General features: G+C 37.6%; 4 protein-coding genes, 1 long non-coding RNA gene, 1 other non-coding gene and 3 pseudogenes across 11 annotated transcripts in view; 4 read left to right on the top strand and 5 right to left on the bottom strand.

Moving 5' to 3' along the window:
• The window catches only part of DOP1B (DOP1 leucine zipper like protein B), a 138,231-nt gene extending 97,276 nt beyond the window's left edge, over positions 1-40,955 (top strand). For both annotated transcript variants that reach the window (XM_020995843.2, XM_020995842.2), the window contains exons 22-37: positions 814-930; positions 3,264-3,398; positions 7,753-7,808; positions 12,748-12,852; positions 12,960-13,026; positions 14,487-14,631; positions 18,279-18,361; positions 20,349-20,458; positions 20,635-20,781; positions 22,178-22,239; positions 22,726-22,854; positions 29,301-29,437; positions 30,012-30,067; positions 37,973-38,119; positions 38,481-38,610; positions 39,608-40,955. In XM_020995843.2, coding sequence (XP_020851502.1) covers positions 814-930; positions 3,264-3,398; positions 7,753-7,808; positions 12,748-12,852; positions 12,960-13,026; positions 14,487-14,631; positions 18,279-18,361; positions 20,349-20,458; positions 20,635-20,781; positions 22,178-22,239; positions 22,726-22,854; positions 29,301-29,437; positions 30,012-30,067; positions 37,973-38,119; positions 38,481-38,610; positions 39,608-39,862 — 1,881 coding nt within the window. In that variant the 3' untranslated portion in view covers positions 39,863-40,955. The remainder of the gene's footprint in view (positions 1-813; positions 931-3,263; positions 3,399-7,752; positions 7,809-12,747; positions 12,853-12,959; positions 13,027-14,486; positions 14,632-18,278; positions 18,362-20,348; positions 20,459-20,634; positions 20,782-22,177; positions 22,240-22,725; positions 22,855-29,300; positions 29,438-30,011; positions 30,068-37,972; positions 38,120-38,480; positions 38,611-39,607) is intronic.
• On the bottom strand, positions 10,411-12,635 carry LOC144454212 (large ribosomal subunit protein uL30 pseudogene; annotated as a pseudogene).
• An 11,841-nt stretch (positions 40,956-52,796) lies between the features above and the next one.
• LOC110214767 (cytochrome b5 pseudogene) lies at positions 52,797-53,242 on the top strand (annotated as a pseudogene).
• Positions 53,243-60,282: 7,040 nt separating this feature from the next.
• On the bottom strand, positions 60,283-61,488 carry LOC110214895 (heterogeneous nuclear ribonucleoprotein H pseudogene; annotated as a pseudogene).
• Positions 61,489-65,440: 3,952 nt separating this feature from the next.
• MORC3 (MORC family CW-type zinc finger 3) lies at positions 65,441-145,809 on the top strand. The gene is made up of 17 exons (XM_020995973.2): positions 65,441-65,603; positions 87,344-87,416; positions 99,482-99,614; positions 108,271-108,485; positions 110,566-110,713; positions 112,427-112,574; positions 115,218-115,349; positions 115,969-116,088; positions 120,120-120,217; positions 124,287-124,391; positions 131,208-131,330; positions 131,423-131,497; positions 136,944-136,989; positions 137,178-137,302; positions 139,063-139,909; positions 140,824-140,984; positions 144,252-145,809. The coding sequence occupies exons 1-17, from the start codon at positions 65,565-65,567 to the stop codon at positions 144,403-144,405; spliced, it is 2,742 nt and encodes a 913-aa protein (XP_020851632.1). The 5' UTR covers positions 65,441-65,564; the 3' UTR covers positions 144,406-145,809.
• Positions 81,541-98,855, bottom strand: LOC110214880 (uncharacterized). Its single transcript, XR_002326381.2, has 3 exons — positions 98,458-98,855; positions 92,727-92,782; positions 81,541-82,224 (listed from the first exon to the last, which is right to left on the bottom strand). It is a non-coding gene; the product is annotated as an uncharacterized LOC110214880 (long non-coding RNA).
• On the bottom strand, positions 119,602-119,708 carry LOC144454593 (U6 spliceosomal RNA). Its single transcript, XR_013483114.1, has one exon. It is a non-coding gene; the product is annotated as a U6 spliceosomal RNA (small nuclear RNA).
• Positions 145,810-156,058: 10,249 nt separating the features above from the next.
• CHAF1B (chromatin assembly factor 1 subunit B) lies at positions 156,059-250,144 on the top strand. 5 transcript variants are annotated; one of them, XM_020995977.2, is made up of 14 exons: positions 156,059-156,255; positions 165,624-165,782; positions 167,246-167,378; positions 169,102-169,219; positions 169,579-169,682; positions 173,822-173,918; positions 179,932-180,016; positions 185,293-185,386; positions 188,579-188,648; positions 188,730-188,812; positions 189,622-189,784; positions 191,070-191,504; positions 193,307-193,401; positions 193,896-196,398. In XM_020995977.2, exons 2-14 carry the CDS (start codon positions 165,657-165,659, stop codon positions 194,006-194,008), a joined length of 1,716 nt encoding a protein of 571 aa, XP_020851636.1. In that variant the 5' UTR covers positions 156,059-156,255; positions 165,624-165,656; the 3' UTR covers positions 194,009-196,398. The 5 variants fall into 5 exon arrangements, with proteins under 5 accessions (XP_020851636.1, XP_020851637.1, XP_020851638.1 ...); XM_020995978.2 differs by lacking the exons at positions 156,059-156,255; positions 193,896-196,398 and adding exons at positions 161,665-165,060; positions 248,982-250,144; XM_020995979.2 differs by lacking the exons at positions 156,059-156,255; positions 193,896-196,398 and adding exons at positions 161,667-165,060; positions 223,239-223,472.
• On the bottom strand, positions 223,593-228,665 carry CLDN14 (claudin 14). Its single transcript, XM_020995980.2, has 3 exons — positions 228,564-228,665; positions 226,134-226,305; positions 223,593-225,959 (listed from the first exon to the last, which is right to left on the bottom strand). Exon 3 carries the CDS (start codon positions 225,822-225,824, stop codon positions 225,117-225,119), a length of 708 nt encoding a protein of 235 aa, XP_020851639.1. The 5' UTR covers positions 225,825-225,959; positions 226,134-226,305; positions 228,564-228,665; the 3' UTR covers positions 223,593-225,116.
• Positions 250,145-288,358: the final 38,214 nt, after the last annotated feature.

Below are 288,358 nucleotides of genomic sequence, written 5' to 3'. Positions count from 1 at the left end.
ATAAGCCCTTTTCTTTGATTAGGTCTTGGGCTTTCAAGGACCAATTCCCTTAAGCAAGAAACCCTAAAAAGAAAATATTTTGTCTAAAAGTTACTTAGTAAGCAGTCTCCATTAACTTTATGTAGTTGTAGTATTCATCCTAAGTTCTTCAGTATAAGATGTTGCGTTACTTTTGAATTAGTCTGTTTAAACAAATGTTAGCAATTCTTTTATTGTACTCTATCATGGTTATGTCAATATAGTCCAGGGGACTCTAGACCTTCCTGGTGTGTAGACCAAATTATCATCATTCCGCATTACAGGAAGTCAGAGAAGCATCTGCAGCTGCTATAATGTTGCATATTATTAAATTTGAGATGAACATGATTAAAGTCAAGTTATCACAAAGAATATCATAACCCACTTGTGTAATATACAGTCCTATAGAAAATCTTCAGAAAAGCTAGAATCAAGGTACTTGGGTTCACACAGATATCTCTCAAGTGGGCTTCGTCATAATTGTTCTGAGTTTTCCTGGCTGTCTTGTAAGTTGAGAGTAGACCTTTGGGGTGAAAGACAAAAAGAAAAAGGAAGTGATCTTTTCTCTTTCATAGTTGCCCCTCTGCTTGGCTCCCAGGTTAATAAACAAACTTCATAGAATCATTGGCATAGTCCATTTTCAACTTCCAGTGCTGTCTTCAAGGCTCTGATTTGAGAGACAGAGAAAAGACCGAGCTTAAAGTTCAAGCCCTACAATGGTAGAGAATTTTTAAAGGTTTTCACGAGATAGTGTTTTAGCGTGATTTACTATATAATAACATTTTTATTTTCTAGACCATAAGACAAAAAATTTTAGATTTCTTGAACCCCCTGGGAATTCAGCTTGGGGTCCAGTTAACAGCAGCAGTTGCAGCAGTGTGGAGCAGAAAGAAAGTCAAGCATCATAGTAAGGTAAAGCTAAATAACTCATGGAAGAGGTAATATCAATATTAAAATACTGGCAAAATTTGTCTGAAAGAAGTACTATACAATGGAAATTGTGATACTAGCCTTTTTCTTACTGATCATGATAATTAACTGTATTGTTACTCTATGTGAAAACATTTTTCAATAGAAAATCTTAGGGAGGCACCTTGGTATAGTTCATGGAGATCTGACTTCAGAGCCAGTAAGTCCTAGGTTCAAGTCAATCAGCCAACATTTATTAAGCACTTACTATATGCCAGGCATTGTACTAAGTACTAGGGATGCAAAAAGAGGCAAAGGACAAGCCCTCAAGGAGCTCATAATCTAATGAGTGAGACAACAAGCAAACAAATACATGTGAACAAGCTATATACAAGATATAGAGAAAATAATTAGAAGAGGGAAGGCACTTGAATTAAAAGGTATTGGGAAAGACTTCCTACTGAAGTTGGGATTTTAGTTGGGACTTGAAGGAAGCCAGCGAAGCAGGAGGCAGAGATGAGGAGGAATAGCAGTCCAGGAATAGGAGACGACCAGAGAAAATGCCAGAAGCCAAGAGATGGAGTGTCTTTTTTGTGGAACAAGGAAGCTAGTACTTGTCAGGGAATAAGGTGTAAGGAAACTGGAAAGGTGCCACCAAGGGCAGAAGAGATAATAGCATGATAGTTAGCAGGGATGAGAGGATTAAGTGAGAACTTTTCAGGATGAGGCAGACTTAGGCATGTTTGTAGGTAGTAAGGAAGGAGTGAGTAAACAGGGAGAGACTGGAAGTGATAGAGTGGGGATAACAGAGGGGGCAGTCTGTTGGAAAAGATGGGAGGAAATGGGATTGCTGGGGCAGGGAGAGACTGGGGTGGAGTGGGGGTGGGGCCAAGAGTTAAGCCTTGGTAAGGAAAAGTCCACCTCATCACTGTGGGAGAGAGGTGGAGTGCCTCTAACACCTATTGCCTTTCATATTCTGGGAAAATCACTTATACTCTCTGTGCTCTAGAGACTGTTGCTCTCTAGAGACAGTGCTCTAGTGCATCTAAATTTTTTTTTTATTTTGAATTTCTTTAATTCAGTTTTATTTTCAGGTATACATTCCTTTTTTTTCCACCGCCCCCTCCCAACTCTTGAAAAAGCAAGAAAAATGAAACTGATTAAAAACATGTATAATCAAGCAAAACAAATTACTACAATAGCCCCCAAAATAGGCCTCAATCTGTACCTGAGTCCATCCCATCACTGCTCTATCTGGAGTTGGCTAGCATGGTTTTTTTGAGTTTCATCTTGAGTCCTCTGGAACTGTGATTGGTCATTGTGTTGATCTAAGACTATTAAGTTCAGATAAGTGTGATCCTTCATTGGTAGAGGGAGCTCCCTCATCTGGGAGTTGTTACATTAATGATATCTCAAATCTAGTCCCTCTCCCAGTTTTTAGAGTAATAAAATTCTGAGAGATCATTCTCTGGGGAGAGGGACTGGAGGTTGGGGAATGAGGGTTGGGAAAATACATTGACTGAACTTGGAAGGTATAAATCTGTCAGCAAGCAATTTCAATCAATCATTTCAGCCTTCAGATCAGCTGATAATTAAAGGTGCTGTTCAACCTGGAAAGAACCATGGGTAGCAGTCCAACAGGAGCTCAGTCAGGGCTTTTGTCATAGGAAGAGAAGGCAATCTGCTGTTGTCCCTTTGGAGAGAGGTGTAATGATGCAGATAATGGTTTTAACCACCAAGAAACAACATTACCTCTAAAGGAGGGGTCTATGAACTTGTTTTGTTTTTTAAGTATTTTAATAACTGTGTTTCTGTATAATTGATTTTCTTTTTAGTACTATGCATTTTATTTTCTGTATTTCAACACATTATTCTGAGATGGGGTCTATAAGTTTCACCAGATTTCCAAGGAGGTCCATGACATTAAAAAAGTTAAGAACCCATACTCAAAGGGAACTAAGCTTAAAACAAGTGGTGAAGGAACTGAGATTCCCTGTAAGAAGAAACGAGCCATTAAATTAACCACATACATTTACTTCAAGCAAACCAACCAGAATACAGAAAAATTGGTCATGAGTAGAAGGTTTTCAAGGTATTTATGGAGAGCTCCATTCAGTCCTCCAGAAAGGATAAGTGGTCACTGCATCATAGTCTGAGATGCAGAGGACCAATTACTGAGGCCATAAAGCAAACTACATTTCTCATCTAGGAAGCTATAATTGGATTTTATTAACATTTTTTTTGTTTTATATCAATAAGAAGTGTTTCTTTCCTTCTCTTTCACTCTTTTCTTCTTTCTTTGGATACGTTTTGATGTCCCTTGGGTTTTGTTACAGATTGTTCCTGTGGCAAGTACCTCTCAGCTAACTCTTGTAGATTTAATTTCTTCACTTAATTCATTGAAAACTGACACAATATTGTACCTAGTGAAAGAAGTTGTCAAGAAACCATCACAAATCAAAGGAGAAGAGGTAATACATATGGTAGTAATATATTTGGAGTCTGTCATCTCTGGAAACTTGTTTTTAAATTTTTCCTGGTATAGAATTCTATTTTGTTTACAGTGACACTTGGACAGCTTAATTATCCTGCATTTTTTAAAATGTCCAAGCTAGACATGTCTTTTGTCTGAATTTCATGCCTTTTTGGAAATGTGTGAAAGGTATTTAATGTAACTAAGTGTTCCCATTATTCAGTCAAGGTGCTGAAATTCCTAAATGTTACAGAGTTGTAAAATATTTCATTGTTGATCATTTTAGCTTTTTTATATTCCTAGTTGTTATTTTTCCATTACATTATATAAGTAATGGATTTCGTTTATAGATTTTGTAATTTCCAATCAAAGTAATGTAATAAACACTCAGAATTCCATTCTAACAACCAAATCTTAAACCTATTGTTTGACACTTTCTCCTAAAGGCTTCTAATTAAGCTAAAATTTGCACACATTATGAAAGTTTTGTGAGAGTGCAATATAGAATATCTGAGTATGTATTGACTGTCTTTAATTTTAAAAAACTAATTTTACAGAAACATGAATCTATTTCAATTTTGAAACAGTCTTTTTCTCTCAATTCTTAAAAGCATTTCATTGTTCACTAAAACTTGGTTTACTCTTGAAAGCACACACTTCATTCTTTGCCAAACCTGTAAAACTGGCAGCTCTTTATTCTAGTCCTCAGGATGATTCAGACAACAGGAGTCTGCATGTTCCTTGTTCCACACTGCCCCTTCTGTTTTCCTATTGCCATCACTCAGCCACCTGGCTTCCTTTGAAGTTCATTTCATCCACATGTTTTATGCTTTCTGGATTCCTGCTACTGTTCATTGACCTCCAGACTCAATGAGTACAATATCTACCTCATAGAATCTTTTTCTCTACCCTAACTCCCGCCTTTGTCCTTACTTTAATATTAGCGTTGATGCCTCTGAATATGCTGGCCATCACTGATCAGTCTTCTTATCCTTTCTTATTCCTAATTTTGCTCTTCATCCTCATCACAACTTCTGGTCCCTTAATAATCTACTATTGTCCTAATTTACTACATTTGTTCTAGTCTTAACAGTCTTGGCTATAATTGCATCTATAGTTTAATAATTCAGCAAAGTACTGTGTTCTCCCTTTAGATCTCATATATCCTTGTCCTTCCAGTGTTTACATTCTGCTTATCCTGAACCCCAAGTTGTCCTTCTTTGCTGTCTTCTTCACTTTGCCTTCCAATCCACCAGATATTATAAGAATAATTCATGAGAAACCATTCTGATTAGATCCCCAGTACCAATTCATATTACCTGACTTCAAATGGCTTTCATTCCTACATAGAAATCTTTTATTTGCTTCTGATTCTCTTCCTCATTTTCCACAGCAGCTATTTCAAACCTCCTCTTCCTGAGTACTCTATCTCTAACTTCTCCTTTCAGCAAATGACCTTTCCTGAGGATTACCCCACTGGCCAGATTGAGTATTTGAATATCACAAGCATAGCAAAATGTCGCAAGAATAATACAATCTTTGTGCTATAAACATTGAGTATATTGCAAAACCATAGTGATGTAGATGCCAAAATAATCATACTTAGACAAAGAGCTCACTGTGTTTTTCAGTGTTTCACTATTGCTGCTAAGATAAAATACAAAATCTTCAGCCTAACATTTGAGGCTCTTCACAATTTAGTCTTAACATGCCTTTCTATCAGTATTTCATATATTCTAGTTGCAGATCTGGGCAGATGGACTGTTGGCTGTTATCTGAAATCAACAACCAAATTCTCATTTCATTGTATTCATTCTAGCTTTCCTTCTTGCCTGGAAAGCACTCCCTCCTAAACTCTTTGAGTCTTTCTTTTCCTTCGTTCCTCAACTCAGATACTACCTCTTCTGTCAAGACTTACCCAACTTCATCCTCCCACTCAGCCCAGTTATTAAGCTCCTCTTCTACTCCAAATCACCTTACATTTATTTATGTAATGTATTGTTGTTATTATTTAGTCATTTAGTCCTGTACAACTCTTCATGACCCCATCCATGGACCATAGCACTCTAGGCCACTTTACCTCCACTATCTCTGAAAGTCTGTCCAAGTTCATGTTTATCCTTTCCATGACACTATCTATCCATCTCACCCTATGCTGTCCCCTTTTTCTTTTGCCTTTAGTCTTTCCCAACATCAGGCTCTTTTCCAATGATTCCCATCTTCTCATTATGTGACCAAAGTATTTAAGCTTCAGCTTCATTATTTGACCTTCCAGTGAATCACCTGGATTAATTTTTTTTAAGTATTGATTGATTTGATCACCTTGCTGTCCTAAGGACTCTCAAAAGTCTTCTCCAGCATGATAATTTGAAAGCATTGATTCTGTGGCACTCAGCTTTCCTTACAGTCCAGCTCTCATAGCTATACATTGCAATTGGAAAAACCATAGTTTTGACTATATAGACATTTGTTGGCAAGGTGATGTCTCTGCTTTTTAGTATGCTGTCTAGATTTGCCATAGCTTTCCTTCCAAGGAGGAATTGTCTTTTTGTTTCATGGCTGCAGCTATGTGCACATATCACCATGTGCAGCTATCTTTGAACCCAAAAATATAAAATCTGAAACTGCTTCTATTTCTTCTTCCTCTATTTTCCAGGAGGTGATGGGACTAGTTGCCAAGATCTTAATTTTTTTTATGTTAAACTTAAAGTTTTTACACTGTCCTCTTTCACCCTCATCAAGAGACTTCTTAATTCTTCTTCATTTTCTGCCATCAGAGTGGCATCATCTGAATATCCGAAATTATTGGTATTTCTCCCAGCAATCTTAATTCCAGCTTTTGATTCATCCAGTCTGGTATTTCACATGATGTTCTCTGCATATGAGTTAAATAAATAAGGTGAAAATATACAGCTTTGCTGTACTCTTTTTTCAGTCTTAAGCCAATCAGGTGTTCCATGTTCAGTTCTGACTATTGCTTCTTGGCCCGCACACAGGTTCCTCAGTAGGCAAGTTAGATGATCTGGTACTCCTATCTCTTGGGGGACTTGCTACATTTTGTTGTGAGCTACACAGTCAAAGGCTTCAGTGTAATCAATGAAGCAGAGATAGATGTTTTCTCTTTAATATTCTTACAATGTGCTCATTCTCCCTTGCTTTCTCCATAATCCAATGAATGTTGGCAATTTGGTCTCTAGTTCCTCTGCCTCTTTGAAAACCAGCCTGCTCTTCTGGTAGTTCTCAGTTCACATATTGCTGATGCCTAACTTGCAGAATCTTAAGTATAACCTTGCTGGTATGTGAAATAAGTGTAATTGTTCAGCAGTTTGAACATTCTTTGGCATTGCCCTTCTTTAGGATTGTGATATAAACTGATTTTTTCCAATCCAGTGGCCACTGTTGAGTTTTCCAAATTTGCTGGCATATTCAGTGCAGCATTTTAACAGCATCATCTTTTAGGATTTTAAATAGCTCAGCTGGAATTCTTTCACCTCCACTTGCCTTATTGTTAGCAATACTTCCTAAGGCCCACTTGACTTCATTCTTCAGTATGTCTGGCTCTAGATCAGTAACTACTCCATCATGGTTATATATAATGTTAAGCATCTTTCTTGTATAGTTCTTTTGTCTATTCTTGCTGCTTCTTCTTTAATCTCTTCTGCTTCTGTTAAGTCCCTACCTTTTTGCCTTTAACATGCCTATTTTTACATGAAATGTTCCCTTGACATTTCTAATTTTCTTAAAGAGACTATAAGAAGGAATATTTTGTTTGTCTTTGTTTGCCTGCCACAATGCCTTGCACCATTGTTGGCTCTCAGCCAGCACCCTGTTAGTTTGATGTTGGGATGAAATCAGGTACTCACAAGATTTAACAAAAAAGGTTTACTCTGACATAACACAGCAAGAATATGCAACAAGGATATAAGGACACTTAGCTTCTCTGAATGAGGTTCCCTTCATCTCTATCTGAAAACATGTCTTGTTAGTCAATCATCAGGGTACAACAACTTGTGTGTTCTGGAGCACCCAATAAGCCTGAGAGGACCTGACTACACAAGGTTGGGACCTTTTATGTCCCTAGATAAGGAAGCAGCATCCAGAAATCTCAGGTCAATCAGATTGTGTGGGTGAAGGAAACAGTGTCAGGGTCAGGGAAGCTGTCTCAAGAAACCAATGTCCTACCATACATATGGTATGCTTAATTTATGTTTATTGAATTTAGTTATGAAATGATACGTGAAGTGTGATTTTTCTTATTTAACAAGATATGTGAATATCACATTCCTTGTATTTGAAAATTATTTCTCTCTATTTTCTACTGAATAACAGTAATTTTTTGTGTTTATTTTCAGAAATCATCTCTAGTGGATATTCCTGTGTTGCATTTCAGCTACACTTACCTTCAAAGGTAATTGAGTTTTTAGTTTATGTAATTTTCTTGATCAGATATTCCCAAGTCACAGACTCTATTACACTAACATCTAGTAGTAAGTATGACTTTATTTCCTAATTTAGAGTCTTGGCTTGGAGATTATCCAAATGATATTTCCATTGCTTCTCCAAGCATAGACAAGGCAGATGATTTCATTTTCCCTCATTAGAGACTTAAGCTGCTATTTTTGTGGTGTATGCTAACACACAGTCAAGTAATATTTGTTATAAGGCCTGGCCTAATGTAGTGTTCTTTTAAAAAGGAACGTAGGATCCAGTGACTGAAAGGTACTTTGTTATTTTATGGAAGAGGAAACTGAGGACCAAATGAATTAAGTAAAAGGCCAAAATATGTCTACGAAAATGCTTATTAGAAATGCCACTTATAAGAATAGAGAAAAAAAATTAGTTTTTATTATAAAGTTTTGTTTCCATAAGCCTTCACAAGACCATATGAGTAAAGCACTTTCTAAACCAGAAAGTACTACGTAAAATATCTGCTATTGTCTTATGTGAGCCTCAACTTTGGTTTGTTAATTACAGAAAGACTAGAAAAAAAGGCATGTTCATCTCGGAGAAAGTGCTTAATCCAGCATCTACAGATTTTTCTCCATCTATTTTAAAAAAACACCTTTTTTAAAAAAATAATCTATTTTCAAAAAGACCTTGCTTGGGCAAAGTGGTGATAGCAGTGTAATGAATAATTAATTACTTTATCCTGAAATGTCTCTTTGATCTCATTTATTTGGAAGATACCTTCAGCAATACAGATTATAACCCATCCATGCCTTCTCATCCTGTGTGACTTTTATCCATGTTCTCTCATAGGTTCACTTCTGGGAGGCCATCTAATGTGTTAGGATCCTTCTTTGCTTTCTCTTGACATTCTCGGAGTATCAATGGAGCAAGCTGGCAGTCTACCTGCCATGACTCACCCTCTCTGCATGACCAGTCTGTCTTCTCTTAACCATCATACAGTTCTTTGTTGACATCTTTTAATCCTGTTGTTCATTGATTTTCTGGTGCATCTTGCTTGTCCCCTCCTCACAGACACTCCCCCTGCACCTTTTCATGTCCTCTATATAATATTAATATTCATTTTTAATATTCTTACAATGTGCTCATTATTTATTTTTCTCTTCTGCATTCCTCTTCTTAGAACCTTCAGTAGCTCCCTACTTCTTATAAAATAAAGGCAGGCAACAAGCCTTTATTAATGGCTTACTGTGGGTCAGGCACTGTGCTAAGTACTGGGGATACAAATACAAAAGAAAACAGTTTCTTCCCTCAAAGAGCTTACTTTTTTTTTTTTTGGCAAAGCAATTGGGGTTAAGTGACTTGCCCAGAGTCACACAGCTAGTGTTACGTGTCTGAAGCTGGATTTAAACTCAGGTCCTCCTGACTCCAGGGCCAGTGCTCTATCCACTGCACCACCTACCGGCCCCAGGAGCTTACATTCTAACCAGGAAAGATAACACAAAGTGGAGCTGAAAAATGGGAAGCAGGCATTCCAGGGTGGAAAGGCAGCTGGGCATGGAGGCAAACTCTAGAAAGTCAGAAGCACATCGAGGTGGAGAATAAAGCATGGTCAATCTTGGCCAGTCCCCAAAACAGTGGGTCCTAGAACAAATTCACCAATGGAAGAAGGAGGCCAGCATGGGGAAGGGATATTCCAGAGTGAGGAGATGTCAGGTGCTGAGTGAAGTTCACGAGGGAAACAATAACTGAGGCATGATGAAGTCCAGAAAGTCAAAGGCAAAGCCGGGAGAAGAAATAAGGAATAAAGTATGAACTTCTGATTCTGTCATTCAAGGCTCTCCCTAGTCTGAAGCCAGTCTGTCTTTCCAGCCTAATCTCCTAATAATAGTGATGGTAAGAGATGACATTTATATAGTCCAATATACTTTTCGTGTCATTTTATTTTTTTTAATAATCTTGTAAGATGATATCATCATTTCTACAGGTGAGACTGTAAACTATAAAACAGAAATTCAGACAAGTTAAATGACTTACCCTCAATGGTCCCATAGCTATTAAATGCTGGAACTAGTATTCTAACTCAGTTCTTTTATCACTTCAAGTCCAACATGCTTTCCAGCTTGTATCATAGCTATGTGCATGCATGTTTCTTGAGAATAGGGTTGTATCCCTAGGACCTAATACAGTCTCTTTCACATAGTGGGTACTTAAACATTTGCTGAATTAAAATAAAACATACTGATGGCTATTGCAAATTTCTCTGGACTAGTTGCCTTAAGTGTCTGACTTACAGATTTTGGGAAATTTTCCTGATTCCTTATAGCTGGTCTTCCTACTTCAAGTCTCTCCCCACTCCAGTCCATCCATCTTCCACTCAGCTGTCAAATTGATTTTCCTGAAGTACAGGTCTAACCATGTCACCCTTCCCTCTCTAATTCAATAAACTCCAAAGACTTCCAATTATTACTTCCAGGATCAAATATAAAATCTTTTTTGGCTTTTTGTTTTGTTTTGTTTTTAATCACAGGAATTTTTATTAATAGACCATTAGAGAAATAATCATGGTAGACACCTTTAGTTCATTATCTTAATAAGCCTTTTCATCTAGCCTTCCAATTAATAGCATCTCTACCTTCCACAAGATGTATAGACTTTTTCTTCATTCTGTCCCACAAAGAAGATAGTTTGAAGAACCGCAGGAAGTTGTTGGCAGCTTTGAAATGCTTGCCAACAGTGTACCTCTCATGGCTCAAGGCTTCCGTATAGATAACTCCTTATCTACCAAGAGATTTTACAATAAGAGTGTTATCAGCCAAGGCAATTCTCTATTTCTTGATCTTGCCATAACCACATTTGTAAATTAAAGTCATTCACAGATTTCAGGTGTGCCACAATGCTCAGTATGTCAATTGAAACCTTATTGAGATTAACAAAAGTGCCATCAGAGATATGGTGAAGATAGAGAAGTCTTAATACTTCACAGACCTTTGGGCTAACATTATTGATACCTCTAATTCTGATCACAAAAGATAATTTGTATTCAGCAGGTACACAGTAGCTGCCAGATTTTTGTGCCATTCTAATCAGTCAAATTTCACTTCTATATCTCTATCAGTATTCCTTATGGCAGGCTTTAATTCTTTCATAGATAATATTCCTCTATATCTTACAAAGTTTTTTTTAATATGGCCACCTTCTTTAGGCATTTGACCTTAAGTACCACAAAAGTCTTTTACCTTTTCAGACCAGATTCTGGAATAGATGGTAGTTTCTTTTTTTCTTCATCTGCCACAGTTACATCTGCAGAAACAAGGACTTGTTTGGCTTTTCAAATTCCTTCATAACCTCTCCAGTCTTCTGTAGTCTTTCATCACTATATTTTGGATTGGAACTGCATAGCTTTTCATAATAACTAGAAATGGAAGTCTCGTGACAGAACTATAATTTTAGCTTCAGGAGAGACCTTGTCAATCATCAATCCAAGCTCTTCATTTTACAAAAGAAGAAATGGAAGACCAGAGATGTGAACTGACTTGTGCTAAATAACACAGCTAGTTAGAGGCTAAGCTAGGTTCTTGTATTTTTTACCTATACTGTCTTATTGTTGCTGCACATATTGTATTTGAGGGTAAAGGACAAGAAAATGAAAAGATACCTTTCCTTTTCATTTTGTTTCATGATTGTTAACCATGTTCTGTCTAGTGTTAAGCTAGTAGATGAGGGACATGCTTGTTTACTAAATAAAATTTGCCCAGATGCAAGCAAAGATTTTTTTTCACTTTATAGTATTTTATTTTTTCCAATTACACATAAAGATAGTTTTCAACATTCACTTTAAAAGATTTTGAGTTCCAAATTTTTTCTCCCTCCCCAAGATGGCAAGCATTCTGATATAGGCTATATATATATAATCATATTAAACTCTAGCAAAGATTTTGATAAAGGATGTCATGTATCAAGTATCTTATATTGTATAGAAGGTGGAACATTATGGACTAGACTTTAATACAGTTAGATGGATCAGAACTGGTTGTATAGCTCAACTCAAAGAGGTATCATGATTGTCAGTATCAGCTTGGCAGGAGATCTCCAGCAGAATGCCCTGGGGAATTTGTGCTTAGTCCTGTGCTATTTTCTTTTTTGTTTTTATCAGTGTCTTTAATAAAGGCATAAATTGCATGTTTATCAGATTTGCAGGTGACACAAAGATGGGAAGGATTGCTAACACATTGTATGACAGTGTCAGAATCTAAGATGAAGTTCTGTAGGGATAAATATAAATTCTTACATTTGGGTAGGAAAAAAAAAGTAACTGCACAAGGTGGAGAAGGCATGGTTAGGCAACAGGTCCTTTGAAAAAGATCTCAGTATTTTAGTGGACTTCATGCACAAAATGACTCAGCAGTGTGATGTAGCAGCTGCAAAGCTAATGCTATCTTTGGCTACATTAAGAGAAACAGGGTTTTCAGGAATAGGGAGATGATAATCCCACTGTTCTCAAAGTTCTGAGCATTAGGATTTAAGGATTTTAATAAATGGAAGAGTGTTCAGAGGAGAGTAACTCAAGATGATCCTTGAGTTCATGTCATATAATTATCGGTTGAAGGAATTGGAAGTGGTTATCCTGGAGAAGAAAAAACTCACAGAGAACAAAGTACCTGTCTTCAAGTATTTAAAAGGCTGTTATATGGAGGAAGGATTAGAGTTGTACTACTTGGCCTTAGAGGGCAGTACCAGGAGCAGTGGGTAGAAGTTGCAAAAAGTCCAATTTAGTCTTGATGATGGCTTCTTCCTGTAATTCTTTGAGCTGAGGTTGGAAGACCATTTGTCAGTTACATAATAATGGAGATTCTTTTGGTGTATTGGTTGGACCAAATGATCACGGATATCCCTTCTAACTCTCAAATTCTGTTATATCTTGATTTATTTTTAAACAGGCTCTCTGTCTCAGTTCTACAGGAAAACTTCCCTTCGTTGTTAGGAGTGTTAAAGGAATCTGTACAATTGAACCTAGCACCACCCGGATACTTTCTGCTCCTCAGGTATCAAATCAGGATGTTTAAATTGTCATGGTATTTCTCACTGGGGGATATTTCATACCAGCAAAAATGTTTATGTTGTTGACTTGGAGTGAATTGTTTTTCAATAGTATGCTCAATGATTTTGTGACAAGAACGCCTAACCTGGAAAGCAAGAAGGATCAGAAAGACCTACAGGTATGTAAATGAAAAATTTAGCCGACTCCTAGCCTAGAAGTCTTTCGCTGTCATTAGCAGATTGCCAGGGTATCTCATAAGATATAGTGTTCTCATGGGTAGAAACTGATCTTGAAAAATACATCCTCTTAATTTGAACTTCCTCCATTACTTTTAATTATGACAGAAAGTACATTCATTGAAAAGTATTTTGTTACTGTTTTGCCCACGTAATCCACAGCATGTTGTTACAAAAATCATTTGCCTTTGGGGGTAGTATATAATGTTTCATATGGATTTAATCATCAGTTATGACATATTTTAGGTGGAATGATAATTCTATCTTCTAGCATATTAATTTTAGATTGCAGGGAAAGAGAAAGTAAATAAGCATCTATAATAGCATCTACTATGTGCCAGGTACTGTGCTAAGTACTTTTTACAAATGTTATCTAATTTGATCACCACAACAACCCTGTGAGATAGTTGCTATTATTATTCCCACTTTACAGTTGAGAAAACTGAGGCAGACAGGTTAAGTGACTTGCCCAGGATCACACAGCTAGTAAGCAATGTCTGAGGCTGAATTTGAACTCATATCTTCCTCCAGAACCTATCTACTACACTACCAGATGCTTCTAATTAGATCAGAGAGAAGTGAAATTATACACTGCAAATAATTTGCAGATAACATTTTTATATATATTTTCAGTTTTTCACCTCTGAAAGCTAATACAAACAAGAAAGGAGGGGCAGCTAGGTGGCGCAGTGGATAGAGCACTAGCCCTGGATTCAGGAGGACCTGAGTTCAAATGTGGCCTCAGACACATAACACTTACTAGCTGTGTGACCCTGGGCAAGTTACTTAACCCCATTGCCTAGCAAAAAAAAAAAAACACAAAAACAAACAAACAACCAAAAAAACAAGAAAGGAAATAAATCTCTCTCCAGAGGAAACTTTTTAGTCATTAAGCTTTAAATGTTCTACCAAACATTCCATTAAAATATTAAATTAAGCAATGTAAATGTTAGCTTCATGTTGTTTTATTAATATACTGAATATTCTTGATTACTTCTTGGTCATAAATTCAGATTGACAATAGTTTATCATTGTATTTTCAGGTACTTTTGATACTTAAAATAGTATATTCCATCTTTACTGTTCCCCAGTTTTTTATGTTATGATTTTCTTCTAAGCTATATTTTGGCTTGAAAACATGACTAAATTATTAAATAATTTGGTAGTACTTTCTGTCTGCACACTTATTTAGTTTTGCTTTCTGTACTATGTGTGAAAGGTACATTACCAACAAAAAGCCAGAGTACCCAAGAAGTTTTAAAAGCAATATCTTCAAATAATAGTATACAGCATAGTTGCCAGAGTATTGATATGACTACTCTGACATGACTGGCTAATTTGGACACTGAACTTTTTGCCAGTAACTTATTTTTCACTTCTATTTCCACTGATTACTTTTCAGGACATCACCCAAAAAGTCCTGGAAGCTGTGGGAAATATAGCTGGTTCTTCTCTGGAACAAACTAGCTGGCTAAGCAGAAACTTGGAAGTGAAGGCCCAGCCTCAGATCTCTTTAGATGAATGTGATACTGAAGAAGATTTGCATGGTAGGTATAAACAGGATCCATCTACATGTCACCTTGCTACACAGATTAATAAAATGACTCTTCATTTTCTACAGAGAAAGCCTTAGGCAAAATCATAGATTTTTCCACAAACTATACAATTCCTTAAAGAAGTGAGGCAAGAATTGAAAATGAAATAAATAAATGAAACGAGAGCTCTTGAGCAAAGAAAGGAACAGTTTAGTATAGAATTTACAAAACCTTAATCAAGTAACAGATTTCTTGGAAATTAGAAGTTAATAACTCCATGAGACAACAAGGAATGCTAGAATAAAATCAAAGTCTGAAAAAAATAAATTTTTTTCAATCTTTCCTTTGAAAGATTATACTCAGTTTCTCTGGGTAAATTATTCTTGCTCATGGGCCTATATCTTTTGCCTTTAGGAATGTTATGTCCCATGCTCTACACTTCTTTTTAGTACTAGATACTAAATCTTGTGTTATCCTAACTATGGTTCCTCAGTACTTTAACTGTTTGCAGTATTTTTTTTTAATGTGACTTGGATTTGGGCTCTGGATTTAGGCTATGATTTTCCCAGAAGTTTTTATTTTGAAATTTCTTTGAAGAGGTGGATTCTTTCTATTTTTTTCACTTTGCCCTCGAGGCAGTTTTCTTTCCTAAGTTCTTGACGTATGATTTCTAGGCCCTTTTTTTTTTTTCTGGTCATGGCTTTCAAATAGTCTAATTATCTTAAATTATCTCTCCTTAATTAGTCTTCTAGTTGAGTTGTTTTTCATATGAAATACCTTATATCTTTTTTTCCTAACTTTTTAACCATTTGACTTTTAATATTTCTTATTGTCTCATGGAGTCATTACTTCTGTTTGGTCCATCCTACTTTTCAGAAAGCCTATTACTTGGAGAAAGGTTTGGTAACTTTTGTGCTAAACTGGCAATTCTGTAAGTCACCTCCATACCTCTCATTTCTTTTCCAACTCTTTTCTACAGCCCTCTTATTACTTTCAGTTAATATCATTTTAACTCCTTTTTTGTTCTGGAATCATTTCTTTTGGAATTCCAACTGATCTAGTGGTCAAGTTGTGTTTTTCTCTGAGGCTTTGCTTGGCAGGTAGTGTTTTGGAGTTATTCTCTTCTGGGTTTGTGTCTTGGGTATCCCTAACATACTAGCTTTTAATTTTTTTGTTGTTGACTTCTTCCAGCCTTACTTCATAAATTGGGGCTTTCTTTTAGGGCTAGGATCTGTGTACTTTGGGAAGAAGTCTGTTCCTCAGTCTTCTGTGTCTAGGTTCTGTCTCTGAAATCTTTTCTCTTCTTTAGAGTCTTAGAACCACAGGTCCTCATTCATTTCCAGGGTGTGGCTTCTAGTTCCCCTTTCTGGGTTTAGGGAGATATCACTATAGCCCTTTTCCGCTCCTGAAGTCTCGATACATGATCTTCATTCCTGGTTTAGAGCAACATGGTAATGCCCCTCCCAACTCCCAGGAAACTGGCTCTGAGATCCCAGCCCTCCCAGACCTGGTCACTTGCCTATGGTTTGTGTGGAAAGTTGACCCACTGTGGTTTCTCTTTTGATTTCTGATCACTTCTTGGTCTGGCACTCATCTGAAACTGTTGGAGGAGTTGAGCTGTACAGCTACTTTCTACTCCTCCATCTTGGTTGGTCTCTACATTGCTTTTATAATCAAGCTTATAGTTTAAGGTATCATGACACAATGGAAAAAACAGTAGTCTGAAATCTAAAGACCTGGGTTCAAATTTCTTTACCACCTATGTGACCTTGGACATAGCACTTAGCCTTGGGCCTCAGATTCTTGATCTATAAAATGAGGGGGTTATATTTGATAAGCTCAAAGGTCTCTTTCAGCCTTTAATCTATGATCCTGTGATCCTATGTCTTGCAGAGTAAATATGACATTTTAAAACTGAACTGGAGCCGGTTTCATTAGTTTGTATACTCCCTATACTGATGCATAGGGCAGTATCTATATACAGTCTCACTGTAACATCTTTAACATATTAAATATTGGACACAAAACAAGATAGATATTCAGTGAGACTATGTGATTAACAAAATGAAGGGCAAGACATTTTTTATGATTTTCACAACCTCTGAAATGTCTCCAAAATAGGAACTATACATGAGATAAGCAATATTATCTGTCTCTATGGTTTAGGACACCAAGAACCCCAAAGAGGTATCAAGTGAATGAAGCAACAGCAGACAAGGCTAATCCATAACCCCTAACTTGCTCACTCAGCACCCCTTTCCTCTCCTCTATCACGTAGGCAAGGCTGCACAAGCTGACCTATGGGCTTGTAACAGAGAACAACTCTACTACTCCCTCCTCCCGGTGTGGCTAGGGCAGCAGTGTGGCAGCAGTCTGTGCTACCATAGTACTCATCTAGAGAACTGTGGAACAGAGGGAACTGGGATAGGACATGTGTGTGTGTGTGTGTGTGTGTGTGTGTGTGTGTGTCACAGACAGACAGACTGAAGCAAAGATCCCAGCATTCATTTAGGACCAATTCTGTTTCCCTAGAAGTTGTTTAGGTTCAGAAGCTAAGGCTGGGGAAATGTGAATTGCTTAGCATGAGAAGAGATTAAGATGGCTTTTAGGGAAACTGCAATCAAAGGGAAAGGAGTCAGAAAGTGAGCAATAGAGGAATATAAGGAGAGAAAAGATTGGAATCATAAAAGATCTCAAGAGAAAGAAAACTTAAAGACTCGTATAAAAGATAAACAATGGGGTTAAGATATGTTAAGATAACAGAAGAGAATATGGCCTGCAGATCCACTACAAGAGTCAAGGCATCTAAATAATAAATATTGCAAGACAAAAGAAAATGAATCAACATTTGCTGACTTCTGGAACCTATGGATTCCTAAGAGAGAATTGAACCATAACAAGATGTTGCTGAATGATTTAAAAGAGAAATAAAATTTGAAACCAGTATTTATGACCTAATTAGCAGAAAGAATTGGCACAATAGAAACACTTGACTCTATGGTGGCAAGTCTCACAAAAGAAACAAAGGTCAGACTGAGAATACAAATATACAGAAGTTAAGGACAATTTAGAAAAAGAGAAGCAAAAAGCAGTAACATTAAAGGAAAACATGATATCAAACAAAACACGGTGATCATATAGACAAGATACAACTTAAAGATTCTCCTAGAAGAACACTAGCCAAAAAATTTGAAGACCATAATGAGACATAGTATAAGAAAATCACTAATTTTGTTTGCTGAATGCAGAAAACAAAGGCCAATTGAAAGAAATCACAGAAAGCCTCCAGATATATAATGAGACTTCAAAATGGTATGTCTCTCCAGTTTTTAAACATAATCTTAGCGTTGAAAATTACCTCAGAGGGTCATCTTGTCCAATCTATGCTGGTAATGCATTGTTCTTTTAAGTAAACATGAAAAAGTAAGCTTACTAAACCTTGATTGTCTTATTCTAACTGTCAGAAAGCATTCAGTTTCTTAGTTATTTGTATATGTATGTATTATCAGAGAGATGAACAATAAACTCTTATGTGTACATAAAGTCATTTTGGGAAGGTGAAAAGATTTTAACTTAACTCAAGCTTATGTGATTTTTTTGGACAACAAAGTTATGATATCCATTGTAAATGAAAGTACAAATTTTTTTTTTACATATAGATGCAGCAGCAACACCCTCATCAATGGTATCTGCATCTGCCCCCTCAGTTTACAGTGTGCATGCTCTCTCACTCCTTGCAGAGGTAAAGACATTTGATTTCTCAGTATGGATATTTGTTTTAGAGAAGGGTGGTGCTGATTGTCTTAAGTCAGAGGTTACCAAGCTAATTTGGTTATAGAATATTTTGGAACAATTGGCGGAACCTATGAAATGATTGTCTGGGTTTACAGAATACTCCCAGGATAAAGGGAGAAATTTTTTGGAATAGAATAGAGGGGACAGGGAGCCTAATGAAGAAAAATATTAGAGAATAAGTGGATCTGTAATTTGAGGCTGTTGTTGTTTGTCTTTGTTCTTGAAAAGAACCATGACATCAGGAAGGTGATGCCATGACTTGCAAGTGAATTGGGTTTAAGTGAGGGAAGGCTGTGTAATGTCATCAGCCTCACTTTCTCCTCCAGAGCCATCTGGGTCCAGTGGCAAGATATAGATCAGGATAACTGGAAATGGTCTGGATGCACTGGGAGATGTTAACCTTTTTAAGCTAAGGTCTTTCTGAGTTCTCACTTTGACTGAAGCAACACCCATTCAGTGATTAAGGCTAGGAAGAAATGAGCAAAAGAATGGCCTTTTATGTAATTTTTTTTAAAAAAATCAATCTGGCAGGGGAAGCCCCTCAGGATTTGTGGCCAAAATAGAAACAATTCATATTTACATTCACTCTGAGCCATCAAGGCTGGGACCTGTTGTTGGCCAACCAATGAGAGCCAGAGTGAATTGGGTTTAACGCATGGTCTTTAAGAAAAAAAATTATGTGAGGGACACCAGAATAGGGCTTCAGTGTACAAAGGATATAACTCTCTCAAACTTGTGGCAGTAGAAGCAGAGTGATAGAATGGAATGAGCACTTGTTTTCTGGAATCAGAAGACGAGTTCAAACCTCACCTCAAACAATCATTACTCTGTGTGACACTGGAAAAGTTTTTTAACCTCCCTGTGCCTCAGTTTCCTTATCTGTAAAATGAAAAGGTTGGACCAGAATGCTTCTATGTCTTTTAGTTCATAGATTTGTATGATTCAAAGGAAAACCTGCCAGCTCTAAATCTATGATGGTAAAAAAATACCTAACACTAGGGTTGGCCCCCGCTATACCACAGGGATAATAGTTCACGGCCAAGGCCATGGTTGTTTTGTTTCTTGAGTGACCCACCCTTTGCCAGTCATTACTGTCAATGAAATTTTCTCATAATTCCTTTATTCTGATCAAGGTTCCACGGAATACTGTCTTAAATCACTGAATCAGTTAAGTAAAACCAGTATTTTCTTTGCAGCTTCAAAAGCATGTGGCAGTAAACTAGATGATCACAGAATGTTAGAATTGAAAAGGGACTTTAAGTAGCATCCCTGCCTTAAACCAATTCACTCTGGCTCTCATTGATTGGCCAACAACAGGTCCCAGCTCTGATGGCTCAGAGTGAATATAAATAGTAATTGTTTCTGTTATGGCCAGAAACCTTGAGGATCTTCCCCATCCAGATTGATTTTTTTTTAAATTAGGTAAAAGGGACCATTCATTGGTTATTTCTTATCTGGCCTTAATCACTGATTGGGCACTGCCTCAGTAAAACTGAGACCTGTTAAAGACTTCAGCTTAAAAAAGCCAAGGTCTCCCACTATATCCAGAGCCATCTCCAGTCATTTTGATCTATAATATCTTGCCACTCAACCCAGAAGGCTCAGGAGGAGAAAGTGAGGCTGGTGACTTAGCACAGCCCTCCCTCACTTAAATCCAGTTACTTGCATGTCATCACCTCCATGATGCCGTGGTCCTCTGTGAAAACAAAGGACAAACAACAACAAATCTAGCCCATTCATTTTGCAGATGAGGAATTAGAGGTCTATACAAGTGCAACGATTTATCAGGGTACTTTTGCTTTTTTCACTGTACCACACTGAAAGTCTTGACAAAAAATCATACTTGGAAATTTTATGATTAGAATGTCTTGGGTGACATTTCTGGGATGTGTGGTAGGAGCTGTGTTCCATTTGCTGTTTTTTTTTCCCTTAAGATTGTAGCATGTCTCTTGGACGTGATTTATCGCAGTGATGAGAAGGAGAAAGCTGTGCCATTAATTTCACGTTTGCTGTATTATGTTTTTCCTTATTTACGAAATCACAGGTAATATAATTCTCTCTCTTCTTCCTTCCACCATCATTGCCCCCTCCCATCCCTTCCAAATTTAGATGAAAATATAGGTGTGGGGAGGGGTGGATAAATATGTCAATTGATGTTCTCCAGACAGTCTTTGAACTCAATCTTTCCCTTTCTTCCTTTCCCCACCCGCTCCCATATAGTACCTACAACATCCCTAGCTTCCGAGCTGGTGCCCAACTACTCAGCTCCCTGAGTAGTTATGCCTATACAAAACGAGCCTGGAAAAAAGAAGTCCTGGAGTTATATTTGGACCCTGGTTTTTTTCAGATGGATACTTCTTGTGTTCAGTAAGAAATGTTTTTCTAAATATAATACACCCTAATTTAAAAATCAAAATAATCTCATCTGTGATGTGATAATCTCTCCTATATCTGTGATATCTACTAATAGTAAATAAATTGTAACATGCTACTTGTAATTAACAAAATGAATTTGGTTTTTCATAGCATGAGAGTTATTCTAGTATATGAAAGGGTTATTTCATCCCATTGGGGAGGACATTTTATTCCTAGAGAATGTTTTAATTTTGGTCACCATGATATTCAGCTCACTAGTAATTATAATATTTAGAGCATATTTTGTCTCTCATCCACACAGTATTTGGTTGTTATTTATGTAGTAGGTAGGTTTTAATTTATGTTAATGATCTCACCTCTTTCCCCAACCCTATCTACTCCTTTCTGACCCCTGCCCCTGATCCTTCCAGGCATCTCACATCTAGAGAAGTGATACTTCATTAGTAACTAAAAAAGCTGAAAGTTTGTCAGTCTCAGGATAGCAGGTGACCTTAAAGAGAGGAAATTACAGGGCAGCCTGAAGTTTGCAGCTGGAGTACTACATTGTTGAATTGACTTTAATCATAAGAGGAAAAAGTATGCCTATCAAATAAATTCAGCATAAACTGAAATTATCTGGCAAAGAAGTCTTCAAGTTTCCTTCTAGCTTTTGATGCCATGTGTAGGAAGAACTATGATATTCTGGGTCTCTGAGAGCCTTTTAAACTCTTCTGTGACCTCCCTCTGGGGTCTCAGTGACTCTTTTAAAATAGTCCTCTATACAGTAGTCTTGTAGTTACCCCTGGAAGAAACCTTAGAGACCACTGGCAAGTGGAACTCCACCACTAATCCAATGTTTCATAATAGGTAAGCAAAAAGCATCATAAAGAGGCTGGTTTATTTGGTGGAAGCTCTAGAAAAAGACAGAGTTAATAATAAAAATCTAAGTAGGGGCAGGTAGGTGTTGCAGTGGATAGAGCTCCAGCCCTGGAGTCAGGAGGACCTGAGTTCAAATCTGGCCTCAGACACATAACACTTACAAGCTGTGTGACCCTGGGCAAGTCACTTAACCCAATTGCCTAGCCAATAAACAAACAAACAAACAAACACAAATAAATTAAATAAATAATAAATAAATAAATAAACAAAAATGATCAAATAAATAAATTAAAATCTAAAAATTTGCCAATCATATATTCTTTTCTTTGGTTTAATTTAACGAATGACTTTTCTCTCCCTTTGATAGTCTTAAACCTTTGCTTTGTGATTTTTTTTTTAAATTCACAAGTATTTTTCTTTGTTTGTATCTTCATTAACCTTACTTGGAAAAGTTTTAAATTAATATTTTTTTATGCTTCTAACTAGATTCTCAGTTTTACATTTAATCTTATTATTTTACCATCTTTAGTTGGAGGTCCATCATCGACCATCTTCTGACACATGAAAAAACAATGTTTAAAGATTTAATGAGTAAGTATTATGTTATTCAAACATAATTTTATTATTTTATTTTTTAATGTTTTAGACACAGGATCTTGCCTCCAATTTTGGAATCTTGACTTAAATTTTTATAACCAAGCCTAAATTTAAAAGCACAATTTTTTTTAGAGATTCTAGCCTAGACTACTTTGACATTTTCTTCATTTCTCAGACTTGAAATGTCTCAACTTAGCAGTATTTAGAAAGTTCCTAATATTCAGCTTGAAAAGAAACTTCATATAAAGATTTCCTCAGAAAAATAAAACCTTAGAATTTGATACTATCCTTATATTCTCCCCAACTACCCACTCACTTTTAATAAATAAAGATATGGTAGGCATGTGCATTTATTTAGTTGGATTATGATTTTGCACTGATGGTATTAGTAATTCTACTATTACAATGACATGTAACATTAACCCAGATCCCACAGAAATTTCTTCACTAAGTACTGGTTACTTGTCATTTTCATTTTAGATATGCAAAGCAGTTCTTTAAAATTGTTTTCAAGTTTTGAGCAGAAAGCCATGCTCCTAAAGCGTCAAGCATTTGCTGTCTTCAGCGGAGATGTTGATCAGTATCATCTCTACCTTCCATTGATACAAGGTAAGAATACTGGTTTTTCCATAGAGAGAGACTTTAATTTGGGGCCACTCATTGCATGAAATAAGGGCTCCCAGGGTTAGAAAGATTTCAAAATGAGGAGACTTGAAGTTTCCCCCACTCATTAAAATTCATTCATTTGGTACAAATGCATCTCCAAATAAGGGGTTATGTGTATTGTCATATAACTTCCCATAGGAGAAGGTACCAGGGAGGAAAAAAAGGAAATCTAAGCCCAAGACTTAAGTCTGAAGGAAATGTATTAAAGGATATTCTTCACCTCCAGGTGTAGTTAGAAGAGGAGTCCTATGGACTTCCAAATAAATCTACATCCAAATTTGTTCCCCAGATAGGGGTGGTATGGCAGCTTCAACAATGGTTTAACAGCTTTTGCTTTTTTGTATAGGAAAAGTACCATCAGAGATTCTCTTGCCTTTGCTGTGTCTCCAGATTAATGATTGATAAAAATCAAGATGTTATCTGTTACACTTTGAGGTTTTGGGTCACAGTAATTTCTTGAAAGGAATGAGAATATGGGACTGGTATGTTCCCTGATTTATTCAAGGTTAGCTAACAAGAAGGAGCCTGTCTATGATGTTAGGTCCTATGGGCCATCCATGTGTAGAATGAGATTCAAACCTGAGACTGATGACTACTAGGCTGGTCTAAGTCCAGACCAGTATTACTGGTATGGAACTTAGCATCGTCTAGCACAATCACTATCTGAGGACTAGCTCCTGATGACAGATGGGGACAGCAGAGATGACCAGAAGGATTGAATCTTCATTTTGGCCTTAAATTAGATACTCAACACAGCAATTAAGATTGTAGTTTCTTTAATTCAAGGAAGAGGAAATTTGAAGAGTTTCTCCTACCCATTTCATTTCCTTCATTTGACAGCAAATGTTTCTCCCTATGAATGATTATGTGGCACCCTAGTTCTGTACTAGGGAAGAGGAGGAGAAAGGTTCACACACAAGACTTACATTTTCAAAGGAAATTTAGCAAAGGATATTACATGTGACCAAACAAGACCTCAGGAGGGCTGGACATAAGAGTGGGATACTGACCTAATCCAAATCCACTTCCAAATTAATGTGGTAGTATGTTAGTTCCAAAATGAAGTAATGTGGCAATTCCAACCATAGCTTCACACCTGTTTATTTTTTGCATAAGAAAGGTTCTTTCTTTCTGATGCATGATAGATATGCCACCTCCTTTTTTTTTTTTAGAGGTTCCAGGATGGTGATTGGTGTCATAATATGCTACCTCTACTTATGGAACTATGATTTAGGATCTTTGGATAAAATATATTGTGGAATGTATGAGAGTATGAAAGTAGAATAGTCTCTGATTTACTCAAGGTCAGCTAATAGAGGGGATATGGAGGGTCTTATCTATGATGCTAGATGGTATGGAGCCATTTGGGCCCCATTTATGAAGGGTCATACTATTTATGAATTATTTATTTACATACTAGGAAAAGAGATAAAGACTTCAGTTAGTTTTAGAGGGTAAAAGCACTTAAAAGGATGTATGCCGAGTGATATGGGCATTAACACTAGAAAGATAAGGCACATCAATCAATTGATGCAAAAACATTATAATTTTACTTAGAAATAAAAATTTCATCCCGTCATCTGTTTTCTTTGCCTTATAGATTAAAAAAGTGCTGTGTCATTTGACTCAACTTGGTTGTTCAAGGTCTTTCTTAAATTCTGGTCTTTCTAATATTGGTTTTCCCAGGGGGATCTACCTCATAAATTATCTGGCAAAAGCCAGAAAAGTGGCCTTGGATTTTTTTCTCTATTAAAGAACAACAGGACATATAGAGATGTTTCTGGTTTTTTTTTCCTTGGGAACGTTAACCCAGATCCCATGGAGGGAAAAATAAATTACCACACAAAAATCCTAACAAGCAAAAAAAAAAGCATTACTTATTAATATGGCTATGTATAAATGTGAGTACGCACGTATAAAATCTATATACCAATTCCATTTACATTCCTCAGAGGGAGAAAGATTATCACTTGCAGAAAGAAAATCTCTTAAGAAGCAAAAAGGTATCCTTATACAAATAATAAAGAGGACTACAGAGACCAGACATTGTGAAAGAACTACAGAGACTAAGCAATTTGAGTTTTGTTCATCCTTAGACTTAGATAAGCTAAAAATCAGAGTCACCAGGGCTTTTCAAAACCTCTATGTTTTGCTTCCCCTATGGCCAAAAAATAGATGAGCTCCTCCCTTGCCCCTGGGAGCAGTGGCTTAGTCCCTCCCTTCCTCCAGCTATACCTCAGCAACCTAGATATCTGAAAGTGTTCCAGACGACTTACTTCTCCTAGCTGCTTCTCAGATGACTTTCCTCTCCATTATCCCAGAAGCAAAAACTATTTAAACATGAAGGAGTGAGAAAGATTGGAAAGGTTTTGTTTCAGGTGGGTTTTGAGCACCCACAGTGTTGAACTTTGAGAGCTATGTGGTGACAACAGAGGAGTGTGTAGGTGTATTATCCTCAACTACCTCTTTCTTTTTAAAATGTCAACAAGCCATCCCAACTTTACAAAACTTATGTCAAAACTAGGTTTATTACAAGAGAAATGAACTTGCATATGAAATTCTAAATAAGAGCAAAGAGTTCACAATCCAAACAGAAGCTTGCATATTTATAAAATTATGACAAAGGAAGGAGGAGAAATAGAAACCTCTACCTAAATGGGAGTGGCAGGGGAGGAGAAATCATGAAAAATGAAGATGACAAAAGCTAGCTGCATTCTTTTCCCTTGGGAACACACTAGCTGTGAAGATAGGATGGTCTGCTTATCTACAAGGTCCCAGCTATACAAGCAATTTCTCAGCCTAGTGCAGATTGACTGGCACCTACCTTGATTCCAAAGGACACACAGGGAGTCCAATTTGGGGTGCAAATGACAAATTATGTCATCTGGAGGGCCAGGGAGGTGGGGGGACTTTGAGTTCATTCTTGACATGTTCAGGGCCTCCTGCACACTCAGGGTCCACTGTTTATGAAATATGCAGCAACTCAAAAAAACAAGATCAGGGGACCCCTTAACATTCCTCAACAAAAACAACAACAAATTATTTATAGTGTTTGGGTTGTTTTTTTTCCTTTTCATTTTACCTCCAAATTCCATCCTTCCTTTCAGGCCTCCCCCACCCACTGAGAAGGCAAGCTGTGTGATACCTATTATACATGAGAAGTCATGCAAACATGACTGCTTTTTCATCAGATTTCTACTTTGGACTTTGTACTTACTTAACTCACTTCTCTGTGCGTGCCCTTTCCTGGCTTGACACTGATTCTAGAATACTCATGTGGGCTCTGAGAACTAAGCCACAAAGAGCTGCTTGGTGCTGCCCAGGATTTCCTGGGTGCCGGGTACCTGTCGTTGTTTGTCCTTTGTTCTCAAAGAAGATCAATGACATCTCGAGCATGATGTCTTAACCTGCTTGTGGGTTGGATTTGAGTTAGGCAGAGCTGAGCAAAGTCAGCAGCTTCTCTCTCTCCTCCAGAATCATCGGAGGCCAGTGGAAAGACTGACGATGATGGAAAGATAATTGGCGATGGCCCCATCGGGCACATAGTAGGCACTTAATAAATGTTTATTGACTGACAAGTAATACATGGATAATGATACTTCACTGATCTTTATTTTATAAAGTCTGCATACCACTCATAATCTGAATCTAGAATATCAGCATAAGCACTATGCATCTTTATAACAAAATTTGCAGTGGCAGTCATGCAGACTGCATTGATATTTGATAGAATATAACACAAAAAACATCCACCATCATCTATCCTGAAACCATGTGAAACTGGTATTACACAATTGTATTACATTACAAAACTAGTTATTTCTCAAGATTTTTCATTCCTAGTTCATCTCTTTGCCTAAGTCTTAGGATTTCTTTAGTATTCTAACTTCCCCAAATCAGTAGATCAGCGTGACTCTAACTTCTAGGTACTATCTTATCTGTTCTATCTTCCAGGCTTCTATGCGACCATATATAAAATAGGCTATTTTTCATATCTTGCTATCTGCTTCCAGTTAGTTATATCACTTGTTGTTGGATCCATAGTTAGCATCCATTGGGCAGTCAGCATATCCCAGCCGCTAATACGTGGACACTTTATAACCACCAATGACTGATTCTTCATTTCTTGTAAATGTTTCCTCACTTACGACCCTAGCTCCACTTAACCAGCTACTAGAAGAGAGAAATGAAACTAGGAGCACATGTACAATGTGTACCGTTCAGTCCCCCAAGCACTTCTGGAATTCATCAGGATTTATCCATAAAACCAAAGAATGCAACATATCCTTTCCCCAGCACATACAGCCAAACACATAAGATCTAAAATTTTGTTCTAGATGACCTCTGAGGTCTAAAATGGATAGAGTTGTTGACATCTAAATAAGCAAAAGCTTAGTGCCAAGGAGAGAGTTACCAACCCCAGGAGGAGCAGAAACTATGTAGAAAGGCACCTGAGCAGAATTATGGAGAATTTTACAAAACAGCAAAGCATTTAAGCAGGTCCAAGAGTACAAGGTATCTATGTGTCTGAGAGGAAAGTATTATCATCAATGCAGTGAAAACAGCAGATACCATAAGGAACTTGGTTAATGAAGCTAAAGTTTGCTTAAATCTGCAGCTTCTACTTATAGAAATTTCTTCATATCACATACTGGTATAAATAAAGAATTTCTAAAATAAAAAAATGATGGCTTCCTTGTGGCTCAGGAGAGCTAGAAAGCTTGGGCTCTGGTTTTAATAGAAACAGGTTATTTTAGTAGAAGCAGGCTGTGATCCAACAGAGATGCATGCTGTAGCCCTGAACTGAGAAGGGTATGAGATCTCTCTCCTAATTAAAAAGATTATTAGCTGATTTTGTCAAGTTTGTGAGAGTGGCTAGAGAAAGAAATGTATAAATGGAGGAGTCTGGTATTTAAAAATGGATGGGGGAGGGAAGTGGGAAAGCAGAGCTAAGATGATGGAATAAAGGCAGGGACTCACCCACGCTCTCCTAAATTCCCTTCCAAACTTTAAAATAATGCCTCAAAACTAATTCTGAAGTGGCAGAACCAACAAAAGGAGGAGGTAAAACGATTTTCCAGCCCAAGATAACTTAGAAGGTCAGCAGGAAAGGTCTTTCTCACTAGGATGAGAATGCAGTACAATCCAGCAGAGGCTGTGCCCCAGCAAGCCACTGAATTGGCGGCGGCAGCTTCCGGAGCTCTTGAGCCCATAAATGGTAAGGGGGTCAGACATCTGGTCAGAATGAGAATACAGGGGACCCTTCTCTGGCACTGGGTGCAGCACTCAGCTGCCCTGCCTGTGTTCAGTTTTTCGTCACAGTCCCAGGGCAAGGAGAAACCACTAGCACATTGGAGCATATGACCGCAGGGAAGCAGGGACCCTGGTCACAGTTCTAGGAGAGGAAAGAATGCTTGTGGTCACCCACAGACCACAGCATAGGCCAGGAAAGCAGTGATCACACCTCTTCTCAGACCATACCACCTTGGAAGAGTGGGAAATGAATAATTGGCTGAGAAGGGGAGAGCAAAGGATTTTCCTTTCTATCCAAAACACCAGTATAAAATCTAACTTTGTATGAAACTAAGAAAATTTTAAGATGTTAGCTTGTTAGGATTGTTTTTTATTTTACATAAAAACTAGAATTTTCATTTTTCCAACATGTAAATTAAATAAAGAAGAAAACAGTTACATCTTTAGCCTCTGTTCCCTATTTGGAACCCAGATGTCACACAGTCACTCTAACTCCTCTGTGTAGAGGAACCTGGATTCTAACTAGAAATTTTATTAAGTGTACATTGCTTCTTTTTGCAAGCTGTGATGGAACAGACTTACTGTGCTAGGATAGCCAGAATCTTGTTCCTTCACAATCCTCCTCACCAAAGTGTATGTAACATGTAGCCCTTTTCTCTTCTTTCCCCATCTTGTGACACAGGCATCACTTTTAACTTGGCTTGTACAATCCTTAGTTGTTCATCGCCCCTGCACAGGCTCAGTTCAAATTGGCTAATTCTTCCTGTTTGCTCACTGGGTTTTCTGATGATTTCATAGGGTCTTGCTTCTTCTTTCACAGTTCCATGTTCCTTATTTTTGTGTGCTCCAAAATAGCCTCTTTGGGTTTCTTCATCTAGATAACTGGGTTATCAGTTCCTCATTTGGAAAAGGCTCCCTTCCCCATACCCCATGATGCAAGACCATCTAAAATTCAGCACCTTGTTCTTAGCTTCCCCAGGTTCAGCAGTTATTTTTAACCTCAAAATTTAGTACACCCTTAATTTATTAGCTTCAACTTATCCTTAGCCAGATTAACTGCAAGCCCTTGGGCTTCAGCAACAAAAATATTTATTTTTAATTCCTATTTTTCTGATATATTAATAATCTTTTCCCAGAACGACTGACAGAGAATCTCAGAGTTGGACAGACACCCATAGTTGCTGCTCAGATGTTCCTCTTTTTCAGAGTTTTGCTGCTAAGAATATCTCCTCAACATCTGACTTCGTTGTGGCCAATAATGGTCACTGAATTGGTGAGCAAAAACATTTGTCTTAAAAATACAAGCTCCAGTCAAAGAGAGAGGAACTAATCTCAGGCAGAATATATTGGGAAGCCCCATGAGCATAAGTGTGAAGGATGTTTTATCAACATAGGCAAGAGACTTTAAGCGAAAAAAGAGGTCCAAGGATTTCAAGAGCTATTTATCTGAGAGGAATGAGACAGAAGTAGTAACAGCCTAGCTGGCACCACACATTTAGTCTCTGGCCTTCCTTCTTCTCTTGTTTTCTTTCTCTAGAAGGTGACTATTGTGACTTTTTCAAAAACTGACTTTGTTTCATTTTAACACAGTATTTTTTTTAATCACAAATTCATAAGGCTTTCTTTTCATGGTTATTAAATTAGAGAAAGGACATATATTGATCATTAATTGATTAGGATTACTGAAGAGCCAAAAAGTAAGGTATTTAAACAAATTAATAATTTATTATGTTTAATCACAAAATACTAGCTGCCATATATATGTAATTTTTTTTAAACTGTGACAACTACATGGTGCTCTTAAATGCTTTTTTTAATTCATTAAAAGGTGTATTTCCTTTTTTAAGATTCAGACATTTATACAATTTGAAGATGATCTAATACAGAGGAATGAATCATCAAAGTAAGCATTTACAAATGTCTTTGTTATCTGTGTACTTACACATGTTTGAGGAATAGTCTGGTCTTATTTCTTCTTTCTAGGCCTCTGAATAATACAAGGATTAAAAAATGCCATAGAACCAAGTTATTTTAATATATCTACAAGCATGCAACTTTGTAGATATATTAAAGATTTGCTCAATATACCAGGAAGGCATAAGCCACTTGCCGCTGGCATAGAGTCTGTCAGATGAAAAAAAAAATGGTACTATAATATTTGATTCCATTTTGAAAGCATTTATTAAATGTCTACAACTGCCAGGCACTGGGCTGAACACTGGAAACAAAGATAAAAATAAAATATTCCCTGGCCTCAAGGAGCTTACATTGTGCTGGGAGGAAAAAAAAAACCCTGTATACTTAGAGTAAGCGCATATAAGATATGTGCAAAATAGTTATAGGAGGGAATGGAAGAGGACCAAGAGCTGGGAAGTTTATGAATAGCCTCCTCTGGGAAGGTGGCATCTGAGCTAGAAAATCTATGCGGCGAAGATAAAGGACGGGGAGCATTCCAGGGATAGGGGAGAGTCTGGGTAAAGGCATGGAAGTAGAAGAGGGAATGTTTTGTATAGATAACAGCAAGTAGCCCAGTTTGGCTGAAATTTGGGCATGAGAGAATAATGTTTCAATTATATTAATGAACATAAATTTTTTTGAGGCAGTCAGGGTTAAGTGACTTGCCCAAGTGCCCATACTTGCTAGTATCATGTGTCTGAGGCTGGATTTGAACTCAGGCCCTCCTGACTCCAGGGACTGTGCTCTATCCACTTTGCCACCTAGCTGCCCCTAATGAACATAATTTTAAAGAATAGTATAGTCCAATGTTAACTGTAACAGTCTAAGACATTTTTCAAGTATCTAGTTACTAGCAATGTTATTACACTGATAGATCCAGAAAATACCATGCATTTATATTCCTGGACTTCAGCAAGACCTCTTGTAGAATTTATTGTGAGTACTAGTGAATGACATAAGAGCTATCCTCTGGATGATGGGCCACTCAAGTGGATAGGTTGAACTTAATAATTTGGACCCAAAGAGTTAGGATTGATAGAATGATGACAGTCTGATGGAGTGTTGCAGGGTTCTGCTTTTTATTTTTTCTGTTTAATACTTTTTAAAATCAGTGACTGAAATAAAGATATAGATGGTTTACTTATCAGATTTGTAGAACTCCTGAAACAAGAGGAGGGGTTGCTAATATGTTAGAGAATTAGTATTCAGAAGCTTCTTAAGCTAAAACAATGGGCCAGATCTAAAACATGAAATTTTATAAATGCATTTCTTAAAATGCATTCATGTTCTATGGAACATTAATTTATTTCTAAACTAGATATAAGTTAAATTGCTTTTAATGGTAGAAAATTTTTATTGGGAACATGGCCAAATGCAAGTGGCAGAATTTCTTCTAAGCCATTCTTAGAGAAAATTCGCTAGGGATAAATGTAATATCTTACTCTCGGGTTAAAAATATCAATTGCAGATGTACAATAGACATGATTAGGCAGTTAGAAAATGTGAAAAAGACCTAGGGATTTTTTTTTTGGTTAGGCAGTGGGGTTAAGTGACTTGCCCAGGGTCACACAGCTAGTAAGTGTTATATGTCTGAGGCTGAATTGGAACTCAGGTCCTCCTGAATCCAGGGCCAGTGCTCTATTCACTGCGCCACCTAGCTGCCCCTAGACCTAGGGATCTTCATGGAGTATAAGTTTAGTTAAAATCAGCAAATAATAAAGATGTGTCTAGCAAAAAGGTATATCTCATCTGTTATCTCAATGCATAGTCAGAAAGATTTAGAATATCAAAACTCCAGTACAGAGAAGCATGGAGCCCACAAGAGAGTAAAGCAAACCAGATTTGTTGAGGGGGGACATAGTGACAAAATACTGAGGTTCAGGATGGAGTTGTCTAGAAAGAATTCAAGGACTCAATCAGTCTTCCAGTCAAGTGGCAAAAGATTTATTGTAATGTTATACAGAGGACAGAGCTCTTTTAGGGTACTCACCACCTAATAGGACTGATGCTAAAGCTTAGATAGGACAAGTACAGTGAATTCTGTGACGAGTATGCTAATTAGGTGGTAGACATACAGTTTCTGTACCTTGGGCACAGGCATCATTCACCACTGCCACAGCCTTGGGGGGAAAGTTCTAAAGGGTCCCTATGTCTGTACATCCACAACTGTAACAAAATAGCCTTGGGAGTTGACATCTTGACCTCTGGGTTGTATATGGTAACTGTGGGAATCAGTACCTGATAGTTCTGCTGGCACAAGAGAGTCCTATTCATACAAGGGAAATTCCACAGAGGCCAGCTTCTTCTTGTAACAGGGAGAGATAGTTTGCCTCCCTGGAGCCCACTCATACCAGAGATAGTATCTTTGGGCTGGGAAGAGATATGGTCTTAGGGCTGGGGTCCAAGCACAAGCAACCCATCAGGGCTTTCAGGGAGAATGGAAACAGAACAGTCTACTGGAGACCTGGATAGCATTTGGGCCTGTGGAGGGAATGGGGTACCCTCGCCTGCAAATCAGTAAAATCTGATGTGTTTTCATGGAGTTCTTGTCGAGGGTTAGCAGGCTTGGGCATTGGAGGAAAGTAATAAGGAGCCTGGACTGGAGGAAGGGCTGGTGCTGAATCAAGCTAGTTGTTATTCAGTCACTTTTTTCAGTCATGTCTTTGTGACCCCATTTGGAGTTATCCTGGCAAAGAAACGGTTTGCCATTTCCTTCTTCAGCTCATTTTACAAATGAGGAAACTGAGACAAACAGGGCTAGTCACACGGCTAGTGTCTGAGGTCATATCTAAACTCGGGAAGATGAGTCTTCCTGACTCCAGGCACTCTGTCCACTGTACTACCTACCTGCCCATTTAAGTATTGAAGTAAGCTCAGTATCAATGTAACACCCTCCAGGCCCTCTCTCCAGTCTCAGGTTGCTGCTGCTTTGCTGTTTGTCCTTCATTCCTGAAGAAGACCATGACAGCAGGGAGGTGATGCCATGGCATGCAAGTGAATTAGATTAAATAAGAGGAGAACTGTGCAAAGTCACCAGCCTCACAGAGGAGACTCTGGAGCCATTTGGGTCCAGTGGCCAGATATAGATGACTGGAGATGGCCCTGGATGCAGCTGGGGACCTTGGCCTTTTCAAGATAAGGTCTTTAACAGGTCTCAGTTTGACTGAGGCAATGCCCAGTTCACTGATTAAAACTTAATAAGGGGGCAGCTAGGTGGCGCATTGGATAGAGCACCAGCCCTGAAGTCAGGAGGACCTGAGTTCAAATCCAGCCTCAGACCAAACACTTGATACTTACTAGCTGTGTGACCCTGGGCAAGTCACTTAAACCCAGTTGCCTAAAAATTAAAAAAAAAAACTTAATAAGAAACGAGGCAGAGTGGCCTCTTTAAAAAAAAAAAAACAACACATCTGGGAGGGGAAGACACTCCAGGGTTTCTGGCCAAAACAGAAACAATTGCTATTTACATTCATTCTACACCAATAAGATCCAAACAATAACCAAGTAGGGCTTAGCCTGGCACCTATTATTGGCCATTCAGTGAGAACCGGGGTGATTTGGGGGTTAACCCAGCCACCTATAAATCCACAGCAGCTGCCTTACCTGTACCTACCCACAAAAGCTTCCTAGCCTCACTAAGCAGCCATTCCATTGTGATCCAGGCATCCTGTCTGGCATGCTACAACTCACAGCAATTGCCTTACTCCCAACTGAGGCAACTTTCCCCTCCTCCTTTTGCCCCTTTTCAACTATACACAATTGCCTCAGGCCCTGGAACCACTCCACTAGGAAGGCTAAATCCCCATGAACAACGATAGTCCAATCTCCAAAGGCCTCATGATGGAAAATACTATCCACATCCAAAGAAAGAACTATGGAGTTTGAATGCCGTTCAAAGCATACTATTTACTGTTTTTTTTCCTTCTGTTGAGTTTTGTTTCCTCTTTCTGGTGGTTCTTCCTATTGGTTCTAATTCTTACTTAAAACATCACTAATGTGAAAGTATGTTTAATAGGAATGTATATATATATAGCCTATATCAGATTGTGCACCGTCTTGAGGAGGGTGGTGGGGAGGAAGGGGGAGAAAACTTTTAAACTCAAAAGTATATGGAAGCGATTGTTGATACATCAAAATAAATTAATAAAAAAACAAAACCCAATGATAGTCCACCTGAACCTATTTCTCAATGATTAACATACTTCCACTGTCATCCCCTTCCCATTCCAGTGATTCAGAACCTGTCAGTTGCCATTGTTCAAATGGAATGCTTGCTCAGTATGTAACAAACTAGCTTTCACCTTAGACCTGCCTCCCTCCTGGTCCTGCAGCTTCCCTGGCCCTCCTTTCCAGAACTGACTGCACCTTTATGCCCCTAACTTACTGGTCACAGTGGAATTATTGGAATTCTGTGTTCCTCATTGCCACTTGCAAGTCCTCTCTCTACCTGTCTCTTTGATGTTCAATCCATATTTATCACCCAGTCAAGATTCTGGTGATTGTTGTCTACTGTCCTTCAGAACATGCTCCTTTCCTCAACAAGTTCAGTGCCTAACTCAGTCTTTCTCTCCTCCCCAACTCTAGCCCTCATACTTTAATCTGCACGGTAATATTTCCTCAAACTCTGCTCTCTCTTCCTCAACTTACTCACTTTCCATGACCTCTTCTTCCATCCAATCTTGGCCACATACAGAGATGGTCATACCTTTTATCTTGTTAGTGACCTCTGAAATTTCTTTATCTGATCATACTTTTGTTGTTTTACCTCTCTCTCTTCCTGAAAACCCCAAACCCTGTTCTTCATTCTCACTTCTGTTCTCCCCAGCCATCAGTTCTCTCCCAGGCCATCACACTGGTTGCTAGTTACACTTTACTTCTTTTCTTATCTTGACTTTTTGTTGAACCAGTTCAGCTCTGCACAGTCTTCTTGTCTTAAGCCCCTTGCCCTTTTATCCTATCCAAAACTCAGATCTGGAGAATTCCCACCATCATGCTGCTTTCACTTTGTGAACCACTTTGGGCCACCCATCACCTGAGAAAGGCCTAAAACCTGGATTGGCCAATTAGGAGAGAAATTTTTAGCCTACTCTGAGCTTAATCTATCATAATGCTTTGTGTACTCTGGCATCACAGACATGCTTTGCTTTGCTCTTTGAATGAGCCCAAAATGTCCCTTCCTGTGTCAGCAATTGCAAAGCCAGATGAAGCTGACCAGGAGCATTCTTCTGTTTATGACTACCAAGGACAAGGCACCTTGAACTGGACACTATCTTGAATAATTGGACTTTTCTTATCTTGGTATTTATGGACACATGCTATGCTATGTTATGCTATATACATATATATGTGTGTATACATACATACATATATATACACACATATATACACATATGTACATGTACACATATATAGTCATGTTAATGATAAAAGAAACACAGACATCCTGCATCTTTAATTTCATTTGACACCTTGACATTCTCTTATCTTATTGTATTTACAACCTATCCCATTAAGAAATTCCTTTCTCACATTATGGCTAAACACATATGGAGACTATAATTTTAGGTTGACATAGGCATCCTCAGTTGAGATTGCTCTAAGTGTATGAAGGGTCTCCTCAGCTTGTTTACCTCTGAGTTTAGAATTATTTTCTGACTCCATCATGCATGATTCTCTGGCTTAATGAGAATAAATAAGCATATTATAGCACATGTACAGCCTGATTCTGTTTGTTCCTTCTTCAAACCTTTGGTAAGGTGAGCCACATTCTGTTTGTTCTTGAACAGACCTTTGGTAAGGGGCAACTCCATTCTGTTTGTTCTTTGGACAAACTTTCAATTAAGGGGGAAATGGATTCAGTTTGTTTCTTTGGACGAAACCATTGGTAAATGGTTAACAACTTCTACAATGTGTTGCTGAAGGAAGCTGAAGAAAATCATGAAACCGTGTTAACTGGGTCTGCTACAAATTTATGTTACATAATATTAACTGGGCCCTTACTGTAGCAAGTGAATCTTTTTTACATCTTCCTAATAAATTCACTATCCTACTCACCACTATGGCTTTTTCAAACCTTTTTTATCCCTCCTCTTACCTCCCATGGCTCCCTCTTTCACCACCCTTCACCACCCTCTCAACTGTGAACATTGCCTTGTATTTCACTGAAAAAATCGAGATCATTAATCTGGAGCTCCCTCTTCTCCATTTCTTCTCATTTCACATAACCCAGACATTTTCTTTCTCTTCCTTCACACCTGAAGAGATGGCTCTCCTTGCCAAAGCAAATCCCTCTACCTACCTCCACAAATGATTCCATTCTCTTTCCTTCAGCTACTTTTTATCATCCCCTTTTTCATCTCCATTCTCACTTATCTTCAGTCCGTCTACTTGTTGCTTCCTTGCTGCCTACAAACACAAGCATGGTTTCCCATGATAAAATACCCATCACCACTAGCAGTCATCCTATACCTCTCCTCCATTTGGATTCTAAGTTCCTTGAGAAGACCATCTACAATCTGTTCCTCCACTCTCTTCTTAACTCTCAGCGGTCCAACTTAATGAGCTGAAAGTGCTCCATCCAATTCCCAAGGAATGGCCTTTTTATAATCCTTGTCCTTCTCAGCCTCTCTCTCATATATATTCCTTTCTCTGTTCTGATACAACCACCACCTTTGTGTAAGCCCTCACTATATCATGCCTGGACCATTGCAGTAACCTTCTGGTTAGTCTTCCTGATTCAAGTCTCTAACTATTCCAGTCCATTCTCCACCCAGCTGCCAAAGTGATCTTCCTAAAATTCAATCACCACCACCACCACCACTATCCCCCCATTCAGTAACTCCAGTGGCTTCCTGTTGCCTTCAAGATCAAATCCTCTGTTTTACTTTTAAAGCCTTTCATAACTTGATTTCTTCCTACTTTTTGCAGTCTTCTTAATACCTTACCTCCCCTGCCCAATATTCTCTGATCTCCAGTGACACTGACCTCCTTGCTGTTCTTTGAACAAGACACTTGACTTTTTCACTGTCTGTCCCCCATGCCTGGAACTCTCTCTCCTCATCTCTGTCTTTTAGGTTTCATGGCTTCCTTCGCATCTCTAAAATCCCATCTTCTATAAGAATTTTATCCTGGTCTTTCTTAATCTAGTGCTTTTCCTCTGTTAATTATCTCTAGTTTATCCTGTATCTTGTTTGTATGCTGTTTCCCCCATTAGGCTGTGAGCTCCTTGAAAGTAGAGACTGCTTTTTACTTTCCTTGGTTTTCCTATTGCTTACCAAAGTATCTGGCACATCATAGGTGTTGACTTGGTAGTCAAAAATATTAACTCAGTCTTAGGCCATGTTAAAAAGCTGTTGTTCTAAACAAGGGAAGTAATAGTCTCACGGTAGTCTGCCCTAGAAAGTGGGCAATGGGGATAGTGCGCAACTGTTGTCTTCTGATATTTAAAAGGTAGTTGTATGGAAGAAAAATGAAAACTTTTCTGCTTTGCTCCATTGAAGCAGTTGGTGGAAGTTGCAGACATAGGTTTCAGTTTCATACTGTATATAGAACTTCCTGAAAAACGAAAGCTATTCAGAAATGGAATGTTCTGTATTAATAGTGAATTCTCTAAGAGTCCAGGGGTCTAAGTGGGGCTTGGATGACCACTTTTGAGAAATGTCAAGGAAATTGATGTTTCAGATAGTGGTTAAATTAGATGACCTCTCTATTCCCTTTCAATTCAGAGGTTTTATGAAAACTGTGAACAGGGGGAAAAAACTTCCTAGGGAAATTGAAACTTTCAAATAACTATCCAACTTAAAGGATCTTTCTGAATTTCTAATGTGTATTTCCTCGATTATAAATTGTCCAGAAGCAACAGCAAAGTAACCAGAATGAGAGCTTCAGGAGCTGATGGCAGTGAGATATCCCCAAATGAACTCATCTTGTATTTATCAGCTTGCAAGTTCCTGGACACAGCACTTTCTTTTCCACCAGACAAGATGCCTTTATTTCAAATGTAAGTTATATGTACTTACCAGGGGATAGGTACATGTAGTATTTTTTAGAGAAGTCTATGACTTCTGTTACTTAAATCGCCTGTAGTTGTTTCAATATATGAGCATCTATAGCATTGTTACTAATGGCAAACAAAACTTGCACTAACACAAGTTTCCTATAACATAAACCCAAGTTTCAGGTAATTTGCAACATATGAGAGATCACTGTGTTTCTCCTACTAAATTCACAAACCATAGGGTAAAGTTAAACTTCCTTCTTCACCTCTCTACCCTCCCCAATAAAAAGATGCATAATGATTTTCCCATAGAAATGATCTCTGAACTGCAACATCTGATCCAAATGTTTGTTTCTTTTTCTAGGTATAAATGGGCATTTGTTCCAGAAGTAGATACAAAGACTTCTGCTATTCTCTCAGATTTAGAGGAGTATCATCAAGAATGCAAACCACATGTTGTTAGAATCTTGGAACTTCTCAACTTAAAATATGGAGTAAACAAAAAAATTGTTCTTTAAAATTTAAATGTATACTGTTAACTTTTTCTAAATTACAATGTAGATATGGTAAAACTCTTTAGGCCAAACCTGACAAGCCAATCCAGTGATCACATTTAGAGGAGCTCTAATCCCAAGCCTGGATCGCTCATAGACCATATGACAATTCACAAAATGAGGTTTACTATAAATAATAGCATACAAAGTATATATTCAGTGAAGATGTGGCACTGGTGTATTTGGGAGTTCCTAGGTGCAGTGGGGCTAAGTTGACTAGGTGTCTTTTACTAAGTTCAACATTAATATAGTAAGACCAACAGATTGCCTTAGGTAGAGTGAGCTGGTTTCCAAGTTGAAAACATGTCACATCAAAGCTTCTGTGCCAATGAGATCAGACCCATGATCAACCCTTTAACTTTTCAAAATGAGCAAAACAGTCTTTTTAATGGAGTTAGATGGATTTGTATTTGGTCAAGTTGCTATAAATTGATATTAATGTAGAAGAAGAGACTCTAGGGACCTGCAGGACTTTGTCCTTGCTCCTGTCATGCTCAAACTTTTTTTTATCAATGACTTAGATGAACATAAAATGACTGGAGTTCCCTGTCAAAGACATGTTAAAGCAGAAGATAGATAACTATATTTGCATGTGATGTTGTAAAAGAATTTTTTGCTGAGTTTTCAGCCAAAATAAACCTCTGAGGACCTGACATTTTATGATTCTTTCTACTAGAGTATGTGGTATCTTTAAGAAGCCACTATAATGTCTGAAGGCCAGGAAAAAAGAGAGATTCTCCAGAATCTATTGCTATAGGTTGCGGTAGACCAGAGGGAAAGCCCTTCTCATAACCTCAAACTTAAATTAGAAGCATAATTATTGTTGTTACTAAATTTTCATGAAATATCATATCCTAAGAATTTTTATGTGGTCTAAAATTTTAGTGTGGAGGTCCTGACAAAGCCAAATAACTTACTTTTGTGGGTTTGTTTACAGGAGATAAACGGTAGCAACAAGGCGACTTCTATCAAGTGTGAATTCCCTCTTTTACACCAACGTTCTATATCTAGCATCGTGCAGTTGATGCCTTTTTTCAGGACTCTGAGCTGTGCTTTTAAGACTCAAAGTAATCTGTCTCATGAGTATTCAGGGGCTCCTTCAGCAGAGTTTCCTATTGCAGATGGCCCAAGGATCTTGAAACAACTGGAAGAAAGTGTTGAATGTGATTTTCTGGAAAAGCTGGAATGTTAAAAACTCTTTGTTATGTTGATTTTTTGACATTTTGTAACCATATCTAGTATAGAAGTGTAGTATGGCACTGTCAACTTATTTTCTTTTCTATTTTGAAAGTTAACTTAAAATGTATTTGATTGGCATGAAAAAAAATCTTCTTAAATTACTTTTAAAGTTAGCGAGATCAAATAGCTGATTTTTTTTTACTCAGTTTATGCAATGAAAAAAAAAGTCAGTGTTACCTCCAAGTCTAGAAAAATTACAGCTCTTGACACATATTTACTATATGAAGAAAGAATACAATGATGAAGGAAAGCTTTTTTTGTCAGTGGTGCAGAAGTGTGGTTATATTTTTGTTTCTTCCAAGTGTACTGTTTCTCTAAACATGTTAATATAGTGTTTCAATTTTTCATGCAAGTACTTTTTTTAAAGACAAATATATAATTTTTCAAAAAAGCAATCATTGAAAGTGAGTATACATGGCTTATACAAAGTTACAATCAAAGAAGATATTTGAAATTGTTCAATCCATTGTCCTATTAAAATCACCTTTGTTATGTTACTTGAATCTGTAATAGCAACAAACTGAATCATGACTGTATTTTTTTATCTCCCTTCAAAGATCTGTGATTTCATCAGTGTGTGTCTTCCATCCCTCTTACCCTTTGCAATCCTACTATAGTCTACAAAATGGTTTTCAGTTGCGATAGCTGGAAAATTCATCCCCCTGCTGTCAGCCTGATGATGAGCCTCTTGAAACTTAAGTAGCCTAGTCCTTGGAAAACAGATGTACAGTCTGGCCAGACCCAAGCATGAAGTCTTTGCAGCTTGGTGTAAGTTCTTCCAGAGGGTCATCTCTATGCCATCATGAGGCTTTGAAGTAGAATTAGTGCAGGTAATACCTCAGTTTCTATGTTCCTTAACTTGCTGAAATTATAAGCAAAGAAATGTTGAGAATCGGATTAAAATAAACACATGTAAGATTATTTATGTAAGTCTATTATATAAATTTAAAGATGTTTGCATGTCTTTGGTCACTAATATACATTCAGAGAAAGCTGAATATCTGCAATAAAAGAGAAAAAATAAAGTACACAAACTATGACTATCATTGATGGGAGGTAGTTTCCTCACTATACATTCCATATCCAATTTAACCACAGATACCATGCAAAACAAACAATATTGAGGACCCCCACTGAAGTCAAAAGATTGGGGCACTCAGCATCTCCCTCTTCCTAAGGGGATTCTCTGCTCTTTATCCAGACATCCAGACCACACTGGCTTCAATCCTAGGATAGCCTGGCTAAGGGATGGGGGAGGGGGTGCTCCTTTTTCTCTAATTCTCTGGTTCATTGAAGCTTGAGTTTAGGCCCCTGGTTAGGGTTTTACCAAAAGGGGGAGTAGAAAGGTCCTTAGTGTAAAAAATGAATCAGGTATGGGACAGGCATTTATTTTCTACACACAAAATAAATGCTAAAATAGAAAACTCACTAACCCTCACTGACTAAGGGGCTGTGCTGACTATAGTGATACCCAGCTTGGGGGGGGGGAGCAAAGAGAGAACAAGCAGTTATTAAGTATCTACTGCCAATATGCATTTAAGTGCCTATTGTGTGCCAGCCACTTCCATAAGCACTGGGGATACAAAGAAAGACAAAAAGCCCCTGCTTTCAAGAAACTAACAATTTAATGGCAGAGACAACAAACAAACAAATATGTATAAACAAGCTACATATATATACATATATGTGTGTGTGTGTGTGTGTGTGTGTATATATATATATAATATATATATATTATATATATATTATATATATATATATATATATACATATATATGTAATATGTAATGAATAGGAAATAATGAACAGAAGAAAAGCTCTAGAATTAAGAGGGATAGGGAAAGACTTCCTGTAGAAGGTGAGATTTTAGTTGTGATTTGCAATAAAGTATGGATTAGTGCTCTGCTGCTTATGCTGATTTTGGTCTAACAATCAACACCAAGAAAACATAGATGATCCACCAGCCAGCACCACACCAGCCTTGCATGGTGCTTACAGCAAATAGAGAAGTTTTTGAATACTGTGGATAAGTTCACTTACCTTGGCAATGTACTTTCCAGGAATGTACACATTGATAACCAGGTTGACACATGCATTGCCAGAGCTAGTTCAGTGTTTGGGAGACTCTGAAGGAAAGTGTGGGAGAAAAGAGGTATTAGACTGACTACCAAACTGAAAGTCTACAGAGCCATTGTGCTGACCTCTTTAGTGTATGCCTGTGAAACCTGGACAATATACAAGAACCATGTCAAGGAACTGAATCACTTGATTTAAATTGTCTTAGAAGATTCTGATGATTGCCTGGCAGGATAAGGTACCAAACACTGAGGTTCTTTCTCAAATTAAACTGCCAAGCATTCAAACTCTACTGCAGAGAATTCAATGTTGTTCAAATGTCAAACACATGCTTGCCTAAAAGACTATTTTATGGAGAACTCACACAAGGCAAGCACTCTCGTGGTGGTGAGAAAAAGCAATACAAGAATGCCCTCAAGGTCTCTCTGAAGAACTTTGAAACTGAATTGATTGTGTGACATGGGAGACACTGGCACAGTTCTGCCTAGCTTGGTGTGTCTTCATCAAAGAAGGTGCTATGCTCTATGAGCAAAGCAGAATTGAAGTAACTCAAAAGAGACATGAGATGCACAGATTTAGAGAATCCACCCCAAATGTTCCCATGGACTATTTATGCCCGACCTGTGGTAGAGCATTCTGAGCTCATATTGGTCTGATCAGCCACAGGCAGACACAGTGCAACTTGATTCTAACATAGTGGTGTCCTTTTGGTCCTCTTCTGAAACAAAGGACAACCACCACCACCACCAGTTTAACCAAACAGAACCAGTTATAGAATGCCCATGAGTGCTCTAATCTCTCTAGGTAATTTCCTTTCATATCATCATGATATTCCCAGAAAAAGCCTCTACACATGTACAGAGAGTGGAAAGACCCTATCTCAGGAGGTGAGAAAGATCCAGACCCCCCATTACAGCAGGTCAAAAGAGGGCTAGGGAGTAGAGTTAATTTTTTCCTAAAGTTTTCCATCACTTAATCAGACATAGGAAATACTAGTTGCTTTGCAATTAAGTATGTTTACAGATAAGTACCTGAATAAGTACCCTCAATATTTAGCGCTCTTAGCCTCCATTTAGAGTCAATTTCTACTCTTATATCTCCAATTCAAACTTGTCTGTAGGTAATTTTTAGTAATTGGGACATTTTATTCTTTTAATAAGAGGACTTCTTTCAATTTCTTTTTAAGCTTCTAAATTCCTATCATTTCTTAAGCAGTAACACTTGTATCAAGGGACAGTCTAGTTCCTGGAGCTGCTTGTGTTCTCAAGCATATCTTCTGGGACCAACTTGAATATCCACATGCCTGGTACTTCTTTGACCCTGCTGGGAGCCTCTACTATACTTCTGCTTGTGTGATTGTATTTACCCAGTAGCAGCAACTGATCAGTGATCAGGCTACACCTAAGGTATAGGGAGCAGCAGCCAGGTACCTCAAAGCAAGTATTCAGGACTAAGTAAATGCTAACCACTAGATAAATGTTTACCTGGCAGCATGGTATGGCCCAGTTAGCCACCTGGTACTCTACTTTAAAAAAATAGTTTCATGTTATGAAAGTATTAGCATGATTGTGTTTTGAAATCAATTGTCATGGTAGAAATTAAGGTAAACTGAGGCAATAAGGTTTCAGATATGTTCCCTTTATTAGCAAGGCCAGCATTTGCCAATAAAAGGGGTCAATAGCTCCTTAGTAGTCAAAGGCCCCAGTCAGGGATGATAAGATATTTTATAGCAATTAACAAGGTGAAAGAGCAAAGTCTTGAGGAACATAGGTGTGTCTTCTGATTGGCTAGACATTTCACTGAGGAGATGGAGTAAGTGTCATCTCAGTTCTTCCCCATTACATCATTGAGAGATGAGATCACTTCTCAGGTAATAGGAGTAGTTTTCATGTCATGGGAGTTGCTGCAACAGTTTAGATTTATGAGACTGACAGGCAAGTTTTCCTGAAGTGTGGATGGTGGTTGAAGTTACAAGGGTGGAGGGACAAGTCATAAGAATAGAATTGTGATCTAAGCCACCTCAAGTTACCTGAGTACACTTTCAGGGACAAGGGAGTTAAATTCGCATGGGGAAGGAGAACATTAAATCTAAGCTGACTTAATTAATTCTTAACCAACAGAATTAAAAATCAGTTTTCAATTTCCACATATTTTCATTTGCACATATTTAAAATGCATGTATTTAAATTTAAATACAGAACATTGGCCACCTATCAAAAACTTTAAAAAACCCAAGTAATTACCTTCTATATTGATGCCCTTTAGGGATGTAGGGACCCCAAAATACCGAGGTTCAGGGCAGAATTGTCTGGAAAGAATTCTCAGACTCAAGCAGTCTTCCAGTCAAGTGACAAAAAGTTTATTATAATGCTCATAAAGGCAGACAGAGCTCCTTTAGGGAACTTACAACCTAACAGGAGTGATGCTAAAGCTTACATAGAAAAGGTTCAGTGAATCGTGTGGTAAATATGCTAATTAGGTGGTAAACATACAGTTTCTATACTTTGGATATAGGTGTCATTCACTACTGGCAGGGCCTGGGGGAAGGGGCTTCTAAGGAGTCTTTATTTCTGTACATCTACAACTGTAACAAGATAGCCTTGGGAGTTGATGTCTATGGCTTGACCTCTGGAATGTATATGGTAACTGTGGGAATCAGTACCTGATAATTCTGCTGGTGCAAGATAGTCCTGTTCATACAAGGGAAATTCTATAGAAGTCAGCTTCTTCTTGTAACAGGGAGAGATAGTTTGCTTCCCTGGGCCCCACTCATGAGTTATTGCCAGAGATAGTGTTTTTGTGCTGGGGAGAGATATGTCCTAGGCTGAGGTCCAAGCACAAGCACCCCCATCATTATGAAGATTTTAGATTTATGCTCTTGAGTCTGGCACCGAATGATTTTTTTAAAAAAGTAAATGACTAAAACTATTTGCATATTTTATTACTTAATAAAGCTCATTTTCATTATAGAAATCATTGCTTTTCAAAATGAGTATCTTTTGTGAGCTTTAAAGGTGTATTCATTTAAATTATTTTGATGTGATCAAGGAACTGTGCTGTTTACTGTTCATTTGGTAAATGAACAGTGCCTTAGGGGATCTCTTTCAAGTAGACACATCTACTTTGGTAAAGGAGAAAAGGACATTGGTGAAATGTCCACAGAGGACTGTGACCACTAGAACTTGACCAGGAATCAGAGAATGAGAGTGGTGTTCTCAATACTCGACCACCGAAAGTAGTTATTTGAGCCTTTTCCTCTCTTATGAACTGTATTTGAAGCCTTTCCCCAAAATTTACTGCCCTATGTGGAGGTTATACCCACTCTTCCTGTATTCCTACAATTATGTAACAGTTCTCTGTTCACTATACACACAGATAGGAGGATGCTCCCACCTCAACATGTTCTCCTTCCCAGACCTATTATCACTGGACCCAGAAGAACCAATCAGTAATCATTAAACATTTATTAAGTGTCTACTATGTGTCAGACACTGAGCCAAATGCTGGGGATACAAGTACAAAAAATGAAACTTTTCCTACTGAAAAGCTCATATTCTAAAGGAGGAGACAAAAAGTACATGTAAAAATGTGTAAAATAACTATAAATGATTAAATACAAATGTATACAAAATGTGTGTAGATGTGTATTTATGTGCAAATTGTGAGAAATGAAGGGATGGTGATGTCAGTGATTCACTGAGGAGATTTCATCTCTCAATTGAATCAAATGGGAGGAAGTGATGAAATGATCATTTCTCTCTTGCACTTAAGAACTAATTATCATATTGGGGCCAAGGTGTTTCCCCTTTTCTACTTCCTCATCCAGAAATCAACCAGTGTGGGAAATCTGAGGCAGAGATTTACACAGGCCAACATCTAATCAGACAGTAAAAGAAATTCTAAGTTTGGACTGATGGGTGCATTCCTGCTCATTGTGTTTGCGCAGACAGGTGTGGGAAGTGTGGATTCTTCCTTTTGTCTGATAGATGATATGGAAATTGATAAGTCTCTTTGACCAAGATTTGGGTGACCCAAGTCATATACCCCAAGACCCTCATGGTAATATGGCCCAGCCTCTCACTGTAATATTCATTCTTTCATTAATTGTTAACCAATTAGAGTTGATTGCCACCCCTCAGAAACACCTGCTCTTTTTTTTTTCCTGCTTTTTGGTGAGGCAAAGGGGAAGTGATTTGTCCAGGGTCACACAGCTAGTGTCAAGTGTCTGAAATCAGATTTAAACTCAGGTCCTCCTGACTCCAAGGCCAGAGCTCTATCCACTACGGCCCCAGGAACACCTACTCTTTAAAGGGTACGTAAACTGTGAGCCCACTGCCATGAGAGGTCTTTGGTCTAAGAGAGATGGCCAAATGACCATCCTCTTATTGATAAACATGCTGACCTTATTAATAAAATGTTTACATTAGCCAGAAATTGTGTCTTTCAAATTTTTTAAACACCACAGTTTATGGCTAACCATAAAGGCTAACAACACTAGATTCTCAACAAAAAACTCTCCTTGGGCCCATGCGGACAGTTTTTCCCCATTGGGAGTTCTCTATTAGGATGCTGGCTGTGATCTGACTCTCTCTTTTATTACTAATTATTTTCACTGGGTAAGTTTATATGTTCTGTCTGTTTGAAGTGTTTGAGCTGCAGCTTTCTAACTTTCACTCTAATACTTCAAGTAGATTTCTACTTGAAAGAGATCCTTGAAGTAAGCTATATGGAGATGAGGGGAAAACCCATGCACACAATAAAAGACCACCGGGAAAATTTGGAGTATTGTGGACTTCAGCTTTTGAAAGCCAATTGCTTACTGGCAATATATTCCAATTTTTTTTTTTCAGGAATACGGTTTCCAAAAAGGGAAATCTGGGTCAATACTCTGTGAGAGAATCTCTAAAGCTAAGATCCTTGCTTTCAAGTTTTTGGGGTTACATATAAATTAACTGTGTGTATAAAAAGAATGCCTTAAGTAGAGGAAGAAATTAGATGTTTTTATTCTGAGTAGGTCAGGATTGGCTATGACTCTTCCCAAGAGGGCTTTGAGAGAAACTTTCTTCTTAGGGTTTTCAGACAGAGGTGTGTTTTAGGTATTTAAAAGATTCTTGTTGTCACATAAAGTAAGTAAATTAAGTGAGATATTGAGGCAAGTAAAGAAAATAGCTTTTATCTCAACTTTGATTTTTGGTCACTTAGACTCTGTATTTGTGTGTTCGTTGTGTGTGTGTGTGTGTGTGTGTGTGTGTGTGTGTGTGTTTGTCTGTCTGTCTGCCTGTCTCTGAGATTTTGTAAGATAATGGCATGTATTTGCTAGGTGGGGGGAACTGAAAAAGCAGAGTGAGACTCCCCCAGGCTATCTGTTTTAAAAGGGTAATTTTTGAGTTTTGGAGGTAGAATCAGGGAAGGAAGGGATTCTCTGAGTACTTCTTGAAGTGAATGCCCCAGTTTTTAGCAAGGGGCCTGGAATTGTGGCTTGCAAGGGCTGTAGAGAGAAAGCCAGCTTTGATTTTTTTTTAATGGGTGAGTGAAAATGAAATTCAAATTCATCTAAAGTGAAATTAAATAGCCACAAAAGGCATTTGTTTTTTCTGTGCATGAGGAAAGGAAGACAAAAGGAAAAGCCAGTGCCAGTGAGGGGACAGGTGAGCAATGGCCTTGCATGCATCCTGGGAAAATCCTAATTGAGAGATGAGGCTAGGTAGAGACTGGAAAAACTATAGAAAAAAAAGTGTGTGCGCATGTGTGTATATATACATATATACACACATACACATATATACAAGCATATACATATGCATACATGTATATATTTTTGGCCAGATAAAAGATGGGACCAACAGGGTACAGGCCCAAGCTGAGACCTTTATCCCTTATCCCAAAAGAATTTGGGTCCCATTTGTTTGAGGGGGGAATGACAGGGTACAGGCCCTTCCCCCCAACTGTCCTCGAGTTTTCTTCCACATGGTCAAGTCTTTGGAGTTTGCTTGAGGCATTATCCCAGTAGTCCTCTCAACTGGCCTTTCATTGTGGCTATTTTCATTGTGGCTATACCCAATTGGATCAGATGCTGTTAGAAAAGCAACTTCTCCTATAATCTGGATATTGTTAGGTTAAGAATTGTACTGTTAGGGGCTGCTAGGTGGCACAGTGGATAGAGCACTGGCCCTAAAGTCAGGAGGACCTGAGTTTGCATCTGGCCTCACACACGTGATACTCACTAGCTCTGTGACCCTGGGCAAGTCAGTTAACCCCCATTGCATTGCCAAGAAAAAAAATAATTGTACTGTTAAAAGAAGGAAAAAATGGGTTAGAAAGCTGTTAGGTCATTTTTATTAGCCCTGCTGACCACCATATTCTGAAGTACTGTAATCTAAGAACTTAAACTTCCAGTTTTGCCCATGTTCAGGAGGAAGTTCACCTAAAATTATTTGGCTATCACTTATGAAAATTATGAGATTAACTAATTTATTTGGAGTTATTGTTATGACGTTCACTTGTGCAGGTTATTATATACATTGAATCAACTTAGTCTTAACAAACTCCACTCTTAAAGATTTATTTTGTTTTAAGGGGTGAATACAAAATACATACATACATACATACATACATACATACATATACATACATACATATTTACATATACAGATGGGTAGATAGACAATTAGCAGAATTTTACTGGACAGGTCTCTAACCTGAAAATGCAAACAGCAGGTCAGAAGCAGGTGCTCAGAAATCAAATAGTGATTTAATTAACCAATTTCAGAGTGTGGAATGCAGTTTGCAGACCTTTGAAGTTCTCCTGAGAAGGAGAGCTCAATTTGCTGGAATGAAGGCACAGTTTATATACATAAATCATAAGTGGAAAAGGGAGGGGGAGGTGGATTACAGCACAATCATTTCCAGGGCCTGAGTGGCTTCCCAGGACAAGCCCATGAGTGCAGGACAATACAGGAGTTCTCAAGTCCTGGAGAAACAATCCTAAGGTTCTACAGTCTTTGATTCGCTTCACTTAATGCTCACAAGCACAAGAATGTAGCAATTGTGAGAGCCGTGTGATGAGGTTGATTGACGACTTTGAGCTGCAGTCTGCCTCTGACTCCCAAGCCAGAATCTCCTGGGAAAAAGGCAGCTCTGAGAAATCTAAATTATTAATATATTCATTACACATATCATATTGATTAAAATGAAAACCATAATTCATACACATATATACACACATACACACATAATTTGGAGGTTTATAGCAATTGGCCAGTGTTATTTTTCTAGGGGTATAAGTGAACCATCACATCTTCATTATCTATGTGGGATTCCAGAATGTAATTATTTTCTTGATTTCCAGTGATATATTTTATACCAGGTTGAATTTACACTCCAAGGAAAAAAAGGCACTGAGTAAATTTTTAAAGGCCTGGTAAATTTTGTTATCACCATAAGGCTAATTTAATTGGGTATGTTTTTTGCTTAGAAAAACTGGATCTCCTCCTCATTGCAAACAACTAGAGGAGGGTGGTGTGTAGGAATTTGGGATGATTAGGAATTTATTTTGTTGTCATAATACTTTTGGGGTTTATTTATGATACTTAAAGACATTTTACACCAGTTTAGTTTTGATAAATTCCAATTTTAAAGACTTATTTTTGTTTTAAAGTTGAATAAGAGGAAGACATCTGTCAGTTTAGAGGTTTCCAACTAATTTACCTCATGAAAGTTTAATGACTATCTTTTTAATGTCAGGATACATTTTAAGCTGTTTTGAAGAAAGGGAAATACTTTTAGGAAGATATGCTTAAGCAAAAATCTTTTGTGGACACGTTTAAGTAAAAAACTTGTGTGACTTTTGGAGAGACTGATGACTTTTATTTGTAAGCTAATTTATTGCAATAATTTGATGTTATTGATAACAATTGTGTCCAGATCTACTGGACTACTCACTAATTAGTGAGACTTTATTATTTGAGGAGAAAGCTTTTTTGGGACCCTGAATATTCTTTTTAAGTTTCATTCTTAGGTCTGTCGTGTCCTTGGACCGAGTTTAAATGAGAGCTTTAAGAAAAACATCAGCAGTCAGCTCCATGTGAGTGAGTTCTGAGATTTAGTGAATATTTGTCTCTGGGAATAAAGTAGGGAGGTTACCTTGGGAAGGCTAAGATTGGACTCTTCTTAATTCATTTTTGCATACAAGAAATCTGTCCACTTGGTTCCTTATGCTAGGCTACTTACAGGGACGTAGGTCTTGAGGACCAGTTTTGATGCCATTCTAACCATGTCTATGCTTATAACTCTCATTGTAAATTTCTACTATCAGGGTAGTCAAACAGTGGAAATTTGTTATTGCAATAATGAATCTATTAGTTATTAGATTAATACTAAGGCATCTGAGTTACTGTAATAAGCTTCAAGAGGAAAAGATCTTGCTGTTTTGATCTGAATGTGTTGTCATTCCATGGCCTAAGCAAGAGTTAAATTAGTGTTTGAACTTGCCATATGTATAAGATTCAGTTCCTGAAGCATCTCATTCTTTCAGAATGATATGGGTATGATTAGACAAAGGTAGAGAAGCTTGTGAAGTAAAGATACAAATTTATTAAATTGTGAGTTTAAAGTCAGGAACATTTTTTTTTGTTTGTTAGGATTTCAATAGTCAATTATGTTAGTGAAAAGTAGTAACTTATGAACTATATTGTGTTACCTTAAGGGAAAATCTGATTTTACTTATGCTTGTTATTTAATTTGGGGTTAGAACCTGTGTGTAGATCACGCCCTGAAATACATGCAGACTACTTAAGAGTCACCTTAAAGATGTTTCCATTGGGATTCTGAGAGCAGTAGTCTATGTTCATATCCATTTGAACATGGTTAATAACTGAACATGCTTTACTATAAGATAACTTTTTATATAAATTGTTATCTGTATACAATTTGGGATTATTAGATTTATAATCCCATCCCAAATCTTCTGTTGTTTGTTATTAAGCATCTTAAAGCAAAATCATTTGGGTAATGTTGAACCTAGGGATGAAAAAGCATCTACTTACCATGAGTACTAGTTATATCAAGATAAGTTGTGATATCTTTTTCCTGTGATGAATCTCTTGTTACCAATGTGAGATTATAGTCAATACCTGTTACCTAGGATATGTGATCCTTGAGAGCTGACTCCACCTGAAGCTCTGATTATTGGAACTTGCTGTTTAAGACCTTGTGGTATTATAACTGATATTATTCTGAGTCTGCCTCCAGGTATCATCATCAAGAAATGCCATTGAACAAATGAATTGATGATGCCAGAAACTCTATGCGGTTTACATCTATGAACTAGAGGTGGAGTTCTCATGGGAAAGGTTGGGAGAATGACACTTGGAATGAAGATAGGAGTCTTTTGACTCAATTTCCCCAGTATGACATTTCCTCCTGAATGAAAATATACCACCTGGCTGACTTTAAGCCTGACTCAATGCAATTGGCAATCTATGTAAACTTTGCCTGGAATTGACATGAAATTAGGAAAGCATTATGTCACCTTACATCATGCAAAATGCCATGCTGGACAAATCAAAAGATGGAATTAAGATTGCCAGGAGAAATATCAACAATCTCAGATATGCAGATGATACCATTCTGATGGCAGAAAGTGAAGAAGAATCAAGAGCCTCTTGATGAGGGTGAAAGAGGATAGTGTAAAAACTGGCTTGAAGCTTGACATAAAAAAAAAAAAGATCTCAGCAACTGGTCCCATCACTTCCTGACAAATAGAGGGAGAAAAAAAAATGGAAGCAGTGTCAGACTTTATGTTCTTGGGCTCAAAGATGGTGACTGCAGCCATGAAATTAAAAGACATTTGAACCTTGGAAGGAAAGCTATGGTAAATCTAGATAGTATACTAAAAAGCAGATATTATCTTACCAACAAACATATAGTCGAAGCTATGGTTTTTCCAGTAGTAATTCGTGGCTATAAGAGTTGGACTATAAGGAAAGCTGAGCCTCTGCAGAATCAATGTTTTTGAATTGTGGTGCTGGAAAAGACTTTTGAGAGTCCCTTGGACAGCAAGGAGATCAAATCAGTCAATGCTTAAAGAAATTAATTCAGACTGCTCATTGGAAGGACAAATACTGAAGCTGAAGCTTAAATACTTTGGCCACATAATGAGAAGAAGGACTTATTGGAAAAGACCCTGATGTTGGGAAAAAATTGAAAGCAAAAGAAAAAGGAGACAGCAGAGAATGAGATGGATAGCTGTGTCATGGAAAGGATGAACATGAACTTGGACAGACTTTGACAGATAGTGGAGGATAGAATGGCATGGAGTGCTGTGGTCCATAGAGTCACAAAGGGTTAGACACAACTGAATGACCGAATAACAACACCAAAGAAATAAGATTGTAGATAAGGGGAAATGGGCTTCTGCTTGCTGGCTAGCAGGTAGGGGATTACCTGCTCAGTACTATACAACAGTAAATATAAAAGCTGTAGACTGGGTGACATCACCCTCCACAGAGCCTTCCCCAGCACTGATTAACAAATACCCAGAAAACAAGTCACACTGGAGACAAATATCAATACACACACACACACACACACACACACACACACACACAATATACTAGCAGTTGAGGGAATCAATTAAGTCTTGAAGCACTGAAGATAGTGCTTGAGATTTGTCAAAAAAGAGAAGGACCTTATGAGGTGTAGGAAAGGAGAGAGTCTATTCCAGACATGTAGGACAGCCAGTGCAAAGGCAGTGACCGAAGATGAATGTCATGAGTGAAAAACAGAGGGGGAGTTGGTGGGAGAATGTCCAGGGTCAGAATTGCATGAGCTGCTGGCTGTACTGCTGCTCCCTTGAAAAGCTGCAGGTTCTATCCGTGGATGGTGATGGCGGAGCAGGTGGATGAGAAGTTGAAGTACTACATGCTGGAAGAGATCCAGAAGCACAACCACAGCAAGAGCACCTGGCTCATCCTGCGCTACAAAGTCTATGATTTGACCAGACTCCTAGAGGAGCATCCTGGTGGAGAAGAAGTTCTAAGGAAGCAAGCTGGAGGTGATACAACTGAAAGCTTTGAGGATGTTGGGCATTCCACAGATGCCCTCAAATTATCCAAGACATACATCATTGGGGAACTTCATCCAGATGACAGATGCAAAATAAAGAAACCTTCAGATACTCTTATATAATAACAACAGTTGGTGAACCAGTTGAGTGATCCTAGAAATCTCTGCACTTTTTGTGGCCTTTGTGTATTGATTCTACATGTCAGAGTACTAATCACATTTTTAAAAAAGCCAACAAAAGAAGAGACTGGCTTAAACCAGGATATAAAGAAGCCAGTTGTCACTGTCCACTTTGCCTGACAGAAACCCACTTCATTTGCTAAGGTGTCTACATTTCCTACCCTCCATCTCCTGACATCCAAAAAGTGAACTGCCCTGTATACTTTTCCATAGAATGCCTTTTCATTCAAATTATTTTTAAAGTTTAGTTTCTCTTTTTGATGCTATATTACTTTATTCTTTTTTTTTTTTAACGTAATTGGGGTTAAGTAACTTGCCCAGAGTCACACGGCTAGTAAGTGTCAAATGTTTGGTCTGAGGCCAGATTTGAACTCAGGTCCTCCTGACTTCAGGGCCAGTGCTCTATCCACTGCGTCACCTAGCTCCCCCTACTTTATTCTTTACATAACAAAAACAGCCACTATAATTATTATATAACCTTTACAATTTTCTTCATCTATTTGTGTGTCTGTACAAATCAATCTTTGATGCTCGAAAGCTTTTAAAATAAGCCCTTTAGCAGACTACTTAATTTAGATCCAAGCAATCAATGTTGATGCATGACTCTAAGGAGTTTTTTGGCTTCTGTCTACTATAACATTATCTCTAATATCTAAAAACCTGTTGTGGCACTTTTTTTCAAATCAGTTTCCTTTTCAGGAAGTCAAGAAACCCAATAGTCATGATTTTGAATACTTCTAATAACTGTTATGATACAGATAATAGTGGTAAGAAGGGGAAATGTCCAGAAGAAACTCTCATTGATCAAGGAACAGATTACATCTACCCATAAATTGAAACCATCCCTCCTTCCTCAATTCTCAGCCTAGAATTAACCCTCTGGTTCCTAGAGGCAGGGAGTGGGGAGGAGAGATTGTTGGAGATTGTTGTTTGGAAGACAAAAAAACCTTGTTGGCACTCTCTCCTTTTAGGAAGGCTGCTGTTTTTCAAATTTTTATTAAGAACTGAAAGACATCCTTTGTGATGTTTGGATACTTTTGACTCTTTTGACTTCTTCCATTACATCTGCAGATTTTATTCTCTGGCCTTTACCATCCTCTTGGAAAGATAAATTGTTTGATGACATGGTGGGGGAATCTATTTAAAATGTAAGCTGCCATAATGAACTATGATCATGATATTAATCAAGCAGCATGTACATGAAAAACCACTAAAACACATTAAAAAAGGCTGATTTTTTTTCCTCAAAAAGAAGAGAGGGAAGGCTGATTTGCAAAGCAGAATAAGGGAGGGGGAGTCCAATGAGGATGGAAGCTTTAAAAGTTAAGTTTATAATTGATCCTAGAGGCAATAGGAAGCCATAGAAGTTGGTTGAGTAAGGGAGACAGGATCAGATCTGTGCTTAAGGAAAATCACTTTGGCAATAGTGTGCAGAATGAACTTAAGTTGGGGGATATCTTAAATGAAGGAGACCAGTTTAAAGACTGTTGCAATGATTTCAATGAGAGGCAATGAGGGCCTGAACTAGGATATAACTGCGTGAGGGAGAAAAGTAACGCAGAGGCTTGACTGGCAACTGATTGGATGTGTGAACTGAGGTAGATTGAGGAGTTAAAGGGAATGCCAAGATTATGATTACAAGACTCTGGAAAGATGGTGGTATCTTGGACTGGTGAATTTTTTGAAGACGGGAAGATGTAAGGGTAAAGATAACGAGTTCAATTTTAGATATGTCGAATCTAAGATGTCTTTGAGACATCCAGTTGAAAATATCTGAACCCTTGGCCTTCTTTGGGATTCTGGAGACCTACTTTCATGTAATCTGTTCCTCTCCCCCCCCACCACCCCAAGTATTACCTATTTCACCCTATATCCCTAAGTCATCTGAGAAAAAAAAATGTGCCAGCTCTTCGCAAGTCAATACAAACAAACAAGAATTTACTATGTGCCTACTGTATGCAAGTCACTGTGGTACACAGAGAAGATATAAAGACAAAAAGAAAAATAATCCCTGCCATCAAGCAGTTTGCATTATCATAATCATCATCATCATTATAATCACCATCATCAAAACTAGAATTTATATAGCACTTTAAAGTTTTCAAAGCACTTTACATAATTTATCTCATTTGATTCACATTTTAATAGGAGATAAAACATGCAAATAGATTTATATGCTAATTTGAGAAGGAAGGAGAAACTAAGATTTATGTCTTCATAGTCATGTACCAAGAAGAGAGAAGAGAAGGGAAGGAAAATAAAGGGAAGGTATAATCATTTATATAGCACCTACTATGTGCCAGGCACTGTGCTAAGTGCTTTCAAACTATTATCTCATTTGATCCATGATAAGATCCAGAGGGTCTGACTTTGTCTCCAAGAACAGAATCCATGGGCATAAAATTTCTGTGCGCTAAAAAAAAAAAAAATTCTGTGCACTATCTTCCTGAAGTTATTCTTGCTGTGACAGCACCAAAATCTCTTTAAAAATTTTTTTTAATATAAATTTATTTACTTTTAGTTTTCAACATTTACTTCCACAAGATTTTGAGTTCCAAATTTTCACCCCATCTCGCCCCTCCCCCCACCCCAAGATGGCATGCATTCTGAATACCCCTCCCTAGTCTGCCCTCTCTTCTATCTCTCCCCCCCTTCTCTTATCCCCTTCCCCTTCTATTTTCCTGTAGGGCAGGATAGACTTCTGTACCCCATTTCCTGTATTTCTTATTTCCCAGTTGCATGTGAAAACATTTTTTTAAACATGTGTTTTTAAAACTTTGGGTTCCAAATTTTCTCTCTTCCTCCCTCCCCACCCACCCTCATTGAAAAGGCAAGCAACTCAATATGGGTTATACATGTGCAGTTATGTAAAACAATTCCATAGTAGATGTGTTGTGAAAAACTAACTCTATTTCCCTTAATCCTATTTATTCTATTCTTTCCTTTGACCCTGTCCCTCCTCAGAAGTATTTGCTTCTGATTATCCCCTTTCCCAATCTGCCCTCCTCTCTATCATCCCCCTGCTCTCTTGTCCCCTTCCCCCCTATTTTCCTGTAGGGTAAGACAGATTTCCATACCCAATTGAATGTGTATGTTATTCCCTCCTTAAGCCAAATCCTATGAGAATAAGATTCACTCATTCCCTCTCACCTTCCCCATTTCCCCTCCACTGTAAGAGCCTTTTCTTTTCTGTTTTTTTTTGTGAGATAATTTACCCCATTCTACCTCTCCCTTTCTTCTTCTCCTAGTATAATCCTCTCTCATCCCTTAATTTTATTCTCCAGATATGACCCCTTAATCTTCAACTCACCCTGTGCCCTCTATCTATCTATCTATCTATCTATCTATCTGTATACATATATACATATGATTTTTCCCCCTCCCACTACCCTAATACTGACAAAGGCCTCATGAGTTATAAATCCCATCTTTCCATGCAGGAATGTAAACAGTTCAACCTTAATAAGTCTCTTATGATTTCTCTTTCCTGTTTACCTCTTCGTGTTCCACTTGAGTCTTGTATTTGAAAGTCAAATTTTCTTTCCAGCTCTGGTCTTTTCATCAAGAATGCTTGAAAGTCCTCTATTTCACTGAATGACCATTTTTTCCCCTGAAGGATTATACTCAGTTTTGCTGGGTAGGTGATTCTTGGTTGTAATCCTATCTCCTTTGCCCTTGGAATATTATATTCCATGCCCTGTGGTCCTTTAATGTAGAAGCTGCTAAATCTTGTGTTATCCTGATTGTGTTTCCACAGTACTTGAATTGTTTCTTTCTGGCAGCTTGTAATATTTTCTCCTTGACCTGGGAACTCTGGAATTTGGCTACAATATTCCTAGGAGTTTTCCTTTGGGGATCTCTTTCAGGAGGAGATTTGTGGATTCTTTCAATTTCTATTTTGCCCTCTGGTTCTAAAATATCAGGGCAGTTTTCCTTGATAATTTCTTGAAAGATGATGTCTAGGCTCTTTTTTTGATCATGGCTTTCAGATAGTCCAATAATTTTTAAATTCTCTCTCTGGATCTATTTTCCAGGTCAGTTGTTTTTCCAATGAGATATTTCACATTGTTTTCTAATTTTTCATTCTTTTGGATTTGTTTTACAGTGTCTTGATTTCTCATAAAGTCACTAGGTTCCAATTGCTCTATTCTAATTTTTAAGGAAGTATTTTCTTCAGTAATCTTTTGGACTTCCTTTTTCCATTTGGCCAATTTTTCTTTTTAGGTCATTCTTCTCCTCATTGGCTTTTTGGGCCTCTTTTGCCATTTGGGTTAGGCTATTTTTTAAGGTGTTATTTTCTTCAGTATTTTTTTGGGTCTCCTTTAGCAGGCTGTTGACTTGTTTTTCGTGATTTTCTTGCACTTCACTCCCAGTTTTTCCTCTACTTCCCTTACTTGCTTCTCAAAATCCCTTTTGAGCTCTTCCAAGGCCTGGGACTGATTCATATTTTTCTTGGAGGCTTTGGATGTAGGAGCTTTGACTTTATTGTCTTCTTCTGGTTGTATGTTTTGATCTTCTTTGTCACCAAAGTAAGATAATATAGTCTGACTCTTTTTGTGCTGCTTGCTCATGATCCTGGCCAATTACTCTTTGTTAAGGTAAGAGTCTGCTTCCAATGTGGAGAATGTACTGTCCCAAGCTTCGGAAGGTTTATACAGCTGTTTTCAGAGATACTTGTAGGGACCTGTAAATTTTCAGTTCTTGCAAGGTGGTATGATAAAGGGTGCAGTGTTTACTCTTTTCCTGGCCTGTACTCTGGTCTATTAGTGACCACAAGCACTCCTTTCTGTCCTGGAACTGTGAGGAAGGTTTCCTCTCTACAGCCACTACAAGCTCCACTATACCAGTGCTCCTCTTCACCTCAGGCCCGCCACCCAGAACTGTGACCCAGATCCAAGTGCGGGCAAAGCAAGAGATTCCTGCCTCAGCACTGGCAAAGAGATCCCTGCAATCTCCCTCTGATCAGCCACTGGACTCCCCCTCAGTCTGTGGGCTAGAAGCTCAGGATGCAGCCACCGCCCTGGTGCTGCTCTGTGCTCTGGAACTGGCTCTGAGACCTAGCTCCTCTCTCACTGCAGAAACAGACTTTTCACACTGACCTTCTAAGTTGTCTTTGGCGTTCCTGGGTTGATAAGTCTGGAAACTGCCACAGCTGCTTGTGATTCAGTCCTCTGAGGCCTGCTCCAGGTTGGCTGCAGCCTGCACCCCCACGCTGCACTGTACTCCTTTCCCAGCCCAACACGATATACCTTTCCAATCAATCATCCAGATTGTCTTGGGCTGGAAATTTGCTTCACTCTATCTTTTTGTGGGTTCTGCTGCTTTAGAATTTGTTTAGAGCCATTTTGTATAGGTATTTGGAGGGGTTTGGGGGACAGCTCAAGCAAGTCACTGCTTTCACTCAGCCATCTTGGCTCCGCCTCCCCAAAATCTCTCTATTTCCTTACAGTAGAGATCTGTTTTCTCTAAAAGGCCACAGAGCTATGCTTGGGACCTGATGACTCCAGATTCCTAGTCACCTGAAGTTACAGAAAGTCCCACCCATATGGAGCTTGGTGCCCTTCCCATCTGGTGGATGTCTGAAGACCATTCAAACTACTACACCCATCGCTGCTGATTGGATATGTTGTGTCTATATAAACTAAATGACCCTATATTCTTTTTTTCCCTCTTTTTTTTTGGTGAGGCGATCAGGGTTAAGTGACTTCCCCAGGGTCACACTGGTAAGTGTCAAGTGTCTGAGGCTGGATTTGAACTCAGGTCCTCCTGACTCCAAGGCCAGAGCACTATTCGCTGCACCACCTAGCTGCCCCAGCCCTGTATTCTTGTTGCATAATCTGGCTTTGTCAGGGCAAAGTATACTTCCTTTTATTAGCTGTTCAGTGACTTCAGAGTGACACATTTCTTCCCAAAGTTGAGCTATCATGGTGCTGGCATTAAACCTAACACTTGCTAAATAATAAAGGTTTAGTGGATCGACAGAGTTGGCAGAAACTCATTCCTTACTGTATGAAAACAACTCTTGCGTTTTCAGATTCAGGCATACCTTCTGATAATGAACTTCATTTCCATTATTTGGTGGGAGAAAAGACTCTCCTGTTTCTTTGTCCATGCTTGAAGCTTTTGGGGGAGGAGAACTGGAAAGAGGAATTATTATTTCAGGTTATCATCGTCAACTATCTTTATCAGTCTCTTGCACAGTCAGATTCTTGAGCAGTCTATTTGCTTCTGCTATCCCAGATGTAACTACATACCACTAGACTCGGCATTTTCCACCTTCAGGCCATGGACAAACATCACAGATGGTGCATACATCATGGCGTTCTACTTGTCATCATTTGTTGCATTTTTATTTTTTTTGAAAGGAAGATTTATTTAACAAGTTTCATTTAAAAGCAATACACCTAAAAGTAAATCACAATACAATGAAAGATTTAAATTAAGGCCTCAGAATTTAATACAAACATCAAGACCAAATCCTAAAGTATCCTGTATTGCATCTCAAAATTAGCCTTATTAACTTTAAAAAAAAAAGCTTAAATGTGAGTGCCTTACAGGATAGTAAACAAAATAAACTAGAATAAACATGTCAAATGTTTCCCTTTTGAATTGCAGAGACAGTTCCTATATTTGCTTTTTACAAAAAAGCACATCTCCCAACATGCATCTCAAACAGTGTTCCATGTAATGTGGTTTAAGAACAACATTTAACATAATTGAAACTGCTTTAACCTAAATATAATTACTGCTTAAGTACACTCCTACAACATAACTACCTTGAGAAAAGCTGAAATTGTTTAACAGTTATAGTCTTTACTCAACTTGGTTATTACATCCTAGATGAATGTTTTTCTGTGTTCAAAAATACTGAACCTGAAATTTTTTTTAAAATCCCGATTTCACTTACAGTAAGCATCAATCACAAGCTTGTATTAAAAAAAACTATTAAACTTCATTTTGTTTGTTTTGTTTTTCCTTTAAAAAAGGTGACCAAGAGTCTGCGATCAGTATTATATATATTCCCCATCCATTACTCATACTGGACATGCCAGATATCCCTCCCATTCTGTTCACTCCCATAGATGCATGGCTCCCACTACTGTAGTAGCTGCTGTTCATTGTTCCTTGGCTCCCTATGCAATGTTTGATTGAAAATCACTGGAGTTTTCCTGTAAAACTTGGTTATATATGCTCATGCTGCTTTGACCACTGTAGCCTCTCCCATACTCCGTCTCAGCTGCAGGCTAGCTGGACTGCCATAACCGGACTGGTTTGACAATCCAATGCCTCCTATCATTTGGCTACCATAAGCACCACCACTTGCTCCTGCTGTAGAATTCAAGAAGAGCTCTGTGTATCTGTGCTGTGTATTTGCTTTGTATTTTGACATAGCTGCCACAGTATCTTCATGGATAGCAAATTCGACATCTGCTTCTCCACTCACTCTGCCACCAGGTCCAGTTTCAGTGTATACTTGAACAGGGTTGAGGTGAGAGAAAATTGTAAATATTTTCAGTAGCTCTGTTAAGGTAATCCTCTCATGTGCAAACAATGGCCTGTTGTACTCTGGAAAGTGGACTCACCATATCCATATCTATGATCAGATATTCCTGAAAAACAGTAATTGAGGTCTCTTCCAAATCTATCTGACCCAAAGCCATATCCATCATTATATCCATTGTAGTTATCATAGCCTCCATATACTCCAATGTAGGCATCTTGCCTCATTCTTTCAAACCTAGCTCCTCTTCCAATGCTGTTATAGCCTCTTTCAGCCTCAGGACCTGGCCACTGCATAGCCATTAGCTTTCAAAGAGTACGAAATACATAGTGAAATACATAATGAGTACGAATTTCTGCCTGGCTGCTCCTGAAGATTTCAATGTACTTGTGCCCTATTCTTTCCTTGTGTTTCTTTAGAGCCTTTTCAGCTATTTTCTGTGAAGCAAACTGCAGAAAGGTCTCCCTTGTACTCTTCCCTTGGAGTCCACAGGCAATGTCATCCCTTTGGCATGATTTCCAACCCTGAAAAAAAAATTTCTTCCTAGCTACAGGCAAATGGGAGTCCTCTAAGGCTCACAAAGACATCATCATTGGTAGTGTCAGGACTATTTGGACCAATATGCTTCAATGCCCAATCCATTTCAATGCTATTTGACTTGACTACTTCAACATATCTGTGTCCCATAATTTCTCTGTCTTTTTTCAGTGCGAATTTGACTTCATCTTCTGATTCAAGTTCAACAAATGCTTCTCCACTTGGTCTGCCTTTTTAGGTATGGATGAAATCAATGTCTGATGCCTCATTTTGAATTCTGCATTCCAAGAAGAAGCATTGGACTTCATTAGCCGAGCAGGACCAGGAAAGCCCCAGACCTTCACAACGAAGCCTTCTCTCCCTTTAGTGCTCAGGATCATCTTGTTCAGTCAGTGGTGGTGGCTCTATACTTGACTTCAGGGTGGCTATGAAGAAATTGTTTCATTCTTTTTAATTTGCTCTGAGAAAAGTATTAAAGAATTGCCTAGCTTGTTAATAGTGCCTTTTCTTTCTTTCTTTCTTTTTCTCTCTTTCTCTTCCTTCCTTCCTTCCTTCCTTCCTTCCTTCCTTCCTTCCTTCCTTCCTTCCTTCCTTCCTTCCTTCCTTCCTTCCTTCCTTCCTTCCTCCCTCCCTCCCTCCCTCCCTCCCTCCCTCCCTCCCTTCTTTTTTTCTTTCTTCTTTCTTTCTTTTTTCTTTCTCTTTCTTTCTTCTTCTTTCTTCCTTTCTTTTTCTTTCTTTCTTCTTTCTTCTTTCTCCTTCTTTCTTTCTCTTCTTTCTTTCTTTCTTTCTTTCTTTCTTTCTTTCTTTCTTCTTTCTTTTTCTTTCTTTCTTTCTTTCTTCTTTCTTTCTTTCTTTCTTTCTTTCTTCCTTTCTTTCTTTCCCAATTGGGGTTAAGTGACTTGCCCAGGGTCACACAGCTAGTAAGTGTTTGAGGCAATAGAGCCTTTTCTTGGTCATTTGTTATCTGTTTCAGTAGGGCATCTGACAGATTGCTGCCTTGCAGCTCGTCCTTTTCCCAGGGTATCAGTGAACTTCTGGAGGGCAAGGAAATATCATTTATTTCTCTATTCCTATGGTGTCCGGCACAGGACCCTGTAAGCAGGAGGTGTCCAATTTTGTTAAATGAACAAATAAAATACAGCTGGCACAATACAGAATTTACAAATAACCAAGGGCTTTTACTGCACAGATACATAAAGCCATACTATATGCATGAATTTTCTCATGCTTAAAATGAAAGCGTTGAAGGATATCATCTCTAAGGTCCCTCCCAGCACCAAACTAACTTAATTATCATAGAAGATGAACACATACTGGCAAGAAAATCTGGAAGAAGCAGAATGTAACTATCTATCACTCAGACCTCAGGCTCTTTGCCACCCCTGTCTAGGAACAGAATCTCAGATACCATGCCTAACCAGAAATTATACTCAGGTATGAATCATATCTCACCCTCTAGGGAAAAAGCATAGGAACTGAAACCAAGTGTGGTTTCAGTTATGCCCTTGAGTTTTATGCCCAATGATTGGGTTTTCCTTGATCCAAATGACCAGTTCCACCTTCCTAGTAGCTCTATCTTTTTATGCTTAGTGTTTGAAAGAAAATGGACTGATATGGTTTTTCATTATTATAGGATCTTTGAGGGTTGAAGTCCTAGCCAAATGGCATTTTTAAAAAAATTTCATTTTTATTTTTAGTTCCAAATTCTCTCCCCCCCTCACCTATTAAGATAAGAAATGACACCCATTATACATGTTAAATCATGCAAAATATTTTTCCACATTAGTCATGCTTCTTCCTTCCGCCCCTTTCCTCTCCCCACAAAGCAAGAAAAATAAAGGAAAAAATATGTTTTTTCTACATTCTAAGTCCATCAGTTTTCTATCTGGATATGGATAGCATTTTTCCTCTTTAGTCCTTTGGAATTGTGGTGGATCACTGTATTGATTAGAGTTACTAAGTCTTTCATAATTGATTATCTTTACAATATTGCTGTCGTTGTGTATATTGTTCTTCTGTTCTGCTTGTTTCTCTTTGCATCAGGTCATATGTCTCCCCAGGTTTTCCTGAAATCATCTCTGTAATTTTTTACAGCATAATAGTATTCCATCACAATTACATACTATAATTTGTTCAGCCATTCCCCAGATGATGGGCATTCCCTCAATTTTCAATTCTTTACCACCACAAAAAGTTGCTAAAAATATTTTTGTACATATGAGTCCTTTTCCTTTTTCTCTGATCTACTTGGGATATAAACCTAATAATAGTATTGCTGGACTAAAGGGTATGCATAATTTTATAGCCCTTTGGGCATAGTTCCAAATTTTTCTCCAGAATGGTTGGACTAGTTCATAGCCCTACCAATAGTGCATTAGTATAACTATTTTCCTATTTCCTTCCAGTAGTCATTATTTTCTTTTTTCTATCATCTTAGCTAATCAGATAGGTATGAGCCTATTTCCTCCATCTCTAATTCCTGTGATTGAGATTAATCATCTTACAAGGCAAAACCCCCTTTACCCTACTATCACTCTTGGCTTTTTTATTACCATCTGTCTCTGGCCTGACCCTCTCCAGTCCTAGTACTGCTTTCATTTACCCTTCTTAGAGAAATGATTATTTCTCTCTTGTATGAATAACTAATTATTGAACCATGACCAAGGTTTTCTCCCTTTTCTACTTCCTCATTCAGAAATCTTTCTTAAAGACTTACCCAAGCTAAGGATTTAATCAAAGATAGTAAAACAAATTCTAAGTTTAGGCTAATGGGTAGATTCCTGCTCATTTGTGTTTACTCAGACAGCTCTGGGAAAATGTTGAATCTCCCTTTTGTCAGACAGGTAATATGGAAATTGATGTCTCTCTGACCAAGATTTGAATGTTCAGTGTCATGTACCTCCAGATCCTCATTGTAATATAGCACACCTTTCATTGTAATATTTATTCTTTTATTAATTGTTAACCAAAAACAGTTGATTGCCACCCTCATAAGCAATCTGGGAAGAAGCAAATATATAAAACTTGGATCATTTTTTTTTACTTTACCTATTGGGGAATGTCTCTTTATTCTTTTATATTTGAATAAATTTCTTATGTACCTGGAAACTTTATTAAGTAAACTTGCGCAAATTTTTTTTTCTATATCTACTTATATTTTTTCTATATATATCTTCTCTGTTTTATTGTGAAAAAGCATTTCAATTTTATGAAATCAAAATTGTCCATTTTATCTTCTGTGGTACTCTCCATTTCTAGTTTTATCATTAACTCTTCCCTTAGCCAGAGCTGCAAAATGTACAATGTTTCATCCTCCTATAATGTGTTCAAGTCTAAGTCATTTATCTACTTGGAGTTTATCTTCATACATGGTGTGAGGTGCTGGTTTATACCTAATTTCTGCCAGACAGCTTTCAAGCTTTCTCAGCAGTTTCATTATATTCATTTGCTTCTGAATGTTGTATACCTAATTTGCTCCACTCATTCATCTATTTTTTTAACCAGTGCCAAGTCATTTTGATGATTACTATGTTATAGTGTAGTTTGAGATCTGGTACTCCTAGGCCCTCTTACCACTTTTTAAAATTATGATGTAATAGTTGAGTCAGCTATTGCCCAATCTATGAGTGCCCACTTTACTTCCAGTTTCTTGCAACCACACACAAAATATGTCTCCTGCAATATGTGGGAATATCCTAGTCCATAACCTTTTTTACACCACCTCAAACTATTGATCAGTTGTGCACCACCAAAATAAACTAAAATTAAGTGCAATTAATTTAATTTCAACATTTGTAATTATTTAGTAATCTGACAAATATTGACATTACTATGTTTTTAAAAGATCTTTAAAATAAAAGTTATTTTAGGGATAAAAAAAAGCCCTTCTACTCAGTTAGTAGTGTTAGGCTATAAAATCATGGTTAAGACGGTAGGTGGAGGCTGGAAGCCAAAGGTCTTAAGCCCCTACTTCTGTACCCTTCAGCAAGAAAAGCCAGAGTCTTTTAAGCCCAGGTCCACCTTGCCTAAAGGCACGAAAGGGTTAAATAGTAGAGCCGGAAAGACACTCTGTTTACACACTGTGCATGCGCCGCCCCGCCCACCTCCTTGCCCTTTCCTTTCATTTACCCTGTCCTGGGATAGCATTCCTAAAGCTACGCGGGTGGTCATGGGAAGTGGGTGGGCGGAGTCACGTCTCAGCCAATCGCTTCCCTCCGGAAGTAGGTGGGGAAGTGTAGGTAGCGACTGCTAGTCGGGTTGCCCTGGAGGCCGTTCTTGGCTGTGTAGCCGACCCAAGATGACGGCACAGACACAGAGCGGGATTCGGCTGAGCGCGGTGAGCTATCGCGGCAGCGTGTGGGAGGCGAGGGGAGAGGCGGGGGCTAGCGGGAACTCGTCCCTCCACCTTGGCTGGGGCCTGTCCGGAGCCTTGGGGAAAGTCTTCGCCAGGGCGGGCTGCAGGCTGGCGGTTAGACGGGGGACGCGGGTGCCGGAGAGGGGAACAGACGGACGCCTGCGTCTCCTGAGAGTGCCTTACCTGGGCGCCCCGGGCCGGGAAGGCAGAGTTGCCAAGTTTGTGCACCGGGATCCCGGCCTCCGGGCCCGAGGGGGCGGGGCGCCGCGCCCCGAGAGTTTCGATTTCCTTTCCTCGGGGTGTGGGTTTCTCGGCTGGGGGGGGGCGAGTCTCGGGCGCCTCGGCTCGCTCTGCTTTTGGGGGGGGGGCAAGGTGAGGTGTAATGCGGAGACAGGTCAATCTGGATCTTCGGTCCTTAGACCCCCGGAAGAGAGGGCCTTTCAGGCAGCAAATACTCATTAATCGCCCTTAGTAAGAGGCGTTTGAGTTTTGGGAGGTGGAAGCGGCGAAGGGTAGGCCTTGGCTTGTTTCGGATTTCCTAATTCTAATTCGTATTTTCATTTTTTTTTTAAATTCCCTTATTTGTTGCCAGTGGAGAAGGTTCCCTCACCTAGGCAGAATAAGCGCACTGCTCAAGCAGCCTTATCTCTCCTGTGCATCTGTCTTGAGAAAAGGGAGTAAGTTAACTGGTGTTTATCAAGTTACTTGAAACTGAGATACGGAGCAAGACAGGCTATAAATTGAGCTGTGTTTTGGTATAGAAAGCTAGGGAATGAGGCACTGCATGTAGGATACCGAAATCTCAAATCTTCTCTAGCCAAATTATTCCCAAGTCTATTTTAGGTTATACAAGATGCCTTTTTCCAGTGAATCATTTTCCAAAATAAGTCCGTCACCAACCCCCAATTCTCCAAATTCTAGTGGTTTTCTATGACCTCCAGGATCAAATAAAAAAATCGTCTCTTTTAAAGCCCTCGTCCTGCCTTTTCACTGTTTTTACACCTTACTTCCTCCCTTCCCCTTCCCCCTCACCCCCATTCTTCGGTCTTGTGATACTGGTCTCTTCTATTTCACGAGCACAGTACTCCATCTCCTGGCTCTAGGCTGTTTCAGTGATAAAGTATTCAAAGTACTTTGTAAACCTATTATGGGGGCAGAAGAGAATAAGCATTTATTAAGTTCTTACTATGTGTGCCAGGCACTTTGTAGGTATTATCTTATTTGATACTAACAACCCCCTGAGGTAGGTGATGAGGGTGCTTGAGTGCCTGTACTTGGACCCTAATTTCTCCCTAGCCTCAGAAACACTATCCCTGGCAGTCCGTTTCCCTTCCCCCCCCCCCCCAGGACATTGTGCCTAGCAATTACTCAAGAGTGGGCCCCAGCAAGACCCTTATCTTTCTCTGTGGTGCAGTTGCAAACGGCACCTGAAGGAATTATTAGTTTGAACTGGCTTTGCACCAGGACATAAAGATATTCATACCCACTAAATTATCTATACCACTGCCCTACCTCATTATCTGCATCCTAGACTCCTCATTTTATGTATTCTAGACCTAAGACATATATGTATACTCCCTACATCTATCTTGTCATACAAGACATTGATTGATGGCAGACTGGGCAACTCTCAGTTGGCCCTGACTGCTGGTTAACTTAGTGATGTACCAAGCCTAAAACTCACACCTCCATGTAGGCTTCCCCCCCAAAAAATTACATGTTCCTTTAAGTACTGACCGCTTTAACTGTACCACTCTAAGGTCCCAGGTTCCTTAAGAATCTTTGCTAGCTGTGTAGCATAACAATAAACTTTTGCCAACTTGACTTAGATTGCTTGAGTCTGTAAATTCATTCCAGATGACCCTGTCTTCTATGGTCTTTGAGGGGTGTCAACTTCTCAGATCCCAACATTAGGTGCTATTATTACCATCCTTGTTTTACAGTGAGGAAACTGAGACAGACAGGTTAAATTAACTTGCCCACGGTCACACTGATACTGGATTTGTACTCAGGTCATCTTGACTGCCATAAGATGTTCACATAACACCAAAATTACCTTTTTTCCTTCCTTCTTACAGGACCTACTTCCTTTTTTTCTTTTCATTTTGAAGTGTGTCCTAAACATTGTTCTCTGGTAGAAGCCCTGGCTTTTTTACTTGATTTTAAAGTGAGCTTACAGTTCATAGACACTTCAAGATATTTCCCAGGGAAGAGTAAAACTATAGTCATCAAACTTTTTTTTAAAAGGGGCTATGCATTATTTATTGAATAATAAACATAATTTATTATGGCATAAAATAGATCTACTCAAAGGCTGTGATATTAGGTGCTTTGATATTATTTGAAGTAGTTGTAGATAAAAAGAAGTAATTCTGTGTTGCAGTCTAGAGTTCTGTTCACCTTCAGAATGATTTGTTAAAGGTACTACCTCGGATCCACAGGGTCCATTTTAAAGGTCCCTGGGCCAAACCAATACACATCCATGTGTCAGTGCCTCCTCTCTTTAAAGCAGATGGCAGCTCACTTGGTTAAAGTATTCTTAAAGTCTTATTGATAGTGTAATTAATCAGCTACAGTTAAAGTAGGACCTGTCACAGATTTAAGCATTCAGGAGACCCTCCTTGGGAGGAATCATGTATATATAGGCTATTCTCTGAGGGAAACAGTATGGCACAATGGAGAAGTATGCTGGATTTGGATCCTTTGAACTGGCGTTTGAATCCCTGCTCTGCTATTTACTACACTTCCTGTATTTTGTAATCTTGGACAATTCTTTTAACTTCTCTGTTCTGCAGTTTCGTTTTGTCTTTTGCAAAGTAAGTAGGTTGGACTCTTTGACTTCTCAGTTTCCTTCCTGCTTTAAATCTATAACCCTAGGGGATATTCTCTCCCTTTGAATAAACCTTCCACTGAATCCATTACATAGCACTTTTAAGTTTGTAATGTGCTTTATGTCACATGAGCTGTACAACAAACCTGTGTAACAGGTGATATAAATATTATTCTCATTTTGCACATAGACTGAAGAGAGGCCAAGTGATTTGGCCAGAGCCATGCAGTCAGTGTCATAAGTAGTGTTTGAATCCAGGTCCTTCCCACCTACAAGCTGAACACTGTTAATACTGTCTCACATTTCTATACTAATTTACATTTTGTTATTAAATGTTTTAACATTTTCTTCTTATGAATCATTTAATAAGCAAAGAACAGAAAAGATACTGGTATGAGAAATTGTGAAATTCTGTTATGTAGAGTCTTTTTTTCCCCTTAAAGTATATATTAAATTTAACTTGAATGTAACAAAATTGCCTTGTGTTCTTTTCTGAACTATTGCATTCTCCTACATTGTGTTTTTAAGGTTTTCTTGATGTTCTTCCCCTTCCCCATCATTCATTACCATCCTTTACATTTTATTTAATGTTTTACATGTGTTATTTCATTTGGTCCTAAGAATAATTCTCTGAAATAGATAGAGCCAGTGACATTTTTTGAGCATGGTACTGACATGGTGTCTTTGGCATTAAAATGTTTTTGGCCACAGTCTTGGAGGATATATTAGAAAAGGGTTGTTGTTGTTCTGTGACATGCAAGTGAATTGGATTTAAGTGAGGGAGGGCTGTGCAAAACCACCAGCCTCACTTTCTTCTCTGGAGCCATCTGGCTTCAGTTACCAGATGTATGTCAGGACAACTGGAGATGGCCCCAGGTAAGGTGGAAGACCTTGGCCCTTTAAAGCTAAGGTCGTTAGCAGGTCTCAGTTTGACTGAGGAAACACCCATTGAGTGATTTAAGGCTAGTTTAAAAAAAAATAAGGCCTCTTTAACCTAGTCCAGGGGGAAAAAAATTGAACTGAGAGGGGAAGACCTTAGATACTGAATTTGAACTTTTAAATTTAAATCTCACAATTTGTTATTCTGCAAAATATTCTCATCATGGAAAGAAGATTGGCACATAGAAACAAAGTATTCTTTCCAGTATTTGTGTGGCAAAATTTTTACTCTTGTACATATGGTTTATTGTGACTGTTTGCTTTTGTCATTATGTTACACTTAGAGGTCACATTATTCAACAACGAAAATAATCCACATCATTGAACAAACGTCATATCATACCACAAGCAAGGGAATAATGAAGCTACCCCAGAAAAAGAGGAAGTAAGTATATGGGCATTACAACCCAGCTCTGTACCAAAGCCTGTGTGTTGTGTATTCCACCTACTTTTAAAGACCTTAGATCTTAAGTGGTTTCCTCTGTCAAATGCTGCGCTTTCAGAAGTACCTCCAATCCCACTCCTACTGTGAACTTCAATTTGAGTCTGGCATGTGGTCAGTGTTGTTTTTTAACCATTCAGCTACTTTCCTTGCAGAGCCACTAGGTAGGTAGAGAATTCAGATTGAGATTGAAGGAGAAGCCTCCCCTTTTACACTGCAGTTCCAAAATCCTATCTATTGAGAAACTCAAGAGTAACTCCCGTTTTGTTTGGTTCTCCCTGTTTTGTGATTGTCTTGTATTTTGTGAACTAGGCTTTTCTTTGCTATAAATTATATGATTATGGGGAAATTAACGTGTTAATATGGTTCTGGGAAAGTAAGGTGCTGAGTATTTGATACCAAGATATTCTATACATCTTTTGTTTATTTTGTGATAACCACAGAATGTATCCCAGGATATTCTTGAAATAACTGCAGGTTTTGTAAAACTTTGGCCAATCAGAAAGAAAGAATACCCATGCTGCTCAAAATTATATAAGTTGATTGATTCCTCATTATTGGCCGTAAGAAAACCTTGTTAACTGCCAAATGGTACCTTTGTATCTACTGAGGAGGTTTTGGACCTGCTAGCCTTGCTATTAAATTGATTTGCTGGAAATTCTGATCTTTGTTTCCTCAGTGTCTGCCTTGACACTGCCAAATACTAAAGCCCCCAGGGGAAGTTGGCACTATAGACTCTCTGCTGGTCTAAGACAAAAGTAGGCAGTATGAAGAAGATGACACCTTTTTGAATTGTCTTTTTAAAGCTTGAATGGAGGAGGGTAGTGGATAATGACTAATCTGCAAGCCATTCACAGTAACTTATTCCAGAAGAAAGTAAGATTGTTGAAAGTAGAAAAGGAAAACTGTAGTGCAATCCATTATCTACAGTGCTGCAGAAGTAGACTAAAGCTATTTCAAATAAAATGGATGCTTGAAGGAATGATTTATAATTGTAATTCACATTTCCTTTTTTTTTATGCTTTTTGGTGAGGCAGTTGGGGTTAAGTGACTTGGCCAGGGTCACACAGCTGGTACAGATACTCTTAATTACTATTTTTCTCACTGAGGGCAGCTCTGTGGCACAGTAGATAGAGTGCTGTTGGGCCTGGAGTCAGGAAGACTCCTTCCTGAGTTCAAATTTGTCCTCAGACACTAGTTGTGTGACCCTGGACAAGTCATTTAACCCTGTTGGCCATATCCGTAGAATGACCTAGGGAAGGAAATGGCAAAACCACTCCAATATCATTACAAGAAAATCTGAAATTGGGTCATGAAGAGTTGGACACAACTTGAAATGAATTTGTGAAAATAATGTCCCCCTGTTACTGGTATAGAAACTTAGGCTCGAGGAGGTTCTATGTGAAAATAATGTCCCCCTCTTACTGGTATAGAAACTTAGGCTCGAGGAGGTTCTATGACATGCTGACTTTTTCCTCAAGACCAGTGCTTGTACTTTTGAGGGTTTTTTTTGTTTGTTTTTTTGGGTTTTTTTTAGATAATGCTTTTTTTGGATCCATGATGATTTGGGTATTTCCACTGGATACAGATAGCAACCCATTGAGGCTTTTATTTGGGGGAGGGGGGAGTAGTATTCTGATAGTTTAATTTACTTCACCTCATATGGCCTAGGTATTTGTCATCAGGTCCTTATTATTTCATATCGATAAAGGAAATAGGAACTAGTTTGATGACCTCTTGCTAATTTTGAATTAAATTAAAGGCAAGGAAAAGAAAAAAAAATGCTTCAATCTGGACTCTTTAGTCTCTTGGTTCTCTGTCTAGAAGGGGAGAGCATGTTTCATCAAGAAGTGGGGTATTCCATTTTTGTACCATTTTTATATTTTCTTGTATAGACTTATTGACCACATGCTATAGCCATTGAGTTGTGATATACCATTTCTTTAAATTTTTGTGTAGATTTGAGATTTATCCATATTACAGTCTCTTATATTTCCATATTTCATTTGTACATGTAAAACAGACTAGATAAAATCAACAGTTATTTTTCTTTAGTCTGGTGGTAATAGTGCACTATGAAGTAATAATTCATTTAAAACAAGAGCTTATGAAAATTACTCCATGCTTTGGCCATGTATTCATTTTAAAAAGCCCCCTATTTCTAGTATTTTCCAATTCCCTCATTTTTGTAACTTCTATTTTAGCTTCAATAAAAACATGTGGATATCTTTTCTAGTTAGCTGAATAATGCCAGAATTTTAGCCTTGCTTTTTGGTTTCCATGTAGTTATATTGTGTAATTCACTGGCATTTGTAGAAAATAGCATAATCCGTTTTTCTTACCATTGACTCTTTTTGATGTTTTTTTAGATTCAGTATCAATCTTACATTAAGGAGTTTGATACTAATTAAGTGTATCCAAGCTTGGAATTTATTCCGGAATTCTGTGTTCTACTTAATTAGAAACAAAATGCCATGTAGGGAGGAGGCAGGAGAGGGAAGGGGAGAAAATTTAGAACTCAAAATCTCTTTGGAACCCTAATCTTTGGCAGTTATCTTTGGGAACATAGTATTTGTTGGGAAAATTCTGATTTAACCTCATCCAGCTAGGTGGCATAGTACACAGAGCAGCAGACCTGGAAGCAGGAAGATCTCAGTTCAAATTTGACCTCAGATACTTATTAGCTGTGTGACCCTGCTCAAGTCACTTAACCTCTGTTTTCCTCAGTTTCCTCCACAGTAAAATGTGTGAATAATGATAATACCTACCTCCCAGGGTTGTTGTGAGGATGAAATAAGATAATAATTTAAAGTAGTTAGCACAGTGCCTGGCACATAGTGAACACTGTATAAAAGTAAGCTGCTATCATTATTTTCATATTATCCTTCATAATTAGTGAAATATGTAGCCTTCAGGTGTTTCTGGCTTCCTTTTTTCTTCTCTGTAGTCCCCCTTACACCCTCCCCTCCCCCCCATCAGAAAAAGCATGAAAAGATAACACTACTAAGGATATGTTTTTCACTTTTTGTTCAGGATTTGATCACATAAATTGTTTGAGTATTGAATAATAATTAATATTTTAAATCAAATATTTATTTTTAGTAGCTTCTGCTCCTAGTCGCCTCCTCTTCCTGTCTGTCCTGTTTCACCCCGCTAGAACAAACTGGTATTGAAAATAAATAAATGTCTGTATACATGTTAGATCTCTCCCCTTAGTAGAATGTAAGCTTACTTTAACTCTTAATAAATATTTGTTGCCTTGAATTAAGGAGCACCCAGTTTAGACTTTCATTTTGAATAGGTATGTGATTGATAGGACCTGTGTGATTTCATTAGTCTAGATACATCCCTGGAGAGTAGGGTTCCTTAACTTTTTTTGTGTTATGGACCTCTTCTCATAATAATGTTTTAAAATGTAATAAAATAAAATACATAGAGTTATAAAGGAGGACAATTACATTGAAACATCATTATCAAAATATCTTTTAAGAGACATTTGTATAGAAAATGCTATCCACATTCAGAGAAAGAATTATGGAGTCCAAATGCAGATCGAAGCATACTATTTTCTTTTTTTCTTGAAGAGGGGCTAGGCAGTGGGGTGAAGTGACTTGCTGAGGGTCACACAGCTAGTAAGTGCATGTTGTCTGAGGCCAGATTTGAATTCAGGTCTATCCACTGCACCAATCAGCTGTCCCCGACTAATTTTTTTTTGGTTTCTTCTTTCTCGTGGGTTTTCCCTTTGGTTCTGATTCTTTTTACAACATGACTAATGTGGAAATATGTTTAATATGATTGTACATGTATAGCTTATATCAGATTGCATGCTATCTTGGGGAGGGGGAAGGAAAGGGAGAGGGAGAAAATTTAGAATTCAAAAATCTCTTTGGAAGTGAATGTTGAAAACCAAATTTTTTAAAAAGAGAGAGATTCATAGATCTTAGCTTAGGAACCACTGTTGTGTAGAGGAAGGGCAGTGATTTAGGCATCTCTCTGTAGTAGAGAAAGGTTCGTTGGTACAGGGCCTTCTCTGTAGAGCAAAGGTTCTTTTTCCTAAATATTTTCATAACAATACTTCATTATTACTGTTTTCTTTTGTAATCCTATGTGTTTTATTTTATGCATTTAAACACATTCTGGGAAGGGGTCCATAAGCTTTACTAGATTGCCAAAATGGCTTGTGACACAAAAAAGGTTAAGAACCTCTGTTGTAGTGAAAGGTCAGTTGGTATAGATAGGCAGGTCCTATAGAGAGGAGGGTTGATCACTTCTCACAACTTGAATTTGAGAGTTAAAACATAACCCTGAATGGTTAAATTATTTGCCTAGGGCTACTCAGGAGTATAAGTCTGAGCTGGGATTTGAACCTAAGTGTTCTTTGCCCCAAGGTCAGCTCTCTGACAACTACAACATGCTGCTTTGAGTCATCAGAGGAATTAAAAGAGCATTGAAAAAGGGGGAAGGTCTGAAGTTCACTTATTGCTGTTTTTGTTAGTGTCTTCTTGCTGAGGTACAGGAGACTCCAAAACTATCAAAATTGCAGGGTCACCTGGAAAGAATTCATGGACTCAACCCATCTTTTAGTCAAGTGGCAAAAGTTTATTGTGACACTTATAAAGCGCAGAGTTTCTTAGGCAATTCTTAACCTAATGGGGGTGATGGATGCTAAAACTATATAGAAAAGTCCCATAAATGTTGTGCCGAGATTGCTAATTGGGTGGTGGGGCAGGATTAAGGAATAGTCACTTCTTAAAGGAACTTGCAATCTTTGCACTTAGTGCACAGGTATTTTATCCAGAGTTCATTATGAGAAGCCCACAGGTTGGGGGGAAAGAGGGGGAGAGCCAAGAGGGGGGGCCCATTGAGGGGTGTGTTTTTAGGCCTGCAGCATCACTAAGTCAACAAGGTCATGGTCATCCTGTCTGTGACCAGTCAGTGTCTTGTTAGGCAAGATGAATTGGGGGAGTGGATGTATATCTTGACTTCTGGAATGTATACTGTGACTGAGGGAGTCAGTACAAGATAATCCTGTTTATACAAGAGAAATTCTATAGGGATCAGCTTGAATAGGAAGAAATAGTTTGCTTCACTGGGGTCCACTCATTTGAGTTATTGCTAGAAATATGATCTTTGGGCTGGGGTCCAGGCACCCTATCACGCTGAACTTTATTTGATCACAGAGCCCTGTTTAGTAAAAAAAAAATTTTTTTGGAAACATATACTCCCATATATGTGTGTATTTATATATATACATATATATATATACATATATATACACATATATGTGTATATATATATATATAGTTAGAGCAATATATGTACACGCATATTGCTCTTCTATATATTATTGCTCAATACACATGTATTCTTACTAAAATAATAAAAAATATTTTTGAGCAATGTAATTGAATTCAGTTTGTGATGCAGGAATTTTAAAATCTGGTTCTAAGTTCAGTTTATTTTGATACTTGGTTTTTAATGGCTGTCATAGTGAAAAAAATCATACATCATGGAGAAGATAAATCCAAATGGAAGAAGTAAATGAATTTTTGGCTCTGCTTACTCATGATAGTCATTTTTGCAACCTCATCCACCATTTTCTGCAGAGGTTATTATTGAAATTTGGCTAGTAAATTTCCATCTTCTGATTGCTGTCAATTCTTCTACACTAAATGGACTATCTTCTCGTTTTTAACAAGTAGGTTCAGAACACACAAATCTTGCAAATTTTTGCAAGATTTTTGAACATGTTATAAACAGTTTTTGTAGGTCACATTTGTTTCTGGAGATAAAAACCTGTCAGTTTCTTCTCTAGATAAATATCTAAAGATAGAATATACATTTATATGTAATGTTTGGTTCAACATTAAGGATAATGGATTTAAGTCCAAATTTCAAATGAAGACAGTTTATAGTTTTTTTTTTAATTGGATCTTCATTGTTTTTATGTGGTAATGTGGCTAGTTAGGAGCTGATATTAATAGTAGAAGTGGCTCTGCCATTTTCTGGTTGTTCAGTATGTTATCTTCAATCTTCAGTTTTCCAGTATTATTTGGAAGCTAGTTGTCCATTTTATGAGGGTTTTTTAAAAAATTAAGATAGTATTGATAAATCTTGTCAACCTCCAGAGTTCACTCTAAGAAAGACAAACAGAATTAGGTTGTATGTGTGCTTTTATTTCTCACAAACTGGCATGCATGGATGCAGAGATACGGTTGGAACTAAGCTTGTTTTGGGGTTAGGCTGTGCAGATTATAAAGCCTTACAGCAGGGAAGTGCCCCTGACTCTGGAGGTCTGTGCAACCTTAATCTGGTTTTGTGGTTGTTGACACAGGAGGAGGATTACAGGAAGCATCACAGAGGTTTATTGGTATGTTAGTCCAGAAGGGCTCACATCATCTCTCTGATGGGCCAGGCCAAGCTAGGCTTTCAGGTGATTGAGAGGCTCAAGCAGGTCTCACAATCTAAACTAGAAACTAGAAACATCTAAACTGCAATACACTGCAATATACTGAAAGCAAAATAATGAATAATTTTAGATTTAAATAGAAATAAATTTAAATAGAAGTTTTACTGTTGTCTTACATTCTAGTAAATTGTCTTGTGTACCCCACTTTGGAGACACTTAGTTTATGCTAGTTTCCTAGGTGTTTGCACCAAGATATATAAAGGATGAAAAGAGCTATTTACTTTATTTCCATTTTCTATCATTTCTTATAGTAGTTATTTTGGAATACAAATTTAACATCTCCTTAGTTGTCAGAATTTTTGGTGACCAGTTATAGGTTGAGGTGAGACTACTACCTTTTGTGTCTTACTGGTTTCCTTGTATGGCTCTTTTTTTTTTTTTTTTTTTTTTTGCTAGGCAGTGATGTTAAATGACCTGCCCAGGGTCACACAGCCAGCAAGCATCATGTGTCTGAGGCCGGATCTGAACTCAGGTCTTCCTGAATCCAGGGCGGGCACTCTGTCCACTGTGCCACCTAGCTGCCCTGTACAGTTTATTTTATCTGAGGCCATTGATTGTTTCATATGGTGATTCAGAATGTATTTTGAGATATATTTGCAGGAGTAGCAATTTTTATTTTCAGTGCTTTTGAAGACACCGAGCCCCCCAGTGGGATGCTGGAGATTGTTCAGTTCTCAGGCCCCTTGCCTTGCCCACCGAGCACTGATGCCTAGGTACTCTGTTTCCTGAAATTGCTTCTACTGCTTTGAGCAGTGTATGGTGGGACCTTGGGTCCCTGTGCAGTGACCTTTGGGGGGCTGCTTGTGTCCCTGGCTTCTGTTCTGAAAGGCTGACATTGGGATCTGTATTCAGGTCCTTGATTATTGATGCTTATGCTGTTTTGTGACCCTCTCCTACTGTCTTTCAGGTCTGTGCGTTAGGTCTTTTTGTGCAAGCTTGAGCATTTTGTGGTGTGGCTCCCTCATGACCTGGCTTTAAATGATTTCTAACCTGTTTATGGAAATTTGTCTTGTATTTCTTGATGCAGCTCTTCCTTGTTAAATATTTTTCTTAATGCCTTCGATGAAAGTATGCTTACCACTTCTACATATTACATGACAGAATCTAAAATGTTAGCATTATTCTAGAAAGATGGGCTGAATCTAATAAGATGAAATTTAATACACATACAAGTCCTAAACTCTGGTTTAAAAAATTAATATAAGTACAGAATGGGAGAATTATGGCTAGACAGTGGGTTTGTATTAAAAAGAACTGGGAGTTTCTGTGGACAACAATTTTGAAATGTCAGTAGTGTGATAGAGCAACCAGAAAAGCAAGTGTGGTCTTGGGCTGCATAAAGAGTGGCATAATTAAAGAATAAGGCAGGTGACAGTCCACTGTTTTCTGCTATGGTCAGACTGTCTTGAGTATTGTGTTCAGTTTAAGGAAAGAGATTGATAAATTAGAAGGGGTCCAGAGAAGTGAGACTAGGGTGTTGATGTGATAGAATATCATGTCAAATGAGGATCAGTTGACAAATTGGCGATATTTAGCCTGTAGAAAAGGCTTAAGGTAGATGTGATAGCTGCTCTCAAGTGTTTTAAAGGGTTGTTGTGTAGAAGAGGAATTAGATTTGTTCTGTGGCATTTGACCCAGAGGACAAATTAGGAGTAGTGAGTAGAAGCTGCATTTCTTTTCAGTTAAAGAGAAAAGTTCCTAACCAGAGGTGGAGGACCTTTTCATGTTGGAAGGCCACTTAATATTTAGCTGTAATCATTAAGGCTGCATTCAAGAAACTTCAATTAGATATACTTGAAAATGTACATTATTTTGTAAAAACCTAACTACTGTGTATTAAATAATTTCAAAAAATGAAAACTGCTTGTTAATTTAAAAGTTAACTAACCTGTTAATGACTTTGTTGTGTCTGCTTTTTATTGGAAAGCATTTGAATCTTTGGTTGCAGCATGGAGGTCGATGTTTCAGTTGATCCTCTAGATGGGTACCAGTCATTTGTGACCTTAAGAGCATCTTGATTTGGGTTGGGTAGGAGAATGTGGATTCACAGCAATAAGTGCTTGAAAAGCAAGAAAACGTTTTTGGTCATGCTGTTGAAGGTGTGGATACTCTACTGCATTTTTCCATATTTCAATTGGATCTTTCCTTTAATGACTTTAAAATGTCATCTACTGAGCGCTCAGTCAATTCCATCTGTAGTTCTTTAGGTGCCTTGGTGATATCAACTAGGTAAGGCTGAAATGCTAATTTGAGTGTGATGTTATGATTCTCAAAGTTGGTAAACTTTTCGTTGTATTATCCAATTAATTAGTCTATAACAGCTGCGTATTCTTCAGATGATTTGCATATATCATCCTGCTCATCAGTGACCTTTGCTAACTGGGGAAGATGTTCATTTGAAATTTCCTTTTGAATAAGTATTTTGAAAAAAGATAACTTTTTTCGAAATGCTTGAATTTTTTGCCGCACATCATATTAGCTTTACCTTGCAAAAAAATGTTCAAGTTATTTTGATTTGACATGATACCACACAGAAATGCAGCATTCCTATAGAAATCTTTCAGTAATTCACATCACTGATTCTGTCTGTTTCGAAGAGATAAAGTTTTGGCTGACACCTGTCCCTGGGATAGCCAACTCACTTTAGAATGATATGGCAAATCTGCACTGAATACCCCATTGTTTAATTTTAGCATGTTATGAAACCGATGATGCCGTGTTGCATTTGCATGAACATGGTTAACAGTACTTACAACTTGTCGCAAAGTGTCACTTAAAATAGTAGTTTTAGCACAGAGATTGTGCTGATGCAAGGTACAGTGAAAAGAAACGAGAGCATCTGGATCTGTTAATACTTTTTTTTTACCTATGCAATTAACCTTTCATGTTTTCCTGTCGTGGAATGTACACTGTCTGTACCTACACTCACTAAATTTACCAGTTTGGGTCCAGCTTCATGACATTTGTCTTGAAAGTTGTTGAAGATATCTATTCCCTGCGTTCCGTCTACAAGAATGCCCAAAATAACTCTTTGTAGCAAAGAAAACCTTCTGTTAGAAACTGTTAAGTATAAAATCTGCACTGTCAGTAATATCAGTTGATTGATTTAAAGCAATTGAATAATATATGTTTTCCTTTTGAAGTATTGCGTGAAGTTGTTCTGTTAAGTTGAAGGCTAATTCGTGCTGCTGATCAGTTATGATTCTCCTTGAAAAAGGCAGGGATTTGTACTTTGAAATGTTATCAGGGTATAAGTATCGTACAGCTTCAACAGTGCATTCTTTCACAATTTCTACATCACTGAATGGGTTCCCTTTTTCCCCCCCAAGCATATAAGCTGTTTTATAAGCTGCTTCATTGGCATTATTTCTAGGTCTTTTTGCTGCTTGAAAGAACTGTCTTCGCTTTTGATTTTCATTTTTTAATTTCTGCAATACAACCTTTTGTGCCTCTCCCTCTAATTTAAAATATTTGTGGTCCTTAACAGTGTTGTAATGCTGATGAGCATTTAATGTTGATGTTGCAGTATCACAAAGCAAGCAAATAATCTTATCTTTAGTAGAAACAAGATAATATTGCAATTCCCAATCCTCATTAAAAAATCTATTTTCTTCTTTCCGCACTCTCTTGGTGTTCTTTGACATGATGGGGTGTTAAGCAGACAGAATTAAGAAATACTTCCAAGCTGTGCAACTATTCACAAATTCCACTTCAAACAGAACCACACTGCACCATTATCAAAAGCTGGTAACAGACTGGCGTACTCAACCCCTACATTCTCACCACCCAGCCTTGTGCAGTAGTGGTGACTGGCAGTTGGGGGAAGTAGAACTAAATAACGAACATAGCAGCCTTCAGTTTAGCCCTTATGACTTACTAATGTTCTAATTGTGCTGGTTAATCTGGGAGGATTGTTTCTTTGAAACTAATTTTATTCTTTGGTGTTTTAAATACATTGAAACAAAAATGTACTAACATAAAAGGGTTTGTTCTGTAAAATTTGGATTCAGTCAGAAGGCCACAGGTTCCTCACCTCTGTTCCTAACACTTAATAGCTGGCTTTGACTGAAAGTTTATCAGCAGTGACAATTTGTTAAAGATGGGATAGAGGGGATTCCTGTTCAAGCACACACCTACCTATTAGAATTTATGTGGTTTTCTTCAAGGTTCACCTTAAATTATGTTTCCTGCAGGAGGCCTTTTCAGGTCCCCCCAGGTTCTAGAAGCCTTCTGTCCTCTATTTTCCATCTACTTTGTATGTATGGTGTATATACCTGTTCATTTGCATGTTTTCTTCCCCCTTAGGATGTACTAGAAAGTCTGTTCCTTGAGAATATAGACTATTTTGCCCCCTTTGTATATACCTGTTCATTTGCATGTTTTCTTCCCCCTTAGGATGTACTAGAAAGTATGTTCCTTGAGAATATAGACTATTTTGCCCCCTTTTTTGTGTCTCCAATGCTTAGCAAATATCTAACACATAGTAAGCATTTTATTAAGGTTTGTTGATTGATTGGTATCTCAATTCTGCCTACCTTTGAACTCCTACTCCAGAATCACACAAGTAGTATGGGTCAGACAGAGGCAGACATTGAATCCAGTTCTAGCCACTAATCCATGTTTAAGTACTAAACAAATTTACATCTTAAAGCTCTCCAGAGAGACAACTAGCACCTAGAACCTTTTGAAATTTACACATTTGGTAAATAACCAATTATTTTTCAAAATTGTTTTGATTTCCTGCTAAGTTAAAAATAAATTGCTATGTATCAGATTTTTGTTGTTCAGTCATTTTTCAGTTGTGACCCCGTAGGGTTTTTTTTTGGTAAAGTTATTGGAGTGGTTTGCCATTTCCTTCTCCAGCTCATTATACAGATGAGGAGACTGAGGATCACATAGCTAGTGTCTGAGGCTATATTTGAACTCAGGAAGATGAGTAAAATTGGATCTTTCCATCTTTCCCATTCTTGAAGTAGAGGGGCTCCTCGTGGGCCTGATCCCACTACTGATAGGCATGGAAGTTTTCATCTGTTCTATTTTCTGATGTAGGCCAAGTTTACCCCACCTAAAGCAACTCAGTGGCACTCCATATTCAATCAGCTCAAAATTCCTGAGATCAAGAGATCTACCAGTCTGAGCCTCCAGGATAGCTGGGATTATATATACCTGAGCCACCACTCCTGGTGTTGATGTAGATTTTTATTAACAGCTACTCAAGGACTATAGTATTAATAACTAAAATTAACAAATCGGATCCAAATTTAACCTTAAAATAGTTAACAACTCAATCTTTTCACTCATCTTTCACCGCAGATTGGTTAATTTTATTTGACCTAACTCTTTCCATAACTTTTGACGGAGAGGTGAAATAAACAACAGGAGAAATAAAGGACTTTACAAAATTACAGATGTAGACAGTTATCTCCTTATCTAAGTGGACTATTCCACAGACCTAGATTTTTACGTAATATGAATTTGCTATAGACGTGGAAGGAAGCAGGAGTGGGGCTATGTCCCTATGAAGGGACGGGGCCAGCAGATGCTTTAAGGACACATGGGGGCCAGGGACAGAAACCAGAACAGGAGGAACATGCCTAGGCCAGCAATGGAGGACCTGGTTGGAATCCAGAAGAAGAATAAATTGGGGGGTGGTGATGGAAGACATCTGGGGGCCTGGCATGGACACAGACAGAATGAGGGTGACATGCGGGCAGATGGGTGCTACTGGAGCACAGACTGATCAGAGCAGGGCCTGGACCCCCAGGCAGGTGGCAGAATGGGGCAAAGCTGTCTCTTAGGTTTTAAGCCAAGCCTCCAGCTGGTGGGGGCTTATGTGCTCTTCTGCTTTCACTTGGAGGTGGTTGTTGTTGTTGTTGTTTTTTGTGGGGTGAGGGTGGGAGGCTTCAGCACATGGATGGAGGGACTGGAATAGAGAGACAGAGCACAGTATTGTATAGTCAAGTTAACATCGGTGGTTTTTTGGAATGCAGACTTTTTTCAGAATTCTTTACAAACCATAGTGTGAATTTAAGTAAAGAGAGAACTGTAATCAAAAGCTGACCAGACTATATTTTGTCCAGATTATGCAAAGTATGGTCTCATGTAAAGCCTTGGATGATGGAATAAGTAATGATAGCTCAAGTTTATTAAGTACTTTAGTTGAGATAGTACTTTCACACATACATTACTTTGTTCAGTTCTCACAACAACCTTCTGAGGTGTGTTGTATAGATACTTTCCTCACTTCAGAAATTAAGTGACCATGTGATGGCACACCAAAATTTGAATGAAGTCTTCAGTTCTGGGGCTCTTGACTATCTTAAAATACTACCAATTCATACCAGGCTTGAGATTTTTAGGCTCATGGGTTTAGAACCAGAAGGGATGTTAGGGGTCATATAGTTCAGACCTTTCATTTTACAAGTGAGAAACTGAGGTCCACACAGAATAAGCAGTAGAGCCAAAATTTAAACCCAGATCTTTTGACTCTGGATATAGCACTCTTTTCACTGTACTGTGATACCTCTTCTGTAAATGCATGCTTATAAACCTTTTAAAAAATTATGAATTTGACAAACATGAACTTTCCCTATACAAGGAACAGAAAAAGAGAAGTATGTATTAAACTGAATCTTCTTTATGTAGCACCCTTAGATTACTTACTTTGGAGTTACTGCTCCAGTTACCACTTGTGTTGGTCAGCCCCTAGAGTGGTCAGACTTTTTTCCCTTTAAAGTTCTAGGTATGGATACCACCAGGGTCTAGAACTCTTCTCCACCCCCCCACCATGGACTTTCCATTGATTAAGAGCTAGGCTTAATTACCTTTAGAAATGGCACTTACTAAGCACATAGTAACACAAAGACAGTCTCCCAAAAGACTGGGGCACCTCCTAAATATACAGAATATCTGGAGTTGGGGAGAATAGACACACACTTTAAATACAGCAGTGATGAGATACATGTGTCAGAGAATACGCATAAATTATGTGACTGTAATGGAATAGTATTGTGTCTTACATAATGAAAAGGACATTTTTTGAGAAATCTGGAAATTCGTGTATGTAAACTAGTATGTAAATGTAAAAACTAGAATGAATTCATATACAGAGTGAAGTGGGCAAATCAGGAAAACAATTTATACAATAAATTTGTGAAGATAAACAACTTTGAAAGACTTAAATCTAATCAGTGACCAACTATGATTACTGAGAACTGATGATGACCTATGAGTGTGATGATGAACCTTACTCCTGACAGAGGTGATATACTCAAGATGCAGAATGAAACATATTTTGGACATGACCAATTGTTTTTTCTTGCCTATACATATTTGTTAAAAGGGTGCACTTTTTCTTTCTTTTTTTTCAGTGAGTGAGAAGGAGAGAAGAGAAAACATTTTTGTTAATTGAAAAATGAAAAAGAACACATGAGGCAAAAGGACAACTCAGATTTCTTGGTTACTGGAAATCTTTGTGATGTCCTCATGAAGTTCCCCTGCGGTATAAGTTATTTTCTGGGTTTTTCTTAGAGTACTGAAGCTGCTTTTCCTCAATATGTCTAGTTAGTGTCTCAGTTCATAGTGTAGGTGTTGCCAGTTACAGTCTGGGAGATTGCTACTGTCATTGGTTATTTTCCTAAGTATTAAATTTAGCATGGCAGTACTGATGCTCTCTGACTTGTCTGTTCATCTTTGAGCTTCCTTCTGCTTCCTGCTGTGTATTGTGAAACTCAAAAAATTGTTACTTTTGACTCTAGAAGTTAACATGTATTTTAAATTTTAGCTTTGCCACATTTCTGCATGTGCCCTCTTTTTTTCCTCTGACACTGCCACCATTATGGCACCTCACATCTGTACTGCTGCAATAGGCTGCTGATGGGTTTGCCTGCCTGGAGTTGTGGGGCCCTGAAATGTCCAGTCTACAATAAAAGAAACTGAGGCAGAGCTCTGAGCCAATAACCATTTATTTAAAGGACCTGGCCCCCTTTATTGAATATAGGACCTCAGATCTTCCTCATGATCTGAGATGCCCCCTTTCTCTAGGGCCTTGATTTTATAGTATTTGGTAAGATGATACAGAGATGGTATAGAGTAAAATACAGGATCTCATTGGTTGACAAACCTATACCTTGACCCTCCAGGAGGACCTACAGTTCAGCCTAGGGTCACTGAGCTCATGGCAGATAGTAATGATCATAGGAAGGACAAGGCAAGGGTTATCCATTGGTTAAGTGGTCATGTCCATTTCCCCATGTTGGCCAATAGAGGCATGAAAGGACAAAAATAAGTGGAGAGGGGCTTTCTGTATCATTAGGTTATCTCCACCATTCGGGGTCATCTCCACTACACCTAGGCTCGGTGACCATGATGGCATTTGTCACTTCCAAGGAACCAAAAAAAGAAAAGGGTGGATATCTTCTAGTTCACTTCTTTTGGTTAAGCAAGTGAACTTGCATTCAGCTCTGGAGCCCAATATACAGAACTTTTATAATGTAAGAGTATAAAAAAGAACCTGTCTAACCTTTTCTAATTATCTCTAAACATATGTAAAATATGTACTACTATTAATTGACTTGACTGGCTAAATGTATATTACTAAATGTATGTCAATAGACAAGTATAATAAAAGTAACCACTACCCCTATGGCATCACACTTAATTAAATAATGAGTGAAATAAATTAGGGGTTAAATTAATCATTTGACACAGAGTCTCTCCCCACTCTAATCCATCCTTCGTTTGGTTGCCAGAGTGATTTTCCTAAAGCACAGGTCTGTCCATGTCACTCACTCCTTTTCCCCGCTCTGTGAACTCCAGTGGTTCCTTGTTGTTTCCAGGATCAAATAAAAATGCTCTGTTTGGCATTCAAAATCTTTTATAACCTAGCCCCCTCCTATCTTTCCAGTCTTCTTATATTTTCCTCTACTAACTCTGATCCAGCGACACTGGCTTCTGTTGTTTCAGGAGCAATAGAACAAGACACTCTTTGGCCATCTCTGGCTGTCTCTCCTGCTCCCTCCTCAGCTCTACCTACTGACTGCTAGGTGCTCTAGGAGTTCATAATACAATGGGAAGGGAGATAACATGTAAACAAGTACATACAGACATGCTATATGTAGAATAAGTAGAAAATAATCCCATTTTCAACAAGGAAGCTTTTCCCAACCCTTCTTAATTCTAGAGCCTTCCCTTTGTTAATTATTTTATATTTATCCTATGTGTGTAGCTTGTTTGTATGTATTTGTTTTGCATGTTATCTCCCTTTTCCTTTAGGAGCTAGACTGTCCTTTGCCTCCTTTTGTATCCTCAGTGCTTAGCACAGCTCCTGGCACATAGTAGGAGCTTAATGTTTATTGATTGATTTGCCAATCTGATGAGTGTGATGCAGAACCTCAGAGTAGCTTTAATTTGCATTTTTCTAATTTCTAGTGATTTGGAGCATTTTATCATATGTCTATAGGTAGCATGAATATTTTCCTTTGAAAACTTTGACTGTCCTTTGACTGTCAATTGGAGAATGACTTTGATTCTTAAAAATTTGAATCACTTCCTTATATATCTAGGTATTGATGCCTTTATCCAAAATTTTGATTTTATGTAGTTGATATTGTCCATTTTCATCCCCTGTAATCCTTTCTGTCCCCTTGTTAGGTCACTATCTCTTAAGCCTATCTGTAGATCTTTTAATTGGTTTTCAGTTTCCTTTACCTACATTTATTTTATTGTTATTCTTAATGCTTCTACGTTTGTGAACCATATTAGCTAATGAAATATATTTGCCTAAGAATCCAGTCAGTCAGTTGTATGCTTAGAATATGTTAATCTTGATGTAAGGTATACAGAGGTAGTTATAAAACATAGTAAAAGTCTGGAAAGCTTTTCCAGCTTTGGAGTTGCTGTTATTTTGCATCTTCATGCTCTGAATAGCTCTGATAAAGTTTAATGTTCTTGAGGGCAAGAACTGTTTCTTTTTTTTTTTTTTTTGGTATGCCCAAATCCTGATAACTGTGTATGTTGTAGGTGCTTGTTGAAATGAATTGGATTGAATTCACATTTCATCTACCGTTTCAAAACAATTGTGAATCAAACTTTTGCCTCAACTCAGTAACTTAGTTCCCCCAAATTTTCTATCTAAATATGTTAGGTAGGTGCAAAAGTAATTTAAAATATTAAATCTGATTAGAATTTAAGATGCTTATTGTGAAAAGGAAAAAAAGGATCTACTTAAAAGTAATTTTTAGCTAGCTCTTAGGAAAGAGAGCATTAAGAGGCAGTACTGGAAAGAGCATTAGATTTTGTATCAGAGGATTCAGATCCAGATTCCTTTGACACTACTTGTTTGACCTCATACATTCATTTAACCTCAGTATACCTCATTTGTTTATCTACAAAATGAACAAATTAGACTAGATTACTTCTAAGGTACTATTCACCAAGTCTTTTGAGCTCTGAGAGGTGAAAATAAGAAATGTATTGTTAGTACAGATTATGAAGATATTTATACATCCTAAGGTACTTCTTTAACTTTGAATTGCTTATATGCCAGGAAGAATGTTCAAATCTTAAATCGCTATAGTAACTTTATAGGAGAATGTTTCAAAGTGACAGGTAAATCCCATAACCTGGGTCAGGAAGGAAAGTCTCAAAAAAAGCTAACAAGCCTTGACTTAATTTAACCATCATTCACTAGGTTGAAATGCTTCATGTTTGTTTTAGTACATAAGACTTTGGAAAGGGTTGTTGTAGAGCTCCTAGTGAGAAATTGATTTGTACGTATTTAGTAGGAAAAGTTACTGTAGTATTCATTTAAGACTTCTAATTCAGTATTCTAAAAAAGGTATTGAGTAGAGAGAGACTTTAATCCAGAGAAAATACTGGCTTTTGTTCCTTTAAAATATGTTTTGGGAACACTGAGTTTTTTGTTTGTTAGTTTGTTTTTGGAAACCAATTGACTTAAATTGTACAGCCCCAAAGATTGCTCTTTTTTGAGACTTAAGAAAATACAGATTTGCACGTAACCTACTTTTTCCTTTTTTTTCCAGCTGTGTCCAAAATTTTTGCATACAAATTCTACCAGTCATACGTGGCCTTTCAGCGCAGTTGCTGAACTGATCGGTATGTAACTTGCAATTTCAGTAATATATATTTTTTAACCTGTTTAGCAAAAGAAATTTCTATATGTTTATATAGTATAGGTCCAATTACATGAATTTTTACATAAGAGCTCATGGAATGGTTCATAAATGAGGAGACTGAAAACTCAACTTGAAATGATGTTACATGAAGACACAGTAGGATAAATAAATTTGTTTCTTCTCAGTGCAAGATTGTTGCCATCTACGGAAAAGGTTCCAGGACTAGTTGTTTTCCATTATTGACTTAAACTATGAGCTTATTACAGTGCAGCAAAATTCTTTACTCAAGACAGACTCCATGAAAGCTCCATTTACATACGTATGTATAGTTTGAAGATTGATTCACTTTTGCCAAAAGTCTGTATAGGAAATGCTTCTTATTTCTAAATAGCTATCCTTCTGGTGATAAGAGAAGTATGTTAACTTTATGATAGGAAAAATAATAAATTCTTGCTCAGTTCAGTAGGCATTAGGATGAGTCATAGTAATGATTAGGAAGCCACAAGACTTTACTTGCCTTTTCACGAATATGGAAAGGGCAGAAGATGATTGTGAACAAGTTCACTCTGTAAAGCTATGATTTCTACTAGGATTTTCTCTTAAGCCAGTCCGAGGTCAATAAAGTAGATGGACACACAAATATGTCTAGAATTTTGTAAATATTTGGGAACTGCTGATCATAAAAAAGCAAAATAAAAATGGGATACCATAACTTTCTTAAACGGTATCGAATTCCCCAGTGGCTTACCATCCCTTTAATCAGAAAGGATACTGTTTCAGGGGTAGAAAGGAAAAGAATTTCACCTCTTTCTTATGTTCTTTTTTTTTTTTTAATTATTTTTAGTTTTCAACATCTATATTCTTTGACACAACTGGATTTACTGAAGATACTGCAGTTGTACTTATACTGTCACTGAACCCTTACTGATGAACATGTTCATCTCACCAAGGTTAAAATTGCCATAACAATATAAATACATATATATTGCACAGTCCCTTTCAAAGAAATATATAACCTCTACATATTTAAAATTATAGTAAGAATGCCAATAAAGGACCAAAAGATTTACTGTTAGAGGTAGATTTTTAGTTCCCTCACTGCAGCAAGGCAGTCCTTTTACTCTTCCCTAATTGATTATCCTGTTCTCTACAGAAGCAGCTGTTCAGAACCTTCTCTTTTCTCCTCAAGCCTGTCACATTACTCTTCCCCTCATCTTCTTAGCTGAGGACCTTACCTCATATTTTGCAGATTAAATAGAGGCCATTCATCATGACCTTCCCATTTTCCTCTTGTCTGTGTTTCTAAACCCTTTATTTTCCTCCATTCTTTCTTTCCACTAGTCTCTGATGAAGAGGTAACCCTTCTGCTTGCTAAGGCCAATCCCTCTACATGGGCACTTGATCCCATCTTCTCTTGTCTTCTCCAGATTGTTCCCTCATTCATCACTCTCTTCTGCTCATAAACATGCCCATGGTTAAAAAACCTTCACTTGATCATCTCCTTTAGCTGTTAAAGCCTTTATTCCCTTTCACAACCAAATTTCTAGAAAAAAGCATGTACCCTTGTTGCCTTTACTTCCATCTCTAAAAGCTTTGCATTCTGGCTTCTGACTTCCTCATTCACATGAAACTATTCTTTCCAAAGTTATCAGTAACATTTGTCAAAACAAGCCGATTGGATTAGCCTCTGAGGTACCCTTGGCCATACATAAATCTATGATCTTCTTATCTCAGTTACCAAATCTAATGACTTTTTTTCCGCTTCCTGTTTCTTGAGTTCTCTGCAGCATTCCATACTTGTTGACTGCCCTATCCTGAATACTTGCTCTTTTCTAGGTCTTTGTGATACTGTGTACTCTTGAATTCCTTCAATGTGATTGTTCTTTTGTGGTTCAACTTCTCCTGCTCTCTTCTGGGTCCTTTTCTCTCTGTTCTCTTACTTGGTGACCTCATTAGCTTAGGATATTATTGTCATCTCTGTGCCTATTGTTCACAAATCTATAGATGGCTAGACCTTGTCTGTCCCCTGAGCTCCAATTTTATATCTCCCAGCTACTTGTAGGAAATTTCAGCTTGTATGTCCAGTGGACATTTGAAATTGAACTTGTCTAAAATAAAACTCCTAAATCCATTCTTGCCAAATTTTCTTATTTCTGTTTAGAATAGCATCATCCTTCTAAGTTTCCATCGTCTATAACTCTTCATTCTATCTCACCCTGCCTACCAAATTAGTTCCTGTTTCTATCTTTATAACATCTCTTGAATCTAACCTCCTCTTTCCCTATTTACATGGCTATCATACTAGTTTAGATCCTTATAATTTGGACTGTTACAAAAGCTTCCTAACTGGTTTTCGTTCGTCAAGTCTCTGCCTTTCTCCACAATTCCTTATTTATTTGTTTATTTTTGTGAGGCAATTGGGATTGAGTGAATTTGTTCAGAGTCACACAAGCTAGTAAGTCATATGTCTGAGGTCGGATTAGAACTCAGGCCCTCTTGACTCCATGGCCGGCGCTCTATCTATTGCTCCACCTAGCTCCACAAAGTGATATTCCTAAAGCACACTTCTGACTATGTTACTCCTTTACTAGTCAAACCATATATAAATGCATTTTGGGAATGATACCAATGAGTTGCAGCATGTCCAAAGTGAGCAACCAAAAATTGTGAGTGCAGCTGTGTGGTACAGTGGATGGAGCACTGGGCCTGGAGTCAGGAAGACTTGAATTCAAATTCATCTTCAGATACTTACTAGTTGTGTTACTAGGAGCAAGTCATTTAACCTCTGCCTAAGTTTCCTCATCTGTAAAATGGGGATAATAATAGCACGTATGTCCCAGGGTTGTTGTGAGGCTTAAATGAAATAATTATTGTAAAGTACTGGCACATAGTAAGAGCTATATAAATGTTAGCTATTATAGTTATTACTGAACTCTAAATGCTCCCTATTGCCTCTAGGATCAAATATAACAGACTCCTATTTGACATTTAAAGCCCTTTATCACCTCATCCCAACTTTCTACCTTTAATCATACATTCATCTCCTTCCTTCACTCTGCAGTCCAGCCAAACTGGTCTTTTTGCTATTCCTAAGATACAGCATTCTATGTCCTGTCTCTTTGCCTTTGTGTTATCTTTCCAACATGCCTGGAAGAGTGCACAGTGCTTTATAGAATTCCTAGTTTCCATCAACACTCAGCTCAAGTGTCATCTCCTGCATGAAGTCTTAGTAAATTTTTTTTCTATTCCACAGCTGCTAGTGCCTTCTTTTCACAAATTATTTCGTATTGAATTTGTACTAAGTTACTTACATATTTTTTCCCCAGATAGAATGCAAGCTTCTTTTTTTAAACAGTATTTTATTTTTTCCCAATTATATGTAAAGATAGTTTTCAACATTCATTTTTGTAAAATTTTGAGTTCCAGATTTTTGGCCCTCACCTCCTTTCCCCAAGACAGCAAGCAATCTATAGGTATACATGTATAGGTTATACATGTACAGTCATGTTAAACATTTCCACATTAGTCATGTTGTGAAATCAGAGCAAAAAGGAAAAACCATGAGAAAGAAAACAAAAAAAAAGGTGAAAAAAAAGATTTCATCTGTATTCAGAGTCCATAGTTTTTTCTTTGGATATAGATAGCATTTTCCATCATGAGTCTTTTGGAATTGTCTTGGATCATTGTGTTGCTTAGAAGAGCTAAATCTATCAAAGTTAGTCATCGTACAGTGTTGCTGTTGTGGTATAAAATGTTCTGGTTCTGCTCACTTCACTCAGCATCAGTTCATGTGAGTCCTTCCAGGTTTTTCTGAAGTCTGCCTGCTCATCATTTCTTATAGCACTGTAGTTTTCCATTACATTCATATACCACAACTTGTTCAGTCATTTCCAAGTTGATGGGCATCCCCTCAGTTTCTAATTCTTTGCCCCACCATAAGAAGAGCTGCTATAAATATTTTTGTATGTGTGCATCCTTTTCCCTTTTTTATGATCTGTTTGGAATACAGACTTAGCAGTGGTATTGCTGGATCAAAGGGTATGCACAGTTTTATAGCCCTTTGAGTATAGTTCCAAATTGCTGTCCAGAATGGTTGGATCAGTTTACAACTCCACCAACAATGCACTGGTGTTCCACTTTTCTCCTATCTTCTCCAACATTTCTCACTTTTCTTTTCTGTTATATTAGCCAATGGCGTGATATCCCCCCTCCTCACCATTTTTGGTTGCCCGCTTAGGACATAGTGTAGCTTGTTAATATCCTTCCCAAAATGTGGTGCCCAAAACTGAACACAGTATTTGTGGTTTGACTAGAGCGTTGTTGAACTCTCTTCTCACCGTCATTCTTCACTTTAATGTCACACTTTTAATTGATCTTGAGCTTTGTGTCCACTGAGACCCCAAGTATTTTATAGTTAGTTGTTCACAAGTACTTGTGAACTTAGTTTTTTGAAATCAAGTAGAATTTTACAGTTTTCTTTTAGAACTTTTTTGGATTCGGACTTTGTGATCCAAAATGTTAGCTGTCTTTCTGTTTTTTGGTCCTGCAGTTATGCCTTCATTAAATCATTGCTAAAAATGTTAACCTGTTTGTGGCCAAGGCCTGATCGCTTGGACACTCCACTAGAGACCTCTTTCCAAGACGTAAAAAAAATTATATATTTTTATTTTTAATTTAATATATACTAAAAAAAAGAATGTTTTCATATACAAAGTAGAACTGAGAAAGGATTATTTGTTAAACACTTAAATTTTTATTTTGCACCATTTACTTTTTTAAAAAGCATAAAATAAATTTAACATTACTTTCAAAGCTGTCCTGCTTATCAGTTTCCTTCTGAACTTCAATTCTCTGCTGTGCATTTTAGAAAGTGCTTCAATGATCCTATTATAGTATTTCTTTCTTTCTTTTTTGGTTACCTTATCTCTGGCTTTTTCACCACTTCTCCCTCCTTCCACACTCAAAAAGAAAAAAACAATCCTTATAACAATAATCAAGTGAAACACACAGATTTACCATGTTCAAAAAAATGTATACCTTATTCTACACCTTGAATTCATCTCCTTATGCTGCCTTATTAGCCCTCTGGAGTTATTCAGTCATTGCATTAATGAGAGGTCTTAAGGCTTTCAAAGTTGTTTTTCTTTATAATATGTTTGTTGCTGTACATGTTGCTTTTCTGATTCTACTCATTTCACTCTGCATCAGTTCATGCAAGCCTTCCCAGCTTTCTTTGAAACTCCCTCTTGTCATTCCTATGGTGCAGTAATATTCCATGACATTTATGTACCTTAATTTTTTCAGCCGTTCCATAGTTGATGGGTACTTCCTTTGTTTCCAGGACTTCTACAACAAAAAATGTTGTTGTAAATATTTTTGTACATATGAGTCTTTTTCCTCCTTTATCTCTTTGAGGTTATAAGATTAATTAGTGGTATCACTGGGACACAGGTTATGCATAGAAGAGATGTTGGATTCTGTACAGAGTAAGAAATATACTTTTTGGACATGGCTAATGCAGGGATTTGTTTTGCTTGACAATGCATATTTGTTAACCGCTTAGAGGCAGCTAGGTGTTAAAGTGAATAGAGTGCTAGGCCTGAACTCAGGAATACCTAAGTTCAGATCCTCAGACCTAGCTGTGTGATCCTGGGCAAGTCATTTAACTTCTATCTGCCTTATTTTTCTCATGATGTAAAATGATAATAATAATAGCACCCTCCTCCCAGGGTTGTTGGGAGGGTCAAATGAGATAATAGTTGCAAAGCATTTTGCAAATTTAAAGCTATATATAAATGTTAGTTATTATTATTGTTAGAATTTTCTTTTTTTTTTCAATTGACTGGGGAGATGGGTGGTAGAGAAAAATAATTTTAAAAAATTTAAAAAGCAAGCAAAACAATGGCTATGTACAGTTTAATGACTTTGAGGGCATAGCTTTCCAGAGTCAGCTATACCAATTCACAGTTCCTTAGTGAACCTGTTTTCTTTTAGCCCCTCCGAAAACTATCATTTTCAGTTTTGTCATCTTTGCTAATCTGCATATGAATACAGAGCTGTTTTAATTCATCATTAAGGACTTTTTACATCTGGTGAGTCTGACAGTTCCACATCCATTTTATCAATCTAATCCACATCTCTCTACTTTGGCCATCAGGTTAGCTTAAGCAGCATTCCTGATCTACCAGTATAGGATTATGGGATGATAGAGTTGGAAGGCATTTCAGAGATCATCTAGTCACACTCCCTCATTTTAGGGGTGAGGAAACTGAAACCCAGTAAGGTTAAGTGACTTGTTGAGGGTCACAAAAGTAGTAAGTAGTACAATTAGGATTTGAACCCATATCCTCTGACCTGAGAGTCAGCCTCCTTTCCCTTGTGGCCTGCTTCCTGTCAGAAAAGTAAATGCACTTATTTTGTCATGACCTGTTTCTGATGAAGTTTTTTTGAGCTTCGATGATCACTGCTTCCTTTTCTAAAATACTCAGAAACAGCCCCTTTAATAGTGTATTTAGAATTTTGCCAGGAAATTTAGCACATTGACTTAGAATTTTTCAGTATTTTTCTTCTTTACCTTTTTGCAGATGAGAACATTTGCCCTTTTCTAGTCCTGTGGTACCTCTGCTTTTCTCCAACATCTTTCAAAAGTTCAATCATAGTAGCTCAACAATTACAGCATCTAGTTTATTCAGAACTTAATACAGTTCCTTTAGACTAGTGGTGTCAAACTCAAATTAAAAATGGGGGATACTAAACCATACATAAGGGTCCCTGCTGGCTGCATGTTGACTTAGAAAACCACATATTAATATTATCTTTTCTATTGTATTTTTATTTTTTAAGTATTTCCTAGTTACATTTTAATCTGGTTTGGGGGAAAGAGTGCTGGCCATGTGTTTGTTACCTCTGCTTTAGACTTAGACTTCAGCTCATTGAGGGACCTGGCTTTCTCAGGTTGACCAATAATTTCCTGCTAAGATTTAGTGCTAAGGTACCAATAACCAATACTCATTGCTATCTAAATAGGATTAGATTTCACATAGCACCTGTGGATTGTTACATTTATTGGAGGACAAAAAGTTTCTGCTTCTTAAGATAGTCCAGTTCCTGCCTCTGTGGCAGGGGGGTTCTTAACCTTTTTTGTGTCATGACAGTATGATGAATACTACTATGGTTTGTTGTCTACATTTGGTTTGTTTTTTTTTTTTTTGCTTTTTATTTATTTATTAGTTAGTTTTTTTTTTAATATAAATTTATTTATTTTTAGCTTTCGACATTCACTCCCACAAGTTTTTGAATTCCAAATTTATACCCCATCTCCCCCCTCCTCCCGTCCCAAGATGGTATGCGTTCTGAATATCCCTTCCCTTAGTCTGTCCTCTCTTCTATCTCTCTCCCCTTCTCTTATCCCCTTCCCCTTCTATTTTCCTGTAGGGCAGGATAGACTTCTGTACCCCATTTCCTATATTTCTTATTTCCCAGTAGCATGTGAAAACATTTTTTTTAAACATATGTTTTTATAACTTTAGGTTTCACATTTTCTCTCTTCCTCCCTCCCCACCCACCCTCATTGAAAAGGCAAGCAACTCAGTATAGGTTGTACATGTGCAGTTATGCAAAACACGTCCATAGTAGACATGTTGTGAAAAACTAACTCTATTTCCCTTAATCCTATCCTGCCCTCCCATTTATTCTATTCTTTCTTTTGACCCTGTCCCTCCTCAGAAGTATTTACTTCTGATTACTCCCTTTCCCAATCTGCCCTCCTCTCTATCATCCCCCTGCTCTCTTGTCCCCTTCTCCCCCTATTTTCCTGTAGGGTAAGACAGATTTCCATACCCAGTTGAATGTGTATTTTATTCCCTCCTTAAGCCAAATCCTATGAGAATAAGATTCACTCATTCTCTCTCACCTTCCCGTTTCCCCTCCACTGTAAGAGACTTTTCTTTTCTGTTTTTTTTTTTGTGTGAGGTAGTTTACCCCATTCTACCTTTCCCTTTCATCTTCCCCGAGTATAATCCTCTCTCATCCCTTAATTTTATTCTCCAGATATGACCCCTTAATCTTCAACTCACCCTGTGCCCTCTATCTATCTATCTACATATACATACATATAATTTTTTTCCTCCAACTACCCTAATACTGACAAAGGTCTCATGAGTTATAATATCATCTTTCCATGCAGGAATGTAAACAGTTCAATCTTAATAAGTCTCTTATGATTTCTCTTTCCTGTTTACCTCTTCATGTTCCACTTGAGTCCTGTATTTGAAAGTCAGATTTTCTATTCAGCTCTGGTCTTTTCATCAAGAATGCTTGAAAGTCCTTTATTTCACTGAACGACCATTTTTTCCCCTGAAGGATTATACTCAGTTTTGCTGGGTAGGTGATTCTTGGTTGTAATCCTATCTCCTTTGCCCTGTGGAATATTATATTCCATTCCCTGTGGTCCTTTAATGTAGAAGCTGCTAAATCTTGTGTTATCCTGATTGTGTTTCCACAGTACTTGAACTGTTTCCTTCTGGCAGCTTGTAATATTTTCTCCTTGACCTGGGAACTCTGGAATTTGGCTATAATATTCCTAGGAGTTTTCCTTTGGGGATCTCTTTCAGGAGGTAATCAGTGAATTCTTTCAATTTCTATTTTGCCCTCTGGTTCTAATATATCAGAGCAGTTTTCCTTGATAATTTCTTGAAAGATGATGTCTAGGCTCTTTTTTTGATCATGGCTTTCAGATAGTCCAATAATTTTTAAATTCTCTCTCCTGGATCTATTTTCCAGGTCAGTTGTTTTTCCAATGAGATATTTCACATTGTTTTCTAATTTTTCATTCTTTTGGATTTGTTTTACAGTGTCTTGATTTCTCATAAAGTCACTGTCTTCCAATTGCTGTATTCTAATTTTTAAGGAAGTATTTTCTTCAGTAATCTTTTGGGCTTCCTTTTCCATTTGGCCAATTTTTCTTTTTAGGTCATTCTTCTCCTCATTGGCTTTTTGGACCTCTTTTGCCATTTGGGTTAGGCTATTTTTTAAGGTGTTATTTTCTTCAGTATTTTTTGGGTCTCCTTTAGCAGGCTGTTGACTTGTTTTTCGTGATTTTCTTGCATTACTCAGTTTTTCCTCTACTTCCCTTACTTGCTTCTCAAAATCCCTTTTGAGCTCTTCCAAGGCCTGGGACTGATTCATATTTTTCTTGGAGGCTTTGGATGTAGGAGCTTTGACTTTGTTGTCTTTTTCTGGTTGTATATTTTGATCTTCTTTGTCACCAAAGTAAGATAATCTAGTCTGACTCTTTTTGCACTGCTTGCTCATGATCCCAGCCAATTACTTGAGTTTTAAACTGTTTGTTAAGGTAAGAGTCTGCTTCTAGTGTGGAGAATGTACTGTCCCAAGCTTCAGGGGTTTGTATAGCTGTTTTCAGAGATGCTTGTAGGGTCCATAAATTTTCAGTTCTTCCAAGGTGGTATGAGAAGGGGTGAGGTGTTTACTCCTTTCCTGGCCTGTGACCACAAGTATTCCTTTCTGTCCTGTAACTGTGAAGAAGGGTTCCTCTCCACAGCCATTCCACGCTCTACCACGCCAGCGTTCCTCCTCACCCCAGCACCACCGCCCAGAACTGTGACCCAGATCGAAGTGCGGGCAAAGCAAGAGTTTCCTGCCTCAGCACTGGCAAAGAGATCCCTGCAATCTCCCTCTGATCAGCCACTGGATTCCCCCTCAGTCTGTGGGCCGGAAGCTTGCGAAGCAGCAGCTCCCCCCAGGGCCACGCTCTTGGGGAATGGAGCTGAAACCCCACTTTTCGTGTCTCAGCACCGACAGAAACAGACTTTTCCCACTGACCTTCTAAGTTGTCTTTGGCATTCATGGATTGAGGAGTCTGGAAACCTCCACAGCTGCCCTTGATTCAGTCCTCTGAGGTCTGCTCCAGGTTTGCTGCGGCCTGCACATCCATGCCATGCGGTGCTGCGCTCCCAGCCCGGCGCGATACACCTTTCTCATCAATCATCCAGCTTGTCTTGGGCTGGAAATTTGTTTCACTCTGTCTTTTTATGGATTCTGCTGCTTTAGAATTTGTTTAGAGCCACTTTTTGAGTATTTGGAGGGGTTTGGAGCAGATCTCAAGCAAGTCACTGCTTTCACTCTGCCATCTTGGCTCTGCCCCCTGTTGTCTACGTATGTAATTGAAGGAAATGCTAAATTTCATTTAGGGCCTAGAGAAAATAAAAGATTTTTCCCCCTTTCCAAATTCATGCACCCCTTGAAAACTGTCCATGGCCCCTATCCATGTTCCCAAATTAAGAACCCTCCTCTCTGGGGATCAACCACTTAACAAGTCATACACTGTATGAAGGGCTGGATATATAAATATGGGGCCATCCTTTTAGGAGGCTTATATTCTACAGCAGGCCTGTACAACGTACGGCCTGTGAGGCCAAAGTGGCCCTCGGGTGGTATGTTGTGCAGGCCTGTTTTATATCCTCTACATTTTTTGTGGGCCGCCTGAAATCCTTTCACAGTGCCCTCGGGCTGGATGTTGTGTAGGCATGTTCTACAGGAAGACAATTGTATCGATTACTTAGCTACAGATGTTATAGGGACCTTCTTCCCTTCCTTTTTTACATCTTACTCTTCCTAACTCCAACCATCTCAATACTGATTAGGATTTTCTCTGTCTCTTCATATCCTTTTTTGTTTTTCAGATAGTACCAGTTTTTTCTCCCTTATAATTTGGAGAGTAGAAGGTTTATTTCCATTTTTTTGCTTTCTCTTTTGGGACAGATACTGATTTATACTTTGTGCACATCATGAAGCTGTTACGATATTAAGAAGCATGAACATAGCACACTTTGCAAATCAATGAAAAATTCTTCTTGCTCTTTAACTTGCACTTTTTATTTTTGGAAGTGTCATTCTTAGTCCTTCATCTTCTATTTTGTTGCTGTCTTAGATAATCCTTAAGTATGTGACATTTGTGAAACTGCATTTTGGCAACAATTTTTGTTTGAGCTAGGACTCCTTACCTTTTCTCTAGTGAGCTATATGCTGAGGAACTTTAGATCATCAATTGGTACATTCTTGCTGAGCAGTATGGTGAAGGTTTTTTAACCTGGGGTCTGTAAACCCTGAAAAAAAAAGTTGATAACCATATTTCAATGTTGTTATTTTCTTTTGTAGTTTAAGTATTTCAAGACATTATTGTGAGAAAGGGTCCATAGGCTTCACTAGATTGTCATAGGGACATAGTGTCATAAAGACTGTTCATGACATAAAAAAGGTTAAGAATCCCAGACCAAAGACAGACTGCTCAGTGAAGGTGAAGCCAGCCTCCACGTGAATCTATTTAATGGAGTCTAGTAATCTTGTTTTTTCTTTCCATGACTTTTATATTTTTATATCACAAGTTAAAATTTTATGCCAGTCACCTATATTTTATTTATTGTTCTTAATTATCACAGACAGTTGTAGAAGGGTGAAAACAAACTAATAGATTACTCATAATTTGAGTAATTGTACTATGAGTTGTTTGGGGTCTTATTTTTGTAATTTGTTGAAACATCACTATTACATTTGAAAAATAACAGCTACCAACTTCCTTTACTGCCTTCCCTCTGCCCATATCCTTTTCACAAAAGTATAAATTGTCAGATGATCAAGTCTGACACTTGAAGGGTTGGAATATTCTTGTACCACTGCTTTGGTTTAGTTACTCTAGTTTCATGTTAAGCTTCTGATTCAAGCAACTATTGTCCACTACTAAAATTCACCTTTAATACATTTTAAATATAACAGGAATTTTGCTGGAATCAATATTTAATGTAAAGTTATTGTAGAAATTGTTTTAGCTAAAAATTACATGTCATACATTTCTGGAAATTGCAACATTTTAAACTTTTTAATTAGTATTCTCTTTCTTATATTAAGTTAATATTCTCTTTTAAACCAGTGTCTTTGTGAAGTGTCTTAACCAACTGTTGAATTCAAGTACAAAAAAGCAACTGTGAATTGCTTGATAGAAAATAAGACTCTCTTTTTGATGATTCTTAGATAATGCTTATGATCCTGATGTGAATGCTAAGCAGATATGGATTGATAAGACTGTTATAAATGACAACATATGCTTGACATTTACTGACAATGGAAATGGCATGACTTCAGATAAGTTACATAAAATGCTAAGGTAGGTAAAAATGTATATAGTTCCTTGAAACTGTTATTTTGTGTGTTTAGTTTTTTGACTTAGATTGTATTTTTTATTTCAAAGTGTGATGCAAAATCCATAAATGTGACAGTTTGCTTTCTGACCTATTTCCGTGTTGTTGATTACTCCTGAAGGGGGGGGAAATTTCCCTCTTCAGAATGCCGTTCTTTCCTTCACTGATATTTTTGTGTCATTCCTCGGGTTAAGGTTGTAGATAGCCCTGGAGTAGTAGTGGAACACACTGAGCTGTTACCATGTTCTCAACTAAGCTGTTGTTAATTGAGAGCAGATTTTGATGGGAGTATGGCAAACAGAAGGTAGGTAGGTCTGGGGAAAAGATCCTCTGAGGAAGCAAAGAATTTGTAGGATGACCAAACCTGGTTGTTGTAGTTTCTATTTGACTTTTGTATTCAGAATATATTATCAGAGGCTACTTTGTTAGATCAGATTATAGTGTCTGAAGAGATCAGACATCTAAAGATTATTGATTTTTTTTGCCTTCTGATGGCATAGTTTTACTATAGTAAAGATCATGTTTTTGAATCATCTTTTAGTAAGCTGATGGAATGTAAAACATTTCATGAATAGTTCTTGAATTATAAAACTCTTATTTTTTTATTTTGATCATTTGCTAGCTGTCTGAGACATAACTTTGAGAACTTGTGAACAAGTGCATATTATATATAAGTATATAAAGTTTTAAATATTTGCCAGATCTATCTATCTATGCCAGATATTTTGTGGGAAATTACATTTTTTTACAATATAAATCTCAGTGAGAAGATAGCATGGTTAACTTTGGAATATACTCATTTGGGGAGACCCAGAAACTTGAGAGGAGAGTCATAGTGGAAAAAAAAGTAGAAGTGTAAAGAGAAGTAAAGTTTTAGGGGTAATCTACAAAATACCAGAACAGAATGAGGTATCACAGGAGGCATTTGGATTTGATGACTTACCTGGAAACATGAATTTAGGTCTTTCAACAATTTATACATCTACTGGAATTCACTGGTTAAAGAACATGGAGATAGTTAATCTGGGGAAAAGAAGACTTATGGAGAAGTAATAATAATAATGTTTTTATAGCTCTTACTGTGTGCCAGACACTGTGTTAAATACTTTACAATTATTTTGTTTCATCCTGAAAAAAACCCTGGGAGGTAGGTCCTGTCATTATCTCCATTTTATACTTGAGGAAACTGAGGCAAACAGAGGTTAAATGACTTGACCAGGGTTACATAGCTATTAAGTGTCTGAAGCTGGATTTGAATTTGGGTCTTTTGACTCTAGGCCTATCACTCTATTCATATGAAACTTTATACATTCTTCGTCTCTTACCTCTGTACTCAATGGAGGGAACTGTGTTTCATCATTTATTCTCTGAGAACATGACTGATTATCCCTTCTAGTCAGAGTTGCACTTCCGTTTAGTTTATTTTTCATTTACTTTTATGATAATCGTAGTGTATATTGTTCTCCTGGTTCCATTTTTCCTTGCTCACATAAATTCATATAAATCTTTGGTTGAATTCTGTGTTGTTTCTTACAGTGCATTCATCTAATTGCTCTTTCAGAATATTTTTCTGTATCCTCAAAGGATATCAAAGATAGATGGAAATGTATAGCAGAACTGGAAACAAAAATCAGTTAGGCAAGGAATAGAACATAATATTTTGACTTATGTAATGATTAATAGGCTGAATTCAGAAGTATTGAAAGACCTATGAACTGATGCATTGTGAAATGAGAAGAACCAGGGAAACTATTTACATGATGACAACAGTAATAACTTGTGAGGAAACAACTTCGTAAGACCTCAGAACTCTGGCCAAAGTGACAGTCATGACTTTAAAAGAGCAGTGGGGAAGCCTGTTTCCTGCCTCTTGGACAGAGAGGTGATGGGCCAGATCTAAAGAATCAGATATGCTGTGAGTTGTGGCTGAGGTACAGGTTTGTTTTGCTTGATTGTGCATATTTGTTACAAGGAAAGTTTCTACTTAGGGTAGGAAGTAAGGTAAGTTAGTGGGTAGTGATAGAAAAAAGGAAGAGTACCAATAAAAGAGATTTTGAAATGCATAGAAGAAAAAAAGTCAGGCAAATTTTGTTACTAATTTGTTAAACTTGTTTTGTAAGCATTATATAATGCTTACAAAAAACTGGTGACAGAAATATGCGGTTTTTTGTACTTCTGTGTTCTTTGTATCTTTTCTTTTTTTGGGGGGGGTGGAGTGAGGCAATTGGAGTTAAATGACTTGCCCGGGGTTACACAGCTAGTAAGTGTCATGTGTCTGAGGCTGGATTTGAACTCAGGTCCTCTTGATTCCAAGGCCGGAGCTCTATCCACTGTGCCATCTAGCTGCCCACTTTATATCTTTTAATGCTTGTGTCTGATTGTTTTCAGTAAAAAAAGAAAACATTTTAAAAGACTTCTTTCACTGGATGTTCATCCTGTCCGTTGTTTTCCAAGTATGCCACATCTTACTCTGGACTTCTTGATACTGTCATTTGCTTGCATGATTTCACCTATTTTACAGGTGGTTTTATCTATTTTATGGTTTTCAAATTTCAAGCCCTGACATCTTTTAAAATTCTAAATTATTTTCTCCAACTCTATGTAAGACATTTCCTTTTGTATGTTCCTTTGGCATCCCAAACTCAGTATGTCCAAGAAAGTTTTCATCTTTCCCCTAAGTTTTGTTTTCCTTCGTACTTTACTATTTCTGTTATGACCATTCCCTGACTCTTCTGCGTCTGCAAAGTTATTTTCTACTCTTCTCTATCCATCGCTTTAATAACCTCTACCATGACAACAAAAGTGCAAAATTCTGTACTTATGTCACCTATTACTATTGAGAGACAAGCAGCACAGTGAAAAGGGTATGGGGCTCTGGAGTTGACAAGAGTTCAAATCCCACCTGATAACACGACTTTGGGCCATGACTTCCCTAGGTCTTCCTCTCTTCATCTGTAAAACTGGGGGGCTGGCCTAGCTGGCTACTGAGGTCTCTTTCAGGTTTTGTATAGCTAATCAGTCCGCAGGAATTTAGCAGCCTTTTACTGTGTTCCTAGTACTGTGCTTTTTAAGTATTTGAGAAAGGCAGCTCTCATTGGCATAACTCTGGTTATGGTATCAATTCTGTTCAGAACTCTTTAGTGTCCCTCCATTATCTACCAAGTAAAGTTCAGAAAATATTTTTTACTTGGATCTGAAGGCCCTCTTGGCCCCACCATTCTTTTTCAGCCTTACGTTATATTAGTAGTCCCATGTATATTACATTTTTAGCCATGCTGGTTTTCTCTGTCTCCCAATATTCTAAGTCCCTTCCTTCTGTGCCTTCACTTAGTTCTTGAATCTCCTTATTCTTGCTTTTGGTCTATTGAAATTTTTTTTAAACCAAACTTAAATGCAGCTACTTCCATGAAGCTTTCCTTTATCTTCCTGTTAAGTTCTCCCTTTGGACTTCACCCAGTACTTTGTGTCATCTTTTATAAACTGATTTTGACTTCTACTGTACTGTAAGGTTCGTGAGGCAGTCATTGTCCTACCTACATTTTATATTTCTCCTAGAATGCTCTCTTTAGTTTTGACCACATCACAGTTGCAGGGGACCGTATTGAATGTGGTCTGATGAAATTAACTGACAACCACTGAAAGAAATTCACATTCATTACTGACCAGAAATTTTTCAGTAAGCAATGTGACCAGCTAAGACTGAAGTGTAACTTGTGATTTCTGGTCAGAGAATTAAAGTGAAGGGGAAAATCAGAAGACGTACTAACCTAGGAAGCTGTGTACTACTGAGTTTTAGAAATCCCTCGAACCTTTTCAGATAAACTGGTCCCCCACCTTATACTTATGAAGTTGACTTTTGGAACTTAAGTATAAAATTTCACAATTATGCCTGCTAAATTTCATCTGATTAGATTTGGTCCAGCATTCTAGTCTTGGGAGAGTATTTTGGCTCCTTTCTTCTACCATGTTAGCTATCCCTGCCAGCTTTGTTTCATTTGTAAATTTTATAAAATGTCATCCATACCTTTCATTGAAGTCATAGAAAAAAGTGTCACAGGGCCAAGGATAGATCTCTGAAGTTCCCTAAAACTACAATTTAATTATTCTAACTGCACCTGTATAAGGGAAGGCTGTTTTATCATCTCGTTACTTATCTATAAAAACTACCCTTTTCTAGAGTTTGGTGATGGTAAATTATATGGGATGACCAGTTCCCCTTTCATCTCCCATGGCTCCTGTGATACACCTCACTCCTAAGGTTCTCCTGCCCTTCTAACTGCTCTTTCTCTGTCTCCATTCATGGTTCCTTCTCATATTTTTATTTCTGCTTGAAACATTTTTTCCCTCCAAAATCTTTTGGGAGAAGCAGTATGGCGTCAGTACGTCTATTTTCTCAATGTACCCATTGTTTGTCAGCCCCTGGAAATTTGATGAAATTAATGAAAATGCTTTCTCTCTGAGCTCTGTAATGGCTTCTTTTAATCACTAATTCCAACCCTCCCCCCCCCTTTTTGTGTATACTTTAATATATCTGCTGCTTCTGACAAATCTCATCATTCGGTATTCTTCTTGGATAGTGAGAAAATCAAATTGATTCTGATTCCCTTTTGTAATTCTCCTGTACCACCAGCAACATTTTGTAAAACTGTCTGAAGTCACATTTCTTTATCTTTAAGTTCAGAAATTTTTAAGTTTAAAGGTTCAGCTTTCCTATAATGTTTTCTTCTCTGGGTTAAGTTTAAAAGTTCAGCTGTCCTGTAAATCACTTTTAGTCAAAGGAAATTTGTTATCTCTCTACCACTAGCTGTCCTTGCACAATTAAAGGAAATATGTTATCTATATACCACTAGTTATTCTTGTAGGATGCAGGTGTGCACAATCAACCAGCAATTTCCTAGCAGCAGGATGGAAGGAAGGGTTGTTGCTAGCCCCACTTTCCTGATATAGATCCAGCCCCTAACTCTTTTCTGAATCTGTATTTACTGTACATCACTTTAGGATAATAAGTTTCATAAACTGATTAACTACAATTTTCTGCAAAGTCCTGCTCTAATGCCTCATTGTGGCATGGGGTCACCCTGCCAATGTCAAGAGAGACATGAAACTGGGAAGTATTATGCTTGCCAAAAATATTTACCACCGTTATGAAGAACAGTGCAGAATCCAAGTTGAAGAGATTTCTTGTGGATGGTGAGCTTGTCTAGATGCTGCTATTGGCATATCATATTGTACTGAGCCCGTATTACATGTAATGGAGATAAATAAAAGGCCTTTTCAGTAAGATAAGCAGTAAAGCAAAGATGTAATACGAGCTCTTCGTTTTAGATAGATGTTATGGGAGAACTCTTTCTTTTCCTGTTTTTTCAAACTGCTTATATAATATTGGAACTAACAGATATTGATTACTTAGTAATATATTATCAATTGATAGAATTCACTTGTAAACCTTTTTGGCCCTGGGCTCCCCCCACTTTGACAATTCATTTGTTACTTGTTTAATTTCTTTTTCTGAGATTGGGCTATTAAACTACTCTATTTCTTTTTGTTGATTTTGTCATTTATGTTTTTGTAAAGATTTATCCATTTCATTTAGGGTGCCAGTTTTATTGGCATATAATTGGGTGAAATAGCTTTTAATAATTTCTTTTGTTTCTTTGTTGGTGGTGAATTCACCATTTTTATTTTTGATACTAGTGATTTGGCTCCCCCCCCTTCAGAGTTTATTTTAATGATTTTTTTAAGCTTCTAGGTTTATTTTTTAACTTTCATTTTTGGCTAATCACTTGATTTCAAAGATTTCTATTTTGCTGTTTAATTAGAGTTTTAAAATTGATTAGTTTTGTACTTTTTTGTTGTTATTGCATACCCAATTGTTGGTCTTTTTTTTTTTTCTTCTCCATTTTGTTAAAGAAAGTGTTTGGAGATATAAATTTTCCCCTCAAGACTGTTTTGGTTACATCCTCAAAAATATTTGTATCTTGTTTCATTGGTGATTTTCTATTTAATGAAATAATTTATTTCTATGATTTGTTCTTTAGCCCATTTATTCTTTAGCATCATGTTATTTAGTCTCCAATTAACATTTAATTTTTTTCTTCAGAGAACCTTAATATGATTTGTATTTCTTTGAGATACATAAAATAAATTTTTAGTATTTTTTTCCTACATTTTTTAAACTCTCTCCTACTTTAAAATATTTTATTTATTTTTCCAATTACATCTAAAAACGAAAAAAAATTTTTTTTTAACGAAATTTTTTGAGTTCCAAATTCTCTCCCTTCCCTTAATGTCAATCTAAAGTGTTTATTTTTTGGTTAAACTTTTCTGGGTCTGAAAGGGGTACATTGAGTTCTCCCACTACTATATTAATGTGGTCATTATGTTTATAATTTTCCTAATATTGAACCAGTCCTGCTTTCCTAGTATAAATCCAGTCTGCCATAGTGTGTGATCTTTGTGTTATACTGCCATAGTCTCCTTGCTAATATTTTATGTAAATTTTTTTTTTTGCACCAGTATTCATTAGGGAAATTGAACTATAGTTTTCTCTCTTTTGAATCTTTCTGATTTAGGTATCAAGACTTTTTGTGTCATAGAAGGAAATTGGTAGGATCTTTTCTTTATGTGTTTTTTCAAACCATTTATGAATATTGAAATTAATTGTTCTTTAAATGTTTTGTAGAATTTGTTTGTAAATCCTTCTGGGCTTGGGTTTTTTTCTTAGTGTGAGTTCATTTATTCCTTGTTCAATTTCTTTTTTCTCTGATAGAGTATTAAGCATTAAGTATTCCATTTCCCATTCTGTTAATCTGGATAATTTATACTTTTAAGAAATATTCATTTATTTTATTTAGATTATCAGTTTCCTTGGCATGTAGTTGGAAGAAATAAATAATTATTGCTTTTATTTCTCCTTTGTTAATTTTCCTTTTTCCTTTTTGTTACCAATAGTTTGGTTTTCTTTTTTAAAAACTAAATTAGCCTTGGGACTTTTATCAGTCATTATTATTATTTTTTAAGCCGTCTTCTGGTTTTATGTATTAATTTGATTTAAAAAAATTTTTAATTTTGGTGAGCTCTCCTTTGATTTTCAGTATTTCTATTTTGGCATTTCATTGAGTATTTCAAATTTGTTGGTTTTCTAGTTTTTATTTTTGGTTATGTGCTTAATTCACTCATCATTTATTTCTGTGTTTAATTGTTGAAAGTGTTAGAGATTTTCCCTTAAGTTCTGCTTTGGCTGCATCCTACAAATTTTGATTTGTTGTCTCACTGTTCTCATTATCTTTAATGAAATTATTATTTCTCTGATTTGTCCTTCAACTCACCTATTCTTTTAGATTAACTTACTTAGTTTTCAAATAATTTTTAACCTTCATATCAAAGACCTTTTGAATATAGTTTTACTGAATCATAATTAGTAAAAGATTAATTTAATTTTTCTGCTTTTCTGCATTTTATTTGTGAGGTCTTTACGTCCTAATACAGTTTTCTGAAGATACATACCATGCATAGCTGAGAAATAGGCATGCTGCTTTCTATTTTCATTCAGTAGCATATCTTAACTTTTCTAAAACTCTTCATATCCTTAACTTCTTTCTTGCTTATTGTTTAGTTAGATTTATCTGTGTCTGAGGGGAGTAAACTTAGGTTCCCCGTTATTATAATTTTACTATTATTTCCTTTAATTCATTTAACTTTTAAAATTTAGGTGCTATGCCATTTGGTCCATGTATACATATTTTGTGTTTGTGTATTGATGTAAATTCATTGTCTACGTTACCTTTTACCAAAATGTTTCTCTGTTTATCTATTTTTAATTAGGTCTGATTTTGCTTTTACTTTGTCTGATATAATGATTGTTACTTTTGCATTTTTTACTTCAGCTGAAGCATAGTAACTTTTGTTCTAGCCTCTTATTTTAACTCTGCATTTTTCTATTTCAAGTTTGTTTCTTGTAAAAAACATTGCTAGAGTCTTGTTTCTAATCATTTTGCTGTCTTCTGTTTTATGAGTGAGTTAATCTCATTCATATTTACACTTAGTATAACAACATGTGTATTTCCTTTCATCCTGTTGTATTATACTTTCACTTTTTTTTAACCTACTCCCTCTTTGGGTTTTTCATCTAATTAATGTCTCCTTTAAATTGCCCTCCTTTATTCTCATTCTCTTTTCCTTAACCCCTTTCTCTCTTATTTTCCTGTTCATTAAGTTGCTTTTCTATATCCATCTGTGTATGTACATGTATTCTTCCCTCCTTTAACCACTTTAGATGAGAGTGAGGTTCAGGTTTTTCTTATTCTTCCCAATCTACTTTGTTGTATAAACTCTTCTTTGTTTACCTTATTTATGTGAGATAATTTTCTCCATCCTTCCTCTCCTTTCCCATTTTCTCCCAGTGTTTTCCTTTTCTCTGTCCTCTTTATTCTTCTTTTGAGATTACTAAAACAATCACTTCCAGGCCTCCTGACTAATTCTCATTTTTAAGGAGTTATTTTCTTCAGTAGGGTTTTGCACTTCTTTTCCCACACTATTAATGTTTCTCTTTGTATGAAATGTATTGAATTTTGTATAAGTATTATGTACAGTTACTTATATTTTTAATCTCTTTGATTCCAGTTTTGGCTTTAGTGATAAAGTTTCAATGAATGGTCGTGTCCCAATTGGATTATATGGAAATGGATTCAAGTCAGGCTCAATGCGCCTAGGTAAAGATGCAATTATTTTTACCAAAAATGGTGAAAGTATGAGTGTGGGCTTATTGTCACAGACCTACCTGGAATCTACAAAAGCAGAACATGTTGTTGTCCCAATAGTTGTATTCAACAAGGACCATATCCTTTTGGATGTTTGTTCTTAATGATTAATTATTGTTGATTGTTTTCTTAGTGTTGAAGCATCCCTAGTATAAATCCAACTTGGCCACAATATATAAATTGCTTTCTTTAATGAATTAAGGTAGTCTTTATGATGAGACTTTATTTGGACTATGTCCTTTTGATTTTAAAATTATGAAAAAGTTAAAGTTACTAAACGGATCCCAAATACCACATGAATTTCTTTTCATATAATTGCTGGTAATACAAATTTATTTCATCAAATATTTACCGATTGCATGTAAAAATTCTTTTTAGCATTCATTTTTAAAAATTCTTAAGTTTCACGTTCTTTCCTTACAATAATATTGATTATACATGTGAAGTCATTTAAAACATTTCCATATTAGCCATGTTGCAGAAGAAAACACACATGCACACACAAACAAGAAAAATAGAGTGAAAAAAAAAAACAATGCTTCAGTCTATAATCAGAATTCATCATTTCTCTCTCTGGAGATGGATAACATTTTTCATCACAAGTACTTTGGAATTGTCTTGGATCATTGTCTTGATCATAGTAATAACTAAATCTTTTACAGTTAATCATCTTTACACTATTGCTGTTACTCTGTACAATGTTCTCCTGCTTCTGCTCATTTCACTTTGTATGAGTTCATATATGTCTTACAAGGTTTTTCTGAAACCATCCTTTTCATCATTTATCATAGCACGGTAGTATTCCATCACAATTATATACCACAGCTTGTTCAGCAATTCCCTAATTGATGAGCATCCCCTCATTTTCTACTCCTTTAACACAAAAATAGCTGCTATCTATAATTTTTGTACATAAAAAAGTCCTTTTCTCTTTTCTTTGATTTCTTTGGGATATAGACCAAGTAGTGTTATTGCTGGGTCACAGGGCATGCACAGTTTCATGGTCCATTGGGCATATTTCCAAATTGTTCTCCAGAATGGTTGGACTATTTCACAACTCCGGCCAGCCAGCACATTTGTGTGTTAATTTTCCCACATCCCCTCCATCATTTGTCCTTTTCCTTTTCTATCACGTTAGCCAATCTGATAGGTATAAGGTGGTATTTCAGAGCTGTTTTAATTTGCGTTTCTCTAATCAATGTTTTAGAGCATTTTTATGTGACTATTTATAGCTTTGATTTCTTCTTCTGAAAACTGCCTCTTCATATCCTTTGACCAGTTTACAAATGAATTGGCAAATGGCTCTTTTTAAAATACATACGTGTGTGTGTGTGTGTGTATGGCTTAGTTCCCTCTATATTTGAGAAATGAGGCTTTTAGAAGAGAAATTTGCTGTAAATTTCCCCCCAGTTTTCTTTTCTTTTTTTTTTCCAGTTTTGGCTGCATTAGCAAACTTTTTAATTTCATATAATCAAAGTTAAACATTTTACTTCCTGTGATCCTCTCAGTCTCTTGTTCAGTCATAAATTTCCCTTATCCATAAATGTGACAGATTTTTCTTTGTGCCCCTAATTTACTTATTATTTCACCCAGTAACACATTTTTAAAGATTTGTGTTGTGTGTGTGTGTGTGTGTATGATATATATTTACAAACTAATCTGATTTTTAAAAAATACAAACTCTTAGGTGAAATCATCTGCATAGTTCAGTATGGTGCCATTAAAAAATTGAAAATACTTAGTATTTGGAGAAGCCATGACTAACTATAGTGTTCTCTTTGGTAGTTTACCAACCATTAATACTATAATGATTGGATGCTCATATTCCAAAGAAATAAAAGTGCAGCACCTGTAAAGTCCATTTATCTAAAAGAGAAGGAAAAAGGACTGTATAGTATTGGTTTGGAAAAAAAATGACACAACATAACTCTATTTTTTTGGTAAGCCATACATAAATTCTTAGCAATTCTAGAGATTATTGAAAGGAAAAAGGCTTATTTTAGGAAATTCTAGGCTAATTCTAGGATACCTGTGAATCCAGTTTCTGTTTGAACTATCTTTTTTAAATGAGGAAATAGTGTTTGTTTTACTATGCAATGGATTGATCTCATTTTGTTAAAACACATTGAAGATATTAAATCTTTAACTTGAGACATACGACAGCTCTTTAATTTAGCTGAGTCAAAAGCCAGTCTTAGAGCAATTCTGGAGCATTCTTTATTTTCTACGGAACAGAAATTATTGGCTGAACTTGATGCTATTATGGGTAAAAAAGGAACGAGAATCATCATTTGGAATCTTAGGAGGTAATGTATAAATCAGCTGTTAATTATTGGTACATTGAATGAAATATTTACGAGTACTTTTATTGAATTTATCCTTAATTGTATAAAGTTAAAATATAGAAATGCATATACACTGAAAAGTGCTCAGAATTATATGGCTCCATTATAGTTTTGCTTTTCCTAAAAGAAATTCATGAAGGACGTTAATGACTAATTACTAAAAATTATGGTTTTTGTGCAAATTGTTTCCCAGTCACTTTCCATGCTAACCACTTTCCATCCATCCCAACCACTGGTCCCCAAATCTCAGAAAGGAGTAAGGAAAAGGGGAGACTGGTTACTAAGTAAATGAGCTTGAAGTTTTAGGATGGGTGTGGGGTTGATCTATTTTGTTATCACCATTGCACAGACACATTTTTTAGAAGCAAGTGATTAATTGATGAGAAATCAGGATGTTAAAATGGGTATCCACAGCTTGAAATATGAAGGTCATACTCAAATACAGTTTTGAAACTTTGAGGATTCAGTTAACATTAGCAAACCAAACCCTATGTAGATATATATGACACATATTGAAAAAAGTGTTTCCAGAAAATGACAATTTTTTTTGCATTTTATTTTATTTTTTTAAAAAAATTATTAATTTATTTTGATTTATCAACGATCACTTCCATATGCTTTTGAGTTGAAAATTTTTCTCCCCCCTTCTTCCCCCCCCCAAGGCAGCACACAATCTGCTATAAGCTTTACATTTACATTCCTATTAAACATATTTTCACATTAGTGAAGTTGTAAGTAAAAATTAAAACCAATAGAAGGAACCATCAGAAAGAGGAAACAAAACTCAACAGAAGCAAAAATAAGTGATAGCGATTCGACTTCCATAGTTCTTTCTTTGGATGTGGACAGGATTTTCCATCCCAAGGCCTCTGGAGATGTCTTAGATCCTTGTAATGCTGAGAAGGGTTCAGTTTAACAATATTAGTCATCGCATAACATGGCTGTTATTGTGTACAAAGTCCTCTTGGTTCTGCTCACTTCACTCAGCATCAGACCATATAGGTCTTTCCAGGTTTTTCTGAAGTCAGCCTGCTCATCATTTCTTATAGCACAATAGTATTCCATTACATTCATACACCACAACTTGCTCAGCCATTCCCCAATTGATGGGCATCCTCTCAATTTCCAATTCTTTGCCACCACAAAAAGAGCTGCTATGAATATTTTTGTACATGTGGGTCCTTTTCTCATTTGTTTGATCTCTTTGGGATATAGCCTTAGAAGTGCTATTGCTGGATCAAAGGGTATGCACATTTTTGTAGCCCTTTGGGCATAGTTCCAAATTGTTCTCCAAAATGGTTGGATCATTTCACAACTCCACCAACAATGCATTAGTGTTCCAATTTTCCTACATCTTCTCCAACATTTATCCTGTTTTGTCATGTTGGCCAATCTGATAGGTGTGATGTGGTACCTCAGAGTTGTTTTGATTTGCATTTCTGTAATCAATAACGATTTAGAGCATTTTTTCATTTGACTATAGATGGCTTTAATTTCTTCATCTGAGAACTGTCTGTTCATATGCTTTGACCAGAAAATGATAAATTTTTAAAACCCTAAAAATTCTTGTTATTTCTGACTACTTTGATTACTTTCAGCTATCTGCGTGTGCATTTGGTTTACCATGAAAAATGGAACTTGTCTAATAGTCTCTCTCTTTTAAAAAAAATGCAGAGATAACAATGGAACAACAGAATTTGAATTTGATAAAGATAAATATGACATTAGAATTCCTGAAGATTTAGATGAAACAGGGAAAAAAGGGTACAAAAAACAAGAAAGAATGGACCAAATTGTTCCTGAAAGTGACTATTCCCTGAGGGTATGTATTAGTTCATTTAATTTTGGAAATGGTTGGAGTGTAGGGGGGACTGATGGTGGAGAGAACCAATAAAAGTTTAACTGTTAGTGTAAATTATGAAAGAATTGTGAACTTCATATATAGTAAAAATATTCTAGTCATTTTTAGAGTTCCAGAAGCTACTTTTTAAAAATAAGAGGGACATTAGACATGAATTGAATTTATTAATTACACTCAAAAGAAGTTACTGGAGTCACGAAGAATGTGGCCACACATATATTTGGGTCTGTGTTATTGTGAGATAAGATAAGCAACGCTTTCATTTCATTAAGTGGGGTAAAATAAACTCAAGCTCCATAAACATTTGACAATTTAAAATTTACCTATTGATTTAAAAAAAATTTACTTAGGAATTACTGAGGCTAATTCTATGATATCCCAAGTGTGTGTCATTCTTTGTTGAAATAGCTACTAAGAAAGCCAATTCAGAGGATCCCAGAGGTGGGTGGTATTTTTTTTTTAGTGTACCACAGATGTAATATTAAAAACAGATCAGATGTTAAACAAAAACCCCTCCTAAAATACCATTTCTGAACTCCTCTGGGCTAGCTTCTTTATTAACGTCAAAAATCTGAAAATAAAAAAATATTAAATGTTTAGCTTTGCATTGAATATCTCTTCTTTCCTCTTACTATTTAAGAACCACTGAAGAACTGTTTGCTTCATAAAAGTTTTCTTTTAGTTGTGGCATCAAAAATGGTATTTTTGAGAAATCTAGTTTATAGGAGATTTTGTTTTTGTGTTACTTTCCTTCTACTTTAATTTCCAAGATTTATTTAATTTTCTCTGCAGTTAAGATACAATGGTATAGAGCTTGAGGAATGATGCTTGTATTGATTCTACTTTCAGTCATTTCTTGTCAGTTAATACATTTTCATCTCTTGAATTATGCCTATAAATAAATTGGGATATCATAAGTTGAGGTAATTTGTGATTTTCTAGATTTCATTATTAGAATACTTTTGATATAGTTTAATAAAGATTTTGTTTACTTTAGTAGTTGTAAACACTGTACTCTCAGTTATGAAGTCTGGTATCTGCAGAGCACTTTAATCATTTCAACAATTGAATCATTTTGTTTTGAATCTTTTTATTCTTTTGTCTGCACAGTTGCTCTCTGTTTAGGTAATTACCTGTCCCCCGCTTCCCCAAGGCATTTAAAAAAATTTTTATCCTTAATAAAATCATGCTATTTAATGCCAAAAAAATGTTTAATAATGTAAAAGTTTTGGGATATGTGAACCTTTTAATCTCTGGCTCTTCTTCTCTGAGGCCCTACTTTCCTGACTGGTAAGAGCCTCATTTTGCCTACTGGCAGAACCTCCATCTCACTCCCTCCTCCCCAAATCTGAATCTACCCCATAGCCAAATCTTTGGTTTTACTTCTTAATTCCATACAATCATTTATCTTCTCCCCACCCCCCAATACCTTTCCTTGGACAGTGATAAAATCAGCTTTGCCACTGCTCCTGGTAGGGATTTGTCAGTGTAGTCCACTAACTATGCCCTGTACTTTCCAAAACAAAAACCCATCCCTGGCATGCCCCCCCCTCCCCCATTGGAATGTTTCAGTGAATGAAAGTATATAGATGCATTAAAGTAAATTTTCTTCATTCTTTAATTTGAAAATGTGTTAATTTAATTTGAAACAAAGATCATTGAACTGTTACATTTGTAGATCTGAAGGTTCAAAGGTAGATTTTAACTGTCAGTTTGTGGATATTTAAGATATTTTTATATAACTATATGCTAAGAATTACTGATGGTTTGGATATGCTTCGTTTTGTATAGTTTGGTAATTCATCAGTATCAATAATTAGAAAACATTTACGTCTAGTTTGTCAGTAAAACTTTTGCTTAGACTTGAAAACATTTAACATTTTACAGTACTAATCAGGAACTTGAAAATATACTCTTCAGTGTATTTTAAGTTTTGAAGACATAAAATGAATGGTGAAACACCATAAAATAATTTAAAGAAAAAGTGCTGTTTTTATTTACTGCTGAAGTTGAAATTTTTTTTCCTTAAAAGCTTATTACAAGGGGCAACTTGGTGGCACAGTGAATAGAGCACTGGCCTTGGATCCAGGAGGACCTGAGTTCAAATCCAGCCTCAGACACATAACACTAGCTGTGTGACCCTGGGCAAGTCACTTAACCCCGTTGCCTAGCCAAAAAAAAAAAAAATTAAAAAAAGCTTATTACAGTAATCTCATTCATTTTTAAGTTAAAGAATTAAGATTATTTCTCACTAAAAGCAAATCAGATGAGAGTTATAAATTAATGTATCTTATGAATTTGTTTTATTGAAGATGATCTAATTCTTCTGTAAACAAGGATGTGGGGGCAGCTAGGTGGCGCACTAGATACAGCTCCAGCCTTGGAGTCAGGAGGACCTGAGTTCAATTTTGACCTCAGATACTTGACACTTACTAGCTGTGTGACACTGGGCAAATCACTTAACCCTGATTGCCTCACCAAAAAAAAACAAACAAAAAACAGAAAAAAACCCCAAGGATGTGTTTGTTTTTAAATATACCAATAATGATATGTAAATATGAATTTAATGTTTGTCTAAAAATGGAAATCATTGTTATTTTTCAGGCTTATTGCAGTATACTATATTTAAAACCAAGAATGCAGATCATTTTACGAGGACAGAAAGTGAAGACACAGTTGGTTTCCAAAAGTCTTGCTTACATTGAGCGTGATGTTTACAGACCCAAATTTTTAGCCGTATCCTTTGATTACTCTTCATATTATTTGTATTAGAGATAAGCTAAGATTATATCTTGCAAAACATTTCAAATAACAGGAAAATTAAGTGGTGAATTTTTTTTTACAAAAAGAATCAATTAGGCCCTGGTTCTGAGAGTTTTATGGAAAATGACATCTTGAAAAAGTATAATTCTCAAATTTGTGAAAAGGCAATGATATCATTGGGTTTTAATTCTGATTCAAGCAAGATGTCTTTGTATATAAGAATATCATTTGAAATAGACCTCATAGGCTTATTTTTTTACTCATCTTAATATTCCCCAATTTTCACCCTACTCTAACAGCCTTTATCATAAAGTAATCCTGAGTAATGGGGGAGGATAGGGATGGAGTAGGAGAATTATGTAGACTAGTACCTAGATTCCTATTGATGACCCACTCATAGTTACTTCAGAATTGACCATTTTGCGGTATAGTTATCTGGGAAATTCAGTCATGACATAATAGACTTTAAATATGGAGAGGTTTTTGCTTGCTTTTTATTGGTTTGTTTCATAAGGGAGCAAGTTTGGGGAATCTGTGTATGTGAACTCTTAAGGCATTTGTCACTAGTCAGAATTTTCCTTAAATTTTTAAGGCTAAAACGGTAAGAATTACCTTTGGATTTAACTGCAGAAACAAAGATCATTATGGGATAATGATGTATCACAAAAATCGGCTCATCAAAGCTTATGAAAGAGTTGGTTGTCAGTTAAAGGTAAATGATTGTGGAAAAAAAACCAGAATTATACTATAGTGTTTATTAAATGGGTCACATGTGAAAATTTTTCCTGCATTTAATCAATAATCACTTTTTTAAAGCATTATGTGCTGAGTGCTAAAGATAGAAAAGCAGAAGTAAAACAGTTCCTGCCCTGGTACGTACAGAATAAATACATGGTAATTTTGAGGGGAAAGACACTAATGGCTGGTATCAGGAAAGACTTTTTAACCAACCCTGGCATCCTAGAAAGGCAAGTAATTTATGGGGTGCCCCAAAAGTCTTAGTGTAGTTTAAGCCCTAATAACTTTGATCAAAATTATGATGATAAAAAGGAATGGAAATGCCATTCTTTTTTTTTCCTGCAAGGTAATACATTTCAGTCAGAAGCCTTCAGAGTAAAAGAAAAAAATAGTGCAGTTTAAGCTATTGAAGTTTAAACTAAGACTTTTGAGACATCCTGGGAAAGAAAGCTGGGGAGACCCTACCCCCAGGAGAAACCTGGGGAGATTAGATCAAGTGAAAGATTTGTAAGGATGGGGAGATCTAGATTCAGCATATTTTTAGGTGACAGGAAAGGAGCTGTTGAATAAGGAGAGGTTGAGTATTATGTAGAGAAAAGGGATGATTGAAGGGCTAAACTCCCAGAGGAATTAAGGAAAAAGGATCAAAGCCACAAATAAAGGGGTTAGCAGTGACAATGAGTCTACCTCATCCTTTTGAACTACAGGAAAAGAGAACATGCTGGGGAGGAGTTTGAGACATATTACCTGTTTTTGCAGTGATGTATGGGGTGAGGCCATCTGAGGTGGAAGAGGTAAAGGATGCTTTAAGTATAAAAGAGGTTTGGGACAGTTGCCTTGATGGAGTGTGAAACTTGATCAGAGAAGAGTTAAGAGGATCAGGGTGTAGCAGTGAGGATCTGGTTGAGATTAGATAACAACATATTTATGTGACTCTAGCAGGTGGGGAGAAGGTGGATTGTGGGGATTACCAAGGGTTGGGTTTGGAAAGGAATGAGTAGGAATAGTACAATGGGGCAGGGATTCAAGGATCAAGGACAGTACAAAGATGTTTAGCTGAAGGGTCAATACTTTCACGTGACAATAGTAAGACCAGAGACAGGGGTTGTAGTCTTGGAAAACTGGAAAAGTAAATGGATATCATGACAAGGATAGAGAACAAAGTTTAGGACAGGTGAATTGTAGGGACAGCTGGAAAGACAGGTTATGACCACCTTAGGGGAATATCAGAGTTATAGGTTGTAGAGGTTAGATCTTAGGATGAGTATTAAGTGGTATAGTGGATAGAATACTTCCTGAGTTCAAGCCCAGATTCACACATTTAGTAGCTGTGTGACCCATGGCAAGTCACTTAACCTGTTTGCCTTGCCTCGGTTTCCTCACCTGTAAAATGATCTGGAGAAGGAAATTGCACGTAACTCCATTATCTTTGCCAAGAAAATCCCCAAATGGGGTCATGAATAGTCAGCTCTGACTGAAACGGCTCCACAACAACTACAACTACTCCTGCTGTGACTATGGGTGATAGAAACTCTGAGCATGAGCCCCACTGTGAACGGCTGTGGTTGAGTAAAGGCACAAATTGTGGAAGCTGAGATTAAAAACCTGATACATAGGAGTGTGAGCCTGTGGATGACAGGGACTAGGATCTGGATAGGGTGATGTATCTGGATGGAACGAACCAGAGAGGAAGATTGGGTGGTGGGACGGAGATCCAGAAGTGACAGTGAAGAACAAGAATCATACCTACTGCTCTTCACTAAATTTTCAAAGCTCATGAGTAAAGATACACTCATGGGGTGGGGGAGGGGAATGCTGTACTCTTCATTTTAGGCACAAACCTGACAAACAATTTAAAATTAATTTTAGATTAATTTAAAACATTTTAGCTTAGAGAGCCTGAAAAGAGGTCCAGCTAATCAGAGTTATTACTCTATGCTCCTGAAAATCTCCTTTCCCCCAAGCTGTGTTGTAATTATAATTTACAACATTCCCAGACAATAGACAAAACTCCATACTTGACATTGAATAAAGGGTTCAGAGTTGAAGTGATAGTTTAAAAATTTGCTTCATCCAACAGTCCAATAGTCACTTAACTTTTGGCACACCCCAGAGTAGCGATTCTTAACTTTTTTGTGTGTCCTGGACCCCTTTGGTAGTCTGGTAAAGGTTATGGACATCTTTCCATAATAATGACTTTAAGTGCCTAAAACAAAATGCATAGAATTATAAAAGAAGACAATTATGTTGAAATATTTTTCAAAATAATAAGGAAAATTATGGATCTACAAAATCTGTCCATGTACTCCTTTCATTATTCATGGACCCCAGTTTAAGATCCCTGGAGGGCTCCTTCTTTGGCTACTTTCTATAAGGATTCACCTTTCCAGCTGGTTGTACTTCCATTAACTGAAGAAATCAAAGAGTTTTTCCTTCTCATTGCCTTAATCTTATCAAGCAAGGCTGGGGGAGTTGGGGGCCAGGGGAAGAGTATATTGGAATAAAGGAAGAGTATATTGGAATAAAGGCCTCTTTCCCTTAACCAATCACTAACCTAATTCTATTATTAGGGAGATCAGAGTTCTTCCCTGAACTTTAATGCAGAGTAAGTTTTGGAATCAAGAGTTAAGAAAAGACTGCTAAGGTTTCTCACCAGGTATGACCAAGGACTTCAGAATAAATTGTGGTCTTAATATAATTTTGTAATGTGTAGTCTAAAGCAGAAATGGGGATGGAAGATCTCAGTGCTTCCATAATCCAGATTGGAGATCAAACAATCCATTCTACTTTGGCAAACTTTTTTTTTCTTTTAAATAGTATTTTTTTCCCAATTACATGTAAAGAGAATTTTTAACATTAATTTTTTAATAAAATTTTGAATTCCAAATTTTCTCCCTCCTCCTTAAGATGGCAAACAATATTCAATGTAGGTTACATATGTGTAATCATGTAAAATATATTGGAAAACATTTGAAAGGTTATTTATTCCTATATATAGAAGGAAGACGTAATTTAAATATATATTATACACACACATATATATATATATATATATATACACACACACACATATATATATATATATATATATATATATATATATATATATATATATATTTTTTTTTTTTTACTATATAGACCTAAAAGAAGGGTTTTAGGCTCATAAGGCCATAGAATTAGGGCTGGGAAGGGACTTTAGAGATCATGTTGTCCAGGGGTTCTTAAACTTGGTATCTATAAACTTGTTTTTAGAAAATATTATAACTGTATTTTAATATAATTGGTTTCCTTTGTAATCCTACACATTTTATGCATTTAAAAACATTCTGAGAGGAACTCTGTAGGCTTTATCAGACTGCCAAATATGTCTGTGATGCAAAAAATGTTGAGAATCCCTGATCTAGTCTAACCTCCTCATTTTAAATATGAAGAAATGAAGGCCCTGAGTATTTTCATTGACCTGGCCAAGGTAGAGTAAATGGTAGAGTTAGGCTTTGAATGCTTCATGAATTTGTGTGTCATCCTTGTGCAGGGGCCATGCTAATCTTCTCTATATTGTTCCAGTTTTAGTATATGTGCTGCCGAAGCAAGCATAGAGCTTTGAACTTAGGTCCTTTGCTTCAAAGTCCTAGTATTCTTTCTACTACACCTTGCCATTTTAGTGGGCCGTGTTGGGATTCTTTGCTGGTAGTGATTTTAATAAGTAAGACATAACATTGAGTTTAACTTGGAATTTTAAAATTGTAAACTTAGTTTAACCTCCTTTATTTTACAAGCGAAGACTGAGAACCAGAAAGATTAATGACTTACCCAAATAAGATAATTTAGCTAATAACAGCATGGACTTGAATATAGGTCTTCTGACTGTGAGACCAGTATTGTTTTCACTCTACCTCACTGGTTTTAAAAAGTTCCTCTAACTCCTTCTTACACCTTGCATTTTGTACATAAAATCATTACCTCCTCAAAGCTTTATTTTATGTTTTGCCTTATTTTCTTTTTCAGGCAAACAACATGGGTGTTGGTGTAGTTGGAATTATAGAGTGTAACTTCCTAAAGCCAACTCACAATAAACAAGATTTTGACTACACAAATGAGTACAGGTACGTCACAACTCACTACATTCTCTTTATGAGCGGCTAAGGTATATCTTAGAAAAAGTTTCTTATAGCTGTGTTTTTAGCTCAGGCATATTCTCCATGAAGTCTACAGCAAGTCCTAATAATTCCTCCCATTTCTCCCAATGATTTTCTGGGAAGATATTTTGTTGCTACTGCTTTTATTACTATGACTTATCAGTAAATGCTGCTGCTTTGAGGTAATTTTGTTCTTTGATGAGAACCAAGTTAAATATCCCACTGGGGGGCTCATGAGCTATAATTTTAGGACTCTGGGAGCCACAGAATACCTAGAATGGGGTAGGTAGCTATTTCTTTAGGAACCCACCCTGCCAGAGTAAGGTGGAGGAAGTAATCTGGAGGAGAGATAAATATACATACTCTGGGATGCAGGAAATAGCAGAGTGCTTATCAATTATGGTGTTACCATACTTTCCTCATTTGGGCCTATACCTCCATTTTGTCATGAATTTTTCTGTTTATGTAGACTGACCATTTCTAAATGGGTAAAACAAAGTAAGTTTGTGGGGATTAAAATTGTCCAACCTACAAGAAAAGAGACTGAGGCAGAGCTCAGAGCCAGTGGCACTTTATTAAAGGGTTTATGGTCCCGTCCAGTGAAGTGGACCCTCAGATCCTCTCCATGGTCTGAGATGCCTCCTTCAGGGACCTTGTTTTTATAAGGTTTGATACCCAAATATACAAAAGAGACACGGTAAAATACAGATTCTCGTTGGTTGATAGACCTTGCTCTTGAGGGCCAAAAATGATATATATATATATATATTATATGATATAAATGATAGAGAGAGATACACACACACACACACACACACACACACACACACACATTATAGTGGGGGGGGAAGGGGGGTTCATAGGTTGGACGATGCCTGGGGCATCTCCATTGACTAAGTGGTCATAAGATGGTCACCTGCTCATGCTGGACAAGTGAGAATGGTATGGAAGTACAAAAAATAAGTTGGGAGACTTTTCAAGGCATCCCACTCATGCTGGGTTTGGACATGGAATTTGAGTAAAACAGCATTCTTTGCATTCTTGTGGTTGCACAAGTGAGCCTCATAACTTGGTAAACAAGCAGTGAACATTATATTAAAGTTTGAGGCCCACTATAAGAAGCTGTCTATCCCTGTATGATTTATGTAGACTATCAAACTGATTAATACTAATTGGAATAGAGTAGGGATCCAAATAATTATTTCTCACAAGTTTAATATTCATTTCAGCAAATATGAAGTACCCATTTTATGCAAACATATAGTTATCTCTCTCATCTCAATAGCATAGAAATTCTGCCATTTTTCTTTTGATGGGTAGTTTCTGTGGAAAATTGTGGAAATAGGCTGAAAAAAGGAGGAGTTACATAGATAAAACAAGGTCTAGCACCCTTTTTTATCTGCTACCTGATTTTTGGTTCTGTTTTTGCTATAGGAAACCATTATTGTGGTGGTGATAATGCAAAATTGAACAATGTGATTTCTTTAGAAGTAAAACTTTTAGAGGCAGCTAGGTCGTACAGTGGATAGAGCACCATTCCTGGATTCAGGAGGACCTGAGTTCAAATGTGACCTCGGACACATAACACTCACTAGCTGTGTGACTCTGGGCAAGTCACTTAACCCCAATTGCCTCACCAAAACAAACAATAGAAATAATACTTTTATCCTGTCTAGATTATCATGGTCCAGCATATGTATATAGCTTAGGTGTGTTAAAGAAAAAATATTCATACTGTACTCTGTGTTTTAGGCACAAGTCTCCTACAAGTAATTTTACTTAACTTTCTATTTCCAAGCCATTTTTAGCTTGGAGAGATGTCCAGATTGGCATAGTTTCCCTATATCAGCTCTGATAGGACTCTACCCCAGGATGATTTGAGGTGACATTTGTAGGAATTTCAAACAAGGAAAGGATCTCCAAAAGAAAGATGAAGAAAACAGAAACTGATGTTTGTGTCTTGTGCAGGTTAAATCTCTAGTAAATGCCTAAGGTGAGATTCAGACTCAGGCCCTTCCTGATTCCCAAGTCTAGAGCTCTATCCACTTTGCTGCTGTTATCAGTATGTGGTAATTTCAGGGGTACAAACTATATACAAAAGAAATATCTCAGAAATTAATTTTATTTACTAAATGAACTTGACTCAGGATTAAAACACCTAATCTTAACACTGGTGGAATACTAACAAGTTCATTCTATGTTCACTGTTTGCAGCATTTTAAGTCTAAAGACCTCTTGTGCTGCCCTGATCCTTGGGGTACCGTGCCTTCTCACTCTTTTACTATACTTCTACCCTTCATTTAGTTTACAATTTGTAGTTTCTCTTCTGTCTCTGGGGGAGTATAGGAGTAAGGTCCTTTCTGTTTTTCTTCTTCTTTCTTGAGAGTCATAAGCACCTTCACCTAGCCCTTCGATCTAACAAAGTCTCAGATATTTGTAATGCCAAATTTTCCTCCTTACTTGTGCCATGGATTTATTTTCCTAGTTGCTTTCTTGGATATTACTTAATGTTTCTTAAATACAAATCTCATTCTTAGGTGCCTTCTTATTATTTAGATAGGATTTTAAGTCTTTTTGTTGAATTTTTTAGAATTTGATATTACTGCAGTGATAGACTAGACAGTCTTAACCTAAGGGACTTTCCCTAATATTTTATGTGCTTGCCTCACTTAAAAAACACTGACTTTTAATATGTATACTTTGCTTTTTAGCTGCATTCTATATTTCTTTGAACATCAGTTGAAATTCAAGGTGCATTTCGTAGGCTTGTCTTTGAATTTATTCCATTAGAATTAAAATATGACTAATTTTTAAAAATAAAAATATGCTTTAGTAATGTATAATGATACATTTATTTGAACGTGCCCTTGAATATCCTAACTTGGAAATTTGCCTTAATCTCAAAATGTCATCTGAATTTTAATCTAGAAGTTTTTATTAAAATAGGCAGATTTAAGTACAGATATAAAATGTTGTAAGAAACAATGTCTAATATTAATTTGTCAGCTATTAATATGTAATTGTTTTAAAATAGTTTTTGTTGTGTTCATTAGAAGTTTTATCTGAAATTTGAGAGGCAGTATGGTATAGTGGATAGAAAGCTGGCATAGGCATCAGGAAAATTCTCTTGCCTTGTTTCAAGGCTTGCCTCTGATGCACAATGGTGGTGTGACCCTGGCCAAGTTACTTTAACTCTCAGGGCTTTAGATAGCTTTCTGAGACTCTTAAGTTACAGACATGATGCCTACCTATGGTAGAGGGAGTTTTTTCTACCAATAAAATCACAAGCCTGCTCCTTACCTCTTACCCCTTATCTGAAATTTAGAATAACACCAAATTGTACATCCCTCTACTGCATTAGTGGGACTATACCTGTTTCTGATTTCCTGCAGTATTCCCCTCAGCTACTGCTTTATATAATTGTCAGTAGATATACTAGATCATGAGAAAAGCTCAGTTTGTTATAAAGGTTTAGAGAATAACAGTGCAATTATTTGTGTGTCTTGGGGGTGGGGGGAGACAGAAGTGAGATGTTGCCCAGAAAAGAATTTTCAGTGTTTTCTTGCTGATGTTTAGGCATATTGCTAGGAAGTAACTTCTCTAAACCAAATGTTCTCTTTCTACTATCATCAGAGCTTTTAAAAGTTATAGAGGAAGGACTAGAGTGAAGGGAATTTTAGTTTAGTAGTAGAAGGGAATTTTAGTAGTATTGGACCTGTTTGTTAATATCTGCTTCTTTCAATACTTGATTAATTTGTACTTCCAGGCAACTGATAAATATTTTTGTTATTTCCTCATGGTCCTGTCCAAATGACCAGGTCAATCAGTAGTTCAAAGCAACAACACCACAGAAATATTTTCTTTTAAAAAAAAAGTTCTGATAGAATGTAGCAACAATATTAATATGTGAGATTTTTGAAATTCTGTGGTCTCTGCTAATAATACATTCTTAAATTAATGCTTTTTCTTAGTGCAATCTGAATTTTATGTCAATGTATATTAATGATTTTTAGAAAGTTTCTTTTTATTTTGTTAGGCTTACCATAGCTGCACTGGGAGAAAAGCTTAATGATTACTGGAATGAAATGAAAGTGAAGAAAAATGCAGAATATCCTTTGAATTTGCCTGTTGAAGACTTACAGTAAGTATATGCTGGTGAAAACACCAAAAGTATACCTTATGGTATATGAACTGGAGTTTTTCATAATATATATTATTTAGAAATAAATAACTTGATATTGTTTATTCATTCAGTCGTATTAGACTCTTCATGACCCCATGAACCATACCAGCATATCCCTCCACTATCTCCCAAAGTCTGTCCAAGCTCATGTTCATTGCTTCCATGGGGCTATCTATTTCTTCTTCCTTTGTCCCCTTCTTTTGTTTTCATTTTTTCCCAGCATCAGGGACTTTTCCAAAGAGTTGCATTGTCTCATTATCTGACCAAAATATTCAAGCTTCAGCTTCAGTATTTGTCCTTCCAGTGACTAGTCTGAATTAATTTCTTGAAGTTTTGACTGATTTTGATATTGACCATCTGGTGATATCCATGTGTACAGTTTTTTGGATTTTGAAAAAGAGTGTTTGCTATGATCAGTGAGTTATCTTGACACAATATTCATGTCTTCCCTGGTTCATTTTGTGTTCCCAGGCCAAATTTGTTATTCTAGTTATCTTTTGATTTCCTGTTTTAGCATTGTAATCCCCTATGATGAATATGACATCTTTTTTTTTTGATGTAATTTCTGTAAGATGTAGGTCTTCACATAACTGATCAGCTCTGGCCTATTTGGCATCAGTGGTTGGAGCATAGACTTGTACCATTGTGATGGTAAGCGGTTTGCCTTGGATTCAAACATAATCATTCTGTCCTTTTTGTAAAAACAGTACCCTAGTAACTGTTTTTCTCTCCCTTTTATTTCTTCAAAGGAATTCTTGCCCACAGCAGTTTTTGTAATGATCACCTGAATTAAATTCACCCATTCTTGCCCATTTAAGTTCACTGACACCCATGATGTCAATGTGTAAATCTTTTCATCTCCTGTTTGACCACATCCAACTTACCTTATTTCATAGATCTTACATTCCATGTTTCTATGCGATGTTGGTCTTTATAGCATTGGAGTTTCCTCTTATCATCAGACACATCTGAATCCGAGTTTCCTTTTGGTTTTGTCCCAGCTGCTTAATTCTTTTTTGAAGCTACTTGTAGTTATTTTCTGTTCTTCCCCAATAACATGTTGGACATCTAACCTGAAGGGCTTATCTTCTGGTATCATATCTTTTATCATTTTCATACTGACTGTGGGGTTTTCTTGGCAAAGATACTAGAGTGATTTGCCATTTCCTTCTCCAGTGGGTCACCTTTTGTCAGAATATACCATTATGACCTGTCTGTTTTAGGTAACCCTGCACAACCTAGCTCATAGTTTCATTGAGCTATGCAAGCCCATCTACCATGATAAGGAATGATCTAGGAGAGAAAACATTGATAAACATCTTATAGTGCTCTATAGAAACAAATTTGAACCAGTTTTTATTAGTACTTAACCTTTTTTTGATATAAACCAGATTCTTTTGTTGTTCAGTCATTTTAATCATGTCTGATTCTTTGTGACCCTATTTGGGGTTTTCTTGGCAAAGATACTGGAGTGGTTTGCCATTTCCTTCTCTAAAATTGGTTTCTAATTAGTTTCTGCCTTTAAGTAATTTCCTGTGTAATTTACTGTTGCAGATGTTGCAGATAATAACAACTTCTCAGTTGTTATTCAGCATTAGGTTTTGAGATTTGGCTAGATTTTTTCAGACTTAGGTGAAATTTGATCTACCAGTAATAACTGCAATTTATATGCTGTTTGCAAAGTACATTAATTTTCTCATGTGGTCATTACAAAAATCCTGTGAAGTAGGCTTAGATGTTGTCACTTATCTATAGTCACATTGTTAGTAACTGGCAGATGGGATCTGAATTCTAATCTCTTTTGCCTCCAGATCCATTGCTTTTTTTTTTCTATTGTCACTGCTGCCTTTGGAGAGACTTTGAAACTTTGGAATATCTTATTATCTGAATGTAATTTAAACTTGTTCTTATCATAGGTTTATTTTGTTTCATTTATTTATTTATCTGTTGGGTGAGGCAATTGGGATTTAAGTGACTTGCCCAGAGTCACACAGCTAGTGAGTGTTGTGTCTGAGGCTGAATTTGAACTCAGGTCCTCCTGCCTCCAGGACTGGTGCTCTGTCCACTGCGCCACTTAGCTGTCCCTGTTTTATCTTTTTTATTAAAATATGTGTTAACTCTTATTAATACTACATTGTTTCAGTGAGAGGGAAGCAATACGATGAAGTGTTTAGAGAACTATTCTTGCCACCAGGAAGATGACCTGTATTTACGTCCTGTCTCTGTGAAACTTTTCAGTACTCTGAACAATTCTCTAAGACAAGCTTGGGGAACCTGAGGCCTTTAAGCCACATGTGGCCTTCTAGGTCCTTGGGTATGACCTTTTGACTGAGTCCAAGTTTTACAGAGCAAATTCTTTTATTAAGGGGATTTGTTCTGTGAAGTTTGATTAAGTCAAAGGGCTGCACTTGAGGACCTAGAGGGCCACGTGTGGCCTCGAGACTGAAGGTTTCCCACTCCTGCTCTAAGACAATAAGTTGCAGAGAAGATGCCAACCTGCATTGATAGAGAGAATTTTTTCATGATTCTCTTTATTCTCTACCAATGAAATCAGAGATCCAGCATGTACTGTATCACTGGATCTTTATGTAATGTATATGTACATAATGTAGTATCCTTTCAAAGTGGAGATTTCTAGTCCATACATGCCTTTTCCAGTGTAATTTTTTTCTTAGAATGCCATAAAATCTCATTTTGAGAGGGGAAAGTTGAGGTCCTCCACTAGAATGGTTTTGCTATCTTTTTCCTCCTGTACTTCATTTAACTTTTCTTTTAAGAGTTTGGATGTTCTGCCATTTGAGATAATCTCAACATAACTAACTCATACCTGTGCCCTCTGTTGAAATAGTGATTGTTGAGATGCTAATCAGAAGAGCAAGACCGCAAGGCTCAGTAGGGCATGGTCTGTGACAGAGGTGGCGCCAAAGAGGAATGAATGAAGTTGTGGGCAGAATAATTTTAGGGGCAAAGATCTCTAGGGTGATAAAAATAATCAGGAGGGAGAAACATGGGAATAAAAGGTAAATAGAAAGAGAATGTTAGAATTAGGCAGGGTAACTTCTAAAGGAAGGACTCCCTATTGAACAAGCACTACTAGGAAAAAAAAATTGGGCTGAAAGTTTTCGATCTTAAGTTTAAAATCTTACAATGTGCTACAGTATCAGCTTTAAATGGATAAACCACCTTTATGTAAAAATTCATATTTTAAAACTAGCAGAGAATGGAAAGAGCAAAATTCATGGAGATCACAAAAGACAAAATGGACAATTTTGTTCATATCAAATTATAAAAGCATTTCTGAAAACAAGACCAGTGTACCTAGAATATGAAGAGAAACTGATGACTAAGAAGAAAAAATTCACAATTGATATCTGTACACAAGACATTAATAAAAATGTAAATTCCTGTCTTGCCTTTTGAGGCAAAAAAGTGTTTTTCTTTTAAGTTTTATTATTGCCTTTTTTAAAACTAAGTTTTATTGTTATCTTTTTTTTTTTAAACAAACCATTTTCCCTTAACTAGTGTCCCATAGAAGGGAGAGCAGGTTAAGGGAGGTAGTGGTCAGAAGCAAAACAGACTTTTTAGGAGGTACAGGGTTAAAAGACAGACTGAAGGATAAATAAAATAAAAGAGGATGGAGGGATATACACAGTAATTTTAACTATGAATGGGATGAACTCACTCATCAAACAAAAAGAAATAGCCAAATGGATTAGAAACAAATCAGAATCCAACAATGTGTTGTTTACTAGAAACATATTTGAAATAGAAAGGCAGTCAGAGGATTAAAATAGGGGCCTGGAGCAGAATGTATTTATTATGCATCACATAAAGTAAAAAAGGCTGGGCTAGCAAGCAATCATGAAGTCAGTACAAAAGAAGAAATAGACCTAATTAAAAGAGATAATAAGGAAATTTCATTTTGCTAATAGGTACCATAGACAATGATGTGATATCAAAAATTTTTATAGCAGATTTCTCTACCAAAGGCCTCATTTCTCAAATACTTAGGGAACCAAACCAAATTTATAAAAATAAGAACCATTCCCCCATTGATAAATGGTTAAAGGATATAAACAGGCATTTTTCAGAAGAACTCAAAAGTCACATGAAGAAATGTTCTGAGTCACAACTGATTAGAGAAATGCAAATTAAAACAACTCTGAGGTACTACCTTATATCTATCAGATGGGTTAATGTGAATGAAATGGAAAAGGACAAATGCTGTTGGGCATGTGGATAAATAGGTACACCAATGCACTGTAGCTGGAGTTGTGAGCTGGTCCAACCATTCTGGAGAACAATTTGGAACTACAACGAAAGGGCTTATCAAACTGTATATACCCTTTTACCAAGCAATACCACTACTAGATCTGAGATCTTAAAGATACCGAAGGGAAAGGAAAAGGACCAATATGTAAAAAAATATTTATAGCAGCTTTGTAGTAGTGAAGAACTAGAAATTGAGGGAGTGCCCATCAAGTGGGGAATGGCTGAACAAGTTGTGATATATGATTGTGATGGAGTTACTGTGCTATAAGAAACAATGATGGGGCAATGGTTTCAGAAAAAATCTAGGGAAACATATGAACTCTGATGCAAAGTGAAGTGAGCAGAACCAGGAGAACACACACACACACACACATATATATACATATATATATATATATATATATAGTAACAGCAATATCATAATGATCGTTAACCATGAAAGACTTAATTATTCTTTTAACACAGTGATCCAGGACAATCTGTGTATAGAGAGAGAACTGATGAACTCTAGGTGCAAACTGAAGTTTGATTTTTTAAAAACTTATTATCCTTGCTCCTTTTTTTTCTACATGGCTAATATAGAAATATGTTTTGCATTATTTTACATCTATAATTGCTATCAAATTGCTTTCTTTTTCAGTGAGTGGTGGAGGGGTGAGAGGGAGGGAGAGAATTTGCAACTGGAAATTAAACAAAAATTGAAAAATAATAAATGAAAGTATACATGCCTATGTGTATATGTATGTATGTGTGTATATATACACACACACACACATTTACTTAATATATTTCTTTTTTTTAAATTGTACTTGTTAAAACACATATTTAAAACAAGTTGGCATTACTTAAAGCTTAGGTTGTACTGTTTCTGTTTCTCAAAATTCCCTCAGATCTGATAGGATTTGAGAAACATGCTGGCTTTGCTTTTGTATTCAGCTGCTATGTGTACACTAAAATAAAAAGTCAATTAGACTAAAAGCATAAAGAAAGAAAAAACCCAGCAAGGATGCCAGTGTTACCAGATCAATAAATAAGTGATGGGGACTAAAGTGAAAGGAGACTGGAAAGGTAGGAGGGGACTTGGTTATAAAGGGCTTTGAATGCCAAACAGAGCATTCTGTATTTGTTCCTTGAAGTAATAGGAAGTTGGCAGAGTTTATTGAAGGGGGGAGAAGGGGGTGTCAGACCTCTGTTTAGGAAAATCACTTTAGTAGCTGAATGGAGTAGGATGGCTTCAAGTGAGGGGAGACTTGAGGCAGGCTGACCCTCAACAGGTTATTGCACATGTCCAGGTTTGAGGTGATGGACATCTGCAAAGGAGTGGTGGCTGTGCCAGAGGAGAGTTATTGCAAGATGAAATCGACATGTATTGGCAGCAGATTCAATAAGGGGGGTTAGAGATAGTGAGGAGTTTAAGATAACACCTAGGTTCTGAGCCTGAGAGTTGGGGAAGATGAATTTGCCCTCCGCAGCAATAGGGAAATTAGGAAGGGAGGAAGTATTGGGGGAGAAAGATTTGGAGAAAAAAGTGCCGTTTTTGGACATGTTGAGTTTAAGATGTCTCCTGTACATCGTGTTTGAAGTGTCTGAAAAGCAGTCATAGAGGCAGAAGAGAAGAGAGCACAGACAGAACTCTGTGAGACACCTGTGGTTAGAGGACGTGATGTAGATGAGGACCCAGCGAAAGAGTCTATCTGAAGGTAGGAGGACAACCAAGAGAGAGGGGTGGGTGTCCTGAAAACCCTGAATGAAGAGAGTATCAAGCAGAGTATAAAAAGTACTAAAGGTTGCCAAGAAGTTGAGAAAAATGAGATTTGAGAAAAAGGTGTTTGGATTTGGCAGTTGAGAGATCATTGATAACTTTGCCCCATGAAATGATTTTATTGCCTTTGAGGCACAGTATGAAACTAACTCTTAATTTTCTTATTCATCTCTTCAAAAAAAAATTAGTGAGCTAACTTTCCATTAAGCTGTAACTAATCCTTTTCTAGAATGTTAATACTGATGTGGTTCTTATCTTCCAGAAATAATATATCAATTTGTTGGTCACTGGACAAAAGTCTCTCTTATTTAGAGTACCAAAAGGTACTTTAATGTTTATAGGTGTTCTAAAAATGGTTATTATTTGACTGCTTTTCTGCTTTTCCTCCTGCCACTTTGGGCATAAAGAGGAGGATATACAGCATAAAGACTATTTTGTTTTTATTTGCTTGCTATGGCTCAATGATTCATCACCTAGTAGTCATCTTAGTGGTAATGACCCTTTCCATGCTTAGTTATGGTGTTAATATGACACTAGATGGAGTCTTTAGGCTGGACTGTATTTTGAATCTCTTCAGTTTGTTAGACCTTTCACCTGACTGACTTGTTCTAAAATTGATGAGTTAAAATTTGGGGAAATTTCTAAGAGAACAGCACCATTTTGTGAGGAAAATTAAAATGTAAAGGTAGCTATTACCAGGTAGCCAAATTCTCATACCAAGATTTTGTGTTCTCTTACAGGAAACAGCCTGACCAGACATGGGTTCAGTGTGATTCCTGCCTAAAATGGCGAAAACTACCAGATGGAATAGATCAACTTCCTGAAAAATGGTATTGCTCCATGAACCCTGACCCACAGTTCAGGTAGAGTTAGTTTGTAGACTTTATTTTGTAATGGAGGGGAACATATGTGAGAAGGCACTATTGACATTTTTGCCATATGCTTTTCTAAATAGGAGTTGCCTTGTACCAGAAGAACCTGAAGATGATGATTTGGTGCATCCCACATATGAAAAAACCTACAAAAAAAAGTAAGTAGTATACCGGTTCCTTGATAACAAAGAAATGTAAATGCCTATCCTGGTTACAGCAGTCTTAGTTTATGACCTGCTACATGAAAAACAGTGGACTTGAAAATTTGGTATTTATTTAGATTAATCTAAGTTGTCCCATGTCTACTGAAAGTACTATTCTAAGTGAAAAAAAAATTAATTGATAAAGAATCTATTTCTTTTGGTCTCTTCCATGGCTGACAGTGTCAACTAAGCTTTAAGGCATAGAATTGTGGCAGCAGCTTCCTGTGCTAGTTATTTCTTAGAATTGTTAAAGGATTTCCTGTCTACTGTAACTCTTAGAAGCTTCTACATAACACGACATAGTTTTGACCTCTTCTTGTACTTGAAAATGTCTGTGTGTACACATGTACACACTGCTGTCAGAGTAATTCAGACTTGTGCTTTGAATCTTTTTTTTTATTCTCCTTAGATGTGTTAATTTGACAAAATCATACATTTTTTAGAGTTGGGATGGACTCAGGTAGCCATCTAGTCAAATCAATCCTTGCTATAATATATGCTACAAATAGTCATCTAGCTTCTGCTAGGGAGAATTTTGAGCTTCCTAAGGCAATCCATTCCACTTTTGGGTAGCTCTAATTTTTAGGAAGATGTTTCTTGGCATTAAATCTAAATTGACCCTTTGTAAATTTTACCCATTGCGTCTGGGTCTTTAGAGCAATCATAACAAGTCTAATGATGATCTCTTTCTCATAATAGTCCCTCAGATATTTGAAGGCAGCCCTCATGTTCCTCTTGAGTCTGTTCTTTACTATGATAAATGTAACCCAGTTCCTTAAATTAATCTTTATATGATGGATTCTGGGCACTTCACCACCCTTGGTGCCTTGCTCTGGATGCTCTTTAGTTTATTAACGTCCTCCTTAAACTGTGCCTCGAATTGAACACAGTGTTCCATTTGTCATCTGACCAGGGCACATTACAATGGGACTATCACCCCTTCATTGTAAACTATGCATGTCAGTGTGGCGCAAGATCACATTAGCTTTTTTGGCTACCATGTAACACTGCTGACATGTGTCACACTTGTTGTCTATTCAAACAATTAGATATTTTCAACTACTTTCTAACCATACCTCATGGACTTAGGAAGTTGATTTTTTTCAGCTAAGCTTGTAAGACTTTATATTAGTTTCAGTTGAATTTTATCTTAGAATTATTAGCTCAATTATCAGTGCTCAAGCTTATCAAGATTTCTCTTGAGTCCTGTCATTCAGTGTGCTAGGTATCCTTTTCAGTGTTGTGTTATCTGCAAATCATTTTCTCCTTAAAAAATTTTTTTCATTTAAAAAACCTTTATTATTTATCTCCACTGAAACAAAATTAAAAAAAACCTTATAACAAGTTCTCTTATTGGCAGTATCCAAAAATATATTTTTCATTCTGCATTTTGAGTCTGTCATCTTTCTCGTAAGAGGTGGATAGCGGCAGTCTGGAATAATGGTGGGCTACTGCATTGATTAGAGTTGTTAATTTTTTCAAAGTTTTCTTTGCAATGTTGTTGTTACTATATAAATTGTTCTCCTTTGTTCTACTCCTTTCACTCCATATCAATTCATATGGATCCTCCCACTGACAAAAAGTTTAATTAAAATAACCCCAAGCACAGATCCACTAGGGACTTCCTACCATGTTATCATGATTCCTTCTTTTCAATCATTTCTGAATTCATCTTACTTTATTATTGTTTCATCTACATTTATCTTTTCCATAAAAACAACATGAAAGACTTTCACAAATGCTGTGCTGAAATCTCTGTAAATAATGTCAATAGTCAACAAACATTTATAAGACCTTTCTTTGCCAAGTGCCTGGCATTGCATTATGCACTGGATATATAAATACTATTTGATACCAGCCTTTCTCACAAGGATCTTACATTGGAGAAAACAAGTATATATGAAGATATAAAGAGAATAAGTACTAATAGATATAAGGGATTTAAATACAAGGAAGGTAGCACACTAGCAGTTTGGTGAGATTAGGAAAGGCTTTCTGTAGAAGGTAGTGCTTGAGCAGCATCTTGAGGAAAGAGAAGGATGAAATCAAATAGAGGTAAAGAGGTAGTTCATATTTAGGTTATGTGGGGTGTCCAGAACAAAGGCATAGAAATGGGAGTTGTAGTGTTGTATAGGAGGAATCGAGAGAAGACTGGATCCCAGAGAGAGGCCAGTGAGGCTGGAAAGATAGTCTGGTATAAAGACAATAGAAAGCTACTGAAGTTGAAGAAATAGAAGAGTCATATAGACTTGTACTTAAGGAATATTACTCGGACAGCATTGCAGAGGTTGGACTGGAGTAGTGAGTGACTTGAGGCAGAGAGACCAATTAGGAGGCTGCTGAAATAATCTGTGTGAGACATGATACTTATGTGAGTGGAAGGGGTTACATGCAAGAGATGTTGTGAAGCTAGATTTGGCAACTGATGAAATGTGTATGAGATCATAGACCTGGGAGTGTGGATATATGATATCTATCACTTCCTTGATTTCCTTTGACAGAAATGAGACAGTTTGGAAGAGCAGAGGTGTGCGTGTGGTGGTGGTGGGGAATAATTAGTTAAATTTTTAGACTTGTTACATTTGAGGTGTTTCTGGGACTCAAGTTTTGAATGTCCAGTATTCAAATGATGATGGTGATAGAAGACTGAAACTCAGGGCAGAGGGCAGGCCTGTATAGATAGCTTTGTGAGTCATCTACATAGAGATGATATATGAGTTGATGAGGTTACCAAGAGATCAAGTATAGGATAGAAGAAGTCTTAGGACAGAGCCTTGGGGAGCACCTACAGTTAGAAAACATGATAGAAGGAGGGAGTAGACAGGTAGGAGAACCAGGAGAGAGTAGTGTCATGAAAGTCAAGTGTCAGTGCAGCAGTAGGTTGATAACGATGAAGACTGAGAAAAGATCAGATTTGGCAATTCAGAGTACGTCATTTAAGATTAGCTTTGGAAAGATGAATTTCATTTGAGTGTCAGAAGTCAGATCGCAGAGGGGTGAGAGGAGAAGTGGAAGCAGTGAGTGAACACAGGATTTTGGTTGAGAAAGAGGACAGATGTAATATTATGGATTGGTAGAGTCTAATAAAGACTTTTTTTTAAGATTGGGAAGACTTAGGTTTGTTTGAAGGCAATGTAGAAGGAACCATTTGGTAGAGAGAGTAGATAGTAGGTGTCTACAGTATTCACTTCATCTACTGGTTTAGTGACATTGCTAAAGGTTAGTATAAGTTTGGTATAGAATGAACTGTTCTGCATGAAGACATGCTAATTCTGCATAACCTACTACTTCTTTTCCTAGATGTTCACTAATTACATCTTTAATGATCTGTTATATATGTGCCAAACACGGAAGATAGAAATATAAAAGGGATATAGTCTTTACCCTCAAAGGGTTTATATTCTAAAAGTGGGAGACAACACGTATAGAGGAGCAGTGTATGGGCAGGGGATTTTGGTTTGGACAATCACAGGGATGGTGAATGGAATCATAGGGAACAAGAGCCTTTCTAGTAGAAAGAGAATTGATTTATTTGACATGACTCCAGAACTGGAAAAGAGCATGGCGATTAGGGAGGATTGTTGTGTAAGAAGTTTCACTAGAGATAAATGTAAAGTGAAGCTTGTCCAGAGCTTCTAGATATCTAGATAATCTAGAGCTGGCTAGATATACTAGGCCATATGAAGCATTCACCAATCAGGACAGGATAGGAGTTTCAGAGCTGAAAGGATTAGGTTCCTTATGGTATGATTGCTGGTATGGAGCATGCAGTGACATTCAAGTAGAAAGTTTAGGAATAATAGCCACCATTTCTTCTAGTACCCCAAAGCATAGGTTTTAGGGTTCAGGTGACCTGAATTTGTCAAGGGCAGGGGGAACACTAACAATTGCTCATTCTGCCTTTCCTCTGTTGTCAGTTGTCATAGTATCCACTCTACCCTGTGTGGTCTTATCCCTTTTTTTATCCTCCTTTTTTCTATTACTATAGTTTAATAAACAAACTTTTCTTTTGTTCTTAGCTTGCTTTGACAGCCTTAGCTCCTTTAACCTAAGCTTTAGCATCCCTGGTAGTATTTGTAAAGGCTGGTATGCTTTTATACTCATCCTCTCTGACCTGCCTTTTTCATCTTCTTTACATACATTTTAAAATTTTGAATTGGTTTGTGATTTCCATGTGCAGCCACATTGGACTCTTAGCTTTTTTCGTTTGCATTGGAATTCTTTCCATTGATTTTAAAATTTCATTAAAATGTAATTAGAATTCCTGCCCCTACAGGGTTGACCTCTAAAGAATTTTAATATGGAACCTTTTGAAATTTTCTCTCATGAAATCTAAAGTAGATATCAGACTAGGCCAGGCTATGACAGACTGTAGAAGGTAGTGGTCACTTCTCCCAGTGTTCTTCACTGTTGGTGAGAATCCTGTTCAGTGTAGAATTTTCCATTATTAATTCCTCCACTTTTAAAAGCATGAAGTTATCTGCAGATGTTTATATATTCTAGCACTGAAATATCACGCCTCTGTGCCAAGCTTATGATTTTTTTCAGCTGACAAAATCACTTCTTTTTCTCTTTCCATTGATCCTCACCCAAATGCTTTTCCTCTTCTTACTGAGTTTTCTGAAATTAATAAAGGAAATAGCTTCTTAATATACAATGTGACCTATTTTTTCATTTCTCGTACTTGTATCTTTGAATAAGACATAACCTATTTCAGAGCCATATTCTCATCATGGTTTTCATTCCACCAAAATCTTATTATTTATCTATGAGGTCAACTTTTCCTTCTTTTTAAGACCTCTAGTTCCCTTTTACCTATTGCCCAGACTTTGGGCATTTATGTATAGTCATTTGAGGCCATAGGTTTTATTATTGGCTCCTTTCTTGGATTTTATCTTCTTTGAAATTAATATCTTTAACCCAGAAGGCTATAATTTCTTTTTCCTTTATTGTATTCTTTCTAGCTTGTGAAATAAACAAAAGAATTTTCTCCTTCCCCTGTCTTTTTTTAGTGTAAAGCCTTTTTGATTTAGATTACTGAAGCACTTGACTATACCTTCAAGTCGGCTTTTGTTAGGTATAGTCCCTAGAAATTAGCCAGTCTTGAGGAAATTCAGATTCCAAATCTGTGTAATCCTAGGTACTGAGTCTTCACTATAATTTATCTTATGCTGTTATACTGGTAGATATTGTGACTATTTCTAGGAAGGAACTGAAGTTAGATAAGCTTTTATTATTTATTTATCTATGTATGTGTGTATGCATGTATGTATGTATGTATGTGCCCAACTGGTCATGTGTGCAACTAGATGAGATGGCAAAATATATTGTTGGAGCATACTATTGCTGGATCATTTCATTTTGATTTTTAATTTTTGTTCATTTTCCTTCCATTATTAAGAGATAAAGAAAAATCCAAGATGAAACGACTGGAGTTAAACCCTCAGGTAACCAAAACCAGTTTGGAATGATGATTTATATAGAGAAATATGTGCGACTTTGGTTTTAATGTATAGTTTTGTGACTTTTTTTTTAAAAAAAAAAAGTAAAACCAGTACATTTAAAAAAAAAGTTTTATATTGTGGTAACATAGTAACCTGGTACACTTCCTAAGACAATTCTAATCTTTCTGCAGCCTTGTATTGAACATTTATTTATGACAAGTCACCCTGTCCCTTCAAGTAAAGACTTCACCACCCCAGTGAAGGAAAGTATTCCAAGATCACATCTGTCATCTCAACTGGATCTTGACAACAACGGGTTAGTTTTTAGTAGGTTACGTTTTTCTCTTGAATTAGAGAATGACTTTGCTACTTTGGGCAACAATGTAGTTCTAGTTATACTTAGTTGTATTTGTGTAAAATCTTAAAATGAGCACAAATTACATAGTATTTGTTTTCTAAAAGTTTTCTTTCCTTTTCAATAAGATTAGACCACAGTACTTAAATTAGTATCAATTATGGTATTTGATATGATATTGTGTGTATATGTGCTGACTAATTTTTCAGCATTTATACACACATTCAGTCTCTTTTAATGTGCTGTATAGTGTAGGAAATAAAAGTACTTTATGACAGTCTCATGTAGTTTAGCAGCTTGATTAGGAATAACTGATTTAAGAACAGGAAATAAGTAAAACATAATACAGTATGATTTTGTGGTATAGAATTTATAGTAGTTGAGAACAGAGAAGAATAATGTGAATTAGAGTTCTGTAGAAGGATTTAATGGAAAATGTGGGACTAATCCAGCCTCCATTGATGGGCTAAGATTTGGGTGGTTAGGGGTAGAAGAGTCATTCTAGGTGCTTTAGGATTGCTAATGACAACATGAGCCAAAGAGATGGAAATAAGAAGAGTTGTGGTGTGTGAGGAGAAGGATAGACCAACCCACTGAGGGGGAAGGGTTCTCATAATGGAGTTTGAGTAGACTAAAACTAAATTATTAAGGATCTTGAACTTGATGCCACAAGCAGTAAGGATTTTTGGATGAAATTTGAAATAGAAGCTAACTCAGTAGATCTGTGATCCCATCATTGTGGATTAACTCTGTAATGATGCATATCATAACGCATCCATTTATTCTGCCCACCTTCATGAATTTCTATAAATTCGCCGTAAGGAAATCTACCCAGCATGCTGAAGGTGGGGGTGGAGGGAGGGAGGTGGGGAGAGAATCACTTTTTCCTGATACAATGAGACTACAAGTAGAGCAGATGGAGAAGGAAATGGCAAAACCATATGTGGATGTGTGTAACATTTTGTTGTTTAGTCTTTTCAGTCATGTCTGACTCTATGTGATTCCCTTTTTAGGGAGCTTTCTTGGCAAAAACACTAGAGTGGTTTGCCATTTCCTTCTCCAGCTCATTTTATAGCCTTTGAATTAAAGGCTACCAATTGAAACTCATTCAGTCTAGTTCCATGGTGGAAAACTAGGGGAAAATTATTTAACCTGTTTTGGTCTCAGTTTTTTTCAGCTGGTAAAAGAAAGGATTAATCCAGTTGATGTTTAAGGGTTCCTTCCAACTCTAGTGCTTTGTGATGTCAGCTCTTTAAAATATAGTTCGTTGTATAGTTGTTTAATCCCCAAATTCCCTTAAAATCTTTACTTCATCCTTAAATTTTTACTATTGTTACATTTTGTCATACTTGAGCAAAATAATTATTTGACACAGAAAGTAGTATTTTTCTAAATACAGTAAAAGGCTCACAAATTGAAAAAAGAGGGGGGAAGAACTTGTGGAAATTGGCTCCTTTAAAAATGCTGCCTTAATTTTTAAAAAAAATTCCATTTTTTAGTATCTGAGAATTATTCTTTATTGGCATTAAGTTTTTGACCAGTGCAGTTTAATATGACATTAATTCATTATTCCTGAAGCAGTTTTTTTGCAGAAACCTTTAGATTGTCCAGTTAGAGTGATGGTATATTCATTAAATAAAATTATTTAATTGATACAGGCTTTCCATATCTTATCTACTTGTCTTCACACATATACAACTGAACAATTTATCCTTTTCCAGCTTAAAACGGAGATCTTCTAGTTTAACTCCATCGAATGCAAAGATAACAAAATATGATGATGATGTGATTATCTTAGAAGAGAACAGTACCCCCAAACCTTCTGTAGATGTTGATGTCACAGTCGTAAAAACTGAACAGATTCACACAGAGCAAAGTGAGATTCCATCAGAGAATATTGCTGACAGAGAACCTTGTGAACTGAATAGTTCAGTGCTCGGTTTAGTATCCAATTCTGGATGTGACTCTGAACCGAAGTCTGCTGCAACACAAACTGAAGTTCCAAATTTAGCAGTTAAAAAGGAAGAAGCTCTTGAAGATGACATGGACGGCCAAGATGGTCCACAGCAAGCCATTTTAGAAGCCCAAGCAAAGCAGTATGTCCTGAATGTAGCTGATAAATCTGCAGGCGACGTTGGATACCAATTAAGTGAACTTAGAAATGAGTTGCAGCTTGTCAGTGAAGAAAAAGAAAATTATAAAAGACAATGTGAAATGTTAATGGAAAAAGTGAAAACATTAGAAATGAAGATAGTTGAAATGAATGATAAATATGTGAAAAAGGAAACTTGTCATCAATCAACCGAAACTGATGTCACATTTTTACTTGAAAATGTTAATGGAAATTCTGAAAGTCCAGATCAGATGGTATTTCAATTTGAGCAGACTTTCAAGGAGATAGAAAAGCTGACAGAACACTGTAATACTTTACAAAATTTAAAAGCTGAATGTAGTAAATGTTCAAGCAGTGAAAATAAAACTGAAGTGGATGAAATGGCTGTGCAACTTGATGATGTTTTCAGACAACTGGACAAATGCATTGTTGAAAGGGACCAGTATAAAAATGAGGTAAGATACATAATCAGCATAAAGAAGAGACAAAACAATAGGATAAACTGAACAGAAAACCAAATATGGTTATTTGAGATTTAGAGCATAATGACCAATTTAAAGTGCTAGATGTTTTTCTAGTTTAGAATTATCAATATAGTGGTAAATGTTCATTAATATATTTCTGAAGTGCTTGTCTTACAGTGCTTACTCATTAACTCTAACTCTAGATTTAATTTGAAATAATACAAAGACTAAAACTACTTCATCATTACAGTTAGCAAATGGCTCTAAAAATATGTATTTATATATCAGTGCCTTTGTGAATAGTCAATAAAATTGGACTTTTGATTACTCAGATCTACTACATGAAATAGGATGTTGGGGGAACTAAGTGGTAAGTGGATAAAGTGCTAAATCTAGGAAGATTGAGTTAAAATCTGTCCTCAGGCACATCTTAACTATGTGATCCTGGGGAAATCACTTAATTTCTGTCTGTCTCACTTTCCTTATCTGGGGATAATAATAATACCTACTTACTAGAGTTATTATAAGGATAAAATAACATGTGTAAAGCACTTTGCAAACCTTAAAGTGTTCTATAGAAAACAATTCTTGTGTTATTATTATGCCAAAGATGCACAAAAACTAATAATATCCATTAATCTTTCCCTTGTAGTTCTTCCCCTCCTTCTCTTCTTCCCTCCCATGTGACTTAAGGAAAATTGTGTGTGTGTTTTTAATAGTCATTAAATTTGTCAAGTATTTATTGAACTTCTATTATAGAAGGTTATTCCTCTCCTCTTAACCACTTTCTGAAACTTTTTTGTGTTTTGTGATCACAGAAGTTTTATAAAATTGGTCATATCTGTGCTTTGTAGTATTTTCAGTTACAGAAATCGAGAATTAATTTATTTTTATTTTTCTGTTAGGTGGAATTATTAGAAATGGAAAAAACACAAATGGGCTTTCAATGTGAAGAACTCAAAACTGAAGTCGAACAATTAAAAGCTACAGTTTCACAAATGACAAGATCAGATGATTCAACAACTAGTAACATTGAAGCTTCTATGAATTATTCGGATAGGGAAAGGTAACAATGAGCACCTCTTTACTATTATTTGTCTGTAAGTCTTTTTTTGCAGCTATGATAGCAAATGATCCATCAAGCTTAAATTAAAAAGGTCATTGGATTTGGAATCCTAAGACTTGGGTTCAAATTCTGCTTCCTCCCCTTACTGCCAATATGGCCTTGGACAGTCACTTCACTTCTTTGGGCTTCGATTTCCTTATAGGGGCTGGACTAGATCAGGCTGCAAGGCCACAGGTTCCCTGCCTCTGGTCTAGATATCATCTTTCAGATTCTTCCCAGCTCTAAATCTATACTCCAGTGATTTTTCTCTGTCATTCAGGAGCTATTGAATTTTTGTGTGCTCAGCATTCTGCACTATAGACTGCAGAGGCTACATAATAAGAATGTTTCCCAGGTTACTTTGAGTCTCATTTAGGAGGCAAAACCGAGTAATTTAGAGAATGATAAAAGAAAATTTATAACTTAAGAGATTGATGAGATTAGTGATCATTCATAACAGGGAAAGCTTTCTGGAGGTGGGATATATTAGACCTTGATGGCTGTATTCCTGACGTTTATTTTATTTTTTTGAAATATTTTGTTGGGTATTTTTTTATTATTTTATTAATAATTTTTAATTCTTATTTCAAAGAACATGGAATATACTTAAAACTTTTCCACCATAGATTGAGAAAAGTATTTCTTCTAAAATTCTTCAGTATGAGCAAAACTTCATACTTGAGATAAGTAGTTTCTTAGACTCCTCTCTAATTTTTCCTAGGCCACTTTCTGCTCCTATCTTCTTATTTGTTTCCTTCTTATTGTTCCCTTCCTAGTCCCCTCTCCTTCTAGGAAACACACAGGTATTTGAGTAAAAATGCCAAGCGACTGCTTAGCAGAGAGAGGTTTTTAATTCCCTTTGAGCAAGCAGTTATTTGGAAGGCTGTCTTCCACTAGACAAGTATGACAATTAATGGAAGTGACATTACTCTGATTCAAAAGGATTGTAAATGGGTTCTGGCATTCTTTTGTGGGATTTGATCCCAACTGTGGTTATGCCAGGGCAGTTGCCAATCTGTGTAATAATTTTAGGACCTAAAAGAAACCTTCTCTCTTAGATCTTGCTACCCCAGCCTGCCATGATATCTAATTTTCCCACATTAATCTGCCTTATGGTTTAAGGCACATGGATAAGCCTCTGGATAAGGCTCTGCTTAAAATAAACAGACTTTATTTTGGGACGGTAACACTTCAAACTATTATCCTTTTGCACAGAACATTAGTTTAATAAATGTATTATAGCAAGACCTTGAGGAATAGAATACTGGACACATGTATACATTGGTAAAGGATTCATTAAAACACTGGATTAGGTTCCTAGAATGGTGCTGTACATTGGTACTTAAGAAATATTAGTTGAATTGAAGAAAGAGTTCTCTGATCTTGTTTTAAAAAATATTTTGATAACTGTTATAGTATAATTGTTTTCTCTCACTATTCCATGATTTTAAAAACATTCTTAGAAGAGATCCATAGATTCACCTGACTGTCCATGCCACAAAAAAAAGTTGAGAATTCCTGATCAAGAACATATATAGTTCCTTCCTTTGTTGATAGGCTTGTTGAAGTTTGAGAAAATCCACAAGGGCATCAGGGAAAAAGTATAATACAAATATTTTGCATACTTAAAAATTTTGCCATCCCAGCTAAAAGGTGCGGAACGTAATGAAGAATATAGTCTTGGTGAGAATTTGATTGTTTGCTGTTTCTGGAAAGCATAATATAAAAGAATTGAGATCATAGGGGCATGATAATGAAAAAAGGGAGGAAAAAAAAGTAGGTGGAGGTTTTAAGATGGTCAAGAATGCAGGTATCTGGAATCTTATCCTTGTGAGCTACTCTGTAACTCAGTAAGTGATAGAATGAGTCTTGCCAAAATGAATCATTACTGCACCCAAACTAGTAATGAGCCTCTGAATTTTAGGTTGGTCTTGGAGAAGAGACATGTAATCAGTCCATCCGTAACTAGGCCTATATTCGCTGTCAGTTTGGAGTGAACCAGCTCAAGCTTGAGAATGTAGGGTCAGCCCATGCTATGACGACCACTTGTGAAGGAAATTGTAGAAAAAGTTCTTTTTCATGCAGGGGTTGATGGCTTGCTGTTTTAAAATTCTGAAACTGATTATGTGAGGCATTATAGTAGTACTTTAGTAGGAGATTTTAGTTAAAATCTTTAAACATTACTCAGAATTTTCTAATTTTCATAATTTTCTCATAGCCACATCTATCTACATTTTCAATAACAATAACACATTTATGTAGTACTCTAAGGTTTACACTTTTCTTGCAGTGACCCAAATGTGTTGCATTCCTATTACAGAATTTTCTTTGTAGAGATATTTGAACATATGAAGTACTAAGAAGGAATTATTATTAAAACTGTTCAGTTTTTAAAAAGGAATTTTTTTTTTTGCAAGATAAGAAAAGTGTAATTCTTTAGTCGTGCAATAGGATTTTTGTAATTATTAGTATACTGGAAAGTACATTGGCTCTGAAGTCAGGGCATCTTGATTCAAATCCTGCTGTTGGTACCTATGGGACCTTGCAGCAGGATTGTTGTGAGAATCTAATTAGATAATGTACTTAACTTTCCTGCCCTCAGTTTCTTCCTCTGTAAAATGCCTCCTCTCTAATCTAGATTACTGTGAACTTTAATGTGGTACTACATAAATGCCAGTTACACATATAGAGCTGAAAAAGATCTTAGAGATCATCTAGTCTACCTCCATCTTATGGAGGAGGAAACTGAGGCCTAGAGATATTAAAAAGACCAGCCAGTGACAGAACGGGACTTAGAACCCAGGTGTCTAATTCAGTGTTTTTCCTACAAGTTGTCTTACTGTTGAAAGGAACACTTTGTAATGCAAATAACCATTTAATCTGTATAAGTTAAGATTTTCTCTAGACCTACAATATTGTGTTCTCTTTATTAGTGTTTGAAAAATCAAACATAAGAACCCTTGTTTCTTATAGTTGCTAAGTGCTTATATTTGTGCTAAACTCAAATGTAACTGGCATTACGTTTGATCCTCCAAATTTTTAAATGAAGCTTTCCCTTTCCTCATTTGTTTACTATAACTTTATGAAAGTTTAGTTTTTGTTTTAAATTTTATTTTTTGATACTGATGTAATTAAATATACAATGTACATTTTAATATTTCACTTTAGTCTTACGCTCCAGTGTTAATAAGATTTATATATTTATATGCTTTATATCTGTGTTTGCAGCCTCAAACTTCGATCCCTTCGAATTAATGTGGGCCAGCTGCTGGCTTCGATTATGCCTGATCTAGATCTACAGCAAGTAAATTACGATATCGATGTAGTTGATGAAATTTTAGGACAGGTTGTTGAACAAATGCATGAAATCAGTAGTACATAAAATATATTTTCTGTGAAATAATTTTCTCAGTATTTCTGTTGTATAGTTCTTAAGATGTAGGCAATAGTCTTCTTTTTTAAAGGTACAGAAGGTAATAAACTAAAGTACTATGTATGCCTACTGAAAAAAATACATATTCTATGCACTCAAATATTTCCACAAATGCTGTGGATACTTTGTCATAACTTCTAAAAATGCTGAAAGGTGTTGATCTTTAGCCAGAAATTGTATTACAAATATAAATGTATTTATAATTAAGTCTGCATATATTTTTTATGATGATGCTGGGGACTTAGGTGTTTTCACTAAGAGCTTTTCTGATCACCTCAGACCTTTGTGCAATCTTTCCAGTCCTGCAAATTATATTTTTTTTCTTAAAATGAGGATTATGCCACAATTTAAATGGAGAGTTTTCCTTTAGCTTTCTTACATAAAGAATCTTTGGGAATTTTTACTTTAATCTACCTATTCATGACTGAGATTAGTGCCTGCTTTGTGAACCATCTTTAGTAAATGCTGTTAGATTTCTTTTAGATGATTTCCTATCTTTGAAATTGAACATTCTTTAAAACAAGGTAGCAATAATAGTGGTTATATAGGTTTTCCTCACTTCGGTCCTATTTTAATTTGAGTACTAGGATTTTTTCCTGCAGAGATTGCCAATCATGTTAACTTACAGAAGTGTTTTGCTTTTTTTTTTCTTTTGTAAAAATATGGACAGTTGAGCTTAAGTATCAGAAAATAAGAGGGTTGACTATATCAAATGTTTAATAAACATCATGAAACTCATTTTTGTCTTCCTGTGAAAAATGAGTGTGACTTTCTGTTTATTTTTAATTTTTTGAAGTTTTCTGGGCAGCCTATTTTAGGAAACGTCTTAACTTTGCTGGGTGATCTCTTTAGCAATACTGCATTCTTAGCTATGTTACCAACTTAAATATTCATCATTTTTTGGTTAAATTGGAACTATTGCTATAGTATTTGCTGCATTTTGGTGGGATTTCTAACAGATGGCTGTTTCTATTACATGTGACAGTATATGTATGTATATAAACAATTCAGAACCATATTTTTCTCAATTAAAATGTGGGATTTTTTTCAAATCATTTATTATTTATTTTATTTTTTTCTTGAACAATTCAGTACTTGTATAGGATACTTTTATAAGGTATGCATAAAATATATGTAGATCATATTAAGATATTAAAATTTTTACAGTACATAAAACATCCCCTCCCCCCACCCCACCCCCCAAAAGGCAGCAAGTAAATAAGATTTGGTTATTACCTGGTTAAATCAAAAAGTGATTAAAAGTATTTTTTGTATAAAAAGGTTTTCTGTCAAACTTGTAACTGGTCAAATTTTTTTTAAAGCTTTTAATAAACTACATAATGGCTAACTTCAGACACTCTTAGAAGTGATCTTATCTTAACTTTGAGCTTCCCAGTGACTTAATTGAAACTGGTTAAGGGGGTGAAAGATTGGATCAGTTCATGGCTGGTTTTCCAAGGATATCATATACTAGATGCCCTCTGTATCTAGCCTTCTGAGTGTCTATTAAGACAGGATACCTACACAGTGAGGCTGCTCAGAAACTTCAGCAATACAGTAGTAAGTGAGCAGGAAAACCAAACCAAACCCTCAGAGAAGCAGTTTGAGATCTCATAGCCAACCTAATGGTTATTCATCTAGGCTATGATTTGTGTTCTTCCTGGAATTAGTTTGGTAAAATTGGAGCCAGGAAGTCCCAATTCCAAATTCAGCCTCAGATACCTACTAGCTTTGTGACTCCAGGCAAATTACTTAACTTGTTGCCTCAGTTTCCTCAACTGTAAAATGAGGATAATAATAACACCTACCTCCCAGGGTTACTGTGAGGATCAAATGGGGTAATATTTGTAAAGTGCTTTAGTACAAAATACTAGTAGTGCCTGGCATATGGTAGGCACCATAGAATGCCAGCTGGTGCAAGTAGATTGCTCAGTGGCTAGAACACTAGCCCTGGAGTCAGGAGGACCTGAGTTCAAATTTGGCCTCAGACACTTACTAGCTGTGTGATCCTAGGCAAGTCACTTAACCCCAGTTGTCTCCCCCTTAGCTCCCTTCCCTGAAAAAGGAAAAAAAGTAATGCTAACTGTTGTTATTGTCAGAGCTGACATTTGTTGGTGTATCTTACTGGAAAATGGTTCTTGGTAGGATTTGACTTCTTTAAGAGACACTATTGCTTCACTACAATGAATTTGTGTCTGTGAATGGGCCATATTTACAACATAGCTTCCAGCACTATCAAATGAGTGATCATTGTAATCTTAGTGGTGCCTTCAACAACATTGGTAATAGGTCTTATGAGGAAAATATTGTGGGAGGTACCTTTTTAATTGATTATCATTTACAAATGTAGCCTTCCACCTTGCCCACAGATAATCACAAATACTATTCCAAATCAAAAAAGCTAATGTCACTTTAATCTAGCATGATGTCCAGCACTGGGAAGATGATAGTCCTTCTATATGTTGGTCTCATATGTAGGGTAGTGTTCATTTCTTTTCTTTTCTTTTTTTTTGGCAATTGGGATTAAGTGACTTGCCCAGGGTCACACAGCTAGTATGAATCAAGTGTTTGGTCTGAGGCCAGATTTGAACTCAGGTCCTCCTGACTTCAGGGCCGGTGCTCTATCCACTTCAGGGCCAGTGCTCTATTCACTGTAGCCATATTTTCTCAAAGCACATCTTTGAGAAGAAGGCAACAAGGATGGTGAAAAGGGCCTTAGGATCATGGGCACTAGAGATATTGAGCCTAGAAAATAGAATTTAGGGGGCCATTGAGACGTGTACGGGGAGGAGACATTAGGTGTTTTCAAGTATCTGAAGGATATATCAGACTTAATCTTTTTGGCTTTAGAGGTCAGAATTAGGAATAATGGGTGGAAGTTACAAAGAAGCAAATTTAGGCTTTAAAGAAAAAGGATACTAGTATACTTCCCAAATTCACAATTTCAGGCTTATTCTTGTTGCCTTTCTTACACTACTACATATCCATTGTGTTGCCAAGTCTTACCAGTTCTACAGAGAAAGAGAGATAATAAACCAGGTTAACTCAGAGGGTCATTAACCTAGTTCATTATCTCTTTTCCTCTTTCAAATCTATTCTCCACAAAGCTGCCAAAATAACATTCCTAAAGCCTAAGTCTGACTATATCATTCTCGTGCTTAATGGGCTTCAGAAACTTCTGTGACCTCTAAGATCAAATACAAATTCCTGTTTGGCATTTAAATTCCTTAATAACCAGGCCCAAAAAAGAACTGGAAACTGAGGGAATGCTCATTAATTGGGGAATGGCTGAAAAAGCTGTGGTATATGATTGTGATAGAATAATGAGCAGAATGGTTTCAGGAAAATCTAAGACGACGTATATGAACTGATGTGAAGTGAGCAGAATCAAGAAACATTGTACACTGTAACTCCAGTATCGTAAGGATGATAAACCATGAAAGACTTAGCTACTCTGATCAAGACAATGATCCAAGACAATTCCAAAGGACCCGTGTTGAAAAATGCTATCCATTTCCAGAGAGAGAACTGATGAGCTCTGAGTGCAGATTGAAGCATACTTCATTCCTTGTTTTCTTTTGCAACATGGCTAACATGGAAATGCTCTGCATGACTTCATGTATAATTGATATCATATTGTTTGCCTTCTAATGGGTGGAGGAGTGGTGGGTGGGACAGAGAGAATTTGGAATTCAGAATTTTAAGAAATGAATGTTAATTTTTTTAATTGGAAAATATTTAATGAAATAAATAAATAAAATATATATGTATATTTTTTAAAAAGGGAAACAAAATAGCCAGGTCCAAATTTACCTTTCAATGCTTATACATCACATACTCAAACATTGCACAGTCAAGTTGAGAAACATTAAGTGCCTTCTATGTCCCAGGCACTATGCTAAGCACTGGGGATATAAAGAAAGAAAGACAAAAACCAGTTCTTTTCTTTTAAGGACCTCCCAGTCTCATGGGGGAGAAGATACACAGATGATTATTTACAAGCAAAATACATACAGGATAAATTGCAGATAATCTCAGATGAAAGGCACTGAGATTTAAGGAGGGCTGGGAAAGATTTCGTGCAGAAGTTGGGATATTAGAGAGATGTGAAGGAAGCCAGGAAAGTCCAGAGGTAGAAAATGAAGCAGGAGAGAATTCCAGGTACAGGGTGAAATGCTCAGTTAGGTGATGGGGAATTGTATGGAGGGAGGCAAGTGTCACTAGATTGCAGAGTACATGGAGGAGGGGAGTAAGGTGTATGAAGGGACCAAAGTCTGAAAGGCTTTGAATGTCAAACAGGATTTTATTTTTATTCTGGAAATGTAGGGAGCCATTGGATTTTGTTGAATGGAGACTGACATGGGCAGACTACTCTTAGGAATATCAATTTTACTGCAGAGTGGAGGATGGACTGGAGTAAGGAGAGTCTTAAAGCAAGGAGACCTACCAACAAGTTATTTCAGTAGTCTAGGTTATGAGGAATTGCACCAGGGTATTGGCAGCGTCAGAGAAGGGAGCATATATGAAAGATGTTAAGAAGATAGAAATGGCAGGACTTGGCAACTGATTGAATTATGGAGGGTGAGAGCAGGTGACGAATTGAGGATGATAAAACAAAGTTCCTATCTTGGGTGACTTGAGAGGATAGAGGTACCATTGATAATTGGGAAGTTAAGAAAAGGAGAGGGTTTTGGGGAAAAGATAATGATTTCAGTTTTGGATAGGTTGGCTTTAAAATGCCCAAGATGTGCAATAGATAGTTGGAGACTAGACTGGAGGTCAGGTGAGGGAGGTAAAGAACTGGACAAATAGATGAGAAACATCTAGAGATGATAATTCAGTTTACAGAAGGTGATGAAATCATCGAAGGAAATAGTATAGAGGAGTCCAGATGCCAGAGTAGCAAGAAGTACAGCTGCCTAATCTAGAAAATGGACCATACTGAATCCCTGATTTGGAAATGAAAAAAAAAAAAGTTACCAAGGTTTGCATAGGGAAAGACAGGTATGTGGACACTGGAGAGCAAAGTATTCCACCACAGGAGTTGGCTATGCACCACAGCAAGAACAGGTCCCAGAATCCAGCATAGAGGGGCCTAAAGGGTGCAAGGACAGGTGCCAAGTGGGAACTACCCCCTACCTGGTTCTAGATAATAGATCAAGTACAGTCTGAAGAGGAGATTTTAATGGAGGAATGACATTCCAGGGCGAGGAGTGGTTCCTAGGATGTGTACTGAGCAAAGAACACAGTCAGAAGCAGGGAGCAACTATGTGGATTGGACCCTTTTAGCTCAGTCTGAATCCTATAGAGGAATTACTAGGAAAGGAATCTCACACCAAAAGGAAGCTTATAGTCTGTCACTCTGAAACAGCAACACTTTCCATCTGGCTGATAGTAGTGGCCAATCCAGCAGCAATCTACTGAGACTCCAACTGGGGCAAGGCCACAGGCCTGGTGTTCAGATCCCAACCCAAGTCATAAACTTGCTGATCTCTGAGCAGGGGGCAAAAATCAAACTGCCCTGGATCAGACCACACTGGTAGCACTAAAAGCTTGTGGGTCCCCAGCCTGAGCCTTCCCTCCGAGAAAGTAGCAGCAGATCCAGCCTAGACACTTTCTGTAGAAGTGTGCAGAACCTGGCCTTAATGAAAAGTCTGAAGTTAGTATGCTGGAAGAATGAACAACCAAAGAAAAATCCAGCCATGAAAAGCTATTATAATGAGAAGGATGCTTGGTACACCAACAGAAGAGGACAACTCCACAGGGTGGAGCCAAGATGGTGGAATAAGACCCCTCCAAATACTTGTGAAAACATGACCCTCAAACTCTGCAGCAGTAAAACCCACAGAAAGGCAGTGAGACAAATTTCCAGCCCGAGACAACCTCTATGGGAAAGGTCCATTGCGGCAGGGTGGGAGAGGAGCACACTCTAGTGTGGGTAGCATCGGCAAAGACAGGGCCCCGGCAAACCTGGAGTAGGCCTTAGGGGACTGAATCATGGGCAGCTATGGCGGTTTCCAGACTTCTCAACCCACAAACACTAAATACAACTTAGAAGGTCAGTGGGAAAGGTCTGTTGGACCTGGGGGTGAGAGGAGCACAGTGTAGCCCCAAGGGCAGTAGTGATGGCAGCGCCTGCTTCTAGAGCAGCCCACAGACAGTAAGAGGATCGAACAACAGATCAGGAGATTACAGGGATCTCTTTGCTGGCACTGAGGCAGGATTCTGTTGTTTTGCCCATACTTGTGTGTGGGGTACGAAGACCCTTACCAATAAATCAGACACTTGGAGATATTAGCAAAAAGAACAGTTTGTTTACTGGCTTTCTTGAGAAAGGGCTCCCTCAGAGCACCCAAAAGATAGCCCTGACCAAAGACAATGGAAGTGTGTTCAGCTCAGCAGATTATATAGAGCCTAACTGCAACCCCCTCCTCCCTAGCCCCCTTCCTCAGGGCTCACTGGTGCAAGCTCTGAGAGTACAATCTTATTCGAGGCAATCTACCCCAGCAACAGAGAACAAAGACAGTTTCACAAACTTGCCAGGAGAAGAGAACAGGCAGGAAGTTTTTGCAAGAGTAAGCAGTTTAAGAGGGGGAGGGGTGATACTTTTCCCTGCTATGTGCCTAAAAACAAGTTTGGGAAGAGGGGGAGGCCTAGTACAGTACAGGATGTGTTGCAAGGCTTATTTTTTCACACAGTCAAGTGACTGCAAATGTTTCAGCACAGCAAGAAACAACTCTCTGAGGAGGCTTCACTTCTGAGGGATCATCTCTTACAATCTCTCCTCTTTTATCCTTTGAAGACTCCTCACACCATTCTTGATATGCTTCTTCCATCAAAGTCTTCTCTGCCTTCAGGCTCATTTCGATCTTTAGGGTCGACTGGGGTCCACCCCTGACTCTTTAAGACCATCAGTCCAAGGGACCCCTCAGCTTTTCCCTCTAATCATTTTGGACAACGAGTCCTGTATCACTCAGGTTATCAACTGCATCAGACCTGGGAGGCACATTGGAAGGAGAATTACACTACTAATGGCAATGAGCAAAACCCACAAAATTTGTTTCCACAAGCTCTCCCCAAACCAGGACCACCAGGAGGAATTAAAAGGAGACTTCCAAGTCTGTACTGGAACGTGTGCAATTTTTCTGATATTACCTGCTATAGCCTTTACAATTTTTCCATTATCATCAATTTTCATACAGCATGTGGACAAGTTTAGCTTCCCACATACTCCTCCCTTTTCTGCCAAGAGGTAGTTTAACACTAACCTATGCTGCAAAATAGCCTCTCGGCTTTGAGTCATTTATCTGCCAATAAGTGTAGGGCTCTAGCTGTCTAGATTTGTGATGATCTAGATCACAGCTTGGAGGTGGATAATCCTATTTAACATGTAGATAGGAATTCTATATCCCCAATTCCCATCCTGCACCCATGTTGCTGGTCCATATTCTTTAATGATCATTTCAGGTAGCCAAGTATCACCCCATCCATTAGCATCCCCTGTACTAGTAATGGATGTATCTATGGTCCTCTTTGATCATACAGTTTTATCGCTAAGTGATCTCCCTCTTGACCTGGCAGGAAAAAGAATTTGGGTCTGATTAGACCTATGTAGCAGATCCCGGTCCAGTTCACTGGGAGGTGGGTTTAAGCATTAAGCCCACAGACCCAATAATGTCCCTTTAAGGTGGGATGTGCCTTATTTCCCAGAAAGATTATGGAGCATTTGGAGCTACAAGAGATAGTACTGCTGGTCTTGATAGCCCAAGGGCCCTCTCCTAAGGCAGGGCATGCAAGTCTGGTTGAAGGTGACAAAGGTGCCACCGTCTAGCATAAGCCCTTCCTTATACTGGCACCTCCATAACTGCTGCTCCTTTCTCCAACTACATTTTTCTAAGGAGGAGTTGTTAATTCAAGTTTGGTTACTGGTACTCCAGAATTTGCTAAAATACCCAAAATAAGAGCCATTATCCCATCCCCAGCGACTGTAAGGGACCGAAATCATCCCATGGGATTGATTTTTCCTTTGGCACTCTGCCATGGCCAGCAAGTCCCACCGACTTTGATTTGCCTCATCCTTGTCCAGTCGGAGCTTCAGGGAACAGGACTGGGTGGAACCTGAAGTGTTGGTACAACGGGTCCAAGTCCCATTGCTGTATTGGACATGTGCTGAACAGTTATATTTCACCATGCCCGGTTCCATTCTATAAGTCCAGCTACATTCGCTGGTCCCCAAATTTTTCCCCTGTCCTGTTTGTTTTAAGCAATACTTGCCCTGGACTGATTCTGCAAGAGGCCATTGATGTTCCTCATATGTAGCCCAAAAGCCAGTCCATTGTGTACTTGAGACCTGTTGCTGAGAAGCCACTCAGGTTTCAAAGGCACTGGGACCCAGGGCCAAGATTCTCATTGCGAGGCCCCCCCACATATCCTACAGTTGGTGAGATTGAAAGTGTTGGCTATGGCTGCCACTAGTCTTTCAAAGCTATTCTGTTCCCCTTCCCAAGATAAGATAGTTGGTATGGGGGCTGACCATAAAAGGGAGACTAAGACAAACTGGAGGAGTAAGAGCCTTAAGGGGTCCCCCATGGTGTCACACTATTATTGCAAGTAAGGGGGCTATGCAGAGGAACGGAGCCACAAGCAAAAATACCCACGACTAGAATAAGCAACAGAAAGGTTGGGATTAACATAGGTAGGGACAGATCAGGGTTCATGTGTCCAGCCTGTGGGCGGCCCTTGTCTGAGGTGTATCCTTGGCCCCTTCAAGCCCTCAGTGTCTACAGAGTCAGCTGTCCACTCTGCGGGAGGAGTTACTGGTCCTTTGAGCCGGATATGATGTATCCGACCACGTTCCTTGGTTCAGACTGTGGGGTGTCAGAGGTCAATAAGACTTGAAAAGGCCCCTCCCAGGATGGAGTGAGCTTCTCCTTCCAGGTCCGGATCAGTACCCAGTCACCAGGTTGGTATCAGTGAACAGGAAATCCCAGAAGTGGGGTCTGGGCAATCAACCCCTTTTTCTATAATGAAAGTAAAGATCTGGCCAAAGATTGTACATACTCTCTCAGAAATTTGTCCTTATTAGGAATGGTGGGGATATCAGTCAGAGTAGTTGGATAGGGGGTGCCCGTATAAAAGTTCATATGGGTTCAGTCCAGTATCCCTCCAGGGTTTAGTTCTAATCCTTAACAAGGCTAAAGGAAGACATTTGGTCCATGGAAGGTGAGTTTCTAAGGCTAATTTGGTTAGCTGCCTCTTAATTTCTTGATTCATCCTTTCTACCTTGCCTGAGGATGGGGGCTGCCAGGGAGTATGGAAGTCCCAAGATATCTTGAGGGTGGTCATAATAGACTGGAGGATTTTTGAAGTAAAGTGCATTCCCTGATCCGAACCTATTCTCTCCATCAGATCGTATCTGGGGATGATTTGTTCCAAAATCATCCTACCACTGAAGCAGAGGCCTGTGCCGTGGGGTAGGCTGCCACTCAAGAGGTTAGGTGATCTACTACCACGAGGAGGTATTTGAGTCTTCCGACAGGGAGTAGCTCAGTAAAGTCCACCTGGATGCTTTGAAATGGTTGAATACCTGGAGGTCTCCCTCCTCCTGGTGCTCAGCGTTGGGCAGTCTTATTTGTCCTTCGACAAATAATACAGCCATCCACCATCTGATGGGCTAAGATATAGATCCCAGGAGACACAAATTGGGTCAAGATTGTATCACACAGGTTTTGGACATCCCAGTGACTCCCCTGTTGTAGGTTTTGTAAAACCCGCCTCATACTGGCCTTACTGATCACCTTTCTCCCGTCTGGTAGGAACCACTTCCCTTCGGCATTCTGTATGGCTCCTAGATTCTGGGCCATTTTCTTCTCACCCTCAGATAGGCTAGGTGGGCCAAGATTTGGAGGAAGGTCAGAAATTAAAACTAATATCCGATTCTCCCTTGTTCCATACTCTCCTTCATCTGCCCGCTTTGCTTTTACATCAGCTAGTCAATTTCCTCTGGCCTCAAAAGAGTACCCCGACTGATGTCCATTTACATGGACCACAACTATGTCTTCAGGCAACTATAAGTTTTCCAGAACCTGAGAGAGAAGGGTGACATGAATCAATTCTTTTCCCTTACTGTTTATCATACCCCTTTCTTCCCAAATTTTTCCAAATGCATGTACCACTCCCCAAGTATATCTGGAGTCTGTATATATATATATATATATATATTTCCTCTTTTTCCTCCTAAAAGTTTTAAAGCTTGGTTCAAGGCGTACAATTCACAGCCAACCAAGTTTTTGGCAGCTTAGCTGCTTCTACCAAGGCTGTTCTATCACCTTCCACAACAGCATATCCATTCTGTCTCTGTCCCTCCACCACCCTGGAGGAGCCGTCTATAAACAAATTAACTGCCCCAGGAATGGGAGACTCTTGCAGGTCTTCTCTAATTTTGGTCTGATAATCTATCACTTCCATACAACAATGTTCCACCTCTTCTTGCTCCTGGTTCAGCAAGGCTGACAAGAAAGAGGCTGGGTTGAGGTTAGGGTCTTGTGCTAATACCAAGTCATCCTTCTCTATGAGGATGGCCTCATATTTAAGAATTCGTGAGTGTGTCAACCACCTGCCTGCTCTCTGATTCTGGACAGGCTGGCCTGGTGAGGGACACTCACTATCAAGCCCTCTCCAAATGTCAACTTTCTGCTTTCTTTAACCATAATTGCAGTGGCAGCAAAGGCTTGAATACAAGTGGGCCATCCCTGGGCTACAGGATCTAGGAGTTTTGATAGGAAGGCCACTGATCTCCTCTGCCCTTCTCTTACTTGGGGTAGAACTTTGAGGGCCACACCCTTTTCACTGTTTAAGAATAAATGGAAAGGCTTATCTAATGAGGAAGGACATCAAGACTGTCTTTAACTTCTGGAAATTCTCTTGTCCTTCTGAATCCCATTGGATAAGATCCAGCCTCTCTTCTAATAGATGACTGTACAATGGCTTAGTTAATACTGCATATGAATCAATCCAATTTCTACAAAACCCAACCACACCTAAACATTTTCTAAGTTCCCATTTTGTTAGGGACAGAGGAGTTTGTAGAATTCTCGAGATCCTATCGGGGTCTAATTTCTTACCCACTTTACTGATTCAGTTCCCCAGGTATTTGACTTCCTTTTCAACAAAACTGCAATTTACTCTTAGATACTCACAAGCCCAAGCTTCCGAGATAATTCAAAAGCTCAATAGTAGCATTACTGACTGTGCTTCTCTTTTCCCTTGCAATTAACAGATCATCTACATATGGAGAATGGTAGCGAAGGGTGGGGTCCTAAATTTTTCCAGGATACTCCCCAAGTTTGGTGACTCAGTGTACCCTTGTGGGAGGACGCTCCCCTGGAGTTGTTGTTTTCTCCATGTGTCTGGATCCTCCCACTCAAAGGCTAACAGATCTCTGCTTTCTGGGTCAAGGGGACAGGCCCAAAAGGCATGTTTCAGATCCACTATACTAAATCACTCACTATCATAAGAGATTTTTCCTAGGAGGGTATAGGGATCTGGCACCACAGGATATGAGGGGAGGACGATCTTATTGATTTCTCTCGTCTTTTTTTTTTTTTAGGCAATTGGGGTTAAGTGACTTGCCCAGGGTCACACAGCTAGTATGTGTCAAGTGTTTCAAAGTCTGAGTCTGAATTTGAACTCGGGTCCTCCTGACTTCGGGGCTGGTGCTCTCTCCACTGCGCCACCTAGCTGCCCCAATTTCTCTCCAGTCTTGAAGCAACCTATAAGAGCCATCTCCTTTCCTCACAGGTAATATTGGAGTATTTTGGCGAGAACAACAAGGCTCCAGCAACCCATCCCCTATCAGTCCCTGTATTACTGGTTTAAGTCCCTTTCTCCCTTCCAGGGATAGGGAATATTGTTTGACTTGGATTACCTCATTCAGATCTTTGAGTCTAACTTTTACGGGAGTAATATTAACCCCGCCCTGGTTCTGGCGTTGAGCCCAGACTTGGGATTCAATCTTATTCTCCTCCTCTTTTAATACTAATATTCCCTTAGGGATAATCTGAAGGACCAGTTGGATAGATAACTTGGTTATAAGATCTCTTCTTAACAAATTAACCCCTGCCTCAGGAATTAGCAGAAGTTTTCCTAGTACCTTAGTTTTACCATATTCAAGTTCTAAGATTTCACTAACAGGTACAGAAAAGTTCTGTCTCTTTACTCCTGAGATCAGTAATGTCTCTTTCCCCAGTTTTGTTCCTTTTGGCATGGCTGTTATTGAAGATCTTGTAGCCCTAGTATCAATTAAAAACACAACCTCTTCCCCTAATGGCCTCACCCTCAAATTTATCAAGGGTTCGGGGAGGGTTTGATCTGTGAACACTGATCTTCCATTTCCATATGGGAGAAAACTTTCTCATCCTTACTCAGTTGGGGCAATCTCATTTTAAATGACCCTCCTGAACATATTCCCAACAACTAAGTGGGGTCCTCGGGCCAGCCCCTTTCCCTTGTCCCATTCCTGGGTGGGGTCTGGGGCGCCATCCAGAGGATTGTCCCCACCCTCTCCCTCTTCCCTGAAAACCCAAACCCTGGTTTCCTGGGTTCTTCTTTACTGTTCCTGCCACAGTCTGAACTGTCTGTAGCATAAGCTTGGTCTGTTCCTCCTGTTGTTTCAAGGTTTGTAACATAATCTGGGAATGCTTGTCCCGTCTCTTCTTCATATGCTTTCTGGGCTACTCCCAAAAGTTCTTCCATGGGTTTGTTCTGCCATCCTTCTATCTTTTGCAGCTTTTATTAATATTGGGCCATGAATTAGTCACAAAATAAACCCGGAGAATGCTTTGAGCTGCAGGGTCCTCTAGACTGAGGCCCAAGAACTTTCTCATAGTCTCTTTTAGTCTGTCTAAGAACACCGAAGGGGCCTCCTCTCTTTCTTGATGTACTTCCTGTACTTTATTTAAGTTCTGGCTCCTTGGTACTGTGTTTCTAATTCCTTGAACAATGATCTCCCTGAGTTCTGTCATATTTCCCCTGTGATGGCCCTGACCAAAGACAGAGGAAGTGTGTTCAGCTCAGCAGATTATATAGATCCTAACTGCAACCCCCTCCTCCCTAGCCCCCTTCCTCAGGGCTCACTGGTGCAAGCTCTGAGGGTACAATCTTATTCGTGGCAATCTACCCCAGCAACAGAGAACAAAGACAGTTTCACAAACTTGCCTGGAGATGAGAACAGGCAGGAAGTTTTTGCAACAGTAAGCAATTTAAGAAGGGGAAGGGTGCTACTTTTCCCTGCTATATGCCTAAAAACAAGTTTGGGAAGAGGGGGAGGCCTAGTACCAGTACAGGATGTGCTGCAAGGCATATTTCTTCACAAGGTCAACTGACTGCAAATGTTTCAACAGAGCAAGAAACAACTCCCTGAGGAGGCTTCACTTCTGAGAGATCATCTCTCACACTTGGATCTGGGTTGCAGTCTTAGGGTGAGGAGGAGCACTAGTGTAGCAGAGCTAGTGGAGAGAGAACCCTCCTCACAGTGCCAGGGCAGAAAAGAATGCTTGTGGTCACTCAGAGACCAGAGCACAGGCCAGGAGAAGAGTAAACACCTCTCCTTAGATCATACCACCTTGGAAGAACTGAAAACTTACAGAAGTATCTCTGAAAACACCTGCACAAACCCCCTGAAGCTTGGGACAGTACACCCTCTACACTGGAAACAGAGCAAAGAGTTAAAAAAAAGTCAAGTAATTGGCTGGGAAGATGAGCAAACAGTGGAGAAAAAAACTCAGATTATAGAAACTTACTTTGCTGACAAGGAAGATCAAAACAATCAGAAGAAAACAATAAAGTCAGCCTCCAAAAAAAATATGAATTGGTCTCAGGCCATGGAAGAGTTCAGAAAGGATTTTGAAAATGAAGAGAAGTAGAGGAAAAACTGGGAAGAGAAATGAGAGAGATGCAATAAAATCATGAAAAATGAGTCAACAGCTTGCCAAAGGAGACCCCCAAAAATACTGAAGAAAATAACACCTTAAAAAAATAGACTAGACCACATGGCAAAAGAGGTCCAAAAAACCAATAAGGAGAAGAATGCCTTAAAAAATAGAATCAATCAGATGGAAAAGGAGGTACAAAAACTCACTGAAGAAAATAATTCCTTAAAAATCAGAATTGAGCAAATGTAAGCTAATGACTGAGAAATCAAGAAATTATAAAACAAAACCAAATGAATGAAAAAAAATTAGAAAATGTGAAATATCTCATTGGAAAAACTGACCTGGAAAATAGATCCAGGAGAGATAATTTTAAAATTATTGGACTGCCTGAAAGCCATGATAAAAAAAAAGAGAGAGAGAGAGAGTGACTCCAGTGACAAGCTAAGACTCAAAAACATAGCCTGGGCACAAATTCACCTAGAATTCAATGAAGAGATGAAGCATGAGTTCTTTGTTTTTTTCTTTGTTTGTTTAGTTCTAAGAACACTACAGGGAAAAAAAATTGAGAAAGGAATGAGAACTATGAAAGAAATGGAAAGGGAATTAATAGCATGGCACAAGATATAGAAAACCTACCCAAAGTCACAAACTCCCTGAAAATGGACCAAATAAAATAAGAGAATCAAGTGAAATTATTGAAAGAAAGATGGAGAAAAATTTTTTACAGCAAAAACCAAAACCAAAAACAAAAAAAAACCCTGGAAAACAGATTGAAGAGAGAAAATTTTAAGAATCCTTGACTACCTGAATGCTGTACCCCTCCATCCCATCCCTAAAAAAAATAAACTTAGACATCAAATTTCAAGAAATCTTAAAAGAAAACTTCCTAGATCTCTTCAAACCAGAGAGCAAAAGTGGACAGAATTAACCAGTCACCTCCTGAAAAAAAAAAACACTCATATTGACAACTCCCAGAACCATTATAGTAAAAATCTGGAGCTTCCAGGTGAAAGAAAAAAATTACCACTAGCAGCCAGAAAGAAAGATTTCAAATACTGAGGAGCCACAATCAGGATTCGCTGGATTTAACAGTCATCTCCATAAAATGCAGAGTTCTTGGAATATGAAAGAATATGGATATATAGCCAAGAATAAATTACCCAGAAAAACTTCAGTATAATCTCTATGGGGTAAAAAAAAAAAATAGACCTTTCATGAAATAGAGGACTTTAAAGCATTTCTAATGAAAATACCAGAGCTGCAAAGATATTTTGCAGTGCAAACAGGGGACAAGAGAAACAAAGGTAAACAAATGAACAATGACAAAGGACTGAACAAGGATGATAAACTGTGTACATTCTAATAAGAGAAGAAGATACATGTGTTCCCTCTGGACTCTGTCATCTAGGGGCTCAGAGAGGGAATATAGTTAGAAGACTGGCAGTAGTTCCATTATGTTTTGATGATCTTAAAAGAAACATCAAAAGGAAGGGGAAGAGGAATACACTGCACAGAGTAAGGGAGAGGAAGGTGTGAAAATAGAAGCTTATCCAAACGCAATTGTTATTTGTCCTTTGCTTTCAAAGAGCACGGAACTGGATTTAAGTGAGGCAGAGGTGTTAAGTCTCACTCTAGAGTCATGGGAGTCCAGGGGCAAGACAAAAATCAAGATAACTGGTGATAGCCCAGACTGCAGTGGATGATCTTGACCTTTCTAAAGTAAGGTCTTTCTCAGGCCTCTGTTTATCTGGAGGGTGTAGCCACTTGATAATCTATTCCTATCAACAATTATTAGACATTCTGTCTCCCTGGCAGAAGCACCTCGGGAAACAGCCTAATCTCAGTTTTTCCCTTATCTAATAATCACCTTCTGAATAATCCTTTTAAACTTCAACCCAATCCATGGGTCCAAATACAAAGCTTTTCAGAATCTCAGAGACAGAAGAGATGTCAAAAGCCATTCAGTCCAACATGTGTCTGAATAAGAATCCTTTCAACAGGGGCAGCTAACTGGCACAGTGGATAGCACACTGGCCCTGGATTCAGGAGGACCTGAGTTCAAATCCAGCCTCAGACACATAACACTTATTAACTGTGTGATCCTGGGCAAGTCACTTAACCCCATTGCCTAGCCAGAACAAAACAAAACCAAAAAAATCCTTTCAACAGTCTACCAGATTTTTCAACCTTTGCTTAAAGATCTCTAGGGAAGGAGACTGTATTACCTCATGAAACAGCCCATTCCACATTTAGATAGCTCTAATTGTTCTAAATTTTCCTTTCAAATAAAATTCATATCTACCTCTTTGCAATTTCCCCTGATTGCTCCCTAGTTTTGCCTCATGTCAAGTAGAACAAGTCATATTCCATATGACAGTCTTTCCAAAATTTAAAGACTGTTATAACCACCACAAGTCTCCTCTTCAAGCTAAACACCCCTATTTCTGCAATCAGTTTTCAACTGAACCTTTCCATGTCCAATATTCCAAGACAGACTCAACCTTACTATACCAATATTATGCTTTTTTATATTTAAGTGATTTTCTGAACTACTACCTATAAATAATGACTATTGAATGCTTTAGTAACTAATATGCCAAAGAATATGAATAATTAAGGGGACTAGTTGTAATAAAAATAAGAGTTAGTATTTATATAGGCCTTAAAGGTTATGTTATTATATATTTCACAAAAATATTCCATATTTGCAGAACTATTCTTTGACCATGTACAAATGGCAGATTCAAAGTTTATTTACATAGTCTGATTTTCTTTAAAAGCAATAGGATAGGGGCAGCTAGGTGGCGCAGTGGATAAAGTACTGGCCCTGAAATCAGGAGAACCTGGGTTCAAATCTGGCCTCAGACCAATCACTTGACACTTACTAGCTGTGTGACCCTGGGCAAGTCACTTAACCCCAACTGCCTAAAAACAAACAAACAAATAAATAAAAGCAATAGGATAAAAATGTTCTAAAATTAAATGAAAGCAATAGGAGACACAAAAGTTCACTTTCTCACTTCTAAAACAAATTTACCTGTTAAGATGCATTAATAAGAAAGGGAGACACTTTCTCTAAGAGAAAACACTAAGGCTTTTAAACAAAAAAAACTGTGATAGAGAATGATAGTAAATGCTAAGACTTGAAAATACCATCACTCAAACATGTAATTTCATTTTTCAATATCTTGAAAAGAATTTCATAGTCACAATTTAAAAAGATTTCATTTGAATACAAGTATACCATAAAATAACATATTTTTAAAAAAATGAGTGAAAGTCTTGTATAATTGATATCATATTGCTTATTTTCTTGATAGGTAGGGAAGGGATTGGAAGGAAGGACAGAATTTGAAACTCAGAATTCAAAAATATAATTTTTTTAAAAGCCAGTGAAGGGAATGAGAACCTATGCAGTAAGCATAAGAGGCTAGTGACAGATTTAAATATTTAATTATAATACTACCTTTTTGAATTGGTCAAAGGAGAGAAGAACATTTACATATACACATACACACAGAGTTAAGACACAGAAATACATTTCATTAAACAGAAACAGAAAAGTGAATAAGAGGAAAAGTAGATTAGAGGAACGAGTAATTCTAAGTTAAATAAACTCTTAAGGTTGTACAAAAATATTTATAACTATTTGTTGTGGCACAGAATTGGAAACTGAAGGGCTCCCTATCAAATGGAGAATACTTGAACAAGTTATGGTATGTGGTAGAATACTATTGTGCTGTGAGAAATGATGGAGATCGTTTCAGAGAAACTGGGGAAGAGTTGTATGAACTGATGCAGAGTGAACAAAGCCAGGAAAACAATGACAGTATAATAAAGAAGTAACTTTGAAAGATTTAGGAACTCTGATCAGTGTAATGATCAACCATGATTCTAGAGGACTTAAGATGAAACATGCTATCCATTTCTTGATAGAGAGGAATGTAGAATGAGACTTTGTTTTTTGGAGGGGGGGAGGGATAGATAGCCAATTAGGAAATTTGTTTTCCTTGACCACACAAGTCTGTAGTGAGGATTTTGTTATTTCTCATTTGGGAATATCTAGGATGGAGAGGTGGATTTTTGGTGACAGAAAAAAAAATTACATAAAAAGAAATAGAATATGGAGAGAGGAGGGCCCAAGAAAGAGTGTTGGGGGACTCTTAGGGTTAGCAGATGAAGATCCAGGAAAAGACTGAGAGGAATGGTCAGAGAGGTAGGAAAACCAAGAGCAGTGTCACTAAAACCTAGACAGAAGACATACTGCTTGTCAGGGGCTCCAATATGGTTAAGAAGGATGAAGACTGAGAAAAGGCTATTAGATTTGGGTTGAGGGTATGCCTGTGGACAACTACTTGCCATAGTAGATAGAGTGCTGGCCCTAGTCAGGAAGCCCATCTTCTTCAGGTCAAATCTGGCCTCAGACACTTACTAGCTGTGTGACACTGAACCCTGTTTGCCTGTTTCCTCATCTGTAAAATGAGCTAGAGAAGGAAATAGCAAACTACTGCTGTATCTTTGTCAAGAAAACACCCAAATGGGGTCACGGAAAGTTGGACACAATTGAAATACTGAACAACAACAAAATGACTACGTGTATAGCTGAATTTGATTGGAGGGGTATGCCACAGGAAACGACTAAGTTAAAGAACTGGGAGGTTGGGGTGTTTGAAGGAGTGTTAGTATGTTGATGTTCTTAATATGAGGGAAGGAGTTGGAGAAGAGAGAAATGACTGCTCCAGTATTGAACAAAAGGACCTGTTTAATGCTCCTACTGTATGCCGTAGGATTTAAAGACAGAACTGCACAGGAGAACTGAGTTGTCAGAAATTTAAGCCATGAACAAAAACTGGCATCTTTGTTCTTTGCTTTAACTCATGACCATCTGGGCAGAGGTGAGTTTTCTTAAGACATCCAAACCAGGGGGCAGCTAGGTGGCGCAGTGGATGGAGCACCGGCCTTGGATTCAGGAGCACCTGAGTTCATATGTGACCTCAGACTCATAACACTTAGTAGCTGTGTGACCCAAGAAATCAAAACCAAAGTTTCCATCCTGTCAAAGGCTGAGATTTGTTTAGTTCTAATAGCCTCTGTCTCTTCTATTTTTCCTTTCAAAAACAGCTGAGGTCTCCCCAGTGATAAATTCATAGAATGACTGATTACTGTCTATTTGGATTAAAATTGTTATATAGCATCTTGAATTCACACCTTTTTAACTAAACCTTTTGGGGAAAGGCTAATCATCACAATGCTTAGAAATCTCAAAGTGTAAATCTAGAATCCGAGTTAACAGATGATACCTTGCTTGTCCAGCAACTTCCTCTTTCCCTCCTTCCTGCCTCATCCTTGCTTCCCCTGGCTCTACCCTCCACCCCTCAAGTCCTCCCACCCCCGACTCCCACCAACGAGGATCTGTAACAAAGTCAAAAGGAGAAAGCTGAGAATCCATCTTTGGAGCTGACATGCCACCACTTCAACACGAATAAAAATGTGTAAGCACACAAAACTTCCCGTCTACAGCCTTCCTGAGGCCTTGGTGGGCTTTTCTAAATCCCATTTGGACACCAGAGTCTCTTGAGTTTTCCTGAATTCTTTTCCCTAGTGGAGACACTCAAGTTACCCCAAAATCACTCATTTTGGAGAGGCCCATCTGCCAAATGTAAGACTTGAAAAGGATAGGTGAAAATGATCTCACCTGGGCAATTTCAGAAGTTATTTGTCCTCTTGCTTCCAGTCAGTCCTCTATCTAGCTGTCAGAACAGTTAAAGCCCAGGACAGACGGTGCAACCCTTGTCCAGAAATCTGCTGCAGACGGGGAGGTGGAAGTCCCCTCAACCCAGGCCGTCCTGCCTTTCCGGACCTCTCCCCCTGCACGTTCCAGCTCAGCCGTCCCACCACCCGAGCATACCCTCCCTCCCCGGCGGCTAGCACATGCCTGGAAGGCTCTTCACCCCCGCCTATTTCACTTCCTTTAAAGCCCAGCTCCATCGTCTTCTCCCCAAGGAAGGCTTACCTTTTTTCGTCCTTCCCGCCATTTGTGCTTTCTCCTATGGGGGAGAGCGGGTGGAGTGAAGAACAGGAGAAAAAGCCTCCAGACGTGCGGTTAGGTGCTCTGCCTTGTGACCGGGAGGGCAGGAGCAGGTTCACAGCTGGAAGCGCTTTTTCACGGATGAGAAGCTGGCTTCCCAGGAGCCACAGCCTCCATGCTCTTTTCCAAGGACCACATTAATTTGCACCGTGACGACACCGGACAAAGCAGTCTGGGTTTCAATCTCCTAAGGTCCCAAACGCCAGTATCTGCACTGTTCATCTAACAGAGCTTAAATTTTCATCAATTTCGGACAGATGACTTTAGGAAGCAGCCCAAGGGGGTAGGAGGACCGCGGCGGCGGCTCCGGACCACGCGGCTCAAGCCGGGTCAGAGGGAGGTGGGTGGTGCGAGGCCCGCCCCGCCCAAGACCCCGCCCCTTTCGTAGAACACGCCCCTCCACTCCCGCCACTCGCAGCGCGAGGGGGCGGGGCCACCGGCGCGAGCGCGGGAAACCCGGCGGCGGCGGCGGCTGCAGTGAAGGAGCTTCCCGTCCTGGGTCCGCCGCACCGTCCTTTCTCTGCCTTCCCAGCTCCGCTCCAGGCAGGGCTGAGACCCGGAGAGCGGAGAAGAGCGGTGTGAAATGTATGCAGCGCTGCGGGCGGGTGGTGGGTTCGGGGATGGGTGGATTTGGGTTCCGCTTCTCCCAACCTGGGAGGACTGCATGGGGGAGTTGGCGGGAGGAGGGTACTCCCGCCCCGCAAGGCGCAAAGGCCGACTGGCTGCACCTGGCCAGGAACCCCTCGGGGGAGAGCCGGGGTTGCGGTTTGCTTGCGGAATCAGCGAGACTCCCTCCTCCCGACTGCAGATTCCCCGGGAGAAGCGGCGGTCTTCCCTTAGTTTCCTCCTCTCTTCCTCTGCAGACTCGCGGCTCAGCTCCCTGGGATGGGCCCCCTGCCCCTTCTCCTCTTCCGGTCTCCGCCCCCTCCGGCCCCGCGGGTGGGGGGCGGGAGGAGGAGAGGGCCGAGGGGGTCCGTCCGGACCGTGCGTCTCGTGGCCCTGTGCTGGGGGCATTAGAGTGAAAGCCCCGGCATTGTCAGGGGCCCCGTCCCCTCTCTGGGCCGGGATGACAGTGTACCTGGGCGTGCCTTGTCTTAAAACCTGTGCAGGTGACGATGCCCCTCGGGGGTCTCTGTCATTATAAGCAGAACCCGCTGCCCAGAACCTGAGGGTCTAAGAGAATGAAGGTCATCACTTGTGAAATAGCGTGGCACAACAAAGAACCGGTGTACAGCCTGGACTTCCAGCATGGGCCCGATGGGAAAATTCATAGATTGGCTTCTTCGGGAGTAGACACAGCTGTGCGGGTAAGTTCAACACTTGCAGAAAAAAATAAAAAAGAAAAGGGCAAATTATAGACTCCACTTTTAGCTGGAATCTTAAATCTGATGATGGCCAAAAAAAAATGATGTAGGAGTCTCAGATTAGGGAGCCCTTCTTGATCTATGGAAAGAGCCTTGACTGGGAAGTCAGGAGATCCTGAGTTCTGGTCCCAGATTCCTCTGTAAAATGAAAGGGTCTTACTAGATGATCCATAAAGTCTTTTCCAATCTATATATTTATATGGCTCAAAATGGACCGACCCACAGAATTTGAAAGAAAAACAAGGTTGCATTTTTTTTCAGTTGCAGTCTAGCAGTAGTTAACTTGGTACAGGTTATTTTAAAGTTTTCAGTCATATTTCAGTTTGTTCATTAGGGGACTAAGTTGTTTTAGGGAGAAAGTAAATAGTTAAAGTGTGATAAAGCAGATAGAGTGTTGGACTTGAAATCAGAAAGACCTGACTTCAAATCATGTCTCTGACTGTGTGTGTGTGTGTGTGTGTGTGTGATTGTGTGTGGCTATGGACAATTCATTTGACCTCTCTGAGGCTTAGTTTCCTCATCTCATCAAATCAGATTTAAAAAAAGCTTTGGACAGTGCCTGGCACTGCTATACGTAGGTGCTATACGTATACTTACTCCCTTTTCACGACTTCATCTTTATAATAGGGTTAATATGAACTGTGAGATCTGTCTCATGAGTTTGTGAGGATCAAGTGAAATGATGCTAACCATTTTACTTTTTTGGTGTGGGCCTGTGATTTTATTAATTGTAGGGACTCCTTCCCTCCAATCATCCACCTGCGCACCAACTTAGTCCTAGAGACCTTGGAGCACTGAGAGGTGAATACTTGCCCAGGGCCACACAGATATCATATATCACAGGTGGGACTTGAACACAGGACTTCCTGTCTCTGAGGCCAAATCTTCTTTACTGCCTCACACTGCCAATTATGATGATGATGATGTAACTAGTTAGAATTAGACTCTAGTTTGATTCCCTGGCTCTGTCTGTCACTTATGCTGAACCCCAGTTTCCTTATGAGGCCAATGATGCTGACTAGCTCACAGTAGTGTTTTGAGGATCAAGGGATATAACATTTCTGAAAGTGCTTTTTTAACCATAAATAATCTAATGGATCAATAATGTCTACCTCTAAGTTGTGCAGATCTCTGTCTTATCCAATCCATATTTTTCCCTAAATTTAACAGAAAAACTCTACCTGGGGTGGATACTGAGGGAATTCTCATTCTTTTGACATTGCATGGATACCCATGGAACATATGCTCTAAACTATCTTTTTTTTTCTTATCACACCTTATACAATAAAAGCTTTTCTTATTTCAGAGGGGCCTTTATTTTGCATTTTAAAAGGGAAATTTTTTTGTTTCTGATGGTTACTTGTTTCTGACATTGTTTGTATTAATGATCTTTTTTTTGTAAACAGATCTGGAAAGTAGAAAAAGGACCAGATGGAAAAGCCATTGTAGAATTTTTGTCCAATCTTGCTCGCCATACCAAAGCAGTAAATGTTGTTCGGTTTTCTCCTAATGGTGAAATCTTAGCATCTGGGGGAGATGGTGAGTACTGTTACATTTAATGTATAAGTGTATAAGTAAAATGATGAAATGGTGAACTTTTGGCTTGGGAAATAGCTTTTTAAATTCAGCAGTTCCATTTAGCAAATATGACCTATCTAATAGGTGCTTATGACCTTGTAGTAGATGATGGCAATAACAAAAATGAAAAATGACATAGTACTTTTCTTGAAGAAAGTTACAGTCTAATGAGAGAAGACAATATGTACTAAAGGCCTCTTGGTTCCTTAGAACTTTAAACTGTCTGATCTTTTGATACAAAGTAGAATGTAGTAGGCACAAAGGGGACATCACTTTCATTTGGGAGGATCATGAAGAAGATGACATCTGATCTAGGTCTTAAAAGCAAAAAAGAGGCATGGATCTGGTCTTTGTGAGTTCTTGGAAGTAGACAGCCAGTCAGTAAACATTTATATTACGTGCCTGCTGTGTGCCAGGTACTATGCTAAACACTGAGGATACAAGTGAAAAGTTAAATGATGGTCCCTGCCTTCAAGGAGCTCACAGTCTTATAGAGGTAGACAACACATAAGGTTAGGGGAAAGCATGGCTGGAATTTAAAGAACACAAAATGGAGTATTCTGGAATAAGACTGGAAAGGCTGATTGGCTCCAGATTGTAGACAGCATTAAATATCCTAGCAGAGAATTCGTATAGTCAGTAGAGAGCCACTGCAAGTTTTCTGGGCAGGACAATAACATGATTTTAAAAAATTTAAATTACGTTAAAATGGCCTAAGAAATGTTATGAAAACTAGATAGAAGATAGGTGAGACTGAAAGCAGGAACATAAGTTAGGAGGTTATTACAGTAATTTAGGTGAGAACTAGTGTGGCTGTTATGAGGTTGAGTTTATGTGATAGTAGGTATGAGAGTTATGGTATAAGTAAAAGTGATGGGACTTGGCAACTAATTGTATGTATGCATTTGAAGGTGAGAGAAGAGTCAATAAAAGCTGATGGTGAGGTTTTAAGCCCATTTTGAACCTTCAAATCAGTCATGTGCTTGTCTTTTTCTGGGCCATCAAAAGGCTGAAATTGATAGCTGAAAGGATCAGATGTATTTTGTTGTGGCTCCTTTCTCCTGATCTTGGAAGGGGAAATAAATATTGATTCTGCGTCTTATTCTTTTGAAATCTATAGATATCCATTCTAAACAGTGAGAAAGTGGTGAATACATAGTTTTATAATAAGAATTAAACTCCTTGTCTTGGCAAGGTAGAAATAGTTTAATATCCTTATCCCTTGAGTTGACCTTTTTCTATTTAGAATTCCTCTTGATAACAAATAGACTGATTTGTATTTTCTGTGTGTGCTTAATAGGGATGAAGAGTTTGAAGGAAAATTGAAAGTATTTTTATCTTTCATTTCCACTGAAGTTTCTAAAGGCTGTTTTCAAAATAAGTTGTAATAATAATGTGCATGTTGAATAACTGCGGTGCCTAGAGTGCTGGGGTTGGAAATCAGAGATACTTAAGTTCAAATCTTACCTCTGACATGATCTAAGCTGAGTCCCTTAACCTATGTGGGTCTGTGGCAATTTTCCAGGAGTTTTACTGAGTCTAAGATTCTGCTTGTTTTGTAAAGGGCATTCACATTCTGGGAGTTCTCCATGGTGATGTAATCACAAATCATTTCAGGAAATAGTAATGTTTTTTGGAAATAGTCAATAAAATATGGTCTGTAATCAGGTTTAATACCCCATAGATGCTGCCATTTTGTTGTGGAAGGTTAATGATAACAAGGAGCCAGAACAAATTGCATTTCAGGATGAGGATGAGGCACAACTGAATAAGGAGAATTGGGCTGTCATTAAAACATTAAGGTAACTTACTATATGTAACAGATATCTTTTTCACATTTCTATTTCGACTTAATACATATTTTGGTAAATTTAAATTTGCTTTAAACATTTGCTTAGATCATGAAGGAAAAATTTTTGAAAAAATTTAAATATTCTAATACAAAATTGAATTAAATTTGCTTGCTTTTTTAAAGTTACAATTTCCTTTAATGTAACTGACTGTAGCTATATGGTCTCTAATCCAGTAGAATTTTATTTAAAGAAATCTTGTTCTAATATATTTTAAAAGCAAAATAACTGTTTTAAAACAATTTGCATTTTAAAAAAACATGCTGCTAAAGTAATATCTAATATATTTCTATCTCTACTTTGTATTCCAGAGGACACTTAGAAGATGTGTATGATATTTGCTGGATGACTGATGGAAATTTAATGGCTTCTGCCTCTGTAGATAACACAGCTATCGTATGGGATGTTGGTAGAGGTAACTGATCATTTCTTTTGGCGTTTTTATCTTTGGGAAATGGGGAATACCAAATAACTACGTAAAGTCCATACTACAAGGAAATTAAAAGCACTAAACAAAAGAAAAACAAAAAAACCTTCAGTAGATTTACTCAGGTGGTTAACTTTCCACTGGTAGAGCTAAGAAATTTTACTACCTGAAGCTGGAAATTGAGCTTGGCAGTAGGTAGTAGTTTGGCCTCATTGTTTGGACCCTAGAGTGTTTGGTGAGATTGCCAAGAACCCCAAGTAATAGTCAGTGTTGAAGAGAATTCTTGGATATCAAATACGAAACATTTGAGGAACGGGTCTTCTTCCCTTACATCATGAGATCAGAAGAGTCTCATAGCAAAAGCAACTAGAAAAGTCAATCAGGAATTTCTTTACACAAAATCTCTTGACTTGTGTGAATTTGACTTAGTGATGTTGAAGAATTGATTCGATACTCTGCATTGTTCTTCTTTGGCTGAGGTATTCTTCATTTCTCATAGCTTTAAGGAAAAGAAAAACAGGCTAGAGACACGCTAATGGATGCCATAACCAAATGTTTTGTTGAACTGGACAAAATATGTGCAGTTTATAGTCTTTTGAACCAGGTTGGGAAGAGAGAAGATAAATTGGGGTATTATAGAGTTGGAAGACAGAAGAAGAGTTCATAGTGATTAGGGGCAGCTGAAACATTCTGGTAACAAGTAGCCTATTAACAGGATCTAATTATAGGAAGTTGAGCAGAAGCAAAATTCCTTTTGGGAAAGACGGTTTGTAATGGTCCAGGGTGTCTGATATATCATAGGCCTTTGCAGTAATGTCAAGATCTCGAGAAGCACAACAATGTAAGAAACACTGATTCCACACTAAGCTCAAGTTTGCCTCGTCTTGAGTTTTTCTTTGGTTATGTAGAACAGAGAGCTCAAATATACCTCTTAAAACTAACCTTCATGGGGCAGCTGGGTGGCACAGTGAATACAGCAGTGGCCTTAGAGTCAGGAGGACCTGAGTTCACATCTGGCCTCAGACATTTGACACTTACTAGCTGTGTGACCCTGGGCAAGTCACTTAACCCCATTGCCTAGCCTACAAAAATAAAATAAAATAAAACTAACCTTCACACACCACTTTTTGTTCTCTTTGCTACTGTTGGTGACTTCATCCATCTCTCTCTAGTCATACTAGTACCATATTTCTCTGAGAAGTAGCAGTGGTCAACCTCCTTTCAGGAAAGTTGATCTTTCTGATGGTTGGTACAGGTTCTATGAGTATTCCATGCCAGGGGCATCACTGGGTAGCTGCTTACTGGAGACCCTTCAACCTTTTCATCATCTGCTTTTATCGGTAGACCTCTTCCCATCCATTGATATTTTCTCTGGATACATTCCCCCAAAGTTAGGATGCTCCTACCCTTTCTTAATTTCCTTATCTTAGTGATACTTAACAACCAACTGCTGAATAACGTACCCCCCTACCAACTCTAGCTGTCTACTCCCTTTCATCCATCTTAACCCTGTGTCCCACTCCAGACCTGCCTTCCAGGGTGCCCCCCAGAACTCCTCATCTATAATTAACAAAAATCTTTTCATTTTAGACCTCTTCCTCTCTTACTTCTCCCATCTTCTGGCATTCACTGAGACCTAGCTCTGCTTGGATGACACCGCATCTCTGCTCATCCTTTCTAGTACTGGTTGTACCTAAAGACTTCCCAACTCATTGGTCCTGGTAGAGGAAGCCTTGGAAGCCTTCTTACTGCCATCAGACTTTCCCTCTACCACCTGTATTCAGCTCCTTTTCCTCTTTTGAGACTCACTGTATACAAATTTATTGCCCAATCCAGCTATTGATGGCTGTTATCTAGTGACCTCCAGGACATCTTCCTTTCTGAATTAGTTCATTGCCTCACTCACAGTCTCCTTTGCCTTAACTCTTTTTATATTAGGATACTTCAGCATACATTTTAATGTTCCTTCAAATATCCAGAAAAGGAACATTTGTTTATGGAAAACTGATAAAATTCTAGTGCGAAGAAAGTTTTTCCATTAAAAGGAGTGCTGGGAGGACCAACAGAAAAGTATCTGTTTGAGGATAGAGAACTGACTGAAGGCATCGTAACTCATTCATTTGCACATAACTTTTTTTAGAGATTGAAAGGTTAAAGTCCCAAAGTGGTAAATCAAACAACTTTTTGGAGACCATGAGGTGATTAAATAAGGACGCTTGCCTTCATAACTAATAGTTTTTCCTTTTAAAGGAAACATGTGTCACTGAGCAGTGGGAGGCTCAGACTTGAGCCACTGAGTGTTGAAAAGCCCAGCAGGCCGAAGGGACAGACACGTAGGTAGAGGAAGCTAAGTGAGAAGACAAGTAGCAGGCCAGTAGCAGACAAACAAACTCCAGCCATTGTACTTGGGAGCTCTTCACTTGAAGCTAAGTTTCATTTTGGGGACTGGCTGAAGGCTAGGCGCCTTCGAATTGGAAGAGAGCTGAACTCTGCTGCAATTTCAGCCATTGCCCTATCCACATATTGAGAGGTGAAATTTCTCAGAAGCTTCTGGTTGATTTCTGCTGCTCCCCTCTGGCTGGAAAGAAAATAAGGGACGAAGTCAGGTATTACAGTTGCTTTGCTATAAACCTAGGTTGAAGCTGATTGGACAAACCCACATCTTGTTGAGTGAAGAGCTGAGAGGTCTTGTCTGCATTACTCAGAAAGCCCAAATGAAGAGCTTGGCAGTTCACTAGCTTAAAGGGATGGTTTGTTATCATGATAGTGTAACTGCCCGCTAAAAGACCTTGTCACTACTTCATCAGTTCCCGAGGAGAACAGATTTACCCAGCAAGAGCAGTGAGGACCAGAAGGGGTGCAATTAGCAGAGAAACAGCTTCTTGTGATACAGATTATTCATAAAGGGACCAAGGACATCAAGGCCTGAAGGAGAATTCTCTGCTGCCCCAGGAACCTGTAATGTCCTCATCTATATGTCTCCTGAATAGTTTCTATGAATATGTGCCCACTGTCCTCCATACTGTACTCATTGTTAGGAGAATGTGACCCAAGTTTATGAGTTAACTGTGATGAATTATTATTTCCACATTGCTTTATAAAATAATCATGATATATGTTTTATGTTTAGGATTTAATGATGTCATTATTGTGATTTGTTTTATGAAAATGGGAAAAGTACTGATGTAGGTTCAAGATGTACAGTGATAGGTAGAGGAACTATATCCCCCATACCAGAGTTATCCATAAGACCCTGAGTTTGAGGCATAGTCACATGGGAGTAGTCTTTCTCTGGGAACCCAGACTTGCTAATATGAAGACAAGTTGGGATGAGTGAACCAGCCCAGAGAAAGAGACTGCCCACGCCCAGTTCCAGATAATACCTTGTGCTTATGTGTGTGTATGGGAAAGAGGAAAATGGAGAAAAAAATCCATGCTAGCTATTCCACACATTTGTTACATGTAAATGAACCAAAATTTACAAATTTGAGATATAGAGTGTTTTTACTTATACACACACACACACACACACACACACACACACACACACACACTTACATTCCTGATGTAGCAAAGGCAACAGAATAGTATTCAATAATATGTGAGTTTATATGGCATCTGAATTCTATGTATAAATATAATTTTGTCTAAAGATATTTGGGGGGGGCAGCTAGGTGGCACAGTGGATAGGGCTCCAGCCTTGGAGTCAGGAAGACCTGAGTTCAAATCCGTGCTCAGACATGGGACACTTACTAGCTATGTAACCATGGGCAAGTCACTTAACCCTAATTGCCTCACCAAAAAAGCAAAAATAAATAAATAGATAAACAAATAATTAAATAAAGAAATAAATAAAGAAAGAAATGAATGAATGAATGAATGAATAAATAAGCAAGGCATGGTCCTTGCCCTCAAAAATCTTGTGTTCTAATTGGAGAAAAAAATATAAACACAAGAAATTAAATAATACAAGACATAAATGACAGCTCAGTAACAATATAACAAATATCACCGCCAGAGGAACACGGTTAGTTTCTAAATGAACACTGCAAAGTGAAAAATTACTTAGTAGTTTATGTCATTTAAACTTGAGTAGAGGTTCTATATTATTTTGTGTGCTTTTCTAGGACAAAAAGTTTCCATCTTTAATGAGCACAAGAGTTACGTACAAGGAGTTACCTGGGATCCCTTGGGTCAATATATTGCTACTCTGAGCTGTGACAGGTGAGTTGGGGCATTAGCAGCCATCCCCTGTACTTTCTTGAAATTGTTTGTAGTGACATTTAATGTTGGTTATTTTTTAGTAAAGGCCATATGCCATATGTTTGGGTTTTAATATCAATATTTTAACCATTATTAATCTTTTATAGCTTTAATGCTTTTACCATTTTACCTTTTTTTCTTATTTTAGATTTCTGAATAACCAGGTGTTAACATTTTCCTCTGGTAGAACAAAAATTCATTATAAAACATCTACTAGGGGACGTTGTACATAGTAGGTGCTCAATAAATGTTGAATTACTTAAGCAGGTGTAGTTTCCTAACTTTCTTTAAATACTTTTGAACATTATGGTGAGGGGCATTTTAAAATATAGCCTTATAAAATAGAGTCTCTTGGAGCAATTCTAAACATTTTACTTTTTTTTTTTTAGTATTTAGTCAACTTACGATTTCATTGCTTTGTATACTCCTTCCTCTGATAAAGATTGGAATCCACTTATGCCTTCTCCTCCTATTCATATCCTCCTATAAATAATCTGGAAGTTTAGCCTCTAGACTTTAGGAATCTTCCTTTAGATCTTTTGACTTTTTTTGGATCTCAGTGATATTTGTGGATTCTTCATTGATTAGAGATGTTATAATTAATGACAAACATGCAAAATGAGAATAGAGGTCTTACATAAAACTTCTAGCATATAATAAAGAACAACAAACAAACGATATTTTTTCTCTTCGGCCCCTTTCAAATCAACCTAAAGTCCTTGTTGTAATGATCAAATGAGATTATAGTTGTAAAATGTTTAGTACAGTGCCTGGCATATTGTCAGTGCTACACAAAAGGTAACTACTATTACTACTTCTACATTTTTGTTTGTTTAATATAGTTGTCAGTGAATATATTATTCTAGTCCTATATTTCTTCTTTTTTAGCACCTCATACAAGTTCTTCCTATTTTACATTTCTGTTTCTTATGTTATGTAACAGTAACATTAATGTAACGTTAACAATATGCCACTAATATTATGTAATATTGATATACCAGAACTTATTTAACCATCTTCCAGTTTTTAGATGTGTTGGCTAATTCCAATTTTTTACTTTTCTTTATGTAAAACACCCTTCACATTTTAAAGTATTCCAAATAAATTAGCTTTGAATATTTTTATAAAACTAGGTCCCTATTTCTCTAAAATATTGTATTTTAGAAATAAAGTTCAATAAAGGAATCAGTGGGTCAGAAGATATGTGACATATTGTATGTTGCCATGTTATTCTCCAGGATGTTAATACCAGCTAACCATCTCCTCTATATAATGCCTGTTGCCTTTCAGTTCTGCAGACATTGAATTTTATCATTTTTTGCTAATTTTGCCATTTTTAGTGACCTTAATGGATATTAAATCCAACCCTCTTATTTTCTAAATGAGAATAGAGTTCCAAGGAGATTAAGTGACACCCAGGATAATACATCAAATTTAGATCTTCTGACTCCAAGTCTAGTGCCCTATCCACTATGGGACACTAGTTCTTGTACCTATCTTCTCACATTTCTCTGAATTTTTCATATTTGTGTTCTCTTATTGCACTGTAATATTATAATATATAAATATACCACCTTTTTTTTTTTCAGTCATTCCTCAATTGATAGGCACCCATTTTCTGTGCATTTCTTTGCTGCCACAGAGTGCTGCTATGAATGTTTTGGTATATATATATTTGGTATTTATTTTTCTCTTTGATCTCCTTAGTATATTTAGCTGAGTCAAAGAATATAAACAGTTTAATTAATTTCTTGCTTAGTTCCAAATTAATACTTGGTATGATTAGGCCAATTCGAAGTTCCACAAATAGTGTATTTCTGTCCACCCCCCTTTTTTATTATCTTTACTCCCCCATGATTTAAAAAGAATGATTTTTATCTGATATCTAGTTCTGATATATTGTTGTTGTTCAGTTGTTTTTCTGTCGTGTCTGACTCTTCGTGATCCCATTTAGGGTTTTCTTGGCAAAGATATTGCAAATACTTGCCATTTCCTTCTCCCAATTCATTTTACAGATGAGGAAACTGAGGCAAACAGGGTTAAGTGACTTGCCCAGCGTCACACAGCCAGTAAGTGTCTGAGGCCTGATTTGAACACAGGAAGATGAGTCTTCCTGATTCCAAGGCCAGTGCTCTATCCATTGAGCCACCTCTATCCATTGAGCCACCTAGCAGAACTTCTGATATGTATTCGGTTCTATTTTTATGGTTTGTGTTCTGTTCCATTAATCTATATATCCTTTCTCCAGCACCAGACAGTTTTTACTGTTATTTTCATAGTACAACTGGTAGGACAAATTCTTAACTGTTTTTTTCCTTCATAATTCTTTATATTCTTACTTGTCAAATAATTCTTCATATAAATTTTGATATGTTTTTGTCCAATTCTATGAAACATTTTACTGGGACTTTGATTGGCACAAATGTAATGTCTAGATATTAGTTGGGAAAGTATCAACATCTTCATTACCTTTGCTGTACGTTTGGGTGTGCTGGTAAATGTTTAACAGCTGGCTGGGGGTGGTGGGGGTGGTGATGTATGTATGACACACTTTTAAGTTTATCTGCATTAATTAACGTATTCTCTATCACTTTCTTAAGTCTAGACAGTCAACAAAACAATAAACCAATCCCTGATTTTATAGCATTTGCTGATTTGTGTGGTTTAAAGACTCACACTGAAAATTTAATAATTAGCTTTCTCTCAAATCCTTTTTCCCCTCCTACCCTTCTGTTACTGCAGAGAGAAACACCATCCTCCCATCCTTCAGGATCACAACCTAGATGTCATACTGGACTTCTCACTATCTCTCACCACCCATATCTAATCTATTGCCAAGGCTTGTTGATATCACCTTTATAGCATCTCTGGAATATGTTCCCTTCTGTCCTCTGACACTAATACCACTCTGGCATGGACCTCATGTCTGGACTATTGCAATACCCTGCTGGTGGGTTTGCCTGCCTCAGATCTCTCCCCACTCTAATCAGTCTTCCATTCAGCCACTAAAATAATTTTCCTAAAGCACAGGTCTGACCATGTCATTCCCCTCATGCCTGTAATCCCTGCAGCTGGTGGAGGAAGAGACTGATGGAATCTCTTGAGTTCCAGAGTTCTGAGCTACAGCAGGGCTAGAATAGCTCTGGTGAGCACCCTAAGTCTGACACAAACATGGTGAACCACCAGGGCTGCCTAAAAGGGAATGAGTCAGTTCCTGTTAGAAAAATATAGCAGGTTAAAACTTCCATGCTAATCATTATTGGGACTGGGCGCTTAAGGACCACTACACTTCCAATTTGGGCAAGATAGGAAGACCCACTTCTCCTCCCTTCCTCCCCATTCCCAATGCCTTGAAATCAGAAGAAAATTTTTCACACAGATGAAAGAGGCAGTGATTATGGAGGTGGGGACTAATAGGCTAAGAGTGGAAGACATGATCTCTGACCTAGAGGTTTGTCCAGAGAATATGTTAAGCCTTACCTATAAAAGCTATAATGAGGGAAAACCATATCAGAGGTGATTATGAGGATGAACTGGAGCATGTTGTAAGAAAGCCTCACTTAGGGCTTGCCCTTTTGCTATTCCTCTTTTCTCCTCTCTGCTCCTCAGCCCTCTTCCTCCTCTTGTCCCTACTGGCCACGACCACTAGCTCTTGGGAAGTGACTTTGTCTACTGATGGAGTCAGAGGGTAGGAGGATTTTAATACTTAGGAACTTGGGTGTGCAGGAAAGAAAGAGACAAGCGTTTCTTAAGCACCTACTGTGTGCCAGGCACTATGCTAAGAGCTTTACAAATATTATCTCCTTTGGTCTTCACAATAACCTTGTGGTGTTATTGTCACCATTTTACAGTTGAAGAAACTGAGCCAAACAGGTTATTTGACTTGCCCAGGTTTACATAGCTAGTAGGTGTGTGAGGCTGGATTTGAGCTCAGGCCTGCCTGAATCTAGGCCCAATGCTGTTATCTACCAGCAATGAATTGTTAGGATAATTGCTAATGAGCATATGTTCTAATGGAGGCAATTTGTATTATCTGTCAAATTGTAAAGAGTTCCATTTACTTGGAGAGGTTACATATGATGTGCTCTTACAAAACTGATCGAATCCAAACTTCAGATGGGGATTGCCCCTTGTCCATTTTTTAATGGGTAAACTGGAGTTCTCTATACTCAGCCTCATAAAGATGAATTCCCTCTTAGCTATTCTTCAGGGGAGGTAAGCAAAGGAGAGAATGAGATTTTTTTTTTTTAAAGATGAGTTTGGTGATTGGATTTATGGATTTATGCTCCTTCCCCAATACTCTTCCACTGCTTCAGATGTAATTAGTAATATTTGGATGGTCCAAAGTTGCTGTTTCTATGCAAAAGAGATTAGTATCTCACACATTAACCACAGTTGTAGCTGCAGCAGCTGCTTCACAGATTTCCTTCTCTTATGAAAAGTGCAAGATACAAAGATTACTGAGGAAGAAAAACCACATAACTGAGTCTGAATGGTAGAGAGACAACAAGGAGGCGTTTTCAAAGAGAGTACATAGCCCACAGTTCTTTAGCACATTGAAACTTTTAACAAAATTTAACTGTTATAAACAGTAACAGACAAATTGTTTTTCCTATGAGATAATTTCACATTTTCTGCTATTTTTTCAGCCTTTTGACTTTTATTATTTCTTGAGGTCTCATGGGATCCTTAACTTCTATTTGGCCAGTTCTAATTTTCAAGGAGTTATTTTCTTCAGTAAGATTTTTGCCTCTTTTTCCAAACTGTTAATTTTCTCTTTATATCTTTTCCCCTAGCTCTTACCTTTTCCCCACTCTTTCTCCTACTTCTTTTTTCTTTGTTTTTGTTTTTTAGGCAATTGGGGTTAAGTGACTTGCCTAGGGTCACACAGCTAGTAAGTGTCAAGTGTTTTGGTCTGAGGCTGGATTTGAACTCAGGTACTCCTGACTTCAGGGCCGGTGCTCTATCCACTGCGTCACCTAGCTGCCCCTCTCCTACTTCTTTCAGTTGGTTTTTAAAGATCATTTTTTAGCTGCTCCAAATCTTGTTTTAACTCTTCTGGTGATTCTTGTTGGACCTTTGTTCAGGCTGCATTTTCTCCAGGGCTTCACTTGTAGATGTTTTCAAGTTATTCTATCCTTCTATGGTTGTTGTTCATTTTTCCAGACTACTTCTTGACTTTGGACTTTATGCTAGTGCTAGTTCTTCACACTTCTTGGTGGAGAGGGTAAGGTTAGGCTTGACCTTTTTGTCCTTCTGTCTTTCTACTGTTCTTATCATTCAGACTGGGAGTCTGCAAACTTTCAGTGCTCCCCAAATGATTTGGTCCAGGGGAAGTTTCACCATCCTCCTGGTTTGAGTTCTTCAAGTTCCTTACTCAGGTTTGGGTCTTTTGGTTTGTTTCTGGTTTGGAGTTGGGCTCTGTAGGTTCATAGTGACTGAGCTGCCAGCTCCCCTTTGGTCTGAGATGCTGTGCTCTGCTCCTGGGACCAGAGCCACACAGCTAGCACTGACACTCTTAACTACTCCTTTTTTGCCTGGATCTGTGACCGAGCACTGGGTGGTGGTGACAGGGCTGCCAAATGGCACCACTCCTGTACCCAGTGCTTGCTCAGGGATCCCCTAGGATCTCTTTCTGGGGCCCTGTCTCTTCCTTCTCTGGGTGTTTGAATGGGCCTGCTGCTGCTGCTGCCACAGCCACATCCTCCGGGCCAGACCTTCTACCTAAAGTTCACAGACCTCTCTGTTAATTTCGCTAAGCCTCCCTGGGCTGGAAAAATGACTCGCTGTGACTTCTTTTTGACTTTCCTGATCAGAATTCAGTCTGGTATATTTGCAAGATCTTTTTCAAGATCTTTGTCAGGAAAAGCTAGACTCTAACTCTTCCTTCTTAATGCTTTTACATTTTTTTTAATTGAAGTATGACATGGTTCATTTGCAAGAATAAGCAAAGCTGATACCGTCTCTCGTTTAGGGTGTTGCGGGTCTACAGCACACAGAAGAAGCGTGTTGCCTTCAATGTTACAAAGATGCTGTCTGGGGTGGGAGCTGAAGGCGAGGTAATTATCTTTTTAATTTCCATTTTGGCATTTTATGTAAGTTATGTTCTGGAACTTATAGGTAGCTCTAGGAAGTTTTCCTTCTGGATTGCATTAGATTCAGAAATATGACATCTGAGTTCTAATAATATTTTGTCTCTGATTTTTGGCCAGATTAAAGGAAAAACTTTTACAACATAAGCATAGCCAAGCTTCTGCTCTTAAGATCCTAGAATTAGAAGAGACTGTTGATAAGATTTAGAGGCCATGTAGCACAATTCTCCCCCCCACCTTTTTTTTTTGCAGCTTTTTTATACCTCTTTTATGGAAACTTGCATAGGTACCAGCAGATAAGGACAAAAACTGATGGGTTTTGACTTTTTATCCAGCATTCTTTTTATTGTATCACACCATTCAACACAGGGAAATTTTTGTGAATCTTATGGCTCATTATTATAGCCTAGGTGGCTCCTGGAGAGAAAAGTAGAGTATGGACTCTGCTATCTAACTCCCAGATGAAGTTACAAAGGTAGTAACTTCGGTTGCCCTCAGGATATACTGTTCCTTACTTTTCTTAACTATTGTCTGCTCCATGAATGTCTACTAAGGTAAAACTAAATGATTCACCCTGCCATAAAAAGGGAACGTGTTAGCAATTTTTTAAGTACCAGTGACTTTTATCTTTATCCTCATGCTTTGTCATCCCATTTTTTGGGGTTTTTTTGGGGGGGGGTGGAGGTTTGCCTACAGAGAAGAGGCCCTTAGAATTGATGGGAGTTTATACTTTCCCAAAGCATCTCTCAGCACTGAAAACCTCGCTGCTATTGAAATGTTATTTAACTCAAATTTAACACCTTGGTCCAACACTATTGTAGCCCTTATCTAAATTAGAAAAGGTTTGCAACTTAATTTTTCTCCTTTCAGTGATCCTGCTAGCATTCCCTTAGAGCAACCCATTTACTAAAAATAATAACAAGGACTAAGGACCCCCAAAAGTTCCTGAAATCTGTGCCTTCAAGAGGATGAGTCATTGGCTGGGTTTTAAGACATCAGTTCAATTCAGCAAACATCCTCAAGCCTTTAAAACCACCATTCATTGTGAAGGAAGGGCCAATGTTGAAACATTTTTCAAAATTTAAAAAATACTAGAATTTTGTTTGTCTATTTTGACTGGACCTATGTTTTCATCAATGTAGGCAGTTCCTGCTGAGATGCTTCCTCTATCCATGTGGATCAGCACCTTCTTTACAAATGACAGTCTTAGAATTTTCTGAGTTTCCTGAGAGATGGGTTATTTGCCCAAATTCGTATAGCTAGTCTCTGTCACAAGTAGCACTTGAATTCAGGTCTTTTATCTTTTAGGCCAACACTATGCCACACTGCCTTTTTTTTTTAAGTTATTTTTTAAAAATTATTGAGCATTAATTTCCTTCCTAACCCCCTGCAGAACAAAAAGAAAAACAAACACTTATAGCAGACATGCACAGTCAAATAAAACAAATTCCCATTCTATCCCTTCTTCTTTATGAGATTATTGTTATTGTTCAGTTGTGTCTGACTCTTTGTGCCCCCATGTGGGGTTTTTCTGGAGTGGTTTGCCATTTCCTTCTCCAGTTCCTTTTACAGATTAAGAACTGAGGCAAACAGGGTTAAGTGATTTGCCCAAGGTCACACAGCTAGTAAGTGTCTAAAGCTGGATTTGAACTCAAATGAGTCTTCCTGATTCCAAGAGATTGCCCCCTCTCTTATCCCCACTCTGTCACTAATTTTCAGTCTTTCCCTATCTATTGATTGTTTCCTTGTAGCCTACAAACATGCCCATCTTTCTGTGATCTTCAAAAAAAAAAAAGAACACTTGATCTGTTCATCCCCACTAGCAATTGTCCTCTGTTTCTTCCCTTTTGTTGTTAAACTCCTTAGAAGGCTGTCAATAATAAGGTCCCCTTTGTTTCTTCTCACCCTTTTCTTAACTTTCTACAGTCTGGCGTCTGACCGCATTCAGCTGACACTGCTCTCTCCAGAGTTTCCAGTCCTCTCTTAATGGCCAAGGCTAATGGCTTTTCTGAATCCTTATCCTTCTTGAGCTTTCTTCAGCCTTTGACACTGTTAATCACTCTTTTCTCCCTGATACTCTTTTCTGACCTGTCTCATCACTCCTCAGTTTCCTTCCCTGTGTCTTTAATCCAGGCCATTCCTTTTAACTGTTGTTCTCTCCCTAGGCTGTCCTGGGCCCTCTTCTCTTTTCCCTCTATACAGTTCTGCTTGGTGATCTCATCAGTACCCATGTGTTCTATTATCATTTCTATGCAAATGGTCCTCAGATCTGTTTATTCAACCCTAACCTCTCTCCTGACAGCTAGTCTTGCATCTCCAACTACCTGTTGGAGATCTCGAACTGGATGTTCCACAGTCAGTCAACCAGTAAACATTTATTAAATGCCTTCTGTGTGCCAGGCACATAGATACAAAAAGAGGCAAAAGACATCCCTTGCCTTAAGGAGTTCACAATCTAAGGTGGAAGATGACAAGTAAACAAATATGTATAAACAAGCTATATATATAGGATAAATAGAAAATAATTAAAAGAGAGAAGGCATTAGAATTAAGAGGGATTGGGAAAAGCTTCCTATAGAAGATAAGATTTTAGTTGAGACTGAAGGAAGCCAGAAAAGCCGGGAGTTGGAGATGAGGAGGGAGACCATTCCAGGAAAAGGGGACAGACAGAGAAAATGCCCAGACCCGAGTCTTGTTCATGGAACGACCAGGAGGCCAGTGTCCCTGGGTCGAAGACTACGTGGCAGGGAGTAAGATGTAAGAAGATTGGAAAGGTAGGGGAGTGGTAGGTAATGAAGGGCTTTGTACACCGTGCGGAATATTTTGCATTTGATCCTGGAAGTGATAGGGAGTCACGGGAGTTTATTGAGTATGGAGGTAGAATGGTTGGACTTGTGGTTTAGGAAAATCACATGGTAACTCAACATATCCAAAACTGGACTCAGTCTTTTTATCCCCAAATCTTCCCTTCTTCCTAAATTCACTATTATTGTCCTGGACACCATTGTCCTCCTAGGCACTAAACCTAGGTGTCATCCTTGCCCTCTTCATTCTCTCTCACATTCTATTGATTTTTCATTGACAGCACTTCTCAGATGCACCCTTTTCTCTCTTCTGATATTGCCACCTTGCTGGTATAGGCCCTCACGTTACACCTAGACTCCAAAATAGCCTTTTGGTTGTTCTCCTTCCCTTAAGCCTCTCTCCAATTTAGTCTGTCCTCCTATCAGCTATCAAATTGATCTTCCTACAGCACAGGGTCTAATCATGTCATATATATCCCACCCTACATCCTTCTCCTCCTTCAGTAAACTATAATGGCTCCTTATTATCTCCACAGGGAAATTTTAAAAATCCTATGTTTGGCTTTTAAAACTTTTCACAACGTAACCCCCTCCTACTCTTTTCCAGCCTTCTTATACCTTTCTCCCCTCCACAGATCTGATCCATTGGCATTGGCCTCCTCGCTTTTCCTTACATATGGCACTCTGTCTCCCAGCTGTGGGCATTTTTATTGGCTGTCCCTCATGCCTGGATCTCTCTCCTTCCTCATTTCTGCCTCCTAACTTTCCTAGTTTCCTTCGAATCTCGGCTAACATCCTACCTTCTGAATGAAACCTTTCCTGGTTCCCCTTAATGCCAGCGTCTTTCCTCTGTGATTGTCTCCAATTTATCCTTTATGTTTATTGTTAGGACATAGTTGCTTGTATGTTGTCTCCTCCATTAGATGATAAGCTTTTTTGAGGGCAAAGTTATCCTCAGGGTTTAGCACAGTCCCTGGCATAGAGTAGGTGCTCAATTAATTGAGCTGGTTTACTTCATTCCCGTATTGGCTGTGTCCAAAAGTGTGTTTCTTCTTCTGCATTTTTAGTGCATTACCTCTCCACCAGGAGATGGGTGGCATTCTTTCTCATCAGTCCTCTAGAATCATGGTTGATTAGTACACCTATCAGTTCTTAACTCTTTTTAAATTGTTGTTCTGATTCTGTTCATATCACTGTATCAGTTCATATAAATCTTCCCAGGTTTCTCAGAAACTCTCTTCTCACAGCACAATAGTATTCCACTATATTCACATACTGTAGTTTGTTCATCCATTTCCCAATTGATGGGTATCCTCCTTACTTTCCATTATGAAAATTATAATTTTATTATATTTTTATAAATTATTATTATAAATTATAAAAATAGCTGTTATGAATATTTTGATACATATAGGACCTCTTCTTTCTTTAACCTTTTTAGGAGTATAAAGCTAGTGCTGGTATCACTACATCAAAGTGTATTCATAATTTAGTAAGTTTGGGGACATAATTCTAAATTGTTTTCCAGAATGCCTCAACCAGTTCACATCTCTGCCAACAGTGCAGTAGTGTTCTTGGTCAAAAGATATGCATAGTTGAATGACTTTCTAGGCGCAGTTCCAAAAACGATTTATAGAGTGGCTGTATTAATGTACCTCCATCAGTGATACATTAATGTGTGTTTTCTCAAAGCTCCTCTATTTGACTTTTTCCTCTTTTGTCTGTTTTGCCATTCTGATGGTGTAATGTAGAACCTGAGTTATTTTAATTTTAATTTCTCATAAGTATTAGTGATTTGGAGTTTTTTTTCCCCTTGGCACTGTTGACAGTCTGGATTTCTTCTTTTGAAAATTACCTGTTTCTTTTACCATTTGTCAATTGGAAAATGTTGTAATTCTCTTTTAAAGAGCTCCTAACCATACACATCATCATCAAAAATATTATGTATTTGTTTTGGTACAGATAGAGGAAATGTGCTATAGTGGTAAGAACTGGAGTTAGAAAATACATTCATGTCTGATCATTGACAATTACTAAGCTGTTAGACAATGGAAAAGTCACTTAGCCTGAAAGAGTGTAAGTTTTATCATGGAGAAATGGAAAAAAAAAATAATTATACTTCCTTCCTTACATGGTTCCTGTGAGAGAAGCACTTTGTCAGTGTATAAGTGTGAGTTGAATGGTATGAAAGACCAAACTTAAATTTACCTGGACCTCTGCATCCAATGAGTACTTAATAAATGTTTATTAAATTGAGTTTGATTTGTAGAATGCACTAGCTTCTACAAAAACTCACAAGGAAGAACACAGATATCTGTAAGGAAAGATTATATAATCAAAATAGGAGTAGGTCAGTGTACATTGTTTTATCCTTCAAGTCTAAATGTATTTATGTAATTAAGATTTATAGTGCTATTTTGAAATCTCTTTGTGTTATAGGCAAGAAGTTACCGAATGTTTCATGATGATAGCATGAAGTCATTCTTTCGTAGACTTAGTTTTACTCCTGATGGATCTTTGCTTCTCACACCAGGTAATGAAAGAAAGAATAATAATTTATCTATTAGCCCTTTTGCACTCACACCGGAAGTGGTACTTAAGACATCCTGTTTTAGGAGTGTGACTCATGTTTGGACTAATAGGGTATATACAGATTACATTTTCAAAACTAAAGCTATGAGACAGTGTGGTTATGGTCATCATAGTCATTATAGTCCTCATTATATAACACACACACACACACACACACACACACACACACACACACACACACCCTTTACTCCAGAATTGGTGTGGTAAGAGGTACGGAAGTCTAGCCCTGGAAGTTACATTATATAAGGGAATGTCAAACACTGTAAGTCATAAAATTCAAACTGGACAGTTATTGAGTCCAGAGACATCACTTAAGGTTGAGAACAACAGGAGACAGCGTAGCATAGTGGTTAGAGAGCTAGGTTCAGTGTCAAGAAGATCTGCTTTTAAGTCCCACCTCTAATATTCACTTGTTATATGATCCTGGGCAAGTTATTTAATTTCTCAGTGCTCTTCCAAATATTATAATTTGAAGAGGATGGGCCAGTCTGTATTGGGCTAGTAAGTTTTTCACTTGGAGCTCCCTACACTGATGACATCACAGGTCCAGTGGAAAAAAAAGAAAGAAAGAAAAGACAAATATTTGTTGAATTTCTATTGTATGCAAGGCATTGTTTCACTATTCTTTTGAGAGGTACAAATATATATCTGGGCTGTGGTCCTGTGCTACGGCTTGAAGTTAGGTAAGGCATATAAGGATGTCAAATGTCTGCAGGCCAGGATGGGCAGGAACACTGGAATAGCATGAATCCACATACCAGAGCAGCTAGGGTATAATTATAACTATATATAATTTTTGGACAAGGGCTTCTTGTCTTCGAGCCTGGTTTCAGATACTTCTCTCAGTGGAGTACATAAGAGCTGATAGGCATATTGTGTTTCCCAGAGCAAGGCAGTTTCTGATGATTGTAGGAGGGTGGAGCAGGCAGGTGCCACAGGTTTGTGCACACAAAGTTCAGAGTTCAGGGGATCATAGAATCAGGGTGGACTCCCAGAAGGTTAGAGCTGGGAGGAACATCTCGTCCAACATCCACCTTTTACAGATGACATCTAGAAGGGTAAGTGGTAGAACCACATGAGATTTTGGTGGCAGAACTTGTCCTGAATCCAATTTTTCTGAATCCCAGTCTAGTGTTCTTTCCAGCACACCACAAGCTAAGAGGAGAGAGCCAAAGGGTCTGAACCCCATGTAAGACAAGTTAAGAAACATTTAAATACTTATATGCCAGGCAGGCACTATGCTAAGTGCTAGGGATACAAAGAAAGGCAAAAACATTGCCTGCTTTCACTGATCTCACATTCTAGACTTTTTTTTTTAGGGCAATTGGGGTTAAGTGACTTGTCCAGGGTCACACAGCTAGTGTCAAGTGTTTGGTCTGAGGTCGGATCTGAACTCAGGTCGTCCTGACTTCAGGGCCAGTGCTCTATCCACTGTGCCACCTAGCTGCCCCACTGATCTCACATTCTAATGGGTGGTAAAGGGTGGGATAATAGGTAAACAACTATGTACATATAAAGATAAATTGGAGATGTTCTCAGAGGAAAGATACTGGATAGGGAGGCGATAAGTATCACCTTTATAGAGGGTAGGGTTTAAGCTCAGTCTCGACAGGGATGCTAGATACCCGAGATAAGAAGGGAAGCATTCCAGGCAAAATGTGGAGACAATGAAAATACTGTTGGGAGATAAGTCTCTCGTGTGAGGAACAGCAAGGCCAATATCACTGGATCAGAGTCTATGGAAGTAAGTAATGTGTAAAATGACTAGAAAAATAGGAGGCAGTTGGGTTATAAAAGGCTTTAAAAGCCAAACAGGATTTTATATTCAATTCTGGAGGTAATGGGGAGGCCTTAGAGTTTGTTAAATAGTAGGGATGATATGGTCCCACTTGTATTTTAGGAAGATCAGTTTGACAGCTAAGTACTGGGTAGACTGAAATAATGAGAGACTTGAAGCAAAAAGATTAACCAGAAGAGGGCTGTTAAAATAGTCCATGTATAAGGTAATCAGAGCCTGTACCAGCTGGTAGCTATGGCATAGAAGAGAGAATGGAACATTTACTAGACCTACTGCAGAGAAGATAAAAACAACAGAACTTGGCAATAGATTGAACTGTGGAATGAGTGAAAGTCAGGAGTCAAGTATAATACCAAAATAGTGAAGTTCAGCAGAAGGGAGGATTTGGGAGTGAAGATAACGTGTTCAGTTTTGGACATGTTGAGTTTTCGATGTCTCCAGAGTACCCAATTTGAGATGTCCTCGTAAGCAGTTAAGAGATGTGAGACTGGAAGTTGGGACTGGATAAATAGATCTGAAATTCACCCGCATAGAGACAGTAGTTGAATCCATGGGAGCTGATGAGATCACCACACCAAGAAATTTAGAGAGAGAAGAGAAGAGGGCCAGGGGCAGAGGGTTAGAGGACACCTACAGTTAGCAGGCATGACTTAGATAAAGATACAGCAAATAAAACTGAGAAGGAAGGAGTCAGACTGGTAGGAGTAGAAGCAGAAAAAAGTGTCACAAAAACCTAAAGAGGAGAGAGTGTTCAGGAGAAGAGGACTGATCAGTAAGAGGTCTGGATCTAGGCAAAGGGTCTGAGTAAAAGGGCACATGGAGCAAAATTAGTGTGAAAGCCTTTTTGAGGAAGTGGTTTCTCTATATGTAACCTGCCTGGTACCAGAATTGGTCTCCTCAAGAGTGAGTAGATGAGGGGCAGCTAGGTGGCACAGTGGATAGAGCTCCAGCCTTGGATTCAGGAGGACCTGAGTTCAAACACTTACAAGCTGTGAGACCTGGGCAAGTCACTTAACCTCATTGCCTAACACCCCCCCCCAAAAAAAGAGTGCTTAGATGAGTCTGAGCCCAAAGAATCAGGCAATAAGAATACTTAGCTGAAGTTAGAGAATAAAGGAAAAGGAAAAGGAATAAAGTAGTTGTACATATACCCGCAGTCATAGATAGAGTCTCAGGCATAAGAATCTTGTACAAGAGCATAAATTCTCTTTAGAGGAAGAGCTTTTTTTTTTAAAAAATAAACAAAACAAAGGTAAATGCTATTGTTCTGAAGTAGTTTAATAATGTCGATTTTTCCCCCTATAATCTTTTCTTCTTCTGTCCCTACAAATTTAGCAGGTTGTGTTGAATCTGGTGAAAATGTAACAAATACAACTTATGTTTTCTCCAGAAAGAATCTTAAAAGGTATGGCTTGTAGACAAACATTTTAAAATCTTTTCATGCAGTTATTGTTGCTTTTTTCTAAAATTGTGGTGGTTCCTTTAGGCCTATTGCTCATCTCCCCTGCCCTGGAAAAGCAACACTTGCTGTCCGCTGCTGTCCAGTCTACTTTGAATTGAGGCCAGTAGGTAATACAAGTAGTGTAACAGAAGTAGTTGAAATAAGTCTCTGAGGCATATCACAATAAGAGACTATGGTCTCTTTGTTATTAGGAAAGATGAGTTTCTGGGATTGACTTATTCACAGTCGTGGCTGGAGGCCAGGACTGAATGATTTCTAAGTTCTAAGAACCTGTTTCATAGGCAATGTACAAGTTAGTTTGCAGTTCACCTTCCTAAACATTTGATAATGGGACTCTAGAGACCGAGTACTAGAGGATGTCTTTTTAGTTACTTTGGTATTTCATGTGTGACAGGGATAACTTTTTGTCTGTGTGATTCATTAGTGTTTCCTTTCAGCTTTCCTAAGTTGCAGAAATATCACTTGGGTTATTTTTCATCAGCCTTCAAAACAGACAAGAATAAATGTTAAATAATTCATCTGAGTACTAAAATGTCACCCAGAATGTAAGCTTTTTGAGGGAAGGAATTGCTCCATTTTTTAATTTGTACTCTCAGTCCGTAACAAAGTACCTGGCATACAGTAAGTGCTTAAGCATTTTCTTATTGATTGATTGATCCTTAATCTCATTTTTCTGCTTCAAGGAAGCTCTATCCAAGTTATTACAATTTCTTCCCATTATTTTCTTACTTGTCTAGGATCAAAAATGCATGAATACCTATATTAGTAATTAAAATGCTCAAAACTGATTTTCAGTTAACTTATGCTTGATGAAACTCCTGGGCTGAGGTTTCTGTTTTGGCAGCTTGCCTATCATTTCCTTTGAAGTTTTTTTTTTCTTTTAATTTTCCTTTCCTTATGGCTTTTTCTACTTTAGATAAAGCTTCACAGGAGTCAGGACTGGAACTGATTAGCTTACCCTACCGGTTGGTGTTTGCTGTGGCATCTGAAGATTCTGTGCTTTTCTATGACACCCAGCAAGCCTTTCCTTTTGGTTATGTGTCCAACATCCATTATCATACACTGAGTGATATTTCATGGTGAGTTAGCGGAGGGAGGGGAACTTTCAACTCTTAGGTTTTGTCTCTGTACCTTCTTCTCCTTGAGATACGGTGTTGAGTGGAGACATATCTTAGTTTTTATCAAAATTTTTTATCCTATTTCCCACTACTCTGAGGTCACCCAAGACATCTGTCACATCCATTTCTAGAAGTTGGTGGATTAGATTAAAGAGACCCAGTAGAGATAAGTCATACTTCTTGCTAAAGCAGTAGCATAAGTTTGGTGAAAACACCAAGCTACCTGATCTTTGTTGTCACCTTTGATCAGTGATGAAGGTTGACAAGTAGTAGTCAACATACAGTGTGTCCCAAAAGTCTTGGTGCATCTTTAAGCCATTAAGGCTACTCAAGTGATTAATATTTAATATTATTATAGGTATTCTATTATTTATTATATCATATTTATTGTGTATATCATTATGTATTATTGTTATGTTATAATGTATGATATATTGTATTTTGTATTATATGTATATAAGCTAGTAAATTTAAGCTAGTGAATTTAAATTCTACTAAAGCTTTTGGGACATGCTATATCATAAGATCAAGTGAGGTAATATATGTAACATGTTTTATAAACTTTAAAGTGTTATATAAGTGTTTATTATTATCGTTGTTATTATTTGTACAAAGAGAAGTCCTTAGGGACAAGAATGTCTTTTTTCCCCTGCTTGTGCTGATTTTTTTTAAGGGTCTAAATTTTAATAGGAAGTTACTATATAGTTTGGTACAGTTTGAGTCCTATTACAGTAGTAGAAAGTGAACAGATAAGTCTAGATAAAATCAAAGTACAAATAATAACTTATCATACTAACACTTTGAGATTTGCAAAGTATTTTCTTCACAGCAGCCCCGTGAGTTAGGTAGTACAAGCAAACCTTATCTCCATCTTTACTGATGAAGAAACTTTGCCATATAGAAGTTAAATGAATTGTCCAGGGTGATACAGGATTGAAACTTAGTGAAAGACTAGCCCTTTTTTCATCCAAAGTTTAACCTAGATTAACTGGATCCTTTAAAATAAAAATGGAAAACACACTTAGATCCTGTTTTCAAGATTTAACCATGATTTTCCAAGTTATCTGTACTTATCTAGGTGAAATCTGATAACATAAGGCAAGCTTTGTAGGGTACAGATTTACTCTTGGTAAATATACTTGGTAGAATCTTGGTTTTTAGTTTTATTTTCACCTTTTCTCAACAAGTAGAGCAACCAGCTCCATATAACATTTCTTTCATTTTCTTCCCTTCTTTGGAAAAAAAGGTCCAGTGATGGGGCTTTCCTGGCCATTTCTTCTACAGATGGGTATTGTTCCTTTGTGACATTTGAGAAAGATGAACTTGGAGTGCCTTTAAAGGAGAAACCTGTGTTAAATGTGAGAACTCCTAATACAGCAGAGAAGAAAGCCAAGAATCAGACACACCGAGTGACTTCCCCAAGCCCTAGGCCAGTGGAAGGAACCCCTACCAGTAGAAACCAAGATCCAAACAGTTCTATGACACCCCTTCAGAATAGGCAGTCTCCAGCCCTGACAGTGAACAAGGACCTGCCCATGAGTCCTCTTGGAAATAGAAGCTCCCTGAATCCATCCTCAGAAGAGAAGAAAACTCTGCAGGCTTGTAGTCAGAACATAAAGTCAAGCCAGCCCCGGAGGATTACTTTGAATACCTTACAAGCTTGGAGTAAGACAGCTCCCCGGTAAGGAAAACTTTAGCCAATATAGCAAACTGTGATTATAAAACATTAGGGTGAGGAGAAGAAGACACTTGCTAGCACAAAATAACAACAAATACTGCTTAAAAAAAATAAGTTTCTATAATGATGCTTCTATGTTTCAGTAGATAGCAGTGCTTTGTGATCTAGTTATAACAATTTATCTATAACAACTAGTCCTGTGTACCAGTTGCTTTCTATTGCTTTAGCGTTATAGCCTTTTTAGCCAAAGTGCCTGGCTGTTGTTTGTGCTGTAGGCAGGAGAACCACTTAATTGAATTTAATTGAATTTGAGTTCTCATATAGCAAGACTATAGCGCCCTCTTGTGTTCCCCATATTGTACCTCTCTTAATGAAGCCTAAGATTGCAATAGCTTTCTTTATTGTCATGTCACATCGTTGATTTGTAGTAAGCTTGCATTTCACTAAACCCCCAGGTCCTTTTTTATACAAACTGTTGTCTGCCTGTTCTTCTAGCCTATTGAGATCATTGTGGGACCTTCTTGATTATCTATCATATGACTATGTCTCTCCCAGATTTGTGGCAGTTTCAAATTTGATGAGCATGCCATTTATACCTTGGTTCAAGTCAATATTGAACAAAGGGCCAAGAACACATCCCTGGGACATTCCCCTAGAGCCCTCTCTTCAAGTTGACATTTAGTACTGGTTTTTTTTTTTCTAAAGGAATAAATCACTACTTGTGTTAAGTGAGTTGCTGAAGGCAGAACTATATAATTCATACTTTGCTTCTGTTTTCTCTGCCAAAGACAATGATATTTGGAGACAGCAGCCAGATGGCATAGTAGATAGAGTTCTAGACTTGGCATCAGTAAGTTCTAAGTTTTAATCCTGCTCCAAACACTAATAGCTGCATGAAGTTAGGCAAATCACTTAATTGTACTTATCTTACTTTCTTCATCTATAAAATGGGATAACAATAAAGCCAACTTCATAGGCTTATTGTGAAGTTCAAATGAGATAATATATGTAAATCACTTGACAAACCTTAAAGTGATATGTTTGTGCTAGCTGTTGTAGGAAAGGACATAAGGAAAAAATATTGAAATGTAAGTGAGGATTAAGAAAAACACATACCTGTTCTCAGTAAGTTTAAGTCACCACCCCTTTTTGTTGATATTTGTCACCAACTTCAGCTCATTTTGAGTTTTAGAATTCCTAACGCTATTATTTCTTCATCATTTGAATTGTGTTTTCTTCCATATTCATGATTTCCTGCTTGATAACTTCTGGTCTGCTTGGGCAGATTTTCCCTCTAGAATTTTAAGTAATGGGAATCTTCTTAGCTTTTCTCTGAATCCTTTAAAATCTTTAAAAACCTAGGATTTGTGTTCCTACTATCACAAATTCTAAGGTGGTGTAGTCACAGATTCCCAAATTTCCCCATATTTTGTACTACTTTGTCAGGATCAGGGATCATTCTCTCTCCATTTTATGAAGAATGAAATTATTAGGGCAAGCTAGGAATTTATAAGCTTTTATTATAGACAGGTCCAGCAGATTTCTGTACAATTGAATTATCCATCACTAGTAAACTTCTGTTCCAGGCTGTGCTCTTTTCCCAAAACTCTTTATTTCATTTTAAGAATACTTGCATAATTTTCAGCTGAAAGTTCAAGCATTATCTACTTTTGAAAATTACTAAATAGCTGTGCTGTTTCCTAAAAAATGCAAAAAAAGTTAATTTGGTTACCAGACAAAAATAGAATGAATGCCTATCCATTATTCAACCATGTGCCCTATCATTTTATTTTTTTTTAATCTAGGAGAATAAACTTAATGGCCTTAAAGACAGATGCTCAGACATGCACCCCACAAGTCAACTCTGCTTCTAGCCCATCTGTAGAAATATGTCAGCCAGGTGAGTAAATTTTAATTGTTTAACTAAACCATTGGGCTGAAAGTTCATATCTCTTATTAGTTTTATCATATTATCTTCTAGTGATGAAAGGTATAACTTCCTAAAACTGTCATGCATATTGATACTTACTAGTTTCCTATAAATAACTCATCAGAGATTATGGATGGAATTATCACAGAAGCTGACCTGCCTTCCCTGTTCCCCAGGGCAATTAGATGGTAGAGTCCATATTTGTCAAGACCGTACCTATATTTGCCTCTTTTATCTAGTTGAGATTCCTCCGCACAATTCATCCTCTTACTGATATTGAATTTGTTTTTGTTAAAGTAAGTTACATCTGACTTTAAGAAGTCCTTGGTTTCTACTCAACAGATAATTTATCAAGCACCTTACAACATGCAAAGCATCGTACAAAAATTAGTCTTAACTCCTCAAAGAGCTTACATTCTGTTGGACTTTTCATAACCACATACTTATGCTTCTCAATGTTGTAGAGATACCTGAAGACACTCTTTGCAATTCTCCAGAATCAAAACGCCTCAGGTTCAATGAAACACCTACTTCACCATCTTCTGAAAATGAAAGGAGCCAAGGTTTAAGCAGCTGAAAGTCTGGAAGACTGGATTCCTGATGAACTTTCATTACCTAGCCATAGTATGACCAAAGTAGGAGAGGCCTTTGGGTCCAGAAGGAGGCTTATCTGATGGAGTATGTGACTTGTGCAGCTTCCAACCCAGGTGCAGCAAGCTCTTGAAGCATGATTCTTGTAGTAGAAGATACTGGCTTGTACTGCTTTTTCAACAAAAACAATTCTTTCTATTTGTCACATATTTTAACTCAGGAGAATGAAAGTATTTATCCTTAGATTAAAAATTGGCATTGTTCTCCTAAAGATGGAACTCTAAACCTCGTTAGCCATCTAGAAATGTTTAAATTGTTGCGAAAGTTCATGAACCTTGCCCCTTATTCTAAAGCATTTTCCTAATGATGGAACTTTTTTTCCAAGATTAGATCTCAAAAAAAGGAGAAAATGTAATCTCTTCTAGGTTTGATCTTTTGGATTTTAGAGGCTGTGAAGTGATTGGTAATTTAAATTATAGCTTTCCATAATTACTTCATTTGCATTTCAAAAATTACTTTAAATAGCTCACCATGTGTCTTGGATTTGCTTACCTCAGCCCTTATGGGTAACAATAATAAAATGCTTTTTAAAAACTAAGCTTTCTGAATACAGTAGTGTTAGAGTTGGAAAAGCCGTTAGATATTTTCTAATCTGGTCCACACTTCATTTTTTAAAAAGTTTTTTTGTTTTGTTTTTACATTCCAAACATTTACAGATTACTCCAACTTCATGAGAGGTCTCTAAGTAAAATTAGTAATACAGTGTGCTCATCTGAAAATGCTTACATTTCATTGCTGTTGCAGCCTCCCCTTTATCTCAACCACCTCATTGAAGAAAAGAATAGAAAAGAAAAACAAATTTCTTGCAACAGAGATGTATAGTCAAGGAAAATAAATTCCCTCAATATCTATGTACAAATATATATGTCCTTAATTTTGTACTCTAAATCCAAAACTTCTCTGTAGCAGAGAGCGTGTTTCATCCTCAGTCCTCTGGATTCATGAGTGGTCATTGTATTGACCATGGTCACTTCAGCTTCAAAGATAAGGAAACAGACCCTCAAAATGGGAAATAACTTACATGTTAATATGGGGAAAATATTTCCACTGAGTTCTTCTGAGAGGGAATTGCTGCCAAATGACACAATCCCCACACAGAGATCCTAGAGATTAAAACCGAGGCTTTTTTGTGCTTAAACATAGGTTCAGAGCTCAGAAAAAATAGTGAGAGTTTTCAGGAGGCTTATATAGTTTTCATTTATATCAGAGGGGAAAAGGAATGGAGAGACAGAATCTCACACATTACCCAAGGGAAGAAAAACAAAGTTTTACGGAGATAAATTTAAGGTAATTAGGTTTCGAAGCAAGACTTGTGAGATTTATACTTCAGGGCTACCTTTGGAGAGCTTATAGTGGACTAATTGAGAGGAGAGATTTACATGCCATAAGATATCTACTGAGTCAAAGCCAGTGAATTTGTAAATGTGTCATCTAGATGGGAGTTGTCAGGAATCCAGGCAAGTGTCACATTCTATTTACCCTGTCTAGTTCCTTACCTAATGACTAAGAGTCTAAGCTAATTTTAACAGACCTCTAGAAAGGCTTTAGCCAGTTTAGTAACCTTCCCAGCAGAAGTGGCAGCTCTGAACCCCAAATGATAAAGACCTAATAAAAAAATCCAAAAGCTTTTATGACAATATGCAAGGTGTATAGGTGTAGTGAATAATCAGAGTTTGGATTAGAACCCAGGTGTTCAGAATCTGGAGCAATTGTGTGGTTGGAAAATAAGGCAAAACTTTGTTTCAGGCAGTTGTGAATATTTATTACCTGCTGTCTTAGCTGTGGTAGGGAGCAGGTAAATTGATTGTCTGGATACAAGGCAATGGAATCATTTGTTTGACTTTACCTCGGTATAACAGGGTGGGTTCACAAAGAATCGGACATGACCGAAACAATGATAACAAATGGAGTAGAAATAGACTTTTTAGGGGCAGCTGTGTGGCACAGCAGATAGAGCATTGGCCCTAGAGTCAGAAGGACCTAAGTTCAAATCCAGCCTCAGACACATGATACTCACTAGCTGTGTGACTCTGGGCAAGTCACTTAACCCCAATCGCCTCGCCAATAAAACAAAAAAAAAAGAAATAGACTTTTTATAATGCTGGATACCAGTCACTTTTCACATAGCCAGCATGAATGAACCAAAATAGAAAATAATTCAGCTGGGACTCGAGACAGATTAAATGGCAAAAGGAATAAATACTTGTAAAACAGCATCCTCCAAAAGTAAACGGTTAATGAATTCACTGCCCTTTGATAATTAAAATTTTTCTTTATCTTGTACTTCTGGCAACAATAAAGTTTTTGAAAATATAAGTTCCTCTTGATTGCTTGATCCAAACATCTTGGAAAATAAAAAGTAAAGCTTACTCACTTGAGGAAAGTTATATGCAGGCTAGGGCTATGGGTGACATATCCTGTGAGTTACTGAGCATGATTCTACACATTCCTCTTCATATATATGTGAATATGAATCTGTGAAGAGTTTTAATCTAGAATACTTAACATGTAATGTTCCATATTTAATGAGGAAAGACCTGTGCTGTTAAAATCCATCTATGTTTATAAAATTCTTTTTTATCTTGTGATATGTTTAGTGTAGCTTTGGGGTAAGAGAAGTCGATTTTTGAAGTGAAGAAAGGTGGACAGTCTCTTACTCTTAAAGTAGAAAGCAGAGTTGTAAGCTCTTGGATTTAGAGCAGAAAGTCATCTAATCCAGTTTCTTCATTTTACAGATGAAATTGAGGCTTGAGGAGAGGTGAAATGACTTGTTTAAGGTCTCATAGGTAGTGGATAATAGAACTGAAGTTTGAACACAGGTCCTCTGAATTATAGGGGGTTCTTATAAGAAATGGAAGAAAAGGTATTTCAGTGAAAATTTTTTCCAGTGAAAGTTTTTATTCCTAATATTCCCTGGCTTGAGAAACAGTAGTAGAAGGAGAGCTGCTTTTTGAGTCAAGAATACTTGGGCTTAAGTCTCACCTCTGACACATACTGGCTGTGTAACCTTGGGCAAGTTGGTGTTCCAGGCAATCCTCTTAGGATTATTATCTATGATCTTAGCTCAGGTAGATAGCAGGTAAATTGATTGACTGGATTTAAAGCAATGGGCAGTAGAATTTTCATAATGCTGGATGCCATTCACTTTTTGTATCATGGGCATATATAGATGATTCCTACCAGACTGTCACTGAATAGACAACTGACTTCATTATGATTGTCTTCCTTTTCACCTGGTTACACCTTTGAGTCAGAAATGGGATTCCACTCATTCAAATAATCTGTCCAGAGTGGGCAGATAATTGGAGAGTAGGCTTTTTGTTTTTGGGGCTTCACTCTATAAAGTATATGGCTGTATGAAAAATGATCATACTACTCTATTACTGGAGCTCAAAATACATTACCAGAAATAAAGGAACAGCCAGTGCTTTTTTTTCTCTTTTAGAAAATGTTAAAATACATGTCCATCATCCTGATCCCTTTTGTAGAACCTTTCTTTGTAAAAAAAAAGTATAGACAGGCAAGATGAATGAACAGAGAGCTACCTGATAACATATGCCTCATTTTGTACTTGTAGTCTACCACCTCTCTGCCACGAATAGGGAACATGCTTCATTCTTAATATACTTTTTGAAAATCTTTTTCTGGTGAACATTTTTTCACTCTCACTTTTCCCTGCCACCCCCACCAACCAAAATGAGAGAGAGAGAGAGAGTGAGTTACAAATCCTTGTAACAAGTGAGCAGAGTTAAGTACAATAAATCTCCATATTGGCCATGTCCAAAAATGTCTCTCATCTTGCATAGTACTAGTTCATCACATTTCTGTGGATAGGATTCTTCATTATCTGGAATCACAGTTGGTAATTGTGTGAATCAGAGTAGAAATCTTTCAAAATTGTATTTCTTGACAATGTTGATGTAGCATAAATTGTTCTCCCAGTTCTACTCACTTTTCTCTGCATTAATTCCTACAAGTTTTCTAGGTTTCTTTGAAACCATCTTTTTCTTCATTCTTATTTAAAAAAATTTTTTTTATAAAACATGTCTTAGCAATACAATTTTGTTTTGTTTTGATTTGATTTTTAAAGATTGGGTTACCCAATGCAATGTCCAGAGTTAGTAAATGTACTGTTTAGTTCCAGGGAAAACAGAGGCCATTGTCACTGAATTGCTGAATATGTGGTAGGGTGTAAAAAAACTGGAAAGGTGGTGGTGGTGGTTACAAAGGGCTTTGAATACTATACAGAGGGTTTGATATTTGATCCTGGGAATGATAAGAAGTCACTGAAATTTATTTTGTCAGGGCAGAGGTAACATGATCAGACTTGCACTTTAGGAAGATCACTTTGGGATCTGAGTGAAGTGTGAACTAGAGTGGGGAGAGATTTGTTCCAGGCGGACTAACCAGTAGGATATTGCAATAGTCTAGGTTTGAGGTGATGAGGTCCTACCAGGGTGATGGTAGTGTTCAGAGGAGAGGAGTGCCTATGTGAGAAAGCTTAGTAAGGGTTGGGGTTAGAAAAGCAAAGATAATATTTAGACCAGCATTTCATGTTATATATCATAACAAATTCCATTCAGATATAAGACATAGGTTATAAAAGGTTTTAGCAAAAACAAATTACAGGAGCAGAGAAAATATGTCTTTCATAACTGGATAGGAGAAGAGGTTTATTTTTTTTAAATTTTATTTGTATTTTCAGTTCCAAATTCTTACTTTTCCTCCAGCCTTGCCCTTACCCATTGAGAAGCCAAGAAATGATATTATGCATAAGAAGTCATACAAAATATATTTCTACATTAGCCATGTTCTGAAAAAGAAAACAAAAAAAATGCTTCATTCTGCACTCTGAATCCATCAATTTTCTATCTGGAGGTGAATAGAATTTTACACAATGAGTCCTTTGGAGTTGCAATGAATCATTGTATTGTTATAGTCTTTCACAGTTAATTACCTTTACTGCAGAGAGCACAACTAAGATGGGCTGGCCACATTGTTTGAATGCCAAAAAAACTTTTATGGAGAACTCACACATGGCAGGCGCTCACATGGTGGTCAGAAGAAGTGACACAAGGACAATCTCAAGGTTTCTCTGAAGAACTTTGGAACTGATTGTGTGACGTGGGAGACACTGGCACAGGACTGCCCAGCATGGGCATGCCCTCATCAAGAGAGGGTGCTCTGCTCTATGAGCGAAATAGAATTGAAGTAGCTAAAAAAAAACCACGATGCACAAATTTAGAGAATCTACCCCAAATGTTCACATGGACTGTGTGGTAGAGCCTTCTGAGCTTGTATTGGTCTGATCAGCTACAGTCAGACACACTGTGCCTTGACTCTAGCATAGTGATGGCCTTTTGGTTTTCTTGGAGAACAAAGGACAACAACCGATTATCTTTACAATATTGCTGTTTCTATGTAAATTGTTCTCCTGATACTGCTCACTTTGCTTTGCATCAGTTTTCCTGAAACCATCCCCTTCATGATTTCTTGTAGCACAATAGTTTTACATCACATTCCTATACCACAACTTGCTCAGCCATTCTGCAGTTGATGGGCATACCCTCACCTTCCAATTCTTTGCCACCACAAGAAGAGCTGTTATAAATATTTTTGTATGTATGGGTCTTTTTCCTTTTTCTTTGATTTTCTTGGGGTATAGACCTAGTAGTGGTGTTGCTGGGTCAAAAGATATGCACAGTTTTATAGCCCTTTTAGCATAGTTCTAAGTTGTTCTTTTAAGGGGTTAGACCAGTTCACAACTCCGCCAGTGGTACATTAGTATATCTTTTCCAAAATCACCTTCAGCATTTGTCGTTTTCTCTTTCTGTTATCTTGCCAATATGATGGGTGTAAAGTGATACTTCAGAGTTGTTTTAATTTGTATTCTCTAGTTATTGGTGTTTAGAGCATTTTAAAAATAAGACTATTGGGGGCAGCTAGGTGGCACAGTGGATAGAGCACCGGCCCTGAAGTCAGGAGTACCTGAGTTCAAATCCGGCCTCAGACCAAAACGCTTGACACTTACTAGCTGTGTGACCCTGGGCAAGTCACTTAACCCCAACTGTCTAAAAAAAAAATGAGACTATTGATAGCTTTCATTTCCTATGAAAACTGCTTGTTCACGTTCTTTGACTATTGGGGAATGCCTCCTATTTTTATGCCTCTGGCTCAAGTCTTTATGCATTTGAGAAAAGGGGTCCTTTAGTAGATAAACTTGCTGCAAATTTTTTTCCTAATTTCCTAATTTTCTTCTAACTTTGGCTATATTGATTTTGTTTATGCAAAACATTTTTAATTTTATAGAGCAAGAATTACCTATTTTACCTGTGAACCTTTCTATCTCTTGCTTCCCCTATCCATATATCTGACAGGTCGTTTCTTCCATGCTCCCATTATTTTCTTATGATATCACCCTTTATGTACAAATCACTTACAGCTTATCTCAGTGTTCAGTGTGAGATGTTGGTCTATGCCTAGTTTCTGCCAGACTACTTTTTAGTTTTCCCAGCAAGTTTGTCAGAGAGTGAGTTCTTGCCTCAATAACTGGGATCTTTGGGTTTATCAAACACTAGGTTACTATACTCATTTGCTTCTCTATATTGTTACCTAATCGATTCCATTGATCAACCAGTCTATTTAATATCCAATACCAAATTATTTTGATGGTTATTGCTTTGTGATATATTTTGAGATCTAGTACTGCTAGGCTCCTTTCCTTCCCATTTTTTCATTGATTCTCTTGATTTTCTTGACTTGCAGATGATTTTTTTTTTTGCTCTAGAAAGTAATTTTTTGGTAGTTTGATTGGCATGGCACTGAATAAACAAATCAATTTAGGCAATATTGTCACTTGTCACTCCATTGCTGGGTTCCATAAGGATACCATTATATCATGTGCAAAAAGTGATACTTTTATTGCCTGTAACATTACCTATGTTTATTCCTTCAATTATTTTTTCTTGTTTTACTATCATAGGTATCATTTCTAGTACAATAGTGAATAATAATGATGATAATGGACATTCTAACTTCATCCCTAATCTTACTGGAGAAGGCTCTTAGTTTATCCCCATTACAGATAATGCTTGCTCTTGGTTTTAGATAGATACCACTTACCATTTTAAGAAAGGCTATGCTTATTGCTATGCTTTCTATTATTTTTAATAGGAATGGGTGTTATATTTTGTTGAAAGTTTTTTTTGCATCTGTTGAAATATCATATGATTTTTTGTTGTTTATATGATCAATTATGTTTATGGTTTTCCTAATATTGAAGCAGCCCTGAATTCCTGATACAAATCTTCTTGCTAATATTTTATTTAAAATTTTTGCATTACTATTGATTAGGTAAATTGTTCTATAGTTTTCTTTCTGTTTTAGCTCTTTCTGATATAGGTATCACAACCAAATATGTTTCACAGAAGGAACTTCACAGGACTCCATTACTTATTTTTTCAAACAGTTTATATAGTATTAGAATTAATTATTCTTTAAATGTTTGGTAAAATTACTTGTAAATCCAATTGGTCCTGGTTTGTTTGTTTTTTATTCTCTTAAGAAGCTCATTTATGTCTTGTTCAATTTCTTGTTCTAACATAGGCTTATTTAAATATTCTATTTCTTCTGGGTAAGCTATATTTCCCTAATCTAGGCAATTTATATTTTTATAAGCAATCATCTATTTCATTTAGATTGCAAATTTTATTGGCATATACTTGGGCAAAATAGTTCCTAATAATTGCTTTTATTTCACCGTCATTGCTTGGTAATTTGGTTTCTTCTTTTTTAAAAAAATCAAATTAGCCAATAGTTTCTCTGTTTTTTTCATAAAACTGTTTTCTATATATTCATATATTAGTTCAGTGGTTTTTTCATTTCAATTTTATTAATCTCTACTTTGATTTTCAGGATTTCTATTTTGGTGTTTAATTGGGGATTTTTAATTCATTCTTGGGGCAGTTAGGTGGTGCAATGGATAGCCTTAAGCCAGGAAGACTCATCTTTGTGGGTTAAAATCTGGCCTCAAACACTTACTAGCTGTGTGACTCTGGGCAAGTCATGTAGCCCTGTTTGCCTCAGTGTTGTCATTTGTAAAATGAGCTGGAGAGGGAAATGACAAACTACTCTAGTATTTTTTCCAAGAAAACCCCAAATAGGGTCATGAAGAGTCAAGACATTATTGAAAAATGACTGACCCAATTTGTTTTTCTTTCATAATTGTTTTAGTTGCACGTCCAGTTTGTTGATCTGTTCTTTCTCTTTTATTGATATAAACATTTAAAGATATAAATTTTCTCCCAAGTACTGCTTTGGCTGCATCCCACGAATTTTGGTATGTTGTCTTATTTTGTCATCATTTTTAATGAAATTTTTTATTCTTTCTATGATTTGTTCAATCTACTCATTCTTTAGGATTAAGTTATTTTATTTCTAATTAATTTTTAATCTATGCTTCCAAGGCCCTATATTGAATATAATTTTTATTTCATTATCATCTGAAAATGGTGAATTTATTATTTTTTCTTTTTTGAACTTGTTTGGGAGGTTTTTATGGCTTCTTGTGGTATTTTTCCCTCACCTGGGAGCTCTGGAATTTGACTATAATTTCCTGAGAGTTTTCATTTTGGGATTTCTTTCAGGAGGTGATTGGTTATCTTTCAGTTTCTACTTAGCCATCTGTAGGATGTGTTTAGGGAAAGCTAGCACCTCCAGTGTGAGGACTGCCAAGCCCCTTTTTGTGGCTGCTTTCCAGTTTAGTACACACCTGATTCACCCAACTCTCACCTGTGGATCCAAGAAGCTGTGGTATGTGCAATGGCCATACCCCGGTAAACGGTTTTCAGCAAGAAGATTAAATGAGATTGAGTTTAACTCAGGGTGTCAGACCCTTCAGTGAGTTAAAGAGATATCTACCCTAAGCATATGAAAACTTTCCCCAACAGAATGGGAAATTGAGAACAATTTGTTCCAGTGGCCCTGAAAGTGACTGAAGGAGCTGTGCTGTGGAGCTCTTAGAACTTGGTTAGACATTGAAGACACCAAGGTCATCCACTGCATCCTGGGCCATCATCAGTCATCTTGACTTCTTCTTGCCACAGGACTTTCATGACTCTGGAAGAGAGAGTGAGGCTGACAACTTCATGCAACTCTGCCTCAGTTAAATCCAATTTATGAGCAAATCAAAACCCATACCATTTTACCATTTTTCCCAATCTCAAAGTCCTGTGCCAACAGGCAAGTGATGAAACAGGTACATATACAGTGGGAGCTGTAATTACAACCCTGCATACAGGTGGTCCAGGCCACAGAGTCATCTTCTCACTGGAAGTAGCAGTGGGGTTTAGCAGCCCCTTGGGTGTCTGAGCTGCTCACCTCCTGGTGTGATGAAGGGGCTAGAACAGGTGCCCTAAAACTTGTATGCATCACCTAACCCTCGCCTGCTTACCATGGCAGGCGGGGATCCCACCATGTGGTCAAAACACACAAAACAAGTACAAAAACTTCTGCAAAGATGTTTCACTCACCATTGGCATGTGGAACATGCACATGCTTGTGGACAACACAAAATCCAGTAGATGCGAAAGACTTCAAAGTTCTTGTTGCAAGAGAAGTTGGCAAGTATCACGTCCAAGTAGCAGCCCAGAGTGAAAAAAGGCTGGCAAATGAAGGCGACCTTACCAAAATCAGAGCTGGATACATGTTTTTCTGGAGTGGCTGCAGTGAAGGGGAGTGCTGTGAAGCTGGCGTAGGTTTTGCAGTGAAAACCAATCTAGTCAACAAGCTTGTATGCCAACCAAAAAGAGCAAATGGCAGACTCGGGACAACGCGATTACCACTTGTAGGAAAGCAGCATGCTACCGTCATCAGTGCACGTGCTGAACTCTGATGAGGTTAAAGAAAAATCTAGGCATATGTATCTCTGTATGTGTGTGTGTGTGTGTCATACATATACATGTATGACACACATATATTTGGCCCGGGGGAGGAGTGATGTGTTAGGCTATCTGGTTTGCTGTAGTCCGCTCAGACTAACTCATGAGACCTGATTGCTAAGATTTCTGTGTGGCCATTTACATCTCAGAAATGGCTAAGTTACAAATCAGGGCTTGATTTATTGTTTCATTGACTTTAGACTTTAAAAGAGAAGTGGTTAATAATGCAGATTAAACTTAAAAGTGATAATGTATGTACATTTCCCCCAGAGAGCTGGCTGTTAATCATTTACCAGCACACTCTCTGGCCCACCTGCCACAAAGTCACTCTACTGCAGCCATGACCTCAGGGAGGGCTCAGGCTGAGCTGGGCTTGAGCACCAGTGAGCTCAGGCAGGGAGTGCGGGAATTGTTCTGAAGGCTCCAGGAAACCCTTTGTGATATGGCCTCTGGGCTGCTTTTTTACCTGGCCTAGCCTGCCTATCATAGGATCTCTACAGGAGTCCCTCTGTGAATTCTTGGTTTGGGGTGGAGAGTGTCTAGAACTGATTCTATCTCATAGTAAAGTGGTGCATCTCTAAGTCCCAATAGTGTTTTCAGAGGATATGGGACCTTCTGCATCTTAATATGATGGCTTCTTCCCTCAATCCTGGGAAATTTTCTCTTTCCTTCCTTCCTTCCTTCCTTCCTTCCTTCCTTCCTTCCTTCCTTCCTTCCTTCCTTCCTTCCTTCCTTCCTTCCTTCCTTCCTTCCTTCCTTCCTTCCTTCCTTCCTTTCTTCCTTCCTTCCTTCCTTCCTTCCTTCCTTCCTTCCTTCTTTCTTTCCTTCCTTCCTTCCTTTTTTGGTGTCACTATCACTACCTCTCTGATCCATTCCCTCCATTAACTACTCAACAAATAAATAAAAATCCTCTCTTGCAACAAATAGATATAGTCATCCAAAGTAAATCCATTGTCTCTCTGCCAAGAGATGAGAAGCCTGATTCATCAGTCTTCTGGAACTGTAATGATCATTTCATACTTCTTAAGACTTCTAGTTTTTTCCCCTTGCAATATCGTCATCTTAGAAATTGTTCTTCTGGTTCTGTTCCTTTTACTCTCAGGTTTCTCTGAATACCGTTAGAATATCAGCTTCTTGAGGATAGGGACCACTTTTGCCTTTCTTTTTATCTCTAATGCTTAGCACTTGCCTGACATATAGTACACACTTAAAAATGCTTAGGGACCCTTCCCTTTGGTTATTTCTTATCAAACAATAATATTCCATTATAGTCATACACCATAAGTCATTGAGCCAGTCCTATTTCATAGGCATTCACTTTGTTTCCAGTACTTTACTACAGCTAAAAAAGTACTGCTATAAATATTTTTGTATACACATATAAGCCTAGTAGTGGTATTACCAAGCTAAAGGATATGCATAATTCAGTGATTTCAGGGGTATAGTTCCAAATTTCTCTCCAGAATGACTGGACCTTAATAATTAGATTGTGTTAGTGTGCTTATCATACTTTCTATTTATTATTTTAATAGCATAAAAGGTAGTTATGCATTCTAACAGGGATCAAAACTTTACACAGACAGAAGCATTTCATTGGTGTACAAAATAGGAGGTCTCATTTTTGCAACTATTCCTTGCTTTTAAAGATGATAAACATGGCTCAGTTAGGTGGCACAGTGGATACAGCACCCGCCCTGAAGTCAGGAGGACCTGAGTTCAAATCCGGCCTCAGACCAAAACGCTTGACACTTACTAGCTGTGTGACCCTGGGCAAGTCACTGAACCCCAACTTCCTTAAAAAAAAAAAAGATAATAAACAGGGGGCAGCTAGATGGCGCAGTGGATAGAGCACTGGCCCTGAAGTCAAGAGGACCTGAGTTCAAATCCGGCCTCAGACCAAACACTTTACACTACCTGTGTGACCCCAGGCAAGTCACTTAACCTTAATTGCCTTAAAAAAAAAAGTAAATAAAAAAATAAAGATAATCAACAAAACAGTTTGAATACGTGTCTCTAATGTTGTGATATCTAGTATTGGCTCCAACACTTATTACCCATGTGATTGTGGGCTAGTTAGTTAATGTCTCCAACTTCAATTTCCTTATTTACAAAATGGAGATTATAGGGGCAGCTAGGTGGCACAGTGGATAGAGTACGGGCCCTGGATTCAGGAAGACCTGAGTTCCAATCTGGCCTCACACACATAATACTTACTAGCTGTGTGACCCAGGGCAAGTCACTTAACCCCATTGCCTCGCCAAAAAACAAACAAATAAAAAACAAAATGGGGATTATAATCCTTGTGACACCTACCCTCTTGGTTGTTGTCAAAAAATCCTTAAAATATTAAGATAATAAGAGTTATTATTCTTATCCATTGATAGTGGACAAAGATTGGGCAAGAAAGTGTCAGGTGTTTCAGCGCTCCCTGGACCTTGTAAAGGACTTCAGTTCCATGTCTGAACACACCCAGACTTACACCGTTGTTGACCATCAGAATATGGCTTGGAGAGGGAACATTGGGGTCTTTTACTCACCAGGCCCAAATTGGCTTCTGTGCTGTTTCTGTCTTTTTTGTGAAACACCCTCACCCCTCCCTCTACCCCTCAGCAATACCATAGTCTCAATTCAGATGGCAGACTCCGCATCTCAGTAAAAGTTTGTTGATGAAGTGATCTTCTGTGCCTTGTTTTGTTGAGAATTTTACCCACCATCTCCATCTGTCTGAGCTTTTATCTTATAGAAATGCTTCTACAGCCATTGTCTCCAAAGTGAATGCTTCAGAGTTTCTTAATCCTCTAAGACTTTGGTCCTCATGCACAATTCTGAGTCTGTTGTTTAATATTTGTACTCCTCAGGGTGGGGGGAGAAAAGCAGGCAGCTCCAATGCAAAGGCTAAGTGAAGAAGGGGATTATTCTGTCAATGTGTTCTTTTCTCACACAGAAAGTGTGAGAGATACTGAATGAAACTGACATGCATTAGCAAGCCAGCTCAACTGAGCCTGAAATGCAAGCAAAGTAACAAAAACCGTGCTAAGATACAGGCTCCAAAGCATTGCTGCCCTGGATGTGATCAGTAACAGTCACAGAGTGCTCAAACGGAAGCTGCTTTTGGAATAGGCAGAAAGGAGAAACCCTGTGTGACCAGTAACGACTCCCAGCTTCTCATTGGATAGAGGCTAGTTGGATAAGTCGGTGGTGGTGGTGCTCTGGTCCAAATCCAGATAGCAAGGACAACTAAATACTCTACGGTTCAGCTTTTACCCTGGTCTCCCACTTATTCTCAAATTTTAAAGTGATGATCCTAACTTCAGAATCATTTTAACACTACAGTTTTTATATTGTTTTGTTTTTGGTTTTTTGCTAGGCAGTGGGGTTAAGTGACTTGCCCAGGGTCATACAGCTAGTGTCAAGTGTCTGAGGCCACATTTGAACTCAAGTCCTCCTGACTCTTAACACTACAATTTTAAGTGAACTTTGGCAACCGAAGTCTTTTGGAGATCTGACCATGTGGCATTCCTATGTAGTGAACTCCAGGAGTTCACCATTACCTCCAAGGTCCAACATAGACTGTGCTATTTGGCATTTAAAACCCTTTACAACCTGGACCCTCACTACCTTCTCGTCTTGTACTTTCCGCCTTGTTATGTGCCCTTCAATCCAGCTACACTGGCTGTCATGCTGTCCTGTGCACATGATACTCCCTCTCTGGATTCTATTCCTTGTCACTGACTGTCCTTCATGTTTAGAACACCCTCCTCCACTCTCCTGTTTTCCTTGGCCTCCATGACTCAGTTCAAATCTCAGCTTCTGCAGGAGGCCTTTCCCAGCTTCTTCCACTGCTAATGCCTCTCCCCTGAAATTACCTTCCATTTCTATGGTTTATATCTTGTAGGTAAAGAGTTATTTGCACATTATCTCATCCATTAGAGTGTGAAGTCATTGAGGGCAGGGATCAAGCTGTGTCTGGCATAATAAATGCTTATTAGATGCTTTTTGACTGCCTGGGAGAGTTGTCTTCATGAAGTTTGTACTCACTTCCAATACTACTGTAAATTTTATATTTTACCTTTCAGTGCTCATTTATCCAACTCCCCTACACTCCCTTTTACCCTCAGGTACTCACCAAAACAAGCTCTCAGGAAAGGTGCCTTAGTATAAATTTAAGTCTAAATGTTAATTTCCCTAGACTATTTTTGTTTTGAGATCCCTAAATATGTATTTAAAAAAAAAAAAAGCTTTGTCTCTGTGACCCTGGGCATCAAAGGGATTTCTGGCATCAGTGATTAGATAAAATCATGAAAATTACTATGACAATAATTGTCAATGGATTTCAATTCAACAAATCCAATTCAATTCAAGAAACACTAGTTACTTAGCTAGGTAAGGCACTATCAATTTGTCCAATACTTCCAAATAATCTAAGAAAATTAACTATGCTTTGAATTTGAAAGGAGAATGCCATTGATTCAACCACTTTAATAGTGGACTTGGTGAACAAAGGTTCAAACTCTCTAAGGAAAAGGTGGAATGGTGAGGACTTATCCTATCTTTCTGATCTCCAACGAAATTCAGTAATTTTGGGGCTGAAGCAGCATAGCAGGATAGCCACACAGCCCTCTTGTAGGGACTAGAGATCTGCATTTATAAAGAGATTCACTTTAACATAACATAAATACGTTCCTGGAAAGTTGCATATAAATAGAATTTTTATAAGTCAAACCGTATTTTGGACACTTACCATTCAAAAGAATCCTGTGGTGAAACCCCTTGTAAAGTGAAGAATTTGGAATGAAGATCTAAAAATGTTCTGATCATTACCTGGAATTTCCTTTTCCTTGAGGGGTGGGGAGGGAGATGTTGATCTGGCACAAAGACAGTCTGAGAAGTGGCTTATCCACCCACCCAAACTGCTTTGCTGCCAATGTGTACTGTGAGTGAGATCATTGTGCTACATAATGAGAATTCCTATGGCAACTGACTGGTCTTCACAGACAATGCTGGATTATCCAGTAGATTTACTAGGCACATGCCTAGGGCCTCAAGATTAGCAGATTCAAAGCGGTTAGCCTGGCTCTTTTTCTAGTGCCCTTGTTCCAGGGTGGAAGAAGGGGTTGAATGACCAGGGTTCAGAGGAGGATTTGTTGGCCAGAGCTAGGAACAGGAGGAAGGAAAGTATAGCCAGGAATGTTTAATTTCCTTGTCCCCTATCTATTTTGAAACTTTTAATTTTTAACACGAATATAAAAGTATTTCAAATGACAGAAATAGTATCATAAAACAATAAACCTGTTTGCCATTTTAAATTGTTTTTCCAAAAGTTTTACAGTATAATTCCTTAGTTTGAAAACAAATCATTATAAGAAAAGTAGTGCAGTATTTAAGGGTCTCACAGTATGTCAAACCACCACTGTTCACAGAGTTACATAGAGCCCAGGTAAGTATGGACTTTGCCAAAGGCTTCTTAGCTTCTAGGCCTTAGAGGTCAGCTGCTCTGACTCCTTCACTTTACACATAAGGAATCTGAGTGTCGAGAGTGAAGTCTTCTGGAGATCCAAGCAGTAAAAAGCAGGGCTTGAAATCAAAATTAGGCCTTCTCATTTTAAATCCAGTCCTTTTTCAACTGTATTGTGTTGGGTGAAGGGATCTTCCAGAAACTCCACTGAAGGAGGGTGCTCAGGCCAACTTAATTTCCTAGCAGGCCGCACTCCTCGAGACTCCTCCATGATGCCTCAGAAACCTCTCAATCGTGAAAGATCATCTTAGCACTGGAAGTTATGCTTCAGAAGTACCCTCTCTGCCCCTGAAACCCTTCCTTCTTATTGGAGGGGGAGGGGTCCTCCCAGAACTTCCATTTAAGGAGAGTGCCAGACCAGGTACCTCCTGTCTTTTCAGCTTTCATTATGTATTGTCTTTTTTTTTTCTTTTTGGTGAGGCAATTGGGGTTAAGTGACTTGCCTAGGGTCACACAGCTAGTTAAGTGTCAAGTATCTGAGGCCGTATTTGAACTCAGGTCCTCCTGACTCCAAGGCCGGAGCTCTATCCACTGCCCCACATGTCTTTCTTATCGTTTGTATTTGTATTCCCAGAGCTTGGTGTAGTGACTGGCACATAGTAGGAGCTTAATAAATGCTTGTTGATTGCTTGCCTTGCCAAGGTAGGAGGAAATGGTCTCCCATATACAAATCCTACTTCACACATGCTCCCCAGTGCCAGGAGCCATCATCCCCTCTACTTCCATCTGCTCTCTTGTCATTTGAGTTTCTCCCCTTCCCCAACATAGTCAACCCTGACTGGCACAAACTCCTCCATGCCCTCTCCACAACTCCCTTTTTTCACATCTTTGTACAACCTGTGTTCTGGGCCTCTTTGGCTGTCACTCTTCTGGCCCTATACAATATAGTAAAAATATAGTCACCAAGCAGTGTCCTTGCAGTCTGGTTATTACTTCACCAAGAATACAGTCCAGTGTGGCTGTTCAGGGGGCAAGCCTCCTGTGTTCCAACAGATCCTAAGGCCAGTGAGGAATTCTAGCTATTGCATTATATTGATATATATCATATTTATTATATTATATTAATTATATTATATTATATTATATTTATTATATTATATTTATTATATTATATTAATTATATTATATTAATTATATTATATTATATTATATTATATTATATTATATTATATTATATTATATTATATTATATTATATTATATTATATTATATTATATTATATTATATTATATTATGTTTTATTATATTTATTATATTACATTATATTACCATTATAGTGATCTCCAAACTTTATTGATCCTGCAGACACTCCCAGTATATCTATTGACTTATTTACACACTATTGTACTAATAATGTTTTAGGAAAAACACTTTGGCAGTTGTACAGAAGATGGGTTGGAGAAAGAGGAGATACTCGAGGTGGGAAAACCAATTAGGAAGCTATTGTGTGATGGTTCAGATAAGAGATGATGAGAACCTGAAGTAGGGTGTTTGTTGTGTGAGTAGAGAGAAGGGGACAGAGAGGAGAGAGATTATAGATATAGAAATGACAAAATTGGGAAACTGATTGGGGTATGTGGAGTGATAGGGGAGTTGAAGATGATCCCAAGGTTGTAAACTTAGGTGACTGGAAAGCAGTTTGTAGTTTGCCAAGGGGAGTGGATTTGGAGCGAAAGATAACGTGATCTGATCTTTGATGGAGATTGTCTGCTAATCCTGTTAAACTCTCTCTGCCCTACCCAAAATGAAAAGGGTAAAGTGATACTTACTCACGGCTCACTGCCTTATGAGGGGTGATTGGCTCATCTGGAGGTGATGGGAGCAAGAGTATGAAAATGGGGGGAGTATAAATTTTACTAGTGGCACCTGCATAATGAGTAGGTTGTCATTGCCCAGAAGAGCTTATGCCTGAAGCAAAAGTGGGGAGTTTGAGAGCTTGAGCAAAGAAAGAAGAGGGCATAGTGTGTGAGTGTTGGAGGATAAGGATAGGTATTATTGTTTGGAGATGAGCCCCAAGCTTGGCTATTTAAGGGAAGGTGAGATGTTACCCCTTTTCCCACACTTGGATTGTTTGATCATGGATCCCTTAGGGTCACGCCATGTGGCCCTTGGAAGTGAGGCACAGCTCCCACTTTGGAGAACACTGCTTTATTGAATATAGCCCTCTGTGCTGACAGTGGTGCCCTGATAACCTAAGAGCTTGACTTCATCTTGCATGGATTCCTGTCTACCATACTCAGGGCTGGCTGATAAGGGCAGTTTAAACCACTCAGATCAAATTACTGATTCTCTGTTCTTCTCCATCTCTAATATGCCTAAGACCCAGATCTGACTATATTATTCCCCTACTCTCATTGCTCTACTCCTTCTACCTTTATGGACTTATTTTACATAAACCTGGATAAATTGGCTATATATGGAACATTTATTTTTTTCTTTAAAATCAATTACCTTTTTGGCCACATGTGCCTAGTATTAGAATTTCTGGGCTCAAGTTTGTCAGTTGTTTTTAAAGGAAACCACTTTCTTTAAGAAAACATCATCATTTAATGTGTTATTGATTTCTTTATGCCCTTGGAGATTAAATGACTAGAGGAAAGAGAAATAGGAGAATGAATACTGTTACATAGATTTGTCAGTGGGAGAGAGACATTCTCCGTGTAATTGCTGGGACTTTCCCAGTAGGGGGCTTGAGAGGAACAGAAAAGACATAGTGGTTCCAAAAGCAGGGAAAACATGGACCCAGATTCCTCTAGGCAACAGAGTCAGTAAGTGAGATGGAGCAGGCTTTCCATGATAGCCTTCTCAGGCACTTCATGTTCATTTCCCTTGTTCTTCCTTCATAGCTTTAAAAAGAAAACCCTTCTCTTAAAGGGGTGCTGACTATAGAGATGAACCCTCAAAGAAAGAACTGGCAATAAATGTCAACACCTACACGAAGTTTATTATGGGAGAAATGTCTTCTCTCTGAGTTTGTGTGGTGGGTAATTGCTGCCAAATATAGACTTATCACAACACAGAAATCATGGAGATAAAAACCTATGTTTTATTATTATGCTCAAGCATAGATTCAGGCCTCAGAGAAAACCTGAACAACTATGAGGATTCTGACAAGGCTTCTTATAGGCAAAATTAAGTCAGAGTGACAGAGAAATAATTCTTTTACATATTGCAATCTTGTACATTCCTCTTAGGCCATAAAAGTTTCAGGGAAGATGGATTCATAATCCTGTACTTCCTTCAATATCATAAAAGTTGAGCAAACTTAGTTTAACAAAGTCATAATCTCTTGCATTCCTTAAGGAAACAAATTTTTTTGTCAAAAAAAAACTCTATAGGTAAACTAAGTCAGTTTATAGATTAAGCTACATTGAGGGGATTCACAAAAAGGCTGAGTGAGAAGGAGGATTTTCATGTCACCAAGGAGTCAAGGAAAGCTGAGAGTCTTCCTCTGGCTTCTTGTCTAAGGAATGTTTAAGAATATAAGTAAATTTTCACTTCCCATGAGACAGGTTTTATTCAGATGAGGTTAATATTAAATAGACTTCTAGCTAATCAAAATTTGTGGGAGGAGTGGTCCTGTGTCCTAAACAATAAAAGAAATTTTAAAATTCCATAATATTCCTATTTAACAGCCAAGCCTCTTCTATCCCCAACTATTACTAGGCAAAGACAGTAGAAATTAAAGCAGAAAACATCTATTGAAAGTAATTATGGACTTAGATTGTACTGATTTCATCTGACTAAAACAGCTGCAAATAGAACCTTCATAGATTTGTATGGTTTATAGTTTGTTGTTTTAAAAATTATTTTAAATTCACCTTTTAAAAAATTCCTTTGATCAATTGCAATCCATAACCTTTAATTTAAAAAAAATGAATGAGGTAAGGAATAGGGAAAGAGAGAGGGCTGGGCTCTTGAATTGTTTAAACTACTTCCTGACTGCTTTCAAAAACAAAGCCTCACTGGAAGAAATGGTATGTATGTTCAGTTGTTTTAGTGGTATCCAACTCTTCATGACCCCTTTTGGGGTTTTCTTGGCAAAGATACTGGAGTGTTTTGCCAGTTCCTTCTCCAGCTCATTTTACAGATGAGGAACTGAGGCAAACAGGGTTAAGTGACTTGCCCAGGGTCACCCAGCATCTGAGGCCAGATTTTAATTGAGGAAGACTCATCTTCCTAACTCCAGGCTCAGCACTCTATCCACTGCACCACCTAACTACCCTGGAATAAATGGAACTTTCCTTAAAATTGTAAATAGTTTCTATAAAAAACCAAGAGCAAACATTATCTGTAATAGAGATAAACTAGAAGCCTTCCCAATAAGATGAGAAGTGAAACAGGGATGTCCATTATCGCTGCTATTATGCTGTATTGTACTAGAAATGCTGGACAAGAAACTGAAGAAATAAGAATAAGCAATGAGTAAAACCTCACTCTTTGCAGATGATATGATGGTGTACTTAGAGAATCCTAGAGAATCAACTAAAAAACTAACTGGAACAATGAACAACTTTAGCAAAGTTGCAGAATGTAAAAGAAACCCACATGCATTTCTACATATTACCAACAAAGTTCACTTGGAAGAGACAAAAAGAAAAATTCCATTTAAAGTAACTGCAGACAATATAAAATACAAATCCATAATTTCAAAACACTTGTTATACAAATAAAGACAGATTTAAACAACTGGAGAAATGTTAATTGCTCATGGGTAGGCTGAGCCAGTATAATAAAAATGATCATTCTACCTGAATTAATTAACTTATTCAATGCCATATCAATCAAACTGCCAAAAATTATTTTTACAGAACTAGAAAAAATAATAACAAAACTCATTTGGAAGAACAAAAGGTCAAGAATATCAAGGGAATCGATGAAAAACATGTGAAGAAAAGTGGCTTAGCAGTACCAGATTTCAAAATATATAAGTACTTGGTCATCACATCAACAAGGATGCAGTGTTACATAGCTTCCCTTAGTAAGACCCTTTCCCCCATCTGCCATCTTCATGTCTGGTCAGCAGGGCAAGTGATTCACATGGTCTTCAGAAATCTACCAGGTTTAAGGGGTCCTAACTCCACACAAGTGGGATTTTCATGTACTCAGTTGACCAGGAAGCTGTGTCAAAGGGGTCATTTATGTCCCAGGGACAGCTCTGATGACTTTTAGGGGAAACTAATTCCCATTTCAGTGAAATGGGAGAAGCCTGATCCTGTTACATACCACCTCCATAGTGACAAGATTCTAAAGCTCTAGAGCTAAGGGCCAAATCTAGCCTGCTGCTTGTTTTTTCATGGCATGTAAGCTAAGAATGGATTTTACATTTTCAAATTGTATTTAATAATTGTGTTAATTATAATTAATTGTATTTGCATTTTAGGCTGTAATTTCTCAACCCTGTTCTAGACGATCTTCTACCACATAAATATTTTCAGGCTTTTATATGACAATCTTCCTACCATAGGCAATACTAAGAGAAAAAGAAAAAAAAAAGGGAAAAAAAAACCTCCTACACCTCCCTCCCCCCACCTCCATCCCCACACACCTAGAGACACCAAAAAGAAAGAAAAAAATGTTGAAGACAAAAGCCAGAAATCTTGCCTTTTTTTTTTTTAGGCAATTGGGAGTAAATGACTTGCCCAGGGTCACACAGCTAGCATCTGAGACTGAATTTGAACTTGGGTCCTCTTGACTCCAAGGCTGGTGCCCTGTCCACTGAGCCACCTAGCTGCCCAGTCTCTTGTCTCTTTTTGCTACCCCCCCTTCTGCCCCTCAGCAAGGTCCAAGTCTCAGATCTCAATGATCTACTCCATATGGTAGAAGATGCCACATCTTTGCAGTTCATGGTGGGTCTCCCAATGGAAGGTAGTGACAATGAGCCAGTAAATCAGAGCAGCACCAGGAATGTCGGGCCACAGCAATGATGATGACACTTCTGGCACCGCCAACAATTCTTCATTCTGCCTCGGGGTCATTAGTAGTAAAGTGCCTAACTTGATCAAAAGCCTTTTGCATGCAACATATCTAAGGATATAATAATGAGGTTCTCCCATCAATGCCCCTCACATAAGTATTCTCTGGGTCACCCAGCAAAATTTCCCCCTCCCCTAGAGCCATGTTAAGGGGATGATGAAAAACTTTTGTCTCATTAGAGGTCTATGGGGAAGGGTCCACTCCCTTTTATCACAAGAACTAAATAAGGATTATCCTTCATTCCCATCCAGGGACTCAAAATTACTGTCAAGTCAGATAGAGGATCCTATTTCTTTCAATTAAATACATATCCACCACAGTTATATAATGAAAGTTTTACCTCCTTCATGCTATTAGATAGCAAAACACCTCCTATCAATATCCCTCCTACATCAGTCAGTAAGTCAGCACATAAACATTTATTCAGTGCTTATTATGTACTAGACACTGAGGTAAGCACTGAGGATACAAGGAAGGCAAAAGACAATTGATTCCTGCTCTCTAGGAGCTCACAGTCTAATGGGGGGTGGGGGGAGAGGGGAAACAGAGAGAAAAAGAGAGAGAGAGGGAGAGAGAGAGAGAGAGAGAGAGAGAGAGAGAGAGAGAGAGAGAGAAAACAACTATATACAAGCAACCTATTTACAAGATAAATGGAAATAAAAGGGAAGGGATTAAAGGGGAATCCAGACAGGCTTCCTGTAGAAGATAAGATTTTAGGTGGGACTTGAAGGAAACCAGGAGGCTTTCTGGGAAGGATGAGGAGCCCTTTCTGGAAAGGAATAGTCTGAATCATCCCAGAGGAAAGGAAGCCTGCCATCTGAGGAATACCTGAGGTACTTCTTCAGAGTATATGGAGCCTTCTGAGGGGGCAGGGCTTTGTGCCCAAAGCACTTTTGTACTGGAGAAGGAATAAGGGAGGACTAGATGGGGTCAGCTGAAACTATAATAAAAACCAATTCATTCTTATCAGGAAAGTCTTCCTGGAGACTAGATCCTAGAAACCCCTGAATTGTAGAGTCTTTCCTCTTCCCATGGTGGCATTGATTGTCACAGACACGTCTTCATGGAAGTCAGGCACCTGACCTGGGCAGTTACAGTGCATAATGATGTAGCTTTCAATTGGACAGGGGGGCAAACCTCTTGCCCTGAGATTAGAGAGTGTCATTTTGCCAGTGGGGGACAGGGTGGGGACCATTTGTGTTAGATAGGTACTCCAACTGGCACATGAAGATCATTTGGTGAGGAATAGCCCTTATTTAAAGGGATCGTATGATTCTTTCTGCCCAGCACAGCATGGTATCACCACCCCAATGTCCATACTGGCAATGAATCCACTCCCAAACCTTTGCTGTTCTTGGAATAGCTCTAACCTGGTTATTTGGCATATGCTGTCTCTGATGGGTCTCGGCATGTCCCACAAACAACTGTATGCCCTGGGAAGCATCAGTGAAATTACACTAAATGGAAGAACCTTTGATTACCTAGTGCTGTGTTCCCCAGTCCCCAGACCACTTGGCAAGACCCACATCCACTGCCGAGGAATTAGTATAGATGGACATCTTCTCTTCCCCATCCCTGAAGGCTCTCTTACATATGTACTATGTAGTCTGGATCTTCGTATGTCAGAAGGACCTGCCAGGACACCTAATCTCTAGAGTATCTCATTTTACTAGAGGAGTGGCTGCTGTGTCCATTTGCTCTCCATAGTCAACGGAGTCAGATTCTTAAGGATAAGGAAGGGCCCATTGCACTAGTGGAGAAAGCAAAGCTCCAGGGCTTGGATTAGAGGCCTCAGTTTTTGGCATAGTGGACAGCCCCTTACCACTCAGCCTGGGCCTACCTGGTCTACAATAGTGATGAGATCAGGAATAGCTGTCATGTTGGGCACAATGGCTTTGTTCGGCTCCCTGTAGTCCTTTTCAAATTTCCAGGTGCCATCTACCTTCCTTATAAGTAACATGGTGTTGTAAAGAGAACTGGTATAATGAAGTACTCCAGCTTCATTCGCCTCCATCAAAAGAGAAGAAATTTCTTTCCCCCCTTTGGGGGCACAATATTATACGGTATTAATTACATGGGATGGTTAAGGTGACTCTAAAGGTTTCTCTTTGGCCCTATCCAGCATAACAAGCCTAAGGTTGCTGAATGGGCTCACTCAGATTCTGAGCACTTCATGGAGCCCTCCCTCTAATTCTGCATCCTCTGTAGTTTCCCCAGAATGATCCAAGTGGGATAGGAGCTTTAGAGGGTATCTTAGACTTGGGTGAGGCTAAATGACCCCTAATGCCCTGGTGCTGACTTTTTCTGTACAATTTTACTAACACTCTTTTGGGCTAATCATCAGTCGCTTTCTTATCAAGCCTATGTTCTTTTTAAAAAATTTTTATTAATTTATTTTGGTTTATCAACAATCACTTCCATAAGCTTTTGAGTTTTGAATTTTTCTTCCCCTCCCCCCCAAGACAGTGCATAATCTGATATAGGCTATACATATACATTCCTATTAAACATATTTTCACATTAGTGATGTTGTAAGTAAGAATTAGAACCAATAGGAGGAGCCATCAGAAAGAGGAAACAAAATAAAAAGAAGGAAAAAAAATAGCAAATAGTACGCTTCCATCTGCGTTCAAACTCCATAGTTCTTTCTTTGGATATGGATAGCATTTTCCATCACGAGATCTTTGGAGCTGTCAGAGATCCTTGCATTGCTGAGAAGGGCTAAGTCTATCAATGTTAGTCATTGTACAACGTGGCTGTTACTGTGTACAGCGTTCTCCTGGTTCTGCTCACTTCATTCAGCATCAGTCCACACAACTCTTTCTAAAGTCTGCTTGCTCATCATTTCTTATAGCACAATAATATTCCATTACATTCATATACCACAACTTATTCGGCCATTCCCCAATTGATGAGAATCCCCTCAATTTCCAATTCTTGGCCATCACAAAAAGAGCTGCTACAAATAATTTTGTACATGTGGGTCCTTTTCCCACTTGTATAATCTCTTTAGGATACAACCCTAGAAGTGCTATTGCTGGGTCAAAGGGTATACACATTTTTATAGACCTTTGGGCATAGTTCCAAATTGCTCTCTGTAATGGTCAGATCAGTTCACAACTTCACCAACAATGCATGAGTGTTCCAATTTTCCCACATCTTCTCCAACATTTATCATTGTCCTGTTTTGTCATGTTGGCCAATCTGATAGGTGTGATGTGGTACCTCAGAGTTGTTTTGATTTGCATTTCTTTAATCATGATTTAAAACATTTTTTCATATGACTATAGGTGGCTTTAATTTCTTCATCTGTTCATCTGAAAACTGCCTGTTCATATCCTTTGACCATTTATCAATTGGGGAATGACTTGTATTCTTATAAATTTAACTTAATTCTCTATATATTTTTGAAATGAGGCCCTTATCAGAGACACTGGTTGTAAAAATTCTTTCCCAGTTTTCTACTTCCCTCCTAATCTTTGTTGCATTGGCTTTGTTTGTGCAAAAACTTTTCAATTTAATGTAATCAAAATTATCCATTTTGCATTTTGTAATGTTCTCTGTCTCCTGTTTGGTGATGAATTCTTCTGTTCTTCATAAATCTGACAGGTAAACTATTGCTCTCCCAGTTGGCTTATAGTATCAGCCTTTATATCTAAATCGTGAACCCATTTTGACTTTATTTTGGTATATGGTGTGAGATTTTGGTCTATACCTAGTTTCTGCTGTACTCTTTTCCAGTTTTCCCAGCAGTCTTTGTCAAATAGTGAGTTCTCATCGCAGAAGCTGGGGTCTGTGGGTTTATCAAATAATAAAATTACTATAATCAATGACTACTGTGTCTTGCATATTTAACCTATTCCACTGATCCACTACTTTATTTCTTAGCCAGTACCAAGCAGTTTTGATGATTGCTGCTTTATAATACAATTTAAGATCTGGAATTGCTAGGCCACCTTCCCCTGCATTTCTTTTCATTAGTTCCTTTGATATTCTGGACCTTTTGTTTTTCCAAATGAATCTTGTTATTTTTTTTCCTAGTTCTATAAAATACTTTTTTGGTAGTTTGATTGGTATGGCACTGAATAAGTAAATTAGCTTAGGTAGGATTGTCATTTTTATTATATTAGCTTGGCCTACCCATGAGCAACTGATGTTTTTCCAATTATTTAGATCTGATTTTATTTGTGTGAAAAGTGTTTTGTAATTGTGTTCATAGAGTTCCTGGGTTTGTTTCGGGAGGTAGACTCCTAAATATTTTATAATGTCTGCAGTAACTTTAAATGGAATTTCTCTCTCTATCTCTTGCTGTTGGGCTTTGTTGGTAATATATAGAAATGCAGATGATTTATGTGGGTTTTTTATAGCCTGCAACTTTGCTAAAGTTGTTTGTTATTTCAAGTAGTTTTTTACTTGATTCTGTAGGATTCTCTAAGTATATCATCATGTCATCTGCAAAGAGTGATAGCTCTGTTTCTTCTTTGCCTATTCTAATACCTTCAATTTCTTTTTCTTCTCTTATTGCTAAAGCTAATGTTTCCAGTATGATATTGAGCAACAGTGGTGATAATGGACATCTTGTTTCACCCTCGATCTTATTGGAAATGCTTCTAGCCTGTCCCCATTACATATAAAGCTTGCTGAAGGTTTTAGGTAGATGATATTTATTATTTTAAGGAAGGCTCCATTTATTACTATGCTGTCTAGTGTTTTTAATAAGAATGGGTGTTGTATTTTGTCAAAAGCTTTTTCTGCATCTATTGAGATGATCATGTGTTTTCTGTTAGTTTGGTGTTGATATGATCAGTTATGCTGACAGTTTTCCTAATATTGAACCAGCCCTGCATTCCTGTTATAAATTCTACCTGGTCATAGTGTATTATTCTTGTGATAAGTTGCTATAATCTATTTGATAATATTTTATTTAAAATTTTTGCATCTATATTCATTAGGGAAATTGGTCTATAATTTTCTCTCTCTGTTTTGACTCTTCCCAGTTTAGGAATCAGCACCATATTTGTATCATAAAAAGAATTTGGTAAGACTCTATCTTCACCCATTTCCCCAAATAGTCTAAATAGTATTGGAATTAATTGTTCTTTAAATGTTTGATATAATTCACTTGTAAATCCATCTGGCCCTGGAGATTTTTTCCTAGGTTAATAGCTTGTTCAATTTCTTTTTCTGAGATGGGGTTATTTAAGTATTTTACTTCCTCTTCTGTTAATCTGGGCAATTTATGTTTTTGTAAATACTCATCCATTTCACTAAGATTGTCAAATTTATTGGCATACATTTGGGCAAAATAGTTCCTAATTATTCTTTTAATTTCCTCTTCCTTGGTGGTGGATTCACCCTTTTCATTTTTGATACTGGTAATTTGTTTTCTGCTTTCTTTTTTTAAATTAAATTAATCAAAGGTTTATCTATTTTATTGTTATTGTTTTTTCATAAAACCAGCTCTTAGTTTTATTTATTAGTTTAACAGTTTTCTTAATTTCTATTTTATTAATCTCTCCTTTGGTTTTCAGTATTTCTAATTTGGTGTTTAATTGATGATTTTTAATTTGTTCTTCTAGTTTTTTAGTTGTATACCCAATTCATTGATTTCCTCTTTCTCTATTTTATTCATGTAAGCATTTAGAGATATAAAACTTCCCCTAAGAACTACTTTCTCTGCATCACATAAGTTTTGCTATGTTGTCTCATTATTGTCATTCTCTTAAATGAAGTTATTGATTGTTTCTATGATTTGTTATTTGACCCATTCATTTTTTAGGATTGGATTATTTAGTTTCCAATTATTTTTTAGTCTATCTTTCCATGGCCCTTTATTAAATGTAATTTTTATTGCATCATGATCTGGAAAAGATGCATTTAATATTTCTGCCTTTCTGCATTGGATTGTGAGGTTTTTATGCCCTAGTATATGGTCAATTTTTGTGGTAGGTGCCATGTATCACCAAGCAAAAAGTATATTCCTTTCTATCCCCTTCAATTTTCTTCAGAGGTCTACCATATCTAACTTTTCTAATATTCTATTCAACTCCTTAACTTCTTTCTTGTTTATTTTGTGGTTAGATTTATCTAGTTCAGAGAGGGGGAGGTTGAGGTACCCCACTACTATAGTTTCACTGTCTATTTCTTCCTGTAACTCCCTGAACTTCTCCTCTAAGAATTTGGATGCTATACTGCTTGGTGCATATATGTTTAGTAATGATATTACTTCATTGTCTATGGTGCCTTTTTGGAAGGATGTAGTTTCCTTCCTTATATCTTTTGGTAAGATCTATTTTTGCTTTTGCTTATGTTCTAAAAGCCACACCCAAAGCTCCTTCCAGGAGAGGGTGTCACTACCCTCTGCCCAGCTGGTAGAGAAGAGAGCTCAGTGACTCCCTCTTTACCATTCCCAGAATTCCTATTTGCACAGACAGCAATATTTGCCCAAGCCACAGTGGTCCCAACCTCCTGCTCACGTTTCACCAATTGGCCCATGCTTAGATAGTTGTGTGGTGGGAAAGCCTGAAGTGTGAAGTCATTCTGATAGGGCTCTTCTCCCAATTCAACCTCCCAATGTGAGGCATGAGGCTATTTCATCTTATTTCATTTGCCCACCAGCCTAGATGGTAGAGGTATTACCCTAAATGGTAGGTCTAACACAAGTACCTTGTTATTACTAACAAGTTTAATGATGGGATGAAATGAGCTGCTCACAAGTCATGAAACAACTAACAAAAGGAGATTTACTTTGCCCTATGAAACAAGATAACTTGTGAATATATCACAAAGATGTAGTGGAACTAAGCTTCTCTGGGTATGATCCCACCCCCACCCCTTTATCTCCTTAGGAAAATGTGTCTGATTAACAGAGCAAAGTATGGTAACTCAGGTGGTCTTCAGAAATCCACCAAATTAAAGGGGTCCTGGTTCCACATGGTGGGATTTGTGCACTTTAGAGGATTAAGAAGCTGTGTCAAGGGAGGCAGGGACCACTTAAGTCCCAGGCACAACTTTGTTGTCTTTTAGGGAAAATTAATTCCTATTTTGGGGAAATGGGAAAATCCTGGTCTTATCACACTCATAGAGTACACTTAGTAAATGCTTACTGATTGACCACATGATCCTTGTATATAGCTCTCAGCATCACCTTTTTTAATATCCAGAGCTTCATGCAGAGAGGTGGTGACAAATCAAATGTGGAAAGAACAGCCAATATTATCAAAAGAGTGAAAACAGCACATTGACTCCTATGTATATGGGAATGACTTCCAGCTAAATTAATATGGTTAGTTTTTAAAGAACTGAAATGATTCTCACTTTATGTGATTTCAGTTATAAAGCCTCAAAGTTTTATTATTTTAAAAAGTAAACCAAGTCATTGGAGGTATGGTAAAAAGCTGGTTAGGGATTTAGGAAGACCTGGGCTCAAATTCTACTATGACATAGTGGCTGTGTGACTGGGCAAACTTCTTGACTTCTCAGTTCCTTAGGCAACTCTCTAAAAAAGGCACTAAGTTGCAAAATAGTTGCCTATCTTCATTGTTAGAGGAAGTTTTCTGCAGTTTTCTACATTGGTAATTTCCCTGGTAATTTTCCTTATAGCACTAATGAAATCACACACACACACACACACACACACACACACACACACACAAACCCCTCAATTAAAAAAAATCAACATAACTCTATGGAATCAGTTTGATTGGTCCAAATATTATTTCTTTCAGGCTTATGAGAAAAAGTCAAACAAATGTTCAGCATATGATCCAGAAGCTGAGTCAGAAGATATGTTTCTTTGATGAAAACAGTGTCACTAGCCCATGAAGAAGGAGGGAAGGAGTGAAGGAAGGAAGGAAAGAAGTAAGGTGTGAAGGAAAGAAGGAAGAAGGAATGAGTGAAGAAAGGAAGGAAGGAGTGAAAGAAGGCATAAAGGAAGGGAAAGAGGAATGAAGAAGTGAAGGAAGGAAGAAGTGAAGGAAAAACGATCGAAAGAAGGAAGGAAGGAATGAAAAAAGGAAAGAAAAGAGGGAAAGAGGGAGGGAGGAAAGAACGAGGGAAAGAAAGAAATAAGAAAGGAATAAGCATTTATTAAACATCTACTACATTAAGCATACCTACTACATGTGCTAAGTGCTTTACAAATATTATTTATTCATAAATTATTTATTATTTATTTACAAACATTATCTCATTTGAAGGAAGACAACCTGTTAGTGAAGAATGGTAAGCCAAGGCCAGTTCCATCTGGGCCTCTTGGGAATTTGCTTTGATAAACACTCAGAAAGAGGGAGCTGTGGCTTAGTGGTTAGAAAGCTGGCCTTGAAATCAGGAAGACCTGGGAACAAGAACATCTCTGACACGTACTGGCTTATGGGCAAGTCACTTAACCTCAGTGCTTTAAAGCAATTCTATTAAGACTAAAGTTGTAAATAAAGTACCATCTTGCTTTGGTAGAAGGGATCCCCTCAGCTATGAGTTCCCTTTCAATGAAATCACCAGTCCAGTCCTTATCACTCAGTTCTCAGAAATACATCAAATTGCTGTCCAGGGAGACTGGTTTTTCTTTTTCTCTTTCTTCTCCTTCTTCTTCTTCTTCTTCTCCTTCTTCTTCTTCTTCTTCTCCTTCTTCTTCTTCTTCTTCTTCTTCTTCTTCTTCTTCTTCTTCTTCTTCTTCTTCTTTTAACACCTTACTGTATCTTTGTCCTTACCATTTGGATCTGTTGCTTATGCTTTCACATAAAACTCTGCTTGTTTTGACATTTTGGGTAACTACCTTTCTCTTAGTGTAGACAGATTTAAAGAATGTTCAGAGTAGAAGGAGTCATTAAGATATTATTTATTTATTATTTATTATTTATAGCTACACTTATTTTATGGATAGGAAAAATGAGGCCTAAAGAAATCGACAACTAATTAGTGGCAGAGTATTATTTCTTAAGCTAACCCTGATTTTAGACCACTTAAGGCAAGTATTTTAATTGCTGGATCACCTTTTCAGAAAGACATTGGAATGAATTCATTCTAACCTAGGTTTTAACCTAGATTTAGCATTAATTCCCATAAGGCCATTATCCAGTGACAGTTCCTTTTTTTTCTCAGTAAAGAACTATGCAAATGAGTAATTCCATATCTATTTAGAAATCTTTAAGACAGAAAGTTATCAACTTATAAATCCACCAGCTGCTTCAGTAGGTCATAGGACCATAGTCTGGCTAAGAAAATACCATTTAATACTGTATTTAAAAAAAATACCTAACTAAAACTAAGAAGCTTTCTGGAAACTGAACTTGGATGAGCCAAACTTCCAGGTTTTTTAAAAAATTAGATATATTATTGAATTTCCAACATAAATACCTACATTAAATATATTACCAGAAGTTTTGTGATCTTTGGTAGGTTACAGATTTTTCCTCTTTTCCCCCCAGTTCTTCCTTCTTTTCCATTTTCAAAGCATGTTCCCATTTCCCCCCCCTCACATTCAAAAAATGTACAGTCATACATTTTGTGCTAAGAATGTTCCATAAATTAAAAGTTTTGAGACCTGGGTATGTCATAGAAAGACACACAGCTAAGCAGCAGAGACCCCCTGGAAAATCTCTAGGAGCTCACACATAGTCATTCAGTCTATAACCGCTGTGAGAAGCTGATGCCACTGAAGGAACGCGATTGTCCTTGTAAGCAGTGGGAGGCTGGTATGGAGGTGCCATTGTCGCCATTCTGGACTGTGTCTGGTAATCTGAGTACGGCTCATCCTCCTGGCATGACATGCAGAGTAGAGTCCCACCAATAAGGGACAGTGATGATGAAATGAAGCCCAGGTACAGGGCTTGCCCAAGCTCATACTTCATGCTAGTGGGTAGCAGTGGGTTGTAGAAATTTTCTACCACATCATTGGTTGTCCAGGAGACAGCAATCATACAAAGTAGACCTGCCAAGATAAAGAGGACCCCCCCGGAGACAGCAAAGGTATTCTTGACAGAAGTGCCTTTAGCACACTTAGTATACTTCATTCCAATGACAGCACACGTGGAGGCCATGGCAGAGAGCAGGCAGGAGATGACCATCAAGGCACGAGAGGCCTGCAGGTCACGGGGTAGGGCCAACAGAGACCGGTAGATCTGGCACTGATAGATTCCAGTGCTGTGCCAAACACATTCCATCCAAAGTCCCTTTACATATGACACAGCTGTTAAAATGTTGGTGCCTACGTGAGCTGTTCTTCTCCAGTGAGGCAAGATGGTGGTTATCAAGGTCCCGATCATCCCCAAGAAGCTGAGCAAGAAGCCCAGGAGCTGGACTGCTGTGCTGGCCATGTTTGCTAGTACTTATGGTGACTTAGAGCCAGTTGGTTACATGCAGTCACCTGCAGCTGTCACTTCTAAGCCCTCTTGGGAATACAGCTTCTTCTGGCAAACTGGAGCTGTTTCTATTCTGTTGCCCCGGGAGTCCTAATAAAAATGCAATAAGGGTATGTGGGGGGATGGGGAATAGGAGACGGAAGGGAAATTGGTTAAATATTATCTTGTTGCCACTATTTCTGTAATGGGGATTTTCATAGGTAATTAGTATGGCAATTAACAAAGCTCTTGGGATTTTGCAGAGTGCTAGGAAATTGTTCTTACCTTCTCCACTGAAAGACAGGAGGTGGAAGAGGGTGATATTCTGTATGATATATTTGGATGCACAGTAGATTGGACACCTCAGTTCATCTCAGCCCAGTCATTAACTAGCTATGTGACCTTCGTCATTTCACTCCTCTGTGTTAGAAAAGGCATCCTGATGGCATGAGATGGCCTAGAATTAGGTAGTAGGAGAATAGAGATGAAAGCCCTATATGTCATGAGAAATTACATTGGTATTCAAAATCACGTGGGAATTTTGTAAGACAAAATTACTCTTTCCTTTTTGCATAGGAGAGAAAGCATGGTAGCTGAATGGGCTAATTCCCAGGGCCCAGAAATCATCTTCCCCAGATAAGCACACTCCTGTGGCACAGAAATTTGTTGTACTTGGCCAGCAAAGCCTAAGGCTTAGTTTGACAGGAATAATAAACAAGTTTTATCAAAGAAAATGGCAATAATGAGTATCGGCAACAACACAAAAACTTGGGGAATGCAATCTGAAAAGTCCTTATGGGGGGAAATTTCCATCTCTAAACATTTTCATCATTAAAAGAGAGAAAGAGCAGGTCAATGATTTGGGCATGAAACTTAAAACAACAACAACAACAACAACTAGAAAAGCAAATGAGAAAAAGGCTAAATACCAAAAAAATATAAATTCTGAAAATGAAAGAAGAAATAAGAACAAGAAATAGAGAACTGAAATAACCTAGTCTCAGAGAAAGAAACTGAACAAACCATGAATAAATTCCCAAAGGCAAAACAAACAAGCAAACAAAAATACCCAGGACTCAGCAGATTTACAAGCGAACTATGAAACATTCAAAGAACAATTTTGATATTATGAAATATTTTAATTGTAAAAAATAGGGGAAAAAAGGATCCTAGCAAACTCCTCTTATGAAGCTATGATATTGATAATCCAACTAGGGAGAGATAAAGCAAAGAAAGAAAACTATGGACCAATATCTTTAATGAGTATTGATGCAAAAAATTGAATAAAATGTTGAGAGACTATAAAAAGCTTCTAAACTAAAAGAATATGTGTTATAATTGGATCAGACAAATCAGGACTGATTTAGCACTAGAAAAATTTTTGTAAACATAATAGACCATATTAATAAGAAAAAAAAATAAATACAGATTTATATTAACAGATACAGAATTTTTTTTGACAAAATTTAACCTCTATGTTCAAATCACTAAAAAAACATAGGAATAAATGACCTCTATTAAGACAAATAGAATCTATCTAAAACCAAATGTAAGATGGAAAATGCTATAAGCGTTTCCAATAAGATCAGGGATAAAGCAAGAATGCTCATTGTGATCACTTCTTTTTTTTTATGTGGTTTTAGAAATACTAACTGCTCCAGTAACAAACAATTAAAAAATTGAGGTAATGCAGCACCCATTCCTATTAAAAACACTAGAGAGCATAGGAATAAAGGAAGTTTCCCTAAAAATGATAAGCAGTATCTATCTAAAATCATCAGCAAGCATTATATGTAATGGGAAACAGCTAAAAGTATTCCCAATAAGATCAGGGGTGAAATAAGGATGCCCATTATCTCCAATGTTATTCGATATCATACCAGAAATGTTAGCATTAGCAATAAGAGAAGAAAAAGAAATTGAAGGAATTAGAATAGGCAATGAGGAAACAAAATTATCAGTCTTTGCAGATGATATGATGGTATACTTGAAGAATCCTAGAGAATCAACTAAAAAACTACTTGAAACAATTAACAGCTTTAGCAAAGTTGCAGGATCTAAAATAAACCTACATAAATCATTAGCATTTCTATATATTACCAACAAAACCCAGAGAAATTCCATATAAAATAACTGTAGACAATATAAAATATTTGGAAGACTACCTGCCAAGACAAAGTCAGGAACTACGTGAACACAACTACAAAGCATTTTTCACACAAATAGAGTCACAATTTGAAAAATATAAATTGTTCACAGGTAGGTTGAACTAATGTAATAAAAGTGACAATTGTACCTAAATTTAGTGCCATACCAATCGTATGACCAAAAATTACTTTATAGAGTTAGAAAAAATAATAACAAAAATTGAGGTACTAAGCATAGTTGAAGAACAGATTTTTCAGTTTTTGCAGATGATATTATGGTTTACTTAGAGAACTTTGTATGCTAAAAATTAATTGAAACAATTAATTATGTCAGTAAGGCAGCAAGATATAAAATAAACCCACAAAAATCATCAACCTTGTATTATTTTACATACAAAACCCAACAGACAGAGAAGTAAAAGGAAATTCCATTCAGAATAATTACAGAAGGTGTAAATTTCCAGGGGGCCACCTATCACGACACACATAGTAATTATATGACTACAACTATAAACCACTTTGAATGGAAATTAAAGTAGACCTAAATAATTGGAGGGATATTACTTACTCATTGTTGGGCTGTGCCAATATGATAAAAATTATAACATTACTAATACTACTTAATCAGATCTGAATCTTCCAGAGGAAGAGTCCAAGATTTGTGTAGGAGGAGGAGTGTAGGAATGCATCTGGGAGCATGTTTGGACCTGGCCAAATGAGCTTTAAATATCGACTTCCCAGAAGACTCTAATGGTATCTATAAATTAAATCACTAAATCATATTTTAAATGTGTTTTTGTCAAATGTCTACTTATGAATGTCCTGTGTTTGGCATTCTTTTTGCATGTGGTAATAATTTACCTGTCTCATACCAGATTCATATTTTGGGTACTTCTTTCCTCCTTTCTTCCTTTTGTGGAAATCTGTTGTTGGCCAGAATGCTGTGACTCATACTTGCGGCAGATTGAGTTAATCCTTTCTCTTTCCCACCCCCTTTCCTAGGCTGTTGCAAGCTAGGACATCATCAAACCTATCTGGGGAAGTTTTAGCCCCCAGGTGAATTGATGTGAAACCCAGATATGGGACCCATAGGCAATGAATATATAAAGATGCCATATAAGGGCAGCCACTGGATCATGTTCCAGGCACTCTTTTTGGCTGCCCAGATTGCACAACAGTTGGTTTGCCTGGGCCCAGGCAGCCCTCCCTACCCCATTTCCAGCTACACATTGATGCCTGGTGCCTTGGACAACTTTACTCCCAGAGTGAACCTCCATGGACAACAATAACTTACCTGAATTCATTCCTTTAATTCCATTAATATTATTCCCCTATCTCATTATTCCCTATGCAACCCAGTGATTCTGAAACCCCAGCTGCCATTGTTCAAACCTCATTGAGAGACTGCACTCTTCTGTATCTAGAATAGAAAAAAAATAATGAAAAGGCCAAGGTCCCAGGCTTGTTTTTCAGCTGCTATATGGCCTCAGAAAGGGAAGGTCTCATAGTCTTTCCCCTGACAGGATTCTCTCACCAGAAGCCATGAGTAAAGTAGTCACCTCTCTCCCCCATGAACAAATGCTGTAAAAAACTGTTGGATCTAACCCAGTAGCTGGAGCTACCCAGCCAAAGGAAACAGGCTTCTCCCAACCTGGCTTCTCCCAGAACATGCCAAGTCAAAAAACCTGAATACCAAAATGCAAGATAATACAAGCCTAGTCCAATAACAGAATTTCCATTCTTTCTCTAGCCTCTCCAAGGCATCTCCCACCCAGAAGCAATTCCCTCTGTGACCCTCATCCCAAGTCCATTGGACTACCTATTCCTCTCACAACTTCCCAGAGTCTTTCACTTCAGCAGCCTGAAGTGGAGTTGGCCTTTTCTGTCTTCTTTCTTGAAGCTAGAAGCTGACTCCACACTCAAGAAGACTCTCATTTGGAGAAACCCCAAAAGCAGAGACTTGTGAATGTCCCCAAAGTGGGGAGCTAGAGCTCTCTTACCTCTCACCAACTCTGTTCTTCACCAACATGGCCTTTGTCTTCACCAACAAGGAAAGAGTTCCATACCACTGGGCTTTGGGACAAGGGTTACACCTCCATGCAAAGATGCCAATCTAATTAAGCTGATGGGGTCTCCACAAGTACCAGACCAAATCTGTAAAACCAGGAACAATACCTAGCACATATAGGCACTTAATAAATGCTTATTACCTTCCCTTTCCTCCTCTGTTATCCTTACTTCTTCAGTTAACCAGGAGAAAAACAAAACAAACCCAAAAATAGACGGTTGGCTGAAGGAGCTCTTTAGGTAAGCATTGGTTGGTAAAAGTTGTTCATTACCAAGCCAGCTTGCACACCCTGTGCAAAAATAGCACTGGCTTATCCGGAACAGCTTTGCAAAGTCTTTTCTGAAGCCTGAAGGCTGTATGACCTTTGGAGGTACCTGCAGAGCCCTTCCAGTTTTGATTCCATGACTATGTTTTACTTGGAAACTCAGGGACCTCCTAGACCTCAGTCAGAAGGTTGTGAAAGTTCCTAGTTCTTGGTTAGTTCATTAATTCTTTAAAAGTATGATGAAAAACCGTAAGACTGTCTGACCTTATTAATTGTAAGAAATGCACTCTAAATTTATTGGAGGTCAGACTATTTGAGGGAATAAGGAGTGTTTTTTTAAATTAATAATCACAATCGTCTTTATTGTTCCAAAAAAGAAACCACTCTCTCTATTGTTTCTCTCTGTCTCTCTCTTTTCCCCCTCCCTACACATCCCACCTCATTCTCACTCTCCTTTTGTAAGATTGAATGGTCAATAATTTCACCTGATTTCACTCTCCATCATCTCATATTGATTTTTATATTCTTCTTTGTAAGCTCTTTATTTAACATTTTATGTAAGCATAAAGTGTCATTAAACATAATTATCCTAGCCATTCCCTATTTTTAAAAATAATTTATTTTGATTTATCAACAATTACCTCCATAAGCTGAGTTTTAAATTTTTCTTCCCCTCCTTCCCCAAGATGGTGCACAATCTGATATAGGCTATACATACACATTCCTATTAAACATATTTTCATATTAGTGATGTTGTAAGTAAGAATTAGAACCAATAGGAGGAACCACCAGAAAGAGAAAACAAAACACAACAGAACAAAAAAAAATAGCAAATAGTATGCTTCTATCTGCATTCAAACGCCATGGTTCTTTCTTTGGATGTGGATAACATTTTCCATCATGAGGCCTTTGGAGATGTCTTAGATTCTTGTATTGCTGAGAAGGGCTAAGTCTATCAATATTAGTCATCACACAACATGGCTATTACTGTGTACAACATTCTCTTGGTTCTGCTCACTTCACTCAGCATCAGACCATACAAGTCTTTCCAGGTTTTTCTGAAGTCAGCCTGTTCATCATTTCTTATAGCACAATAATATTCCATTACATTCATATACCACAACTTGTTCAGCCATTCCCCAATTGATGGGCATCCTTTCAATTTCCAGTTCTTTTCCACCACGAAAAAGCTGCTATAAATGTTTTTGCACATGTGGGTCCTTTTCCCATTTGTATGATCTCTTTGGGATATAGCCCTACAAGTTCTATTGCTAGGTCAAAGTGTATGCGTATTTTTATAGCCCTTTGGGCATAGTTCCAAATTGCTCTCCAAAATGGTTGGATCATTTCACAACTCCACCTACAATGCATTAGTGTTCCAATTTTCCCGTATCTTCTCCAACATTTATCATTCTCCTGTTTTGTCATCTTGGCCAATCTGACAGGTATGATGTGGTACCTCAGAGTTGTTTTGATTTGCATTTCTCTAATCAATAGTGATTTAGAGCATTTTTTTCGTATGACCACAGATGCATTCCCTGTTTTTTATAGGCATTATTTCCTTTGGGATATGTCTTTGAGATATGGTATGATAGAAAGAGCATTGGATCTGGAGGCAGAAGATGAGTTCAGATCAGTTTCTGTTGTGAACCATGAGCTCCACGAATCCCACAAACCCCAATTTGAAACAGAGTCTGCTCTGAGAAAGAGAAAAATGAAATTGGGGTACATATGTCCATGATTTAATTTCTTGCAAGCTGGATTGACATGCATTGCCCAGGAGTTCAGTCTAAAACTGAGCCCCCCTAGGGGGGCCAGTTCAAAACTGGGTCAGTTTGGGATTTATATGTCCTTTGAAGAGTAGGTGTTCCCAAGGGGTGCCAATCAACCTCGACTGGTCGACACACTAGGAGGTGGGTCATATCAAAATGAGGTCTTGAGTATGTGCTTTAGATCACTCAGTCCACAGGGGTCAATATTGCCCACCATCAAAACACCACCCCCAGTCTTAGGAGTCTGTCTCCACCCAAACCTTACTAGGATAAAATCAATTCAGGCCTGGGTGGGAGTTTGACCAAGATAAGAAGATTCAGTGCAATCTCATGATCAGAGATGTCCTTCTGAAGAACTTTGATCAGAAGGCTGGTGGGGATTGGAAGGGGAGAGCTCTGAGTCTCCAAGACAGAGATTACCAAGATAAATCATTTTTCACATTCCCCCATCTGATTCTAATGATAGGCGTAGCCTTCTCAATGAATCACTAACTGATAATGGTCAGCATTTCATCCAGGGGTTTTGGGAACTTATAACAATATGGGAGAAGGGAGGAAGAAATTTATTGATATATTGACAAATCAAAAGGGGGCAGTCCCCTTAGTAAGTACAGATACAGAGACCCAAAGGGAAAAAGTAACAATAAACAGTCCATTCAAGGCATCTCATACAGCTATCTGGTTTTCAGGACATCATCCGATGAAGTTTTCTGGTCTGAGTGCTGTTCAAACAGTGTCTAGCAGACCATCTTCTTGTAGAAATCCTCTTTCTTGTGTCCACTCTCATCCAAAATTGATCTTAACACAATTTTAAATTACCTTGCCAATAACCAGGTCAAATATTGAAAGTTAACTCAATCCTTATGTCTCTATTATTATAAGATCAAAATTGGAACCTTGGCCAGTTGTCGTGTTCAAGAAACTCAAATGAGAAAATAAGTAACAGAAAAATTAGAACCCAGTCTTTATACTTGCATTAATCCTAGTTTTTGTGTATTTTGAATTTATATTTTGCATTAATTCATTATTCATTCCCCATCAGGAGAATGAGATTCCACTAAGGAACTAATAATAGACGAGGAGTGTTATTTTTAGAAACCATTAGGTTGCTATTTTTAAACCTGTACTATAAAAGTTTTGCTTTAATTAAAGGAGTATTAATGAGCCTCCAACTCTCTGGCTATTTCTTCCTTCCTCAATTTTTTCCAGTTGCTTCTGGCATTAGGTAATACTTTAACTTCTGGAGAATAAATTTTCTTTCTTTCTTTTTTTGTGCAAAAATATTTAATTTATTTACTTTTAGTTTTCAACATTCACTTCCACAAGATTTTGAGTCCCAAATTTTCTCCCTATCTCTTCCTTCCCCCCACCCCAAGACGGCAGCGTGCATTCTGAATACCCCTTGCCCTGATCTGTCTTCCCTTCTATTACCACCCCCCGCCCTTGTATTTTCCTGTAGGGCAGAATAGATTTCTATACCCCATTGCCTGTGTAGCTTATTTCCCAGTTGCACGTGAAAACAATCTTTTAACATGTGTTTTTAAAACTTTGGGTTCCGAATTTTCTCCTTTCCTCCCTGCCCACTCACCCTCATTGAGAAGGCAAACAACTCAATACAGGTTATCCATGTGTAGTCGTGCAAAACACTCCCATAATAGCCAGGTTGTGAAAAACTAACTATATTTCCCTTCATCCTATCGCACCCCCCCATCTGTCCTATTCTCTCCTTTGACCCTGTCCCTCCTCAAAAGTATTTGCTTCTGATTACCCCCTCTCCCAATCTGCCCTCCCTTCTATCATCGCCCCTCCTTTATCTCCTTCCCCCCCTATTTTCCTGTAGGGTAAGATAGATTTCCCTACCCAACTGAGTGTGTATGTTATTCCCTCCTTAAGACAAATCCAATGAGAGTAAGATTCACTCATTCCCTCTGACCCTTCTTCCCCTCCATGATAAAAGCTTTTTCCTCCCTTTTTTATGTGAGATAATTTACCCCATTCTATCTTTCCCTTTCGGAGAATAAATTTTCATTCTAGATACTGTTTACTGCAAAAAATAACCACAAATTAACATACCTATAACAAAATCAAACAAAATTTAGTAAAGTTCTTGTTAAAGAGTATGAGCCCTGAGGGATTCTGTTTAGTAAATGTATTGGCCTGCCACTCTTGGGTAGCAAAAGAAATAGTAAGAGTACAAAGGTATGAATGCTTGAATTAATCATGTAGCGAATTGCTTGTAGCTGGATCCATCTGAATTTAGAGGCACAACAATACTTTCCATCCCCATTACCAGCAGTCACTATTTTTTGTATGGGCCTATGTTTATTAGCAATTTGCTAGTGTGATACAAGTCCAAGAAAGGAACACATCTATGCAGTGCGTCCATTTGTTGTCATACACAGGATCCTGTAATTCTACACAATGACTGTTACAATTTTAGAACTGAAAAGGTCATCTAGTACAAACCTCTTCATTTTACGGATAAAAGGATAGAAGCCTAGAAATATTGTTTCTTCAATGTATCATAGATTTAGAGCTGAAACTTAAAGGTTATCTAGTCCAATCCACTAATTTTAGTGGAAGAGGAAGCTGAGGCTCATGTAGCTTCAGTGACTTTCCCAAGGACACAGATGGCAGAGGTGAGTTTCAAGCCTAGGAATTTGGACTCCAAATTCAGCATCACTTGAGAGGCAGTATGGTGTAGTGGAGAGAGCCCTGGCTTTTGGGTCAGGAGACCTAGATTGTGATGTTGGCTTTGACACTTACTGGCTAGGTGACCGTGAGCAAGGCATTAAAACTTCTTGGCCTCAGTTTCTTCATTTGTGAAAAGGGAAGATAATACTTCTGCTGCCTTCCTGAGAGTGTTGTGAATACTTGCAAAGTATCATAGAAAGGTGAGCTGTAATTTCTATATCAAGATCACATAGCTCGGTCTAGAATCAAGGGCTTCAAACTCTTAGCTCAGTACTTTAAGGGAATCATAGTAAGTGTGTCATAGTAAAATACCAAAGATGAGATTTGTACTCAGGTTTTTAGAATCTAGATCTAGATCTAAATCTAGATTTTTCCCACTGTATCACATTGCCTCTCATACTACATGAGGTAATCTCAAGCCTTGGACTGGCTCATTCAAGAATATCTTGATGGAAGAGGGGCCTATGGAAACAAAGCATCCTTTGAGAAGCAGCAGAATATATTCTATTTGTTTCTGGCAACTAGGACTGTTTGTAAATGTAGTCATATGAAGGACTGTAGTGTGAAAATCTTCAATGAGCAGGTGTGAAAAGCAACAACACTCTATGTCAGCTCATGCTGGCTTTGGTTTTCTGACACCAGATTTGAAAAAACCTTTTTTTTCACAGAAATTTTTATGTTATCTCATTCCTGGGATGTCTGTGAACAGCTGCTACATATATTAAAAATTATATATATGTATATATGTACACACATACATACATATGTGTGTATGTGTGTGTGTGTGTATGTACCCTATAACTTTGCTCACCTACACTCCTCTCACAGCTGTGACTTAGAGCTTTGACTCCAAATTAAACCTCAATTAAACAGGGCAGGGTGATGATGCCAATCTGAGGAGAATTTAATTTTTTATCCTTTCATAGTTTTATTTTTATTTGACTCTGACCATACTCATATCCAGTTCATTCTTCCATTTAGTTATTTGTCCATAAAATGTTTTAACTGATCCGATTTTTTTTCATTCCTCTATGTCTTCTGCTCCTCAGATACTGTGACCTTTTTCTTCCTCCAAGTCTGATAGTTCATTCCTTTCCTTTCAACTCATATTAGCTTCTTTGTGCAAAGCTCAATCATCAATGTGATACAGCATTCCTAAAAGCTAATGTAATCTTAAAATTGCATTAGTGAAAGCCTCCAGGCTTCTAGTTTAGGACTTGAGATGAGATAGACCTGCTGTTTGTTGTTGTTGTTGTTGTTGTTGTTTTTTAGTGAGGCAATTGGGGTTAAGTGACTTGCCCAGGGTCACCCAGCTAGTGTCAAGTGTCTGAGGCCACATTTGAACTCAGGTCCTTCTGATTCCAAGGCTGGAGCTCTATCCACTGTGCCACCTCACAGCCCCAGGCCTACTGTTTTTTGCTGTGATCAGACAGCATCTGGAATGAAGTGTTTAGTTTTAGGTGCCATATTTTGTTTTTATTTCACATTATTGGTTTGTAGAGAAGAGTTACCAGGATGTCCAGGGGGCCTCAAAGTTATGCCATACAAGAAATCGTCAAGTTTAGCTTGGAGAAAAGAGAGAAAAAACAGCTATCTTCAATTTATTTGAAGGTTGTCATGTGGAAAAGAGATTAATCTTCTCTATTTGGCCCTGGAAGACAAAATGAGGACAAGTACATGGAAATTATAGGGAAGCCAACTTAGAATCAGTATGGGAAGAAGTTCCTAATAATTAGAACTGGACTAGGCTTCATTTGTTGGGGGTGGGGCTCCTGTCATTGAAGCTATTTAAAAGAAGATGATCAGTTCTTGTGGTGGCTCTGGTAGGGGTTGGGCTACATGAACCCTGAGTTCTCTGTGAGTCTAAGTCTAGAAAAAAAACATTCTTCTCTCCAAAATGTGAAAAATAGAGATTGGCCTAGAGGGAAGGGGGCCACTTGCCAGATCCTCCAGTTTCCCTTTTTCAAAACTGGAAGCTCATCCAGTGATAGATTTTAGTATGTGACCAATCATAGTACTTTTTCCTCAGCAGTGAAGAGTAATGGGAAGAGCACTGAATGTAAAATCAGAAGGTCTGGGTTTGAATGCTGCTGCTACCACTCAGCAGTTGTGTGAACATGGGTGAGCTAGTCACCTATCCTCTCTTCAGGTTTCTCGTCTATTAAATGTGGATACTAATACTTATACTATCCAACTATATGGAGTTGTTGTGAGGAAAATGCTTTTTAACTTGTTAGGCATTGTATAAATGTGACCTTTTTATTCTATTCCTGGTTTTCTTTTTATTGGTAATTTTCATTGAGTTACAACCATGGTGGAAACTTGAAAGAGAATTAGACATTCCTCTCCTTTGTCAGTGAGTTCAGTATCTAGTTCACTGTCTCCTTCATCCTAACTCCTGCCATCATATTAGGGTACTTCAAAATACATGTTGTTTTCCCCCAAATATAGTTGCATTGAAAGTTCCTCTTTCCCTCTTAACTATATACAGGTATGTTTATATTCTGTGCATACAGATCCAGCAATACCACTGCTAGATATTTATATCCCAAAGACATCCAAAAAAAGAAAAAAGGACCTACCTGTACAAAAATATTTATAGCAGCTCTTTTTTTGTGGTGGTTAAGAATTGGAAATCCAAGGGGTGCCCATCAGTTGGGGAATGTCTAAACAAGCTGTGGTATAGTATTGTAATGGAATATTATTGTGCTATAAGAAATGACAAGCAGGATGATTTCAGATCCACCTGAAAAGACTTACATGAACTGATGTATAGTGAAGTGAATAGAACCATTTTAAGAGCAATATTGTTCATTGAAGAACTGTGAATGACTTAGCTATTCTCAGCAACACAATGATCCAAGACAATCCCAAAGCACTAATGATGAAGCATACTATCTGCTTCCAGAGAAAGAACTGATATTCTTTAACTACACACTGAAGCATGAAATTTTTTACTCTCATTATTTTTCTTTTATTCTAGTCTTTTTATAGAAAATGACTAATACGGAAATGTTTTACATGATTGCACATGTATAATCTATATCTGATTGCTTACTATTTCAGGGAGGGAGGAAGGGAAGAGAGGGAAAGAGGGATAGAATTTGGAACTCAAAATTTTTTAAAATGTTAAAAATTGTTTTAGCATGTAATTGATGGGGTAATTAAAATGTATATTAAAAATATATACCTTGGGCCTCAAGAAAAGCCAGATTCCACCAACTTCCATGATGATCCCCAGAACATCATGTACTGCTTTTAAACTCAAGCTGCTAACATTGGTCCTACCTACCAGTAATATGGAAACTCATTAGCTAGTGGTACTATTCTGGTTTTGTCAGTCTTATTTCCCTCATTTGGGCATCTAGACAGTGATTAGAAAAGTCACCTAATTTGGCTCAGGACTGAGCAAGACAAGCTACTGCCTTAGAAAACATTAAGACAGTGGTATAGCAAGCTTTATGACCTTGAGAGTCCCATGACTCTGGAAATGTGTGCATCTGTACAAGGGTCAGAACCTATTGAGCTGGAGATTCCCTGAGGCAAGCACTAGATTACAACCCATTGCACAGCTAGCACCCATCCACACAAATCACTAGCATTTTTGTATATTACCAATAAAATCCAGCAAGGATAGTCGGAAAGAAGTTCCATTTAAAATAACTACAAACAGTATAAAATACTTTGGAGTATACCTACCAAGACATACCCAGGAACTATATGGACACAATTTTCTTCACACAAATAAAAATCTGAAAAATTGGAGAAATATTCATTGTTCATGGGCAGGCCAAGCCAATAGCCAAAACCATTGCCAAAAATGACAATCCTACCTAAATTAATTTACCTGTTCAGTGCTATACAAATCAATCAAAAAATTACTTTATAGAACTAGAAAAGATTTAACAAATTCATCTGCAGGTCAAGAAAATCAAGGAAATCAATGGGAAAAAATGGGAAGGAAGGGGGCCTAGCAGTACAAGATCCCAAACTGTGGTACAAAGCTGTAATCATCAAAACAATTTGGTACTGGGTAAGAAACAGAGAGATTGATTAATGGAACAGATTAAGTGTACAATATACAGAAGCAAATGAGCACAGTAATCCAGTATTTGATAAACCCAAAGACCCTAGCTGGGATGCCCAATGGCGAAGAGCCCACTATCTGACAAAAACCTGTTGGGAAAATTTTAAAAACAGTCTGGCAGAAACTAGAAATAGATCTACATTTCAGACCATATACCAAGATATGCTCCAAATGGGAGTGTGAATTAGACATAAATGATGATGTCATAAGCAAATTAGTGGAGCAGGGAAGAAAATACCTGTCAGATCCATGGATAAGGAAAGAGATAGAGAAGTTCATGTGAGGTAAAATAGATAATTTTGATTGATTAAATAAAATTAAAAAATTTTTACACTAACAAAAAAAAAGAAAAGCAGGAAATGGAAAAAAATCATTGCAGTAAATTTCTCTGACAAAGATCTCATTTTTAGACATATAAGGGACTGAGTCAAATTTACAATAATAAGAGTCATTTCCCAATTGACTAATAGTCAAAGAACATGGAGATGATTTTCAGAAGAAGAAATCCCAAGCTATCAACAGCCACATGAAAAAATACTGTAAATCACTAATAAGTAGAGAAATGGGTATTAAAACAACTCTGAAGTACCATGTCATATCCATCAAAATGGCTAAGATGACAGAAAAGGAAAATGACAAATGCTGGAGGGGATGTGAGAAAACAGGAACACTAATAATGCACTGTTGGTGGAACTGTGAACTACTCCAACCATTCTGAAAAGAAATTTGGAACTATGCCCAAAAAGCTATTAAACCATGTATATACTCTTTGACCCAGCAATAACCTTTACAAGGCTATGCCCCAAAGAGGTCAAAGAAAAAGGGAAAGGCTCCATACATATAAAAATATTTATAGCACCTCTTTTTGTGGTGGCAAAGAATTGGAAGCTGAGGGGATGCCCATCAATTTGGGAATGGCTAAACAAGTTATGGTATATGAATATGATGGAATACTATTGTGCTATAAGAAATCGTGAAGAGGATGGGTTCAGAAAAATGTGTGAAGACCTATATGAACTGCTGCAAAGTGAAGTGAGCAGAACCAGGAGAGCAATCTATGCAGTAATGGCAATATTGTAAAGATAATGAACTTTGAAAGACTTAGTAATTCTGATCAAGTCAATACTCTACCACAATTCCAAAGACTCATGATATCACAGGCCGTCCTCTTTTAGATAGAGAACTGATGAACTCAAAGTCCAGACTGAAGCATACTTTCTCTTTTTTTTGGGGGGGGGAACAGAGGGGACATGGCTAATGTGGAATTTTGTTTTCCATGACTGTACATATTTTTCATAGATTTTGTTTTTCTTGTCTTATCTCCTGGGGGAGGGGAGAGAGATAATTTGGAAGTTAAAAAAAAAGAATTAAAAGGTCTCTGTTCTTTAAAAAAAATTAAAATGAAATTATGTTTTTAAAAAAGACAGCTGCTAGCAACTGACTGGGCCCTTGTCATATAGCTTAGCATGAAGAGATAGTTGAAAAATTGAATGGACTTTTTAAAGAATAGCTTTGTTTACTCTCTTCCACACCCCAGAAACTGACTGCCCATCTCACTGAAGTAGGAGCTGCTCTACACCATTATCAGCTCACCAAGAGACTTCAAAGCAGAGACTTTTGAGGAATAGCCCCTGGACTGAAGGTGTGAACATAAAGGAGGCTCTTCTCATAGGCATAATACCAATACGTACTTTGCTGGTTAAATTTTAGAGGCTACTGCTTTAGAGGTGGCTAGATTGGATTTAGCAGCCCCTAAAATTGGAGATATTTCCTCACCAGCCACATGAGAAATGCTCCTCCCTTTAAAAATCTCAGTCCTTCTAGGGGGTGGTTTGTGGTAGGGAGAATAGTTAACCCAAACTATATGGGGGAAGTGAAACTATTGCTGTACTACCAGGGGGCTGAGGGATTTAAGTGGAAGTAATATAGACCATTCTAGTTGATTTTTCTGTCAAGTCCTGGGGTGAGAGATTGGAAAGTACTGAAGTTTGGTTTCATTCCCACCACTAGAGGAAGGATATCCCAAGGAGAGGGAGGTAATCACACATAGTAAAATGGAATGGATGGCTGAGTAGGAAGGATGAGATCATAGCTTGTACCTAGAAGACAAACTTCTGACAAGAGGCATGTGCTCCCTGTCTCCCATACAGGGGGTCATTTCTCTTTTGATTTATCAAGACCTTAACCCAACTTGTGCTACTACTGAGAGCAGAGACAAGATTCTGGAAGAGAGAGACAAAAGGAGCCTAGTCCATTGCAATTGCTATTGCTAGCCTTCCCCCCCCCCCCATTATTCCTATATCCTTGGATGGTTATCAGTAAAGGTGAGCATTCAAAGACTGAATCACAATTCACAAAGCACACTGATAAGCTGGAGAGCATATAGTAAAGAATGTTCAAGCTGGCAAAAGGCCTAGAGATCACACCTTATCATAGGATTACAGGTTTGGAGCTAAAAGAGACCTCAGAAATTGTTTAATCCAGCCCCTTCATTTTACAGATAAGGAACGTAAGAGGCTCAGGGAGGTTAAAGTAATTTGTTCGAGGCAAGAGGGAAATAACAAATATTTATTAAACACCTACTATGTGCCAGGCACTGTGCTAAGCATTTACAAATATAATCTCATTTGATCCTTGCCACAATACTGTGAGATAGGTGCTATGATTATTCCCAGTTTACAGTTGAGGAAATTGAGGCAGAAAGAGGTTAAGTGACTTGCCCAGGGTCACAAAGCTGGGGCCATATATGAACTGATATTCCTTACTCTAGGCCTGGCGCTGTATCCACTGAGTCACCTGACTGCCTCCAGTCAGTAAGTGATAAATGCCCTCTCAATGGTGGCATAGAAATAACTTAGTTCAATGATCATCTGATTATCAAAATTAATGTAATCATTAAACAGGGAGCTATATGTTTGCCAGAAGCGTTAACCACTGTCATGAAGGATGTCCAATGGAGAGTCCACATGAAAGACAGATTTCCTGTAGATAATGGAATCTTCCAGATGTTCCTGTTTGCAGATGACTGTGCTAATGATATTGAGCCCCAGAATACTACAGAGAAATCTTCTCAATGAAATGCAAAACCACTCAAAAAGCCTAACAGTCCACTACTACATGGACAAAGAATGCCTATCGTCTAGACTATGTAGCTGGATGGACAACTCATTGAGATGATTTATCAGTACACATATTTTGGAAAGACACTGCAGGTGGACAATGTCCAGAATTAAGTAAGTGGAAAAGAACAAACTGGATCACATTTTTAAAAATTTAAATTCTATTTTTGTTTTCAGTTCCACTTTTACTCCCTCTCTCCACCCCCCACAACCCACTGAGAAGGCAAGAAATATGATACCAATTATAAAGTCACACACATAAAAATGTCTTCGTTAGCCATTTTCCAAATACAAGAAAAATAAAGGGAAAAAAAAGCTTCATTCTGCACTGTGAGTCAATCAACTCTTTGTGTGGAGGTGGATAACATCTTATACCATGAATCCTTTGGAGCTGTAATGGATCGTTGTATTTTTCAGAGTTAGTAAGTTTTTCATTCCTTAAAATATAGCTGTTACTGTGTAGATTGTTCTATTTCTGCTCACTTCACTTTGCACCAATTCATATACGTCTTTCCAGGTTGTTCTGAAACCATCCTCTTAATAATTTCTTACAGCCTAATAGTATTCCATTACATTCATAAGCCATAACTTATTCAGCCATTTCCTAATTGATGGGCATTCCCTCAGCTTCCAACTCTTTGCTACCACAAAAAGAGTGGCAATATATTTTTATACATAAGGGTTTTTTTCCATTTTGTTCAATCTTTTTGGGGCATAGCACTAGTAGAGGTTATTGCTGGGTCAAAGGGTATGTGCAATCTTACAGCTCTTTGGGCATAGTTCCAAATTGTTCTCCATAATTATTGGACCAAAAATGCATTCTTGTACCTATTTTCCCTCCTCTTCTCCAGCATTTGTCATTTTCCTTTCAAGCCATCTTAACCAATCTGATGGGTATGAAGTGATACCTCAAAGTTGTTTTAATTTCCATTTAATTATTAGTTATTTAGAGCATTTTTCTATATGGCTATTTGTATTTTAATTTATTCCTCTGAAAACTGCCTGTCCATATCCTTTGACCATTTTTAAAGTGGGTGATAACTCCTATTTTTATAAATTTGTTCAGTAATCCATATGTATACACACATACATGTGAGAAATGAGACATTTGTCCGAGAAACTTGCTGCAATTTCCCACGTCCATTCCCAGTTTCTTCCTTTTCTTCTAATTTTGACTGCACTGGATTTGTTCATGAAAAAAAAAATTTTATGTAATAAAAATTATCCATTTTATGTCCTGTGAATCTTTATCTGTTATTTGGTCATGAATTCTTCCCCTGTCCGTAGATCTGACAGGTGATTTCTTTTATGCTCCTCTAATTTGCTTATAATTAAGGATATAACCCTTTTTGTATACATGATGTACCCATTTTGAGCTTATCTTGGTATATGTTATAAGATGTTTGCTATGCCTAGTTTCTACCAGATTACCTTCCAGTTTCCCAGCAGTTTTTGTCAAACAGTTCTTGCTGGGATTTTCCACTTTATGAAACACTAGGCTACTGTGCTCATATATTTCTGTATCTCACATACCTTATGTATTCTATTTCATATTCAGTACCAAATTGTTTTGATGATTACAACTTTGTAGCATAATTTGAGATCTGGTACTGCTAGGCCCTCTTCCCACTTTTTTTTCATTGATTCCCTTGATATTCTTGACCTTCTGTTTTTCCAGATGAATTTTATAATTTTTTTTAGCTCAGTAAAATAATTCTTTGATAGTTTGTTTGGTATGCCACTGAGTAAGTAATTTAGGTAGAATTGTCATTTTTTTTATATCTGCTCTCTGTCTCTCCATATATGTGTTATATATATTATACATATAGCCAAGAGCAATCTAAATTTCTCCAATTATTTAGATGTCTTTATTTCTGTGAAGAATGTTTTGTAATTTTGTTCTTATAATTCCTATGTGTAACTTGGCAAGTAGACCACCCAAGTATTTTCTACTGCCTGCAGTTATTTTGAATGAAATTTCTCTTTCTATCTCTTCCTGCTGGGTTTTGGTGGTAATATAAGAAATGTTAATGATTTCTGTGGGTTTGTTTTATATCCTGCAACTTTGCTAAAGTTGTTAATTGTTTTGACTAGTTTTTCAGTTGACTCTCTAGGGTTCTCTAACTATACCATCATATCAGCTGCAAAAAGTGAAAATTTTATTTCTCTATTGCCTATGCTTATTCCTTCAATTTTTTTGTCTTGTCTTATTACTATAGCTAGAATTTCTAGTACAATTTTGCTCCAATCTTGCATCTTGGTATAAATCCAACCTAGTCATAATGTATGATCTTTGTGATACATTGCTGTAATCTCCTTGCTAGCATTTTACTTACAAATTTTATATCAATATTAATTAGAGAAATTGATCTATAGTTTCTCTGTCTTAGGTCTCCCTAGTTTAAATATCAAAACCATATTTGTGTCATTCTTTCTATGGTAGGACTACTTATTTTTCCAAATGGTTTATATGGTATTGAAATGAGTTGTTCTTTAAATGTTTGGTAGACTTGCTTGTTAATCTATCAAGTCCTGAGATTTTTTTTTTCCTTAGGGATTTAATTTGTGGTTTGTCCAATTTCTTTTTTAAAGATAGGATTATTTAAGTATTCTATTTCATTTTCTGGACAATTCATATTTCTTTAATCTCATCAGTTTATATTTTGTAAATATTCACTCCTTTTATTTACATTGTCAGTTCTATTGGCATAAAATTGGGCAAAATAGCTCCTAATAATTGTTTTAATTTCATTTTCATTGGTTGTACATTCTCCCTTTCCAGTTTTGATACTGCTAATTTGGTTTTCTTTGTTATTTTTAAAAAAATTAAATTGGTCAATGGTTTATCTATTTTATTTTTCATAAAACCAGCACCTAGTTTTATTTATTAGTTCTATGGGTTTTTAATTTTTAATTTTATTGATCTCTCCTTTGTTTTTCTGAATTTCTATTATTGTGCTTAACTGGGGATTTAAAATTCATTCTTTATATATTTTTAGATGCATGCCCAATTTGCTGATCTGTTCTTTCTCTCTTTTATTGATTTAAGCATTTAGAGATATACATTTTCTCCTAAGTACTGCTTCGTCTGCATCCCATAAATTTTGGTATGTTGTCTCATTTTGCCATTATCTTTAATGAAATTTTTTATTGTTTCTATGATTTGTTCTTTGACCCAATCATTCTTAGGATTAGATTATTTAGTTTCCAATTAGTTTTTAAATCTATGCTTTAAAGAGCATTTCTCAAAAGTAATTTTTATTGTATTATGGCCTGAAAATGATGATTTAATATTTCTTCTTTTCTGCATTTGTTTGTGAGATTTGTATGTTCTAATACATGGTCAATTTATGTGATGATATGCTATGCAGCTGAGAACAGATATACTCCTTTCTATTCCCATGCAATATTTTCCAGAAGTTTATCATATCTAATTTTTCTAAAATTCTATTAATCTCTTTAACTTTTTTCTTGTTAATTTTATGGTTAGATTTTACCATGTTTGAGATGGGATAAATTGAGGTATATTTTCTTTTGTCTCCTTTATTTCAATGAACTTTTCCTTCAAAAATTTAGATGCTATGCCGTTTGGTGCCTATATATTCAGCATTGATGTTAATTCATTGTCTCTATTACCTTTTAGCAAAATGTAATTTTCCTGTTTACCTTTTTTAATTAGATCTATTTTTGCTTTTGCTTTGTCTGAGATCTTGACTGACACCCCTGGTTGTTGTTTTTTTTTTTTGTTTTTGTTTTTTTACTTCAGCAGATTCTACTATAGTCCCTTGTTTTAATTCTGGATGTCTTTATGTTTCAAGTGTGTTTCTTGTAAATAAATTACTGTTAGATTCTGGTTTCTAATCCTTTCTGCTATCCTCTTCTGTTCTGTGGGTAAGTTCATTCCATTCACATTTATACTTATGACTGCTAACTGTGTTTCTCCCTCCATCCTATTCTCTAACTCTAATTCATCCTAACTCATCCTTGCGTGCCTCTTTTATGTGAGGTTATTTTCTCCATTCTTCCTTTCCCCCATTCCAATGTATTTTTCTTTCTCACTCTTCCCTTCTTCATTTGAGGTCATCCCAATATAATATACTCACACCTAAGTAGACTCCTAACTGCACTAATGATGATAAAGTTCTTAGGGGTAACGTGTATCATCTTCCCATGTAGGAATGTAAACAGTTTAACCTTATTGAATCCCTTATGATTTTTCACTCATATTTACCTTTTTATGTTTCTCATGAGCCTTGTATTTGAATGTCAAATTTCCTACTCAGCTCTGGTATTTTCATCAGGGAAATCTGAAAGATCTCTATTTCATTAAATAACCATTTTACCTCAAAGGATTATACACAGTTTTGCTGGGCAGGTTATTTTTAAGTTGTAATTGAGCTCCTTTGTCTTCTGGAATATCGTATTACAAGCTCTCTGCTCCTTTATCATGGTAACTACTAAATCTTTTGTGATCCTGACTGTGGTTCTATGGCATTTGAATTGTTTCTTTCTAGTTGCTTTCAGTATTTTCTCCTTGATCTAGGAGTTTTGGGTTTTGGCTATAAAATTTCTGGGAGTTTTCATTTTGACATCTCTTTCAGGAGATGATTGGGAGATTCTATTGATTTTTATGTTGCCTTCTGATTCTCTATCTGTTGGGACAGTTTTCCTTTATAATTTCTTGAAAAGTGATGTCTAGGCTCTTTTTTTGATCATGGCTTTCAGGTAGTCAAATAATTCTTAAATTATCTCTTCTTGATCTGTTTTCTAGGTCAGTTGTTTTTCCCATGGGATATTTGCCTTTATAAACTGAAAAGGGGTCTATGAGAAGGAAACACATACCTGCCTCCACCATCACCTGGGCCCATACTCTCTTGTAGATAATGGGGATAGATATTCCCAATGACAGAAGTGGAGAGGTGACTAGAAATTAGAAATGCCTTTTGGGAAGGCTGAAGTACAACTTTCAAAGCTTTATTTAAGAGAATTAATTGTTTAGATGAATTAGAAGCAAGATCACCAAAGAAAATGAGAAAGAAACCATGTGTCTGTAAGCTTTTAATTCTGGGCTTTAAATTTTAAAGTGCAGGTGCCGAATACCCCTAGAAAATTGAGGTTTTGATTTTGTGATCATAAATCCAGATTTGATTTGGTTGTGATTTGTCCTGTAACTAAATTATGCTGTGGTGAAATGTGTTCCCCTATTAATTATGGCATCAAACTCTAGAAAAATTTATTAGCTCTGTGATCTTAAGCGAGTCATCTCTGTTTCTCTCATTTTCCTAATGTGTACAGAGGAAAACTGCAGAATGTGGTTATTTTTAATTTATAAGTAAAAAATAAATGAAATGCAACTTCTAGGGAAACATGAGAAATCAATAATATTCAGCGCCTAAGTTGTGGTTAGTGAAATTTTGTTATTTGAGATAAAAACTCTTGGGACTATAATTTACTATTGTTTTGAATTTTGATTATGGGGATGACTGAATTGTCATGAAGTCAATGGTAGAGAATAGTATGTGCTGCAATCTGAGAACTGCTACAGGTAGATATCTGCCCCCGGGGAAAGTTGAGGGGATGATCTTGGCATAGGTAGAAACTCCTTGACTCATTTTCCCCATTGTAATATTCCTTTTCCCAACAGGAAATTTCCCTACCTGGTTAATCCTGACCTAGCGTGACTATATATGATTGGCAGTTACATATGACTCATGCCTGGAGTCAAACAGAGGTAGGGGAGTTTTCCCCCTGTTATATTAAGTTAGTCTGTTCCCTTAAGGGACCAAGTCTTGACATTGTTATAATTATTCCCCTCTTCCTTTCATTGCAAGTTTTTATAATCAGTGCAGGTGAGCAGTAGAAGTTTTGCAAGTACAATACTAAATTTATTATTTAATTGAATGCTACTGGAACATCTCTGATTTACTTATAATAAGATGCAAATATGAAAACTATTACAATCAAATTATGATATAGAGAGGATATCCTCCTAAAGGGGGAATTGGATAAAATAGTAAGACAAAGATGTAATGCAAAATTTTTCTCTAATTAAATGAAATAGTAAATTTTGGGAAAGTTACACTGTTTTCTCTAAGAACAACATATATGTACATATATACATAGAGATAGATAGATAGACAGACAGACAGACAGACAGACAGACAGATAGATAGATAGATAGATAGATAGATAGATAGATAGATAGATAGATAGATAGATAGATAGGATTAGCTTCCAAATGCATGTAGCATGGAAATTCAGGCTTTGAGCGTGTTTTAGTAATAAGTTCTCAAAACTGGATTGAGGATTTTACATTGTAAAGAAAGTGAAATTATTTTCTCATTTTAAAGTGTCTGATAATTTTAAAAAACAGAAGAGTTTGTTTTATGAGTTAGACCCTATGACTTTTTTTTGAATTATGAGGAATTTATTACTAGATAATAATTTAGAGATCATTTAATCCAAACTTTAAAAAAATTATTTATTTTTAGTTTTCAACATTCACTTCCGTAAGCTTTTGAGTTTTAGAGTTTCTTCCCCTCCTTCTCCACCTCTGTCCCAAGACGGCATCTGATATAGGCTCTACGTATACATTCCTATTAAGCGTATTTTCCCATTAGTCATGTTGTAAAGAAGAATTAGAACCAATAGGAGGAACCACAAAGAAGAAGAAACAAAACAAAACAGAAGGAAAAAAAAAGAGCAAATAGTATGCTTCAATCTGCATTCAAACTCCACAATTCTTTCTCTGGATGTGGATAATATTTTCCATCATGAGACTTTTGGAGATGTCTTAGATCCTTGCATTGCTGAGAAAAGCTAAATGTATCAAAGACAAATTTTTTTTTAAGATTCTTGTATCAGGGTTTAGGTAAAGATAAAAACACCGAGTGGTATGTAAAAACTGAAATTCTCAAGTTTCATATTTGAAGAACCAAATTTAAGTGATTCTACTCAAATGTATTGTCTTGTTACTGGCAGATATTAGCAGAGTTAACCTAGGAAATCTCCACAAGTGACTTGGAACCAGAGAAGCAGACCCCCCTTCAGAGCTGTCCTAAAAATGTGGCTTATTCCAGAATGACCAAGAGAAGATATCTCCAGGGGCCAGATAACTGCATGGAACACCTGAGATTCAAGACAAGATGAAATGATTAAATGGACATTGGAAGTGGATTACTAGGATATGAGCTTGATATTATTTATTTATGATGATATTGCTTTGGCCTTTCATTTCATGGTCTTTATATTTGTTGAGTTTTCTTGGTTACCTTGGTGACATACAAATCTCCCCTGTCAAAATTAGTCTATTGTGATCGCTCTAAGTTGTTTGATCTGTAATCTAACTTAAGCAATTCTGATTAGGAATATAAGAAAACTTTATAAATTTGGTTTATAGATTAGTAATCCCTGGTGGGAATGAGCTGGCCCCTCCCCCATGAATCAAAAGGGGGAATTGAGGGAATTAAAACAGCAAATGGTATTGGGAATTGTGTGATTCACACTGATTCCATCTTGTGACTCAATTCTGGAGCTAACTCATTTCTCTTTCTTTTCAGTTATACATCTAGTCCAATTTCTACCTTGTGAGAAAATTTTAATTGTGGAAATTGTGAGAAAGCTTTATTGCATTGTTTGAACCTAGCCCTGCATAGCTAAGAAGATACCTCTACTTGCTGCTTAGAGACCCTTAACTAAGGACCTACATTATGCTGACCAGAAACCTAGTCAGATCTGAAGATTGATGCAAGGAGTTTTCTCACAATTATACATCTCAAGCAGCTTATCTGTCTTATCTGAAAACTGGCCCTTCTGGTTAATAAGTTAGCATTCCCATGTTCCTTTGATTGAATATAGACACTTGCAGGGAGTGGGACATCTCTTTTTCTGATTTCAGGAAACTGCACCTGTTTGCTCATCCATTCCCAACTTGGGAAATCCCTAATCTTTCTTCCAATCAGAAATCAGATTACCTAATTTTGTATCTTGGTTAATTGTTTTCTTTTAATTAATTGGTCTTATTTGATTAGTTGCTTTCAAATACATAAAAATATGTTGCCCACTGTATTCAGAGTCCAGTACCAAAGCTGAGGAAAACCTGGTCCCAATTTGTTAGGCAATCAGCATGCATTGCTTAATAAATTGATATGCTCAGAAGCTTGAACCTTTGTTTCCTCAATCATTTCATCTTTTACCTGCCACAGTATAAAGGCAGTTACACAGATACCACAGGCAAACATTTTTATACTGAAATATGCTGCCTCAAATCACTTAAATAATAAAACAAATTATGTTTGTTTTCTCTTTGCCTGTTTTTCCCCCCCTCTGCTATTCAGTTATGTATGAAAGGTTACATTCAGGAAAAGTTTGGTTTACAGGGAAATGAGACTCTTGAAAGACCCTTTAAGCTTTCTCATCCAAATCAAAAGCTCTTTTGGCATTTATATAGTGATTTAAAGTTTGCAAAGGGCTTTACTAATGTTCTTTCACTTTATCCTTACAACAAGATTTGGAGGTAGATTTTTTAAAAAAATTATTTACATTTTATAGATAGGGAAACTGAGGCATGAAGAGGTTAGTTGTTTGTTTTGATCACACAGCTAGTAAGTATTTGAGACCAGATTTGGATTCATATTTTTTTGACTTTGAGTCTATCCATTACATCACCTGTCTCATAATTTGTAGATCTGGAAGATCTTTAGAAAGTTAGGGAGGGGGGCAGCTAGGTTGTGCAGTGGATAGAGCACTGACCCTGAAGGCAGGAGGACCTGAGTTCAAATCCAGCCTCAGACCAAACACTTGACACTAGCTGTGTGACCCTGGGTAAGTCACTTAACCCCAATTGCAAAAAAACCCAAAAGTTGGGGAGGCACTATAAGATAGCAAATGGGATGCTGGATTTGGAGTCAGAAAGTCCTGAGTTGAAATCCTGCCTCTGAAATTTACTAGCAATGTGATGATTGGTAAGTCACTTAATCTCTTTGTGTTTCTGTTGTGTTTTCTATTAGCCTTGACCAAGATGTATTTGCATACTAATATAAGACTTTATAAGTCCAGTCAAGCACTTTAGTAGGCAGTTAGAAAATAATATTGGTACCCCGGCTCTTTTTTTGGATTTTATTAATTTATTTTGATTTATCAACAATCACTTCCATATGCTTTAAATTAAAAAAAAAAGTTTAAAATTTTTCTCCCCCTTCCTCTCCACCACCCTCCCCAAGACAGCGCACAATCTCATATAGGCTATCCATGTACATTCCTATTAAACATATTTTCACATTAGTGAAGTTGTAAGTAAAAATTAAAACCAATAGGAGGAACCATTAGAAAGAGGAAACAAAACTCAACAGAAGAGAAAAAAAAATGATAGCGATTCAATTTCCATAGTTCTTTCTTTGGATGTGGACAGCATTTTCCATCACGAGGCCTCTGGAAATGTCTTAGATCCTTGTATTGCTGAGAATGGTTAAGTCTATCAATATTAGTCAATGCACAACATGGCTGTTATTGTGTACAACATTCTCTTGTTTCTGCTCACTTCACTCAGCATCAGACCATACAAGTCTTTCCAGGTTTTTCTGAAATCATTTCTTACAGCACAATAGTATTTCATTACATTCATATACCACAACTTGTTCAGCCATTCCCCAGTTGATGGGCATCCTCTCAATTTTCAATTCTTTGCCACCACAAAAAGAGCTGCTGTGAATATTTTTGTACATGTGGGTCCTTTTCCCATTTGTATGATCTCTTTGGGATATAGCCCTAGAAGTGCTATTGCTGGATCAAAGGGATACACATTTTTATAGCCCTTTGGGCATAGTTCCAAAGTATTCTCCAAAATGGTTGGATCATTTCACAACTCCACCAACAATGCATTAGTGTTCCAATTTTCCCACATCTCCAACATTTTTATTTTCCTGTTTTGTTATGTACCCTGGCTCTTTTTGAAGGATGGTTTGTTACTGTCTCTTAGAGCTAATTTGTAAACTATCAGTGAGTTTCTGGTATGAATATGATTTAGCCTATCTTTAGAGGTATTAAAATATTGTATTTTCTTACATCAATACTTCAATATTTCATCTATATGGGTGTTCATGCCACTGATGCAGATCACAATCCTTCTGGTCCTTGGTTGATGGTCCTAATGAGTTGCCATATCCAAAAAAATCCATAAACCTGAGACTGATCTTCTAGAATTGAACAATTCCAAATTCAGGTTAGGCTGCTATTGGGATAAATGTATAATATATTGCAAATTTTTCCAGTTTCACAGGATCTGCCAGAGAACACCCTTAGCAGGCAAAACAAGCCTTGGATCGCCCCCACAAACCTAGATTCAGCTCCACACCATGATGAGGCATATCAATAGAGCTTTAGTGGAGGCCTGAGTTTTCTTATTTTTAAGTTGGTTTAGGCTAGGGGTGGTTTGTGAACACATTTTCAGATTATAAAGGCCCTTATAAAAGCAAAATGAGAAAATAATTTTAGTACTTCCTGCCTAGTCTTCAAAAGGTATGGAATGACAAGGATATTTGTTTAATTTGGAAAGTATTGGGTGACACAGATTTGTTACCTTTGCCTGGCTCTATGCATTTCCCAGAAACCAGCCAATGAGATTTCCCCTACCCACCCCACCTCCTTTTCATGAACTGATGAATGTATCTAGTTTAAATCCCAAAAGAAACAGTAGACACTTCTACAGTGTTCTATAGAATGGGAAATATGGTTTCATATGTTTATTTTTCACTTAAGTGCAGTCCAGTTGACTGTCATCTTTGGGAATGGAGCTGCTTCTGGTATTCTGAGCTCAGAGACAGCAGCCAATGGAAACATATTCTGCATACCGGCTTTTATGTTCCAGGGAAGCTAGAGATTTCTCTCTTCCTCCCTTTCTCTCCCCCACCCCTACCTCACCCTATTTGAAAGTAAAAGTGATTAGGTTGAGCAAATCCTTTGGGTGACTTTTCTTCACACAAGAAACTCTGCCCAAAGTCCCTTTGGAAATGGACTGGAAATCTGAAAAATAGATCCTTAAATCACATTAAAGGGAGGAGGTAGCCCTTCTGAGCTCTTCTCTCTTCTTCCTTTTTACATGGCTAAGCAGCAGGAGGAGGGTGCTGGCTCAGGAAATTCTGGGCCAGGAATAGAAAGGAGTTAGCCAAACAAATGCCTTACGCTGGAAAACTTTCTAGTTTCTGTTGGCGTGAGAAGCCTGTGGCATGGGCAGCTCCTCACTGAACAGAAAAGCACTTGAAATTTGGGGATGGTATGTAAAAATCAGCTGAGAGGAAGAATATTTGGTTTCAGAAATGCTGAACATCTTAAAACTGGCAGGTTTTAGTGTAGTCTGTGTCTGTCTTTCAAAAGCCCTTCAAACAGGCCTTTTAGAAGGCAAAAAATGATTCAATCATTATTTTAGGCCGTTTGGTTCTGCCAGGTAGAAAGCATTTTTCTCTATAATACATGTTGAAGTAGCTATTTCAAACAACAATTGCTGCAGGACATGTGCTTTACAATCATATTGGTGTTCATTACAGAATTTTTAAAAAATTCCACAAAACCTCAGCTAGAGGCTTTTTAAAGTCATTGGACAAAAAGTCAGTTCCTCTTACTTTTACTTACCTTTTTATTATTATTTATTATCTTGAGAGCCCTGAGAGGCAGTTTACCCTAGCCTCAAAAATCCTTCCAGTGCTAAAGCTATTATTTGCGTTATTCCAGCTCTGTCTGATGGCAAATAAAGAGTTGCCAAAGCTAAGTCTGCCAGGGATCCCTGAATTAGTTCTAATCCAGCCTTCACTGCTTTACCTGGAGCAAGCTGCTTAACCTCACTGCCTTGTTTTTTCATCTGTACAATGGGGATAATAATAGCTACCTCTCAGGTCTCTCCAGATAGTGATAACTAATATGTGGGGACAAGCTATAATCACTCTAAGGAAAGGCTAGAATTAGGATTAGAGGATATACAGTATATCCCCTGTAAAGCCTTCTACATGATGATGTTAACCACAGCAACCCAAACGAGAACTAATGAGCAAAACTCTAGACCTCGTAGCATCCAAACATTAATCTCTTGCTGTTTCAATTTTTCAAGATTGAAAGCTGAGCCAGGATGAGAAGCTAAATTATTAGGTCACTCTTTAGGTTGGCTTTTTCTAAGGGGGAGGGCAGTGCAAGACTACTAAATGAAGAGAAAAAAGGAGAAACAAAAAAGCAAGTGAATTAAATAATTTGATGGCAGTGTACCAGAAAGAAGAGAAAATCTTAGAATGAATTTCTGCAAGTTTTTCAGAGCATCAATGTTTTGCCACTCTGTTTCTGTTTTCTGTTTTTTGTTGTTTGTTTGTGTTTTGTTTTTTGGTAAGGCACTTGGGGTTGCCCAGAGTCACACAGCTAGTGAGTGCTATGTGTCTGAGGTCACATTTGAACCCAGTCCTCCTGACTCCAGGACCAGTGCTCTGGCTACTACCCCACCTAGCTGCCCCCTTATATTTGGCAACTCTAAAAGAAATCTAATTCCCTTTTTAAAAAAATTTAGTTCTCTCTTCTCACATTCTGGCAACATAATGGCAACTGTTTAAATTTTTGACAAAGGTAAGATTTTCCATGTAATTCTTGTTAGGATTCCCATACTTATTAAGAGAGATATATGGTATAGTATCAAATTGGGCCTTCTCTTCACTGGAATATAATAATTGAAAGGACAGTTCTCTTCTCATCCCTGGAAAGCACATAGTGAACAGCTCTGCCTCAGTGCTCTGTGCAGGGGGAAAGAAATGCAGTGGAAAGAGGTCAACGGTGTAAATCTAACTTTTGCTGCTCCAAGGCTGATACTCACTCTGGCAAAATTTAACAAATTTCATTCTTTCTCCTGAAGTGAAATAGACTCTGAAAGTGATGGAAGGATTTTGTCCACCTACTTCTGAATTGGATCTCTGACCTTCCTGCCTCAGGAGAGTTCTTATAAGAGCTTGTGAGAACATACAGAGCAGAAGGCCTTGTGAATACCTATTCAGAAAAAGACACACCATTAGCTGCTCCTAGACATTCCCTATCACAATAGGTGCTCTGCTGATGAAACCTATCCTGTATACTAGTGGCCATGCTATTTACTACTACTCAGAACTCAGCATTCCTTTCATTGGAAAAGGATGGTTGAGAGGGTAGGAGGTGAATAGGTACCATTTACCTGGAAGCAATGACATTCACAGAACTCCACACAACTGCCAATCTCTCATTTTCCTTGGCAGCTATATGGGCTAACAACATTAACTTTCTGGATGAATGTCAACTCATACCACTCTTAACAGAATTTCAAACTAACATTTGCAGAAGAAATTGTCTCACTATTTCATTGTGTTATCCCTCAAAAAGAGTTGATTTCCAAACAAGGATGGAGCCAATTCAATATATGCTCTCTGTGTCTCTGTTTCTCCGTCTCTTTCTGTCTCTGTCTCTCTGTGTCTCTGTCTTTCTCTACCTGTCTGGCTGTCTGTCTCCTGAATTAAAACTTCAAAAGCTACGGTGTTTTAGAGAAAATTGCATAAACAGTTTTTAGCTTGCACTTAATAATGACTCCATGAGTAAATAGCCTACACCAGGGGTGGGGAACCTGCAACCTCAAAGCCACAGGAGACCTTCTAGGTCCTTGGGTGTGGCCTTTTGACTGAGTCCAAGTTTTACAGAACAAGTCCCTAAAGGATTTGTTCTGTGAAGTTAGGATTCAGTCAAAGGGCTGCACTTGAGGATCCAGAAGGCCATGTGTTTTTTTTTTTTAATAAAAGGATTTGTTCTGTAAAACTTGGACTCAGTCAAAAGGCCACACCCAAGGACCTAGAAGGCCCTCTGTGGCCTTGAGGATGCAGGTTCTCCACCCCTGGCCTACAGTTATGCTGCTGCATCTGCCTGCCTCAGGTCTCGCCTCACTCCAATCCATCCTCCATTCAGCCACCAAAGTGATGTTCCAAAAGTACAGACTTAAGCAAGTCCCACACACAGACCCTTCCCCACACAATAAATACCCCCTTGCCACTGGGACCTATGGTTCCACCTGCTGCCCCCTCTGATATGATTCTTTGCTTCCCCCTGTGCTGGGACAGAGTGGCTCTGTCCCAGAACCTCAGCTCCTCTGCCCTAGGCTGAGACAGAACTGTGGCAGGCATCAGCATCACTGAACTGCCTCCTGGGGCCTGACTCAGCCTTGCTAGGGCTGACCTTCCCTCTCTCATCGCCCACCTTCTCCCTTTGCCCCATGCAGAAGGTTGCTATAGGCCTGCTAGAGCCTCCCTGTGCTTGACAGGATGCTGTGGGTGCTGCTACTGCTGCTGCCTGACTGCTCAAATGAAGCACAAAAAGCAATAAAGCCAGAGACTTTGTTCAAATGTTCTATTTCCCACATGGAAGCAGTAGCTGTTTCTGCTGTCACTGGGGAAATGAGCCTGACTTCTGTTATCTTCAAGAGCCCCTCAGTAGAAGCTAGAGAAAGACAGAAAGGCACAGGCTGAGAGAATAAAGCACCCCTGCCTGTCCTTGGCGAATTAAATGGGGTAGATGCAATTGGTATCCCCAATTTCTGAAATGCTCCCAGTTCTCAGACCTTTCAAATGTCTATCCCAATGGTTTACACCAAAGACTCCCAGCCAAATCTATGTGGCAAAACTGGGGTCAGTCTCTCAAATATCAAATTAAAGGTGAAGAAACAAAACTTAGATACGTTGTCAGGACATTTGTTAGGGATCTGCCTTGGTTTGCCTTCTTGCACTGTCAGGATCCCTCATGGGCTACCTATGTCCATATACAATCATAATACCAATGACTTCTGCTTTAATTGCATTGTCATTAAAAAAAAAACCAAACAATTTACGCAGATATGACTCTCTTACAGCTGGTAAGGCCCTTTTTTTTTAGGAGGCTCCCCTCAAGCAATTAGGTAATGCAAAAAAAAAAATTCAGCCCTACTGATGGGGTATGGGCCAAAGCTGAGACCTTTGCCCCTCATCCCAAAAAGAATTTGGGTCCAATTTGTCTATGGGCCCCAGAAAACCCTGAAATTTCCCTTGAATTCACTTACTTGGTCAAAGAAATCTTGACAGAGGCTATAATCCACTCCACTGGCCTTTCCTTATCTTAGGCCCAAAATCCCAATTCTTTGTTCCCCTAATTAAGCCTAGCCTTCCACTGTCTATTCTCTGATGGCCCAATCAACCTCCCAGACATTCCCATTGAGATTCTCCCAGGACCCTTCCTCAATCACCCCAGCTTCAAGATCCTCCCTAAACTCCTCCTCCAGTCACCCCAGCTTACTGGCCACTCCCATTAAGACAACTGGCCACTCCCATCAAGATACCCCTTCTCACAGCTCCCCACCACCACCACCACCACTTGACCACTCCTAGATCCCTCCCATAGTCTTTCTGTATATAAGATCCATCCTGGCCGCCATTTAGGGGCTGAGACTTTCTCATGTCCGCTTGTCCTTAGGAGCATCATAAATGTTCAGATTCCTTAAGATTCTAGCTTACATGGCTCATCTTTAATAAACCTTGTATTTGGCTGAAAGAAGGCTTGGGTCTAATTCTTTCGGACAGGACCTGCGTGTTATGATTTTGGGGTCCCTGCACCCTTATGCCTCTAGACCTCAACACTACCAAAGGCTGAGTACATTTCAGAATTTGTCTTTTACTGAGAGTAAAAATCTGTTTCTCAATCCACTCCTCCCACCCCCATTTAATTCATCCCCTTTTTAATCTCCCCTTCCTAATTTGCTTTTCAAAGTTGCAGTTGTTTTGCTTTCCCTCTCCAGTTCTACAATTTAAAGCACACCCTCCCTGCTTCATGTCCCTGCCTTTTTCCTTGTTGAATTTAATATATTTCTTTTTAAATTAAAATTTCTTTCAAACAGCAAATACCCACCATTCTTCTCTCTCCTCCCCTTTCCTAGTTGAAAATGATCTGGTTTTGCTATCCACTTGGATTAATGGGTTTTTGTTGTGGTGGTTATTTTGTTTTTTGCTACTTGCTTTATGTGGTATTTGGTGGGAAGGAAGTCAAGCTTTAAATAAAAAGCTTTGGCCCTCCTTTCCACATTAACAAAAGAAAAACAGAGCCTTTGTTAAGCCAATAGACTATTGTTGCTACAGTACTGTACATTTATTATATGCATTAATATTTGTGTATTAATATTGGCACATGTGGAAAGATCTCTACAAAAGGTGAGAACTAAGGTAACTGAGGGGTATTGCTTGCTTTTGCAACTGAAAATCATACTCTCTACAGAGCCATACCTCAAGAAGGAGGCCATTTTAAGGATATTGGACAGAAAAGTGAAAGGATTGGAAAAGCATACAGCTAAGGCTACTGATGTTAAAGCAGGTGAGACAATTCAGGAAGTTTTTCTAATCCTGCCTGGGAATTTTGACCATGGAGATATGCCTGAGGAATTAATAACAGTCAAATTTTAGACTTGTTGATCCTCTGGGTAGGAGGAATTGCTAAAAGATGTAGGATCCCCTCTAAGCAAGGGAGGCATTTCTACAGAGACACTGAACTTCACAGTTAAATCCAAAAACACTTCATCTATGAGTAAGGCAAAGATCATACCATATTTCACTGCATAATCATTGCAGCTTTTATGCCAAAATTTTTGCAAAAAAGTGGACATGACCATTATGTGAAACTGTTTTTTTTTAATTTGTGCCAGTATTACTTAACAATCATTTACTACTAAACTGTACTTGGTGCAAGATTAGGATGCTTGGAATACTCAGGAATATACGTTAAAATTGAATACTGACAGTGTATGTGTGCTAAGAATTCTAGGGTCACAGTTCACAATGCGCAAAAGATAAATGTGCATTCATATGCCACTGGTGAATACATTGCTGCTCTGCTTACCTTTGAAGTGGCATGACAAACAGAATTATACCATGTAACAATTATGTGATGAAAGGTTGTAAACTGATTTTTAGACTGAAAAAAAAAAGCACATGGTGTGATGATTATGCAGTGAAATACGGTACCATCGATTCAATATGCTGAAAATTGGCATTTTCTTTAGACATGAACCATATCCACCAGCAGAATAATCTTGAAGCCTTGGTTTGGGCAGATCAGATGACTCCTATGCTAGTTTTGTCTCCAATACCATACAATCCAAAGGAGAAACACCTATTGAGTTCCCCCTAAGAGTAGAGCAACATATGCAGAGGCTATTGAGGATAGGTGCTGTGCATCCTGAGAATGATGGAAACGACACTGGAGACTGTTTCGGGTCTTGGTACAGGACCCTTATGCCTCTAATGTCATCAGAGGAATGCAGATACAGAAACCACTGTAAATAATGGCTAAAGTGAAACAGGTACTCCTGATCTTTAAGGATCAATAAAGTTCTTAGGGCTCAGGCTCAGTGGGCTGCAGGCCTTTTCAAGTGTTCGCTGCAGCAGCAAAGCAGGAAAACAACACCACCTAAAGCAGTCTGGCAAAAACTAGGTATGGACCAACATCTCACAATATACACCTTCAACATAAGCTTGAATTGGTGCATGATTTAGACATAAAGGGTTGCATCAGAGGAGCAGACAAATCAGAAAAGCATGGAAGAAATAATGTGTCAGATTTATGGTTCAAGGCCAAACAAGAAACAGCCAGAAGAGAGACAGAGACTCAGGAGGTTAAATGGACAATTTTGAGTACATAAAAACTTAAAAAAACCAATGTAGCTGAATGTAGAAGAGAAGACAACTGGGGGGGGGGGAATCTTTGCATCTTTGATAAAAGTTTCATTTCTAAGATATATAGTCAACAGAAACAAATTTATAAGACCCAATCCCCAAATGAAGAATGGTTAGATTCAATTTAATAAACATTTGTTAAGTACCTACTATATGCCAGGCACTGTGCTCAAGTGCTGGGGATACAAAAAGAGGCAAAAGACAGTCCCTACCGACTTACAATCTAATGGGGAAGTCTATACACACACACACACACACACACACACACACACACACATATGTGTATATATGTATATATATATATATATTATATATACATGTTGTATATATATATATCAAACAATACAAATATAGGATAAATAGAAAATTGTTAAAAGAGGGAAAGCACTGGAATTAAGAGGTGTTAGGGAAAGCTTCCTCTAGAAAGATACAAAGAGACAGTTTTCAGAGGAAGAAATCTAAGCCATCAGTGGCCATATGAAAAAAATGCTCTAAATCACTAGTAATTAGCAAAATGCAAATTAAAACAGCTCTGAGGCCTATACCCAACAGATTGGCAAAGTTGACAAAAAAGGAAAATGACAAATACTGGAGGGGCCTGTGGGAAAAGAGATGCATTAACACACTGTTGTTGGAGCTGTAATCTGGTGAAACCATTCTGTAAAGCAACTTGGAACTGTGCCCAAAAAGCTATTAAACTGTGCATACCCTTTGACCCAGAAATGCTGCTACTAGTTCTATACTCCAGAAAGATCAAAGAAAGAGGAAATAGGTCCTACATGTACAAAAATATTAATAACAGTTCTTTTCGTGGTGGCAAAGGATTGGAAGGATATGCAGATCAGTTTGGGAAACAGCTAAATAGAATGTGACGGAGTGACACTGTGGTGTAAGAAATGATGAAGGGGATGGTTTTAGAGAGACCTGGAAATATCAGCCACATTTCAAGAGATCTCATGATGAAACATGTTACTCACTTCCAGATAGAGAGGTAATAGATTCAGAGTGCAGACTGAGGCTTTTTTTTTCTTTTGTGCATGATTAATGCAGGCTTTTCTTTTTCTTTTCTTTTCTTTTTTTTTTTTGGCTTTTCAATACATGCTTGTAATGGTTTTTGAGGGGTTTTTTTTCCTGTCCCAGTGGGAGGAAGGGAAGATGAGAATGTGAGAGTTCAGAGCTGAAAATAAAATTAAAATTGAATTTAAGGGAAAAAATGAAATAGCAGAGGAGACATGCCATTTGTTTGGATGTCTAGGAAGAGGAGGGAAGAGGAGAAAAAGGAAAGAGAAGGGAATGGAGAAGAGGGGAAAGAAGGGAAGAGAAGGGCAACTCAAATGGTTTTAGGCAACTGCCAAGTCCGAAAGGCACAGATTAAATACAGCTTGGACCTTTTATGCCCCTTTGCCAGGAACCTGTGCCACTCAGGTCTCAGGAGAGGAGGAAGTCAAGGAAGTCAAGGAAAAAAAGAGATACCCTGTCAAGGAAAATCGATTCGAATCACAAAGATGAATCCTCACAGTTGTTTTGATTCCCATCCTGCCTCACTTAAACCTAATTCATGGGCTAGTCAAGATAGCGTCCTCATGGTGTCACTAGTCCTCTTTGAGAAAGAAGAAGGATGCACAACAAATGACTTGGAACATTCTTTCATGTGGTTTTAAATAGTCTGTAGTTCTTATGAGAATTGTTTGTTCATATCCCTGAGTATTTATCGGTTGTGCTCTCCACTTTTCATAACATAATTTATAAAATAATTTAATTACCTTACATTTTATTCAACAAAATTAACCATTTATTACATTTTAGTTGCCCCTTTTACATTGCTACCAGCACATGGTGATCACTGTATGACTTCTCCCTCAGGGAGGACCAAGGGGAAGACATTATTGGAAGGAGGTTTTCTTCCTAGCAAAAATAAAGAGGTGAAAAGCACCTAACCAACCCCTATAGAAAAAGGACAGACTTTTGGGACCTCTCATGGAGCAAAGATTCTGGATTCCCCTCACTGCCTCCCCAGCCTTACTTCTTCTCCCAGTGGGTTCCTAAGAGAGGGAAGTCCTGGCTTAGGTGCCACAGAACACGTAAGTGAGTGCTGCTGCAGGTCAATTTTCCCTGACCTGAGATGAGGTATGAAACCTGGAGTATCTTTGCTGTAGACTTGGTGTTCCTGGTGTTGTTCTTGATTATGGTTACCTTTTTACATCGAAAGACCCACAGTCAACTCCAAAGATATGGCATCATTCACCACATGGATGTGACCAGTTAGACCTGGAATGTGCTTCTTCCTGGGATCCTCCCATTCTCAGTCACTACTTCAGGGAACTGTTATATTATTTGTTTTGTTTTTGCTATGTTCCTGTTTTAGTTTTCATTTTTTCCTTTAGTGTTGAGGTCAGGGTTGACCAGAAATAGCCCTAAAGTCTTTAAAATGGGGGAAGGTCATCTAGAAGACCTTAAGGATCTTATCACCAATGAAGTGAATATGGTAGGAACATGATCAGTTTTACTCTCCGCAGTGCCCATCTTTGTTGACTATTCTTCTTCTGCTATGGGCAAGTAAATCTCTTTTTGTTAACTGTTGAATGACCTAAAGATTCTCACTTTGTTCTGATGTTGAACCTAAACTACCTAAATCAGGCCTAAATCAAATATGCATATCAAGCAAAATAAATCCTCTGTTGTCCATGTTATTCCTGTGGCATTCCTTCCCAGATGAGTTTCTTTCCCAATTACCTTACAAATTTGTATTCAGGTAATGAAGAAGTGATGTCAACAGCATGAGCCATTAGTACCTTGAGCCAAACAAGTCTTATGGAACCTCTGAATACCTTTTAAGGGAAAACTAACTTCATGTGTATATGGGAAAGAACTAGGATATTTAGGTATTTAGACCTTCCACAACCCCTGTTTGGCTTGGCTCATGCTGTTGACATCATTTCTTCCTTGCCTGACTACAAAGCAGCCATGAGTCTGGGTTTGAACTCAAGTTCTCCTGACTCCAGGGCCAGCACTCTATCCACCACACCACCAGCAGCTCTCTGATGGCAAGGGAGTTTTGCTCAGCTGAATCAACTTGAGTTGTCCTCAATGCTCATCTTTGTTGAATATTCTTCTCCTGCTACAGCTAAATAAATCTCTTTTTGTGAACTTTTGAAGTTAAGAAGTGCCTCATCTTGTTCCAATATTGAATCTAAAATACTAATCAATAAATCAACATATATCAAGTGCCTACTAATGGAGTTCACGAAGAATCAGACAATGACTGAACAACAAGTACCAGGCACTGTGCTAAGTATTGGGTATACAGAAAGAAGGAAAAGGCAGTTTCTGTCCTCAAGAAGCTTGCAGCTTATTGGGGGTGACAACACGCAGGCAATATATACCAAACAAGCTATGCAGAGGACAAATGGGAAATAACAGAGGGGAGGCACCAGAATTAAGAGAGGCTGGGTTTTAGCTGGGACTGAAAGGAAACCAAGGAAGTCAGCAGGTGGAGTGAAGAAGGGAGAGATGTCCAGGCGTGGGGGACAGCCAGAGAACATACCCAGAGCTAAGGGATGGAATATGGCATATCAGACCAGGGGACTGCTCTGAGTAAGGCTCAGCCCAGAACACATAATCAGACCTGTGTTTTAGGAAGTCAACTCGGCAGCTGTATGGAGGATGAGAGAGAAAAGATTGGAAGCCAGATTTAGCAGGCTGTTGTGATAGAAGTGATGAGGGTCTGAACTAGGGTAGGGGATGTGTGATGAGTAGAGAAGAGGTATGCTTGAGATGTTAGGGAGGTAGACTAGACAAGACATGCAATCACCAAGGCGCCCACTCCACAAGTGTAATAAAATTTGCTAGTTTCTGATTCAAGTCAAAATAGCATCTTATCCATTTGCCATCTAATTTAGGGAGACAAATGCAAATTGCAATTTATGAAGACTAAGTCACAGAGTCCCAGAATTTTGCTGGAGAAAAGGACCTAATCTGGTCCAGTCCACATCTGAAAGGAATGACTAAAATAGCTGACAAGTGGTCACCCAGCCTCTGTAGTCCAGACAAACTGGCCTTTAAATTTTTGTTCCCCTGGTCCATTTCCTGTCTCTGTGCCTTCCCTCGTGCCTAATAATGTACTTCCTTCTCACATCTTCCTATTAGGACGCGCAGTTTACTTCAAAATTCTGCTCAGGCAGCAGCTTCTGTGTAGGGGCTTTCCTGATTCCCTAGCTCCCACAAAAGGTATCTTTTCATCTTAAATTGTCTTGTATTTATGTATTTATTCTGCATGCTTACAAATGCTATCTATACTGATAGAATGTAAGCTTCTTGAGGTCAGGAAGTATTTATTTTCTGTCTTTGTATCTCCAGCACCTAGCACAGGGCCTCTTGCATAGCAGGTGCTTAATAATAACTTGATTGAAAACCTCCAGTGAGAAGAAAGCCATCACCTCCCATTCCACTTTTTAGACTGGTCTAATTGTAAAGAATTTATTTCCTTATATAAAGCCTAAATTTGTCTCTTTGCAGTTGTCCATTCACTGTTCTCTCTGGGACCAAACAAAATAAATCTAATCCTTCTACATGAGAGCCCTTCAAATATTTGAACAGAGCTACCATGTTCCCCCTAAGACTTTTCATCTCCATGCTGTACACACCCAGTTCTTTCAAGTGATCCTGATGACATGAAATCAAGGTCTGTTACCAGCCTGGCTATCCTCCTCTGGGCATTCTCTGGCTCATTGATGTCCTTTGTAAAACAGAAGTCATTTCAGTTATTTTTTTTTCTTCAAGAATAGTTATGCTAGGGGAGTGCAGAGAGCACAGACTATGGCAGCAGAAGTCCTGGGTTTGAAACTCAGTCATATTATTTATTTGACCAATCTCTTTGGGCCTCAGTTTTCTCATCTATAAAAGGAAGGTGTAAAAGCGGATGAACTCTAAGGTTCTTGACATAAATTTTGACCATAGGGCATTTTTCATTTGGTAATAGTATCTAGTATAGTTGAATGAAAATAGATCTAGACTTAGAAGGTCCTAGACTTATTATTTGTAACATGTTTGACCTTGCGGCAAGTTTCTTTTAAAATTAGGGCACTGGATGAGGTGACTGGCACATAGTAGACACTAAATGCTTATTTTCTTCTTTCTTTCTTTCCTTCCTTTCTTCCTTCCTTCCTTAGAGGAATACTTGAATCATTCCCTTTCACAAACTCTAACAAAAGGACTATCCTACAAAAAAAGGAAAAGAAAGAAAAGGAAGCTTTTTTTCCTTAACATCAGTCCCTAAATTCACAACAAATAAAGCAGAATGACGTACAACTTAGATCAAAAGGAAATCTCCCTTTTTCCATATTTGTTTAAGATTCTACTTATCCTCTCAATTCACACAGCTATTACCTTAGTTCAGATCTCGTCACTTCTCACCTAAATCATTGCCTCAGCCTCCTAATTGGTCTCCTTGATTCAAGTCTTTCCCATGTCAGCCCATCTTCTCCACAGCTGCCAGTGATTTTTCTTAAGTGCAGACCTAATTATGTCACTCAATAAATTCCAGTGACTCCCTACTGCCTTTAGGATAAAAAATATAAGCTTCTCTCTTTACTTTTTAAGGCACTTCAGCCAACCAATTTCTCCAGGCTTATTGTATATTAGTCCCCATCTTCCACTCTGCTGTTCAGCCAAACTGGCCTTCCCTTGGTTCCTCACACGCAACACATACAACACATAACAGTATACTGTCTACTGTCTCTGTGCCATGCCTGAAATGGATATCCTCCTCACCTGTGCCTCATAGAATACCTTCCTTCCTTCAAGATACCGCTCAAGTACCACCGTCTACAAGAAGATTTTCCTGATCCCCTTATGCCCAAACTACCTTGTATTTAATCTGGATTTATTCCCTTTCTTTTCTTTCACTATATTCTCATTGTCTTCCCCTTTAGAATGTAATCTTCATGCATGCAGGGATTGTTTCAGTACCTATGGCAGCACCTGGTACAGAGTAGGTCCTTAGTAAATACTCGTCGATCGACTGATTAAATGCGGAATGCCAAACAGTGCCCTCTCTAAGCCTTTGCTTCAGAAAATCTGGATTGTGTCTAGGTTTGGTGTTGACGAGTCATTTGATCTCAGGAGTTATGATAAGCCTGGTACCAATATGGTGAGCCACAAGGTGAGGGTGGGGGAGGGGTGAAGAGTTCACCAGGCTGTCTAAGAAGAGAAGAACCAGCCAAGGTCAGAAATAGAGCAGTTTGGAGCAGCTAGGTGGAGCAGTGGATAGAGCACCGGCCCTGAAATCAGGAGGACCTGAGTTCAAATCTGGCTGCAGATGGAACACTTGACACTAGCTGTGTGACCATGGGCAAGTCACTTAACCCCAACTGCCTAAAAAACAAACAAACAAACAAAAAGAAATAGAGCAGGTCAAAACTACCATGCTTATAAGTATGGGGCTCAGGCCTGTGAGTGGCTGCTGAACTTCAAGAACTTGCACCTTGAACTTCAACGTTCAAGAGACAGTGAGACTCAGTCTCAAAGAACAATAACAAAAAAAAGAAAATCTGGATTATTATGTATGAAATGAGTACACAGTTTCCCATCACGTTTTGAATATTTAGCATGATGCAGTACAAAGAGTGCTGGATTTGGAAGCTGAGGACCTGAGGTCAAAACCTGTTTTGCTTTTAGTATTTATGGGGCAAATTACTTAACATTTCTGGGCCTCAGTTTGCTCACCTGTGAAATGAGAGGGTTGGCCTAGATGGTAATTAAGGACTGTTAAGGGGTACTCTGAATATGTCTTTTTGAGTTGCCATATTTTCCAGAAACACTGGACCCAGAGTATGCAGGAGGCCCTGACATCATTTTCAGTCGTGGGATGAATACTTCCATGTGCGAAGAGAGATAGATATAAAAGGAGAGAACTTTTTTTTTTTGGTGAGGCAATCAGAGTTAAGTGACTTGCCCAGAGTCACATAGCTAGTAAGTGTCTGAGGTCATAGTTGTATTCCAGTCCTCCTTACTCTAGGATAGGTGCTCTATCCACGGTGCCACCTAGCTGCCCCAGAGATGAGGACTTTCCAATGGTCTGCAGGAATCTGCAGGGATTTGGTGCTTAAAGAGACCACTTATCGTGTATTAAGAGAAGGGGAATTAGGGCTCTTCTGATACCTAGAAGAGTGGGAGGGTGTGGAAGCAGGGAGTAGATTTCAAGGCAAATGAGGGAGGATATGACCATGGGGAAGGCAAAGGTCATGAACAAAGTGCACAATTAGGAACAAGAGAACAGCTACCAGGGGTCAGCCAGGTCTCTTGCATTTGAATAATCAGTCTGTTGAAATTTGGGGGATACTTAGTCTGGTAGCTTCCCAGGTGTTCTGATGAGCATGACTCTGTGATTCAGGTGGCTGCTCCGAGGACTATGCTGAGAAACTCTGGGTTTTAAACAGACAGAATGAGGCATTTCTTTTTCCACACCTTATGTTTCGTTTGCCTCAATACCTTGTGTAATATTTTTTCTGGGAAAGAACATAAAAAAGAGATTTGTCTGTGTTGTGGCCATTTTCTCTGAGTCCTGGGCTCATCGCTGGATGATCAGAGTTGATCACTGGGAGTTAAGACTGATCCTGGGGGGGGGGGTCAAAGTTGATCATTGAGTGATCTACAATAAGAATTTTGAATTTGAAATTTTGAATAAAGTAGCTCCTTGAAGTTTGTTAAACATTTTGAAAATGTCTCAGTGTTTTTGTTTGGTCGGGTTAAAAACATTACAGTGGTTTAATCAGAGATCCCCTTTCTCTTCATATTAAAATTGACTTCTAGGTAGTTCTGGTTGTAAAAAATACATTTCTGGCATCTATATCTCGGTGTCATGTTGAGGTAGGTCAGAAATCATCTGGGGTTATCATTTTTTCCAGTTACTGTCTCAATTATCTACTTTATAGTGTTGTTGCTGCCAACAACAACAAAACTTTGGAGTGACATAAAGATTTATTTTGAAGGATTCAGTGAATTGATTTCTGATTTGGTAAAAAAAAAAAAGTTTCTTTTTGGGGGCTTTTTAGACTCTGGTTCAAATATTCCTGGCAAAACGTTTTACTCTAAAGTATGGGATCTTGTCAGTCCATTCTTCTAAAGATACCACTATTGGGTGTCTCCTGGCTAATTTGGAAAAGATTCTCTTCCAGAAATCCAAATCATCTAAAACCCAGTTTTAAAAATATCTATCTGTGAAAATGTTTGGACAGGATTAACTTCAGGGAACAGATATCCCTCGCCCCAAGAAGGATCCTTTGATTTTAGCACCCCATCTGGGCTGAGATTGGCCCAATCAAGTCAAAATGTGCTTATTAGCACATTTGAGCAGTAGTAAGGATCAAAAATTTTGATCTTAATTTGAAAAACAGGCTGCCCAACAATTGGCTTTGACATCTATATGGGCTTTGATAATTAGAAAATCCCACCTCCTTATACATGTGAGAAGCTAGGTTCCTAGTCCTTGACTCCTGGCACTATATACTTCCTTAACTCTTCAAAGAAAAGTGATGGGAGAGCAATAAACTGGAGCAAGTTTAGGGAGCTTAGAAAGGTGAGGAAGATCACACTGATGGCTCTCTTTGGGTATTAGATTCTTCTAAGCCATCTGCATCATAAGAGACTTAAAACAATTTTTTTTAAATTAATTTTAACATTTTTTAATTTTAAAAATTAAAATCTTGCATGAACTTAAGCTAATTAATGAGGTTTCATACCTAAAACATCTCCCCTTGCTACCTGCAATATATTACAATTCTGATGCTAAATTCTCCTTCCCAATAAACAGTGACTTACTTTCATTCACCTTTAATTAGACTTAACAATGGGAGATAAAGTTTTAGAATAGTCAGGAAGAACTGCAAGAGAATCTCTTCTTGGTCTTCTCAGCCCTGGCCAGTTGAGGTGGCAGAGATGAAGACAGAGAAGAAAGAAAGGAGAAATTATGGCATTGTAGACTAATTAGAGACCAACTTTGGAAATGTAATATCTTTATTGTAAATTTCCAAGTTAATGTTTGAATGCTTTTGTAATTGCTGAAATATCTTAGTGAACTTTCGGTAGGAAGGGGAGATGGTTTATAGCCTCCCTTAACTAAAGTTACATGTTGGTGGGTGATAAATTCATTGATGGTTTTAGTATAATGTAATCTCACCACCTAGAGAATGCTAAGGGAGCCTTAAATTAAAGGGAAAAAAAATGATTTGCAGTCTACAGCCTTTAAATCTTATCAGGTGAATATTTAATCTCAGGAGGATGTTTTTACCTCACCATTGTATTTTCTTCAGTGAATGATTTAACTGAACTTAATTGTTTACATAAATTAGAAGCAAAGTCACCTAACAGAAATTGGAAAAGACAATGAATCTTGAAATGTAAAAGTTTTGCCACTGATTAGCAGAGTATAAGGAAATTTGTGCAGGAGAGATTTAACATTATATCCATGTCAGGTTCAAGTAAAGATAGAAAGAGTAAGTGGTATATAGAAACTGAAATTCTCTGAACTTTCAGGTGAATTATGAGTTAGGAATTTGATATTCTTCTCATATGGCTCTGTTGTTAATAAGGTTAGCTGTACAGGATTTGAATTAGTTTTTACCACGTGAACTAGTTACTGGAAGACCAAATTTAAGAGCTTGTGTTAGGCCTTACTAAACTATATTCACTAGCAGGTTTTAGCAGCATTATCTAGTGATAGTTCTAGTGAACCTTGGCAAGTAACTTGAAGCCAGGGAAGTGAATCTACTAGGAGGAATACCTCTAAAGAACTGCCTTGGGAATGAGGCCTATTTCAGAATTTCCAAGGGAAAATATTTCTAGGATCAAACGGCTACATGGGACAACTAAGGCTCGGGATGAAATAAGCAGATTAAAAGAACATTTGGAGTGGGTTACCAGGAATAAGCTGGATCAGAGAGACTTTATGTTATTTGAATAACAAATAACATAACATTAATAACTTTATGTTATTTAATACTGATAATATTGCTTGCTTGAATGTTTCCTGCTGCTCATGTTTAGCTGCAGGAGTATATGCCCAAGTTCTAATGTGGACACACCCATGTACATCTAATTATTAATCTTAATAAATACATGTTCAGGGAGTAGTAGCCTTGTGAGTCCATAAAAGTCAGGAAATTCTGTAAGACCTATGTGCGTTTGTGGCTTTGAGGTCCCTGGAGCTACAGTGGCTGATGTCAGAGGAAGCATTAATAAGGCCAGCACAGGACAATCAAGCTTGACTGCTTGATTAGACAATACCAACAGAGGGACAAATGTAAAACAGCTAATTAATAGCCTTGCAAAAACTATTTATATCCCAAGTAAGCTTTGATATTAGCCTCCCACTATGCTAGGCTGCCTCACGTATATGTCTATGCTGAAACCTACACAAAATAAATAAAAGGTAGCTTAGGAAGCAACTGGGAATCAGGAAAGGCTTCATGCAGAATGTGGTGCTTAAGATGAATGAAATTGAAGATATGATTCAATAATCAGTTTTATATATATACCCTTTTTCAGAGGGTTGATAATCAAATACTGTGGAACTACCATTATTTAAGATCTGTATTACTCAAGTAACTCACTCAAGATCCACATCTTCTTTTTTCTTGATAATTTATTTATTTTTAGTTTTCAACATTCACTTCCATAAGATTTTGAGTTTTATATTTTTGCCCCCTGCCACTCCTCCCCCAAGATGGCATGCAATCTGATTTAGGTTTTACTTATACATTTCTATTAATCATATTTTCCCATTACTCATGATGTAAAGAACAATTAGAACTAATGGGAGGAACCACGAGAATGAAGCAATAAAACAAAACAACAAAGGAAAAGCAGAGCAAATAGTACGCTTCCATCTGCATTCAGACTCCATAGTTCTTTCCCTGGATATGGATCAAGATCCACATCTTATGGCCAGTCAGGGCATGACAATCTCATCCTCTTCTCAGAAGTTATCTTCTCCAAGAAGTTGTTTTAGTTGTTTACTACTAGGTAGCCGTATATATACATATATATGCATATGTATTTATAAATCTATATATACATGCACATTTATATATAGATATATAAATATACATAGATAGAGATAAAGATAGATATATACACATACATATATACATATACACACATACATATAGACACATGCATACATATATCCATCTTAGGATCAATGTTTAGTCACCTGTGCTCAGACAAAGAAATACAAAGCAAAAGAGGATGCTAAAGCTTTGAGATCCAGTTTCGGGCTTAACTAAAATATATGCCTTCATGGCATGGTCAAACAGTTACTAGACTACAGGAGGAAGAGAAGGAATAAGAAATCTCTTTTTCCCACCATGAGACATCCAGGAGGGAGCTGGCAGAGCCTAAGCCATACTTTCAGAAGAGAGTGAGAGTGGAAGTTATCTTTCCATCTAAAGCCCAGAGTGGGAAGCTCTTTCTTTTTAATGGCCAATCCTTAAGACAGTCAGACCAAGCAGAAACTTTTGGTTGTGAATGATTTTCAGCAAGTAGATGAGGTGTATGTATCAGGAAATCCTTCTCCAGAATGTACTCCTGACTTTCTAAACTTTCTCTCCTCTGCCATAGAAACCTCTTCACCCCAGAGGCCCCATCTACCCAAACTTCTCATACTGGAAATACCTTTTGCCCCTGTCATCTCTCTTTCTGATTGTCTGGTTCCTCCCAGAACTTCCATTTTAAGGAGGATGCTCAGGACAACCATGTCTTTATCCTCCTCCAGGCTATACTAATGATTTTCTCTCCCACCTCATAGAAGCCTTTTCACCCTGGAAACTCATTCTGCTTCTGGACTCCTTGTTGGAAGTATTATCCCACCCTATCCCCACCTTTCAGTTTCCTTTTATGTGCTGTGTTCTCCTGTTAGAAAGTAAGCTTCTTGAGGGCAGGGACAGTCTTTCTGCTTATATTTGTGTTCCCAGTACTTACCATAGTGCCTGGCTCATAGTAAGCGCTTAATAAATGCTTGGTGACTTGATTGGAAATGAGTGGCCTGGTCATGACAAAGGATGTGGGCTAAAATCCCACCTTTGAAGCTCTATTTTCCTTTGGGCAAGTCCCTGGGCCTCAGCTGACTCATCTAAATAAGGGGGTTTATTAGATGTGTTTTGAGGTTCCTTCCGACTCTAGATTTACGATTCTAGATAACTCCATGACTGAAGCACACCATCTTTGTGTGTGGAAGAAGATCCTAATAGGAATTCTTGCCCTAACTGATGATAAGAAAGTATACAAATTCTTTCCAATTTCATGCCACTGGAGTAAGAACAGATTTCTGTAGAATATCAAATTCATCTCAATATTTATGATCTAATGTACTTTTACTACTGATACTATCTGATAGAAGTATTTTATTTTATTTTTTTGCTAGGAAATTAGGGTTAGCTGACTTGCCCAGGGTCACACAGCTAGTAAGTGTCAAGTGTCTGGTCTGAGACTAGATTTGAACTCAGATCCTCCTGATTCCAGGGCCAGTGCTCTATCCACTGGGCAACCTAGCTGCCCTGAAGGTAGTATTTTAGAATGTAAACTTGAGGGGGGGGGGGATTGTTTTTACCTTTCTTTGTATTCCTAGTGCTTAACACTGTGCCTGGAAGATACTAAGGTTTAATAAATGCTTCTTGACTGACTGGCTTAAGGTTAGGAATTGTGCCATTTCTATGATTCAGTGTCAAATAATTCTTTAATTAATCTTCACCCATTTTGGAAAAAAAAGAGAGAATAAAGTATTCAAGAAAATTTTTTCATAAAATTTGTTTTCTAGCTACGGTGATTACTTGTAATTTTCCATTTTTGCCCTCTCTTTCTGATCCAACTGTCATTCATTTTGGATAAAATTGTGTAGATTGGTATGTAAATCAAATGGAAGCTGTGTGTAATCTGAAACTGATTCATGTGGGACATGAGGCCTTATTCTGAGTATCACTGACACTTGTTTCAGTGATACACACAGATACCTCAAAAAGAGTTGCCATAATTTTTCAATTATGTTATATATGTAAAAACCGCAAAAGCCAACTAAAATACACCATGATATTGGATGTCTCCCACTTATGATGTATTAATGAGTTAAATGACAAATTCTAAGCAGTTCCAAACACACTAGAGTACTTACAAATTCTTTTCTTCTTTTTCTGGTATTACTTAAATTGTGATACCATCCATTTCCACTAGATGCTGCTGTGACCTGTGATTTCAGTGCCCTGACCAAAAAGGAAGGCTAAGAACCTGGAATTTATTTTCAGTCAATAAACATTTTTTAAGAGGCAGTTATGTGCCAGGCATTATGCTAAGCCCTGGAGATAAGGAGAATGGTAAAAGATAATTCCTGCTTTCAAGGAATTCAAGATCATAGAATTCAAGGTTTGAAGGAATCTCTGTAATCTGTAGTCCAACACCTTGAATTTACAGATGAGGCCCAGGGAGAGGTGACTTGCTCAAAGCCACACAGGGGATGAACAACAGAGCCAAAACCCAAGTCCTCTGATCGCAGTGTTCTTTATGCTATATCACACTGGTGTGATGAAGGAAATCTTTCCAAATATCAATGGAAATTCGATAAATTTCATAGTTATCATCAACATATCTGCTTTTTATAATTGCTGAGATGTTTAGGTTGGCAAGAATATATGAAGAAAATGGCAGCACCATTCTAAGGTATTCCCCCATTCCCCAGCCCAATCATCTTACTTCTTTTCTCTGAATGCCTCTTTGTGAAGCCATGGGCCTGTCTCTTAGACTCCTTGCATAAAATGTAGAGTCATGAGTTATATACATTTGCTATTTTGAATTATTTTATGACTTTCACCTAGCATGAAACAAGGCTGAGAAAACTATTTCAATTTCCCTTGTGTGAGATCAGTTGGCAGTTTTCATTCTCTGATTTGGCACATGTCTGTATTTTCCTAGAAATGTCCTGTTCTCCTTCTCATAGTCCCTCTGACCAGTGGATGCCCTATTGTTAAGTTATACAGTGCATACCTAAACAATGATAGAAATACAGAGGTGAAATAATTTTCTTATAAAATCAACTAATTATTGTATTACCAAAGTTTAAGTAATCCCTTATGCTCAAGGGTGCTAATATGGACTATGGAGTCCATTAAGGAATATCTTGGTAAATATTGGTCTAGAAATTGATTTAGAGGACCCAAAAGATCCATACTGATTCCAGAACAACTTTTCCCCATCCTGCCCTCAAAATCGTGTTTTTGGGAAAGGCGGTAGAGAATTAAAACTGAAACAATTAGAAGACAGTTGCTTTAAGGTTCCTTTCATAAGCTCAACAGTAGCGCTTAAACTGTTCCAAGTTTGAGAAAAATTGGGAAACCTACAAAGATGAAACAAACATGAGGACCTTTTATAAATATGTAGATTTTTCTAATGTCAATTGCTATTTTGAATACATATTTGTAATTTTTTGCTAATATTTAGGATAGAGTGGAGTTTTCTTTGTGGAAAGCAGATATTGTTATAGTAACCCCATGACTTTAAAGGAATTTAGTTCCAGATTTAAAATCCTTTATTTGATAGTGACAGAGGAACCCACTTTACCAAACAAGTTATAAGAGAAATTGTGAAAATTTGCAGATTCAATAACATTCTCACTAACTACAGCCCCCTGAGTTTTCTGGGGGACGTAAAAAGATCAAATTTAATTTTTATAAATGAAATAACTGATACTGGACTTTGCCTCCTATAGCTCTATTATACACTGAGGACATTGTGAACAGAAAAGCATAGTCTAATATCTTACGAGTTTCTAGACATCTGACAGGTCTCTAGCTAACAGATCAGACCATGCTAACTATGGTCAGGAGCTAATGAAACCTATTGTCTACTTACTAACAGTTCAGAAGTGCCCCAACCACCTGGCACTCCTATTATAACTCCCAACAGGAAAACTAGGCCCATCAGTGAAAAACACAAGCTTCAATTCCTGTAAGGATGTCAATCCCAGGTCCTGCTACCAACCAGCATTGTCATCCACTGTCAGAACACCAGACAAGATCTACATATAACATGATAAAAGAACTTCAGTGCCCTAACGCCTGCCACCCTTTTCTCTACCATTCTGCACAGTGATTGCACATTGGAACTGGACATCTCTGCTTCCTGTCTTGATCATTTTATACCAATTGAACCAAGGATAGACTCGTAGTGAATATTATAGCCTTCATCTCATCTGGATCCTCTACCTCTATACCATGACGTTGGAGTAGGACTCTGAACCCTGTTATCATTCATCTCATCCTGGTTCCCAGTCTGATCCTTCTGCCCATTTTCTATTAGATTTGCCTGTACTTTAGGCCCCTATGTGTGCACTCAGACCTATCTGATAACCTAAGTCTAAAAAAACTATCCAACTGATCACTTAATTCCTGCTCCAAGGACTGAAGTTGCTAATTTTGTGTATGTAGAACTATTAGAAATGGAAAAATCTTCAAAGAGGAGAACCATAGGAACAGAAAAAAAGGGATACACTTTTCCTTTTCTTGACATGTCCATTTCGGAATGTCTCCATTTCCATGTTAAGCCACCTCTAACTCCTATGGTCTGCCTTCTTTCCTTTATTCCCATTCTTGCTCAAGGTCAACTTCAAAAGGCAGTGTCCATCCTGTCTCAGAGCCTGCCAGCCCTGTATATGGCCATTGATAGATCAGCATATCGGGGAGTCTCTTTTCCATCCTCTGGAAGATAAATTGATCCCAAGGCCAGTGGCATACTAGTTGTGAACCTAGCATAATTGTGTTTTCTGTATAACTCTAAATATCTGTGGGAAATGGCTTGTTGTATTTAGTGGCCAGCTTGCTTCAAAGTACATTTCTCTATTATCCCTTTTTTCTGCTTTGCCTCGCGACAGTTTACGGGATAAAATTTTATTAACTTGTATAGGCATACTTCCAAGATATTGAAGATTTGGTTTCAGACCATTGCAATAAAGTGAATATCACAACAAAGTGAGTCAAATGATTTTTTTGGTTTTCCAGTGCATACAAAAATCATGTTTACACTATACTGTAGTCTATCAAGTGTACAATAGTATTATATCTAAAAAATGTACATACTTTAATTTAAAAATGCTTCATTGCTAAAAAATTCTAACCATCATCTGAGCCTTCAGCAAGTCTTTGTCTTTCAGCAATCTTTTTGCTGGTGGAGGGTCTTACCTTGATGTTAATGGCTGCTGACTGCTCAGGAAGGTGGTTGCTGAAGGTTGGCTGTGACAATTTCTTAAAATAAGACAATAATGAAGTTTGCCACATCAATTGACTCTCCCTTTCACTTGAATACTTAGAGGCCATTGTAGGTAACTAATTGGCCTAATTTCAATATTGTTGTATCTCAGGGAATAGGAAAGCTGAGGAGAGGTCAGTAGAGCAGTCAAAGCACACACGTTATTATTATTGATTATTGATTAAGTTCACAGTGTTCCATGGGCACCCCATAGTGGCACCCCAAAACAATCACAGTAGTAACTGTCAAAGATCACTGATCACAGATCACCGTAACAGATGTAATAATTAAAAAAGTTTGAAACACTGTGACAACTACCAAAATGTGAAACAGAAACACAACGTGAGCAAGTGATCTTTGAAAAATGGCTCGATCGACTCACTCAGTGCAGGATTGCTACAAACCTTCAATTTGTAAAAAATGCAGTATCCTGGAACTCTAATAAAATAAGATATGCCCATATTCTAAATTGTTAGTAGTGAGTTTTCTTGCCATCATCAATAGGTCTTGTGTTTTCAGTTGGTTTTCTAGTTATGAGGTGGGTTTGGTTTGCCTCAGGCCATCTAACATCTCATTCCTAATTCCTCTTATGGATAACGTCACAATTTTGTAACATTTTATGATTGTGCTTGTGTCTAGGAAATATTCATATTGTGTTTTAAAAAAAGGAACTTTTCCCCATCTGGTGAGTGACATAGCCTCCATTCTGTCATTCCTTTAGTGAATGAACATGAAACATTCTCTGGGTTTTCCGTTTGGTGGCCATCTGTTTTCACTGGTTTTCTCTGGTCACCTTCTTTACTTGGTAGCACATCCTAAATGGTTAAGGTTGCTTGTCACCAGTGGCATGCAAGCTCCTTAAGGACACAGACTGGATTTTTTTCCCCCCATTTTTTCCTTTTTAATGTCATCCTTAGCACCTAGCATAGTTCTTTTGGTGATTACACACATTATAGTTATAGTCATATGTTATATTTATATTAGTATTATAGTTATAGAGTTTTATATAATTATATATAACATAAATATAACACATATAGCAATATGTTTTAAACACATCCCTAATAATAATTCATATTACACATAAGATTCTATTCCTAATATATTTAAAAGTATGTATCAATGATTCCAACTACATTAAAAATGATATGAAATTATACACAGGAAATGAATAATAGTTCAAAGAGAAGTGATAGTGGCTTTTCTAGGACAGCAATGATATTTATTAAGGTTTGCTAATATGGCTTAATGTCTCTGAGGCCCTAGGAAATGTATGTCTCTATTTATAATATTTTCCCTTTGTGCTGGGGAGACATTAACTACACATTCATTCTGCCCTTATATTTCAATGTCTATAGTCTTTTAAGGTGGGATCTTTTGACTCCAAACTTAAAGTCTTATTGTTCAATAGGATTGTTTGTGGTTGGGTTAGCTGGTGAGATTTTTTGTTTGTTTGTTTTTTGCTAGGCAATGAAGTTAAGTGACTTGCCCAGGGTCACACAGCTAGTAAGTGTCAAGTGTCTGAGGCCAAATTTGAACTCAGGTCCTCCTGACTCTGGGGCTGGTACTCTATCCACTCTGCCACAGCAGCTCCAGCTGGCAAGATTTTTAATGTACTTTCATGTTTGTTTTCAATAACTTAGAATAGAGATTCTAAGCTCTATGCATGAGAGCCTGCTTGACACATTAGTATCTTAGAACAATTTGAACATTTATCATATGCAGAAATAGTCTATTGCTTCATTTTTTTAACCTATTGCTCAACATTATATGGCTAGCAAGTGGGTCAAGTTAGAATCTTTGGAGTACATCAATCAGTTTACAATGTGTACTATAATATAAAAAAACTTTCAACAAGGCAAAATAAACATCAAGTGATTCAACAATAATCCAAAATCAAGTTACTATAATAAAAAGTAATATACAAAAATTGAAAATCCATAAGTAATTATATGTAGTCTATAACAATCAAAACTATCATTCTAAATAGATAGCCAACAATCCCCACTTTGGTCCAGTGTAATATTCCATCACACAGGAGATGATAATGATTAATTGAATGATCAGATAATTGCATAAAGACCCCATTCTCTAGAGGGGTATAAGATATTACAAATAACTTAAAAGCTGAGGGGAAACCAGTGAATTAAAAAACAATTACCATGTTTCCTATTTCCATTCCCATATAATCTTAATCCTTAATAAGTATAGTATATATGACATACTTATTAATCAAATTCCAAGAGGTACAGCAAATAGTAGAGCTATTTTAATGTACAATATTTCATGTACAGTATATAGAATAAGTGTTCCTAAAAGAACCAGGTTACATTAAAATAGGATTAAGGTGAGATCTAAGTTTTTCAGCATGCTCATAAAGTTGGGTATCCCTTTTTTCTTCTCTAATATACTTTGTCAAATTATGGATACTTCCAAAGATCAATCAGAAAGAACAAATTTCCAATAAGGTAATATGTAATACTATGTAATTCAGAGTTAAATTAAACACCATTTCTTTAAAGTGATAGAATAATTCCAAAACTCACAAATAGAAGAGAGGTTTTGACATGTATTAAATTGTTAAATCTTAATGCTTATGACCTCTTATCTTGATGTTTTAGAAGAACAACATTGACTGCAAACTTAAATTAACCTTGTTTGAAGTTCCAAGCAGGTTATTAAGCAATTAAAATAAAAAAATTAGTCACAATTTATCATTATATGTCTCTCTATTGTATTGAGAAATCTTTTGATTTTATTTCACGCATTGCGTTTAATGAAAATTTAGTTTGCAGGGTTGTTCTTATATAAATATACCACATGATTAAGTTAATATTTTGAAAGCCCAGGTTTGTGCTAATTTGAGTTCAATTTATTTTTCACATTACACCTCAATTCACCTCCAAATTATCAATAAAAAGAGATATGTTCTAGTGATTGTGTACCTTGGATATTGTCTTAAATACCACTTAAATCTAGGTTCACCCTGAATATTTTTAGAGGATTAAGGAAGGAGAGTAAGAGTGAGAGTGAGAGCAAGGTCAAGAGTGAGAGCTGAAGATAGATAGATAGATAGATAGATAGATAGATAGATAGATAGATAGTAGATAGAGACAGAGAGATAGATAGATAGATAGAGAGAGAGAGAGAGAGAGAGAGAGAGAGAGAGAGAGAGAGAGAGAGAGAGAGAGAGAGAGAGAGAAGAAACATGGCTCTAAAAAGTTAAGAAAGGCATTTATAGAAATACTCATTTGAAATAGTATAGAATTGAGAGGCAGCACCAAGATGATGGAGTAAATGGAGCATTCAAGCTTCAACATCCCAACATTTCCTTCTAAACTGCTTTAAAACAACACATCAGATTGAATTCTAAGGCTGTATAACCAATAACAAGTTGGGGTGAGACATTTTTCTAGTCCAGGACAATTTAGTAACTGTGATCTTAGACAAAGCAAAACCACAAATAATTAAGAAAGATAGTCAGGGAAATCACATTTTGCCAAAAAAAATACCATAGACAATGAAGTAATATCAATGCTAAGCATATAAGCACAAAATGGCATAGCATCCAAATTCTTAAAGGAAGTGTTAAATAAATTATAGGAGATAGTAAAACTATATTAATAGGATATATCTATTTATCCCTTTCAGAACTAGGTAAATTTAACCATAAATAACTAAGAAAGAAGTTAAAGAAATGGATAGAATTTTAGAAAAGTTAGAAGTGAAAGACCTCTGGATGATACTGAATGGGTGTTCTCAGCTGTACATGGCACCTTCATGAAAACTGACCACATATTAGGGTACTCAAACCTCACAAACAAATGCAGAACAGAAGAAATAGTGAATGTACCCTACAAATATTATTGTACCATAATGCAATAAAAATGACATCCAATGGCCTTGAAAGTATAGCTTAAAAATGAACTGGAAACTAGATATTCTAATCCTAAAGAACGAGTCAAAGAATAAATCATGGAAATAATAACTTCCTTGAAGATAATGATAACAAGACAACATATCAGAATTTGTGGAGTGCAGCCAAAGCAGTATTTAGGAGGAATTCATATCTCTAATGCATATATTAGTAAAAAAGAGAAAGAGTAGGTCAATAAATTGGGCATGAAACAAAAAAAAAACTAGAAAAAGAACAAAATAAAATTCCTAATTAAACACCAAATTTGAAACCTGAAAATTAAAGGAGAGATTAATAAAATTGAAAGTAAAAAGAAAAACCTTTTGAACTCATAAATAAAACTAGGCACTGGTTTTATTTTATTTTATTTTTTGGCTAGGCAATGGGATTAAGTGATTTGCCCAGGGTCACACAACTAATAAGTGTCAAGTGTCTGAAGTAAACAATTGGTTAATTTGATTTAAAATATAAGGAAACCAAATTGCCAGTATTAAAGATGAAAAGATTGAATGCACCTTCAATGAAGAAGAAAGTAGAGCACTTATTAGGAGATATTTTGCCTAATTACATGCAAATAAAAATGACAATCTAAATGAAATGGATGAATATTTACCAAAATATAAATTTGCCCAGATTAACAAAACAGGAAATAAAATGTTTAAATAACCCTGCCTTTTTTTTTTTGGGGGGGGAGGCAATTGGGGTTAAGTGACTTGCCCAGGGTCAACAGCTAGTAAGTGTCAAGTATTTGGTCTGAGGCCAGATTTGTACTCAGGTCCTCCTGTTCAGGTCTGTTGCTCTATCCACTGTGCCACCTAGCTGCCCCTAAATAACCCTGTCTTAAAAAAAGAAATTGAACAAGCTATAAATTAGTTTTCTAAGAAAAAAATACCCAGGACCACGGGGTCTCCAGGAGCCCGTGGTCCTTTGGACCTGGGGAAAACATCCCCAGGATAAGAAAATTCTACCAAACATTTAAAGAACTAGTACTACATAAAATATCTGAAAAAAAAATAGGTAAGGAAAAAGTCCTACCAAATTCCTTCTATGAGAAAAATGTTTTTTTTTTGGAGGGAGAGCAAAAACAGAAAAAGAGAACTACAACTCATTTTTCCTAATGAATGTTAATGCAAAAATTTTAAATAAAAGACTAGCAAGAGATCATAGCAATATAGCAATATATCACAAAAATCATATAGGATGACCTGGTGGAATTTATACCAGGAATGCAGGACTGGATCAATATTAGGAAAACTGTAAGCATAATTGACCATGCAAATAACAAAAACAACAAAATAATGTGATTATATCAATAGATGCCCAAAAAACCTTTAGACAAAGTCTCATTTCTGTGGGGGGAAAAACCCACTAGAAAGCATAGAATAAATGGAGCTTTTCTTAAAATAATAAGTAGTATCTAATTAAAATGAAGAACATGCTTTATCTATAATGGAGAGAAATGGAGAAGGCTTCTAGCCTTCCTAATAAAATCAGGAATGAAGCAAAAATGTCCATTATCACCATTATTCTTTAATATTGTACTAGAAATTCTAGCTATAGCCATAAGGAAAAAAAGAAGAAATATGAATAGGCACCAAAGAAAGAAAGTAATCCTCTTTTACCAGTGATATAATGGTATACTTACAGAAGTTGATTCTATAGAATCAACTAAAAAACAAATTGAAAAAATTGACTTTACCAAAGTTGCAGGAAACAAAATAAATTCACATAAATCATCAGCATTTCTGTATATTACCAACAAAACCCAGAAGGAAGAGAAAGAGAAATTCTATTTAAAATAACTAAAGACAGTATAAAATAACTGGAAGTCCACCTGCCAGCACACACACACACACACACACACACACACACAGAGAAGCAGATGAACACAATTACAAAAACTTTTAACACAAAGACAGATCTAAACAATGAAGAAATATTAAGTACTCACAGGTAGGCCAAGGTGATATAATAAAAATGACAATTTTTATCTAACTTAATTTACTTATTTAATACCATACAAATCAAACTCCCAAAGAATCATTTTATAAAGTTAGAAAAATAATAATAAAATTTATCTGGAAGAATAAGAGGTCAAGAATATGAAGAGAAGTACCAGATTTAAAACTATGCTATAAAGCGATAATCAAAATGATCTGGTGCTAGATAATAAGTAATAGTAATTGATTAGTGAAATAGATTAGGTGCACAATAGATGAGGTAAATGACTACGGTAATGAAGTGTTTGATAAACCCAAGATCCAAGCTTTTGGGGCAAAAACTTACTATTTGATAAAATCTGCCTGGAAAACTAGAAAGCAGTCTGGCAGAAATTAGGTATAAACCAACATCTCGTACTGTATACCAAGATAAGGTCAAAATGGGTATGTGATTTAGACATAAAGGGTGATATCATAAGCAAATTAGGGGAGCATGGGAAAAATTACCTGTCAAATCTATGGATAAGGGAAGATTTTATGACCAGATAAGAGTTAGAGAGAATCACAGGAGGCAAATTGATAATTTTGATTACATACATAAAATTGAAGTTTTTGTGCAAATAAAGCCAATGCAGCCAAAATTGGAAGGAAAACAGGAAATGGGAGGGGGGAGGATTTTATAACAAGTTTCTTTGATCTAGATCTCATTTCTCAAATATATAAAGAAATGAACCAACTTGAGTCATTCCCCAGTTGATAAATGATCAGAGGATATGAACAGGTAGTTTTCAGAAGAAATCAAAGCTATCAAGTAACCATATGGGGGAAAAAATGCTCTAAATCACTATAATTAGAGAAATCCAAATTAAAAAACAAAACAAAACTCCAAAGAACCACCTCCTACTGTCAGATGGACTAAGATGACAGCAAAGGAAAATGACAAATGCTGGAGGGGATATGGAATAAATAGGTACACTAATAAACTGTTGGTGGAGCTGTGAACTGGTCTGCCCATTCTAGAGAACAATCTGGAACTAAGCCTAAAGGGCTATAAAACTACATTCCTTTTAACCCAACAATACCACTGCTACATCTGTTTCCCAAATAGATCAAAGAAAAAGGAAAAACATGACAGAAAGAAATATGTTAAAAATATTTATAGCATCTCTTTTTGTGGTGGTGAAGAATTGCATACTGAAGGAATATCCATCAATTGGGAAAGGTGAATAAGTTGTGGCATATATGATTGTTATCAAATACTATTATGCTATAAGAAATTATTAAGAGGATGGTTTCAGAAAGAAAAACCCTGGGGATGCTTATATGAACTGATGCGAAGTGAAGTAAACAACGAGAAGGGTATCGTAACAATAATCAATTGTGAAAGACTTAGGTATCCTGAGCAATACAATAATTCATGACAATTTCAAAGGATTCATGATGGAAAGTGCTATCTACCTTTAGAGAGAGAACTGATGAACTCTGAGTGCATATTGAAGCATTTTTTCATTTTCTTTATTTTTCTTGCTTTTTTTTGCAACATGGTTAATACGGAAATATGTTTTACATGACTTGTCATGTATAATTATGTTATCATAATTGCTTGTCTTCTCAATGGATGGGGGAGACACTAGAGGGAAGGAGAGAATTTGGAACTCAAAAAAAAAGTTAAAAAAAGAAATAGTATAGGATTTGTCCTATAATAATAGGGTTCATAATTCTAATGGGCAAATTAACAAATTATATGTATATATATATATGTATATATATGTATATATATGTTTTAAACAATCACTTCAACTTTTATTATATTCTAATTCTCAATTCATGCCTCTATAGAATGTCTTTTCCTTGACTATGCATATTTGTTACAAAAAATTTGTGGTTTTTTTTTTTGTCTTTTCTCTCCTTTTCTTTTTCCACCAATGATGTTAAAAGTAGAAGGGAAAAGAAAATACATTTCTATTAATTTTTTTAAATAAAAGATGTCAAGAATGCTACAGATGTGGAATGTTGTATGAACTTTCAAATGAAGATCACTTCTATACCTGACTGCAACTAAAATAATTGATCTGTCTTCTTTGACTAAAATACCCTTCCTTGGCCACCAGTGCCTTCTACATTTTGATGTCCCCTGTTCAAATGTAAGACTCTCGTGGGTAGAGACTACTTTGCCTTTTTTGTGTTCCCAGCACTTAGCACATTGACATTCATTCATTCATTCTACAAGTCAAGCTGGAAATAACAGAGGATCAGAGACACCTTAGAAATGGCATCTGTATTTTCCATTTCTTTAGACTATGCCAACTAGAAAGTAGAATTTCCATCATAGAAATATATGCTATAGATACTAAGCAATTATTTTTTAGGATCCCTCTTGGGGGAAAAATACATTTTACTCACCTCACAGGCAAGGATATTCAGAAGCCATGACACTGTGGATGGACTGGGTGGTTTGCAGTGTTAATAGAAGAATGGAACGAAGAACTTCAGAACTTTTTGACTTCCTGGCCTGTGTCCATATTTATAGGCCAACCTTTCTCTGGAGACATAATGAATGAGAAATTAAAATAAACCAAGCCTTCAAGAACATTAACAATAATTTATGGAAAAAAATAGACCTGAGTCTTAGTATCCATTCAAGCCAGAAAAGAAGGTTGGGAAGAGGTGCTCTTATCATTCCTGGAGCACTTTGCCAAATAAATAAATACACAATATATACATAAACAAATAGGTAGAGCACAACAAAAAGAAATGCCCCTTGAAAGATAACTCCTAGTTTCTCGTAAAGATTTCATTTTTCCTTTTGAATACAGACAATGACCATCGAATATTTTTCTAGAAAATAAGTTATACAGAAAAACACCTACAAAGGGAGTTAAGGTCACAAGTAGTACAACAAGAAAAATAATCTAGGGGTGGAGCCAAGATAATAGAGTATATTGTGCAATTCTGCCCAGCTTTCTCAACCCATCCCTCTAAAACAGCCTTAAAAATGTGTCACACTGAATTCTGCGTGAGGTAACCAACAAAAAGTCACAGTGAACAATTTTTTTTTCAGCCCAGGGCATATTAGAAGAACAGAAAAGGAAGTCTATGACACCAGGGTGAGAGCAAAATGTGTTCCGTGATAGTGGCAAACACCCTTAGCAAGCCTATCTTCTTGTTTTATGCCATATTTGATTTTAGTAATCAGAGGTCACTGAACAAAGTTGTAGATGTGTTTGCATTTGTCAAAGAAACTTTCATGACCTTAACATATACAGAGTCTGACCATAACAGACTCATCGATGGGGAGCACTTTTTTTGTTTTGCTTTAATAAATCAAGCACTTTATGGAATCAACAAACACAGAAGTCTTGTTTTCTCTATACCTTTCAATCAGTCAATTGTGGGACTATAAAGCATATTTTTTTGGGCAGAGCACTCACATGTAAGGGTAGGATTCCCCATGTGGCATTGCTTCTTCCCTCCTTCTTCCTTCCTTCCTTCCTTCTTTCTTTCAAGACATCATCCTCCTGATGTCATTCCTCTGCGAGAATGAAGGACAAGCAACAAGAAGTGTGGTAGTGTAGTACCAGAAAAAAAGCATGGATTCACCTTTAGGCAGGGTTTCACCAAGTTCTGCCCATAATACTTCATATCTTCATTGTCACCTCTACCAGATTTTCACCTATCCCTGTCTCCTTATGTACATTTAGAAAGAAGTATCTCTCTCCCTCTCTCTCTCCCCCTCTCTTTTTTTTTAAATAATTAAGTAACTTATTTTTAGTTTTCAACATTCACTTCCATAAGTTTTTTTTTTTTGGCTAGGCAATGGGGTTAAGTGACTTGTCCAGGGTCACACAGCTAGTAAGTGTCAAGTGTCTGAGGCCGCATTTGAATTCAGGTCCTCCTGACTCCAGGGTGAGTGCTCTATCCACCCCACCACCTAGCTACCCTACTTCCATAAGATTTTGAGTTTTAAATTTTCTCCTCCTCCCTCTCCTCCCCATTGGCTATTGGCCCAAGTGTCCATCAGAGCAGGAAAAACCCATTGTGCAGTTGGAGATTTCACCAGTTCAATTGAGTTTGACACACAATTGAAGGAACAGCAATACATTCCTTATAGACATGGAGACAGAAGGAGAGGAAGTGCTTTGGGCAACAGGAAGCATGTGAAGACTGTACAAAGAAATAAAAGACTATATGGCCCTGGAGTATTAGGAGTTATGACCTATGGCCTTTGTGACCTATGTATCCTACAGGTGTGCCTCAATACCACTGTACTCTAAGTCTGGCTCCACTCTTCCTATGGATGTTGTATTTTTTTTTTTTAATCAGAGAATGTTTTGTAGCTGCTATGCTATCTTAGCAAATGTCTTTGCTAAGACCTAATTGTGCCACTAGCTTATTGCTATTAGTAAGAACGCTAATGGGAGTTTGTGTCATGAATGTTTACCCACAAGTTTACCCCCCTCAAGCCTTGAGGTAGTAGCTGCTCTGTGAGGACCTAGAGGAGGTAATAAAATACATGCATAATATGGATAATAGCTCAGGTTTAATAGCTGAATTGGAAGCAATGGAAGTAGAAAGTCTGGTTGTAGAAGAAAGAAATAGGTGCCTTTCTTTTGATTCATGTAGGGACTAAAAAAGACTTAAATTGACCACTGTAGCTAACTAGGAAAGAAAAAGACTAATAAGAGTGTGAAAGAAATCTAGGACAAAAATCTTGAGTAGGAATATTAAGATAAATAATAATAAGTATGTAGTAATAATGAAGAGGAGGAAGAAGAAGAAGAAAAAGAAGATGACAATGAAGAAGATGAAGACAAAGATGAAGAAGAAAGAGGAGGGGAAGAAGCAGGAAGAAGAAGAAGAAGGAGGAGGAAGAGAACAGAATGAGAATGAGAAGGCGAAAAAAGAGGAGGAGGTAAGGAAGAAGAGGAAGAGGAAGAAGGAGGAGAATAATGAGAATGAGAATGAGGAGGAGAAAAAGGAGGAGGAGGAAGAGAAGGAGAAGGCAAAAGAAGAGGAAGGGGAAAAGGAGGAGAGGGGGGAGAAGGAGGAGGGAGAAGGAGGAGTACCAAAGTACTGAGGCCAAATTCTGGAATTCTGTTTTAGTCTGCAGCTCTAGGAAAGGAAGGTATTCCATCTATTCAGTAGAATCACAGAATCATAGTATTATAGGTTAGACCTCAAAGAGAAATTAGTGATTGTCTTTCCAATCCTCTTATTTTACAGGTGAACAAACAGGATCCCAGAGGGACAATATGACTCACCCAAGATCACATGATGCCTTCACCTATGGGTCCCCCACAATGGCCTGACCCATAACTAGCACGTCCTAAGGACAAATCAGCCAGGGGACTTACACCCCAAAGGCTGTAAGAGAGGAAAAAAGGGGAAGATTAAGCTAGTAATTTTACCTAACATCAACATTTAGAGAAGAAAGGGAATATACCTCATGCCACATTGTACTTCACTTAGTCCTCCTGGGAATTGTAGAATTTCTTTTTTTTCCCTCCTTTCCAACATGACTTTAATAAAGTCATTGTAAAAGGAGGAAGGAAACTAAAGTGTTTATCAATCAATAAACATTTATTAAGTGCACATTTATGTGCCAGGCACTGAGGATACAACTGCTCTCTTCAATTTTCATGTTGTACTATGCAGACTGCTAGAAGCCTCATTTGTTTGGGAAAGGCCATATTTCAGGAAGAATTTTTTAAAAATAGGATATGAATATCAAAGATTTAAAAACTTGAATATAGTCACGAACAGTCTGAAAATGTAGGCTGCTTTGTAAAGATTAGCTTTTCTTCAAGCCTCTGTGATTTCAAATAGTTTCCTGGAAAAATATGAATGGCCAACCATTGGTATATCTTATCTTTTGAAATTTATTGAGAGGAAAGAAAAATAAGGTAGGGAACAAGATATAGAAAGAGCTATAAGCACTTTAAAGGTCCTGAGCTTACTGATACTGAGAAAATTGGACTGCCTATTATCAATGCAATGCATAAATACATTTATCTGTATATACTAACTTATAACTGGAGTTGCAGGAAGTTTTCTTTCTGAACATGCTCATGGCACAAATATTTTTGTAACATCCCAGGAAGATCCTAAAATTGGGCTTAGTGAGCAACTTTGAATTATTTTTCTTAATAGGAAATAATTTTCCACATAGCAAAAATGGAACTTTTTCTGCAGAACAAAGAAATGGACAATAGTACGAAGCAGTTTATGGTCCTGGTCTAGAATGCAGAATGGAGAGAAAAATTGTTTTGATTATGCTGGTATTGTTAACCTTTAGGTGACAGACAGGTAGGGATGCAGTCAAAGTTGAAGAATTCATTTTTTTCTTCTGTCTATAGGAAAATACCAGTATTTCACTGCCATAGTAGAATGACTCCTGTAAATGATGGGAGAACTCAGAAGGCTAGAACAGTTAGAAATTTTCCTATTGAACTAGATAAATATTTATAATAAGAAAGTGAATTAAAG

Source organism: Phascolarctos cinereus, unplaced genomic scaffold (assembly GCF_003287225.1).
Source record: "Phascolarctos cinereus isolate Bilbo 61053 unplaced genomic scaffold, phaCin_HiC Scaffold_726;HRSCAF=1367, whole genome shotgun sequence".
NCBI lineage: Eukaryota > Metazoa > Chordata > Mammalia > Diprotodontia > Phascolarctidae > Phascolarctos > Phascolarctos cinereus.
Note: the sequence above shows the minus strand (reverse complement) of the source record. Positions and strands in the feature narration are given on the sequence as shown.

Excerpts from the sequence above, each read along its gene's own strand:
- CHAF1B (XM_020995977.2), top strand. The coding sequence starts at position 165,657 with ATGAAGGTCATCACTTGTGAAATAGCGTGGCACAACAAAGAACCGGTG. Across the intron at positions 169,220-169,578 it reads GCTGTCATTAAAACATTAAG|AGGACACTTAGAAGATGTGT; the intron begins GTAACTTACTAT and ends TTTGTATTCCAG. Across the intron at positions 189,785-191,069 it reads ACACTGAGTGATATTTCATG|GTCCAGTGATGGGGCTTTCC; the intron begins GTGAGTTAGCGG and ends TTGGAAAAAAAG.
- CLDN14 (XM_020995980.2), bottom strand. The coding sequence starts at position 225,824 with ATGGCCAGCACAGCAGTCCAGCTCCTGGGCTTCTTGCTCAGCTTCTTG.
- MORC3 (XM_020995973.2), top strand. The coding sequence starts at position 65,565 with ATGACGGCACAGACACAGAGCGGGATTCGGCTGAGCGCG. Across the intron at positions 115,350-115,968 it reads ACAGACCCAAATTTTTAGCC|GCTAAAACGGTAAGAATTAC; the intron begins GTATCCTTTGAT and ends TAAATTTTTAAG. Across the intron at positions 131,331-131,422 it reads AACCCTGACCCACAGTTCAG|GAGTTGCCTTGTACCAGAAG; the intron begins GTAGAGTTAGTT and ends TTTTCTAAATAG.